The sequence below is a fragment of the Schistocerca americana genome, chromosome 3, assembly GCF_021461395.2.
Source record: "Schistocerca americana isolate TAMUIC-IGC-003095 chromosome 3, iqSchAmer2.1, whole genome shotgun sequence".
Taxonomy (NCBI): Eukaryota; Metazoa; Arthropoda; class Insecta; order Orthoptera; family Acrididae; genus Schistocerca; species Schistocerca americana.
The window spans coordinates 317,314,896-317,599,478 of record NC_060121.1 but is presented as its reverse complement, the minus strand read 5'-3'; the positions used below and the strand labels follow the sequence as shown (position 1 = coordinate 317,599,478).

Here is a 284,583-nt window from a genome sequence, read left to right as displayed (position 1 = left end):
CCCCCCCCCCCCGCCCCCTCGTTTTCCTCCAGTAGAAACTGACGCATCTGCTATGTCTCAGAATTTGACCTATCAACCAATCCCTTCTTTTATTCAAACTGAGCCATAACGATCCTTTCTCTCTATTTCATTTAATACTTCTTATTTAGTTTTATTTATCTATTTATTTGCATATCAACAATTTTAACCGCAGTATGAGTACGTCAAGAAATATTTTACAGAAAATACAATAGCATATAAATGGAGAGAAAAATACAGTCGTATAAAGAAAAATATAGAAATATGTAAGACAAAACAAACGCTACAACAAAGTGAAAGCTTCATAAGTTAGGGAAAACCACTGTCAATTTGCCTCTTATAACTATATAACACTGGGTGAAAGTGGATATAACTTCTTGTGGGTATGAAAAATTGCTGTCGTTCTGTCTTAGGGCTATATTTTCGGACCTTATGCTGGAAGAGCCGTTCCTTTCTTTATTTATGTAAGCCCCCGGACAGTCTTTAAGAGAGTCTTTAAGCTTCTGATGCCTATTGTAGCTCTACAGAGACTACGACGTGACCCACCCTGAGATGGTAACAAAATCGTTCAAATATCTCTAAGCAGTATGGGGCCTAACATCTGAGGTCATCAGTCCCCTAGACTTAGAACTACGTACACCTAACTAACCTGGGGACATCAGACACATCCATGCCCGAGGCAGGATTCGAACCTGCGAGCGTAGCAGCCGCGTGGTTCCGGACTGAAGCAGATAGTAACATCTCAGTGACGACCGTGACAGGACGGAAATTGTGGGCACTAATGAAGCTATAAAAGAAAGTCATTGACAAAAACCAAGACGTACAAGTCGAGAAGATACGTCCCAAAGAAAGGAGACATCCGGAAGAAAGAAGACGCAAGTAAGAAGACGAAGTGAAAGCTGTTAACGAATGCTCAAGAAAAGAAGAAGAAGCCTCTGGGGGGGGGGGGGGGGGCAGAGAGGGTTTCTTTGTACAGGTGTGGCCTTTCCGAGTCGAAGGACCGCGCGATCGGCAACAACGAGCAGTCGCCCACACCACGAGGTGATGCCGCAGCGGCTTGCAGCTGACACAGAGCTACTCGCAGCCAACGTAGTATTGCGAGATAACCGAAGCACATCGTCGCCCAGAATCGGTACTGATCAACAGCCTCGCAGTGACTCATCCCAGCGTAGATAACGAATAAATGTGGTGAATGTTCTTTAAAAGGCGTGGGTGATCGTGGTGACACTGTTTCACGGGTTACTAAGAGCAAACTCAATCGATGCGGTTTATATGCATTAACTGGTTCAAATGTCTCTGAGCACAATGGGACTTATGAAGTCATCAGTCCCCTAGAACTTAGAACTACGCAAACCTAACTAAACTAAGGACATCACACACATCCATGCCCGAGGCAGGATCTGAACCTGCGACCGTAGCGATACATTAACTGGTACAAGCAACTGTTATGCTATTATAAAGAATTAATTGTTAGATGGATCCTAAATTTAATACAAGATTTACTCAACATAATAATTTACCGTGGAAGCTCTGTCATCACTGCCAGACTGTTACCGTATGGTGAAGGAGATAAAACGAAATGTTAGTGGCCAGTGAGAGAGAAATTAATGATAAAATAAACGTAACTAATAATAAAATAGATAATGGTGGGAATTTAAGGAGATAGGACCTGGATAAACTGAAAGAACTATAGGTTGTACAGAGTTTCAGGGAGATCATAAGGGAACAATTGACAGGAATGGGGGAAAGAAATACAGTAGAAGAAGAATGGGTAGCTTTGAGGAATGAAATAGTGAAGGTAGCAGAGGATCAAATAGGTAAAAAGACGTGGGCTAGTAGAAATCCTTGGGTAACAGAAGAAATGTTGAATTTAATTGATGAAAGGAGAAAATATAAAAATCAGCAAGTGAAGCAGGCAAAAAGGAATACAAATGTCTCAAAAATGAGATCGACAGGAAGTGCAAAATGGCTAAGCAGGGATGGCTAGAGGATAAATGTATAGATATAGAGGCTTATCTCATGAGGGGTAAGATAGCTACTGCCTACAGGAAAATTAAAGAGTCCTTTGGAGAAAAGAGAACCACTTGCATGAATATCAAGAGCTCAGATGGAAACCCAGTTCTAAGCAAAGAAGGGAAAGCAGAAAGGTGGAAGGAGTATATAGAGGGTCTATACAGGGGCGATTTTCTTGAGGACAATATTATGGAAATGGAAGAGGAGGTAGATGAAGATGAAATGGGAGATATGATAATGCGTGAAGAGTTTGACAGAGCACTGAAAGACCTAAGCCGAAACAAGGCCCTGGGAGTAGACTACATTCCATTAGAACTACTGACAGCCTTGGGAGAGCCAGTCCTGACAAAACTCTACCATCTGGTGAGCAAGATGTATGAGACAGGCGAAATTCCCTCAGACTTCAAGAAGAATATAATAATTACAGTCCCAAAGAAAGCAGGTGTTGACAGATGTGAATACCGAACTATCAGTTTAATAAGTCTCAGCTGCAAAATACTAACGCGAATTCTTTACAGACGAATGGAAAAACTGGTAGAAGCCAACCTCGGGGAAGATCAGTTTGGATTCCGTAGAAATGTTGGAACACGTGACGCAATACTGACCCTACGACTTATCTTAGAAGAAAGATTAAGGAAAGGCAAACCTACGTTTCTAGCATTTGTAGACTTAGAGAAAGCTTTTGACAATGTTGACTGGAATACTCTCTTTCAAGTTCTAAAGGTGGCAGGGGTAAAATACAGGGAGCGGAGGGCTATTTACAATTTGTACAGAAAGCAGATGGCAGTTATAAGAGTCGAGGGACATGAAAGGGAAGCAGTGGTTGGGAAGTGAGTGAGACAGAGTTGTAGCCTGTTTTCTGTGCGAGCCCTGATTTCTCTTATTTTATTGTGATGATCATTTCTCCCTATGTAGATGGGTGCCAACAGAATGTTTTCGCAATCGGAGAAAACTGGTGATTGAAATTTCATGAGAAGATCCAGTTGCAACGAAAACCGCCTTTGTTTTAATGATTGCCACTCCAATTCACGTATCATGTCTGTGACCCTATCTCCCCTATTTCGCGATATTACAAAACGAGCTGCCCTTCTTTGTACTTTTTCGATATTATCCGTCAGTCCCACCTGATGCGGATCCCACACCGCACAGCAATACTCCAGAATAGGGCGGACAAGCGTGATGTAAGCAGTCTCTTTAGTAGACCTGTTGCACCTTCTAAGTGTTCTGCCAATGAATTGCAGTCTTTGGTTTGCTCTACCCACAATATTATCTATGTGATCGTTCCAATTTAGGTTATTTGTAATTGTAATCCCTAAGTATTTAGTTGAATTTACAGCCTTCAGATTTGTCTGACTTATCGCGTAATCGAAATTTAGCTGATTTCTTTTGGTATTACTACCTGTAACCTAAGTCATAGCCGATAGTTCCCCACATTCTAACGCCATGAGTAACACCGCCGTGGCGCTCCAAAGTATTGGAAGAATAAGACCTATGTCCAGGTCCCTTCCATACTCGCCGATGATGGTCATTCAGGGCAGTGCTGAGCGCAATGCGATGCCATTCGTAATTGATCCGTGCTTACCGGTCACTGTACCACACCAAACGCATCCGTTTGTGTTGTTGTGTGAACGGCAGTCTGTCCGTGGCACGGCAATTCCGTGGGACGGCTGCTGCTAGTTTCTGACCAACGTTGTGGGATGGGACAGAATGTTGCAGGTAGCCCATTACTTATTCTCGCATGCCATGCGGTTATGTGAAGGAGTTACGATATGCTTTGTGCACAATACAGAGGTCGTCCGTTCTGATGGTCAGATGTGGTCGATGACGACGTGTCTGCCTGTCCTTACGTTCCCATGCTGTTCAACATTGGCCCACTGTTACATCCGAATGCCCCACACATCGGGATACTGCACAATTCGACCAGCCAGCCAAATGGAGACCCATAATAACATCACTTGCAAACCTTGTCAGGTATTGATAATGTTGTCTCACACGAAGGCACAGTATCTCCATGTATCTACATTCACAGGCCTGGTAATAACACTAAACACGTACCACCAGTGCTCTCTGGTGGCTGCTGTACCTGTTACAGAGAACGGCAACCCTAAAACTTTGAGCTTCGTCGATGACTTTGTAATTCTGTCAGAGACAGCAAAGGACTTGGAAGAGCAGTTGAACGCAATGGACATTGTCTTGAAAGGAGGGTGTAATACGAACATCAACAAAATCAAAATAAGGATAATGGAATGTAGTCGAATTAAGTCGGGTGATGCTGCGGGAATTAGATTAGGAAATAAGACACTTAAAGTAGTAAAGGAGTTTTGCTATTTGGGGAGCAAAATAACTGATGACTGTCGAAGTAGAGAGGATATAAAATGTAGACTGGCAATGGCAAGGAAAGCGTTTCTGAAGAAGAGAAATTTGTTAACATCGAGTAAAGATTTAAGTGCCAGGAAGTCGTTTCTGAAAGTATTTGTATGGAGTGTAGCCATGTATTGAAGTGAAACATGGGCGATAAATAGTTTAGACAAGAAGAGAATAGAAGCTTTCGAAATGTGGTGCTACAGAAGAATGCTGAAGATTAGATGGGTTGATCACATAACTAATGAGGAGGTATTGAATAGAATTGGGGAGAAGAGGAGCTTGTGGCCAACTTGACTAGAAGAAGGGACCTGTTGGTAGGACATGTTCTGAGGCATCAAGGGATCACCAATTTAGTACTGGAGGGCAGCGTGGAGGGTAAAAATCGTAGAGGGAAAGCAAGAGATGAATGCACTAAGCAGATTCAGAAGGATGTGGGCTGCCGTAGGTACTGGGAGATGAAGAGGCTTGCACAGGATAGAGTAGCATGGAAAGCTGCATCAAACCAGTCTCAGGACTGAAGACGACAACAACAACAACATGGTTTGCAAGAAGTAAACAATCGTTTAGCCACAGGCCTTAAAGAGGTGAACGCTATATTAACCAATAGTTGCAATGAAATACGTTCAAAGATGGTACTAGTTAATAATGAGGTAACTCAGGTCAATGAAAAGTCGGAGACTCATATTACAGAATCAAGATTTGAAACGGAGGCGGTTAAGAACTGGATCGAAACTTTAAAGGGACAATTTTCAGAAAGAATAAAAGAGAACACAACTAGGTTGGACGAACACACTCAAGAATCCCGCAACAGTAAAGAGCAAATCTAAAAAGATAGATAAATAGTCTGTGGAACTATACACTTTGAAATTAAAGTCCCATGAAGAAGCAAACGAAAGATTTAATAAAGGTCAACAGTTTACTGAGGATCAGATAAAAAAATTGCCGGAGAAAATCATGGTATCTTGGGGTAATTATGAAGCTGTTAATGGGAAAAGGCAAGAGGAAAAATTCAAGGAAGTAGAAGATGCGGTAGAACAGTTGCAGGGTAAAGTATAAAACATCAGAATTCAACGGGAAAGTTCCAGAACAGGTGCAAGCGCGTCCGAGTACAATTCAAAAATGATATTCGATCATCAGCACACGGATAGGGTGACAGAGTAGGCACTGGAGGTTCCGAGGACAATAAAGAAAGTTCTGAGGTATTCCGCCCTAAATCCCGAGAGTATACTAAACTTCCTAGTCCCTTATACGTAAGCTTGAGTGGGTCTAAATGTGGTGAACAGTACCGAGGAATGATAAATAGTGATAAGGAAGCTACAAGCGTAACACGACAATGGCTAGAGGAAAGTCGGTTTGAAAGTAGGAATGATATGACGAAGCGATTCCAAACATTCAAGCCGGGTATTGGAATACACATTTGAATCAGCTTTCCCGACCTGATGGGTTATTTGATGGGTGAAGCCTCCGAATGGGCAGTTTTAAATAGAACAGAATTTACTAGTTGGCTTGAGGTCTGTAGGCTAAACGTTGGTCTACAGTAGAACACCAAAATCTATTTAGAGAACTGACAGACCTGTCCCTAAGGACGAAAATGGGGAGCTTATCGTAAGTATTTTGAGTGGCATATAAATAAGATAAAACTATTAGACAAACAGATAAAAGATAAATGGTGGGAGTATTGATTAATTGCCTGCCAATTCAACGAAGAGAAAAGATGGTTGGAAAGGATGTAGGCATGATAAACGAAATTTTAACACATCTAGAACAATAATATGGTTTAGAGAAAGAGGAAGAAGATGAATGTCTCGCAGGAATAAATATGGATTACAGGAGAACTGAGGAAATGGGAAAAGGGATTCAAAGGTAGTAAATAGTCAACACAGCGAGAAAAAAAGGGCAAATTCAGCGAAAACCAAACAAGAATGTTTTTAACAATGACTTGCAGTATCGCTGGAATTCAAACAAACAACAGTGTTCAGTGAGGGTGTAATATCTGAACAGGCAGAAAACGACGAAGGTCCCACAGGAGGGACCAATTTGCTGGTCAACAGTAAACAGTTCTCGGCCCAAAAAATTATGAACACAGACCTTAGGATAGGAACAAGAGTTACGGTAAGAGTTATTGGAAGAAAGGGAAATGGACACAGGAAGTGAGACTATCAAACCTATAATAACTGGGTACGTGGGGAGGAAAGTTGTGGAAATAGTCCTGGACTCAGGCAGTGATATATCTGTGTTGAACAAGGAATTACTGATCAAGGAAGACGCCAGGGCAAGTACTCATCAGGCTCACTCAGTAAAAGTGGCACATATTATAGATGTTATAGGATCACGGGCGTAAGAGGAAAACCTATGAAGGAAGAAGTTTTGTTAACCTTTTCAACAGATAATTTGACGTGTATCATAAATTTCAATTATTCCACATCTAAACGTTTCAATGCTGTTGGGACTAGACTGTCTCTAGAAGTACCAGGACTTATTAGATTTTGCTAGAAAAAAGTTAGTGCTGTCTACTATGAATTCGATATTTGATATTCTCTTTCTAGGAACTAAGCAGACTGAACAAATAGAAAACCGAGTAATGATATTCACACGTTCGAGAAAGGTAGAACCTTCAGAAAAGAGCAACATTCAACATAACCAAGAGTTAGAGGATAGTGAAATAGATAAAATCTGGTACTGTATAAGGGTACGAGAGTGAATTAAAAATAAAGCAAGATAAACCGTCCTTTGTTGAGTCTTATGCGATATCATTCTCACTAAGGGGACCTGCCAACTAGGAGATTTGTAGAATGGTGCATCAAGGTGTGACTGAACGGTCATCTAGTCCACACGACAATCCCTTGTCTAACGAAGAAGTTCGAGCCGGCCGCAGTAGAAGATCGGTTCTAGGCGCTTCAGTCTGGAACCGCGCGACCGCTACGGTCACAAGTTCGAATCCTGCCTCGGGCATTGATGTGTGTGATGTCCTTAGATTAGTTATGTTTAAGTAGTTCTAAGTTCTAGAGGACCGATGATCTCAGATGTTAAGTCCCATAGTGCTCAGAGCTATTTGAAGAAGTTCGCATAGTTCTAGATGCCTGCACTCTTTATCAATATACTGAAACGGAAAGAGATAGACCAATTCCAATCGAAGAAATACTAGTCAGATTAGATGGAGTACGATATAGGGTGGTCCCGAATTCATGGTACAAACGTTAATGGTAGGTACAGGACATTGTAACAAGGATTTATTGTATAGGAATGTATAGTCGCAGGTGACGCGGTGAGGCGTAAACAGGGGAAAGAGAAATGGAGTGATCGGTTGGTGTCACTGCCGGTAGAGGGCAGTAGATGAACATGATGTATCGCAGTAGGGACAAGCGCCATTCACAATTGTGCTGCCGTAGACGATGGGTGACTTTACGTATGCAGAAAAAGCAGACATGCATTACATGTACGGCCGTGCAAATGGTAACGCCAGAGCTGCGTTACGAATGTATCGCGCGGAGTATCCTAATCGACGAATGCCGGATCATAGAACTTTTCAACGGTTACATCGTCAACTTTGTGAAACAGGTACGTTCGACGTCAACAGACATGACGCTGGTCGATTAAGAGCTGTACGCACTCCAAGACTGGAAGAACGCATCTTGAACATAGTGGCTGATAGACCCGAGTCAAGCACAAGAACTGTTGCGCGTGACGTACATGTGAGTCATCAGACTGTATGCAGAGTGTTAAATGAAAATCGCTTACACCCCTTCCATTTTCAAAAAGTACAAGCATTGAATCCGGCAGATTATCCTCTCCGCGTGAACTTCTGCCAGTGGTTGTTGCAGCAATGTGCGTTGCAGCCGGATTTCGTAGGTCATGTGCTATTTACAGATGAAGCGACATTTTCACGCGAGGGTGTCTTTAATGCGCACAATTCCCATGTGTGGGCAACAGATAATCCACATGCAACGCGTCCACATGCGTATCAACAACGTTTCGGTATTAATGTGTGGGCTGGTATTGCGAACGACTTTTTGATTGGGCCATACTTACTACCCACGCGACTCTGTGGCGAAAGCTATCTTATTTTTCTGCAAGAAGTGTTACCAGAACTGCTGCAAGATGTTCCGCTCGCCATTCGTAACCGCATGTGGTTTCAGCACGATGGAGCGCCAGCACACTTCAGCACTGCTGTACGGAATTACCTGAATGCCACGTTTGGTGCTAGATGGATTGGGCGTGGTGGACCAGTCCCTTGGCCACCCCGATCTCCTGATTTCTCTTGCCTCGATTACTTTTTATGGGGACATCTTAAGAGTCTTGTTTATGAGACTCCAGTTGACTCAGATGAGGATCTCGTTGCTCGCATATCTGTAGCTGCTGCAGGTGTGCGTGAAATACCAGGCATCTTTGCACGTGTACGCCAATCGCTGCACCGACGCTGTCAAGCATGTATCGCTCATGGTGGACGCAATTTTGAACACTTACTGTAAACATGACACTTGTCAACAACGATTTCAATAAAATCTTTCGTTTTCCTTTCGGCCGTTATTTCCCCTGTTTACGCCTCACCGCGTCACCTGGGACTATACATTCCTATACAATATATCCTTGTTACAATGTCCTGCACCTACCATTAAAGTTTGTACCATGAATTCGGGACCACCCTGTATAAGCCCCATGGATCTGACCTCTGGGTACTGGCGGGTCCTCCTCCACATTAATTCAAAACCTGTCGCAGCTCTCTTGTTCGAAGGAAGATTCTACCGATGTATCATATTGCTCTTTGGGTTAAATGTATCTGTCAGTGTTTTTATGAGAGCCTTAGACCCTTCTCTGGGAGCACACTTTTCACAGAAGATAACAGTGTATGTAGATGATGTCCTAATTATTACGCGAACTTGGTGCGAACATTTAAAGCTATTAGAGGAAGTGTTGGACAAATTCCTAAAAAATGGTATCACTATAAAACTGAGTACATCCTCATTTGGGGTACCCGAAGTTGAGAATTTAGGGCATATTGCGAGTAGTAAGGGTATCAGAGTAGACCCAAGTAAAATCGAGACCATTATAACATGTCCCTACTCAACATCTAGAATGCAAATGAAATTCTTTCGAGCCATTATCGGTTTCTATAGAAGATATATTCCAGGGTTTAGTACGGTACAATCAGATACCATGAATTCGCTGTAGCAAAATACTGGATGGAAATGGGATGATGGGAAAAAGAAGCCTTTTTGCAATATTACGGCAGCTATAGCGAATGCCAACCTTTTGCACCATCCTAGGATGGATGAGGTATCCAAAATGTCATCTGATGCCTGCGACTGCGGCGATGCCTGTGACATATTTCGAGGGGATTTCGAAAACTCTGGTAACCATATAAGTATAGCATGTGCCAGCCGAGTGTTGGTGAAACATGAAATAAACTGCACCGTTACAGAACACGACTTTGGCTATCATTTGCGGATTCGAAAGATTTCGATACTTATTAGTTAGGCAGAAAAGTGTAATATATACTGATCATAAAGTGTTATGTTTACTTACGAACAGTAAACTCCTACAAGAACGTTTAAAAAAGTGAATACTTTTCCTCCAAGAATTTGATTTTGAGACTGTTTATGTAGAAGGAGATAAAAATGTAGAGACAGATGCCCTCTCGCTTGCCGATGGAATTATACACCTATCATTGATAAAGGCCAATGATAAAGAGTTTCATATCTGTTTTTTAAGTTGCAAAGTTAAAGACAAACGGAAAAGCAACTGTCAAAGGAATATTCTATGCACAAAGAACAGACCCTTATTTGAGGAAATCATTCACGCCTTGAGAAATCGGAGTTGGTATCAGGAGCAGAGTGGTCGTTGGTGTATACACTCCTGGAAATGGAAAAAAGAACACATTGACACCGGTGTGTCAGACCCACCATACTTGCTCCGGACACTGCGAGAGGGCTGTACAAGCAATGATCACACGCACGGCACAGCGGACACACCAGGAACCGCGGTGTTGGCCGTCGAATGGCGCTAGCTGCGCAGCATTTGTGCACCGCCGCCGTCAGTGTCAGCCAGTTTGCCGTGGCATACGGAGCTCCATCGCAGTCTTTAACACTGGTAGCATGCCGCGACAGCGTGGACGTGAACCGTATGTGCAGTTGACGGACTTTGAGCGAGGGCGTATAGTGGGCATGCGGGAGGCCGGGTGGACGTACCGCCGAATTGCTCAACACGTGGGGCGTGAGGTCTCCACAGTACATCGATGTTGTCGCCAGTGGTCGGCGGAAGGTGCACGTGCCCATCGACCTGGGACCGGACTGCAGCGATGCACGGATGCACGCCAAGACCGTAGGATCCTACGCAGTGCCGTAGGGGACCGCACCGCCACTTCCCAGCAAATTAGGGACACTGTTGCTCCTGGGGTATCGGCGAGGACCATTCGCAACCGTCTCCATGAAGCTGGGCTACGGTCCCGCACACCGTTAGGCCGTCTTCCGTTCACGCCCCAACATCGTGCAGCCCGCCTCCAGTGGTGTCGCGACAGGCGTGAATGGAGGGACGAATGGAGACGTGTCGTCTTCAGCGATGAGAGTCGCTTCTGCCTTGGTGCCAATGATGGTCGTATGCAGCGCCACAATCAGGACTGCATACGACCGAGGCACACAGGGCCAACACCCGGCATCATGATGTGGGGAGCGATCTCCTACACTGGCCGTACACCACTGGTGATCGTCGAGGGGACACTGAATAGTGCACGGTACATCCAAACCGTCATCGAACCCATCGTTCTACCATTCCTAGACCGGCAAGGGAACTTGCTGTTCCAACAGGACAATGCACGTCCGCATGTATCCCGTGCCACCCAACTTGCTCTAGAAGGTGTAAGTCAACTACCCTGGCCAGCAAGATCTCCGGATCTGTCCCCCATTGAGCATGTTTGGGACTGGATGAAGCGTCGTCTCACGCGGTCTGCATGTCCAGCACGAACGCTGGTCCAACTGAGGCGCCAGGTGGAAATGGCATGGCAAGCCGTTCCACAGGACTACATCCAGCATCTCTACGATCGTCTCCATGGGAGAATAGCAGCCTGCATTGCTGCGAAAGGTGGATATACACTGTACTAGTGCCGACATTGTGCATGCTCTGTTGCCTGTGTCTATGTGCCTGTGGTTCTGTCAGTGTGATCATGTGATGTATCTGACCCCAGGAATGTGTCAATAAAGTTTCCCCTTCCTGGGACAATGAATTCACGGTGTTCTTATTTCAATTTCCAGGAGTGTATTTCAAGATGTGCTGTGCTGGAGAGATAACGTGAAATAAAATATGAGGAGGATTTTTGTTCTTTCCCGTATAGTGAAACAACTAATTCTTTACATACACAATGGCTATCGCCATTTTGGTATTAAAAATGTTTATTACACATGAATAAATATTATTATTGTAAGAACTTAAGTAGGTTTATCCAGGCCACTATTAGGCCGTATATAGTTTGCCAAAGGGCGAAATATTTTAACTGGCAAGGTAAAATACACTATATCCGATTATTCCTAAAATAATTCGTGACTTGTGTGCGGTAGATTTCTAAGGGCCAATCCCGAAGGGACAAGGTGGTACAGAGTACAATGTTTGTCATATTGGAATGCTGGTCTAAATTCGTATACTTCTACCCATTAAGGGCTGCAACAACTCAGGGTTATGCGGTGTTTAAAGATCGATTATTTCGAAAAATATCATGCCCCTCATCGCATACGACCTGACAACGGTAGGCAGTTTACAGGAAAGATGTTTACTCAATTCTTGAAAGATTATAGAATTAAACAGGAAAAGAAATTAAACAAGTAACGATCTCGAAATTTCATTCTCAGGGGAACATGGCCGACAGGTAATGAAAGAGAATACATTGTGCACACATGCATATGAAGTGGGTTGAGTACTCAAAAGACTTTGAGACCCTGATGAACGAATTACCCCATATAAGTACGGGGTTTGCTCCACTGAAAGTGTTGGGTAGGCATGTGACAGGAGAAAAAATGGTTCAAATGGCTCTGAGCCCTATGGGACTTAACATCTGTGGTCATCAGTCCCCTAGAAGTTAGAACTACTTAAACGTAACTAACCTAAGGACATCACACACATCCATGCCCGAGGCAGGATTCGAACCTGCGACCGTAGCGGTCGCGCGGTTCCGGACTGAGCGCCTAGAACCGCTAGACCACAGCGGCCGGCATGTGACAGGAAAACCACTATTACGTAGGCTAACGTGGCCTCCTCAGACACAAGGGAATGTAAACATAATACAAGAAATGGACCAAAGAATTACTGAACGAAGATCAAAGAAACACAATAAATTAGCGTACTTGCCGGAATTCAATATTGGGGACTTGGTCACGGTTAAAGCCCACGGGCATAGCTCAAAATACAAGAAAAAGATAAAGAAATTTTAGGTGGGGAACCAAGGTCCATGAGAGATAGTTGAAACCAAACACCCCAAGACTGTAGTACTTAAAGACACTATTACTGGAGAGAACAAAGGCCTATATAACACAGAACACATATGTAAATGTCGATTACTGCAATAGAAGCAAAGAACAAATAAGGTAAATGTAAAGAAAATGGGAAGGATAGAAAGACAACAAATATTCTAATGGTACTTATAGCGTATATGAGATTAGTGGGCCCTATTAGGGCAAAATGCGACAAACACTGTAAAAGACGTAAAAACAAGAAGTTTATATCATCAAACAAGAACAGATACAAGTGATGGTATTATAACCAGCGTAGTAGACAGTACAACTGCCAGTTTATGGTGCACATTCAGATTTAAAAATTAAAAGAAAAAGAGAACAGGTAAAATGGTTCCAGGTTTTCAGGAAACGTAAGAAAAAATTGGCCGTGCCAGTTACGGAAATAAAGGAAGTGGAAGCGTAATCCCGATTGTGACATTGTTGGCTAAGATCGTCTCTATAAAAGACGGACATAAAGAAAGGGCTTCTAAAAGGGCAGATGTCGGAAATAATTTATGAATTAGCTTGCGAGAAAATTCCCTCACTAGTTGTAATGCAGATGATGAGTGTACGATCTACAGCTTAGGAGTGGACCTACAGTGATAGTGTATAGTTTAAGCACGAGAAGTAGGTGTGCGTAGCTTTGCTCTAAATAATACGGCCAAAATTGATCAACCGAAGTTACATATTTTACGAGAAGTGATGTAGATCCGATCATTCGGTTCTGATTGTATGTATTTTAGTGGTTAAGCGCAGAAAAAGTTTCTCACTGTAGTGAGTTATTGGTATTAGCTATGGGAATGTCGCAGATAAGCGGTTCCCATGATATGTTTTGCTTAAGCAAACTGCTTTGTACGGACAGGAAATATGTCGGTAGTGGTCAAATAGCTGACCCTAGAAAAACTAATTTACTATAAACTTGTAACATAAGCACAGAAATCCGCAAAGAGTCATGAGAGGCTATGAGGCTATAAGTGTTAGCAGTTACAATGAACAGACGCTATCATTAACAGTCATTAAAAAGAAGACGATATCGTGGTTCATTAACCAAAATACTACTATAATTATCCCACCTAAAGGTAGCTTAAGAATTGTCAATGTCATACTCCATTAATAATGGAAAACAGTTAATTGAATGTAATAATTAGAACCATATAATCTAGTACCCTTAAGATCCTGGGCATCTTGCAACGATTTCCTCGAAGCCAAACTGCTTAGTTATAAATGTTACGAAGAACTACTAGCCTGAGGTGTAAGCTAACAGTATGCACCTAACTGCTTCCATGAGACATTCAGTAAAGACACTTTCCGTATGGATCAAAAGAGTAAAATGCAGGTCATGATATAAACTCGAAATGAATAGTATGTAATAACTCATTATTAGTGAATAATTTATGTCATTAGAAAATGTTTTACGCCCTTTTTTAATACGAGCACTTCGTAAAAACGTGTGTAAGACAAGGATGTAGCCTTTCGCCCCTACTGTCCAATCTGTACATCGAGGAAGCAATGACGGAAATAAAAGAAAGGTACAGGAGTGGAATTAAAATTCAAGGTGAAAGGATATGAGTGATTCGATTCACTGATGACATTGCTATACTGAATGAAAGTGAAGAAAAATTACATGATCTGCTGAACGGAATGAGCAGTCTAATGAAGACAGAGTATGGATTGAGAGTAAATCGAAGAAAGACGAAGGTAATGAGAAGCAGTAGAAATGAGAACAGCGGGAAACTTAATATCAGGATTGATGGTCACGAAGTATATGAAGCTAAGGAATTCTGCTACCTAGGCAGTAAAATAACCAATGATGGACGGAGCCAAGGAGGACATCAAAAGCAGAGTAGCACTGGGGAAAGTGGCATTCCTGGCCAAGAGAAGTCTACTAATATCAAATATCGGCCTTAATTTGAGGAAGAAATTTCTGAGGATATACGTCTGAAGTACAGCATTGTATGGTTGTGAAATATGGACTGTAGGAAAACCGGAACAGAAGAGAATCGAAGCATTTGAGATGTGGTGCTACAGACAAATGTTGAAAATTAGGTGAACTGATGAGGTAAGGAATGAGGAGGTTCTGCACAGAATCGGAGAGAAAAGTAATGTGGAAAACACTGAAAAGGAGAAGGGACAGGATGATAGGACATATGTTAAGACATGAGGGAATGACGAATGACTTACACGGTACTAGAGGGAGCTGTAGAGGGCAAAAACTGTCGAGGAAGACAGAGATTGGGATACATCCAGCAAATAATTGAGGACGTAGGTTGCAAGTGCTACTCTGAGATGAAGAGATTAGCACAGAGAGCAATTCGTGACGGGCGGCATCAAAAACAGTCAGAAGACTGACGACCCAAAAAAGAAAGAAAATGTTTAAGAAAAGGTGTCAGATGCGTAATTCTATTATTATAAAGGTGTAATCAAAAGGAACACAGTCATACGCAACTGACAAGTAAGAGGGAAGACGTGGCTACGCAACATATTTTGAGTTTTGAGTGCACATAGATCCAAGCGCCAACATAATTTGGCGTAGGTGATAAAACCTATAAAGCTTAAAGTAACTCCATCGGGACATAAACCAAGCTGCTCCGAAATTAGCACAACATGTCATTACTCTAATGTTGAGAATGATGCATAAGAGTAACCTGCTTATCACAGAGACAGTGAAACAACGTACGATAAGTTTATTTTTAGCTTTAAAGCAAAAGAGACAAAAATTCGTCTCGCTGAGTATAGATAGATTTTTATTTGAATGTAAAGCTCAATTTATTTTAAGAGCAAGAGATTGAGAAGGTTTGCAACAATTCGGATAAAAGGATATTATTAAAAGCTATTGACATATTAGCTGAAGGATAGTTTTTTATGATGGAACTGTAAAAGAAAATCCGAGACGTGTAATGTTAAATATGTGTAGACTATAGCGTCTTTAACAGAATCTGACATCAAAGAGATAATTACCTAAGAGGAAAATGAAATTGTTATCCCGTTACTAATACTATTTAGTAAAGAATTAAAATAGCTTCCGCCATATGTCGTTCTGCTGAGGGTTGCCTATGTGATGATATAGGGTTTTTTACGGTATTAGTTAACGCAGCAACGATATATGGCAAGTGTCTGCCTGAACTTATTCATGTTAAGTAGGCCTATTGTGTAACACAGACAAAGTTTGTATAAATTATGTTAATTTCTGTTGTGAAACGTACAAATCTATATATTTTTTGTTTGTTATGTTTCATGAGCGGCGCAGCATCTTTCACCTGGGACGGAATGTTGCAATCGCCGTACGCAGACATCAGAAAACCGACGGCCGTGCGCAGGAAGAAGATGCCGGAGGCTTCCCTTACATGCTGTGGTCTATGTTTTTAACAGTGAAATTACGTTTCATAAACGAAAATGTAATGTTGTAACTTCAGTCTATAAAGGCACATTTGCATGCCGAGCGTGAGTTTCCTCGGAAACGCGAGATATTAATTAAATAAATAATCAGTGACAAATAAATAAAGCCTATCGCACACAACTGCAGCGCTGTGTCGCTGATAAAACAAAAGCACATTTTCGTTACTCGTATGTTTGATTAAAAAAGGAGAGCTCTGGTTGAAGTGGTGCGAGAAGCACGTATTTTAGTTTATTGTCTGGCACACCGCCATATTTCATGTTATAGAAAATTACTGCGAGTTGCAACCATACTAGGCACTCGATTCTGAAAAGAATTTATATTTATAAAAGTAAGTAGGATTGTGAACAGTAGGCTTATTCATTGAATATATATGATTTAACTAACTGTGTAATTTTTTTGTTTAGTAGACAATCACCTCTGTACGACGTTTTGGCATGGCTGGCAAATTATTGTAATATTGAGATTTAGTTTATGAGTCCGCACCTACCGCAGCAGTCTTTGGAAACGATTTAATTACGAAGTCCGAATATTTCAGTTTTATTTCACGGTCAACTACGAGTAACATTGCCTTACGAAAAAGCCATTGTCAAGCGTCTGATACCGAATAATCAAAACCTGACGACTCACAGGAGAGACATTCATACAGATAAAAATAATTAATATTTTATTTTATTTTATTTTATTTTATTAATTTTATATTGGCGACCGTGACAGGACTTGTTATTTTGTCATTTGTTACATTGTTCTCTTTGTTTCATGTGAAAAATCAATTTTCTGGACCTGGACTTGACTATATGAGAAATAACAAAAATCAGAAGATATTTGCCAATTATAAAATTTTGCGGGAAGATGCAAAGAAGCTTCCAGCAAAATAAGGTAACACGCAGCATCTTTGCATTAGCAGGCTTGACCAGACGTATAATTCAGTGTATTAGCTTTTCAGTAAAATTCTGTAGTGTTTCTTTTCCGCATAACAGTTTCAGTGATAAATTCCATTTTCAGTATTTTTCCTTAAACAATAACGTATGCAACAATACCAATACACGAGTGTACAATATGGCCGACTTCTGTACGATATCAAGTAACATGGCCAGCAGCCATTACCAATAATCTCAAATTCAGTTTATATTTTTAAATTAACAGACAGCCATTGTTGCTACGACCGATTCATGCTCAACTGCATTTTATTTTAAAACCAGTGTCAAACATTAATTTCTTGAAATATATATCACGTGTGGCATGGTAATAACTAGAAAACAATACGCAAAAATGGAACAGCAAAGACGTACTATTCAGACGCAATCCGACTCGGACGAGAGACAAATGTTAGAAAATGACTTTACGACAGCAACCGGTAGTGACGATTCATCAAACATTGAGGCAAGTGTTGACGAAAATTTTGACAATAGGCCTTCCACCACAAAAATTTCAAAGTCTCAATCAGAGCCCATGTTAATGCATGACGTCACGTCTAATGACGCGGCGGGGGCAGAGACCTTGCAAACACTAAACATTGCCAACATGTTACAAGTGCTAATGAAACAGAACGCGGAAAACATGGCAACCTTAAAGACACAAAATGACGAAATTAAATCTGACCTCATAGCAATCAAGGCATGTAATGACACTTTGTGTAAACGTGTGGAACTTATAGACGCCACACTGACCAAACAGATGACTGAACTCAGTACGAAATTTTCCAAGCTTAATACGAGACAAGAAAAGACTACAAATGACGTAGCACTTTTACAGACACAATTAAAAAACCTTAATGTCACGTGTGAAGCTCTTACTGAACAAATTCAAACATATCCTTCAGTTCACGACAACCTTGAAAAACGAATTACTGACGTGCAGAATAAATTTGACGATGTTGAACAACACCTGACTGACATCTTACAATCTGATGCCACAGCTCATTTTCAAAATATTAGTAAAGAATTTCATGATTGGGTAGAGAACAAAGACAAACATTTTGATAGATGCATACGTGAAAATTTACCAACAATTGTGCACGACTCCGTAGCGGAATACATCACTAATAACAAACAGCTGATTAGTGACGCAGTACAATCCGTCACTGCACCCATGAGACAATTCACCGATCAACCACAGTCTGAATGTAACGAAAATATCAGTCAAAATGTACAGTTCAGAAATCAATATACATTCGAGTATGACGCACACATACCGCACACAACATACACACAAGAACAAAACACACCACGACAACAACACATACCACAACGTGCAAACACAAACACAAGCTATTATCATGGTAAACCACAGCAACATTATCGTAATTACTCGCCAGCTGAGCATTGCAGTAATTACAGTGGTACAAATCCATATCATAATGCAAAGGAAGAAGAAAACTTAATGAAACACAGGCAATTTCAGATTTTTATCCCAGAAAAACGAACCATTCATCCGGTGATTTTTCTCAAATCTTTTAGTAACGCATTTCCACGCACTTGGAGTGACCGGAAAAAGATTTCATATATTGTCGGTTACATCCAAGGCGATGCAGCTGTCTGGGCATACAGTCAAGCTGACGTATGTACCACGTACAGTGAGTTTGAGCGTGCTTTTCTGAACAAATTCTGGTCGCAATCCGTTCAGGAGCGACTCAGAAGACAAATTTTAGAACCTGAAACTTTTAACAGTAAAAATGGTAACTTACGCAGATATTTTGAAAAATACTTGAACATGGGACACTTTTTAGACGAACCAGTCGCAACGTGAGATATACTCCGTGCGTTGAAGGCCAAATTGCCTTTCAACATTAAAGAAAAACTCCTACATATCCCGGATGACGATTCAGATTATTTTTTAACAGCTTTAGATTCGGTTGACATGTTACTTGAAGATCAGCGCTTCGCGCGGCAAAACAGCAGCCACAATGTTTACACTAGTGGTATGCAAAACATGCAGGCTTGCCAACACAATTCTGGCGCGCCCACAGTTGGATACGCGGTACAGCAAAAACAGCAAACTCACATGCCGTCTCAATACGGAAATCAAAATCAACACGCGTATTCCAATACAAACAACAATTACAACAGTAATAACACTTCATGCGGCAATCCATACAAAAGGCACCGCCGTAATAACAACAACGGTAACAACGGATACAAATGTAACAACAAAAACACAAACAGAAATAGAAATAATAATAACTACGAGCCAAGACAGCATCAAGGCTGGACTCGTAGCGATCAATACTTTCATTCAAACACTGCTATACCACAGCAGCGACCAGGACAAAATTGGAGCATACCTTACGACCGACAGGTAAGTTATAATGCGCAACAGCAACAACAACCGCAAAAGTTTGGAGATCATAATAGGCAATATCCGAATGTGAATATAATAGAAATGACACCTGATGCACAACCCCAATCTGTGTCAGTACCTAGTACAAATGATAATCCAACAAACTAGAAACAGTCACTACTTTGCCCCAGGTCGTGGCTGAAGAATTCTTGGGGGGCGACTTCAATGTTAATCAGTTATTTGACACCACACTTGAACAACAGAATAATGATATGCCGAGTAATTCTAAACAAAAACTACCTCTTTTATTTATAAGATACAACCACAATAACAATATATCAGATGAACTTTTACAAGACAGTACACAATGTCGTTTAAACACAAATGAAATTGTTTTAGCATCTACTACTGGTGTAGTAGGTGGGATTCCAACTACTATTATCCTAGATACAGGTGCAGCTGTGAGCGTTTTGTCTTTTAATTTCTATAAAAAGATGTGTGAATTGGAACCTGTGCCTGAGTTTCCTGCCCAAAACTGTAAAATAACTACTGCACTAGGTAATAAGTCATGTAGGGTTACGAAGCAAGTTTTTGTAAACGTTAAAATAGGTAATGGAACCGTACAATGGCCATTCCTGGTTGTACAAAACCTTGTGACAAGTTGCATATTAGGAATAGATATTATGAGCGAGAAGGACTGCATTATAGACTTCTCCAAAGGTAAATGTATTTTAAATGATAAAGGCAGTGTAATTATTATTGATTTGGACAGGATAACTCTAAAGCATGACAAACACTGTACAGGGTACAAGGTTCAGTTAGTACTTGACAAAGACATTCAAGACATGCAAACACACTCATCTGACACAGAGCTAATGGACTTGAAAACATTGCTTGATCATAAGATAAGTGAAGCTACAGCTCTCAGTGTACATGAACGTATAAAACTACAGGAAGTGTTATCCAAATATTTACAAGTTTTTACCAAACGATTAGGTGTTATCAACACGTATGTGTACAAGATTGAAGTTAAGCCTCACAAGATCTTCTACCATAAGACATATAACGTACCGTTATCTCAACGACCTGCTGTGTGGCAAGAATTAAAACAAATGTTAGACTGGAAGGTCTTTGAACCATCCACCTCACCTTATTGTAGTCCTCTACTTGTTGTCAAAAAATCAAATGGAAGCATTAGGTTAGTGTTAGACGCACGAGCTATTAATGAAATAATTTTACCGGTTCACACAAAACCTGAAAATTTAGAAGAGCAATTACAGAAATTTCTAGATGCAAAATATTTTTCCACAATAGATCTCGCTAATTCGTTTTGGCAGGTGGGTATCACTCCTGATTCTCGGAAATATACTGCATTTATGTTCGGGGGGCGAACCTATCAGTTTTGTGTTCTACCCTTCGGACTGAATGTCAGCTCTGGGGTATTCATTACAGCCCTGGATACCGTGCTTGGCGACGATTTAGTTGAGACAGTCACACACAATGTAGATGATATACTGATAGCTACACAATCCTGGAATGAACACGTTGACACACTTCAAAGAATTTTAGAAAAATTTGCACAAGCTGGAGTCACAGCCAACCTAAGAAAATCAAAGTTTGGTTGCAGTGAGATAAAGTATTTAGGACATATCATTAATTCACAGGGCATACGTCCGGATCCCAGTAAATTAGATGCTATCAGAAACTTTCCTAGCCCTCGAACTAAAAAGCAGTTAAAATCATTCCTTGGGCTATGTTCATTTTTCAGACGTTTTTTGCCACAACCACTTTTGAACAGTAAACATCTGCTAAATCTACTCAGAAAGAATCAAGTTTGGATCTGGTCGGAACAGTGCCAGAATGACTTTAATACAATTAAACATTCTTTAGTGAATGCTAACATTTTGAGCCATCCAGATTTTAATTTAGATTTTTGTATGACTTGTGACGCTTCACGTACTGGCTTGGGCTGTTGCTTATTTCAAGTTGTAATGAATAAAGAGGAGGAACAGATAAGAATTATTGGGTTTGCGAGTCGCACTCTAACTGAATGTGAGCGTACATACTCCACTACTGAGTTAGAAACACTTTCCATAGTATGGGCATTCAAGAAATTCAATTATTATTTATTTGGAAAACATGCGGTAATTTACACCGATCACCAGGCCCTGACATTTTTGTTAACTTGTAAACTTGTACATCCTAGACTATCACGATGGGCAGTTACACTTCAGAACTACTCTTTTGAAATTAAGTACATAAGAGGTAAGGACAACACCATTGCAGACACTTTGTCTAGACTTCCACAAGGTATGAATGATACCAACAGTGACTTAGAAAATATAAATGACTACAGGATTCTCTTAATGCAAGACAAGCAGTATCACCAATATTATATTGATATGTGCAGAAACATGGCTGAATTACAAAAATCTGATCCTCACTGGTATAAGATAATAACATTACTGGTAGAAAAACACAATCATCCTTTGACTAAGTATTACAAGTTACACAATGATGTGTTATTTTACCGCCGACATCCAAATGCTACTAACTGGTGTGTATGCATTCCCAAAGAGTCTGAACGTAATCTAATTTGGCACACACACTTAGTTTGGGGTCATTATGGGACGAAAAAGTGTTTGGCAAAGCTCAGTACATACTGTTATTTTAGCAATATGAGAAGAAAAATTTACAGGGAACTAAAAACATGTGTCATATGTCAAAAATCAAAACCTCAGAATTTATCCACAAAAACAGATTTACATTCTATTTTACCTAGTAAACCCCTGGAAATTCTGTGTACTGACATCAGTGGACCGCATTCAGCAAGCTCTGGAGGCGTCAAATATATCTTAGCTTTTTACGATATATTTTCTAAACATGTAAAACTTTATGCTTTAAAATCCGCCACTGCAAATGCTATAATACGAAGATTCTCAAGTGATTACCTGACGCACGTGGGAAAACCTAAAGCAATTCTGTCAGATAATGCAGCATACTACTCTGGGTACAAATGGAGAAATTTCTTGAAGGACAATAACATTAAAAGTATATTTATTTCGAGGTTTAGTCCACAATGTAACGCGACTGAGAGACTTTTCCGAGAACTAAACCGATTCATGAGGACCTATATTTCATCAAAACATACTAATTGGGTGTCCTACCTAAGTCTTTTCGAAGACGTACACAATAACTTAAATATTTACGATACGAATTACACACCTAACGAGATCATGTTCAATTGCAAACAGAACGATCAGTGGATAGAACCATTACCTAAGTTGTCAGACAAGGAAATCACACCTGAACAGAAAATAAAAGAAGTATTGACTAATTTGACACATCATGCACAAATACGAAACAAACATCACAGAAACATAATAAAAAGAAAACAAAAATTCGATGTAGGAATGCTTGTACTACTTCGTACTCATCATAAATCTGTAGCACTCAAACGACGCAATGCTAAGTGGCGTCTGCTATATGAAGGACCTTATATAATTGTTAACATACCGCATCCTGGTGCGTATCTGTTACAACATCCTAGAACTGACAAAATTGTTGGGCTATACGCACACCGAGATCTTAGAGCATTTCATGCCAAATAATGTCAAAGTCATACCCATGAAAACATTGCTAAGCAACTCGCAAAACTCTGTTTGCTACAACACAGATAATAAGCAGTATAGAAATTTTCATTTCAGCGGTTCCAGTGACGCAGTTGAAGACAGAAGAACTTTTCTTTCAACGCCGCAGCACCACCGAGAAGACTGAATATTAAAGTAAAATTTATGATTACGTAGCAGTGAATGATATATAAATTTTTCACGGAACATTTGTGACTGTAGGTACCACTGACTTGGTATGACACCTGACGAACTGACAGACGTCATCTGTGAAGCGATCTTTTACTTTGAGAAGTAGATTAGACGCACATCTCTCAACACGAAAAGCATCTATCAGTAGTCAAGGCCACACAGACACTCTACACACACGCACAAAACGCGAGGAATCGAACATTTTCTCTCTCTTACTATTTTGAATATTTATTGAGTAGTGAAAACGCCTGGTCTTGCCTACTGATGTAATGAATGTTGTGTCTAACCTATCTTAATTTCAGATGACATCACAAAAAACATCGATAATATCCCAGCAAAACCGCTAAAGAGGATGTAAATATCTGCAATTCATGTAATCAAATGTGACACAATGTAATAACCTATAGCGATGTAATGATGATGTAAACATGTTTATGTGCAACTGTATTATGTTTATGCTAAGAAAATATGTGACGTGTGTATGTATAATTACTTATTTTCCTTTTAACTGATGTATCATGTAAAAAATTTGAACAAAACGAGTGCCAAAAAGACATTGCATAGCGAACCTCTGTTCACGGACATTAACGAACATTTAGGTGAGCTATATTCAGCAAAAAAACTGAAAATGTGAAGTGAATAATTCGTGCATCGTCTAGTGACATTACTACAGTACCCAACTTCAAGATGTTAACTGGATTAAATGGACACAAAGTGCCTGTCCAGAAAACAACACGACGGGTGGAAGAATTTTGGTTGGAACTTCAGGGAATGAAATGTTCTCGAAATGTGACGGACACTCTTACCTGGACTGTCCAAGGATCGACGCCAGCTATGTGCCGTCCGAGATTCTGCAACCAAGCTTCCACGGAATATCGAAAACGAACTGCATATGGACTAATTACTCGACGGGTCACGTCTGATCTGTAATAAACAATGCTTTTTGTCACAACGAACTGCATCACAACGACTATAATGGAAATAGGAAATGGACATGCTTATGTATCAATCACGTTGTTATACAGCGATGTTACTGTGATCAAAAAACTTTACCACGACGACACTAACCTGTGAAACAGTACTGTGCAGTAGATGAATATGAACTGTAATAACGACGCGATGTGTATAGGTCAACGCACCTGAAACAACAGAACATTTTTCGTTGAAGCATTTCATTGCAATGCTATGTAACTAAGAACATTCAACAATCTAAAGTTGTATTGTATTATAACAAATATTGTAATTTTAAAACTAAGTTACCTGTCATAGAATGTAGTCTTCATATGTAATCTTGGTGGAATATTTTCTTTGTGCAACGACTAAGAAATGCGCGCGCACACGAACAATATGAACAGCAATACTGTGCCGCGTGATCTAAATTTACGAAATAACGGCAGTGCCGTAGTTACACAGACGCTTCTGCGCATGCGCGCACTCTGTTTTGCCAACATAAGAACTTTTTCGGCGCACGCGCGTCATTCAAATTTTGTATATAATATACAGTATAATGTAAGTCATGTAAATAGTTGTAGATAACTTAGATTTTCTTGTGCCTTTAGGTGAATTGCTCGCCTGCAGGTGTGTCCTTTCGCCTCGCAATTCAGGGGGCAATATAAAGGCACATTTGCATGCCGAGCGTGAGTTTCCTCGGAAACGCGAGATATTAATTAAATAAATAATCAGTGACAAATAAATAAAGCCTATTGCACACAACTGCAGCGCTATGTCGCTGATAAAACAAAAGCACATTTTCGTTACTCGTATGTTTGATTAAAAAAGGAGAGCTCTGGTTGAAGTGGTGCGAGAAGCACGTATTTTAGTTTATTGTCTGGCACACCGCCATATTTCATGTTATAGAAAATTACTGCGAGTTGCAACCATACTAGGCACTCGATTCTGAAAAGAATTTATATTTATAAAAGTAAGTAGGATTGTGAACAGTAGGCTTATTCATTGAATATATATGATTTAACTAACTGTGTAATTTTTTTGTTTAGTAGACAATCACCTCTGTACGACGTTTTGGCATGGCTGGCAAATTATTGTAATATTGAGATTTAGTTTATGAGTCCGCACCTACCGCAGCAGTCTTTGGAAACGATTTAATTACGAAGTCCGAATATTTCAGTTTTATTTCACGGTCAACTACGAGTAACATTGCCTTACGAAAAAGCCATTGTCAAGCGTCTGATACCGAATAATCAAAACCTGACGACTCACAGGAGAGACATTCATACAGATAAAAATAATTAATATTTTATTTTATTTTATTTTATTTTATTAATTTTATAAGTCCTATGTCAGAATTCGATGTTAGCTGCTCTGAAGTGTCACACTCGACGGCAGATGTACTTTGAAACACTTAAGTGGCAGTTATCTGTCTGTGGTGTTCCGAAATAAAACGTTGTGTGTCTTCTAAAAAGAAAAGTGACTCCACTTTATTTATTGGGTAACATAAGAGATACTGAATTTAATTGATGAAAGGAGAAAATAAAAAAAGCAGTAAATGAAGCAGGCAAAAAGGAATACAAACGTCTCAAAAATGACATGGACAGGAAGTGCAAAATGGCTAAGCAGGGATGGCTAGAGGACAAATGTAAGGATGTAGAGGCTTATCTCACGAGGGGTAAGATAGATACTGCTTACAGGAAAATTAAAGAGACCTTTGGAGAAAATAGAACCTCTTGTATGAATATCAAGAGCTCAGATGGAAACCCAATTCTAAGCAAAGAAGAGAAAGCAGAAAGGTGGAACGAATATACAGAGGGTCTATACAGGGGCGCTTGAAATGGGAGATATGATAATGCGTGAAGAGTTTGACAGAGCACTGAAAGACCTAATTCGAAACAAGGCCTCGGGAGTAGACAACATTCCATTAGAACTACTGACAGCCTTGGGAGAACCAATCCTGACAAAACTCTACCATCTGGTGAGCAAGACGTATGAGACAGGCGAAATTCCATCAGACTTCAAGAAGAATATAATAATTCCAATCCCGAAGGAAGCAGGTGTTGACAGATGCGAAAATTACCGAACTATCAGTTTAATAAGTCACAGCTACAAAATACTAACGCGAATTCATTACAGACGAATAGAAAAACTCGTAGAAGCCGACCTCGGGGAAGATCAGTTTGGATTCCGTAGAAATGTTGGAACACGTGACGCAATACTGACCCTACGATTTATCTTAGAAGCTAGATTAATAAAAGGCAAACCTACGTTTCTAGCATTTGTAGACTTAGAGAAAGCTTTTGACAATGTTGACTGGAATACTCTCTTTCAAATTCTGAAGGTGGCAGGGGTAAAATACAGGGAGCGAAAGGCTATTTACAATTTGTACAGAAACCAGATGGCAGTTATAAGAGTCGAGGGACATGAAAGGGAAGCAGTGGTTGCGAAGGGAATGAGACAGGGTTGTAGCCTCTCACCGATGCTATTCAATCTGTATATTGAGCAAGCAGTAAAGGAAACAAAAGAAAAGTTCGGAGTCGGCATTAAAACCCATGGAGAAGAAATAAACACTTTGCGGTTCGCCGATGACATTGTAATTCTGTCAGAGACAGCAAAGGACTTGGAAGAGCAGTTGAATGGAATGGACAGTGTCTTGAGAGGAGGGTATAGGATGAACATCAACAAAAGCAAAACGAGAATAATGGAATGTAGTCGAATTAAGTCGGGTGATGCTGAGGGAACAACATTAGGAGATGAGACACTTAAAGTAGTAAAGGAGTTTTGCTATTTGGGGAGCAAAATAACTGATGGCTGTCGAAGTAGAGAGGATATAAAATGTAGACTGGTAATGGCAAGGAAAGCGTTTCTGAAGAAGAGAAATTTGTTAACATCGAGTATAGATTTAAGTGTCAGGAAGTCGTTTCTGAAAGTATTTGTATGGAGTGTAGCCATGTATCGAAGTGAAGCAGGGACGATAAATAGTTCAGACAAGAAGAGAATAGAAGCTTTCGAAATGTGGTGCTACAGAAGAATGCTGAAGATTAGATGGGTAGATCACATAACTAATGAGGAGGTATTGAATAGAATTGGGGAGAAGAGGAGTTTGTGGCACAACTTGACAAGAAGAAGGGATCGGTTGGTAGGGCATGTTCTGAGGCATCAAGGGATCACCAATTTAGTACCGGAAGGCAGCATGGAGGGTAAAAATCGTAGAGGGAGACCAAGAGATGAATACACTAAACAGATTCAGAAGGATGTAGGCTGCAGTAGGTACTGGGAGATGAAGAAGCTTGCGCAGGATAGAGTAGCACGGAGAGCTGCATCAAACCAGTCTCAGGACTGAAGACCACAACAACAACAACCATAACACTACCGCCTCCGAATTTTACTGTTGGCACTACACACGCTGGCAGATGATGTTCACCGGGTATTCGCCATACCCACACCCTGCCATCGGATCGCCACGTTGTGTACCGTGATTCGTCACTCCACGCAACGTTATTCCACTGTTCATCCGTCCAATGTTTACATTCCTTACACCAAGCGAGGAGTGGTTTTTTCATTTACCGGCGTGGTGTGTGGCTCATGAGCAGCCGCTTGACCATGAAATCCAAGTTTTCTCTCCTCCCGCTTAAATGTCATAGTACTTGCAGTGGATCCTGACGCAGTTTGGTATTCTTGTGTGATGGTCTTAATAGATGTCTGCCTATTAGACATTACGACCCTCTTCAACTGTCGGCGATCTCTGTCAGTCAACTTTTATGATGTACGTGTCCCTTCACGTTTCCACTTCACTATCATATCAGAAACAGTGGACCTAGGGATGTTTAGTAGTGTGGAAATCTCGCGTACAGATGTAAGACACAAGTTACACCCAATCACCTGACCACGTTCGAAGTCCGTGAGTTTCGCGGATTGCCGCATTCTGCTCTCTCGCGTTGTCTAATGACTACTGAGGTCGGTGATACGGAGTACCTGGCAGTAGGTGGCAGCAAAATGCACCTGATATGAAAAACGTATGTTTTTGGGGGTGTCAGGATACTTTTGATCACATAGTGAATATAACTTATGACTTTAAAAGGAAGTGGTGTTCAATATCTGACTTACGGAGTTTACGAAAAGGGATGTAAACTGTGAATCTAAGAATGATTTTCAAAGCATATTTTGGGGTATACCAGTGAAACATTATCAGTTTTATTAATCGTCCAAATTGAACTCAGAATACATAATGAATAATTTCCTACATTTGAGAATTTTAATATACTTACCAGAGATAATTGTGAAAACGGATCTTGGTGTTAACAGTCATCTTTAGTTCACATAGTAACGGATTAACGAATAGAAGAAAATCTTTGGTTTCAACTTACGTAATTACGCCCAAACATAATTTTTCTCAAGCATTTATACCATGCAGTACCCACAATTCGATCGCCAGAGCGGAGTGAACCTGTCTAAATAATAATATTACTAATTTTCGGATATGTAGAGGTGCGGTTAGATGCGACCTCTGTGTAGAAGGTAGTGGAGCTTCCTTGGACTACGAGCTACATAAGATAATTATCGGCCATAACAGTATTTAAGCTTCTGATCCCTAATACACCAACAGAGAGATTGACTCACCCTGAATCGTAACATCTCAGTGGCAATGAGGTGCTCCTGACCTCGCTAAATATACTGATGGAAAAAGAATCACAACGTAAAGAAGTAGTTGTGTGATACAAAAGAAAGTTGGTAGGCGTGTTTCTACACCTGAAAGATGATTTCTATCGAAGTTTCGCACCAGATGCTTATGAGTGTCACTAGTAGTGCCCTATTGACGTGCAAGTCAGGTTTGCTTTAAATACACGCTTTAATGGTCATAAGCATTATCTTTGAGGTTGAACGAGGTGAGCTGATGATAGTCAAGAACGCCTTCAAAGCGACAAAGATGCATTATCTACATCTCACTAAGTTTGAACGAGGAAGCTGAATGTTCCTTCTGCAATAATACTGAAAGATTTGGCAGAAATGAAAATATTGTACATGACTGCTGGCATCGGTGGTCACGAGAATGTACGGTCGCAATAAAACCAGGCTCCGGTCAGCTACGGGACACTAACGAGAGGGAAGACCATCGTGTTTGGCTTGTGGCTCTGGCACATCGTACTGCGTCTGCAGTAGCAATCTGAGCAGCAGTTGGCACCGCAGTGACACAACAAACTGTCACAAATCAAGTACCTCAAGAGTGCTCGTAGCCAGACCAACTTCCACCGACCCCAAACCACAACCGTTTGGCCGGTCGGTGTGGCCGAGCGGTTCTAGGCGCTTCAGTCTGGAACCGCGCGACCGCTACAGTGGCAGGTTCGAATCCTGCCTCGGGCATGGATGTGTGTGATGTCCTTTGGTTAGTTAGGTTTAAGTAGTTGTACGTTCTAGGGGACTGATGACCTCAGATGTTAAGTCCCATAGTGCTCAGAGCCATTTGAACCATTTGAACCACAACCGTTTGCGATTTCAGTAGTATCAAACGAGAGCTCACTGAATGGTAGGGTAGGGTCTGTTTTGTTTTCCGATGAAAGCCGGTTCTGCATCGATGCCAGTGATGGCCGTGTGTTGGTTAGGTGGTGGCCAGCTGAGGACCTGCAACCAACCCGTCTGCATACTAGACACACTGGTCCTACACCTGGAGTTACGGTCTGGGGAGCGGTTTCGTATGACAGCTGGAGCCCACTCGTGGATATCCCAAGCACCCTGATTGCAAATTTGTAAGTCACGCTGATAATTCGATCTGGTGCGTTTCCATTCATGAACACCATTACTGGGGATGTTTTCCAACAGGATAACGCTCGCCCACATACCATTGTTGTAACTCAACATGCTGTACAGAAGGTGGACACGTTGCCTTAGCCTACTCTATAACCATATCTGACTCCAATCGAGCACATATGGGGCATCATCGTACGACAGCTCCCACGTCATGCACGATCAGTATTAACCGCCCCTGTATTGATCGACCAAGTGCAACAGAGATGGAAGTCCGTCCTACAAACTGCCATCCAGCACCTAAACAACACAATGCATGCACGTTTATATACTTGCATTCAACATTCTGGCGGTTATTAATGTACCAGCATTTCACATTTGCAATGACTTATCTAGCGCTTATATTAACCTATGGTCTTGTAGTGCTATCACTTAAATATCTTACCTAGACAAATGTATTCCAGACATTTCACTGCTCTATATTAATTACTTTTTGGTGTTGCATTTTTTTTTTTTTTTTCGTCAGTGTAATTGTGCTTCTGATGCGATGTCAGCCCCAGCTGTTGGTGGAACCCTCTCATCTGGCAGTAAATCAGCCCCACCCATGCTATAGCAGATGATATCTCTTTACAACAGTCACTAGTTAGTAAATCCCTTCTCCCCATGTAATCCTCAGCTTCTTTTGTTGCACTACTTTTCAAAAGCGTCTACTCTCATTTTGTCTGATATGTTTGTTATCCACGTTTCACTTCCGTACAAGGCTGCACTCCAGTGAAACATCTTCATAAGATGTAGCGCACTTGCCCACGAAAGGCAAAGGTCCCGAGTTCGAGCCTCAGCCCGGCACACAGTTTTAATCTGCCAGAAAGTTTCATAACAGCGCACACTCCGCTGCATAGTGAAAATTTCATTCTGGAAACATCCCCCAGGCTGTGGCTAGGCCATGTCTCCGCAATACTCTTTCTTCTGGGAGTGCTTGTTCTGCAAGGTTCGCAGGAGAGCTTCTGTGACGTTTGGAAGGTAGGAGGCGAGGTATTTGCGGAAATGAAGCTGTGACGACGGGTCGTGAGTCGTGCTAGGGTAGCTCAGTTGATAGAGCACTTGCCTGCGAAAGGCAAAGGTCCCGAGTTCGAGTCTCAGTCCAGCACACGGTTTTAATCTGCCAGGAAGTTTAGTAACAGCGTATACTCCGCTGCAGAGTGAAAATTTCGTTGTGGATCTTCATAAGACTTCTCAACAGTTAAATTTATGGTTACCTGACATGATCATTCAGTGGAGGAGGCGGCCTACCAAGCTGTCCAATAGTCTTCTTGTGAAGACCAGTTTATTTACCAAGATCACCTCGTTAAAATATTTACTGGATTCCTAGTTTCGGCAACACATATTGCTATTTTCAGATCCATATAACTGACCAGTGGTAGTTGCATTTACATTATATGTTAACAAATATCTCTTTTTCAGAAATGATTTTCTTGCTATTATCAGTCTGAATTTTATATCCGCCCTACTTCCACCACTGACAGTTACTTTCCTGCAGAAATTGCAAAACTCATCTACTAACTTTAATGTCTCATTTGCTAACCTAATCCCTTCAGCAACGCCTGATTTAATTCGACTGCCTTACACTAGCCTTGTTTCTGTTTCGTTGATGCCCATCTTATAACCCTTTTCAAGGCGCTATCAATACCCCTCAGCTGATCTTTCTGTCTTTGATAGAATTACAATGTCATCAGCAAATCTCAGAGTTTTTGTTTCTCCTCTTTTTCTAAATTTCTCCTAAATTTCTTTTCCTGTATGATCAATATTCAGATTGAATAATGTCGGCGATAGACTATAAGTCTGTCTCACTGCGTTCTCTACTACTAAGTCCACGAAGGGTTCTATGGTCCCTACCGGCGGGGTCAGGGATTTTCTCTGCCTCGTGATGACTGGGTGTTGTGTGCTGTCCTTAGGTTAGTTAGGTTTAAGTAGTTCTAAGTTCTATGGGACTGATGACCATAGATGTTAAGTCCCATAGTGCTCAGAGCCATTTGAACCATGGTCCCTACCGACAACAGGCCCATTAGCCTTCCGAATAAAACGGCGAAAGTCCTGAAATATTTGATCCTCCACCGCATTTTCCAGCCTCTGACGATGGCTGGGACAATCCGTCCAGAATAGTGCGGTTTCACTTCTCACCTATCGGACGAACTACAAGTTCTTAGGACCACAGAACACGTCAGCAAGGGCTTTAACTCCATCATGTCGAAGCCAGCGGTTTTCCTCGACTTGCAAGATGCTTACGACAGGATTTGGCAGGACAATCTCATGTGCAAAATGCTGAGGTAGAACACCATCCTGGACATCTATGTCAATATCGTGGATTATTTCCTCTGTGATAGGACCTTCTTGGTTAATCTGCAGGAAAAATGCTCGAGCATAAGCCACATGTCGATGGGTACCCCTCAATGCTCTATGTTGTCCCCCATACTCTATAACATTTATGTTAATAATATGCCAACCATCCCACACTGCCAAATGGTGCAATACGCCGACGATACAGCGCTCTATACCATAGGCCACAGTACTGGCCAGCTCATTTCTCGTCTCCAGAGGTAGGTGAACGCAACAGTCACCTGGTGTTGTTCAAACAAGATTGCCCTCAATACCGCCAAAACTGCAGCGATCTTCTTCACCAAACGGCGCCCTGTATTCCTCCACAACACCACTATTACAGGCATTGGGGTCCCATGGTCCCTAGATACCAAATATCTAGGAGGTCGGATGGATAACAAACTGTCCTTCTACCGACGTGCAGGGTACGTCACCCAAAAGGCGCAGAGGCTGATAAAAGCACTGTGCCCACTCTTCAACAGCAGGGAACTGAACTCAGCGACCAAGCTCCGACTGTATCGTACAGCTGTCGCCCCTTCAGTCACCTATCGCTCCACTGCTTCGACCATGACTAGTGCCTCCAGGCTGCAGACCCTGCAGCGCCTGCAGAATAACGAGCTTCGTCCCTCTAGAGACGTTCATTCGAGAGAAAACAAGGCGACTCTACGTCAAAGTGGACACCCTGCATAACATGGTCAATGGCTTGCAACACTTTGGGACCACGACTCCCTGGCACTGGCACCATTGCCCTGTTCCTCTTGTCACCTTCAAGGACTCAGTTTCGAACCATGGCTAACGACAGCCTTGATACAGCCACTAATATTGTGTCACTTTTGATACAGCAACTAATTACATGAAATCTCTGGTACGACCACACCATAACTACGTATGTAGTTGTGTCACTTCTTACCGGCATCTTTGAACTCCCACGATCAGTGGGTGATACAGGACTTCAGGTCCCACCGCCACACTTTCAACGCGCAATACAATGATTTCATTGTAAGACAGGAAAATTTTACCCTACACCAAGACAGTCGGACCACTCTGCACAGGTCACACTATACTGCAACCTATAGAGAAAAAGCAGCACTCACTTAGCAGTCGCTTCCATGTCGAAAGGACCGAAGATCAGTGCTTAAAGTCGTTCAACGTCACCTCGACATTGAGGTCTAGGCCATTAGAAACGCGGGCGAAGATCGGATTGTTTAAAGGATGGGGAAGGAAATCTGTCATGGAAGGAGGTCAGTAGTGAAGGTGACTAGTAAATACAACCAGACACCTACAAAAGTTAACACATTAATAAGTTTATTTACAATATGTATATTTAATAACTGAACTATAAATATCTCTGAAGTGCTATAGGGCCTTCTATAGTGCTGAGTTATATACAATAATAAAATAAAACTGTAATAATAATAAAATAAGAGAAATCAGAGCTCGAATGGAAAGATTTAGGTGTTCCTTTCTCCCACGCGCCATTCGAGAGTGGAATAATAGAGAAGTAGTATGAAAATGGTACGATGAACCCTCCGACAGGCACTTAAATGTGAATTGCAGAGTAACCATGTAGATGTAGATGTAGAGCGATGTTATTGATATTAACAAGTAATCTTGCACGCTGATGCGCTTCGATAAGTCACTGACGTGTATTGATGCTTAGTAGCGTCGTGCTATGTTGATGTAATTTCTCACTGCAGTCTTCCATACTTGCTGATAAATCTGTAACACAGCTCTGTGGGCTACCAAATTTTTCCTTGCAATTTTACTTTTCGATGTATTTTGTCTATGAATCAAAGTTTTTGAATAAGTGTACTAATGTTTGTATGATGAAATGGAATGTTTCGTCACTGAAAAGTTTAATACATATTAGTTGTAAGCTAGCTGTAAGTAGACGCGTTGGCTTAGTCAGGGCGATGCGAGATACTGTCGGAGAGTATAGTGACATGGCAGTTGAGTACACTGCAGAGCAGAAAGTAGGAGAGCATTCAGTCGAGCTGTGGTTTTTTGTTGAGAAATTTTCGTAAAGCAGTGGTGGTAAAGTATGTAATGACTTGGCGTACGTTTGGTATGGACCGGTGGAATATATGGCACCAAATGGGCACAGTACAATTACCGCAAGAGGACGCAAATTAATGAAGGGTACTGTGGGCTCAGTTTCATTTGTTACGGAGCTACAAGAAGAAGAGCATGGGCCACACATTGTCAACGCACGATGCCTTACACTGCACCAACGACATCTCAATCTGAAGTAAGATCCAACTCATTACTTGGTCAGACTTGTATACAGCTAGCCAGTGACGTAGTTGCTTTATGTTTGAATAAGAGGCACTGCAGACAATGTCGTGCTGTTAGCAAAGGCACTCGCACTGGTGGTCTGCCCTCCGAGCCCATTAACTCCAGATTCCGCCGCACTGCCCTAATGGATAAGTCCATCAAATGTCCCAAGTTGACTTCTGCAGTTATTTCACGCAGTGTTGCTTCTCAGTTAGCACTGACAACGCTATGCGAACGCGCCGGCCGCGGTGGCCGAGCGGTTCTAGGCGCTCAGCCCGGAACCGCGCGACTGCTACGGCCGCAGGTTCAAATCCTGCCTCGGGAATGGATGTGTGTGATGTCCTTAGGTTAGTTAGGTTTAAGTAGTTCTGAGATCTAGGGGACTAATGACCACAGATGTTAAGTCCCATAGTGCTCAGAGCCAATTGAGCCATTTTTCAGCTATGCGAACGCCGCTGCTCTCGGTCACTAAGTGAAGGCCATCGACCACTGCGTCATCTGTGGTGAGGGCTCATGCCTTAAATCTGATATCCTCAGCACGCTCTTGACACTGTGGATCTCGCAATATTGAGTTCCGTAACGATTTCCGGAAAGTGATCTCCCATGCGCCTAGCTCCAATTACCATTCCGCATTCAGAGTCTGTTAATTCTCGTCGTGGAGTCATAATCAACTAGGAAATCTTTTCACATGAATCGTTTGCGTACATACGACAGCTCTGCCACTTCATTGCTCTTTTATACCTTGTGTATGCGATATTACCGCCATTTCTGTATGTGTATATCGTTATCGAATGACCTTTGCCACCTCAGTGAAGAGCGAGTGAAGAACCAAATATGATTTCGTAAGAGCCCTAGTTTCTCTTATCTTCGTAAACATTAAGCGATATAGATGTTGGCGGCGGAAGAGTCGTTCTGCAGTCAGCTTCAAATGTCAATTCTCTAAATTTTCTCATTAGTGTTCCTCAAAAAGAACTTTGTCTTCCCACTAGTGTTCCCCACTTGACTTCCCAAAGCATCTCCGTAATATTTCGGGTTATTTGAACAAATCTAGCAGCGCACCTCTGAATTGCTTCAATGTCTTCCTTCCATCCAACCTGGTGGGAATCCCAAGGGTTCAAGCAGTACTCAAGAATGAGTCGCACTAGTATCCTACATGCCGTCGTCTCCTTTGCAAGTAGACCACATTTTCCTAAAATTCTCCCAATGAAATGTAGTCGACCATTCTATTTCCCTATTACTGTCCTTCCATGCCCATCACACTGTAACCGACGTGACTGTGCCAAAAACTACACTACTAATACCGTAGTCGTACATTATGGGATATTGTTTTTCCTACCCATCTGCATTAATTTACATCTTTATACATCCACAGCCAGTTGCGTTCATCATACCAGCTGAAAATTTTGTCTAGTCATCTTTTATCCTCCTTTAGCAAACAGACCCAGATTGCTGCTCACCCTCTCCGTCAGATCATTCATGCGTATAGAGTGACTGTTATTAACATTTTAAAACCCCAAAGCGACGTAGGCTGCGGTGAGACAAGTAATTTAATACAGCACACATGGGGCCGCAAACGGCCTCAAAACTGGATGGCAGATATTGAACATGTGACGTCACCAGATGAGTTACCTAGCCACACGTGCACTGGTTGGGCTTGTCAATCCTACCCTCGCTGGTAGGGGGCAGTGTTGAGCAGCGTTCCGCTAGGCTACTCTTTTTTCGAACTACAGAGTGACTATTACTGAACTATATAAGATTAAATGTAAATTAGTTACAAACTACGGCGCGCCCGCACTTTATTCAACATGTAAACGTCATTACAGGTATTCTGATTTAGGTTTTGACATTTTCGATATGCCTGCCATCATCGGCGACAATGTGATGCAGACGAATAGCGTAATTCTGCATGACCCGCTGAAGTGTCGGAACATCGATGCTGTCGATGACCTCCTGAATGGCTGTTTTCAGCTCAGCAGTGGTTTTGGGATTATTGCCGTACGCCTTGGACCCATTCCAGTGGTCTCTGGGTACCCCAGAGCCAGAATGCATTCGCGAAAATGCTCCTCCACGATATCAAACATTTCATGCTTCGGTTGGGTCGACCTCCATCTTGCATGAACCACATCGTGTCGACATCAGGGCCACTTTGGATAATGGGGATGAAATCATCTTCCAAAACCTTCACATACCATTCGGTAGTTACCATGCCACACTGGTAGATTAAAAGGGTGGATGGGGGGGGGGGGGGGGGGGGGGGGGGGGAGGGCGGTCGCACTCCCTTTACTTTGCTTTATCTAAGTGAAGAAGGTTTGTATGTCTTGGAGTAGCTCAAATTTCATCATGATATGTTTTCACCCTGCTGTACGCTCTGGTAATTTTAGCCAGATCTAGAGTATATCACTTTGTTGTTCTTATCTGCTTTTCTCTAATCTCTATATTTTTAATCATTTCTATGTTCTATTTCAGATCAAATTTTGTGTCCCTGTACTGCTTGTGACTTATCCTATATAACTGTATTAATCAAAGTAGAATTACAGGACAGGGTATGAGGGAGGGAGTGGAAGGGAAAATGGGGTGCAGAAAGGAGAGGAGCAGAGAGGGGAAAATCTGATGGGTGTTCCAGCGGAAAACAGCACTCAGTGAGGGTTACAGGAGCTGAACTGTGAGAAGGTGACACGAAAGGGAGCGCAGAAACAATTGGGTGGAGGGTATTGGGACACTGGCTTACCGTAGGTTGAGGCTGGTATGATTTCAGGAGCAGAGAATGTGTTGTAAGGATAACCCCCATCACGCAGTTCAGAAAAACTTGTGGTGGAGGGGAGAATCCAGATGGCTTGGGTTATGACACAGTAACTGAAATCAAGATTATTATGATCAGCAGCATGTCGTGCCACAGAGTGGTCCAATCTGCTCTTGGCCACAGTTTGATGGTGGGCAGTCATCATGGAGGACAGCTGGTTGGTTGTCATACCAATATAAAAAGCTGAGCAAAGATTGCAGCAGAGCTGGTATGTGACATGCCTACTTTCACAGGTGGCCCGGCGTCTACTGGACTAGGATAAGCCGATAACAGGACTGGAATACAAAGTGCTGGGTGAGTGGATTGGGCTGGGTGAGTGGATGTGGCTTCCACAGGGATATGATTGCTGTGGCAAGGGTATAGGGGTGGACTAGAATGTTGTGGAGATTGGGTGGATGATGGAACACTACTTTAGGAGGGGTGGGAAGGATCTTGGGTGAGATGACCCTAATTTCAGGTCATCGTGATAGATAATCAAAGCCCTGACGAAGGACTTGGTTTAGTTGTTCCTGTCTATGGTGATATTGGTTGATAAATGGGGTACTCCTTTGTAGCTGGTTCTTGGGGTTGATGGAAGGATTGAGGATGGGTGGGGATACAACTGGGAATTCTGTTTGTGGACAGGGTCTGAGGAATAGTGGCTGTCAGTGAAGGCCTTTGTGAAACCTACAGCATACTGGACAAGGGAGCTACCGTCACAGAAGATATACTGTCCCTGGCTGGCCAGGCTGTATGGGAGGGAATTTTTTGGTGTTGAAGAGATGGCAACCAATGAAATGCAGGTATTGTTAGTGGTTGGTGGGTTTAATATGGACAGAGGTTTGAATGGAGCCATCAGAAAGGATGAGGTCAACATCCAGGAAGGCGGCATGCTGAACTGAGGAGGACCAAGTGAAGTAGATGGGAGAGAAGGTGTTGAGGTTATGAAATAATGAGGATAGGGTTTCCTGTACCTGAGTCCAGATCGTGAAGACATCATCAATGAACATGAACCAGACCAGGGGTAACAGGTTTTGAGAGGCTAGGAAGGTTTCCTCTAGACAGTCCATAAACAGATTGGTAAAGGACGGTATCGTGCAGGGCCCATGGCTTGCTCCAATTTGTTTGCATACCTTCCCCTCAAAGGAGAAATAGTTGTATATTAGCATATAGTTGATAAGGTGTATGAGGAATGAGGTAGTGGGTTTGGGGTCTGAAGGACGTTGGGAGATGCAGTGTTCAATAGTGACAAAACCAACTGCATGAGGGATGTTGGTGTGTAGGGAAGTGGCATCAACAATGATGAGTAGGGATCCAGGAGTTACATATGTGGGGGTGGAGGATAGTCAGTGAAGGAAGTGGTTGGTATTTTTGTTGTGGAAGGCAAAATTTAAGGCAATATGTTGGAGTTTTGATCATTGAAGGCCAAAATTCTTTCAGTGGGAGTACAATAGCTAGTGGCAATGTGGCGTCCAGGACAGCTGGGTTCGTGGAATTTGGGGAGCATGTAGAAGGCGTGTGTGGTTGTCATGTGGGTGAGGAGGAAAACTAATTCAAGGGAGAGGTTCTGAGAAGAACCCTAGGTTTTAAGAAGGGACTGGAGGCTATGTTGGACTTCTGGGATGAGATCACTCTAGTAGAGTTTATTAGTGGGGGAAACAGACAATTGCCAGATGCCTTCCAGCAGGTAGTCACTGTGATTCATAATGACAGTAGTAGAACCATTGTCTGTAGGTAGGTTGATTAGGTCAGGATTTGTTTTGTAGCTGTATGTGGATGTGGTTTCTTTTGTTGAAAGCTTGATGTTCTTAGGAAGGACCTCGGGAAGGATGGTGAGGCCAAGCTGGAGGCAAGGAATTCCTGGAAGGTGACCAGGGAGTGTTTAGGTGGGAGGGGGAAGGGGCGAGGACACGGTTGGAGGATGGTATGAACTAGGAGAGGCAGGATTCAATGCTGGAAATAGGTTGGCTTTAATTGGAGGAATTGGTGGTAAAGTAGTGTTTCCATTCCAGGGGTAAGGAGTAGGAGAGTAGGTCTCTGACAAGTCCCACATAGTTAAATTTTGGTGTAGGGCTTAAGGTGAGGCATTTGGAGAGGACTGGAACTTCTGTGGGGCTGAGAATTTTGGAGAAAAGGTTAAAAACAGTGTTCTGGGATTGTTTCACCTTTGGATTTAGTGAGTGTTAGAAGAGAGTTTTGGCAAGTTGAAACGATCGGTTAGGCAGGGTTTGAGTGCTATGAGGCTTGATGGGGATCCCGGTGCTCTTTTGACAATGAGCTTCACCTTCTCACATTCCGCCAGTCTCTCTCCTCACAAACCTGATACTCCTCACACCTGCATATAAAAAGGGTAAAAGTACAGACCGACATAATTACAGACCAATAACCTTAACATCAGTCTGGAGCAGAATTCTTGACCATATTCGTAGTTCGAAAATAACAAGTTTTCTTGTGCTGGAAAAGCTTCTGTCCATAAATGAGCACGGTTTGAGAAGACATCACTCATATGGAACTTAGTTTGCTCTTTTCTCCCATGATATCCTGCGAACTATGGATGAAGGGCAACAGGCAGATCCCATATTACTAGATTTCCGAAAAGCGTTTGATATGGTGCCCCACCGCAGACTGTTAACGAAGGTGTGAGCACATGGAATAGGTTCCCTGATATGTTTGGCTCAAAGACTTCTTCAGTAGTAGAACCCAGTGTGTAGTCCTCGAAGGCGAGTGTTCATCAGAGATAAGGGTATCGTCAGGAGCGCACCTGCGAAGATGTGATAGGACTGCTGTTGTTCTCTATACTGGGTGGTTCTTATTACCATTTAAAAGCCTCCGAGTGAATAGATGACGCTGAGACAAGTAATTTAATATATGTCGGGAAACGTCCCAAAAGTGTATGACAGAAGTTCAACATGTGACATCACCAGATGACGTACCTAGCTGCATTAGCAGCGGTTGAGCCCATCTGTCTGTCACACCTGATCAATGCAATCCAAGCCAAGCATTCATTTCGGCGTGGCTCTGGGCCTACATCGCGACTTTAAGGCATGGGGCTCAGGTTTCGAATTTTGTATGTGGCAGGCAGCAGTTTTTTACATTGCGTTGGACAGTTGTTTGTTTACATTGAAGTAAGACTATTTTACGTACCGGTCTGATGGCTCCACTGGTTTATTGCAAAGTACAGTACAACCATACCTAGCGTACTGCGTCACAAGTAAATGAGTATAAGCTTCCGAACTGCGCCGCTACCAGTAAATGACCTACGTTTTCTTTACTAAATATAGTCCATAAACAATACAAGGGGGAAAAGGAACGAAACACAAAATAAGAACAGCTTTTGCATGGTTACAGCGAGGACAATAATTTTGTAACTTCTTCTTTTACAACAGATCACATTACAAAGTTACAGGGTGACAATTAATGAACTATATGAAATAAAATATTCATAACTTCTGAACGGTTTCCATTAGGGCGTTCAAACTGCACGATTGGCCGTCGGGGATGATGGGAATTGTATGGTTTGGTTTAGTGACGAAATTCACTTTCATTTGGGTGAGTTCGTCAATAAGCAAAATTGGCGCATTTGGGGGACCGAGAATACGCATTTCGCGATCGCGAAGTCTCTTCACCCTCAAGGGTGACTGTGTGGCTCGTAATGTCCAGCGACAGAATAATCGGTGCAACATTTCTTGATGGCACGGCGGTGGTGGATTAAAGACATTTTATGGGGGGGGGGGGGGGGGGGAGAGGAGGGGGTGGTTGCCTTGAAGAGAGAGAGAACCTGGGGCTGTTCCCCAGAAAACAAAGAAAATAAGGTCTTTAAAATGTAGCATTTCAAGCTGTTTGAGACTTAAAAAACACATCAAAGACGCGGGAAAGACGTGCTTTATTTTAGGGATACAGACGTCTACAATTTTTTCAAACGTCTGGCCTTCAGAGTCGTTACCTAGGTATTTACATTTACATAATTGTTAACAGGAAAGTATAAAGTTACAAAGTGTTTTGTGAACACTAATACTTTATTTTAAAACAATATTAGTAAATCCGTAAATAAATCTATAGTTCTCTTTCTGTTTTCAATTTTTAAACAGTTTAGAATGATACCAGTTCTGAAAAAAAACAGTATGAGCAATAGTCATTAAAAACTTATATAAGAGATATAAAACAATAATTTTGAATATAATATGATATATTTCTGTGTAGTAAGTGATTTAAATTTTGATAGAAGTTACATTAACAATTTTTCTATTGGCTCTCTATTTGTAAAGAACATATTTGATCCGTTTTATGCATATTAGCAGGTGGTTTGTTGTTCTTACAGTTCTTATAAAAACACAAAAACTAATATAGTTTCCTAATTATTAATTACTCTATCTTTTCTCATCAGCTGGCTTTACAACATCTAGACCTCAGAAAACATACATCTTCTCCTCTTTCCACCCTTTGCAACAAATCTATCTAAGATTTTTTTTCTTTGTTAATAACAATGTTCCTATGTACGTACAATAAAGTAATCCCAGTTAAGCGGTTTTGTCCACAACGATTTCTTAACTAACTCTTAATCAATTTCAGCGTAGAGAAAGATCTTTCGGATGTTGCAGTTGAGACAGTTAGACAATAAAGTATCAACATTAAAGATGTAATCAAGGGGAAAATGTCTGTAGTACAAAACTGCAAACACTCAACTGCAGAGTTTGGTACAAGTGTTTTCTTTGCATCTTCTCTTTTCCGTTTTGTCACCCACAACTTGACTTCTGCCCTCAAATTACATATGCAGTCACTTTCAACCTTTCCAAACAGTTTATAATACTTTCTAGCCACTGTCTCGGTATCACTAACCACTGACTCCACGGACCTTGTCGACAAAGAACACTTTTGGTAGAAGTGTGGTCAGGTTGAAGAGAATTAACGTTTTTAGAGAGTTTGCTTTCAAGATCGTTGCTAATTGTGTAGAGACTGAGGATGAAGACATTAACCATGAAATAACTTTCTGGATTCGATGGAGCAAAATTATATCTGTTAATTTGGCGAGGACCTTGCCTAGTCAGCGTTGCGGGTCTCCCGCATCGTCCCCTACGCTCCTCGGAGTATGGGACTTCATCATCATCATCAACTTGGCGAGACGAAATTCTGGGTGTTTTGGATGGTGCTTCCAACAATATCTGCGATTCTCTTGGCTTCATCATAAAGGAGACCGAACTCTGCAACTGCATTTCAGTTGCTTCTGTAACATCAATAGTTTCTTTTTGGAAAAATCTACTGAGAGGCAATGTTTGACAGAGCACAGCAGCAAGGTAATCTAGAGTTAAGATAAATTCTCCATTACTGATAGCGTGTAAAAGCGTCATGGCTGTTTCACTAGAGGTATCATTTGAAAATTGTGTCTATTGTGAAATTTTCTCAAGGCACAACACGATTTTTTCAATTTTTTTTTTTTTAAGATACGACACAACAGATAACTGCCTTTCTACCCATCTCGTTTCACACATGGATACAAGCTGACTGCCTGTATGCTTAACGAGCACAGCATTTCTTTTTGGAGAGGCTGTAAAAAATAAAACAACCTTCTACAATATCAGTTGAGTTTCTCACTTTTTCTATATCAGAACACTTAGAAATAGATAAATTCAAAGAATGGTTGAAACATAGGGCTCTTTCAGTATTAATACATTCTTTCGTTATTGTGGCAACTGCTCCAACAATCTCGGAACTAGTGACAGAGCAGCCATCGGTTGCAATACCAGTACATTTACTGAGGTCGAGATTAAGATGTCTCTCAGTGTTTATCACAGTTTTACCTAAATGTATTCCAGTCATTCTGGGATCTTTATCCTCTTCATCTGCTCCATTTTTGCTACATTTATTAGAATCACAGCCATCTTCAAAAGACTCAAGTTGATCATTTTCATCGTCAGATGTTGAAGAGAAATCTCCGTTTTTATTACTTTTGGATACAGCTTTGAAGTTTTGTTTCCACATATTTGTCTGTGGCTCCCGTGGATTGATGAAACCTATGGAATCTTCTCTGATCACATCTTTGTAAACATATCTTTAAAAAATTGACATCTGAGTCTTGTGGCTGATGTCAGTTGTCTCATCAAACCCAGTACTGTAGAATTTTTCCTCTATTCTATTTACTACCTGAGAAATAATTTCTTCGCCACAGCATTCAATCAACTCATTTTGAACAGTTTTACTTAAAAATGTGCGGCTTTTATTACTAGGGCTATACTGTGCTTCTAATTCAATTTCCCCACATTCTTCGGCGCGAAATTTCATCAACTCTTTAAAGTTGCCTTTATTTAATATATTAAAAAACTAAAAACCCGCCTCGATTGCGAAAAATGCACCTAGTGTTAACCTAGGTTTCGGCGTAGATAACTACACTTTCTTCAGAATAATAAAACCCACAAGTGCCTAAAAAGACCTTTGTCAATGATTAAAATAACACCATACCTATACATTTATAAACGAAAAAGAAAAGGAAAACACAAACGGTACATATGTACAAAATCAAAACCACTACTTAACTTAATGGTGTGCGTTCCACCTCACACTGGCCTATGTTCGATGGGCCATGACCCGCCATAATCATTGACAAAGGTCTTTTTAGGCACTTGTGGGTTTTATTGTTCTGAAGAAGGTGTAGTTATCTACGCCGAAACCTAGGTTAACACTAGGTGCTTTTTTCGCAATCGAGGCGGGTTTTTAGTTCTTTAATATATTAACCAACGATTGCTGACGCGCTGTGATGTTGAAGGTTCTTTATTTAATAGTCCGGGATTGTTAGAAAAAACTGAGCCATCATCTCGATGTCCTCTAAAAGGTATGTTCGGCCTTCCAAGAAATATGACGTTTCGCAAAGGAAATGACAACTGTTTTCGGTTTTTCTTTTTTTTTTTTTCATTCTCTTTAGTCGGTAGGTGTCAACTTGATTTTCAACCGATTTATTTGGAGTTTGGTGAAAAACCAAAAAGTCGTTGGCACGTTCTAAAGCTTGCTGATGATATACTGCTCTACTGTGATTTTCCAGGTCAACAACATTTACCTAATAACTTAGCAAATTTTGTCAGAAGTAGAGTCACTAATGTGTTTAACTTCATTTCTACATGATACCCACACTTAAGAGAAGGAGCAAAGAAAGAACACACTTTGCAAAATAGACCTTCTTTCGATGGAGACAAAACTAACCATGCTTTATATTTATCTGAGTGTTCTTTTTTCAGAAACCTTCTTTCAGTCTTCCCACCCTTATTATGAGTAGAACGTGGGTAACTGTAATCAGCAGGAGGTTCAAGTGGTTCAAATGGCTCTGAGCACAATGGGATTTAACTTCTGATGTCACCAGTCCCACCGGCCTGGGTGGCCGAGCGGTTCTAGGCGCTACAGTCTGGAACTGCGCGACCGCTACGGTCGCAGGTTCGAATCCTGCCTCGGGCATGGATGTGTGTGATGTCCTTAGGTTAGTTAGGTTTAAGTAGTTCTAAGTTCTAGGGGATTGATGACCTCAGATGTTAAGTCCCATAGTGTTCAGAGCCATTTGAACCATTTTTCATCAGTCCCCTAGAATTTAGAACTACTTAAACCTAACTAACCTAAGGACATCACACACATCCATGCCCGAGGCAGGATTCGAACCTGCGACCATAGCGGTTCCAGACTGAAGCGCCTAGAACTGCTCGGCCATTCCTCAGCAGGAGGTTCCCTATGGTGGCAAGCAGACTACCAGATAGTTTAGTCCCAATATGTATACCGATGTCGTTTTCGAAATGTGTCCCTGAAGCGGAAGTGTTATCTGCAGGTAATAAAGTTGAAGCGCAGCTCATCTGATCACCTGGATCATTCGAAGTGGCAGGCATTACTGAGGTGCTGAGTACTCAATCTCATTATGCTCCTCTGATGTGGAACCTGAAAAGAATACATTGCACCAAAGTCATAAATGATATGTGTTTAACTTTCCTGCCTCACAAACTTACATGCCATACCACAGTACACACAAGCAGCTGTTGGCATAAATGAATGCTTGGCTGCTCACTCTGCTAATAGACTTTTGGCCTAAACGCGCATCAAAGGCTTAACACTATCTAAATCTACATCCATACTCTGCGAGTCACCGTGTGGTGTGTGGCAGAGGGCACTCTAGAGTACCATACGTTATGGTTTCTTCCTATTCCATTCCCGGACGGAAAGAATGCCTGTTTAAACGCCTCTGTACGAGCTCTTAGTCTCTTACTAACCTGATTTTGTCTTCGCGAGATAGATACGTAGGGGGAAGGAGAATATGCATCGCTTCTGCCAAGATTTTGCGTCTGGAATTTTTCAAGATGATTCTGGCGCGATGTACACTACCGGCCATTAAAATTGCTACACCAAGAAGAAACGCAGTTGATAAACGGGTATTCATTGGACAAATACATTATACTAGAACTGACATGTGATTACATTTTCATGCAATTTGGGTGCATAGATCCTAAGAAACAGGTACCCAGAACAACCACATCTGGCCGCAATAACGGCCTTGATACGCCTGGGAATTGAGCCAAACAGAGCTTGGATGGCGTGTACAGGTACAGCTTCAGCACGATATCACAGTTCATCAAGACTAGTGACTGAATAGTAGGACGAGTCAGTTGCTCGGCACCATTGACCAGACGATTTCAATTCGTGAGAGATGTGGAGAATGTGCTGGCCAGGGCAGCAGTCGAACATTTTCTGTATCCAGAAAGGCCCGTACAGGACCTGCAACATGCGGTCGTGCATTATCCTGCTGAAATGTTGGGTTTCGCAGGGATCGAATGAAGGGTAGAGCCACGGATCGTAACACATATGAAATGTAACATCCACTGTTCAAAGTGCCGTCAATGTGAACAAGAGGTGACCAAGACTGTAACCAATGGCACCCCATACCATCACGCCGGATGATACGCCAGTATGGCGATGACGAATACACGCTTCCAATGAGCGTTCACCGCGATGTCGCCAAACACGGATGCGACCATCATGATGCTGTAAACAGAATCTGGATTCATCCGAAAAAATGACGTTTTGCCATTCGTGCACAAAGGTTCATCGATGAGTACACCATCGCAGGCGCTCCTGACTGTGATGCAGCGTCAAGGGGTAACCGCAGCCATGGTCTCCGGGCTGAGAGTCCATGCTGCTGCAAATGTCGTCGAACTGTTCGTGCAGATGGTTGTTGTGCTGCAAACGTCCCCATCTGTTGACTCAGGGATCGAGAAGTGGCTGCACGATCCGTTACAGCCATGCGGATAAGATGCCTGTCATCTCGACTGCTAGTGATACGAGGCCGTTGGGATCCAGCACGGCGTTCCGTATTACCCTCCTGAACCCACCGATTCCATATTCTGCTAACAGTCATTGGATCTCGACCAACGCGAGCAGCAATGTCGCGATACGATAAACCGCAATCGCGATATGCTACAATCCGACGTTTATCAAAGTCGGAAACGTGATGGTACGCATTTCCCCTCCTTACACGAAGCATCACAACAACGTTTCACCAGGCAACGCCGGTCAACTGCTGTTTCTTTCTAAATTTGCCACCATGAGTCTTTTTTTTTCGTTTGTTAATTGTTCAATTTTATTTTATAGATTAATATAACAATCGTAGTATATCGTATTCATATCTATCGGCAATAAAAAAGTTAAGCAGGCAGTTCTTTGCGGGGTCTGCAACTTGGCACGCAAGCGCAATGCCAGTCTTTTGCTACTTTCGGAACGCCGCGCGGAAACAACAATCTTTCGTAATAATACATTGTTGAGACTTCTTATTCAAATGTGACCATCCGATGTATTCTCAAAAACGGTCAATCTGTCTGCAGATCTCAAACGAGACCGAACACTGGCAATTTTATCATCGGAATGCCGCCTCCCCCAGTTGAAAATAACTTCCGAGGCAAAGGCACTTCCCGTAGACGTCATTGATACCATTTTTAACAGTTCGTAAAAATACAAGGAAAGATAAGGCTATTCTTTGCAATATCGTACAATTTCCACAAAAAGACTCCTTAAAACAAGTACTTTCGCTCATGAAAATATTACTTGTCGCTGTCTCGAACATAAAATTAATTTGGTTTGATTCATCGACTACAAAGATGATGGGTGCCAATAAAAATACTTTATGCCCAATCAGTAAAGTAACATACACAGAGAAACTGTCTACTTTCCAATGTAAGTAGACTGCCGCAGGATATGAAAACAAGTTAACAACTATGGAAGAAAATATACCAACCGCTTCTTTCTACAAAAATTGTAGTGTAATTTCAAATAGCTCGACTTTAAGAACTTAATTCCAAGTAATACATATACATGAACAAGCAACTTTTGTCCATATAACACCTCACGAACCATAATCTTACGCTATAATAAACTCACCTGTTGTCTTCTGTTTTTTAGAGAAAAAAGATGTTATTTTTGAAGCTCGTTTCATGGTACACAGATGACAGAAACGAAGCAGTCGACACCAGTAAAAGGAACTGTTCGTATAAGCTGTTCAGCCCGAGATGAGATGTCTAAGAGCACAACTCTAAAGGCGCGTTTACATTGAGCTCAGAACATGTTTTTGTTCGGAGCATTGTGTGCAACTTGTTCCCTCAACATGTTGGCAACATTGTTCGTTGTTCGCATTCCCGTTTACACTAGCGACCAACATTTCTACGTATTCGCATAGTCTGCTGCGGTGAACTGATAGTTTACTTTGTGTATTCACATCAAGAGATACGCTGTGTCAAGTGAAGAGGAAGAATTAATGACAAATGGTTCAAATGGCTCTGAGCACTATAAGACTTAACATCTGCGGTCATTAGTCTCCTAGAACCCTAGAACTACTTAAACCTAACTAACCTAAGGACATCACACACATCCATGCCCGAGGCAGGATTTGAACCTGCGACGTAGCGGTCTCGCGGTTCCAGACTGAAGCGCCTAGAACCGCTCGACCACCACGGCCGGCTGATTGACATTTGGTGCTGCATTAATAATACTTAACGAAATGAACAGACGAAGAAAATGACGTAGTCGTCGTTGGTGGACCAAAACATACTATAGGAGAAGTGGCGGGAATGACATGTTTTGTGAGCTGAATTTGGAAGACGGTTCTGGCTTCCGTAGCTTCATTAGGATGTCGCCGTCAGATTTTGAAATGTTGTTGAATATTATAGGTCCAGTTGTTTCAAAGAAAGACACAAATTTAAAAAAAGCAATACCTGTGAATCAAAGACTTGCTGTTACTCTTCGTTTTCTGGCATCAGGGGACTCCTATCAAAGCCAGCCATATCTCAAATAGTTCCATATCATCCAGGAAACATATTTAAACCAAACCACTTCGTTTCGTAAAGTGTGTCAGTACCACATCCAGATTTTTTACTTTTCTCTTTTTTTCCTTTCTCTCGTCGGTACTGAGACAAGTGAGATTTAATTTTTTTGTCCACGTCACTGCAGCTGGTGCCAAGCGCCACAGCAACTTTTTGTAATGAATCATGTTTGATTTTAGTATTTTTGTAACCTGCGCAACTTACATTCTACAGGCACTCCTCTGCCTCATAGAGCGATATCAACTGGAAAATTTTGTCTCGTGACCACTCCATTTCAAATAAAAATGAAGGGACATAAATGCACCACCACACTCCAGCAGAACAAACACTAAAACACTCACTCAGAGCAAACGAACACTAGCCCTGCGTAGCGGAATTTAGTTGTAGCAGGCCACGAACAACGTTTCTTTGATCTCTACCGACACAGCCATGAATCATCGATTTTGTGTTGCGAACATGTTGCCAACATGTTGCGAACATCGGTAGTCCATTACTAGCCACGAACAATGTTGCGAACAATATTGTGAACAATGTTCCGAACTCAGTGTAAACGCGCCGTAACACTGACAATAAAGGAGGAACGGCAGGTAGGCTGGTATTACACTATCAAATTTCTTTGTCAAAGATTTGATCAATGATGTGATCAAATATTCTGTCAAATATATTTGACAAAGATCTTTGACGTAACGCTAGAAGGGGTATTACACTGTCGTCATATTTTTCGTCAAAGTTCAAGATGGCTGACAACAACAACTTTTTATTAACCGCAGCAGTTGCATGTACCACAATTGCACTGTGTGCATATGCGGAAAAGAAGCGGGGGAAAAAAAAGGAAACATAGCTGGGTGAAGCCGTGGGTTTTACGATGACACGAAAAAAGCATTCAACAAAACTTGTTACGTGAGCTTATAGTGAAGGACGTCAAGTCGTACATCAATTACTTAAGAATGGATAAGCATACATTTCTGTATGTGCTCAATGAAGTGTATCCTCATATCACAAAGCACAATATTCGCTTAAGAACTGCTACATGTGCAGAAGACAGGCTCACTGTAACACTCTGATTCCTTGCTACAGGAGAGGGTTAGGTTAGGTCAGGTATCCAATCTTCGTAATCTCTTTTTGTATTCAGCGTGCCTCACGTTGTAAAGTGCCTCATCAGCTTCATACATCTCTATTAATTTTGTAGTTGTCGGCACACACATATTTTATTTACTCGAAATGTTTATAAAAACACTACAGACGACAGACTGCAGCGATGCTAGCGCTCCATGTGGTAACATGTCACATTGCAGTGAACAGAAGACAAGCGACTTCTTTGATCAAATCTACAGCAAGGCCCTAGATTTGACCAAATATTGGACGACATTTGACAAAGTTCCCTATTACACCATCAAATATCTTTGACAAAGATATTGGACAAAGATATTTGACAAAGAAATTTGATAGTGTAATACCGGCCGTAGCACCGTAAGGGCTTAGCGCAGCACACGCCACTAGTCGGGGGTACAGAAGTCAGGAAATCCCAGCGGGCAATTCCCAGAAAATCCGGGCAGGATGGTCGTGCTGTGGATGGCTTGCGTGTTCTGGCTGGGGATTAGAATTCCTCCATGGACAATACCCTGGATGTGTTTGCATTTTCCTATGCTTTAGAAATCTTTGGCCGAAAACACATATATAACAACCTTTTTTCTGTGCCTGTCTACTAGTCAACATGTCAGCATTACAGTGAGTAGGAATCTATCCATTTCATAATATTTTTAACAAGATAACTGCGTGTTAAATAAGCATCAGCATCAAATATTCTGTTTATTCTTGGTACGTATTTCCAAACTATAATGCTTCATTCTTGTACTCAAAATTTCAGTGTCAGTCCTGGTAACAATTTCTAATGGTTCAAATGGCTCTGAGCACTATGGGACTTAACAGCTGAGGTTATCAGTCCCCTAGAACTTAGAACAACTTAAACGTAACTAACCTAAGGACACCGAACACATCCATGCCCGAGGCAGGATTTGAACCTGCGATCGTAGCAGTCGCGTGGTTCCATACTGAAGCACCTAGAACCCCTTGGCCACTGCGGCCGGCAACATTTCTGCTACAATATATTTTTGTTCACCAAAACCTATCCCTGTACTGGCCCATAAAGAGCGTTTTGTTACACATTAAATAAAAATTCCCCTCCTCTATAGCCTACTTTATTAACAATGACATTAGTTTAAGAGAGGTAACATGTTGACTACTGTGAGGGTGCCAGCAGTCACAGGAGAGCCTTATGCCTATCGCTGTGTGCCTGCCACTGGCCACACCAGAGTGTCACACACGATGCCATGACCTGGCAGTGAAACATCCTTCACTGTATGTGCAACAGTCAACATGTTATTCCTCATTGTCTGGCCTTTTATGATTGCTTTCACATAGCAATGAATAAGCCACCAACCTCAAATTTTACTTACACAATGAAACCGAGGTAGACTTGTTAGTTATGAGAATGTGATACGTGTTGTTGTGGGCGTTCATTGTATGTGCTGTTGATGCAAAGGTTTCTGAGGCCATGGCACAAGTAAAATAGCTTATTCTCTGTATGTGGCTGAGTATTAACGCTGTCAGTAACAGAAAAGAAGCATGAGGCCTTACTCTGATTAACAACCTGATAAATGCCTCACAACTGCTCAGTTACTTACTGTTTTTATTACCGCTAGATTTTTTCCTTTATGTAGCTGGCTGGTACTATTACCAAGGTCTTTGACAAGGTTAATCACACCAGCTCACAGCAAAAGCTTTATTCCTGTTGAATAAGAGGAACTTGCCATGACTAGTTTAAATACAGTCAAATAAATGATATCAAGCCTTCTAAACTTTACAATACTACTGCACTTTCATCTATACAAACCACAAAAAATGAGGCTTCACAAAGCTCAGTCTTAGACTGCTTATTTTTCTTGCTCTACATAAATGGTCTTGGCTTTACCCACCAACAGAACCTTTCTCTTTGTTGACAACACCACTATTTCCACATCTGACAAAAGAACCAGTTCAGACTGTAGTGAGCAGTAGCACATCCCAAATAAACTCGTGACACAAACCAATGTGACTGTTCCTTAATGTAAATAAAACAGATGGTCCAACATTTCAAACTGCTCAAACTCAAAATTCCGACTATAAAACTTCCCACTATAAAACTCTCCACTATATCACTAAATGATAACCATGTTGAAATGTGAATGAAACCAAATTCCTAGAAGTTTTCATCATTGACACACTAAAATGGAAATACCACATTCAGTACTAAACTGAGTGAAGTATGTTTTATAATCAGATCAGTAAGAAATGCAGTAAATATTGGTGCTTGGAAAATGTATAATAGTGTATATAGGTAAATTGGGACAGATGCTTACCTATCAAACATGGGATGCACCTACATTTCAAAAGCAGAAATCTTGTGTGTGACAAGATAAGCAAAATTATCACAGAGAGAGATAAGTTAAATAAAATTCTCAATTGCAATGGCAATATGGATGCCTTTTTAGAGTAAATTGTAACAAATTACCTCATACAGGTGACTGAGCTACTTCAGGGAGTAAAGTTAAACTAAATTACCAGAACATTCAGTATACAATGAATGATGCAGAGTACTGGGGTGTATAACTAAATGAAACTGTATACCTACATTATACCTGAGGCTGCAGCAATAAATTTAAAACTAGGGAACAACAGCATGATTATAGAAATTCTGTATAGGTCACCTGCAAGCAACATTTAAGAATTTTTTAACTGTCTAGACAATTTTCTGGAAAAGATACCAATATATAAAGAATATGTTGTTCATTGGAGACATCAAAATAGACTCATACAATAATAGCATTAATTATTTGCAGTGTGTCAAAATACTACAATGCTATAGCTGTAACAAGGTGAAATCTGCACTTACAGGAATAACTATAGACACACATACATCCATTATCACATTCACACAAACATAAAAAAGAGGAAAGTAAGCATAACAGCCTTCAAAACTATTTGTCTGACCATAAAGCCCTTACTATGTAAAGTCACATAGGGAATGTAGGCTAACAAAAAGTGATACTTTTATATGTTTCATAAAACATTATTTAATTCTGATAAATGTAGGAAGGCATGAGGGAATGGAAAATGGTAACAGGTATACAATGCATTTGGTGTGAATGGTACATGGGAGAATCTCTATAAACTATTCAATAAAACTTTAAATCAAAATGTGCCCTTTAGTAAAAGAACTAATCAAAGCTATAAATCATAAATCTGAGAATTTCTCTCCTTAAATCCTTGAACTGAGAGAGAACATGAAAGATGTTTATATATCCAACAATGTAGGAAAAGGCAGATAGTAACTTACCGTAAAGAAGACATGTTAACTTCCAAACAGGCACAATTGAGAGACACTTACATAAAGCTTTCAGCTACAGCGTTCACCAGCATAAGAGAGTATCATCGATGTACCCCTGTGCAGTAAGTGTGCCATGGATGACAAGCAAAGTGGTCCTGCTATGAAATGAAATGGCAACCCAGACCATCACTCCTGGTTATCAGGCAGTATGCTGGGTGACAGTCAGGTTGGTACCCATTGCTGCCCATGGCATCTCCAGACACATCTTTGCTGGTCATCAGGGCTCAGTTCAGAGCAAAGCACATCACTGAAGACAATTCTACTCCAGTCAGTTAGATTTCAAGCTCAATGTGCTGAACACCATTGCAAACATGCTTGTAAGTGTACAGAGGTTAATGGTAGTCAGCTCAAGGAGTGCCATGAGCTCAGTCTCCTTTCTTTGAGCTGCCTATTAATGGTCCTTGTAGTCACTGAAGCATCAGTTGCACATCAGGTCAATGATAATGATGGGGTTCAGAGTGCCTTTCTGGTGACTGCTCAGGCCTCATGTTCTGATGTGCCTCAGGGTTGATCACTTCCTTGTTGATGCTGCGTTCAGCCGTGGTTTACCCATTCCTCTCAACATCATTGAACAGTGGCATTCTTGTATTCAAAAGTCAGGTAATTCACTGATTACTCCAACCAGCTTCTTTGAGCCCAACTACACATCCTCCCTTAAATGCTGACATCTGTGTATATTATACATGCACCTGTCTTCGAGGTTACTGTCCAACTGAGTATACAGAATGAAATTCACAAAACTTTTATGCCCTGGTAAGAACATGTCTCCCATTTACCATTCTTGTCAGCTGCATGGTGAAACTCTGAAATTGTACTGCACAGTCACACATTCATCCATCAGCCACCAAAGCTTACAGTTTTGCATTTTCCAAGAATACCTGAATGAATATCCATTTGTGACCATTTGTATAACTCCTTCATAGTGCACCTTTCTTAGGTCTAAACATCACAGCACTTCCTATTATGCACCAGGGGACGATCCAGGATTTGTTTCTGGAGTTCTGGAGGGGTCACAGCTCACTGTTTGTGTTTTTGTCACTGTCTATAACTAAAGCTGCACCCCTCCTCACCCTTTCCCATAAATGTAGCCTGCCATCACTATCACTTTTAACAAGCCACAGATGTGTATAATTTTAATAATGATTAAATTTATTAATTTTTTAATAATAATAATAACAATAAAGTGACTACTCACCATAAAATATATGAAATATCCAAAGTAGGCTATAAGTTCTGAAATCCATTGCCATTTCAGAGACTCTTAGTTTTCATGCTATATTGTTCTCCAAAAGTTAGCCCTGATATTTGTAAACTGATATACAACATGGGTTCAAAAAGTAATAGGTATTTTGTTATTTCACTAGTTGTATTGACTGATTCATCCAATTTTTCATTTTTGCATGGATGAACATGTCTGAAAAATATCAGTACAGGGTTAGCCTTACTGTATATTTGGTCTGTTGTGAGTTGTCAAAAAGGTTAGGTGGGTGTTCCTAGTATCAGCAATTTGTACAAATGTGATTCAGAGTATTAATATTAAATTTAGGTATAAGAATGGAATGAAATGTGGCAGAGTTTTAGAAATCTTAAATATTCCTTTTGATGAGTCTTGATGAGTAAAACAAGGGTTTGTAAGTTGTTTTGAGGAAGGTCGCGAATTTGTTGAAGATAATGGGAGCCCTTGACATCTCAGCAAACCATTAGACAGTGAAATCATGCAAAAAATTCTTTTTTCTTAAGTTTATGAAAAATGAGCCACACGTCCAAGCATCTGTGCAGGCTAGGATTTATTTATAAGTTACCGCATGTTATGTATGCCTTGGATGTACATAAAACTGTGACATCCACACATCCATGCAGGCTAGGAGTTATTTATAAGGTACTGTATGTTATGTATGCCTTGCATGTACATAAACTATGATTGACAGGTGAGTTGCATATTTATCACATCCACAAGCAATTACATAGTAGTACCTCTGTGTGTGAAACTGCTTGAAATATTTTTACTCATTCGTGTGTAAACTAGAATGTAAATTTAAATTCTTAGTCAAAGTCATTGGAAAACAGTCACTGAAAAATCACTGACAATAATCTAACAGGCTATGAGCCTATTTCCTCCATGTGTGAAACAGTTTGAAGGGATGTTTGTGCTTCAGAACACATAATTATACATTGCATTTTTTTCAATGGATTTTGGTTCTGCTATTACATGAAGTTAATCTACACGCTCTTGGAGAAGTTAGATCATCAGTGAGTGGGAAATGAACATAACCATCACATCTTTTGTCATCACAAGAAATAGGGACTGGCCAATTTGCAATGTTTGTACCTTTTACATGTGTAAGGCTCAGTTTCATTCTCAGGCTCATACATCTCAGGTCATTTATTCATGGGACTTGTCATTTCCAGCTGAAATTTCATCAAGAACGTAATGTCTTTTGTGGATCTTCATTTCAATTAGTGTTGTCAAACTTTTTGGTTCAAGAGCCAATACAGACATTGTGTAGTGGCACCTTGCATCACATATAGACTGATCTTATTATGAACTGGAAATCTGCATAAATGAGTAAGTTATGAGACTCTAGTAGACTACCTATAGTAGGCTCCCAATATATTACCACCGAACCCAAGTACTAATCATTTGGAGAACTTCCTGTTGACCGTTCTCTGTTTCAGGTTGGTGCCACTCTCAGTGATCCCTAAGCTGCAACACTGTAATTGCCTGACAAAGTGTTGTGTCATGTGTCGTGTTGTGTGTGTGTGTGTGTGTGTGTGTGTGTGTGTGTGTGTGTGTGTGTGTGTGTGTGAAAGAGAGAGAGAGAGAGAGAGAGAGAGAGAGATAGAGAGAGAGAGAGAGCAGAAGATTAATTTATTAATAATAGTAATTCCACTTGCACTCAAATAGTTAAAGCTGCTCCACCTCCAAGCCCTGATGGGCCAAATGGGACCAACCACCTGCCAGGTCATCCTTTGCCAATGGCGGCACTGAATGCAGTATGGAGGGACGAGGGGTCAGCACACCATGCTCCCAACAGTTGGTGGGTTGCAGCACTTTGGGGTCGCTACATCTCACTCAAGTAGTTATCCAATTGGCATCACAAGGATGAGTGTAACCTGTTTCAGTCCTCCCACCAAGGAAAATCCCTAGGAATACTGGGAGTTGAAACTTGGTTCCTCACAAAGCAGCCAGACACACTGATCAATTTCTTCCAATCTTCTTTCTTTCGGTCTGTTCCTTTGACATTATGTCATCAGTGGTTCTGTATGGATATTGCATGACATCTTTCAAATTCTCTCATGAGAATTTTACACTTTTTTTTAATTGCAAAGAATGGCCATTCCTCTAACCAAAGATGCTGAGTAACTGTGCCGGCAACTGCTGAACTATGAAGGTGGCTGTACAAGGTGGTCTGAAACAGTCTGAGAAGGTTTTAAGCAGGGTATGTTGTGCTGAGAAATAACTGTTAAGAAAAAAAATCAATATGTTGCACCATTTATGTGTTAATTAACACTGAAGTTAGCTAATCAGGACACTGTGTGCACAAATGCAAGTGGCCCACCAGAGACAGTATCGCCAAAAATGTTCTTTGTTTCATTGTCTAAAACTGAACAAAAGAGTGACACAAAAATTGGACATGTAACAGTAGTAAGGATCAAACCAGAGCCAAAGGCTGAGCAGTCTCATGTGCTGTCATCTATGCTATGAGAACAACTGATACTGATTGTACCTGGTGGGCCAATGGAGTTTGTGCATGCAACAGTCTGACTGGGTAACTTTAATGTTAATTAACTCATGTCAGAAATGGTACAACATACTGCATTTTTTCTTTAACAATTATTTCTCATTACAACCTACCCTGCAACACCCTTAAAAGCTTTTCAGAATTTTTCTGAGCAATGTTTCTTTAAATGTGTTATGCAATATGAAACATGCTCACAAATGTTTACTAAATGTTTTGAATATCATTTTTCTTCTACTTATTGCATTGTATTACAACACTCTTAATTAATTTAATGTTACTTGCTATAAATGAGTACCACATTTGAAGATGACCATCTCTATAATGCACATTCACAAATCCATCTTACTTCCACGTCAAAATTTATACCATTGCAGCTGACTGGCACAAGTCACATATTCCTGTGAGTTGTCAGAGCTGGAAGACAAACTATAAGACACTGGGTAAGTGCCCAGCTTTACTTAGCTCACAGCCAAATTCATCAGCATCAATTATAATTAAGCATAACTCTCCAAACATTTTTGTTTGTTACTGAGCAAGAAAACTACACTCTTAAGAAAACTCTCAACATTAGGTGACATTTTCAGATTCGACGGCTGGTTGCTAGGTGCATATTATTCAAAAATATGGCTGAAAACTGAAGGCCACACAAACACTTGATTTGGGCCAAATGCGGCCCAGGAGCCACAGTTTGATGACCACTGCTGTAAAACATCCAGCAGTTCAGGGAAATGTAGACTGAACTTTAAAATCAATTTTCTTGTTCTAAACCAAGCACAGTGACACTCCATTAATGTTGATCACAGATGTCCATCATGCCCATTGACTGGTTATATCTGCACACAGCAGGCAGACGTGTTAGTTAAATGTAAATTTTCTTTCTTTTTGGGCCAGCAATATCAGCATGTCATTAGAACACAACTGCTCTTTTTCCATTGTATTAAAACTAGATCATGACTATTATTAAATTTAAACCAAAGAAATACTTAAAGTTCAACGTGATTGATACCACTTTTTTCCTACTGACTACATGTTTGTCAGTTTTGATGCAGAAGTAAATAACTCTTCAGAAAAATACTGAGACCAGTAATGCATTGTGCTTTTCTGTATCTTTGGAACCTGAAAGAAAAATATCTGGTGTAAGTAAAAAAAAAATTAAAGCATCTGCAGAAAGAAAGCTTTTCGTGAAAATCATTCTCTCTCCATGATCTCCTCTGCTGTGTCAATAGAGAAGGCTGAGAATACACATCATGGAAATTTTCTGGTATTACTCATTGTTGTGAAGATGCACCATGAGATATATTCACAGATAGAAATTTTGGCACGGTAAGAAACATTTCAGATTTATTATTGCTTTGGTGCTTTTGAGACAATTTTCTTTATTGCTGCTGTTTTCTGAATATTTTTCTTTTAATATGACTCGCCAGCCATTGTAATACACAATCCTCATTAGCATTGTCATCTTCATACAAATAACCGATGTCTGACATTTTGTTCTTAGGTATTTCACTTTTGGACAAAATACATTTACTAGTTGGCACTTGAGGAGTAAAAGCAGCAATCTCTCACTTGCAGTAAATAATTTTTAATGTGAAAATGTATTTTAAGTAGTATTTCTTAGCCTGGCATAATTGTGTGGGTATTAAACATACAAAATACTAACCTGCAAACTGGTAATAGTTATTTGTTCCACAATAAACAGCGTAATTTGAAAAGAATTACAAAGAACTTTGTTCAGTTGTAGTTATTACACCTCTTTTGGTTAAAAACCATCAATATCATTTCTCATTTAAAAAGTATAATGAAAAATAAGAAATATCTTAGTTCACTGATGTGAAAACACTCATCGACATATTGAATTTTCTGTGTAAAGAGTATGCTGCCAACAACTGGAATCCAAGTTGCAGCTGTACCAGCAGGCACAGGCCCAGATGACTGATTCAAGTTGGTGAGAGCCACAGAAATGAAAATAAGCCAAGAAAAAACTTTACATATTGACCATATATTCTTTTGTGTCAGGGGCTGAAAGATATATCAACTGGCTCATACTGTATTTTGATTATGTTGGACGTTTTGGTTCATAACTTGTGACACCAAATTTTGTTCCAAAATTGTTGAATTATGAACAAAAATGGTGGCAAGTGCAAGATGCTCAGGAGTGGCTAGAACTACTGAAATGTCTCACAACAGATTATTGAAAAGGATGTATGGATATTACATCAAAACTAGGGCTCAATGGTCACAGTGGAAAGGATTCTGGATCACCAAGAATGAAAAAAGCTCAATGATGACAGTCGGATGTGAAGGATATGCACACACTGTTTTTCGATGTTAACAGTTTAGTTTCATAACTTTGAGAAATCAGTAAGGAGTACTAGTTACAAGCTCGGTACCTTAACACCCAGATTTCTGATGAAAAAACCACAGATTTTGCGTCACAATAATGGGTTTTGCATCACAATAATGCGCTTTGTTCCCTGTTTGCAACTTCTTGGCCAAAAACAATACCATAATGATGGACTAGCATCCGTCTTTCCATGCAAGGCTCCATTTGACTTTTTTTGTTTGTAGAAACAAAATCTTAAAGAGTTATCATTTTGTAAGCATGGACAAGATTAAAAATGTATCACAGAGAGAGCTAAAAGCTATCACAGAGATTCCAGAAGTTGGAAGAAGTTATGGCATAAGTGAATAATATCTAATGAAGGATATTTTGAAGGGCTTAACACTGAGTAGAGGAATAAATAAAATTATTTTCAAAAATACAAATTTGGCCTTTTTTTTCATACCTCGTATTTAAAAATTAAACACTTCTATGGAAAATTTTTTCTTGGGGGACTGCACGTGTCATATACCATCATATCACTTACTCTGACTTGTTCAATTTCATGATGCACTTTCTGCCCAAAATATGACATAAAGGACCAATAAACATACAATACAATTAGAATTACATTGTTTTTTCCTATATATTATAACAAACTGTATAAAATCAAAAAAAAATCATCCATACAGATCTGATGTTGCTTTGAGTAAAGCTTACTCACCATACATGAAAAACTTCAAAAACTGTGAATGAAACAATGTGCTAGAGGATCAGCTAATAGCAGTTTAATATCATTATATTTCAAACACAACACTGACAATTTTTTCCATATAAAATGTAATTTCATCAATGTTAATTTGAATCATGGCACATCATAAGCTCAGACACACAACACCTAAAATACAGGAAGCTGCACACATTTTTTTCTCTTTGTAAATACTGCCTGGAAAACGCAGAAAACATACATTACACTATATTTTTGGAGCAGCAGAAACTCCTTTTGTAGAAGAGACAGGGCAACGTAATTGCAAAGCATAGTCAGAAGAGACACTATCAAATACGTAAGTCTCCTTCCCTCATTATAGACATTTCTCCAGAGGAAAATGCTCTGATAAATACCTATATTTTTGCTACATAAAAAAGCTCCTTACATAATCAGTGGATGTATTTTCATTGTGGTGTCTACATTTTCCAGATTTGTCAGGCCAATAAGGAACTATTTTCTTGTTTTATTTTCTTTGTACATACAGCAAAAATTTAGTAGAAAAGTTCCTGTTTGACCTAAACATTGCAACATTTATTACTCAACCAGAATTCTTTTCAGTTTTACTTATGTACACTTGAAATGGTCTTTTACTCTAGACTAAGACTAATGTCTAAATGGAGTTAATGAGCCAGCCACTAACTCCTTTATTATTTTCTTGTTCCATTAACATAATTTCTACATGCTACAGACAAACTCATATACAGTAAACAAATGTTACAGTACAAATCCTTCTAGTTAACATGTTTCTGGTGTATAAATATTTTATTTCCAAACTAAAAATTTATTTTCTTACAGCAACATTTAATAATTCTTCAGAACTCTTTGAGAAAAGTTTTAGTAGCAAACTAAAGGAAGACTTTCATAGCACTTTTTCTAGTGGAGTTAAAAGTGACACAAAAGTAATTAAATGTTATTTGCCACACATGTAACTAATCTTCAAAACAGATTTACAACAATTGTGATAATACTTCAATAATACTGCATTTATTAGTAAATGTTAATTGGTGACATCTGTCACAATAGTTCTTTAATTCTAAAATTATAGTATATATGATATAATATCACTAGCCCAATACTGGCATCATTTTCTTAAATCAACTGTCATAATTAATACTGCATTAAAGCAATGAATTAGTTAGCAAATCCTTTTGTTTCAGGAGTTAACATGACAATGGCTGAAATTTGGCCTTTTGCTTAAATAATAGCGGCATTCACTAACAGTGATATTCCTCTGTTATGAGTGGAGATAAATAAAGATAAGAGAATACTTCATGCTATGATTTTTGTCTTCTTGTAGAGCAGCTTGAGCAAATCATTATTTATAATACTTTATCTGAGCAATAAGTATAGAACAGATGTTTATAATAGAGAAATGAAAAAGAGTAATTACGAACCCAGTGCATTCAGATGTAACTCTCAGCCATTTTCTCTCTAACAATAAGGGCAATGACATCCAGTAAACTTATATTCTCACACAGCAATAGAAACGTTAAGCACTTTTTTTTTTTTTTTTTTTTTTTTTTTTTTTTTTTTAGGAAAAGAAATTTGGTATGCTAAAAGAAGGGAAAGAATACAGAAAATCATTTAAGACTGAAATCAAGATATCTGATATGGAAAAAATGGTGACTGTCAAAGATAGTACAGTATTTAATCTGTGAACTATTGCAAAAGATACTTGTAAGAGGCCTTTTATAAGAGATACACAGTGAATCAATCGCTGCCAGTGTGTTTAAGGAAGAACAAAAGGGAAATCCATAATTTACAGCAATGAATGATGTAAACTGAGGACTTGGTGCTCAGTCATAAAGAAAAACAGATACAGTAGAAAAAATTACTAGAGAAGAGTAACATGTTTTCACTTCTCATCAGCCTACATTTCCTTAACTGCACACTACTGCATTCAGCTGACTGAAGCTAGTTAAATCTGCTAAAGAAAGGTATGCAGATTATACACAGGTGTAAATATGGCACTGTAACAGCACTTAGATTTTGTAATTGTTGGAAATAATAAGTTTCAGTAAGCATTTTACATCAAACAGGCAAAACATGTATTATAATTAAGTTCTTCTTTGTTATTCTCAAGTTCTGCCAATCATTAAATTTGACATAGTTTTATAAAGCAACATGTTACTTTCACAAATTTGGTAGTACATATCAGTTCAGCATAAAGTTATTAAAATGTTTTTGACTGAATATGACACTTACAGTGCATTGATATGCAGCACACATATGTGAAACTGGACAGTAAGAATATAAAAATGAAAATTACTGATTTAACAAGTGTACTATTTGGTAATCTCTAATAACATCAGATTGTGTGGCATAACTAATGGTTGTAATAGCAATATATCCTGTATCCATTTTCACAGGAGTAACTATGTCAATTATCATCTACTCCCAGCATTAGCAACACTCACAAAAAATCTTTAGCATTATTTACATACCTTGAGCCTGTACTCCTATTTAAAATAGAAGACAGTCACGTAATATACATGAACATCACCAAATACAGTTTCTTGTACCTCAAATATTTAATAATATGCAGTTTTATTCATGAAAATATCTCAATAGATATTCACAAACTTGAAGAACAAACATCTCAAATAAAATATCAAAACCTGATGCTCTGATGCTTTTTTTTATAACAAATGTTTTGCTGATTTGTTACACAACTGTGGCTCTATCCTTTACCAGTACAGAAGCTGAATGATTATTTCTGGTCTGATAACCACGTACTGCATTTCTTGTGCAATTCATTTCAACAAGTTCATACTTAGTTGTATTGTTCTCTTACATGTACTGTTTTCTTATGCCACTGAACATAGTATGTTCACAATATAATTTGATATTAACAAGCCTATGTCAAAAAAAAAAAAAAAAAAACTTCTTTCACTCATAACTGGCAACTCTGGTGGTTTCTGAACATTAGATGTAACAGTATGTTGATAATTAAACATCTGTGTTTGGTTTTAAATCATGGTTTTTATTAAATACATTCTTAACCAGCTGCCTATCTCTTTGATGTTTGTAAGGAAAATGATCTTAGTGTGTGCTGTACTGACTCTATGAGAACTTATAGAAATTAACCTGATGGACAAAAAAAAAAAAAGACATTAGTTCCTGATGCACTTTCCCTATAAGTACCATGAATAAAATATGGCAAAGTACTTATAATATTATTATAATATCAATTGTTCTTTATTTTTATACCATGACTTTCATTAATAAGTTTGGTTGTCAGTTGTAAGTCATGTTTTATAGGACATCATTCATACAAAACTGAAATAACTACTGACTGTGGAAATAAATGTAACTGTTACTTACTCAGCAGCACTCATATGTGTTGCTTACTAACTTGAAGTTATGAGACCCAAATACTACACTGAACAGCACTTTCTTAATTGTTAGTAAAACCGTATCAACAAAGTGGACACACTAACAAAAAGACAAAGGTTCAGAAACGAACTGATTACATCTGCTAGTGAGAAATAGAAGTTTGCCCTGAACAAAGAATCAGACATGACACAATGCAGGAATGAAATCACAAGATTACTACTTCTTAGTTCTTTCCTGCACTTTGTCTTCCATGATTAAAGCCAGGATTAACTTTTCTCCTTACAAAATGAGGACCCTGATTTCCTTTCCATTTTCCTATCGTCTTTCTGACAGCAAGGGAACAAATGCTAGGAATGTAGTGACTGTCCCTTCTTTTGCATCTCTCACATCCTTTCCCTTATTGCATTTATTTCTGTTAAAGATCCCATTAACATATATTGTTAAATTCACATACTGATAGGCAGTTGTCAGGAAACACTTGTTATACATGATCTTCTTCATTCATATTCTCATGTTTTATGAATAGTGTATAAGTTACGCTGTGAAATGTAATGTTTTAAGAAATATAAAGGTCTCTTATCAGTAACAGAGTATCAGTTACATACACATACATCTAATAATTAATTAGCTTATCACAACAATTAGTCCCAGATCTAAATTGATTTCATGTGACACATTACTGATATTTGTACCAGAGACAAAATTTTCATGGCTGTTGTAAATATGAGCAGCATCTTTTAGAAGGGCATTATTTGTCACTGACTGCAGTAATCCAGAAACAGTCACTAAGAACTTCACTTACATGGCTAGGAAGATTATTACTTTTTTTTTAATTTCAAAAGGGATAATTAGGTACAAGTAGTTCATTTAATACAGAATATTCAATTCACATAACATTGATTTTAACTGAAACTGATTGAAAATGTCCAATGCAAGTAAGGTGTTGTAAACTTTCTTGAGATAGTGACATTAAACAACTACCTCTGCACAACTGAAACTTTACACCACTATATGGAGACACTTCAATTTCATTATAACAAAGGATGTGAAAATCAACTGTGAATTTCTTTTCCTCTTTCTTGCAATTATAGCTAGTGGTTGGTTGATTTGGAGAGAAAGGGACAAAACTACAGGGTCATCAGTCCATAACTAATGGTCTCAGTTGCTCAACTTTGTTTCAATCTATTGATAACTATAAATAAAGACAGATACCAGAAATATAATTTAGTATAAAATTAATCAACATAAAAAAAGTGACAAAGTTTGACAAGGTGTTGGTAGAGGCCTGGAAGTATTATGAGATTATAATTGAAACATTGTGTGAAAACATCATTTACACAGACTGGACTGTCTGATGTAAAGGAGTTTCACAAAGAAAGTGATGGAAAAATTTTCTGGTAGTTCTTGACATAGTGAAGTTCATAAATTAATTTTTGTACAAAGTAGATCAATTAATATGTAAAAACATCAACAGTTCACAGATCTTTATGCTTTCCCCAAACTACTTACCCAGCAAGCATGAGCATACACTAAATTCTCTGTGGTTTGTCTTTCTACATTTGGATCTCAATTTTTGCATTATTGACATGAAAATCACTTTTGCATTTATTCTTTTGACATACAATCAGTGCTAGAAACATAGTGGATGTGAGTGTCTCTATGACCTTTCTTTATTATTTTAATACAAATAATTCATAATTTAATGTTTTGTTCTCTGTTGTGAGGTACATTTCCCCCCCCTTAGTTATCACAATGTTTAAAATTAGAATCAAATGACACTGCTATCATGTTCAAGCTTCGGTACTGCCTATGTCTAACGGAACATTTTAGGCAACAATTTGGACTTTATCTCCCTCAACACTGAATGAGGTCTTGATAGCTTCAGTTTGTCACAGAAAAACTTTAGTGCAGTATCATTTAGTGCAGAAATCATATTCTTCATTTGCACAGACGGAACCATTATAAGTGAAAAATTTGGAAACTATTCCAGTTGAAACTTACATAAATGATTTACTGCCTTTATGTTTGAAATATTAAATGACAACTCATTGGCAAACATTGGTAATCTCTTGCAGGACTTCATTTTCACTTTATTTTTTGTAGTAACTGAAATATTCTGCTGATGACACTTGAAAAGAATTTCACACAGTTTATAGCTAAAATGAGTAATTTAACATATTACTATATAAGGAAAACAAGTAGCTGAGAGTTCACTTCAATATGTTGCATATGGTTTAAGGTACGAATTGAGGCTTATGTTTGTTTTGACATGTCTGTGATTGCTGATGAGCACACCAGAGGTTAAAATACAACAGAAAATTTTAATTTATTTAAGCTCTTGCTTTGTCACATTCTCAACTGAATTTCAGTACTTATTATGCTATTGAGTCCAATCACATACGTTCTGTGCTCTTTAGAAATAAACTGCCCCATTTAAGAAATGTTTTAAACAGCTGCCATCTCAAAAGTATCATTAACTGCTATTTAAAGCAGTGACCTGAAATACATGAGTATTTCACAGACTGATATTTACAGAACAAATCATAAATATTATTGAACATACGATCTCATAACAATAATTTAAAATAAACAAATTCTTTTATCTGATGTGTGTTTGCTCTGTGGTTAAAATTCATTGTGTTTTAGTAATAGTTCATGACAAATATTTATGGTAGTAAATTTTATCAAATCACAGCTGCTGTGCTTTCAGTTTGCTCATCTTGAACGACAGTATTTTGAACACTGCCTCATAACTTTCATGCTGATGCTCCCACTCACCACATCTTTTATTGCACATGTTAATAGCTCTAAGAGTTTAGAGTTTTAAACATGTTACTTACTTATTCATTTCCACATTTCAGCAACTAGGTTCATTTTTATTGTTGGCTAAGAAATGAACTGTTCTTTGTGAGCAAACCAGCACTGCTTTCAGACATTGGAATAACTGCTGTCTTCTGGGCTGCAGGCAACTTTTGGCGTGATTTAATATTTGGTTTGAGGCCTCGTATTAAATTCTGGAAATATTTATATCGCTATTAATTTCTATAATAATGTACGTGTTCATAATAGTTGCAAAAGTTATCAACAGGTTAACAGTACTTTTTAAATTTAAACATTGAAAAATATGTAAATTGTTATATTAGCATGTAATTACATTATTTTCTATGGTTTTCAGACGAGGCATTATATGTCTCAAGGACTTTATACATTGTTGATTATCACCAGGTTTGCTAGAATTTATCTCAACAGAATACAGCTTTTCTAAGTTAACCTTAATGATTGCATGATAGAGATTCAAATCATTTAAACAGACACAAATTTCACACTAATTTGCTATTTAACTAAAGAGAAGTTTTGTCAAAATTTGCATTCTTGAAACTTGCAACCAGACTAGCTTAATAATGATAAAAGAAAAATTTTCAGCCAGAGCTTAGTCTCCAAGGCAGATCCACTGATTACCGAAATCTCTCCTATATTTTGTTACACGTGTCCCAATTGATTATCAACATCACACTGCAGACCCTGAATTTAGATGAATCATTACACAAGCTACAAATGGCTTCTAAACACTGCCAAAATTATTAGTTATTTGTTGCTTTTTTTATCTCAATAAGGGTTCTAGAAAATCTGTTGTATTTTAGTCAATGAAAAGTTTTTTTTTTTTTTTTTCAGATGAAGCTACTACGACACACATGTATTATGAAAAAAACTTGACTTTCAATACATGAGAGTATTATGTTATGAACATATTCATATTATGTAGGCCTGGGAACAAAGCAGACAATTAAAAGCAACCATTTATTTAAAAAATGCTGTTTCTCTAACAATTAAAAATTAATTCACTTCTTTATACATGTGTATGTACATCTGGCAGTATATGGGCTTATGTAGTTGATATTGTCTGAAAAAGGCTGTTGTTACCTGCATATTTCTCAGACATCTTTGACTGCTAGTGGAACTTTGTTAGTACATCCCTAATTACGACATTTTCCTGCATAGTATTTCCATTTTTGGAAGTCCCAGTCTCAATTTCATTAAGCACACATTGAAATAACTTAAGAAATGGAAAGTCCAGGATGAATTAACAACATTATTATGAAAATTATAGATTGCTAATCACCATATAGAGGTGACATTGAGAAGCAGACAGACACAACAGAGAGATTGCTATACATTTCATTTTACAAACAAAAAGCCTCTTTCTGAAGCAGTAAATACACACCCATTCACACAACCACAACTCTCACATGCATGACCACTATCTCTGGCTACTTCAGTCAGACTGAGTTGTAACTGTGTGTGTTGGGAGTAGCAGTGTAGGGGTGCAGGTATGGAAGCGACATGTGGTGTGGGGTGGCAGGGGGGGGAGGAAGTCAGGTGACGTGAAGGAAAGATGTGGAGTGCAGCTTTTGGAATCATGCAGGAACATAGTGGGGACAGGGTAGGGCTGCTACATGCAATCAGGAGGTTTGGGTGGAGTGAGGGGGGAAGTGGAAGAGGAGAGTAGTATTGAATGGGAAAAGGACTAGAGGACAGGTGGGTACATTGGTGGAATGGAAAGCTTAGTTGTACTGGAGTGGGAACAAGGAAGGGAATAAGTAAATGTAGGACAGGATGAGTGAATGCTGAGGCCAGGGGGAAGTTACAGGAATGTAGGATATATTGCGGGGAGAGTGCCCACCCGTGCAGTTCAGAAAAGCTAGCGTTGTTAGAAAGTATTAAGACGGACTGGGCTGTGAAGCAATAATTGAAGTGAATAACATTGTATTGTGCAGTAAGTTCAGAAACTGGGTGGCCAAACTGTCGCTTGGCCACAATTTGTCTGTAGCCATTCATGCAGAAGGTAGGCCCATGTAGAAAGCAGCATAGTGGTTGCAGCTTAGTTTGTAGATCACATGACTGTTTTGACAAGGACAACACCTAGCTGACTCCAAACATGCAACCACTTAACTGATCACAATGATGAACTATAGCCTCACCCACAATTAATTCTCCTTTGAAAGCTTCACCTACAAACAAATCCACAGTACAGAAGGAACCATCCCATGCTAACATATTCATGGGTCATCTAGATGAATCCTTCCTAACCACTGAGAATGCCAAACCCCTCATCTCATTCAGATTCATTGATGACACTGTTGTGATCTGGGCCAAGGGTGAGGATGCCCTATCCTCATTCCTTCAGAATCTCAACACCTTCTCCCTCATTCATTTCATTTGGTCCTCCTCAACCCAATCACCCACCTTCCTAAATCTGGACCTCCACCTCAATGATGGCTACATCATTACCTCCATCTATATTGAACCTACCAGCCACCAGCAATACCTCCACTTCAACAGCTCCCCCTCCCCCCCCCCCCCCCCCCCCCACAGTGGTTAGCACATTGGACTCAAATTCAGGAGGACAACGGTTCAAACCTGCTTCCGACCATCCTGATTTAGGTTTTCCGTGATTTCCCTACATCACTTCAATCATATGCTGGGATGATTCCTTTGAAAGGACATGGTTGCTTTGCTTCCCCACCCTTTCCCAATCCAAAGGGACCAATGATCTCACCATTTGGTCCCCTCCCCTGAATCAACCAGCCAACCAACCTGTGGTCATAACATCTGCAGTCACGAGCAGCCCTCTCAAAATATACCAAGGGTTTCAGTGAGTTGACCAAAATTACCCACCCAGCCTTGTACAGAAACAAACTTCCCATGCCTTGTCCCTCCTGTCATCAATCACCTCCTACATTCCCAGCACCTGACCACAAAGGGGAAATCTCCCCTACCCGTGACTCAGTACCATCTAGGATGGAGCAACTGATACACATTCTCCTACAGATTTTCAGGTACCTCTCATCATGCCCTTAAATATGGAATATCCTACCCACTATTCTTCCCATTCCTCCCACAATGGCATTACCCTGCCCCCAAACCTATCCAATATCCATGACCACCCTTACTCCACTCCTGCCCTCAGTCCCTTTCCTCATGGCCCGTATCCCTGCAATAGACAAAGATGCAAGGCCTGACATTCTCCCACCACCATCTACTTAGTCTTGTCACAGGCATCTCCTGTCTCATCGAAGGCAGGGCTACCTGTGAAAGCAGTCATGTGATATACAAATTAAGCTGCAACCAATGTGCTGCATTCAATGTGGCATGATGACTAACAAGTTGTCTGTCTGCATGAATGGCTACTGACAAACTGTGGCCAAGAGACAGATGGACCACCCAGTTGCTGAATATGCTGCCTAACACAATGTGCTTCACAGTCTGTGTCATCTGGATTGTTCCTTCCAACACCCACTTTTCTGAAATGCACAGGTGGGAACTATCCCTACAATATATCCCACATTCCCTCCTGGCCTCAACCTTTGCTAGGCCCTATCCTCAACTTACCTATCCCCTTCCCTGCTACCACTCCAGCATCACACAGCCTCCCATTCCACCAACACATCCACTTGTCCGTTTCTCTCCTTTACCTTACCGCCCACTCCTCCCCTCTCAAACTATCTGACTACATCTAGCAGCCCCCCTGTTCCAACCACATCTCTGCATGATCCCACAAACTGCACTTCATGGTCCCCCATCCCACCCTGCTATTCCTTCCTCCTTCCCTCCCCCATGCCACCTCCTTACCCCCACCACCACACTGATTCTTCTGTCATGCATGTTTACAACTCAATCAGCCACAGTGGCCAGAAACATTGGTCATATATGGGTGAGTTGTGCTTATGTGAATGTGTGTGTTTTTTCCACTTCAGAATGCCTTTTGGCTGAAAGCTAAATTGTATAGCAGTTTTTTGTTGTGCCTCTCTGTTACTCAGTGTTTCCTTTGTATAGCGAGTAGCAATTTATCCTTTTTTTGATATTGTTGTTAAAATGACTCATTCACATGCTGGATATCCTCACTTAATACTGTTTGGCTGTTGCATCTTTTGCCATTGAGAGTTCTGGGAATGGTGGGATTAGGATGTTTATGGTGAAGAAACTTGCAGGTAGACAATGCTGTGTAGTACCTGTAGCTTTCTATATTGTACAGATTGTTTGCTATGGCAGAAATGATGCACGGAAGTAGCTTGTATAGGTTGGCATTAGCTCTAATGACTTCCAGCTTCTACCAACAAGTACCTATTGGAGGCAGAGGCAAACTGAAGGTGACACTTTCAGCTATTCAAACAAGGCATTATGTACATTTGAGTAAAGGTGTTATGATCGATCACGGCTATTTGTAAACTGTCTCTGCTGTGCATGCACAGCTTTGCGCACTTTGTAACACCATTGTGCTACTGAAATGCATATTCAATTTATTTCATTGTTTGGCAATCTGTAGTACTAATTGATACCTTTATGTTCTTTGGATTACCCAAACATTTCTAGTCCACATTTTTGGTTGGTACTTCTTGGAGCAATCATCTAACACCATGAGCAACAGTGATACAAAATGCTAACAGAAGAAGTTCTGAATTATTCACATTACTTACGACTTCCCTCGTTGATACCGTTATTTTTTTAAATATTTTGATTTTATGTGTATTCTAACTAATTTTAAGATTCTATCAATTTTGTCATTGATTGTTACTAATTATCTTCTGCGTATTGTCAGTCTCAGTAAACTGTAACATAGTAAAAGCTGAAACATTGCAAATGTTGGAAATTACCATTCCAAGAAAAATTACCAATTGTTAATTTTTAGGAAGTGGCTGCAATGTGTCCAGCATACAAATGTATGGGTAGTGCTATTGGCATTAAGTATATTAATAAACGCAAGTGTTAAAGGCTAGTGTTGATGCATTAATATTGTATCATAAAGCTAATTATCAGAATGAGATTTTCACTCTGAAGCGGAGTGTGCGCTGATATGAAACTTCCTGGCAGATTAAAACTGTGTGCCGGACTGAGACTCGAACTCGGGACCTTTGCCTTTTGTGGGCAAGTGCTCTACCGGCTGAGCTACCCAAGCATGACTCACGCCCCATCCTCACAGCTTCACTTCTGCCAGTACCTTGTCTCCTACCTTCCAAACTTTACAGAAGGTCTCCTGCGAACCAGAGCACTTGCCCGCGAAAGGCAAAGGTTCTGAGTTTGAGTCTCGGTCTCGCACACAGTTTTAATCTGCCAGGAAGTTTTGAAGCTAATTATGTTTAGAAGTCAGTTGGAGTGACCAAGACCATGCCTTAGTATGCTGTTGAGAAGTGCATTGTCATCCGCACATCTTTCAAAATTTTATCATTCACTGGCAGGCCTTTGACAGCAAGTAAATCAGTGGCAGTGTAATTATAATTCTGAGAACAACATTTAGCAAATATTTCATTTTTCTGTGCACTTCTGTTACTTTAAAACTGTGTATGAAATGTGCAAAATTACACATCTAAACACTTCGAGCAGATAGTGTTTTGTGTGGTCACTGCCAACAGTGGTTATAAATCTGGTATACAGCTTAATTTCACCAGTATAATGTATATGAAACAGTACTGCATGCATATTGCTACCTATGCCACCTCCCTCTAAAGTCAGCCAAATTAATGTGTGTATGCATTTACAGCAATGAGTGTAGCATGTGAGTCACAACTGCCAAATCTTGTTACCTGACTCTTGTATGGAAGATGGAAAAAATAACTCATTTTGAAAGGGAAATTAACAAAGGATAGTGAGATCCTTTTCTCACCACATCCCAGGATTCATGTGCACAGCACACAAAAGGAATAAAATCTCTTAAGGAAGTAAAATTACATTAGCCTATATTAAATATTCACAAGCTTAAGAAGTACTACCCCTTTAAAGGGCTATCAGGAACCTCATTGTTGTTTCCTTTAATGAGAAGAATACCAGAGTGGAAAAAAGCTATGTGTATGCATGGGCCTTTCTCTTTGGAGCAATGTTTCAAATGCTTTTGAATCACCAGATGTAGTTCCTGTGCCCATTCAAGACTAGTCATGACCCTACATTGGCACATATCCATCCACACATATACCATATGTATATATGTGTACGTGTGGATGGATATGTGTGTGTGTGTGTGTGCGAGTGTATACCCGTCCTTTTTTCCCCCTAAGGTAAGTCTTTCCGCTCCCAGGATTGGAATGACTCCTTACGCTCTCCCTTAAAACCCACATCCTTTCGTCTTTCCCTCTCCTTCCCTCTTTCCTGATGAGGCAACAGTTTGTTGCGAAAGCTTGAATTTTGTGTGTATGTTTGTGTTTGTCTGTGTGTCTTTCGACCTGCCAGCGCTTTCGTTTGGTAAGTCACATCATCATTGTTTTTTGATAAAGGTATCTTACTCAGAATGATCTAGCCCATTCCAGCCAACATGGGCTCAGAAAACACTAGTCACATAAATTCTGACTATGCTTTTCTCATATGACAAGCCACAGATCAAGACAGTCAGTTCAATGTGATATTTCTTGATTTCCAAAAGCCTTTGACCCATCCCATTTGACTGATTATTGATGACAGTGTGATAATATGGGGCATCAAAGACAGTTTGTGACTGGGCTATTGATTTTTCAGTAGAGAGGACACAGCATGTTGTCTTCCATGGAGAGTCATTGACAGATATAGATGTAACTTCAAGCATATCCCAGGGAAGTATATATAGAATCCTTTGTTGCTCATGTTGTATGTTATTTATTTATTTATTATGTTAATCACTAGCAGACAAAATTTATCATAATCTATGACATTTTGCAGGTGATGCAGCCATCTATAATGAAATAGTATCTGCAGGAAACTGCACAGATACATCCTGTCAGCTCTTGAAAAGAGTTCAGAATGGTACAAAGACTGGCAATTTGCTTTATATGTTCAAGAATGTAAAATTGTGGACTTCACAAAATGAAAAAATGTGCCTGGTGGTTATAAATAAAGTACAGTTACTCATAAAGATCCTGTAATTATCATATGGCAGCGAAACTTGGTACCTGAGCTCATGGGTTAATTCGGAACTGATTTATGCTGGAAAAAATTTAGTTCCAGTTTTAGCCACCAGGGGAAAATCTGGCACTGTATATCACTGGTGTGATGGTATGACATCCACACTCTCCTATGACAAGCCATAATGTGAGTGAACAGTATGGCTCTCGAGATGAGAGACCATGTGTTATTAGTGAAACTGTTTTATGTGAACAGCAGCCATTACAGTGATGCATTGAGAGTATCAGAGAGTACCACTGAATGAAAGATCTGAGAAGACACTCTTGTCATTAAATGGTTTAAAGAAGATCATAATGAAATTTGGAAACAAGGATGAGTTTGGAAGAGGAAGGCATCATATCCTAGTGGAAGTTACTGATGAGGTTGCTCTTGCTGTAACTGATCATGCAGCATATGCCCCAGGTAGCGCTAGTGTTCGTACAGTGCCATGAGAATTGTCCATCCCATGGTCAACAGTACAGAAAATTTTGTGGTCTTTTTTACAGTGGTACCCATAAAAGACCCAGATGGTGCAACAACTGGAACCTAATGATCTACAGCAATGTTCTGAATTTACTCTTCGATTACTGGCACAGACTGAAGTTGATAACATGTGGCCAGGCAATATTCTGTGGAGTGATTAGGCACATTTTACACTACAAGGTACAGTGAATACACAGAACTGCCAAATTTGGGGAACTGTTAAATTGTATGTTGTGCAAAAAGAGCTATGGCACTCCCATATGTGACTGTGTGGTGCAGATTCACAAGCAGCTTTGTTCTTGGTCTTATCTTCTTTGTAGAGAATACACTCAGGAGGCCTATCAGGCATACCATGATGTCTGTAAGATATCGAGATCTCCTTGTAGAGCATGTCATTCCTTATTTTGGAAGAGTGCAGCTGTGTGGAAACCACAGATTTCATGCAAGATGGGGCAACACCCCATGTCACTTATCCAGTGAAAAATCCACTTAACGCAACCTTCCATGAATGTGTTATCTCCAGGGGTTTTACAGATGCATAGCCTGCAAGATCACCTGATGTGTGGTCTCTACTTGATATGATATGAAGGCCAGTGTACAAGAACTGATGCTCAAATTCCACTGGAACCTCACAGTGTGTAAGTGATGGTTTATAATAAAATCAACATTAAGTCTTTCTCACTTATTTGATCTTTTCTGCCCACATCCAGTTCCTAATCCATTAGATATAGTAGTTTTTCCATATGTCTTTCTTGGATTCACAGTGCCAGATCTGCACCTGGTGGCCAGAACCAGAACTAATTTTTCCAGTAAAAATAGGTTTCACATTAATGCAGTAGAATATCTACCAAGTTTTGATGTCATATGACAATTACACCCCACACTGGTCCTCTGTGGATAGCTGTAGTTTAATTACATTACAGTATCATATGACTATAATATTGATGAAATCAGTCAACTAATGCAAATACCTGGGTGCAGCTTTTTGTATGGATATAAAATTGAATGATCACATAATCTCAGTCATGTATAAAGCAAGGGTAGAATTTGATTCATTGACAGAATACTGGGAAGTGCAATGAATCTACAGAGCAGATTGGTTTCAAAATAAAACAATGGAAACTCCAGGTAGGAATATCAACAATGAAAGAAAGAACAGATTGCTACTTACTGTACAAAAGACGCATTAACACATGACTGCTGACTCCATCATCTCAGGCTGAAATGGTGGATTTGGCAGTTGTGTGTGCATCTTGGGCCAAGATGCTAGAGCTGGAGATTGTGTGTGTATGAGGTATACTTGCTTGTGTGTGTGTGTGTGTGTGTGTGTGTGTGTGTGTGTGTGTGTGTGTGTGTGTGCGCGCGCGCGTCTTTTACAGGTGAAGGCTGTTGCTTAAAGCTATACGTGAGTGTCTTTTGGCTGTGTCTGTCTGCAACTTGACATGTCTTCTTTATGGTAAGTAGCAATCAGTCTTCTCTTACATTGTTGATATGACTTACAAAATACTCATACAATTCATCCTACATTATGTTTCAAGTTTGTTGGGAGTGATACCACTTAGGACTAACAGCGTATATTGAATATATGTAAATAATAGCAGCATGAATGGTCACATAGTCGCTGAACACATGGGTCAGCATCTTGGAGATGCAGAAGATAGATGTGCCTGAACTGTACACACTTAAAGACACTAACTTTTCAGCTAACACCTACTTTAAAATTTCAGTGACACATATGAAGTATGGAATTGAGGAATATACCAAAGTCCCATTTGCATCACTATCATAAGAACAATGACGTCAGGATTAAACTAAGTATAGAATGCATAATGGCATTTAAGCATTCTTCCTGCACTCCATAATCGAATGTTACAGGAATATAACCTTAATACATCGTACAGTGGAAGGCAACCTTTTCCATGCACTTTGCAGTAGTTTACAGAGTACAGATGAAGATCTGAATGATTTTTTTTCTTGCATACATGAAATGCATCATGGCAACTTAAAACTCTGTAACTCTGCTCATGCCTAGCTGACATGGCTGTGTGAATAGCACAGTCTGTTCCCTCTTTCTGTACATACAATGCAACATCAAGACAACTTTCCATATAGGAACTCTCCTTAATGATGACGTTAAGAGTTTCAAAAATATAACTATTCTTAATAATAATAACAATAACAATAATAATGATTATGTTACTGATGCCTTATATGCCTGAGTCCATCCACTATCCTTTTAAAGAAGAAAAACTTATTCATCTCTAAATCATGATGGCCAGACATGGATTTGATCAGCCATCTCCCCAAATGCAAGCCTAGTGTTGCAAATATTGTGCCACCTTCTTAGTTATTATACAGAAAACATATATTAAAGCCTCTGCAATTGAGAATTCCCAAAGATAATTGTTTTGCATGTTTACCAATGTGTAACTGTTGAGTGGCATTCAAAGACTTATTCAGCATTACATTCACTTACCCATATTGTCAGAAACTTTTCATTTTTAAGTATGTAATTACTGTTTATTTTCTTCTTTTGGTTTTACAACATGTGGTATGAGCTACAGTCTGTCAACATGTATTTGCATAATTTTCCAGAATCATTGTGGGAAGCATAATATGTATGTTAACATCATCTTTGTTTTTGTATTTTCCCTCAAGATATATTCGCAATATAAGTTCATCCAGTTCCTTCATGAGGCTTCCTGTCTTTTGACATAAGATACTAAATGCATTTTCTTTCATATAATTGGTTTAATTAAAGTTAATCAGTTTTGCTTTGCTGGTAAGTGGTGCAGCTATTACTATATTTTCACTGCAGTGCATTCCAGGAAGAGTCTTACAACATATTACTTCCTCCCATTTATGTTTTTCAAAATGACCACAACATGAAATTTCAAGAAACTTGGGCTAATACAGAGGTTTACTGATAATCATTCTCCCCACATGCCATTGAAACAGGGATCAGGTATCAGTTAGTGATAACAGAAACCTCCTTTCCACACACCATCAGGTGGCTTGTGGATTGTTGATGTAGATGTAGATGAAGCTCTGTTTTCCAGAATTTTCAGTCAGAGAGTACTGAGAAAAATAACACTGTGGTTAGCATACATGACTGTTATTTATGAGGAGCAGGATTCAAAACCCCACTAGCTAAATCAAATAAAGTGAATGCCAGATGGGGTCTTTGAGATGGATATAACCAGTTTTGTCACACCAGCATTGTCCTATCAGAGTGTGTGCTTCCTCTCTAATGATGCCATCATCAGTGGGATGTTAACTCAATCTTACTTTATGAAATGTCTTTTCAGAGCAGAGGAAATCGCTTGCTATTATTGTGGGCCAGTTGAGTGCTATCAGTTCAGAAATACGAAAAAAACAATCTTTAAAAATAATGCTAACTTGCAGATTTATATTAGTTTGCTGTTTGGACTATCTCTTTCATTAATTGCTAGTGAGTAACCAGTCTGTTTAAAATTTCAAAACTGAATGGATTCAAAACAGCTTTGAAAGGAGCCCAAGAGACTGTATCATTTGTTGTGGATACTTTTTGAAAGCAACTATATGTCTTTATATTGACAATTTTGAAAAGTTTGAGTTTCTCAGAGACTGGGTGTTGTGTTGTCCTAATCATCATCATTTCATCCCCATCGACGCGCAGGTCGCCGAAGTGGCATCAACTCAAAAGACCTGCACCAGGCGAACAGTCTACCCGATGGGAGGCCCTAACCACACGACATTTCATTTCATCTGTATCAGAGATCTCATTTTGCTTCTAAAGCAGAATATGCCCACGAATTTGACATAGTATAATTATCACTTAAACCACAGTAAAATTAACACATTATATATATATATTGGCACACAATTTTCTTTTTACACTATACTGCTCATAAATAATCGATTTTATTGATATTTCATGAAGATGAACCAATTCATAAAAGTAAAAAAATGTTCTAAATGCTGTGTACATTAAATCAGCATAAATTGATGGCAGTTTCTCAAGAAAAATTTTTATAAGTTTCACACTTGTCATCTTCAGGATTTCACCTGAAGATGATGAGTTGGAAACTTATTGAAACATTGCTTCAAGATGGCACTGCTTCATGGGTGACAACTGACATTTTATCAGGTATGAAAACATGCATTCGCAGCAGTAGAAATTGTTGCATAATAGAAAATCTACAGTTAACTGTAAATTAAACACTCATTGCACACAGATATTTCTTGATTATCTAAGACAAACTCAACACAGCACTGACTTTCTAATGGAATGTCTAAAGTAAAGAGCTACTTGTTTTACAAGGTAAGAGGAGAAATGCAGAGTTGCTGAACAAGTTTTCTACAGTTCAAAATATAGGGTGCAATTTTTCTCCCTCAAATCAGGATACATCACAATCATTTCTACATTGAAAATAGCCTCACAGATGTTACATGAATCTGAGTGTAGAACCAAAGTGATAACTACTGTGGATAGTAAGTAATGTACACATGATACTTTAAATAAATTGATGACTACAAAAAAAGCCAAGCTGTCACTGGGGAGAGATATGAGCAGCCCAAGTGAAAACACAGCTAAGTTCATGTTAAAAGATTTTGAAGAAAAGCAAAACAGTACCTTCACTCTCTCAGTAATGATACAGAGATGGTTATTTTCTCAATAAAAAGGAAAAAAACATAACAATGCAATGATGACTGTCTCTACAATCCTACATTAATGGCTAAATTATTATTTTTATATCAAAATTTATATGTAGCCCATTCTGCAACTGAATGGTCAAGTTGGCTGCTTGTGCAATAGATGCAAAACTGGTCACAAAAGTAATTTGGATGTATATTTAGCTATGTCAGGAAGTATGGTAGACACCAGTAGTATTTTAAAGTAACGTGAAACAAAGGATCTTAAATGAACAAAATGCTGAAATGCTGTTTTATTTCAAATCTTTAAAGAAGTTTAAACCTTTGAATAAAAATGTAAGACTTGAACTTTTACAAGATGCAGTAATAATTTTAGTCAGGTTTAATCATTCAATTCACACTTAATGTTAATAACATTTTTCATGATAACAGGAAATCTTTGTAAACAAATCTTTGGGAAATGAAATATTTCAAAGACAGAATCCCAAAGTAAAATGACTGAAACAATGTTTGTGGAACTGTCATCATCCAAAAGCTCAAAATCAAACTCTTCAGCCTTGCCATTCTTGTTTTTGCCCATTCCCATGAGCTCCTGCTGCTCAAAAACTTTGATGTAGAATTTTAACTTTTCCTCCTTGGGCCATGTCTCTCCCCAGAGAAGTGCTAGGATTGATTCCTTAAATCTTGGCTTCTTTTGCATATAGTTAGGATTTGGCTGGTTTTACAACCCAGTGTGTTGTTGTGTTGAAGACATCGCCACCTCTGCACCCATGCATCATTTTGAAGCTCATTTTAAAGGTCTTTGAGTCATTTTTGCATTCTGATTGATACAGCATTAGAGAGACTTGAAAATTAATACAAGAGGGAGGCTTCAGCTCAATTTTTTTTCCACACAGACACATTTTCACCTGGGGTACTCATATATAAGAGTAAGATAAAAACAATATGTTTGATGATAAAACAATCAATAAATTTAGTAATATCTTCAAAATACTTTTTAGAAGTCAACTCGTCTGAAATTTTCACAGAAATCAGCTTTTCAATACATAAATTACACACCTGAAAATAAAGTATATAAAAAAGCTTATTTCCACATTCTTTCTAACCCTTAAAATTTGTATAATACTAATTAATGTCATAAGAAAATTATACATTTATGCATTGCTTATTATGGAAATATTTGTGTAGTTTTACACAAAATTCCATCAAAACTGCAATATAAAATCTCTCTCTCTCTCTCTCTCTCTCTCTCTCTCTCTCTCTCTCTGCCTGTCTGTCTGTGTGTGTGTGTGTGTGTGTGTGTGTGTTTGTTTTATTAAATGTCTCTTTAACTTCATCACAACAGCAGTTACAGAATTACAGAGACTAAAATATTTTATTAATTGTGTATGGAGTGAAATAGATAATTAGCTTTCTATTGTGCAATATTTACCTCCTTAACAGACCCTGGTGATGTGACAAGGTAATATATGACATAAGCAGGCACCCACAGCATAGATGAAAGGCTGATGAGAATACCCAGTACTTCTGCCCACACAGGATAAGTGTAGTCCTTGCCATATGTAACAGGTTTATATTGTATAAAGTAGAACAAGAATATTGCCTGTGAAATGAAATAACCTATTAGGAAAATTATAAGCAGCAAAACAAACATTGTACAAATACTTAACACTGAAACTGTAGTGGGATAAGTTACTGCTAGCTACTACTTATGAGTTTCAAAAGAGCAGAGTCACACAATTTTCAAAAACAAAATCAACAAGCTGCCGTGAAAAGCCATAATATTAAGATACAAATTAATTCACTTAAGTAAATTTCAACACAAAAAGATTTCTTATAATTGTGCCTGAATAAAATGAAGAATGTACATCTGAGATAGGAAAGGATGATGTCACATATTAAATATTTGTTTTAGTAGAGAAGAACGAAAAAAACACATCAATGGAATGGATAGAGAATTTTACAATCTGCTCTCAAGCAAAAACCAATGTTTGTAGCATCAATTGCAGAGCATGTTAGAGTAACACTGGGTTTGTCCATCTTAAGCTGTTGGTGAACCATAAAAGAAAGTGATGTTGAACTTTCAGCTAGTTACTAACATATGTATAGTAGAGTCTGGAAACTTACAGAGTAAATTATTTTTTTCTTGATAAATTTTTGTATGTATATATAGCATGTTAGAAATATCATTGTAATGTGAAGTTCCTTTCTTTGCATGTATAACTAACTACCAGTCATTTGAAATAATTAAATTAAAACATATTTTCTGTTTGTAAACAGAGACTATAGTCCAGCAGGGGTCTAAAAGCAGTAATCTGGAGTAAATAAATCTTTGACCTTATTACTGTGCTTTCTAGTGATTGTCTGATATGTTAATCCTTGTACCCACCAGCATCACAAGTGGTGCACAGAAAACCCAGCAAGCATACCAAAAGCGACCTGGCCTGACACCCATCATCTGCTGCACACAGTCACAAAACTTGTCAGCACCAAATATCCAGGATATAGCAATTGTCTGGAAGAAGCACACCCACAACAGAGACATTCCACTTGCAGAATAGAAGTCCATCAGCTGAAAGACATATGCACCTCCCTGTGGGATAAGAAAAAGAAGATTATTGTTTTTATCTTTTGAATTACAGTGTGTTATAATATCCTCTTCAGGACACAGAATCTTACATTAGGATCATGCCTCCCATTGCATTTAGAACTACAGTGTACTGACATACACATCATGGGTTACAAAAAGGCAGCATACAACTTTTAAGACCATATGCGAATGACACCATTTCATTTCATCATAACTATATAACAAATTATATATAAAAACAAAGATGAGGTGACTTACCGAAAAAAAGCGCTGGCAGGTCGATAGACACACAAACAAACACAAACATACACACAAAATTCAAGCTTTTGCAACAAACTGTTGCCTCATCAGGAAAGAGGGAAGGAGAGGGGAAGACGAAAGGAAGTGGGTTTTAAGGGAGAGGGTAAGGAGTCATTCCAATCCCGGGAGCGGAAAGACTTACCTTAGGGGGAAAAAAGGGACAGGTATACACTCGCACACACGCACATATCCATCCACACATACAGACACAAGCAGACATATTTGTGTCTGTATGTGTGGATGGATATGTGCGTGTGTGCGAGTGTATACCTGTCCCTTTTTTCCCCCTAAGGTAAGTCTTTCCGCTCCCGGGATTGGAATGACTCCTTACCCTCTCCCTTAAAACCCACTTCCTTTCGTCTTCCCCTCTCCTTCCCTCTTTCCTGATGAGGCAACAGTTTGTTGCGAAAGCTTGAATTTTGTGTGTATGTTTGTGTTTGTTTGTGTGTCTATCGACCTGCCAGCGCTTTTTTTCGGTAAGTCACCTCATCTTTGTTTTTATATATAATTTTTCCCACGTGGAATGTTTCCTTCCATTATATTAACTATATAACAAGATTATTCACTCAATCAACCATATGTTTCCCTGTGAGAGTAGGTGGTCTGGTAATAGAAAGTCCTTAATGAAATATAAATAACTGAAGGAGTAGAGATAACAACTCATTAGCTTTCAGGCAAATCCTTCTTCAGACTCACACACACACACACACATACACACACACACACACACACACACACACACACACACACACACACACACGCATGTGTGTCTGTGTTAATAAGCTATTTTTTTGTCCAAAATGAGATTTTCACTCTGCAGCGGAGTGTGCGCTGATATGAAACTTCCTGGCAGATTAAAACTGTGTGCCGGACCGAGACTCGAACTCGGGACCTTTGCCTTTTGTGGGCAAGTGCTCTACCAACTCAGCTACCCAAGCACAACTCACGCCCTGTCCTCACAGCTTTACTTCTGCACAGCCGGGATTTGCGTGACCGAGGATCCATTCTTGGCATTTCCCTTGCCGGGCACGGTTCTTTTCATGCCGCCGCAGGGCATCCTCCCTGCTCCTCCGTAGGGTATTAGGGAATTAGCAGGCCAGGGCGCGTTGTGCTCCACGGTTACCCGCGTCTGCAGAAGTGCAGTAACTGGCTCCGGTGTGGATACCTGCCACTTAGTTGTGGAGGTGAGAACTAAACACCATCCACTGACCCATGGCGGCACCACAAACTGACTGACTGCTAGACTGACTGCTAATATGGCTTCAACAAGTCGTTCAAGGGGATCCTCATAATTAGATCCCTGCGGCTCTTACCAGAGAACCTGCAGCCAGAGTAGGGCCGCACATACAGCTAACACACACAAGGCTAGTCTGCAAACGGTGCATGAGGAGGAGAGCTCTGACAGTTCTGATAGTTCCGACAGCACGGGTACAGGTAGACTCTACATAGACTTAGATAGGACAGAGTCGGAAAATGATAGGAGAGAGTCGGAAAACTATAGGAGAGAGTTGAAAAATGATAGGAGATAGTCGGAAAATGATGCGGAAAGCGAACAGCAGGAGCAAGTTATAGTAAATGTAGAGACCGCAAACTCATTCACAGCCCTAGAGAATGAAGACGCGGGCAGAGAAGGCAAAATGCAGACATTTAGGCACAAAAGAAAAGGGCGAGTACTGCCAATCATCGCCTATATTACAAAGGGAAGCCCGTTACTCCTCAAGGAGCTGTAAGCAGGCATAAAGGGGAAATTGACGCAGTATATCACCCTAGGACAACGAAAATTCAGTTGGAAAATGTAGAGGATTATAGGAAGGTTAAATCGGAACTTGAAAGGAAGGAAATCAAGTTCCACACATATTCTATTTACCCCAAACAGGCTCTGAGAGTAGTACTAAAGCACCTACCCATCGATGCTGAGGAAGGGGACGTAAAAAATGAATTAATAGAGGAAGGATTCATAGTACACTCGGTTCACCAATTCTCAAACCCCCCACCCCGACTGCAGAAGAAAGTCAAGGCCGCAAGAAAGAGCTGAATTTCTTGGTAGTGTTAGAAAACAATGAGGATGCTCAACGGGTGTTCAAACTGCGATATCTCCTGAGATTCCGAATAACTGTAGAATGGTATAATAAACCGGAAGTTCCTGGGCAGTGCCATAAGTCTCAAAAATTTTATCACTCAAGCAGCAACTGCAACTTTCAGCCAAGATGCGTAAAGTGTGCAGGCCCCCACCCTACCAAGTTGTGCAAGCAACATAGAGTGGCAAACCCAGTCTGTGGCAATTGTAAAGGCCCCTAACCAGCAAACTATCATGGCTGCGAAGTGTACCAAAGATTGGTGCAAAACCAGAGGCAGCAGAAAACTGCCCTAGCAGCAACAGCCACATCAAATGCTCAGGCTCGTCAACAAACAAACTTCGAAGTGCAAGCAAGAGATTTCCCGAGTATGTGACCACACAGGGCAGCTATGCCCGGTCCCACAGTCCAATCTACATCCGCAGCACCCCCTGCGACAGTGCAGGAGATGACCCTCCCCGCAGTTCCATCTACACCTCCCCCACCCACAATACAGGCTTCACCTCCACCACCAGTTCTGGAACAGGCAACTGAAACAACAACAAACAATACTGCAGTCCCAGCGCAGGATCAGCCACAGGCGGGGCCTAGCGCATACAGCGATCTCAGCAGTTTTCTGAGGGAACTCAGAAAACTGGGGAAGCTGTTTGCGGGGATAAATGTGAGAGCAGTAATACAAAAAGTGAAAGAAACCATAGCAGCAGTCTGAGCCGTGAAAGATAGATACGCAAAAATGCTAGTAATTGCTGAAGCAGCTATGACACTCTTCTGTAATGAACCGTAATGGTACTAGAGAGTTCAAAATGTTAACATGGAATGCAGATGGCATATCCTCAAAGATCCCACAGTTATAATCATTCCTAGAGCGTCATGCCACAGATATAGCCTGCATTCAGAAGATGCATCTAAAGCCGGCCGATTGATTGAAGTTGCGAAATTATTCCGTGCACAGGATCGACAGGCAAGACCGTGCAAGTGGAGGAGTCGCCATCCTTGTGAAGCGGAGAATTTGTCACCAGATGATTGAAATGCCAAATCTGGCCATGGTCGAGGTGGCCAGCATAGAATTAAAAGTCGGTAACCACATAGTAAAAATAGTATCGGTATATAAACCCCTGCATATCAACTTCAGCGCACAGGACCTTCAACACGTGATCGAAATCGGAGAAAGAGACATAATAGCAGGGGACTTGAACTCCAAAAGTGTGGACTGGGAGTGCAATATGACAAATGCTGGAGGTTGGAGATTGAGAAGGTTTATCGAGAGCAATTCCCAAGTGGGAATAATTGCTCCTGACTAGCCTACTCACATCCCCTACAACCCTGACCATGCACCGGACATCCTAGATGTCTTCTTGTGCAGGAGCCTGCCTTGGAGGGCTGTGCCAACAGTCCATTATGAGCTAAACTCAAACCACAACCCGGTTGTCCTGGAATGTGCCAATGTTGAAGACACAATCCGGAGGATGGCAAACACAACGTATCAAACTAACTGGGAACAATATACCGCCCTGGCAGGACAACACCTGGAGGACATTTCACAAATGCAGAATGAGAGAGAGGTGGACACAGCAGTAGAGTAGTTCACAAATGTCCTCCAGACCTGTGATCGAGAGACAAGCACCAGGCTAGCCACCAAGCCTGGCGTCAAGGACCTGCCCCCTGATATTTGGGAGCTGATAGTCGCAAAGCGGCGCGTGAGGAGGGATTGGCAATGCTATCGCGATCCTGCCAATTGTCGCTTGCTTAGGTGGCTTGAAGTCCAGCTAAAGGAAAGACTGATAGAGCACAGAGGCCTCTGCTGGAAAGAGAAACTTAGGAATGCAGAACAAGACATGAACCGAGTATGGAAAATCACAAAAGCGCAGAAGGCTACTCCCAGGGTAGACAGGCCACTCCGAGGTCCAAATGGGCTAGTATATGATGATGAGGATAAGGCAGCATTACTGGCAACATCGTTAGAATCACAATTCTGTACTCATGTCATCGAAGATGACGAGAGTGATAGGCAGGAAGAAATAATAAACGGACGAGTGGCTCAATTGAGGCAAGAAAGGCCAGATACATAATTTACTGCTGTTTCCGATTGACTTGTGTGTGCCTACATCAGGCGCTCAGGGAATAACAAATCCCCCGGTCCTGACAAGGTTCGTGTCCCACACCTGAAACACCTGCCGCCCAACGCAGTCACCTACCTCACCACACTATACAACCAGTGCCTTTCCCTAACCCACTTTCCAAAAGCCTGGAAAACTGTTCAGGTCAAAACCCTACCTAAACCCAACAAGAACCTTATCCTTCCACAAAACTATAGATCTATCTCACTCCTGTGCTTTCTAGGGAATGTACGGGAGTGCTTGATCCTCAGTGCCCTATCCAAATTCGTACGAGACAATAACATAATCATCCCTAAGCAGTTTGGATTCTGTCCCGAACATAGCACCATCCATCAATCCCTGCACCTGGTGGAACACATATGCAGGGCGAGAGACTGAAAACACAGCACAGGAGCAGTCTTTCTCGATACCGAGAAAGCATTCGACAAAGTCTGGCATGATGGCTTAATATACAAGTTATCTCAGTTAGGCATTCCAGGACATATCATCAGCATGATTGACTCGTTTCTGGTGGGGAGGCAGTACCACATCAGGTGTGGCAAACATAAGCGTGATCAAGGTGCGGCAAACATGTAAGCACGATCAGGGTTGCTGTGGCAGGAGTTCTGCAGGGCTAACTTCTTGGCCCCATATTATACTCGCTATACACAAACAACGTGCCAAAGTCGCCAGGAGGTGAGATAGAGCGCTGTATGCCGATGACACGGCAGTTTACAGGAGTAGCAGAAACCTCAATTTCATAACAAAAAAGCTGGAGGAGCACTTGGACAAAATCGTAAAATGGTGCAATATTTGGAAAATAAAGATAAATCCTGAAAAGTCCGTAGCAGTCATGTTTACAACAAAATTCCCCCCCCCCCCCCCCCCGCCCCCCCAAACAGATGTATTTTTGTAGTTGAAAAGGAAATAGAATGGAGTGGCTCAGCTACATACCTAGGCCTTGAACTAGACAAACGCTTAACCTTCGCAAAGCAGATAAACAGATCCAGAGGTAGAGGCTACACTGCTTTCATCCAACTGTATCCACTCTTAAAAGGTGGAGGACTCAGCATAGAAATGAAACTTAGACTATACAGGGCAATTATCCTGCCAAGTATTTTATATGCATTGGAATTTTCATCCACGGCAGCAGACGGACATCTGCAAAAAATTCAGATACTCCAAAACAGAATCCTCGTCATCGCCGACGCAGACCGCTACACACGAAACACACACATTAAGGACCTCTTAGAGGAACCATCCATCTGTACCTATATTAAAAGAAAATTAGAAAAACTCTATGAAAAGGCACCTGCTTTGACCCACCAACTAATAAATCAGTTAGGATCCCATTATCCTGATTCTACAGACAAGTGTCCAATATCAACATTAACCAGAGAATTCAGCGCAGAACAGTTACAGACAAAACAGGCAGACATGCAAACATGATTTAGATAAACTACAAAAGCTATTCCTCTAAATATCATACAGCCTTATTAGAAGTCAGACGGGCAAAGCGCGGTGGTGCTTTGGTGGAACATTAATATAGATAAGCAACAGCATCCCTACTGAAGTTCTACATGCCCTTCATACACACATAAGTTTTTATTTCTGCCAACTCAGTAACACATGTTAGGTACAAGGAAGAATAGTAGATATATGGAAGAAATTAAATGTGATTATCTTGAAAAGGGGTGAAGACAAGGAGACCCTCACTCCAAACTCCTACAGATCAACTTGCCTTCTCAATACCTAAGAGGAAGTGTTGGAGAAGCTGCTGTTTGGTAGATCACAGAAAAGACTTCTTCATGGAATGAAGTCACAACAGTTTGGATTCAGAAGTGGGAAAGTGGGAAGTAAACAGAGGACATGGTAAATGAGGCAATAACATTTGCAAAAATTGCTATACATAAGCTGTTGTAGCCGTAATGGCGGACTATAACTCGACTCCTGATCATTTATGGTGGCCATGGTAGCCAGCACTTTTTGACCATCTGAGGAACTTGGACTGCTCACAAGTGTTCTGTAACTGTTTTAAGAGCTGTTGTCAAAACAAAGAAGCAACCCTTTCATACCCAATAGAGACCCTTACAAAAGAAATTTTGAAAGGCTGCCCACAGAGATCCATAAATAGCACAATCTCCTGGGATCTGGTATTCGGTCCAGTATTAGGAAAGCTGCAGAGTAACATAGTAGTCATAGGAGTAGTGACATATCCCAATGACTTGATGATATTTGTAATGGGCAGCTCCAGAAATAATCTGGAAGAAGGATGTAAGGTAGTCCTTCAGCAGTTATGTCAAAGGTGCCAAAGAGTTCAATTGTTTATTGTGATTGAAAAGATAATGTAGCTGTACATGTTAAAAAGGGATCTTTTTAAGACACCTAATCTTGAAATTAAGCAATAGTTCCCCAAAAGAGAAAGTTTGTCACTAGATACACAGGCACCTTCTTTGATAAGCAACAAAATTATAGTGCATTTATTGGAGAAATGAGTAAGAGGGCAGGAACATGATACACAAAAGTAACTAAACAAACATTGTTTTTTAGCCTTGTTCCACAATTTATTATTAATGTTACTGCACAGCCTAGGTTTCAGGTTATAAGCCAATTTTCAAGTTTTAGTTAATTTAAAATGTTTCACTAAGAACCCACAGCTGATTCAATTTAAATGATACACAAAAATATTAGTTTAGCTGGTTACTATTCTAAACTACAAATGTAAACAATAAGAACATGTAAATGCAGACAATATGAATGTATCATTATGCTATAATAACTGTGATTATGGGGTACTGTGCAATTTTTTTGGCACACAGATTCCTGCTAACACCTCCATAGGTTGTCACCAGAGTGCAATGAGAAATATTTCTTTGGCTAACAGGAGCTTTTTGTGTTGTCAGTTGAGGTATTGCAGCTAACACTTAGATTATGTCCATTTGATCTCCAGATATGAGAAAAGACAAGAATGATGATGTACTGGTTGAAGATGTAACAATTACATGAAGTGCTGAATGTAATAGGAATACAGGCTACAAGCAAGCAGCAAATTCACAATCAGATCCTTCAACTGTGGTAGAAATAACAGAATGATGCTCAAACAATGAGGTGAACATACGGTTTTCTCCCAGATATAAAACAGAAACTGGGAAGAAGGCACCACACTCCCTCAAGAGGCCTGACACATTTCATGATGGGTCATGGGCCTTACGCACCTACTGGAATTGAGCTGGTTGAAGACAAATCTCTGACTGTGCCTGTGATGAAGAAGGCTTGCCAGAACACAACATCTGTGGACATCTGCAGTATGCCAGTATTGATGATTATTGTATTGTGCACTGTGAGGCAGAATGGCAGGTCTTGGACAATACTGCTGGTCCTGTTTCAAGAAAAGCTTGAATAACACATTACCTTATTGATCAATCCCCATCTACTTCACGGTAGGAGGTTATGGCAGAAGGTCAAGAAGCAACGCAGTGAAGGCAGCAGAGGTCAAGCTGTGACATATGAACAGCAGTTGCAACAACAACAGGATGGAATTTCAGCTATTGGCTGTCTCTCACCACCCAAGAAACTGGAACCAGGGTGATGTGAACCAGCATGTGGCTGCACTCTCCACCAGCAGCAACAACACTACCTTGGAATAAAAGAGCCATCTCTTCCAACCAGGGAGTCAACAGACAACAGTAGACACAGATAACGATAGTGCCACAATAATGCCCAAGGAACTGGTAGAATATTCCTATGGATCGGGGAGTGATGGAGTGTGTTGTGGAATGTAGCAGAAAGAAGTGATGTTATTATTGTTTACAAACTTTCCCAATTAGATATAAACATAGTGTATAAAAGTGACGGAAAGGGGGGATCGAGTTGTAGATCAATAATAGTGATAGACATAATTAGATTTTGAAATAAGTGCAATTTTTATTAATAATAGAGATAGTTATTGTGATGGGAATTGATCCTCTGTTGGATGTAATAATGCATACTGTACCATGAGTTTCCAATGTATAGTAAAAAATTGATATTTATAATAATAATTTGTGTAAAAATGCATACAAGTTGTGTTTAAATTATAGGTAAAGGCAACTAATTATTTGCATCTCCAAGCATACAGCACTCTTAATGCCCATTTGACATTTGGTGCGTGCTGCCTTCATGGTTTGCAATTTTGATGGTGAACAGTGTAGATAAGAAATAATAAAAAATTATCACATTGTAATTTAACTTTATATAACAGGTACACTAAAGATTCGTATCAATAATACAGGCTGTTTACACTTACAAATAAAGTCTTGGCCTTGTCTGACCAGTGACTGTGGTGTAGTACCTCTCCTACAACTATCATGTCTGGTGAATCCAATTTTTGTCTTGAAGATATGCTGACAGATTTTGCATTTGAGGATGTTGTTCGCAGTGTAGGCACAGATGTACTGTGTGGGGCTAGATTTTACTGCAGCCCACTTACTCAACACATGCAAAGCTGTTAATTTGTTCTGCATGTTTAGGTAACATCTTGCACCACATAGATCAGTCATCTGCAAGCTGTTCAGCCTCAGAACTTTCAACACAGCAACCTAATGTTACGTACACAAGACAAATGATATTTTTTTCTTTAACTCTGAAATGTTTGCCATGGTTACTGAAAAAGTGAATTATGATTCATGCTTATGCTTCTTATAATGTTATTGTATTAATCATCTAAAGTTTCCAGATGATTGTCATTTTATGACTGAAGTGCACATGTGTTACATAATCTCTGATTATTTTAACAGAGAAGATTACAAACGGATAAACGTGTAAAGTATCAGTGCGAATAGAATTTGCGACTAGCAAACCAAAATTGGAGGTAGCACCATTAGTCAGAGGAGCTAACAGAAAACAGCCATGTTCAGACTGAGCAAACAAGTAAAGAGTCCAGATCAAGCAAGTGTACAGTGTAGATGCACGAAATATTGCCTCAGATGCTGCAAGACACACATATCAAGGTTATATGCACTTCTCCAGGGTTCTGAAGTGGGATCTTCATGGAAATGGAAATATGATTTTTCCACCAGAATGTTTGTGCCAATTAGAATAACATGTGAATATCTTGTATGGTGGACCTAATAGTTTGCAATATTACTTTTGAATCACAAAAACCTTCATTTCGAAGCAGTGTTTAAGTTTCCATTAGCACTGTAAACTGAAATGGCTTTTGAATTTACTAATTTGTATCATTGCAATTGTCATATGTTCAGAGTGTGATAGATTTTCTATCCCCTGCTGGATATAACCTGTGATAAGATCCTATGTTTAACCCAAATTAGATTATGGTGCACTTAGGGGTAATTTGATAAATGGTGATGTATGTAAAGAACTGTAAATAGAATAGTTTTTATAGTTTTTCAATGTTAACTTTAAATGTAAAGAAAATGCACTGTTGTAATTTACAACTGATGTGAGAGAGGTTGAATGCCTTTTCTTAATACAATTTCAAAATTCAAGATTTCACTGTAAGTATTTATATGTAGAAGTTGTGTCTATTTCCTCCTATGGTGAGTTGATGCAAGATGACATTGAATTTGTATTGCTTTGTTTTTAATGCAAGATGGGGCTGTACTGAACAGTTAATAGTGAAAAACAATAAACAGAACTTTGGTCTGGTAATAAATATCTCGTCATGAACAAAGTCAATTAAATAATCAGAAGAGAGTAATGACGAAGTTTTTGTTAAATTATTAGCAGCCTCAGGTGGTCAATAATCTCAAATAACTGTTTTTACCTGAAAACCTCATAAACATTAAATTTTAGGCAGAGTGACTGATGAGCATTTTACATGAAAAGAATGCTTCAGGTACATTTGTAGACAGATTAGCTGCAATTTTTAGGAGCTTACTAAAATGTCTCACAACCACAACTCTCCCTGAGCTAAAACAAATCTACTATGGATTAATCCACTGACATTTTCAATATGTCATTGAGATTTAAGTGGGGTACCTGCAGTTTACATGTATATGGTATTCGATTAGATGAGAGCTGTTGGAATAATTGCTGTCATAAGTTAATGTCAGTCCTCAAGGGACTGTTTAATTAACTACAATTTACTAACTGTGTTCTCTTTGTATGTCCTTAAGACCATTATGTCTGTAAAAGATAATGTAGAAAATAGGTTAATGAAAAGAGAATATGACCCGGAGAAGATTATCATATGATATTGAGTAATAAAAGAGTTATGGATAAGAGCCCACTTGCTGCTGGAAGACATGTCACTAAAAGGTTGCCTAGTGATATAAAGTAACTCTATAGAAATATTTTAAAATACAAATTGAAACAGTTATGACAATGGACACCAACAGCAAACAATTATGGTTTCTGAAGCCATGGTATTTGAGTAATGTCACACTTATCTACCAAAAGCAGATTGGTTTGTCATTTTTCTTTTCAAATAGTAACAGTAATCAATTTTATGCTAAGATGCCCCACACAAAACATTCACTCTGGAATGAATCAGGATATTTTGACTGACACCTTATCATATTTGTCAATGTGTTAATGAACGTGTATCTATTAAGCCTTATATTCTGTTCCTGTATGAAGTCAACAAGTGATTATGACAGTACATCAGATTGGCACTGATACCAAGTAATTATTGTAAAATATTTTTAACAGTCTTGGGTCTTTTATTGGATTATTGGATTGTATCTTGGAGAAGACACAGCATTTAAATCAGGCAGCTGCTCATCATCTTCAGATATGAATGTGAAGAAGATGAGTAGCTGTCTAATCGAAGTTTACACAACACCATGTGATGCAGTTTCTGAGAACCTTTCAAGCAGTTATAACATTGGAGCCCGCATCTCGTGGTCGTGCGGTAGCGTTCTCGCTTCCCACGCCCGGGTTCCCGGGTTCGATTCCCGGCGGGGTCAGGGATTTTCTCTGCCTCGTGATGGCTGGGTGTTGTGTGCTGTCCTTAGGTTAGTTAGGTTTAAGTAGTTCTAAGTTCTAGGGGACTTATGACCACAGCAGTTGAGTCCCATAGTGCTCAGAGCCATTTGAACCATTTTTTTACAACATTGGAAAAATCTCAAACAGTACATATTGTGAAGTACTTACATGTGTGACCATGGGGATCCCCAGCAACAACATGAGGCAGCATACCCCAAATGTGAAGCGTCGGCGATGCGGGCGCAGCGTATCAGGCCAGTTGTCAACAACCCCCGTCACGAAGCTCTCCACAATGCAGAATTCACTGTCGATGCCCAGTGTCTGGTCCAAAAAATAATTATCTAGTCATGAATTCTGGATTTCCTACTTCTCATGATAGTTTCCTCTATATTATTCTTTCAGTCCTGTCAACAGATATGAATCATCATTCCTCAACCAAGGGAAATTACAGATTTCAAAATTGCACCACATCTTTTAACTATAGGAATAAATGCAGCTTATTTACTACTTTACTAACTTAAAAATGAATGAAATTATATTGTGATGTCTCAGAGGATGTGGTGACAGATTGGTGACATCTTCTCAGTACTGTTGTTTCTCATAGTGTTGTCATCATTAATGAGACACTGGAATTTGGTAGTGTTGCTTGAAGGAAAAGTCCTAGTGAAGAAATTGCGCCAGATATGTACAACTAGTAGCAGGGGGGAATGGAGGTCATATGCTGCTGTTGTAGGTGAGGGGTGGATAGTTTAGAGATGAAGTCTATCAAGTGGGGGAGTTCCTAGTGTTGGGAGAGGGTGAGTGTGTGAAAAGATTTTTCTAGGGGAGCAACCAGATTGAGGTTTAAGGAGCAGATGGGTTGTAACCCTTAAAGGTGAGGAGGAAGAAAGTGAGGATAAAATAGAAAACCAATTAGAAGAGGATGATAAATGTCACAGTGGATTTCAGGATCAGTACGTGGAAGTCTGTTGGAGTTGCACTGTGACAGGATGGAAGGATGCCTTGAGATAATGTTGAGAGATGTGGCAATATTAGGATTAGAAACTATGAGCAAAATTGTCAAGGCAAGGGCAAGCAGATGAGGAAATATAGGAGGGGATCAAGATCTGCAAGGATTTCTACAGGTGGATAGATTTTTTAGGGGAGGGAGCTTGTGGGGAGATACACAAAATGTAAACAGTGACAAAAATTTAATTACTCTACACTGATGTCCAAAACCAAAGTAACAACAGACATTTTGCAAAGTTGCATTTATTTTGCTACAAAAGAATATGAACAGGTGATAGTAAAGTAGAAGCAATATAAAGGATACAGATCCTAAACGATTGCAACATGTGTAATGGTTCTTCATTTTTTCCAACTTAATGGATTTAGACACACATTCCAACAACTGTTTAATGTGCTCAGTATAGGGTGTGACCACTTCTGGCATCGGTACAGGCCTGACAGTGATGGAGCATGTTGTAAATGATGTCACCAATCTCATGTTGAAGCAATAATGCCCATTCTTCTTGTAGAGCTACTCACAAGTCTTGGAGAGTGGTTAGTGGATGCTGAAGTGATGCATCCCAGACATGCTCTATGGGATTCAAATCGGGAGAGTGAGCAGGCCACTCTACTCCTGCAAATTCTTCCATTTCCAAGAATTAACCACCCATGTTGTATGAGTTCAAGCATTATCGTCCATCAGTAGGAAGTCTGTGCACACAGCACCTCACAAAAACCCTACATAAGGTCCCAAATCTCATCACAGTAACTGACAGAAGTTAAACATTGCTGATTCAACTGTATAAGTTCACGAAGAGCTGTCTAAGTGTCAACATAATCCCTGCTCACATCATTAGGGACTCTCCTTGGTATCAGTCTCTTTCCATAATGTTTGGGTACCGAAATCGTGTTCCACATTCCCTCCAGATGCAAATCTGTTGAGAATCACGCTCCAGACCAAATTGGCACTCATCTGTGAAAGAACATTGGTCCAATGTTCGACCATCCAGGTGGCATGTTGATGATTCTAATCTAGACATTCTCTTCTGTGAAGATGTGTCTGAGGTACACACATGGCCGGTCTCTGGCAATAGAGGTCACTCTGTAGAAGTCTTCTGTACCCCATTTGCCTCAATATGTGTCCAGTGGGTGTGGTCAGATGCCAGTTGTCAAGCAGTCTAAGGCAGTACCGTTGTTCCCTTGCAGGCAAATAACAGGCCTCTCTTTCTGATGTCACATATGGTCGGCCCTGCTCTGGTCTCTGAGATACAGTTCTAGTCTCTATAAACTGTTGCCACCTCCATAAAACAGCAGAATGATTCACGTTGAGCCATCAGGCCACATCAATTTGCGAATGTCCTGCTTCCATTCTTCCTATGTCCCTCCACTGCAGAGAGTCTGGCAGTCGTCTTCACTGTGCCATACGGCACCATCTATGACTGTGTTGAAGTGATTGTGGATTTGGGCTATCCAGCAAACAACACCCAATGTGATAAGTGCCCTGACATCATCGTTGACATGGTTATGCATTGACTGGAATCCTATATTTCGTGCAGAACACAGTCATATGGATATCTGTTGACAGTTTGTATAATTATCATGTCTCCTCTTACTATGAAGTAACAAATCACCAAATTTCAGATTTCAATGATCACTACTGAGATTTGTGGCATTTAATGCAGCTTGTAAGAGGTTGTGTACACTTTAATAACTTCCTAATCTACTATATAATGGTTTCATGTCTTGGCTCTTGTTTTAAATTATGAAGAACATGCAATTCTCTTTATAAATTGAAGTTTTCAAGGAGGTAGCAACGATTATTAAATTATGACAACAAAATTTTGTTTTGAGTTCACTGTTTTGTATTTTGCCTTCAAAATAGTCTTCTAAATGACAGTACGTTTCATCTTCACAACAATTACATTTGAACTTCTTTACAGAAAAATAATCACCCAACTGCCTAAAACCAACAACTAACTCAAACAGCAAACTGCACTTATGCCAAGCATAAGTTTATACAAACATTGCTTAAATTTACAATAACTGATACAGAACAGTTTATTGTAAGGTAACCATTAGAAGCAAAACAGAGTAGTTATCTTCATGTTATTAGCAAATAAATTACTTGATCTATTTTTGTATAAAATTTACATAAAAAGTTTGAAGGTAAGCAAATGTTATTACAAGTTACAGCATAAGTTTAAATCATTTCATTTTCAAATTAGTAGTTATCAAAATTATTTAATCCATAATAAATGAAGGCAAAAGCTCAAATTTACCCATTTGAAAATTAATTTAGACATTTTTATTTTCTGCTGTAGTTGTCAATACCGAGTGGAATCAGTAGGCACATATAAGGTGTTGGACTTGACTATATCAGAGACTAAATTTTGTTTCTTAAGAGCAAACTCTGTAAACAACTTAGAAGTGTAATTAAAATGGTGTTTGGTTTAAATAGATTTAATACTAAATGTAAGTAATCAGCTCCCACAGAGCTCTACGCAGCTTAAGTGTAGGTGAGAATGACTGGAAGATTGTTTAGGCATGCAGCCTCATTTTCAGCCAATTAGTAATATTAGTCTACTGTTACTTTCTGTTGGATAGCTAGCAGGTTGGGGCTTATGCAAGCTTGTTGTCAGGTGAATGTTCATAGAATTATAGTGGGAAGATTAGTTGGATCTGATAGTTTTAAATGGCTAGGTCAACACCCTGAGACTAGAAGTTGCACATGTGTCAGCCTGCATTTAAGATTTTATTTAAGGAGCTATTGGTTGAATGAACTGGTATTATTTGTGGGACAAAGTTGAAGGAATCCCTAGTATTACTGAAATGTGTAGTAGACAGCTAAGAATGTAGTACTGGGGATCTCTTGTAAATGTGCCAGATATATCAATGGGCCAGCCAATATAACTATTCACATATTCAACAAGGTCGCTTCGTGTGACATGTAGGATACATTTGCCAGCATCAGGTCATCTGGAAAACACCCACAGAAGATTCAAGGTCTGCCGCAGACCACTTGTCTTGACCAGGCAATGTTTACAGCAAGCTCTTCAGTGTACTTCTTGATAATGACCATGTGCTACATGGTATTCTCTTGGACTATGATCTGGGCTTTGTTGTTACCTGCTGTCTATTGTGACTGGAATTTGACACAAGATCAGGAACAACCCAGGCAACCTGATGATACTGGCCAACTGGTTGGAGCTGTCAATGGCAGATCACTTAGCAGTGACAGAAGACAATGAGGAAAATAGACAGTGAAGGCAGCACTAAAAACAAACAAGTAATCCAAAAGAGAAACAAGACATAGTGAAACAGAAACCAAGAACCAACAGCACAATACGGCTTTGCTGTTGGTGTTCTGGAACACAAGTTATATTGGTGAAGTTGTGGCATCGACAGTAGTGTATTCTGTTGGCATGGACAGATCTGTCTGGGAAGACAGTGGTCTAAACACTTCAATATCTTGGCAGTCATAAGGCACTGTCTCTGGGCGGTAACCACTGTAGCCAGCATCCATGTACTTTTTGCCCCATATGAGCATGCCCATACTGCTGAGCCAAGTGGATATCACCTGGTGTGTCAGACCCCTGGGGTTCCTGGGGCTGTGGGGCCAAGAGATGTAGAAGATTCTGTGCTTGTCTCCCATAGAGGAGCTCTGGCAGGCTACAGTTGTGGATAGAAGTGGTCATGTATAGACTCGTGAAGATTGTGAGTGCTGGTGTGATGGTGGCCTTCAACATTTGCTTCTTAAACATTCACACCACATGTTCTGCTTACCATTGGAGAATGGCTGATATGGTGGACTAACAAGTTGTTTTCTGCTATTGGATGCACAATGGGGTTAAAAGCTATCTCCATAAATTGGAGCCCATTGTCTGATATGATGCCCTTCAATGGCTAGATTCTGGATTAGTGTGTTAACTGTGGTGTCCATTGTGGCTGGGCACCATGCTGTTCACATATGGATAATCAGAGTAAGCATCCATGACTGCTAACTACACAGAACCCAAAAAGGTCCTGCAAAGTCCAAATGAATGTAGTCCCAGGGGCAATGGGGAGTAGAACAAGGGGCAAAAGATTGCAGTGGAAAGGCCTGATGCTGAGCACAAGTTGGAGAGCTGCACACTGTGACTTCAACATTCTTGTTTAAACCAGACAAGTAAGTGTGTTGCTGCACGAGGGCTTTTATTGTAACATTCCCCAGCACCTACAATGGAGTAGTTCAAAATCTGAGGCTGCAGGGCAGCTAGGACAATGATACAGCTTCTGTCAGGAAGACATCACTAATGACAGAGGCAAGCCAAGGCCTGGAGCTCATGAGGATTGGTTTTCTTGGAAAAGTAGTGGGCCACACAACAAGCAAACACTGCATCAGTCAATGTAAGATTGGGTCATGGTGCATGTCTGCAGTGATTCATTCAGTTGTAATGGGAAACTTGTCCAAGATTTGCCCCCACTCCACATCTTTGTGGAAACAAGGGGTCTGTTCCTGAGAGTAAGCGAGATAGTGCATCCACACTTGTGTGTTGCGATATCAGCTTGTATTTAATGATATAAATGTAGGAGGTGATGAAAAGTGCCCAACACTGGAGCTGTTCTATTGGCCATTCTGAAAGACTGGAGTGCAGCCTGAGAAGTGCTACCAGTGACTTGTGGTCTGTAATTAAAATAAACTTAGTCCCAAATAAGTGAACATGGAATTTCTTAATTGCAAAGACAAATGGAATATTCATTAGTGATGTAGCCACTTTAGACTAAAATAACGAAGTCTTAAATAAAGGTACATGGAATGCTAGCTAATTCATTCAAAATCTCTGCTAAGGATGTAAATGGAAGTTCATGAATTTTTCAGGACACCAAGATTGTATGCATCAGTTTATTTGACTGAGTATACAATTAATGAGGTTTGGGTATCCTTGCAATAACTGAGGTATGATTTATCTGTAATTGATGCCAAAGATCCAAGATCATTATGGAGCCCATGAACTGCACTGTTAAATGCACTGAATTTTTTAAAAACGAAGTTTGTATTTTGTCTAGTACAATTGATAAAATTTATGCTTGTTGGGAGGAGACAGCACATAAGTGTAATGAGACAGGAGTGCAGATTAAAGCAAAGATGTAGGATGTAAAAGGCAAGTACCGGAGGCAAGTGCAATGGATTTTTGGAAAGCGAAATTTTGATTTATCGTGGGCTTGGTAGCAAGTTTCCAAATGCTCGAGTCTTTAATGGGACTGAGTGAACAGTAACAGTTGGGAGTGAAAATGAAAGTGTGAAGTAACAGTAATTTTTGAACTTCATGCCTTTGGTTTTCTTTTCATTACTGTGAACAGCAGACATTTTTGGTATTATCAGTAATCGAAGAAAAGGAATGTGTGTGAGGTTCCTAAAATTAGATCCAATTTACAAATCTAAAATTATATGAGATTATCAGAGTGTAACATGGCTGAGAGGAGCAGAGGAAAATTGTTAATTCTGTCTTATTAGTAATAGTGTGGCTGGCAATGTTTTTTGGAAATGACTTTGCGTTGTCTTTGCTGACAGCTTGTACAGTTGCAGTTTGTTTTCATCTTTGGTCTGTTTTGTAAAAGTCCCTGAATAAATAGTTTCGGTAATCTGTGTTTCAGGAAATATTATATATGTGGATTTCACTCATTATTAGGTCAATTTTTTTATATCTTAAAGCACTGATTGGCATCAAAATCCAATAGTTTATGAGACCAGGAAGAGTTAGTGAACTTCCTACATTGACACAGTACAATTAATTCAGAAACTATAAATCAAGATTGCAAAAATCAGTGTGGCATCACTTGTTGTGGTTGTGATTTTTACTCATGAGTTCCAGTATTTTGTGCATGTTCAACATGGTGGCACCGTATATAGTGAAGAAAATTTTTAAGATTTATTTGTTGAACTAGCTGAGCCTATTTAAGAGGGTTTGAGCAGACAATCTCTGCTCAATTTTGAGAAATTGGCTGGTATGGCCAACTACAACAGCTGGAAATTTACGATTTAAATGCACATAAAACATGACGAACTAAGGGAAACAATTGCTGGCACTGATTAAGATCCAAATAATGTACAGAAAGCATCATCAGATTAAGAATTTTATTGTCTCATCTTGTACATATATGTAACAATATTATGAAAAGAATGATTGCTACTCACCATATAGTGGAGATGCTGAGTCACAGGTAGGCAAAAAAAAAAAAAAAAAAAAAAGAAAAGACTGTCAGAATGTGAGCTTTTGGCCAACAAGGCCTTTGGCAAAAATAGACAACATAACACACAAACACAGTCTTTTCATTGTGCCTATCTGTGACTCAGTATCTCCACTATATGGAGAGTAGCAACTATCCTTTTCATAATACTGTTACATTCCATGCTGGATTTTTCATTGTTTGATATGTACACATATAAATCATTCACATAAAGTACAGGAGACTCGTCAATATATGAGAGGGTACCGGGAAAAAAAAAAAAAAAAAACAGAATTGTTTTTTAAAAGCTGTATGTTTTCATATTGTTTACAAAACAACCTTATTCCCTTCAAAATCTCTCCATTACAACAAATAGATATGTCCCAACAGTGCTTCCACTGTTCAAAACATTTTCTTTAGAAATGGCTGACAGCTCCTCCCTCATTTTTTTCTTGACTTCTTCAATGTTGTCAAACTGGCATCCTTTCATGCCCCTTTTCATATGTGAAAATAAGAAAAAGTCACACAGAGTCAGGTCACGCAAGTAAGATGAATGAGGCAATGGAACCATGCCATTTTAGCCAAAAACTGTCCAACAGAGATGGGCCTGCATGCAGGTGCATTGTCATGGGGGAAGAATCAGTCTCCTGTCTGCCACAAATCAGGCTTTCTTGGCGAACACTGTTGCTCAATCTTTTTAAAACTTCCAAATAAAATGTTTGATTGACAGTCTGAGCTGGGAAAAACAACTCTGAATGAGCTATGCCCTTGACATCAAAAAAGCAAATCAGCACTGTTTTGATGTTTGATTTTACTTGATGACAGCAGCCGGGGTGGCTGAGTGGTTCTAGGCACTTCAGTCCAGAGCCGCGCGACCGCTCCGGAGCAGGTTCAAATCCTGCCTTGGGCATGGATGTGTGTTATGTCCTTAGGTTAGTTAGGTTTAAGTAGTTCTACGTTCTAGGAGACTGATGACCTCAGAAGTTAAGTCCCATAGTGCTCAGAGCCATTTTTTGACTTGACGATATTTTTTTAGACAGGGTGTGATGACATCTTCCATTGACTTGGCTGTTGTTTTATTTCTAAGTTGTAAACATAGCATCAAGACTCATTACATTTGACAAAAAATCTGGATCGATTTCAGGCTGTTGTTTCAAGGCACAACATGTTTCAACTTGATGTTCCTTTTGATTGTCAGTCAGAACATGGGGAACAAACTTGACAGCATCCTCCATTAACCAAGCTTCAAGATAACCCACTAACCTCTGACAGTTGATCAATTATCTGTTGATGGTCTGTGGGCACAAGCTCTTGAATTTTTTCAATTTTTTTGTCAATTCGGGCAGTTGATGGACATCCAGAATCAGGTTTGTCATCCATCAAAATCCACCAAACCACTCTTACACTTAAGTTTTTTTTATTTAGCGTCATTTATTACACTGTTTTCAACATTAAAACAGTTTCATCAGCATTTTTACCGAGCAGCAAACAAAGTTTCACAGCTGCATGATGTTCACTTAAACTTGGCCATCATAAAAAACAAAAATAGAACAAAACAGCACTAGAAAATACAGTCACTACAGATGAACAGAACAAGCCAGGTCAACAAAAAAGGTGACACTGAACTGGCAATGAGTTGTGCTACACATGCCTAGCAGTAGAAATGCATGCTACACAAGGTCTGCCCATGGCAATGTTATTCCAGGTTTTTTTGGGTACCCCCTAGTAAAAAACTAGTGAATCTGGCAATCTTTGCACTTGCTAAATATCTATAGAAATTGGACACACATCCTAAACTTCTCCCACTTCCCACTCTCTCTGTCCATCTCCTGTTCACCCGTCGCCCTACTTAGCTGGGTGGTAACGTGCTTGCCTCCCATGCACTGAGCCTGGGTTCAATTCCCGGCCAGGTTGGAGATATTCTTCACTTCTGGACTGCTTGTTGTGTTGTCCTCATCATCATTTCATCCTCATCACTGGCCGCAAGTCACCCAATGTGGTGCTGACTGAAATAAGACTTGCACTTGGAAGCCGAATCCAAATGGGACCTCCCAGCCAACATTGCCATATGATCATTTCATTTTTTCCTGGTCACCCCTCTCTTTGTCCATCTCTTCCTTCTCCCCCCTCTCTTTGTGCATCATCTTCTTCTCCTCTCTTTGTCCATCACCTCCTCCCCCTTTTTACATGAACTTCCTCCTATCCTGTCTCTGTCCTCTTATTCCTCTCTCTCTGACCTTGATCCTTGTGTACCATTATTGGAAATGAAACCTTGGTTGGGGCTTCAAGGCACTTAAATGGATCAGTACATTGGTTTGGATCATTGGCATATGGGGTATGAGAGAGACCTCTCCAGCTGTTGGATCTGTGAGGGCAGTAGCTTCAATGACAGTATTTGACCTGCTATCATAGTTGAAACTGACTGCAAGAAAGAAAGCAAAACTGCACATTTTCACAGCACAGTCTAACATAATTTTTTTGAGATTTTCCATAACAACACAATAGCCTATGTCCATCCACATGATCATTAGAGTATCATGTAAAAATCTGAAGCAAATCAGTGAAGAAATTTTTGAGATTAGTGGTAAAATTTCCCTTTATGTCAAAAAAATGTGTATAGCCTTAAGTCTGTCCAAATGTTTATATGCAAAAGTTTGAACTAAATCGGTCAAGTACTTTTTGACATTTTTGGTAACAATGTTTCCCTGTCCTATGTCAAATATATACTTATATATTATTTTCAGTAATAAAATATATATCCTACATCCATCCAAATTTTCATTAGAGTGTAGTATAAAAATTTGAAGTAAATCAGTGAAAAACTTTTTCAGATTTTTGGTAATAACATTCATTCCAGTTCCTGCAAATGTTCACTAGAATTTTGTGTAAGAATTTGAAGCACATTAGTTGAGACATTTTTGAGATTTTGGTGATGACACTTCACCTTTATATATTACATACATATTTCTATATTATACATATTAAAAATATGTAGCCTAATTCCAGCTGAATGTTCATCAGACTTTTATGTAAAAAAATGTGAAGTAAATCAGTCAATAATGTTTTAAGCTTTTGGGCGACTTGTCTTTATATAGATCTAGTAGTATTGATGTAACTGAGATACAAATAATGCATCCAAAAAAGCTAAAATTTAATCTTAATTTACAAAATCATCACAAAAAAGAAATCTTCCTCGTCATTTAAAAATTTCATAAGTGAATAATAACACTAGGGTGGCATGTAATTTTATCTTCAGTAATCATAGTTCCATATCTTGAAAGTTTTCCACATTTAATTTATTGCAAATTTTCATAGCCATGTATTGAGGAGTCTGGGAGTAGAGTTTTAGCCTATGAGTACATGACTTACCTTTGTTTCTTGAGTCATAATACAATGAAAATGGGTTTCTATTAATAATTCTGGATTGGTATGGATAAACAGTTAAGGTTGGTGTGAATCTCTAGGCTTAATATTACACATATTTCTAATAATAGTTTTTTGATGTGATAACATCCTGTTTACATTTCTTGCATTCCCCGAAAGATTGTTCCATATCTTACAGTAGATTCAAAATAGCTGTGGTAAACGTATTTCCTAGTGTCTATGTCACTTGTGTGGGCCAATACTGTCATTGCAAATGCAAGACTGTTTAACTTGTGTGCCAAGTAGCTTATATGAGAAGACCAGGATAAATATTATTCTTGAGAATCCAAAGGCAATTAAAAGAATCTGCTTCCCTGAGTTCCCAGTTCTTATGGATTATTTGAAAGTGAAATGATTTTGACTGTTTAGTTTTAAATTGTGTTAGTTGGGTTTTTCCATGTTTAATTTTAATCAATTTACATCAAACCAACATTCTAAACTATTTAGAGAGTCAATGACTCTTTGCGGAATCTGTTCTGTGGTCTCACTTTCAGTGGATACAGATATGTGATCTGCAAATAAAATTTGGTGGACTGTTACATTTAGAGGTAAATCATTTACATAAAATAATAACCTGATTGGGCCTAAAATGGAACATTTTGGGACTCTCTGTGAAATAATTTTCCATTCTGAGCAGTAATTTCAAACCACTACTGTTTATTCTGTATCATTCTAATTTATGTAACAGTAGAAAGTAGTTTACACAGTCAAAAGCCTTTGCAAGGTCACAGAAAATGCTGTGAATTTTTGGGATATGTCCAGACATAAGCAAATTTTCTCAACAAATTTGTCAAAGGCACAAGTTACACTCTTCCCTTTCTGGAAGCCAGACTAATTTAATGTGAGGATATTAGATTTTGCTATGAAATTTTGGATCTGGATTGCTACAACAATTTCTAATACTTTTGACAATATTGAGAGAAGACCTAATGTTTGGTAGTTTTTTTTTTGCATATTCCTTTGAGCCTTTCTTGAATGATGTCTTTATTACTGCATACTTTAGAGCATCAGGGAAGCATCATTCTTCAAATGACTGGTTTATTATTGCAAACTGGGGTGCTAATATTAAACTGAAAACTATTCTACTTACTCCAGTGGGTATTCATCCCATTGAGTTGAATATTTTTATTTTTAAGAGATAATACTACTTTTTTTTACATCTTTAGCTGCAATTCACTCAAATGTAGTTAGAAATTCCCTGTTATCCTAATTGGAAATGAAGGGTTGGGCATTATTTAGGTAACCACTTATGTCAATATCTGACTTACACACATGCATAAAAAAACTCCTTAAAATATTTTGATATTTCTGAAGCATTTACAATTGATTTGTCACCTATCTTGATTGTGGAGATCTGTGAACTGCCAGCTATGACACCAAGTTCAAATTTTATGACTGACCATACTGCCTTTACTTATTTGTATTTCACAATGAATTTTTTGCATGTCCTTTCTTTTGCTGCCTTTACCATCCATCTAAATACAGTTTTATACCTTTTTACATAGTTTACAAAATCCAAATTTGTATTACTTCTCAGTTCATTATGTAACTGTCCTTTTTCTGGGACTTGACAGTTTTACTAGCAGTTATCCATTTCAGTTCACTTGTCATCTTTTGTGGCAGACTGCAGGGGGAAATATTAAAAAAAAAATCATGCAAAAACCTTCCAAGAAACCCTTCATAATTTTTAGAACTTGTAGTACAATAATCTACTGCCCTGTTTACTTCTTCAAGCTTACAATTAAACAAGTTTATATTTTCCTTGCTGAAGCATCATTTGAAACACATTTTTCTAATGGCTGGTTCATTTATTTTGGGAAGCTCCAAAAGCAGTGCAGAATGATCATAAGTACCTAAATCAAAGCATAAATTTTTGTAGCATCAGATGAATAATTTGTCAGAATGTTATCCATATAGTGTCAATTCTGTGGCATTTAGCTTGCAACCAAATGCTTGAATCTGATCAATAAATTATGTTGATTCACTGGATTCATTTATTATGTTCATGTTAAAATCAGCAGTTATGAAAAGCCTTTTCCTTTGGTCTTTTGTTGATTTAAACAGAAATACATTTGTTTTTTCCTTATCTGGGATTTTGTATATCAAGATTATTAGAATATTTTTTCTCTCTATTTCTATACAGCAACCAACTTTCAAACATGTCCTCATCATTTAGAAAATTAAAATCAACTTTATATGTTAAAGAACTTTCAATTAGTATGCCATAATCCCCATGTATTCATTACTTCTACAAGACCTACTGGTTAAAAATTGGTTCTCTAATTTATTAAGGATTTTGATGTATTATTTTGTTAGTCAATACTCATTTAGGCAAAGGACTAACGTATCTCCTGTGAAGGAAATTTGCAGATCATCAGTTTTTACTTCTCTGTAATTTCTATATTTTGTCTATAAATCATTTATGTTTAAATGCACCAAAATGTGCTTTCATTTGCTTCTCTGTGATTTATATGTTTTGCCTACATGCCGTTTATGTTTTAATGCATCAAAAATGTGGTCTTACTATTATTTATTTTTTTAAGAACAGGATTTTTAGAGGGTTTTTGCCTTTTATTCCTTTAGTCAGCACTAAGTAATCTGTGGTTATAAACTTATGTGGATCTACAAATATTGTTTCTGGGCTGTTACACTGTTCTCTGACACTACAATTTATTTTATCTATATATTCCATCAGTCACTGATCTTCTACAGATAGTGACACTCACCGTCACTGTTGTTACTGGACACACATTTTTGTTGTTATGATCACATTTCTTGTTTCATTGATGTCCTCTTCTTGAGTGTAGCTTCAAAAGAGATTTGTCCAGACATGGATAAAAACTGCTTTCTAATTTGCATTACAATTAATACTTTCTGTTAGGCTATGTTTTGTATGTTTAACTGTAAATTCATGTGTCTATGTGCAAAACTTCATGGAGCAGCAAATGCTAAAGAAGTGTAGCAAAATTTACAGTCTGCATTCAGAGATACTTTATTGAATTATACTGGGCAGCTACAATGCTAGATCAATGTATGATTATCTTCTTAAAACAATAAGGCTATCTATTCATCAAAATTTTGTCACTTGTTCAAAAATTTGAAGCATTGGTAAGAAAATGGATGATGATTTTGCAGCTGTGATCATACTAAGTGGATTTCCAGAAACTTTCTTGCCTTTGATTACAGTGTTTGAGTGTTTGGCTGTCAATATTACTAGTGATTTAGTAAGTCAGTTGGTAATCCAGGAATAAATGAAACATCAAATTGCAAGAACAAATGGAACTACAGATTCACTGCTTGGAGCTAGTAAGCAATTCAGTAAACACCAGAAGACAAACATCAATTGTGATGTATGAAGTTTCAAATCATTTAAATGTAATAAATATCAGAAAGTTTGTCATGAGGCATGTGAGTGCAGAACTAAGAAGAAACTAAATAAATTTTCAAATGCTTCAAATGTCTTTAAAACTGAAAACAAAAATGCATGATAGCTCAAACAGTATCTCTGTATTATGGTGATGGCTGCTACCTTCCTTCCAAATGTACAAAACACATGATGAATAAAAGAGACTTGTTCAACAGTTTCCAATTGAGAAGCAATATATAGTCATTCTTGCCATTTATACAGACAACTTTATCATCTTATCAAATATAAATAATATGTGGAAGAAAGAATTAAGTATCAATGGATCTTGGCAAACTCAGTTGATGTCTTAGCATGAGAATAAAATGAAACAGATGGGATGATTAGCATCAATCAAAGAAAATATCAGCAAAAGCACACAAGAAATTTTGTATGAAAAACTGAAATGTGGTTGCACATTCATTTAATTCATGTTTGAAGCTGCAAAAACACAAAGAAAAATTGATAGATGAGGAAGAATTCATGTTACATAGCATTCATTATCAGCAAGCCATGGGTCACTCTCATATTTGGCTCAAAGCACAAGACCAAACATTGCATGCGCATATACTGTGGCTGCTGTAAGTAGATTTAACCTTAATTATCAAAAACTCCACTGGGAATCAGTCAATAAATTATGAGTTACATCAAAGGCACACTAAATGTAGGACTAACTTGATGAAAAAGTGGAACAGCAGAAAGTGAAGCCTTCTGTGATGCTGATTATGTATTAGGTCATAATTAAAGAATATCATCAACAACTGGCTATATTTTCAAGTTAACTGGTGCAGCATTTTCATGGAATTCAAAACAGCAACAATCAGCTGTTCTACCAACAACAGAACATGTATATGGACCTATCAACATCAGCAAGAAGCTATATACCTTCAAGGATTGGTCCATTAGTTGTTTATCAAACACAGTACAAAACCAGCAAGCTTATTCTATGATAATAGTGGTGCTGTTGCTTTGAGTCACAATGGTGTACGAAACATGCTCGAACAAAACACATCAGTCTGAGGCACCACTATACCACTATGTTTGTGAGCTAATTAGTCTAGGAAAGTTCAGCATCAGATCTATCAGTACCAACAAGAAGCAAGCTGACTATTTTATGTAGGCTCTACACAGGACTTTCCACACTTCACACCTTAATATCAATGAGAAATAATGGGGATGTTGGGAACAACTATGTTTCCTCTTTGCTTATGCCTTCTACACCAGTACTTTGTTGTTTTACATATTTGGTCTGTTTTGTAATAATCCCAGAATAAATTGTCTCAGAAATCTGCACTGCTGGAAATATGGTGTACATGGCTTTAATCCATTACTAGGCCAACTATACAATATCTTGAAATCTCTTAAAAGTCAATATTCAATAACACTATTTCAATATTAAGAATAATAATAAAATATATCTGCTTTGTTGCTGTGGGAAAACACACAGTTGACTGGAGCATCACTCTGAACATCTTGTCAGGTATTGGAGCAGATCAGAATTCCAGGACACAAAAAATGGTTGTAAGAATTGGGGAGGGAGAATCAGATGGGATGATTATTGGAAGAAGTATTAGATAAAGGTGTTGGTTATCACATTAGCTTTTCATTATGAAGACTGAAAAATTATCAGACAAATTGTTTATAAACAGCAATAGGTACAGATGAAGGAGAAGAAACAATAAAGACAAAGTTATGAGATTCAGCAAATATGAAGGTGTAGTCAAAGTATCATTGGAATGGAAGCCTGAGGAACAAGTAATATCTCTTAGGCACTTAGGAAGTTTGGTGAGAAAAATTGAAGCTATATGGAAAAAAGTATGAAGTATAATGTCTGTTGATCAAAAAGAAAGAAAAAAAGAAACTGAAGAACTATGATGCCTGTTGATCAAAACGAAAGAAAAAAAGAAACTGAAAAGATGAAAGATTCATTCACTCATTATCTATTTCAAGACAGATGTATCAAAGAAGAAAAACTAGAGTTAACAAAGTATGGATTTGGGTTTAGTGATAAACTATGACAGTGATGTCTTTTCATTCTCATGTGTGAGTGTGCATTAGCATTCACAAGCACAGTATGCTGAGAACCATCCTTGGCAGTGCATGATCCGTATCTGGAAGAGGAAGGAATGTTGCAAGAATGAGTAAAATGAAAGTGAATGTGGTGATGAGAAGCAGAAAGAATGATGATGATTTCCTAAGTGTCAAAATTGAAAAAGATGATGAAGTAAAATATTTCCACAATCTAGAAGCAAAATACAAAAATAATGCCTACTATAGAAAAATGAAGAAAGGTCTGACACAAAGTTCAAAGCACACTATTGAGCAGAAGTGAAATGTATAGTTCAAAGGGAACCAAAGAAAAAGATCTTGAAAGCATCTGAAATTCTGAATTTGCTTGCAAGATTATGTCAAATACTTAGTGGACAGATAATATGAGGAATGAAGAGATACTGGAAAAAGTAGGTGAGAAAAGATGAATACTCTTGGTAAGAAGGGAGAGCCTAGTGGCGCAGAGATGTAAGGCATCTAATGCACTTTAACTTCACAGTGGAAAATGCATGGTCAGAGAAAAATACAGGCACGAACACAGACATGATTAGGGCAACTGGCACCCATGGCAAACTTCAACTTCGTCCCACCCTTCCTCTAACATTTTTCCACTATTTGTTTACTCATCATTGCTGCTTAGCCTGTTCATTTGTTTATTGAGATCAATGTGTCTTTACAATGTTGTAAGAGGTACAAATTTCAGTAGTTATTTTTTGTGTGAAACAATGCAAAACATGGAACATCAGACAGTATAAATTCAGGAAATAATGCACTTACAGTGTCCACAGCAGTTGAATTGTGTGCCAAAGGTGGTAACAACTCAGCATGTTGACCAATAGGAACTGAATGTGTGAAATTTTGAGTCAGCTGCCAGGAGCCAATGAGAATGTTTGTTCATAATGTCCTATGGTTTGTAAATAAAGTTAACTTGTGTTTTGTTCTGTTGTTGTGGTCATTAGCTCAAAGCCTGGTTTGCTGCAGCTCTCCATGCTACTCTATCCTGTGCAAGCCTCTTCACCTCTGAATAACTACTGCAACCTACATCCTTTTGAACCTGCTTACTGTATTTGTCTCTTGATTTCCCTCTAAAATTTTTGACCTCCACACTTCCCTCAATACTAAATTGGTGATCCCTTGATGTCTCAGAATGTGGCCCATCAATTCTCTCTTCTTTTTGTAAAGTTGTGCCACAAATTTCTTTTCTCCCCAATTCCATTACGTACCTCCTCATATATTACATGATATACTCAACTAATCTTCAGCATTCTTCTGTATCACCACATTCCAAAAAGCTTCCAATCTCTTCTTTTGTGAACTGTTAATTGTCCACATTTTATTTCCATGCAATGCTATATTCCTGACAGTACTTCCTAGCACTTAAATTTATATTTGATATTAACAAATTTCTCCTCTTCAGAAATGCTTTCCTTGCCATTGACAGGCTACATTTTATATCTTCTCTACATTGGTCATCATAATTTATTTTACTGCCCAAACATCATAACTCATCTACTACTTTTACTGACTTGTTTCCTAATCTAATTCACTCAGTATCCTCTGTCTGAATTTGACTGCTTACATTCCATTACCTTAATCTTGCTTTTGTTGATTTTTATCTTACACCCTCCTTTCAAGACACAATCTATTTCATTTAAATGCTCTCCCAAGTCCTTCACTTTGTTGTATCTGACAGAATTACACTGTTGTCGACAAACCTCAGAGTTTTTATTTCTTCTCTCTGAACATTGATTCCCTCTCCAGATTTTTCCTTTGGTTCCCTTTACTGGTTGCTCAATGTACAGACTGAACAACAATGTACAGACTGAATAACATTGGGTTATAATTTAACCACATCATCAGAATATTCAGCAAAATCAAAAATAGGAAGTACATGTAGGTTATTGCAAAGACAAATATCTATCTCAATTTATGCTACACAAGTTAAGCATAATTCAGGAATTTTGACAACTAAGAAGAAAAAATTATTGTTAAAATCAACAAACTGAGATAAAAAAGAATTATTGTAACTGAAGAAGTAATCTAAAAAAAGAAAAAAGGAAGAAAACACAAAGCCTTATTCTGGATTATATATTCTGCGAACTTCTTTTATAAATAAATCTTCCTTGTTGCTCCACTCGTCTGCACATATGCTCAAACAAAAAAATTAAAGATGTTCTTGCATTTACTGAGTCCATTAAAGAACTTTTGACTATGGACCATGGGCTTTATATCGTACTGATTGTGGGCACATTTGTAACTGTATCTTTAAAGGTGCATTTTGTGGTTCATCAACATATGTATAAACCCTACACGTGATAAGCAGTCATATGACTGGAAACAATCACAAATTACAATAGTTCCAAGTGGCTCACATTTCTTCATCATGTTCAGAATAACACATTTGTTTCTTTCAGGGACAGTTTCAAATAAATGTTTCTTCCTGAGAAGCTTCTCTGAACGTCCATCTATCAAAAAACACGTTTCACCCTCTGAAACTTTCATGTCCTAAACATCAATTTGTCGATTTCTACAACTGTTCCCTCACCCCCCCCCCCCCCCCAAGTACATCATCATTAGTAATGCAATCAAACACAAAAAGTGTGCCAGTTGGTGACAGTTCGTTCAGACAAGTGTAACTCTCCACAAGTAAAAGGAGTTATTACATTTGTTCATCCATATCAGAGTTATTTTTCAAATGTCTACCATTTTCAGCCAGCTTCCCATACACCAGCTCTTGCATTGTATGCTGTAGTGGCAAATATGTGGTCCTTCTCCTTTGCAACACTGCTGCCCATGAACACTTTGATCTTTTCTCATATCATTAGATTCAGTGATCTTCATGGGCTACCATATACTGTCACCAGATTGGCTGTAACCGATGTCAAGGAATTGCCAAAATCATTACACAACATGAGAGTCACCATCACCAAAGTGCACTTTAGCCTAAAGTCGTATTGCTTGCAAAACTAATGTGATTCCTTTTTCATTGTCTCATTGCCAATCAATGCACACCTATAATAAACAAAAAACACACAAAAAACATACTCATACTTTCATTACACTGATGGACTTGGTGTGATGAATGCTTCCATCTAGTAGCTGAAAACAAGAATAAAGTTTTTCTGTATCACGGGAAGTAAGTAACTGTGCCTTCTTAGCAGACTCTACACATGGTGGTTGATGTGATTTACAGAATCAATGAAAGTCCTGAACAAAGGGACAGAGGTATTTTATCTCTTTGCTTGAGATACTGTATCTCTTTGATCTGAGACAGTGTGTGCCTTTGGATTGATCATCCCTCATGTGTTTAGTGTCACTACCAACCTCAGACTGACACACAATGCATTACACACTGACAATGTTGTCACAGTCCTGTGTCATCCTCAGTAAACTGATGTGAGTTTAATTTCTTGTGTTGTTAACTCTGTGTGTCACATTTACTTTCAAGTACAAAAGCAGATGGCATCTGAACTTAGTGCTGTCTTCCAGCGAAGTCAGGTTAGGTTGGCAGTGAGGAAAAGCTGTCAGTGCTAGTCAAGCACATTCGATTTGTACTGTTTTTGTTAGCCATGGTGCCAAGTGTCTTCAAGAATAAAAAGAAGGTCTTACGACAGTGTCACTCATTACAACCCAATCTGATTCTCATCAAGATTCTCTTACATATTTCTCCGCCCTGTATACACTACTGGCCATTAAAATTGCTACACCACGAATAAGACGTGCTACAGACGCGAAATTTAACCGACAGGAAGAAGATGCTGTGATATACAAATGATTAGCTTTTCAGAGCATTCACACAAGGTTGGCGCCGGTGGCAACACCTACAATGTGCTGACATGAGGAAAGTTTCCAACCGATTTCTCATACACAAATAGCAATTAACCGGCGTTGCCTGGTGAAACGTTGTTGTGATGCCTAGTGTAAGGAGGAGAAATGTGTACCATCACGGTTCCGACTTTGATAAAGGTCAGATTGTAGCCTATCGCGCTTGTGGTTTATCGTATCGCGACATTGCTGCTCGCGTTGGTCGAGATCCAATGACTGTTAGCAGAATATGGAATCGGTGGGTTCAGGAGGGTAATACGGAATGCCGTGCTGGATGCCAACAGCCTCATATCACAAACAGTCGAGATGACAGGCATCTTATCCGCATGGCTGTAACAGATCGTGCAGCCTCGTCTCGATCCCTGGGTCAACAGATGGGGACATTTGTAAGACAACAAGCATCTGCACCAACAGTTCGACGACGTTTGCAGCAGCATGGACTATCAGCTCGGAGACCATGGCTGCGGTTACTCTTGACGGTGGATCACAGACAGGAGCGCCTGCGATGGTGTACTCAACGACGAACCTGGATGAGCGAATGGCAAAACGTCATTTTTTCGGATGAATCTAGGTTCTGTTTACAGCATCATGACGGTCGCATCCGTGTTTGGCGATATCGCGGTGAACGCACATTGGAAGCGTGTATTCGTCATCGCCATACTGGCATATCACCCGGCGTGATGGTATGGGGGGCCTTCGGTTACACGTCTCGATCACCTCTTGTTCGCATTGACGGCACTTCGAACAGTGGACGTTACATTTCAGATGTGTTACGACCCGTGGCTCTTCCCTTCATTCGATCCCTGCGAAACCCTACATTTCGGCAGGGTAATGCACGACCGTATGTTGCAAATACTGTACGGGCCTTTGTGGATACAGAAAATGTTCGACTGCTGCCCTGGCCAGCACATTCTCCAGATCTCTCACCAATTGAAAATGTCTGGTCAATGGTAGCCGAGCAACTGGCTCGTCACAATACGATAGTTACTAATCTTGATGAACTGTGGTATCGTGTTGAAGCTGCATGGGCATCTGTACCTGTACACGCCATCCAAGCTCTGTTTGACTCAATGCCCAGGCTTATCAAGCCCGTTATTACGGCCAGAGGTGGTTGTTCAGGGTACTGAATTCTCAGGATCTATGCAGCCAAATTGCGTGAAAATGTAATCACATGTCAGTTCTAGTATAATATATTTGTCCAATGAATACCCGATTATCATCTGCATTTCTTCTTGGTGTAGCAATTTTAGTGGCTAGTAGTGTATGTTTTTGTACTCTCCATCAATTCCCTTCTTGTTTTTCCTTTTCTTCTTCTCCCCCGCTCCTACTTCGCCCCCACTCTTCCTCTTTTCCTTTACCCTTCGTCATTTTCGGACCTGTCCCAAAGCTGTCACCTCACTGAAACTGTCCCAATGGCACGCACTTCGACTGTCATACACTACCTTTGCCCCTGGCTATAGACAATGATTCAGCTATGTACAACAATTTACTACGGACGTTTTGTGTGTGAGGTATGAGCATTTTGGCCCAGCAGATGCAGAGACGTTGAACAGCAGCAAATGAAACGAAAAACTTAGCTATTTTTGATGTCGCAGGAAGTATCACTTTACTGGTATGGGAAATGCCCCAGATACTCACAACGAGCATGAAGAAGAAGACCGCAGCCCACGCAGGTGCCCCGGGCAGCTGCAGCACGACCTCTGGATAGGTGAGGAACACAAGCCCCGGCCCGCTACGCACCACGTCGGCCACTTCGGCGCCCTTCTCGGATGCCACAAAGCCCAGGATGGAGAAAGTCACACAGCCCGCTACCAGGCTGGTCAGGGTATTCACCACGCACGTGATGAGTGCGTCCCTGCACACATAAATAATACAATATCACTTATACTAGGGTCGCGGGTTCGAATCCTGCCTCGGGCATGGATGTGTGTGATGTCCTTAGGTTAGTTAGGTTTAATTAGTTCTAAGTTCTAGGCGACTGATGACCTCAGAAGTTAAGTCGCATAGTGCTCAGAACCATTTGAACCATTTTTTTATCACTAACATACTCAGCAAATGGCAAAAAGGAAACATTAGGACCTCACTAACCTATTTGGAATCGTCATAAAGCCTTAATTGTCACTTCCCAAAAACATAAAATCAGAATTCTGTGCATTCTATTGTGAAGTTGCGATACATCGCTTATGTCACCTATGCTGCATTTCCAGTAATGCTATCAGCCGTTTATATTTCGTAGTTCTATTTTTGTTCTTGTTTATGTGTATTCTGACGAGCCCAGGACGCACACCAACACAGCTTTAGTTTGCTCTGCTGTGCTTTTTAATCCAACCTAATAATAATTTTCATGCTAGTTTAAAGCATGTTTAGAAATCTTAGTTCAATGGAGATAACTTTTCTCCGATCGACATGGATTTTAATGCTTTCCTATAGTCAATATAAAGAAATCTTTACTATCAAAAACAGTCTTAATCACAATTTATTTATTACGGTGACCGGTTTCGACCACTACTGTGGTCATCTTGGTCGAAACCGGTCACCGTAATAAATAAATTGATCAAGACTGTTTTTGAAAGTAAATATTTGTAACACATTGTGATCACTGTTCTCTCCCATTGTTGTTGTTGTGGTCTTGAGTCCTGAGAATGGTTTGATGCAGCTCTCCATGCTAATCTATCCTGTGCAGCTCCTTCATCTCCCAGTACCTACTGCAACCTACATCCTTCTGAATCTGCTTAGTGTATTCATCTCTTGGTCTCCCTCTACGATTTTTACCCTCCACGCTGCCCTCCAATGCTAAATTTGTGATCCCTTGATGCCTCATGACATGCCCTACCAACCGATCCCTTCTTCTAGTCAAGTTGTGCCACAAACTTCTCTTCTCCCCAATCCTATTCAATACTTCTTCATTAGTTACGTGATCTACCCACCTTATCTTCAGCATTCTTCTGTAGCACCACATTTCGAAAGCTTCTATTCTCTTCTTGTCCAAACTATTTATTGTCCATGTTTCACTTCCATACATGGCTACACTCTATACAAATACTTTCAGAAACGACTTCCTGACACTTAAATCTATACTCGATGTTAACAAATTTCTCTTCTTCAGAAACGCTTTCCTTGCCAATTCCAGTCTACATTTTATATCCTCTCTACTTCGACCATCATCAGTTATTTTGCTCTCCAAATAGCAAAACTCCTTTACTACTAATCTAATTCCTCAGCATCACCCGACTTAATTCGATTACATTCCATTATCCTCGTTTTGCTTTTGTTGATGTTCATCTTATATCCTCCTTTCAAGACACTGTCCATTCCGTTCAACTGCTCTTCCAAGTCCTTCGCTGTCTCTGACAGTAGTAGTGTTCTCTCCCATAACGTATTCAAAAGATAAAGAAAGGCAGACAAAAGCTAAATGATTGTGAAAAAGTCGTAGCAGCTAAATAACTCATCTGACAGCTAAATGGCATCAAAAAGAAGTTAGAGTTAGCTCTAAAAAAGTTGGTTTGGCAACACTGCTTAATACCGGTTCGTGAAACATTGTAAGGAGTGACTTCAGGACAATCGGCGTCTATACTCAAACGGTTCACTTTTTTCATATTTTCTGCGGCACTTTCCTATCGAACAAACAGGGTCTATGAATCTTCGTGCTGCACTTGCTTGTATACGTTCAGTATTCCTTACTATATCTATTTCATATGAGCTCCACACTTTTTAGCAACATTCTAGAATGGTTCACACAAGTATTTTGTAAATAATTTTCTGTGTATCCTGACTACATTGTCTCATGCCTCAAAAAATGTAAACGCTCTTATAAGTCCGAATCTCTCATTAAAGCTAATAGGAATCATTTCTGTTTTGTGGGTAATAAATTAGAAGGCAGTGGAAAACCTAGCAACGCTTCCGATTTTTGCAGAATTGGAAATCACTACCTTCACTGTGTGAAGTTTGAAGTAGATGGGATGGTGTATGATGTGAAGAAGGAAGGTAGCGGGAGAAAGAGATGTTCAACAGACAACAAAACTGTTGATGCAGTGATTCAGGCGTACACACAATCCCGAAAAGAACTGTGAGGCAGTATTCTCGTGACTATGAGATCAGAAAATGCTAGTTTCTGCAGAATTTTGCGGACTCACACTTGCATGTACTGGGCTAACGAAAATCTATATGTAACTGAAGAAAGACATGTTAATCTACCAGGGTTGCGATTCAGGTGTGGTCTGTTGGCTAGAGGATTAACTGGGCCGTACTCGAAGAGGCTGTTACAGGTGACTCTTAACTAGAAATGTTACACATGATAATCCAGATTTTAACGGTATTTTCGACAATAAAGATCATTGCCTTCAACAGAATAGTGCACCAGCTCACTTTCAGCATCATGTGGTGGAATTTGTCAATGCACATTCTCTTCGAGACGGTTAGGATGAAGAGAAGTATCCAGCTCGATCATCGCGTGTAAACTCTTTAGATATCTAGCTTTGGCGTACTGTCAGGAACGTTGTGCATGCCGCAAAACCACTAACACTGTATGATATAAGAGAGGAAACTCAGCAATCTTTCCATCATATCCCATCAGAAATATTACAATTCGTATGTTGATTTGATCTAAGTCATTGTCGACTATGCGTTGCGGTGAAAGGTGGTAATTTTGAGCATATACACCTTAAATTATACCTTAATGTAAACGACATCAAAAACTTTTCATTTCTAGCCGCTTTAATTAAACATGTATCCAATTTCAAAGAGTGTATACATTATCTTGGGTTTCTGATTTCAATCTCTACATCGTTTGATACTTCACAAAATGTTATATACAAGTATTTTTAAGAAGTCACTGATTGCAATTGTGACCCGCCGATACTGTAGTCATAAGATATTGTGGTTTTCCGCGTCATGTGATTGCGCAGTTTTATATTTCTGAACAATTAAAGCAAGTTGTCAGTCATTACTCTAGTTTCAAATGTTATCAAGCTCTCGTTGAATAACTGTTCAGTTTTTACAGGTAGTACATGACAATAGGTAACTGCTTCGTCGTCAAAAACATTGAAGTTGTCTAACACAATACGTGGGGTCATCAATGTACATCGTGAACAGAGAGAGTCCCTCCCTTGTGCACTCTTTTAGTTACCTCTACATCGAAGATCTCTCCATCTGAGGTAACGTGCTATTCGGCTTACCAGTAGCCACGAGGACATTCATTTAGCAATCTGACATCAATCGGTTTTCCTCTTAACTCGGTTGCTATGATCAATGCTCTGTGTTTATCGTGATCTTCATTTGTCAGTTTCGCACCTGTTGGGCGTTTGTCATCTCAGAAAGTCCCAAACGCCGGCTGTCACGTGTGATTCACAACTGTATGCCAATTTCTTCGAGATATTTCCATGCCTTTGCGTGTAACGGAACTATTTGATTTGGTCTCTAATCAAAAATATTAAGTAACTGATTTTAATCTCTCCACTGTTGTTCACGATGAAGTCTTGGATGCATGTAGCTACATTATATTTCATTATGTGAAAAACTACAGACTTCCTCAGGCTGATCTTCATTGAGGTTGATCACTCATACAACATCATGGTCGATGTCGAAATACATATTCCATCCTCAAATGTATCTGGAAAACCAATCACATCTCATTACATTCAGTGAAGAAGCCCTGCAAAAGAGACTACTTAGTCCACTCATCACTCGTGCGTACCGTCTTAGGACATTACCCATGTTTGAGAGATGCGTAAGAAATAGGACTTACAGAACATTTTGCACCTATACAAAGATGGACGACTGAAATGGTCACAAGTTTGGTTCACTTATTGCAAAGCGCCACAGAGACGATAATAAACCGGAATTGGCATACACCTGAAGCTAGACTTCAATCAGCCCGCTGAAACCTACTCATAAATTTTGAGAAACGGTATTAAACAAAGAACCCAGAGATATTCTTTAGTCCCCTCCGTATCGCTCCCACAGGGGATGATAAGACAAAACTGAACTAACTGCAGCGAGTGCAGAGGAGTTTAGGCGGTCATTCTTCTCTCGCACCATAGGGGAACGGATTGAGAAGAAATCCAAACATGTGATAGATAATTTTCGCATTCCCCAAATTCGTTACCCTCAGAGGACTCTGAGTAAAGGAACCGTCTCGTTACTCGCCTATTTTTTTCCTGCACGTTCGTGCCGACTCGCTACTTTTCCTTTTCGTCCACCTTTTTTCTCTCAGCGGAGAACGACATTAGTGATACGGAGTACTGGATACATTTTGAACTCGTATGTTTTATCATACAATGTAAGCTTTCGCGGGTGGTGCTGACATCACAAAACTTCCGGGTTACTAAAACTTTCTCCTACTGCGACTGCGGGAGAACCACTAAAGATGTCTGCCACAATCGGACAGGAAACGTTAGAAGAAAGTTCTGCACATCGACCACGGCCTAATAGCCCGGAAGTTTTAAGTGATGTCGCCATGTTTTCTTTCCCCACATGCATGTGGGAGGAGTTGGCACTACCCATACCCTTCCAGTTCCTCCTGTGCACACAGTACGGTTTCCGGAGTACGGAAAATCGCCGGATTTTCGATAGCCCACAACGTGAAACCGGGGCTTTAACAGGGCTACAGCAAGTGAACGGAGAACAGCATCTGCCGTCCAGCGGCCGTAGTCGCCGTGTGTTTGTCTGCAACTGGAGAGACCGATCGTTGTACGACAGTGAGGCGATTCAGTTATGAATTAGTTTGATATGACAACGAGTTCAAGTCCCAAAATTTCAGCTTTATCATTGATACCATTACAACCATGGTGACTGTTCATCAGTATGTAGAAGAGAAAAATTAGTTCGGGAAAGAGTTCCCACTCAAATAGCGCTTGCACCCAACAGCCTGATTTATTGGTTGAATATATGCCAATCTCTGTTTTTTTTTCTACAGTCAGTTTTTACCCACTATGGCTCACTTTAATATTAGTGAAATTATTCCCTGATGTCTAAAGACACGTTCTATCTATCTCTTCTTTTTGTCAATGTTTACACATGTTCCTTTCTTCACCCATTCTGCGAAAAACTACTCATTCCTTGTCTCATCAGTTCATATAATTTTCAACCTCTTTCTATAGCACCACATGTCAGACATTTCTATTCCCTTATTTTCCGGTTTTCCAGCAGTCTACGATTCAATTCCATACAATTCTGCGTTCAAAACGTCCATTCTCAGAAATTTCTTCCTCAAATGAAGGGCTCTGTTTGATACTAGTAGAACTTTTTGGGCAAGAGTATCATTTTTGCCTGCGATAGTCTGCTTCTTATATCCTCCATGTTTTGTTCGTCAAGCATAATTTTGCTTACAAGGTAGCAGAATTCCTTCAATTCGACCAACTCGTTGTCATCAGTTTTGAAGATGTCTTATTTCTGCTGCTACTCATTCTCCGATTTGTTGTCATTCTGTAGTGTTTTTGCTCATTAAGCTGTTCATTCCGTTTAACATGATCGTCGAAATCGTTAACCTGAATATAGCGCAACATTTAGTTCTTATTTTTTCAGTCCTATTAGAGAGTATGTACACTGCCTGAGAAATAGTGAAGCACCCAGAAGACATGGTCGAATGTCAACGTAAAACCATTGGTGGGTATGTAAATGATTGTTGTTGCTGTGGTCTTCAGTCCTGAGACTAGTGTGATGCAGCTCTCCATGCTACCCTATCCTGTGCAAGCTTCTTCATCTCCCAGTACTTACTGCAACCTACATCCTTCTGAATCTGCTTAGTGTATTCATCTCTTGGTCTCCCTCTATGATTTTTACCCTCCACGCTGCCCTCCAATGCTAAATTTGTGATCCCTTGATGCCTCAGAACATGTCCTACCAACCGATCCCTTCTTCTAGTCAAGTTGTGCCACAAACTTCTCTTCTCCCAAATTCTATTCAATACCTCCTCATTAGTTATGTGATCTACCCATCTAATTTTCAACATTCTTCTGTACTACCACATTTCGAAAGCTCCTATTCTCTTCTTGTCCAAACTAGTTATCGTCCATGTTTCACTTCCATACATGGCTACACTCCATACAAATACTTTCAGAAACGACTTCCTGACACTTAAATCTATACTCGATGTTAACAAATTTCTCTTCTTCAGAAACGCATTCCTTGCCATTGCCAGTCTACATTTTATATCTTCTCTACTTCGACCATCATCAGTTATTTTGCTCCCCAAATAGCAAAACTCCTTTACTACTTTAAGTGTCTCATTTCCTAATCTAATTCCCTCAGCATCACCCGACTTAATTCGACTATATTCCATTATTCTCGTTTTGCTTTTGTTGATGTTCATCTTATATCCTCCTTTACTGGACACTGTCCACTCCGTTCAACTGCTCTTCCAAGTCCTTTGCTGTCTCTGACAGAATTACAAAGTCATCGACGAACCTCAAAGTTGTAGGGTTGCCGTTCTCTGTAACAGGTACAGCAGCCACCAGAGAGCACTGGTGGTACGTGTTTAGTGTTATTACCAGGCCTGTGAATGTAGATACATGGAGATACTCTGCCTTCGTGTGAGACAACATTATCAATACCTGACAAGGTTTGCAAGTGATGTTATTATGGGTCTCCATTTGGCTGGCTGGTCGAATTGTGCAGTATCCCGATGTGTGGGGCATTCGGATGTAACAGTGGGCCAATGTTGAACAGCATGGGAACGTAAGGACAGGCAGACACGTCATCATCGACCACATCTGACCATCAGAACGGACGATCTCTGTATTGTGCACAAAGCATATCGTAACTCCTTCACATAACCGCATGGCATGCGAGAATAAGTAATGGGCTACCTGCAACCTTCTGTCCCATCCCACAACGTTGGTCAGAAACTAGCAGCAGCCGTCCCACGGAATTGCCGTGCCACGGACAGACTGCCGTTCACACAACAACACAAACGGATGCGTTTGGTGTGGTACAGTGACCGGTAAGCACGGATCAATTACGAGTGGCATTGCATTGCGCTCAGCGATGAAGCGCGCTTCTGCACTGCCCTGAAATACCATCATCGACGAGTGTGGAAGGGACCTGGACATAGGTCTTATTCTTCCAATACTTTGGAGCGCCACGGCGGTGTTACTCATGGCGTTAGGATGTGGGGAACTATCGGCTATGACTTAGGTTACAGGTAGTAGTACTAAAAGAAATCAGCTAAATTTCGATTACGCGATAAGTCACACAAATCTGAAGGCTGTAAATTCAACTAAATACTTAGGGATTACAATTACAAATAACCTAAATTGGAACGATCACATAGATAATATTGTGGGTAGAGCAAACCAAAGACTGCGATTCATTGGCAGAACACTTAGAAGGTGCAACAGGTCTACTAAAGAGACTGCTTACATCGCGCTTGTCCGCCCTATTCTGGAGTATTGCTGTGCGGTGTGGGATCCGCATCAGGTGGGACTGACGGATAATATCGAAAAAGTACAAAGAAGGGCAGCTCGTTTTGTAATATCGCGAAATAGGGGAGATAGGATCACAGACATGATACGTGAATTGGAGTGGCAATCATTAAAACAAAGGCGGTTTTCGTTGCAACTGCATCTTCTCATGAAATTTCAATCACCAGTTTTCTCCGATTGCGAAAACATTCTGTTGGCACCCATCTACACAGGGAGAAATGATCATCACAATAAAATAAGAGAAATTTATATGCTCGTTTTTCCCGCGTGCCGTTCGAGAGTGGAACGGTAGAGAGACAGCTTGAAGGTGGTTCATTGAACCCTCGACCAGGCACTTTATTGTGAATAGCAGAGTAATCACGTAGATGTTGATGTAGATGTCGACTGAGGGAACTCTGACAGCACAACAGCATCTCACAAAAACATCATGTGTCCTTATATAATCCCTCTGTATCGCGGTGCCATTTTTGAACGGGACAGTATCTATCCACACATGATACGTGTCTGTACAAACTATCTGCATGATTTTGAGGTACTCCTTAGACCAGCGAGATACCCAGGTCTGTCCCCGATAGGACATGTGTTGGACCAGCTCGGACGTCAACTTGGTTCCAGTACTATTACCCAGGAAATCAAGGACCAATTACAACAGCTGTCGGCCAGCTTACCTCAGGAGACGATACTATGGATTTATGCAATTGTCCCTTAGCGAACCAGTGCTTGCATCTAGATCAGAGGGGTGCAACGTCATACTGATAAATCGACTTACACTGCCAAGTTTCTCATAAATTTGACTCGATTTTTTAATCACCCGTGACATTTTAATTAGGTTCCTCCTCCCATTTTGGATGCTTTACTTTTTTATCAGCCTGTTTACGTAGATATAGGTTTACATATGATGGTGCACAAGTGGCAGCGTAGGGTGTTTTTTGTGGTAAGGGTCCGCAGCTCGTGATCTCGCGATCGCGTTCTCGCTTCCCGAGCACGGGGTCCCGGGTTCGATTACCGGCGGGGTCAGGGATTTTCACCTGCCTCGAGATGACTGGGTGTTTGTGTTGTCCTCATCATTTCATCATCATTCGTGAAAGTGCCGCCTGTATATAAGAAGGGTAGAAGGACGGATCCTCAAACTTACAGACCAGTATCCTTAACATCGGTTTGTTGCAGGATTCTCGAACATATTCTCAGTTCGAATATAATGAATATCCTTGAGACAGAGAAGTTGCTGAACATGCGTCAGCACGGCTTTAGAAAGCATAGCTCCTGCGAAACGCAACTCGCCCCTTTTTCACACTATATCTTGCGAACCATGGATGAAGGGTATCAGACGGATGCCATATTCCTTGACTTCCGGAACGCGTTTGACTCGGTGCCCCACTGCAGACTCCTATCTAAGGTACGAGCATATGGGATTGGTTCCCAAATATGTGAGTAGCTCGAAGACTTCTTAAGTAATAGAACCCAGTACGTTGTCCTCGATGGTGAGTGTTCATCGGAGGTGAGGGTATCATCTGGAGTGCCCCAGGGAAGTGTGGTAGGTCCGCTGTTGTTTTCTATCTACATAAATGATCTCTTGGGTAGGGTGGATAGCAATGTGCGGCTGTTTGCAGATGGTGCTGTGGTGTACGGGAAGGTGTCGTCGTTGAATGACTGTAGGAGGATACAAGATGACTTGGACGGGATTTGTGATTGGTGTAAAGAAAGGCAGCTAACTCTTAATATAGATAAATATAAATTAATGCAGATGAATAGGAAAAAGAATCGCGTGATGTTTGAATCCTCCATTAGTAGTGTAGCGCTTGACACAGTCACGTCGATTAAATATTTGGGCGTAACATTGCAGAGCGATATGAAGTGGGACAAGCATGTAATGGCAGTTGTGGGGAAGGCAGATAGTCGTCTTCGGTTCATTGGTAGAATTTTGGGAAGATGTGGTTCATCTGTAAAGGAGACCGCTTATAAAACACTAATACGACCTATTCTTGAGTACTGCTCGATCGTTTGGGATCCCTATCAGGTCGGATTGACAGTAGACATAGAAGCAATTCATAGGCGGGCTGCTAGATTTGTTACTGGTAGGTTTGATCATCACGCGAGTGTTACGGAAATGCTTGAGGAACTCGGGTGGGAGTCTCTGGAGGAAAGGAGGCGTTCTTTTCGTGAATCGCTACTGAGGAAATTTAGAGAACCAGCATTTGAGGCTGACTGCAGTACAATTTTACTGCCGCCAACTTATATTTCGCGGAAAGACCACAAAGATAAGAGAGATTGGGGCTCGTACAGAGGCATATAGGCAGTCATTTTTCCCTCGTACTATTTGGGAGTGAAACAGGGAGAGAAGATGCTAGTTGTGGTACGGGGTACCCTCCGCCACGCACCGTATGGTGGATTGCGGAGTATGTATGTAGATGTAGATGTAGAAGTGCCGAGATTAGACTGAGCAAAAGTTGGGAATTTGTACGGGCGCTGATAACCGCACATTTGAGCGCCCGGCAAACCAAACATCATAATCATCTTTGTGGAGGGAGGGGCGATTGAAAGACATTGAAGAGATTAAATAAACAGCGAATGGCAAAATTCTTCATTTGTTGAAGTTCCACTTGTGACAGAAGGCGCTAAAGCATGTGAATACTTATTGGGAGGCGTGTTGTGGCGGGTCTGACCTGTAGCAGTTGTGATGGAACTTGTTGTAGGAGCCGAGCGCGGGCAGGGCGCCGGTGCCGATGCTGTAGGCGAAGAAGATCTGCGTGGCCCCGTCTATCCAGGGCCCCGGCGACGCCAGCTCCTCCCACCGCGGCGTCACGTAGTACAGCAGGCCGTCGGCAGCGCCTCGCAGCGTCACTGCACGCACCACCAGCACCGCCAGAACCGCGTACGGGAACAGCGCCGTGAACCAGATCACCTGCCACAGCGTAAACTCTACATACATTCCGTACTCTCTGCAACACGGCCTGTATGCATTGTTATATTTTACCGGTCACCTCACCTCCTTATTACGAGGGGCATTCAATAAGTAATGCAACACCTTTTGTTCTCGAACAATTTCGGTTGAAAAAATGCGGAATTTGTTGTGGGATACTGCGGATAATTCCTGCTTTAGCGCCTTAGTTTCATGAAGTTCCGGTAGGTGCCGGCACTATACATAGCCCTCAAAATGGCGTGTGTAACAGATGTGCGTTCCAAGCAGAGAGTTGTCATTGAGTGTGTTTTGGCGGAAAGCCAGAGCATTGCAGATGTACATAGGTGCTTGCAGAATGTCTACGGAGACCCCACAGTGAACAAAAGCACGTTGAGTCGTTGAGCACACCTGTCCGATCTACCGCGTGTCAGATGTTGAAACGTGCGGACATTCTCATTCGAGGTGACCGCCGGATCACTATTAAACACCTCGCTGCTCAACTGGACGTCTCTGTTGGTACTGCTGCTGACACACTTCTCCACCAGTTGGGATACTAAAAGGTGTCTCCCGTTGGGTTCCTCACCGGCTTACAGAAGATCATAAACAGCAGCGAAAGACCGTCTGTACGGAATTGCTTACGTGTTACTAGACTGACCGTGATAGTTTTTTCTTGTCGAAATTTCATCACACGCGATGAAACATGGGTTCATGACTTGGAACCAGAAGCAAAGCTGCAATCCATGGCCTGGCGCCACTCCACCTGTCTTCGAAGAAAACGTCCAAAGCAACACCGTCAGCCGGTAAAGTCACGGCGACGGTCTTCTGGGACGCTGAAGGGGTTATTTTGTTCGATGTCCTCCCTCATGGTGCAACGATCAGCCCTGAAGTGTATTGTGTTACCCTTAGAAAACTGAAGAAATGACTTCAGCGTATTCGTCACCACTAAAATGCAAACGAGGTTCTCACTCTCCACGGCAATGAAAGGCCTCAGCGAAGTCAACCGAGAGGAGCTCACAAAACTTCACTGGACTGTCCTTCCTCAACCACCCCACAGCCTGGATCTCGCACTTTTCGACGTTCATCTGTTTGGCCCAATGAAGAATGCACTCAATGGGAAGCAGTACGTGGATGATGGGGAGGCCGGCCGGTGTGGCCGAGCGGTTCTAGGCGCTACAGTCTGGAACCGCGCGACCGCTACGGTCGCAGGTTCGAATCCTGCCTCGGGCATGGATGTGTGTGATGTCCTTAGGTTAGTTAGGTTTAAGTAGTTCTGAGTTGTAGGGGAGTGATGACACCTACATCTACATGACTACTCTGCAATTCACATTTAAGTGCTTGGCAGAGGGTTCATCGAACCACAATTATACTATCTCTCTACCATTCCACTCCCGAACAGCGCGCGGGAAAAACGAACACCTAAACCTTTCTGTTCGAGCTCTGATTTCTCTTATTTTATTTTGATGATCATTCCTACCTATGTAGGTTGGGCTCAACAAAATATTTCGCATTCGGAAGAGAAAGTTGGTGACTGAAATTTCGTAAATAGATCTCGCCGCGACGAAAAACGTCTTTGCTTTAATGACTTCCATCCCAACTCTCGTATCATATCTGCCACACCGCGCAGCAATTTTAACAGAGGACGAACGAGTGTAGTGTAAGCTGTCTCTTTAGTGGACTTGTTGCATCTTCTAAGTGTCCTGCAAATGAAACGCAACCTTTGGCTCGCCTTCCTCACAATATTATTTATGTGGTCTTTCCAACTGAAGTTGTTCGTAATTTTAACACCCAGGTAGTTAGCTGAATTGACAACCTTGAGAATTGTACTATTTATCGAGTAATCGAATTCCAACGGATTTCTTTTGGAACTCATGTGGATCACCTCACACTTTTCGTTATTTAGCGTCAACTGCCACCTGCCACCTGCGACCATACAGTTATCTTTTCTAAATCGCTTTGCAACTGATACTGGTCTTCGGATGACCTTACTAGACGGTAAATTACAACATCATCTGCGAACAACCTAAGAGAACTGCTCAGATTGTCACACAGGTCATTTATATAGATCAGGAACAGCAGAGGCCCCAGGACGCTTCCCTGGGGAACACCTGATATCACTTCAGTTTTACTTGATTATTTGCCGTCTATTACTACGAACTGCGACCTTCCTGACAAGAAATCACAAATCCAGTCGCACAACTGAGATGATACCCCATAGGCCCGCAGCTTGATTAGAAGTCGCTTGTGAGGAACGGTGTCAAACGCTTTCCGGAAATCTAGAAATACGGAATCAACTTGAGATCCCCTGTCGATAGCGGCCATTACTTCGTGCGAATAAAGAGCTAGCTGCGTTGCACAAGAACGATGTTTTCTGAAACCATGCTGATTACGTATCAATAGATCGTTCCCTTCGAGGTGATTCATAATGTTTGAATACAGAATATGCTCCAAAACCCTACTGCAAACTGACGTCAATGATATAGGTCTGTAGTTCGATGGATTATTCCTACTACCATTCTTAAACACTGGTGCGACCTGCGCAATTTTCCAATCTCAGAAGTTAAGTCCCATAGTGCTCAGAGCCATTTGAACCATTTGATCATGGGGAGGTTATTGATGCAGCAAGAAGTTGGATCCGAGTTCGAGCAGCAGAGTAGAACCATGCGGGCATGTAGGCCCTCCCAGTAAGATGTCGTAAGGTCGTTGCATTTATCGGAGATTATGTGAAAAATTGGTTTTTGTAGCCAAAAGAGTGGGAAATAATATGGTGTATTGGAATGCTGAATAAAGCCAACCTGCTTTCAGAAAAAAAGTGTTGCAATTCTTATTGAACGCCCATTGTATTCTACCAGTCATCTCCATATTACGTAAGTGGTACCTCTGACGCTTCTAGAACGACGTTTTGTGGTGGGCTTCAGTACAAAGACCGGTTTAATGCAACTATCAACACTCATCTCTTCTGTGCAAGCATTTTCATCTTTGAATAACTACTGAAACATATATCCATTTGAATCTGCTTATAGTCGTCAGCCGCGCGGAGTGGCCGTGCGGTCTGGGGCACCTTGTCACGGATTACGCGGCCCCTCCTGCCGAAGGTTCGAATGCTCCCTCGGGCGTGGGTGCGTGTGTTGTTCTAGCATAAGTTAGTTTAAGTAGCGTGTAACTCTAGGGTCCATTGACCTTAGCAGTTTAGTGCCATAAGAATGCACACATATTTGAACATTTTATAGTAGTCAAGCCTTCACCTCTCCCTAAAATTTCTCCCCTCCCCCTCTCCATTGCACACAGACACACATACACTTCCTTCCATTATCCATTTGCAGTCTGACGATTCCTTGACGCCTCTGGCTGTAGCCTATCAACCCTCCAATTTAGTCAAATTGTGCCACAAATTTCTTTTTCCCCCAGTTTGATTCACTACCTCTTCATTAATTATTCGATCCGTCCAGGTACTCTTCAGCATTCTTCTGGAGCACCACACTTCCAAAACTTGTCTCTATTCTTGTCTTAACAGTTTATCGTCTACGTTTCACTTCCGTACAAGGCTACACGCTACACAAATGCCTTCAGGAAAGACTTCCTATCATTTAAATCCATGTTCGATGTTAACATATTTCTCTTCATCAGAAACGCTTTTCTAACCATTGCCAGTCTACATTTTATATCCTCTCTACTTCGCCATTGAAAGGTCTCTGTTGGATTCCTTTCATGTTTGATTTCTTAAATCTGTTGTCATTTACGGCATAAATTCCTCTTCTAAATTTACTGTGGCGTTTCTGACTATCTGGGAGGAGACTGAGTAGTGGAACGCGTTACTTTTACACATAAACAAGAACGATCTGTCATACTACTACAGTTTATATGTAATTCATGTCACACAGTCTCATACGGAACCTACATCAGCTTTCTTTTATATACTGTATATGATAAGATACTGTCATCCCCCTTCCCTTCCGTGTGAGAGGATGAATGAGCAAATGTATTTCTAGTTGCATGCTTGAGGGTAGCAGACAAGCCTGTCTGTTAGAGAACAGTAGGACCAACGTCGGAACAGGTAGCTACGCTTTCTAAAAGCAAAGAGGTTTCTATCCTTAGTATGGTCCTGTCCGTTCGTTGTCATGTTGGTATAGGAAGCTGCCCCTCTGGCCACATCCGTTTGTATTTGTGAGCCACCCCTCAGGAAGGGACCAGTCAGTCTGTCCGCGGCGAGCGTCTGAAGTGGTAAGATCTCCGGCTAAGCGCGTGTCTGCTAAGTCCGCAGGACAATGGATTTCTTAAGTTCAGCCTAACTGAAAATTTAATCACCTTTATTTCAGGTTTAGCTCTAAAATATCTAATGTTATCTTAAATTGCAACGCAGTGTAATTCGCGTGTGAAGTAGTTCAGAATATCTTCCGGTAGTTGCTTTGTCACTACTTTGTGAGTAAAGTGGAACCACGTGTTGATCAGTAACTCTAACTAAGATCATGAATCTTAAATGCGAATGCTCGTGTGATTATAACGTCTCGTCTTGACAATATTTTTCAATATAGCAACTTTTCTTTATGTTCAACCCACGTGGGGCGTACTTTGTGAGACCAGTACCACGTGCTTATACCATTGTTTGACCCATCAGGTTAATAGTAAGACGATAGTAACCAGTTCGAGGTTTTTCTTTTGTAAATTGCTTTTCGATCTAATTTGTTTTAATTATCAAAATTATTGTGGAGTTACACTCTTTGTGTAAACCAAGTTGACCACGTGAAGCATGTGGTGTATTCATCGAAGTAGCCCTCAGCTATTCTTTTCGGGAAGATTTCACACAGAGTTAGTATGAATGTAGTATACCAGTGTGTGGTAATTACATGACGGACAGGATTGTGCTACGAACGTAACGTCTTTGGGTGAAAATTGTATCGGTTGGTTGTGGTTAATTTCCTCTTGCATATGTTTCAACATTCTCTGTGTGTTATTTTATGAATGCAGTGTTGTATGTAGTCTCCCAATCTTGGCTCCCTATTTGATGTGTTCCGTAAGATTAGAAACTCATATTTTCACAGTCCTAAATAAGGCACCAGCTTAGTTATGACTCACGTTTAATATGCTGAAATTTCAATGATCAATGGTAAAATAAATTTCCAAGTACACACTGATTTATTTCTTTTTATTTAAATTCTCTTTTTATATATATATATATATTACTGGTTGTCGTATGACTATTAAAAGATTATGATTAATGTTAGTCTGGTTGGTAATTCGGTAAGCTAGACTGGATACCTGGTGAAACAGTTGCTCAGTAATGCAAGGTTAACTTCCCCAGACGGCTCACAGCTTTTAACCCGCTTTTATTGGCTATCAGCACCGCTTACACCACAAATTAAAGTAACAACGTTACACCATTGCAGGCCTGTTATCGAAAGTACGAGCATATGGAATAAGTTCATAGATATGTGAGTGGCCCTAAGACTTATTAAGTAATAGAATCCAGTATGTTGTCCTCGACGTGAGTGTTCATCAGAAACAAAGGTATCGTCAGGGACGCCCCAGGGAAGTGTGATAGATCCACTGTTGTTCTCTGTATACATAAATGATTTGGCGGACGGGGTGGGCAGCAGTCTGCGGTTGTTTGCTGATGATGCTGTGGTACACGATAATGTGGCGAATTTGAAGGTCTGTAGGAAGATACAAGACGACTTTGACAGAGTTCCTAGGTGGTAGTTGGTGTGATGAACGGCAATTAGCTCTAAATGTGGGATAATGTCAGTTAATGTGGATTAGTATGAAAAACAAACCTGTAATTTTCGGATGCAGTATTAGCAGTGTCCTGCTTGACACAGTCACGTCGTTTAAATGTCTGGGAGTAACGTTACAAAGCGATATGAGGTGGAACGGGCGTGTGAGAACTGTGGTAGGGAAGGCGAATGGTTGACTTAGGGTTATTGGGAGAATTTTTAACAAAAGTGGTTCACTTGTAAATGACCGCATTTAGGACGCTGGTGCGACCTATTCTTGAGTACTGCTCGAGTGTTTGGGATCCGTAACAGGTCGGATTGAAGAAAGACATCGAAGCAATTCAGAAACGTGCTGTTAGATTTGTTACCCGTAGGTTCGAACAACACGTAAGTTTTACGGAGATGATTAGGGAACTTAAATAGGAATTCCTGGAGGCAAGGCAATGCTCTTTTCGAGGAACACTACGGCGAAAATTTAGAGAGCCGCATTTGAAGCTGACTGCCGAATGATTCTACTGCCGTCAACATATATTGCCAATAAGGACCGCGAAGATAAAATACGGAACATTAAGACTCATACGGAGACGTATAAGCAGTCGTTTTTCCCTCGATTTATTTGCGAGTGGATCAGGAAAGGAAAAGACTAGTAGTTGTACTGGGTACCCTCCGCCACGCACCGTGCGGTGACTTGCGGAGTGTCTATTTAGGTGTAGATCATCGGTTATTTTCATGCCGTAATAGCAAAACTCGTCGAATACTTTTAGTATGTGATTTTCTAGAGTGCTTCTTTCTGCATCTCCCGATCGAATTTCACTACTGTCCATTGTCCGTGTTCTACTTACGTCGACGTACATCTTGTAACATCTTTTAAAGACATTACCCATTCCTTTCAACTGTTCTTTCAAGTCCTTTGCTGTCTCTGAAATAATTATACTGTCACCGCCAAACTACAAAGGTTTCCTTTTTTCTACTTAACTTTGAACAGTTTTCCAAATTTCTCGTCTCACTCCCTTCTCGACTACCGCTTCCGTTTCATGTGTTTCGACTCTTATAATTACAATCTGGTTTCTTATAAGTCGTATGTAAAGTTTTGTTCCCTGTATTTTCTTCCTGCTACCTATGACATACAGAGCATAATAGCTGAAAAGGAGCGTACGTAATAACCTGACATGGTAAGTGGAAAAAATATAACACTTTTCTAGCATTCAATGAAGATGGTAACAGAATGTTACAACTGTATTAAATTCCTCTAAATGATGTTACAATATCTTTAGGTAATAGACTATAATGTATCCATTAGGTACAGATTGACTAATACACTTTGGGCCATAAACACTGTAACACAACGAAAGCAGTATCCAGCAAACGTCAAATTGTCATATACACTCCTGAAAATGGAAAAAAGAACACATTGACACCGGTGTGTCAGACCCACCATACTTGCTCCGGACACTGCGAGAGGGCTGTACAAGCAATGATCACACGCACGGCACAGCGGACACACCAGGAACCGCGGTGTTGGCCGTCGAATGGCGCTAGCTGCGCAGCATTTGTGCACCGCCGCCGTCAGTGTCAGCCAGTTTGCCGTGGCATGCGGAGCTCCATCGCAGTCTTTAACACTGGTAGCATGCCGCGACAGCGTGGACGTGAACCGTATGTGCAGTTGACGGACTTTGAGCGAGGGCGTATAGTGGGCATGCGGGAGGCCGGGTGGACGTACCGCCGAATTGCTCAACACGTGGGGCGTGATGTCTCCACAGTACATCGATGGTGTCGCCAGTGGTCGGCGGAAGGTGCACGTGCCCGTCGACCTGGGACCGGACCGCAGCGACGCACGGATGCACACCAAGACCGTAGAATCCTACGCAGTGCCGTAGGGGACCGCACCGCCACTTCCCAGCAAATTAGGGACACTGTTGCTCCTGGGGTATCGGCGAGGACCATTCGCAACCGTCTCCATGAAGCTGGGCTACGGTCCCGCACACCGTTAGGCCGTCTTCCGCTCACGCCCCAACATCGTGCAGCCCGCCTCCAGTGATGTCGCGACAGGCGTGAATGGAGGGACGAATGGAGACGTGTCGTCTTCAGCGATGAGAGTCGCTTCTGCCTTGGTGCCAATGATGGTCGTATGCGTGTTTGGCGCCGTGCAGGTGAGCGCCACAATCAGGACTGCATACGACCGAGGCACACAGGGCCAACACCCGGCATCATGGTGTGGGGAGCGATCTCCTACACTGGCCGTACACCACTGGTGATCGTCGAGGGGACACTGAATAGTGCACGGTACATCCAAACCGTCATCGAACCCATCGTTCTACCATTCCTAGACCGGCAAGGGAACTTGCTGTTCCAACGGGACAATGCACGTCCGCATGTATCCCGTGCCACCCAACGTGCTCTAGAAGGTGTAAGGCAACTACCCTGGCCAGCAAGATCTCCGGATCTGTCCCCCATTGAGCATGTTTGGGACTGGATGAAGCGTCGTCTCACGCGGTCTGCACGTCCAGCACGAACGCTGGTCCAACTGAGGCGCCAGGTGGAAATGGCATGGCAAGCCGTTCCACAGGACTACATCCAGCATCTCTACGATCGTCTCCATGGGAGAATAGCAGCCTGCATTGCGGCGAAAGGTGGATATACACTGTACTAGTGCCGACATTGTGCATGCTCTGTTGCCTGTGTCTATGTGCCTGTGGTTCTGTCAGTGTGATCATGTGATGTATCTGACCCCAGGAATGTGTCAATAAAGTTTCCCCTTCCTGGGACAATGAATTCACGGTGTTCTTATTTCAATTTCCAGGAGTGTAGTATACTAGATGCTTGCATAAGCAAATGATTAGCATTTCAGTCCAACCGCATAAAGTAGTTTGAGGTAACGCAATTACACTTGTATGTAAGAAAAGTTTACGCAGTAGGTTTCGCAATTAAAAATCGCATTTAAATGTTGGCTATTTGTGAGAAGATCGTACAGCGTCTCGTGAAAATTGGAAATTTGTGGTAAGGTCTTATGGGACCAAACTGCTAAGGTCATCGGTCCGTAAGCTTACACACTACTTAATCTAATTCAAACTAACTTACGCTATGGACAACACACACCCATGCCCGTGGGAGGACTCGAACCTCCGACGGGGGGAGCCACACGGACCGTGACAGGGCGCCTCCTAGGCCGCGCGGCTACCCCGCGAGGCCAGCGTCTCATGTAAGAAGGAGACTCGACAGTTGCTGGATTGCGGAATATCAAGACTGCAGTTTATTTTTCCGCGATACTACTGTTTGCATTGGTTGGTGTCCCATGAATGTCTCGCAAATAAGCAGTCAGTGGGTTCAGGACGGTCACACGCAACGACGTGCGGACTCTCAGTGGCGCCATGCAACTAGCGCACAAGAGGAAAGCTATATTTTTCACTCAACCGTGAAACATTGTACAGCTACGTCGCGAACATTGACTCAGGAAATGAGATGGTTGTTAGAGCAAGACAAGTATCCACACAGACAGTGAGGTGACGTCCGGAACACCATAGACTGTAGGCACTGCGAATATTGTTGCAGTTTCTCTTCATGTCAGCAGCGAGATGCGCACTGACTGTAGTGGGCGCAATTACAACACGTGATATAGGAGTTGTACCAAGGCGTCTTTCCAGACGAGCTCCAGTTCTGCATACAGCTTCACAATCGATATAAGTGTGTGTGGAAGTCTGAGGAGAGCAAACGTTGCCAAATTGCATTTGTCATCATTATAAGGGCCCGCCAGTTGGAGTGATCCTATTAGATGCACAACGCGATCGTCTTTCTTCACATAGCGGGTAATCTGAACAGCAGACGTTACATTTCTGAAGTGGTAAGATCCATAGCTAAACCCTTTTGTAGAGATTTCTGTAACATAGCTTTCAACAAGATCTCACAAGACCACAAGTCCTCACGTACCTCGATGCAGAGGATGTTTGGCTGTTGCCCTGGCCAGAATGTTCTTCAGAGTTCTCACCTACTGAAAACATCTCATCACAGGTCATAGAGAAAGTGGCATGTCACCACTGGCCACCACTATGATTGATGAACTGAGGTTTAGACTTGAAGCGGCATGTAATGACGTATCCGTACGTGTCATCCAAGTGCAGTTCGATTTCATGCCTGGCCGGTTTAAAGCAATTATTGTTGCCAGTGTGTTCTAAATTTGGCACAACATATCTCCAAAGAACCTTCAAATTTAATAGTGTACTCATCCTACTATACTGCACACACACAATAAGTAAAATTTTGCTTTTGCTATCCTTCTTGATGGTGCAATTTTAATGGCCCACTGTATACACTATCTGGTCAAAATCATCTGGACACTTATAAGTGAACGTTAACGTGTAGTGCGTCCACCTTCGCTTTTATGACGGCTTGAACCGCGCTGGGGACACTTTCGGTGAGATGACTGAATGTCTACGGAGGAATGGTAGCTCATGGATTCTCAAGCGCCTATACCAGAGAAGTTAGTGATGTTGGACGCTGATGTCTGGACCGAAGTCGCGTTGTAATTCATCCCAAAAGCTTTCCGTTGGGTTCAGGACGAGACTCTGGATAGGCCAGTCCACCTCAAGAATGTTGTTGTTCACAAACCATTGCCTCAAGATGCTGCTTTACTGCAATGCGTATTATGGACTGTGGTGCTGGTCCTGGCGGAGGTTCGAGTCCTCCCTCGGGCATGGGTGCGTGTGTTTGTCCTTAGGATAATTTAGGTTAAGTAGTGTGTAAGCTTAGGGACTGATGACCTTAGGAGTTAAGTCCTATAAGATTTCACACAATTATTATTATTATTTTTTTTTTTTCAGTGCGTATTGCCAAGCTGATACACATTTGTGACTTAACTGCTAAGGTCATCAGCCCCTAAGCTTACACACTACTTAACCTAAATTATCCTAATGACAAACACACACACTCATTCCCGGGGGAGGACTCGATCCTCCGCCGGAACCAGCCGCACAGTCCATGACTGCAGCACCTGAGACCGCTCGGCTAATCCCGGGCGGCTACAAAAACCACTCCCATACTGGAACACTACCTGAACCATACTTCACTGCTGGTACTACACATCATGGCAGGTAACGTTCTCCAGGCGTTCATCAATCCCAAATCCTTCCATCGGATTGCAATGGTTTTCATTGTGATTGATCATTAGCTCCCAGTCAATCATTGTCAGTGGCGACGTTCTTTACATCGCCTCAAGTGTCACTTAAGAATGACTACACAAATGTGTGCTTATGAGGACCTATTCGACCATGGCACCCCTTTCTTTTTAGCTCAATAAGCACGTTACTATTCTAGTCATGCTCACGAGTGATAACTTCCACTGATTTCATGCAACTTTTACAAACACCCTCCTTAATGCTCAACGGTCACTATACGTCAGTACAAGAGAATACCTGATGCTGTTTGAACAAGATCCATTCAATGAGCAAACCATCTTGGCTGGTCAAGGAGTAATGTCTTCCATAGCAGAAAACAAAAGAGAAAGATGGATTAAACTTATGGAGGAAACAGATCTTTCAATTAGCAGCAAGAAGGCCTGGAAACTGCTAAGAAAACTAAATAACGATCCAACCAAACATGCCAATAACGTTAACATCACTCCAAATGAAATTGTTACACAGATTCTTGAGAATGCTAAACCAAGATCTCCTATCCAAAAATCGGACTTCAAATTAGATTTTAAGGAACAATTTCAGAATAATAACCTGACTAGACCATTCAACATAGGTGAATTAGAAAAAAGCCATTCACAAATGCAAAAATGGCAAGGCAGCAGGATTAGATGACATTTGTGCAGAGCAAATTAAACATTTTGGCACTGCAGCCAAAGACTGGCTCTTAAACCTGTATAACCACTATCAGGCTTTTTTCAAGATCCCGAAATTATGGCGCAAGGCACGCATGATTGCGATACTGAAACCTGGAAAGTCACCAACGGATCCGAAGAACTGCAGGCCAATATCTCTCCTTTACCATCTCTATAAGATCCCAGAGAGAATGATTCTTCAGTGTTTAACTGCGGTAGTTGATCCACTTCTTATTTCGCAGCAAGCTGGCTTTAGACCAGGCAAGAATTGCATCTCACAAATCCTTTATCTTTCTCAGTTCATAGAAGATGGCTTTGAGCAGAGAAAGATAACAGGTGTAGCTTTTGTTGACACCGTAAACCACAGACTGTTACTGCACAAAATCCACAACCTGACTAACGACTACGCGCTGACGAGGATAATTACAACACTCCTACAGAATCGTCGTTTTTTCGTGGACTTCCAAGGAAAACACAGCCGATGGAGAACCCAAAAGAACGGTCTCCCCGAAGGAAGTGTACTGTCACCTATTTTATTTACTGTGCACACTAACGATCAACCACAGCCTCAAGGATGCAAAAGTTTCATATATGCTGATGACCTTGCTCTTGCTGCCCAGGGCAATCGGTTTGAAGATGTCTACAACAGCTTGGTACTTACTATGAAAAGATTCTACTCGCACCCAATCCTAAGAAAACGCAAGTGTGTTCATTCCATCTGAAATATAAACAAGCAGACAGGAAGCTTGAAATATTCTGGAATGGAGTTGCACTAGAATATTGTTCCCACCCCAGGTATTTGGGTGTCACTCTCGACCGTACACTGGCCTACAAGGAACACTGTCTGAAGCTGAAGCAGAAAGTATCCTCCAGAAACTGCCTTCTTCGGAAACTGGCGGGATCGAACTGCGGTACACATCCACAAACAATAAGAACAACAGCTCTTGCCTTATGCTATTCTGCAGAAGAGTATGCTAGCCCAGTGTGGTACAATTCAGTACATGCAAAGCAGGTTGATGTAGCCTTAAATGACAGCTGTAGGATTGTTACAGGCTGCCTAAGGCCGACCCCCATGGACAAAGTTCAACGTCTCGCTGGGATTGCTCCATGTGACATCAGAAGAGAGGTTGCCGCTAACATCGAGAGGCATAAATCAAATACAGTGACTTCACATCCACTCTTTGGACATCAACCTGCCAAGCCAAGACTGAAGTCCTGGAAGAGTTTCCTAACAACTTCACAGCCCTTAGATGGATCAGCTGCGGCTACCCGACTCACCAAGTGGAAAGAAAGATGCCAACACCTGTAAAACTGGATGACACCACAAGAATCCCTGCCACCTGGACACACAAAGAAGTGGGCCATCTGGAAGTCCTTGAACAGACTACGGACCGAAGTCGCAAGATCGAGGGACAATCTTCTTAAATGGAACTTCCAACTGCCAAATGCCAACACAACACTGTGCGAATGTGGTAAATTGCAGACAACCTGGCATCTCTTCAAATGTAACTCATGCCCAACCAGCTGTAGTATGAAGGACTTAACATCTGAAGTACCCAATGCTATCAAATTTGCCATCTTCACAGCTCTTAGAAGGATCAGCTGCGGCTACCCGACTCACCAAGTGGAAAGAAAGATGCCAACACCTGTAAAACTGGATGACACCACAAGAATCCCTGCCACCTGGACACACAGAAAAGTGGATCATCTGGACGTCCTTGAACAGACTATGGACCGAAGTCGCAAGATCGAGGGACAATCTCCTTAAATGGAACTTCCAACTGCCAAATGCCAACACAACACTTGCGAATGTGGTGAATTGCAGACAATCCGGAATGTCTTCAAATGTAACTCATGCCCAACCAGCTGTAGCATGAAGGACTTAACATCTGAAGCACCCAATGCTATCAAAGTTGCCCAATTCTGGGTGAATACTGTATAGTTTTCCTTGTATGTATTGTATATGTGTTCATTTTAGTGTTCCTCTGACACGAATAAAGGAAGAGAGTACAAGATCTTGATTCAGATTCAGCTCTTCCTTCGCCTTTCCACTTCATAATCATAACAGCAACTATCGATTTGGGTGATTTTAAAGTAATTGAAATGTCTTTGATTGATTTGTTGCTCAGATGACATTCAATAACTGGTCTCTATTCGAAGTCATTGAGCTCTCTTGGCCGGTCGCGGTGGCCGTGCGGTTCTAGGCGATTCAGTCCGGAACCTCGCGGCTGCTGCGGTCGCAGGTTCGAATCCTGCCTCGGGCATGGATGTGTGTTATGTCCTTAGCTTAGTTAGGTTTAAGTAGTTCTAAGTTCTAGGGGACTGATGACCTCAGATGTTAAGTCCCATAGTGCTCAGAACCGTTTGAACCATTTTTTTGTTTTTTTTTTTTTTTGTTTTAGCTGTCTTGACTGGCCCATTCTGTTGTTAATGCTTGTCCACTGTTGTTGTTGTTGTTGTGGTCTTCAGTCCTGAGACTGGTTTGATGCAGCTCTCCATGCTACTGTATCCTGTGCAAGCTTCTTCATCTCCCAGTGCTCACTGCAACCTACATCCTACTGAATCTGCTTAGTGTATTCATCTCTTGGTCTCCCTCTACGATTTTTACCCTCCACGCTGCCCTGCAGTACTAAATTGGTGATCCCTTGATGCCTCAGAACATGTCCTACCAACCGGACCCTTCTTCTTGTCAAGCTGCGCCACAAACTCATCTTCTCCCCAATTCTATTCAATACCCCCTCATTAGTTATATGATCTACCCATCTAATCTTCAGCATTCTTCTGTAGCACCACATTTCGAAAGCTTCTATTCTATTCTTGTCTAAACTATTTATCGTCCATGTTTCACTTCCATACATGGCTACACTCCATACAAATACTTTCAGAAACGACTTCCTGACACTTAAATCTATACTTGATGTTATCAAATTTCTCTTCTTCTCTACTGACAACGCAAAAAATTCTTGCCTCCTTTCACATTCTCGTGACACCTATTCGTCAATTCCGCATTATGTAGGGCTGTCCACCCACTTTTGATCAGCTACTCTATATTCATGGCGGTTTGTTTAATTGTCATACATCAACATTAGATTGATATGGATGTACACTTAGTGAATGTAGACACTGTGTGTAAAGAGTAGAGGAGCACGTGTGTACTGTAGGGTAGGTTAGGCCGTTGGTGGGGCTGACCTTGCCGCTCTGGTGGAGGCCGCGCCAGATGATGAGGTAGACGAGGACCCAGGCGAGCAGCAGGCAGCCGGCCAGCTCCCACTGAGGGCCGCCCAGCTCGTCGATGCCCGCGCTCACCTGCAGCACGCGCCGGCTGCAACACGCGACCCCTTCACCGCACGCTGCGCCCCAACCCCTCACCCCACACTCCACACCACTCCTACACACTTAGCTACATCCGATACGATAGCTGGTATCAGTGCCAATACCTAACATTGTCTCGACAATTCTACTGTATCGGAAAAAGTTGTCAGTACCGACAGTATCGCAAGGTACTGTTTGCTCGCACTTTTAAACTTTTTCTAAGGCACAGACTTAAGCACAGAGTGCAAAAAAGTTGATATAACGTCCACCTCTGTAACTAAGACATCAGCGTGTCTGACAGCCGTGTGGAGGTTCCGGGTTCGATTCTTGGTACTGCCAGGGATTTTCCTTGGTGGGAGGATTGGACCATGGTGCACTCAGGCTCGTAATGCCAGCTGAGGAGTTACAACGACAGAAATCTGAGTAGCTGGCAACGGTCAGGAAAATAGTGTGCTGACCCCACGTCCCTCCATACTGCATCCTAATGACGTCAACCCCACGCCACTCCATACTGCATCCTAGTGACGTCATTGACGGAGAATGACCCGGCGGCCAGTCGGTACTGAATAGCCCGACAGGGCCAATAGATGGAGCAGACTTAACACTAATATCGTGTAACACCGCCTCTTGTTTTGATAATGCCCTCAGTTTGGCAGAGAGGAGTATTCAGAAGTGCCTTCAGATATGCCATATTCAGTTGAAGCCGCTCATTAATGACTAGATCCCGTAGGGCTCCCAAATTGCTAGGTTTCACCCGCTGTTCCAAACAGTTCGACACATTCTATGGGATTGCGACTGGATGATTTAACGGAACAATTGGCGTACGTATAGGATACCTAAGTGTTCCGCAAAGCCAGAAACGTATCGTACGGCCCTGACAACATGGTCGCCAACATCTTAAAAGATGAGAGTATCCACAACCCACTCATCGTGAAAGTGTAGAAGAAAGAGCAACACTTGGATACTGTGTAAGTAGGCTGTTTAGGTTTTTATGTTGGTAACGTCACCTAGCGCTCTGTATGAAAATCACTGGCTGTGCTGTGTGCAGTCTGTGGCTGGTTTGCATTGTTGGAATTTGCTATTGTAGTGTTGGGCAGTTGGCTGTTAACAGCGCGCAGCGTTGCGCAGTTGGATGTCAGCCGCCAGCGGTGCGGAGTCAGATGGCGGAGTTTTGAGAGCGGATGATCTGGACGTGTGTCCATCAGAGAGAGTAAATTTGTAAGACTGCATGTCATGAACTGATATATATATTATGACTTTTGAACACTATTAAGGTAAATACATTGTTTGTTCTTTATCAAAATCTTTCATTTGCTAACTATGCCTGTCAGTAGTTAGTGACTTCACTAGTTAGAATCTTTTATTTAGCTGGCAGTATTGGCGCTCGCTGTATTGCAGTAGTTCGAGTAATGAAGATTTTTGTGAGGTAAGTGATTCATGAAAGGTATAGGTTATTGTTAATCAGGGCCATTCTTTTGTAGGGATTATTGAAAGTCAGATTGCGTTGCGCTAAAAATATTGTGTGTCAGTTTAGTAATGATCAGAATAAGTAAAGAGAGAAATGTCTGAGTACGTTCAGTTTTGCTCAGCTGTTTGAAAATCAAATAACGTAAGGGGTTTATCAGCACAGTAATTTTTCTAAGGGGACGTTTCAACTGAGAATGTTGAAATAAACATGGTGACTCATGTTAACGGTAACCTGAATGAGCGGGCCCAAGTCACGGTACGAAAATCGTACCTAAAACATAAAACTCCGACCTGAGCGACACCTTCCATACACTGTGGGTAAAGCAACTAGTGGGCCGTCGCTTCATTCAACGCCTCGCATCGTTTGAAAAGAGGCAAAATCGGGACTCAACAGAACACACTGCACGCCTTCACTCAGCCGCTGACAGTTCCTGCGTTGTTCGTCCTATTGAAAGCTTGCAGCTTTATGTGCGGCTGTGAACAATGGCCCTTTGCGAGGCACCGGACTACAAATGCCCATTGTACTAGGTTCCCTTCAAAATGCTCGCTCGGAATCTGGTTGAGGTGGAACTGCGTTCACTTACAGTAACAATTCTTGTCGGGTTTTAAATCGATTGTCATTGATATGGCGTGACACTCGTCTCAGGTCCTTGTCGGTTAGGGTCTACTTACAACTACTGTTCCTACGCCGTGCTACACGGCTGTGAGTGGTACACTATTCCTTGTAGACACGTTGATACACCAACAAATCGGGCAACTTCATTCACGGTTTGGACATGGACACGTCCAAACACGATAGCTCCATTTTGAGACGTCACTCCATATTACTGCACTGATCCCAGACGACCAACTAGCAGATGCACACCATTTGGCTGCCGTAAGCGTGGACGGCCACTTGATGGCTGGGTACCATACCTACTCGATCTACAGGACCCAAAGCGATACTTCCGATACAGATACTCTCTTACGATACTATGAAATCATCGACTACTTGGTATCGACACCAATATCTTAGATATCGAAACAAAAGTGCTGATAGTTACTCATATCAGTAATATGAGAAAGTCCCTATACATACTTACTCTGTTGACAACATGCGAATCTCACCTTGTCGGCTTTCCAAACAACTCCAACAGCTTTTGCACGAAAGGCTATTACAAGCAGTGTTGAGGATGATAAATTTGTACCTCCATTTAATGTCACAGAATTAAGTACAAACATTAAGCTACGTATATTAAACCACCAAGAGGCACATGTATTCATTCCAAAAGAAACCATGTGGGATGTCAAGTGCTCCATGGATTCTCAAGGCTTGGTGCTGCGAGTACACTCAAAATAATGTCACCCATACAGATGCCTGCAATTTTTTCGTAACATGCGTTTAATTCATTTACGTAACTACTTTGCAGAGACACACAAGAGTTGTTATTTCACTAGTACACGGTCCAGTCACGTTAATAGCACCACCATCTACGATCGAAGTGAATGTGGCTTAGTCCTTCACAAACAGTAGTGGCAGGACTAACAGTGGAGGATATACAAAGCGTGTCGAGGAATGCAGAAAACAGTGTAGCCGTTGTCGTACTGCGGAAACGGAGCGGTTGATCTGGCATCCAAAATGGCATGGTCATTGGCTTCCAAGCCATTTCCGAAACGGCTAATTTGTAAACTGTTCGCGTGTTACCGTGGTTAAAGTATACGGTGCATGGCAAAATGACGCTATCCAAAACCGGCGCCGAGACAACTGTGATGAAGCACGGTCCATAGATGATAGGGACGCATATGTGTTCGACCGAATGGATGTGCAACTGTTGAGCAACTGATGGCACAGATGAACCAAGGGGTTGCTGAAAGTGTCTCACTACGGACTGTTTAGCGAACGTTGCTGTGTATGGCCTCCAATTAGCTTTTGTTGTAAGGACATCTTCTGGCACATCAATAATAATTTTGCCTTCAATAAAATGGGTTAAGTCGAAATCCTTAGCTTCAAGCCAATGTCTTTGGTTTTAAGGGAAATCTGAAATATCTGTTGTCATGTATTCACGAATGGGACGGTTCATTCCCCGATCACAGCTCAATCGGTTCCGGCTAAAATGAAGGCACAGCGAAATTGACCGTCCTTGGTACTAACGAATGCCACGAAACAAATGATACAAACATAGTGTGTATCGTATCGATGTACTTCGGCATGCGAGTATTAAATTATTCACAGTTAATTTGCTTCAGCATGCAAAATGTTGGATAAACTCAACCTTGAGTCATCGAATAAGAATGGGATTAAATTTCACAAACGGTGTGCTATATTTAATGCACAAGCCCTTAATTTTAGTATTGGATTTTGCTAGGCTTCTCTTAGCTGCCGGGATATTATAGACAGGAACGCAGTTGCCTGAATGAAGTACCCTCCATCTGGTAGTTTTAGTTATTAAACACAAAGAAGTATTTCTGCCCCGAAACTGTGCTCCTTTTTAGTCTGTTAATTGCTAGTAGCTACGTAAATATATAAAAAATATCAATGGGAAAGGATTCAAAGAAAAACTTCGTATACAGACTACTGTGATACCACGTAGAGCCGTAATTTGGTGACATACATTCCAGAAAAGATTGTGTTATTTTTTGTTAGTCCTTATAATACTGGATATCTTCCAGCATTACTTCTGCTTGGGTTAGGAAATACATTCTTGTCAGCTGTTTCTGTTTCTACTTTGTATACTTCTGCCGCACGTGGCGTTCGTGGGCATTTAGCTGCTGCCAGCTGTTAGAGGGAGGTTTTCCTCGCTATTCGATATACACAGCTGCAGTATTAGAGTCCATCAGTGACATCTCGCTGGAACAACTGTATCAAGATTCACTTCACAAATGACGCTTTCGGGGGACAGAGAGCAGAAAACAGTTTAATCCACACAATGGCGGCGTGTAGGTCGGTTCTGATTACTAGTGTCTCATAAGTGTTGGCGTACGCTATAACATACTTCTTAAGCAAAGCATTAGTCTAGTAACATACCATCAGCTACAAATTTGTCTTAGTTCTAAACTGATGATTTCTTATTAATTTCTCTGCAGAAGATATTTTAAGCCAATGGTTTGTGCCAGTATGAATACATGTGCCTCATAAAATTCATATTACTATACTACTCTAGACAACCTATGTTGCTAAAACCGTATCATTTTTATTCGTACTGAACATGTCTCGCAGTCCGAAGCTTGAATTTCTGATTTGCAAGAAAATGTTAATTTGAAATATTTTGTAAGCAATGCTGTAAATAATTTACCTTGATTTGGAACTCAAGTGACTTAAACGCTATGCCAGTACAGACAGAAACGAACAGAGAAACATAATCCATTTACAACAGAATTAAAATTGTATAGACTTTATTGGTTTGCCCTGTACAATCGATAAGATAAGATGGTATTTAACTGTTGTGTGATTTTCAGTTTTGGTGCTTCCCTTTTGAAAAGCTTCTCGAAAATATTAACGTGACGTTGTGATAAGGAATTTAAGTCTAATTTCAAAAGTTAAAATTGTCCGCGTGTACAGTTTGGAAATATGTCACCCTCGCTTTGGATCGATGCAGTCTGGTAACACTGCAGCTCTCAAATTACGTGCTACAAAGAATTCTTCCGAAAGGAGCGTAAAAGTAATTTCAAAAACACGTTGCACTGGCACGAAAAAATGAAAACCACTTACTGTATGGATTAGTGAGATTTCATCCAGCGAAGTGCAAAATTACCTGAATATTACAGACCCGTGAACTCACTTTTACGGGGAGGCGAGTTTACTCGTTCCACTTCACTGAGCCCTACGCCTCACAGTGGGTATGCGCTCACAAATGGCCCAGCCGACGAAAATGTCGCTCGGACAGGTGCCGGGTACTGGCGGTGGGTTGCAAACCAGAAGGACTACGGAGAACCCTGCATCTGTAGGAAGGCCGTCTGAAATGAGTATGTCACCTTTCGTACTCACCCAGGATGTGCATCTCTCGCGACTGTTGCTCCGAAAGAGCGATCGCGCGGTACTGACTCTCTCTACTCGCGAGACTCTCTGTCTGAAAGAGATAGTGGCTAGCTCGGGCGGCAACTACATAGACATATAGTGTGAAGCATGAGGTGCGCCTTACTCCCAGAACTCTTCCACCGGGGTGGCGGTGTGGTTGGTTCTGTTGTGCACTAGTGTGGCGTTCGTGCCGGGCGTAATGCAGTCGCGCGTATTCCACCAGTTGTCTGCAAGCAGAGAGAAAACAGAGGCTAGACTGCAGCTCCTTGATGGGCGCCTCCTCCCAGCTCTTGCGGTTCGCCCCTGCTACGCCTGTGTCACAGGAAGAAGCGGCAAAGCGCGCGCCGGCGGCGGCGGCGGGGGCGGCGGCGGGGGTGTTGGCGGCCGCGGGGGCGGCGGGGGCGGCACTCACCGCAGTCCTCCCACGGCAGGCTGGGCAGCTGCACGAACGTCGCGATCAGGTAGAACAGCGTCCACGCGATGATGATGCAGTAGTACACGTCCAGGAAGAACACGATCGTCATGGTCGCGTAGCCCACGCCTGCAACACGCCGTATTGCAGCGCAGTCTGAGAAATGAGTGCCTCGAGATCTTGGACAAAAGGTATCGTTTAATTAAAAAAGAAGCAAATAGGCTCTTGAATAGAGCTATATCGGCAAACTACCAACCGATCTGACAATTTCTACCAACCCATTGACTTATTAATATTTTTGCTCATTGTCGAGCCTATATTTACTATTTAAGTCTTACAGACTTTTCTCAAAATTATACAATTTCTTGATAAATCTATCTTTACAATTTATTGAAGTGATCAGGAGTGACAAGAATACTGGTATAGATGTTTTTCTTGGTGTGATGTACCTGATAAGAAAACAGGCATGAGCAAGGCCAATAGACGTTTCTCACATTCATAGCGTGTATCACTTCTCTTCTTCCTTGCTTTGCACACTACACGATTTATGGAGGATGTTTTCTTGATAGGACTGTGGGGATAAACCTAAAACAACCTGAAAACGATTGTTTATAACTTAGTGTTTCGCAAGAAATCGCGTGTCTTATACACCGCTTAATAGATGGATTTCTCAGCTTTCCAGTGCTATACACCATGTCATCCACGATTATATCTGCAAAAATCTGTATGCTATATTAACTGATTTTTGTTCTGTGGATTTTGAAATGTTACCTGTGCCTGGAAATGTTTTTTTTTTTTTTTTGTTTTTTTTTTTTTTTTTGCAGTTAATGCAGATGTTGTTTAAACAATGTAAATTACCTTTGTAATGAAATGTACACTATGTCTTGAAAGTCTCCTTGTATTTTCTGACGGATCAGGAGACCAGCGTGATTAAGTTGGGTTGGATTGTTTGGGGGAAGAAAATGGTTCAAATGGCTCTGAGCACTATGGGACTTAACTTCTGAGGTCACCAGTCCCCTAGACTTAGAACTACTTAAACCTAACTAACCTAAGGACATCACACACATCCATGACGGAGGCCTATGTAAGACGACGATTTGCAGCCTTCCTTGGCATCAGTTTTCAGCGGGACTCAGCAGCAGTAGCAACGTTCCCCTGAAGATGGTGGACAGCTGGATAGCCGAAATATTGAATGACATTGATTTCAGGATCTGGCAGTAAACTCAAGAAGACTTTCAAGATTTATTCCGCCGGGAAAGCTTACGAAGTCACATAATGCATACCATGGATTACACTAGGTTAATGCCGATATGGAATCATAGGTAAATTTTTTATCACTTGTCAAAGAGTAAATTTGTGGTATAATCGAGAGATCGCGGTTCCACACCAAAGTCGACAATGCGAATCGATACCACAGACATTATCGAGGGCTCGCAGCGGCCCACAACAACCAATGAGAGGCACTCCACAAGACACGCCCTCCCTCTCAGCGTAGCAGCGCCCTTACACTGAGGTTAACATAGTGTCAGACATGCAAAGTTCAGTCCAGTTCGAGATCTCAGCTACAGCAATCATCATTATCTAGGACCAACGACTAGTTAAAATATTGAACATTGTACCTCCAGAAAACAGTCTGTTAATTAGTGGATTGAGTGATGCCTTTCTATTCCATGACATATGTAAATTATCCAGTACTCCTGTGGCAAAGAAGTGTGTCAAACTTAGGTAAAGCTTTTATTCATTAATGTAATAAAGTGAACTAATATTTCACATGTTCTAGTTTGATGAGTCTTCTCCTAGAGCAAGCAAAGAATTCATAGTTATGGCCAGACGAAAGTACTCGTAGCTTCGTCTCGTCACAATAAAAGTGAAATGCCAATACCATTTCTGGGCATTGCTGTGTGACGTCAGAGAAGTGCATGTGAGACCAAATAACTAATTACGGGGCACAAAGTGCGTGGCTAGTTTAGGCAGACGTAGAAGGCTCTAGGTACATCAAGATCCTGCCCCATAATTGCTCAATGCTAGTCAAAGTGATAAATGGAGTAAAAGCAGCTTTGTTGAGGACTTCGACATCATCGTAAGTAACAAAATGAACAGCTACAGCCGTCCTTACGATCTTGTTTCTTATATGCCTACCAGTTTCGGTGCTTCATTACATCATGTTCAGGCCTGCTGCAAGGGTTAACTCCAATCGTATACACGATACCATTAGTAGCCAATATCCGCAGACTACCTGTAACAAGTATGTTGTGTCTCCAACCATCAACTAACAAGTTGGTTGTTGATGGTTGGAGACACAACATATTCGTTACAGGTAGTCTGCGAAAACTAGTTCATAGATGTTGGGCACTGGTGGAACCGTGTGTACGATTGGAGTTAACCCCCTCAGCGTCAGTTAAGGCCTGAGATGGTGTACTAAAGTTCCGAAACTGGTAGCCATATAATAAATAACATCGTAAGGACCGGTGTGGGTGTTCCATTTCATTACGTAAGTGAACGGCCGAAGGCCCTCAAACTTCCAGTCAGAAAATGGGTATACAAAAGATTCGACATCATCGTCTCAAATCTCCGGCGAACTGTAATACTATTCATTTTCGTTCGAATTAGAGATGTTCAGTGACTTTCAGTGAACTTTCAAATAATGTTGGTTATAAGTTAGAACGCACACTTCCTGATCTAACTTTTCACGTATGTCATTGTTATATTGACTAGGCCCCTGTGCCTTTCCTCCTATACCGTGTGTCGTTTTATAAAAAAGAGACGTCATTAAAAGGTGTAACACTCCCAGTTTTGTTTTCTTGTTAAAAACGTGATTGACATTCATCAGTAACGACGCTTCAGTAAGTTAATTTTTGACGCAACGCAATTCTTGCTATAATAGAGTTTTCATCGGTACAATTTCAGTAAGGTCTTATACTTATTATTTCAAATTATTACTTTCGATTTTCTTTAACACTTTAAAATATAAACTCAAATTTTCTTACTGTTAGTTTGGACTGTACTGTTGCGTTGTTTATCGTGTGTGCATGAACGTTGTATTGGCACACTTTTACGTAAACAAATACGTAGTTATTACTGTTCCAGTTATCGGTTAGCTAACGAGCAGGTATTGTCCAGTTGTACTGCTAACCGTTTAATATTACTAATTAATTCACTGATTTTGCTGTGCGTTATTCGGAATTTCGTAGAACTTTTTTTATTTCGCCTTTATCGTGTGTGATTGCACTGTTTTACATATGTTAGTCAAAGTTCAAGTAAGTAAAGAGTATAGGAAGTTATTTTTAAAAGTAACTTGTTGTATATTTTTCCCACTAGTCAGTTATTCACTTCGGGGATGACTGCCTTAACATTTTCTTGCTACGATTAGGCTCAAGAGATCAAGCTCAATATAAAGGGTTGTAAGAAAATCTGAAGAGCTTGTAAGGGTGTTGCAGGGTAGGTTGTGCTGAGAGATAATTGTTGAAAATATTTCGATACATTGTGCCGTTTCCCAGTTAATTATCACTTTAAGTTAGCCAATCAGGACATTGCGTGCGCGGATTCACGCAGCCCGTCCTGATACAGTTAGTGTCAGTTGTTCTCATAACGTAGATGATAGAGCACGAGACTGCTCAGCCTTTGGCTCGGGTTCGATCCTTACTATCGTCCCATGTCCACTACCGCTCTCTTGTTCAGTTTTATGAAGCCAAATGAAGAAGCAAATTTGTTTCTTGATAGTTATTTTCAGCACGACCTACCCTTCAACACCATTACAAGCTTTTCATATCGCTTCTGAACGCCCTTTGCACGCAGAGAAAATTAGTGAGGGGGAGGTTACAAAGTATTATACAAAACTCAGCTGTACTAATTATCTTATATTTTACTATCGATTTCGATCAATTTCAGACTAGTCCATGAGTTGTGAAAATTGTTGTTTTTGTTGTGTTGTTGTGGTCTTCAGTCCCGATACTGGTTTGATGCAGCTCTCCATGCTACTCTATCCTGTGCAAGCTTCTTCATCTCCCAGTACTTACTGCAACCTACGTCCTTCTGAATCTGCTTAGTGTATTCATCTCTTAGTCTCCCTCTATGATTTTTACCCTCCACACTGCCCTCTAATGCTAAATTTGTGATCCCTTGATGCCTCAAAACATATCCTACCAACCGGTCCCTTCTTGTCAAGTTGTGCCACAATCTCTTCTTCTCCCCAATTCTACACTCCTGGAAATGAAAAAAAGAACACATTGACACCGGTGTGTCAGACCCACCATACTTGCTCCGGACACTGCGAGAGGGCTGTACAAGCAATGATCACACGCACGGCACAGCGGACACACCAGGAACCGCGGTGTTGGCCGTCGAATGGCGCTAGCTGCGCAGCATTTGTGCACCGCCGCCGTCAGTGTCAGCCAGTTTGCCGTGGCATACGGAGTTCCATCGCAGTCTTTAACACTGGTAGCATGCCGCGACAGCGTGGACGTGAACCGTATGTGCAGTTGACGGACTTTGAGCGAGGGCGTATAGTGGGCATGCGGGAGGCTGGGTGGACGTACCGCCGAATTGCTCAACACGTGGGGCGTGAGGTCTCCACAGTACATCGATGTTGTCGCCAGTGGTCGGCGGAAGGTGCACGTGCCCGTCGACCTGGGACCGGACCGCAGCGACGCACGGATGCACGCCAAGACCGTAGGATCCTACGCAGTGCCGTAGGGGACCGCACCGCCACTTCCCAGCAAATTAGGGACACTGTTGCTCCTGGGGTATCGGCGAGGACCATTCGCAACCGTCTCCATGAAGCTGGGCTACGGTCCCGCACACCGTTAGGCCGTCTTCCGCTCACGCCCCAACATCGTGCAGCCCGCCTTCAGTGGTGTCGCGACAGGCGTGAATGGAGGGACGAATGGAGACGTGTCGTCTTCAGCGATGAGAGTCGCTTCTGCCTTGGTGCCAATGATGGTCGTATGCGTGTTTGGCGCCGTGCAGGTGAGCGCCACAATCAGGACTGCATACGACCGAGGCACACAGGGCCAACACCCGGCATCATGGTGTGGGGAGCGATCTCCTACACTGGCCGTACACCACTGGTGATCGTCGAGGGGACACTGAATAGTGCACGGTACATCCAAACCGTCATCGAACCCATCGTTCTACCATTCCTAGACCGGCAAGGGAACTTGCTGTTCCAACAGGACAATGCACGTCCGCACGTATCCCGTGCCACCCAACGTGCTCTAGAAGGTGTAAGTCAACTACCCTGGTCAGCAAGATCTCCGGATCTGTCCCCCATTGAGCATGTTTGGGACTGGATGAAGCGTCGTCTCACGCGGTCTGCACGTCCAGCACGAACGCTGGTCCAACTGAGGCGCCAGGTGGAAATGGCATGGCAAGCCGTTCCACAGGACTACATCCAGCATCTCTACGATCGTCTCCATGGGAGAATAGCAGCCTGCATTGCTGCGAAAGGTGGATATACACTGTACTAGTGCCGACATTGTGCATGCTCTGTTGCCTGTGTCTATGTGCCTGTGGTTCTGTCAGTGTGATCATGTGATGTATCTGACCCCAAGAATGTGTCAATAAAGTTTCCCCTTCCTGGGACAATGAATTCACGGTGTTCTTATTTCAATTTCCAGGAGTGTATTCAATACCTCCTCATTAGTTATGTGATCTACCCATCTAATCTTCAGCATTCTTCTGTAGCACCACATTTCGAAAGCTTCTATTCTCTTCTTGTCCAAACTATTTATCGTCCATGTTTCACTTCCATACATGGCTACACTCCATACAAATACTTTCAGAAACGACTTCCTGACACTTAAATCTATACTCGATGTTAACAAATTTCTCTTCTTCAGAAACGCTTTTCTTGCCATTGCCAGTCTACATTTTATATCCTCTCTACTTCGACCATCATCAGTTATTTTGCTCCCCAAATAGCAAAACTCCTTTACCACTTTAAGTGTCTCATTTTCTAATCTAATTCCCTCAGCATCACCCGACTTAATTCGACTACATTCCATTATCCTCGTTTTGCTTTTGTTGATGTTCAACTTATATCCTCTCTTGAAGACACTGTCCATTCCATTCAACTGCTCTTCCAAGTCCTTTGCTGTCTCTAACAGAATTGCAATGTCATCGGCGAACCTCAAAGTTTTTATTTCTTCTCCATGCATTTTAATACCTACTCCGAATTTTTCTTTTGTTTCCTTTACTGCTTGCTCAATATACAGATTGAATAACATCGGGGAGAGGCTACAACCCTGTCTCACTCCCTTCCCAACTGCTGCTTCCCTTTCATGTCCTTCGACTGTTATAACTGCCATCTGGCTTCTGTACAGATTGTAAATAGCCTTTCGGTCCCTGTATTTTACCCCTGCCACCTTTAGAATTTGAAAGAGAGTATTTCAGTCAACATTGTCAAAAGCTTTCTCTAAATCTACAAATGCTAGAAACGTAGGTTTGCCTTTCCTTAATCTTTCTTCTAAGATAAGTCATAAGGTCAGTATTGCCTCACGTGTTCCAATACTTCTAGGAATCCAAACTGATCTTCCCCAAGGTTGGCTTCTACTATTTTTTCCATTCGTCTGTAAAGAATTCGCGTTATTATTTTGCAGCTGTGACTTACTATACTGATTGTTCGGTAATTTTCACATCTGTCAACACCTGCTTTCTTTGGGATTGGAATAATTATATTCCTCTTGAAGTCTGAGGGTATTTCGACTGTCTCATAGATCTTGCTCACCAGATGGTAGAGTTTTGTCAGGACTGGCTCTCCCAAGGCCGTCAGTAGTTCTAATGGAATGTTGTGTACTGCCGGGGCCTTGATTCGACTCAGGTCTTTCTGTGCTCTGTCAAACTCTTCACACAGTATTGTATCTCACATTTCGTCTTCATCTACATTCTCTTCCATTTCCAGAATATTGTCCTCAAGTACGTCGCCCTTGTATAGACCCTCTATGTACTCCTTCCACCTTTCTGCTTTCCCTTCTTTGCTTAGAACGGGGTTTCCATCTGAGCTCTTGATATTCATATTGGTGGTTCTCTTTTCTCCAACGGTCTCTTTAATTTTCCTGTAGGCAGTATCTATCTTACCCCTACTGAGATAAGCCTCTATATCCTTACATTTGTCCTCTAGCCGTCCCTGCTTAGCCATTTTGCACTTCCTGTCGATCTCATTTTTGAGACATTTGTATTCCTTTTTGCCTGCTTCATTTACCGCATTTTTATATTTTCTCCTTTCATCAATCAAATTCAATATTCCTTCTGTTACCCAAGGATTTCTACTAGCCCTCGTCTTTTTACCTACTTGATCCTCTGCTGCCTTCACTACTTCATCCCTCAGAGCTATCCATTCTTCTTCTACTGTATTTCTTTCCCCCATTTGTGACAATTGTTCCCTTATACTCTCACTGAAACTCTGTACAACCTCTGGTTCTTTCAGTTTATCCAGGTCCCATCTCCTTAAATTCCCACCTTTTTGCAGTTTTAATCTACAGTTCATAACCAATAGATTGTGGTCAGAGTCCACATCTGCCCCTAGTAATGTCTTACAATTTAATACCTGGTTCCTAAATCTCTGTCTTACCATTATATAATCTATCTGATACCTTCTAGTATTTCCAGAATTCTTCCATGTGTACAACCTTCTTTTATGATTCTTGAACCAAATGTTAGCCATTATTAAGTTATGCTCTGTGCAAAATTCTACCAGACAGCTTCCTCTTTCATTTCTTTCCCACAATCCATATTCTCCTCCTATGTTTCCTTCTCTCCCATCTCCTACTCTCGAATTCCAGTCACCCATGACTATTAAATTTTCGTCTCCCTTCACTATCTGAATAATTTCTTTGATCGCATCATACATTTCATCAATTTCTTCATCATCTGCAGAGCTAGTTGGCATATAAACTTGTACTACTGTAGTAGACGTGGGCTTCGTGTCTATCTTGGCCACAACAATGCGTTCACTATGCTGTTCGTAGTAGCTTACCCGCACTTCTATTTTTTATTCATTATTAAACCTACTCCTACATTACCCCTATTTGATTTTGTATTTATAACCCTGTATTCACCTGACCAAAAGTCTTGTTCCTCCTGCCACCGAACTTCACTAATTCCCACTATATCTTATTTTAACCTATCCATTTCCCTTTTCAAGTTTTCTAACCTACCTGCCCGATTAAGGGTTTTGCACTGAAGCGCCAAAGAAGCTGGTACAGGTTGCATATTCAAATACAGAGATATGTAAACAGGCAGAATACGGGCTGCAGGTCGGCAATGCCTATATAAGACAACAAGTGTATGGTGCAATTGTTAGATCGGTTACTGCTGCTACAATGGCAGGTTATCAAGATTTAAGTGAATCTGGACGTGGTGTTATGGTCGCCGGACGAGCGATGGGACACAGCATCTCCGACGTAGCGATGAAGTGAGCAATTTCCCCGACGACCATTTCAAGAGTGTACAGTGAATATCAGGAATCCGACATCGCAGCGGCTGGTAAAAGATCATGCAAGAACAGAACCACGACGACTGAAGAGAATCGTTCAACGTGACACAAGTGCAGCCCTTCTTCAAGTTACTGCAGATTTCAGTGCTGGGCCATCAACAAGTATCAGCGTGGGAACGATTCAACGAAACATCATCGATATGGGCTTTTGGAGCCGAAGGCCCACTAGTGTACCCTTGATGACTGCATGACACAAAGTTTTACGCCTCGTCTGAGCCCATCACCGACATTGGACTGTTGATGACTGGAAACATGTTGCCTGGTCGAACGAGACTCGTTTCAAATTGTATCGAGCGGATGGACGTGTATAGGTATGGAGACAACCTCATAAATCCATGGACCCTGCATGTCAGCAGGGGCTGTTCAAGATGGTGGAGGCTCTGTAACGGTGTGGGGCGTGTGCAGTTGGTGTGATATGGGACCCCTGATACGTCTAGATACGACTCTGATAGTTGACACATACGTAAGCATCCTGTCTGATCACCTGCATCCATTCATGTCCATTGTGCATTCCGACGGACTTGGGCAATTCCAACAGGACAACGCGGCATCCCACACGTCCAGAATCGCTACAGAGTGGCTCCAGGAACACTCTTCTGAGTTTAAATACTTCTGCTGTTCACCAAATTCTCCAGGCATGAGCATATCTGGGATGCCTTGCAACGTGCTGTTCAGAAGAGATCTCCACCCCCTCGTACTCTTATGGATTTATGGACAGCCCTGCAGGATTCATGGTGTCAGTTTCCTCCAGCACTACTTCAGACATTAGTCGAGTCCTTGTCACGTCGTGTTGCTGTAGTTCTGCGTGCTCGTGGGGGTCCTACAAGATATTAGGCAGGTATAGCAGTTTCTTTCACTCTTAAGTGTTTTTACCCCGAAAAAAGAGTTGGCTTACATCTAAGACATCCCAGATTCGTTTACAGTAACAGAGGTCACTTACGCAATTGCTGAAAGCGTGCACAACACTACCTAAAGTCTCTTCTAGGCTACTTCGTCCATTGGAATCTTCGCTGCATTCTCTGACTCCTGTTTCTGTATCACATACGATACTTTGACGAATCTATCTACGTCCTTCTTCAACATACTAAGTGTCGCAGCAGGAATGGTCAATATTCAAAGATATGACAGGAACCACATTCGAATCAAAAAAGTGCACTAAACATGGGCTTAAGAGCTATGAGTACTTCTTCATCATCGTTACTGTGAAACAAATCTCTTTCACTTCTACCATATGCTTTCTAAATTTCGACAGGTGGTACTGTGGGACAAAACAAAAATAAGTCCAGTAAATATGGACTCTATATTCATATCCTAAGAGCTATAGGCACATGGTCATCATCGCTACTGTGGAATACGTCTCTTCTACTACACAAGTACTTATAGGTGTTAAGATGTGCATTTTATAGACCGTGTTTACTAGAAATTTTTCTTGTTTTGCTCCATACCACCTCCTCCTAAAATATGAGAAAGACTTACTTCACCGTATCGAAGATTAAGAAGTGATCGTAGCTCTTCAGGTAAGCATTTTATAGCTCATATTTAAAATACTTTCTTGCTCTGAATAATAGTTCCGGTCATATCCCTGAATTTTGACCATTACTTCTGGACACCCTAAATTTACAATTACTGTTTGTTTGTTCGTGGTAAGGTACTATGGGACCAAACTGCTGAGGTCATCGGTCCCTAGGCCTACACACTACTTAACCTAACTTAAACTAACTTACGCTAAGGACAAAACACACACCCATGCCCGAGGGAGGACTCGAACCTGAGACGGGGCCAGCCCCGCGAACCGTGACAACGCGCCCAAGACCCCACGGCTACCCCGCGCGGCTACAGTTACGGAATACAGCGCTTATTATAGTTATAAGAGTAGCGCGTTAGCGTGATTCACCATTATGGTGAGTTAACATTAAATTTCGTAAATGAACTATCTGACAAATTTTAAACAGTACCCAATATGTGACGACTGATTCTAAGACGACTTCATTTGACTTCCTAGTATTTTGCAAATGTTCTGTAAAAAAAATTCACAAAATCAGTTTCATTAATTACGACGGAAAGCTATAACTTAAGTCACATATCAAGAATATGACAGGCTACGTCGTATCAAAACTTTATCTTCAAGGTCCTCTATGGTCTAGGCATCATGAGACATTTTTGCTGCCGTGTCGTGAGTGAGGGATTTGACCGTCTGGTGATGGGTTGGTGAGGACTTTTCTTGTGCCCGTAAAAATTATCTGCCAGGTAGGACGTACAGAGTGCCAGGACAGCATTCACTCAAGACCCGCTGCCCGGCAACGATGCCAACAGTTGACAGGTGGGCGGAGCAACGAATCTCCCGTAGTAGTCTGCCTGCCAATGATCTGTTTATCTCAGAGGTAACAACAACCACAAATCCAGGAATAACGGCCGCAAGGTATTTTTATTAATTTAATGTGCACATTATTATTTTCTTATTTTAATTAGAGGGATGGAGAGATATTGTTTTGTAATTGTGTTTTGGAAAGAGAACTGAAATTAACTAGTAGTGGTCCAACATAGAATGCCTTATGCAAATAAATAAATAATGACATGCTCTATTTACATCACTTGTGATGTAATCAAGCGTAATACGCATTATGAACCTCTCTGATACCGATGGGTATTGACACTTTCATTTGTAAGATAAGAAGCTCATAAAAAACTTTGTGCAGCAAAATTTTATGTTTCATACGTTACTGTTTATATTTTATGTGATTAGGATAATTCTGAAGCTTTAATGCGAAAATATGTAAACCTATTTTCCACAAAGTTCTGTTGAACGTGTAGCAGTTACTATAAATAATGTCTTTGTCAGCAGTATGCATTATTTATACTATCTACCCTAAAAATGTAATCTTTGATCTTTCTCTCGGATTTGGCGGGAAGAAGAGTTGCAGAAAGCAGTCTTCTGAAATCTTTTGTTAGAAATACGAAGAAGTGTTTTGTGCAGAGATAACAACAGTTGGATTTGTAGCACATGTGAGCAGTTATATTAATGTGGAAGTTGTACATTATTTGTGAACCAGTCGACTGACAATTCTGAAATACGGTTGGATAAAGGAACAAGTTATTATTATTTCGTCGCTGACGTGACTCGACAAACCAAACAGTCTTGGAAAACAACAGCTTTCTTCGTACAGAAACAACATGAGATCATCATAACTCTGAGAAGAAACAGAGCCCAGGAAAACAGTAACCTAAGAAACAAAGCTTTAATTTGTAATTCAATTCCAGTAAAAAATGACAAACATCCATGCAGTGGATGCATCATGAGATAGTTATTCATTATTGAAACTGCATGTTACACCCTGCAACTGGCATGACTAATCCATTTATTTATTAAAATAATTGCAATTATATCACTCAAGTGCTATTACCTCACAGTTAATAAATGATGAACATTAATCAGACTCCACCAGTTACAGAATTGGCGCCCATTCTAAGACTTGACCATATTCTATCACTACAACATGTAACTAAATACAAATGATCCTCAGTGTGTGTCCTGCCGTCCCTAAAAGTTTACCAGTAAGGTCCTCAGACACTCCACATACTAACATTGACCATCGCTAGTAAGACCTACCTAGTCAACCAGATTTATCTGTCTGCCTCTCTCTTTTTGTGTTCCACTATTTCACTCTGTTGGGATGCTTTGCTCCTCGACATGAGATTCACACAAAAAGTCAATTTTAATGTTCTGTGCAACACTCTGTAAAAACGGATCCCTTTTAAGATCGCTTTGTTATCCGTCTGTTCGACTGCTCAAAATCGTTTATCTCAAGAAACGGGTGGACATATCAACCTGAAATTTGTGTCAGGTACTAATATCTATGGAACTTTGGTGGTGCAAGACATTGAAACTTCTAAGTGAACGCGATCAAAAGGTACGATCATTTATGTCACATAATTAATACTCGTAAACTCACTCATCAAAATCTATAGCGTACCTCCCGTTGGCCTAGAACCACGAAATTTGGCAAGAAGCAAGGCTTCACAGTACAGCCAAGGAAAAAACCCGAAAACTGTAAATTTGTAATCATATTACAAGAAAAAAATTTTTTGTTATCCGTTCGCCTGTTAAGACATATTTTCCTCAAGAACGGGTAGACTTATGAAGTTGAAACTTAAGTCACAATGGTAGTATAAAAATTTGTAGGTTTTAAGTCAATGCAATCAAAAGATACGGCCATTTATGTCACATATGTTGATACTCGCAAAATCACTTATCAAAACCTATAGGGTACTTCCTGCTAATCTAGAATCATGAAATTTGGCAAAAAGCCGGTCTTACAGTACAAGTAAAAGAAAAAAAATCGAAAATTGTTAATCTGAAATGATATCATGCTAAAAAAATATTTCTTTGTCATTTGTTATCCGACGTCAAACTTGAAATTGAAACAATCAGTAATTCTGCATTCAGACTGACAGTCAAACATCAGACAAGACATGACTTTGTTGCTCATATGACGCGTTTTGGACTTTATCCATCATCAGATAGTCTGCGAATGTTTGTTTCACATATAATTTTAAAAGCCATTTCTATGCACAGTAATCGCTCTTGGATGTGTGATGATGGATAAATTCTGAAACGTATCATATGAAGAATAAAGTCATTCCTTGCCGGATGTTTGACTTCCATCATTGCCACCCAGCCAGCCTGAATGGAGAACTGCTGATTATTATAATGGTCGTCTGCCTCCTGCATGACTCTATGGCACATTTATATTCTTCAAATTAAAACATTCTCGAAAATATTGGTACCCCTGGGACAGATATCTTGCCTCTATTAATATCGATTCCAGGAATTGATGAACTGTTTATATAGATAGTTTGTACGGAACCCTCAGTGCTCGGGTCAATTTTTTATGCAAAATACTGAAACATTTGTGGAACCTAAATGACTTAGTGGTAGGTGTAGCAGAGGCAGCATTCACCTTGCAGGATGGGCACAAGCTGCCCCACGAGTGTCATGCCGCCGGCTCCCAGGTACTGCCCGATGGCCACCTCCTGGAAGAAGATGGGCATGCCGCAGAACACCATGGCGATCGCGTACGTCACCAGGAACGCTCCTGAAACACAACACACAATATCGGGTTGTCAAGGCTAGTTATAGCTAGCAGGTGCGGTTAAGCGATACTATGAAACTTAGGCTAATGCTGTAGGTTTCTACTAAAAGTACGGCCCATATGGAAAATATTTTTGAAACATGGATGTAAGGCCTATAAATCCACTTTTATAAGAAGTGAGACAAAAACAGTGCAATAGGGCACAGATCTCGATCGCTTTAAATGAACTGCTTGCAGTCTACACTTAAAATAATCACGTTCCTCATAACTCTTCCAAGTATGCAACATTAAGCAGAGGTCCAGATCGGAAAGCAGCAACATATATAATTTAGAACGATTACGACAATTTGGGCAAGCCATTCATACTATTTCAGCTATAGTGAATTCTCTGTCTGTCAGTGTTTAATATTTCTTAAATTTAAATAACCTCTCTCACACTGGCCTGATTTAGCTTCACTGATCAGGATAGTAAAAACATGCGTATATTAAGGGAATTTTCATTGACAAAGCAGACTTATCACATTCACACAGTTCAATACTGTTCTGTCCTGATTAAATTAAGCTTAACTTAAATTCCATAAGGCAGTGAAGCAATTTCGAAGTCTCGGTGCGACGAAAATTGTCAGTCGATCTCCTGGAAACATTTGTAATAATTATTAACTTTCGGTGATCACATGGGGAAGACCGGAGATCTGCTGGTAAGACCGTGTTAGCCTATTTATTTGAAGTAACTTGATATCTTGAGCATTCAAAACGGCAGGTTCGTCCAGTGTAAATCAGACGTTCCCCACTGATCCCGTGCAACACAGCGTAGTAAGCAGACACTGTCAATAATAATAATCCGTTAAATAATACGCGAACACACTTACTTTAGTTTAGTTCATGTATTAAATTCCTTCTCATACAGAATCTCATCAAGATGGCGACTCGCTCAACAATACGTACATATAGATCCTTCTTTTACGACTAATCGGCAAGAAGTTTTTATTCTTTTCATAAGAGAAAACATAGATAGCAGAGAAGCTATTCCATGGAGTAAATGGACGCTCCAAGGAATAATTGGGCTTGAAACTACTTTGCATTGATAATCGGTAAGATAAGAAGAGATATTTCGAGATATGTACTGAGTTATATCATTTATAAAATTTCTGAAAATATCGCGGAGAGACCGCTGCAAGAGACATTACAAGTGATCCGTAAATCATGACGACAGTTACAGTTGTGACATGGAATCCGTTATTGGCTTAGAAACAGCAGTTCATCTTTGACCTACGAATACACCTTTTGCAGGTAAGCAAATCGAGCACTAAAGAACGTACGGGGCATTCCCATGATGGCGATACGAATCCCCATGGACGATGGAGAAGGGTAAATGTATAAGACTAGGAAACCAGGAAACCCTCTTCCAAATGTGAGCGAGTTGAAAATTGTAAGTGAAAATGAGAAAATTTCAAGTTTACTGATGGTCTGATGATGACGATGAAAATATAAGAAAGTGCAATTTTGCGATGATTTATCTGCGGAATTTGCACATCTGGAGTTGTGGCGTCCCTTAGATAGAATTTATTCATGCATGAAATGGTGTAGCGTACGCAATGGAACAACTCCGCTAAATTCTTGCTAGGAGATTCAGTTCCGTCTTGACAGCTGTCTCTTTCATAATAGTTTTCATTTGACCCCACTAGAAAAAATCCCGTAGGCCCAGACCAGTTGAACGAGTTTGTGAAGAAACAGAATCCCCTCTTCTTGTCCTCCTTCAGGAAACATCTGACACCTACATGCATTGCGCATTAGCGCAAGCAATGAATTCACACTGATATCAATAAACACACTATGCCTCCATAAGTTTGAACTCGGGCACTTTGTTCCAGAAAGACATTAAAAGTAGGTCTGGTACTTAGGATACGACGAAGCTCTTCAGAAGTAGTCCCTCGTTTGAGAGAGAAAGAGAGACAGTATGGGTTTACTTGGTATGTACCTTCACTATGACAACTTCTAAGAAGATGGTAAAAGTGAGAACTTAGGCAAACGTTAGAGCTCACCTTCTAATCTACGTCATAAGAGACGAAGTAATAGTTTCGTTGGACGGGTAGCTTTGTTAGTCACCTGGACTGCTCTAGGAAATACATGGGAATTCTAAAATAGGATGGGTGGAGGGGGATTTTGTCACCACTATTCTAAAAAACGAACCCGCTTGTTTTCCCACTGCAAGACCTTGCTCGCTCGATCATGATATATTTGGAAGGACATGAGGAATACTTCCAGTTACAAACCATTGAGATGCTTGGGTGTTTGTGACGGTGACTGCCTTGACATAGTGAATCTAAAACACCGGGAATGCAAGTTTTGAGCTAGGAGTGATACACAGATGATGGGGATATGAAAGCGATGATTGAGGCTACTGCCACGCTATCTGGGAACCAGATACAGGACGTGAACTCGTGATGACGCCATAGCAGTAGAAGAAATTAGCGGACCAGGAAAGGAAGACACCGCGTGATGTGGGTCTAACTCTTGCCAGTTTATTAAGTGTTCAGCGACCTGGTTTGGCTCGTTAATGACCTGAGACAGCTGGTTAGTTGGCCGATTTAGCTAAGCAGCACAATGGCCAGAACGAATAGTGTGTGGCTCTCTGAAGTGTTCCCAGTGAACTCCCCATTGACGTCACTGCCCACTGACATCACTGTGCATCACATCTATATCGTTAGAGTTAAATATACATTTGTCAATTTTTTTTTACATTCGTGGCACACGCCAGGTGCAAGCCATTTCGGCGACTTGCGTGCCAAGTGTGTGTTTAGCGTAGTTAGCTGTGATAAGTACGTGGAGAGTAATGCATATGTTATGTTCATGATAACGAGGGAGAAGGGAGGCGGAGAAACCCGTTGCTAGTACAGAACATGCTTTGCCGAACAGCACCAATGTTGTAGCAGTCCGACTGACAGATCGCTATGTACAGCCACATCATGTCTTCACTTCTTGAGATGTTGCAGGGAGGTTTGGAATTTAATCCAGAAGGTTGGCGCAACGGCTGGCGATTAGGAATTGAAGACATGCGCAAAAAAACGGGCTAACGTAAGTGTTGCCATCTGTTGCTGGGTATGGGAACTATCAAAATTGACATTGGTCTCACCCCTAAACATCATTTAGGGGTGAGACCAATGTCAATTTTGATAGTTCCCCAACCCAGCAACTGATGGCACCACTTGTCTCTGAGCTTTTGCATTTGAGGGTTAGCCTGCTTTTCCGCGCATGTCTTCAATTGTGCTTCACGACGTTTCCCTCCCCTTCACCCCTGCCAATTACGAATCCACCTTCGCACCCAACTCATGTTTGAGTGGTGGCAGCTGTTCGAATTTTAATAATATCCATATGATGAGTCTCAGATTTCTGATGTTTAGTCAGTCGTTATATTTAAATAGCAACGCACAATAACAGAGCGTTTCTGAAGCCGTGCTTTCATTATGCTCATCATCAAAGAAGCCAGCACGGATGGTCACGGATATGAAGGACGGGAAGGAGTCACGGCAGTATTGAAAAACCTGACATGGCAGGCACTTGAAGACAGGTGTCAATTATGCCGCGAAAGCATACTTACTAAGTTTCAAGAACTACTATTAAGTAAAGAATCTATGAATCAGTCCCCTAGGTATCGCTTCCAAAGGGACCGCAGACATGACATTAGACTAATTACAGAGTGCAGAGAGGGACTGAAACACTCTCTCCACATTCCATAGTTAGTTAGTTTCATGTTACAAGTATCATTTTGCACGATAAATCGTAATGATGTTGATCGAGTCATTTTACATTCACATTATAAATTAATTTGTACATATGATTACGAGCTGAACATTTCTAAGCCTCTTTCATTAAGAAAAAGTAATATATAGAAGAGAGTTAGTAGTTCCTACCCACCACCTTTTACACATTACTATAATAGAAATTCTTCTACGGAATAGAAGGCGTTGTCGAGCAGAAACTTTTTCAGTTTGTTTTCGGATTTTACTTTGCTTTCTGTCAGACATTTTATTTCGCTGGGCAAGCGATCAAAAATGTTAGTTGCAGCATTATGCACTCCTTTTCTCCTTAAAGATAACCTTAATGTGGAGTAATGAATGTAATTTTTGCTTCTGGTTTTGTAATTATGTACATCGTTGTTCCTTTTGAACTTTAGTGGGTTATGTACAACAAACTTCATGAGGGAATAAATATACTGTGAGGCAACAATGAGAATGCCCAATTTCTTAAACAGATGTCTACAAGATGATTGTGACTGAGCACTACATATTATTCTTACAACACGTTTTTGAGTAATGAAGACCCACTCTTAAATATAAGTTATCCCAGATATTTTTTCCACGTTACATTATGAATGGAGATGTGTAAAATATGTCAACTTACTGATTTGTCTCTCTCTGAGATTGCGATGATTTTAAGTGCAAATGTAGCTGAAGTAGGTTGCTTTAGGAGTTCCAAAATGTGCTTTTCCCAGTTTAAATTCTCATCGATATTGACAACTAAGAATTTTGAAGTTTCCACCCAACTTGTTATTTCCTCGCCATGTGTTACACTTATTTTTTGTGTAGTACCCTTAGATGTGCAGAACTGAACATGTTGTGTCTTTTTAAAATTGAGGGTGAGACCATTCACAGAAACTCAGTCAATGATACTTTTAAGAACTATGTTTACCATTTTTTCTGTTTCTGTGTACATGCTTAAAGTGATTACAATACTAGTGACGTCTGAAAAAAGAACTTATTTTGCTTTTTGTATATTGGACCGATGATCTTTTACATGTATGAGTAACAACAGTGGACCTAAGATTGAGCCTTGGGAAACCCCATAGGTGATTTCTCCCCTATCAGAATTATGTTCCTCTACCATATTGGTTGATTTAGTAAGTACAGCTTTCTGCATTCTTGTGGTTAGATATGACATTACCCATTGGTTGGTTATACCATCAATCCCATAAAACACCAGTTTATCTAGGATAATACTGTGATTCACACAGTCAAATGCCTGATATAGGTCGCAGAAAACACCAACCGGCGCCATTCAATTATTTAATGCTCACAAAATCTGGTGAGTGAACATGTAAATTGTATTCTGAGTACAGCGACTCTATTGAAACCGAACCACGCTTTCAGATGTTCTGTGTCCTTCAACACACGTACAGCAAACATAGAGTTCCCAAGATTTGCCTTGATTTGTTACTTTTACACCGAAATACGCGAGGTACACTTACCACACGAACGATGTTGTATGTCCTTTTTAAATTTAACTCCATTAACTCACCAGAAACGGAACAAATAAATCTACAGACTTTTTAGAGCCTCTTGAGGCCATTTCGAACACTGTATGTTTGCTTTTTAGTGTATATCCGCCGACACAAACACTTTTGATTGCGAGGAAACGTCATACGAACGGTTCCGCCAACACTGACAGTTGAGATGTACAACACGTTTAGTGACGAAAGTGCTGCCATCTGCCGGTTTATGATACCAACGATTCGTTTTCATCATCAACCGACAGATAAAAGCGTGTCCTATGTATTTAAATCTGTCAAATACGTCTTATTTCTGCGATTTTTTAAAAGTATAACACATTTTGAACAACTGCAATTTGCCAAAGTTTGGACGAGATGGAAGAAAACTAAGGGCATTTAAGGATTCAGCGTACAAACATACATAGGAATCCATCAATAGAACATGATACAACCGAAAAAATGCAGCTTGTGTAATCCGCGAAGCATTCATTTTATGTGCAACTGATCGAGTGCTGATTGCACATGCTTCATCCACTCGAATAAGCGCTGTATCTTCCAAGTCGTGAGTCCGTGTAGTTTGTCGTCCTGTGGTACCAATTGCACTCTTTCACTTTATCGTTCGGACAGTCTTGGAAACATGGTGTGAGCCTGATGTCTTCTTCTCGGATATTTGGTCTTGTACAGTCTTTCCATTTCTCTGCTGCTTCAATTTGCTTGCCCTTACACGAAACACATGTCCCCAAGTTCCATTAGCGGGTGTAACTCCATTTGATCAGGGCTGATTGACGTTAGTACTTCAACCTGTAAGCAAAGAATGCGGCCTACTACAGTACCGACATTGCACGCCAGGACTACCCATGTCATTACATAGTACACCATCTGCATCGGATTAGTTACGTCATTACCCATCTCATTGGAAGTGTCTACCCTAAAATCTTAGCAACAACAATATCGGTGCACGTATTCCATGGTCAGAGGTATCGGGACGACTTTCGCTTGAAACTTCCGACTCGATCGTTTCGAGACCAGGGTCCCTTACTTCAGATTGATACATTTACCCTTCTCTATCACCGTAACACCCTGTATTATGGACGATGAAGAAAATTAACTTGCTCTAGACTTACGCGAAGCGCAGAAAAAAGTCAGCACCATGTTTTTGAGCCGAGAGAATGAGGGTGTGTTGAACGTATTAATTAACAGCCATTTCATCGACAACCAAAAGAAGTTCAAAGTATATTTCAGATCTACTCGTCGTCACTTTGCATCGCTTCCGAGCTTTGTGGAAGAGAACCTGAGGTCAGACACTTGCGACGAGGCCTAGTTATCAATATCACCTGCTGGAAAACTGGTCCTTACTCTGAGGTAATTAAATGAAATGAACTGATGTTATGGCATTATTGGCCGGGAGAACACATTTGGAAAAATTTTTGGAAATTTGTGGTAAGGACTATGGGACCAAACTGCTGAGGTCATCGGTCCCTAGGCTTACGCACTACTTATTCTAAATTTAACTAACTTACGCTAAGGACGACACACACCCCCATGTCCGAGAGAGGACTCGAACCTCCGACGGGAGGAGCTGTGCGAACCGTGACAAGGCGCCCTAAGACCACACGGCTACAAAGCGCGGCAAACCATTTGTAGTTGTTCTTTAGTTACGAAGATGAGTTGAAAAGATGAGGGCAACACAAATACCCAGTTCAAGAGAAAAGAAAATCTCCGACCCGATCGGTTATCGAACTAGGGGCTTTGCGATCCAGCGCGAAACCACTATACCACCAGGTGCAAGAGATAAATAGAATACAATGAAATAAAGTACAGAGTGATCTAGAAGTTCGTTAACATTTGAAAATGCACTAATTCAATGAATAATGGGGGCAGAGAGATAGAAACTGACAGACCAGCCTGAAATGACACATAATTTTACCGAAACCAAAAACGAGTGCAAAAGCTGGCCAACAGATGGCGCTTGACAGCAACGCGTCAGTAATGCCGCTTGAGAATCGTGTACAAAATGTGCTGTAGAGAGAGGCGTCAGATCATCCCTAGCCTGGTTGATGAACTCCTATAGGAAAGTACGATTTTTTGCAGGACAGCTCTCCACCACATTTTGCTACACGTGTGAAAGATCTCTTGTGGACCTCGTGCTGAGCCGCCAAAGTCTGTCATGCTTGGCCTCCCAGGTTCCCAGACGTCAGTCCATGTGATTAGTGGTTGTGGGGTTATCTGAACGCACAAGTCTGCCGCGATCGTCCAATCTCATTATGGACACAAACAGACAACACCGACAACAATTTCTCAGAATATCTCCTGATATGCTGTACAGTGCTGTTCACAACATTCTACTTCGACGACAGGTATTGTTTATGAATGACAGCCGACATATTGACCAGTTGATAGAATGAACACTGTGTTTGCTAAGAAAGCAATTGTTATGCTAATTATTGCTTTTGTATTATATGAAACGCCGTCAATTGGTCATTTTGTATACTGTTTTGGTTTCAATGAAATCCCATGCCATTTTAAGTGTGTGTGCCAATTTTTACCACTCTACCTACATTATTCCATGAGGTATTGAATTTTCAAATGTTAACGGACTTTTGGGTCATTCTGTACAGGAGATTTCGTATAGTTCTTATTAATAACGTCATACTATAATAACTAACTTACATATTGGTAATAATGCTGTATTTTGAATTTTAATAATTATAATGTATTAGAACAATGGTATATTAAAATGTATAACTGAAAATATTATCTGCATAAATGATAAATAACGTTAATAAAAACAATTAATGAAAAACAAACAAATGAAAGACGAAATATGTTATCTTATCTGTAAAAAACTGCCTACGATAGCGTTACAGGGTGTTTCAAAAAGGACTTTACAACTTTAAAAATTCATATTAATTTGTTGAAAGAAGATATACAGCTGGGTTTAGTGTTATTTTGTAGGGAAACACACAAAGATTTTTTACTTGAACTATAGATGTATGTGGCTTCCATTGGTTATCCTGCACACATCCCACATCCATCAGAAGTCAATTTCATCCGAAACTCGCCGTAGCATTGCAGATGTAATTTGTTCAGTAGCGGCGTAAATTCTTGCTCTAAGTCCAGATAGATAAGCCGGCACAGGAGGCACAAATACGATATCCTTGATGAATCGCCATACAAAAAATGGAGTCGTGTCAGATCTGGGGAACGTAGGGGCCATGTAATTGGGGCGCATCACGGCCAATCCATTGAAGTGGAAAGCGGTCACTGAGAAAATCCTGGACGTCAGCCAATTAGTGGGGTGGTGCACCAACTTGCGTGAACTAAACATTTAGTTCTTGGTCATCCTCATCGATATGTGGTATCAAAAACTGTTGTAACATGTCCAGGTACACTATCCCATTGATGGTTCTCTCACGGAAAAAAGGGGCCATACACTTTGCTCTTGCTCAATGCACAAAAAACGTTCAGTTTAGGGCTATCACGAACACATTGCAATGTTTGATGTGGATTTTCACTGCTCCAAATCCTACAGTTATGTGTGTTGACATTGCCACTTAAGTGAAAAGTCGACTCGTCAGAAAAGATGATTTTGTCCAAGAAATGTTAATCCTGATGTAATCGATTTAAGAAATTTTATCAGTGTCTTTTATTGCTTGTACGATCGTCAATCTATAGGGCTTCAAATGCAAACGGTTTCTCAACACATTCCAAACAGTCGTAGGTGGGATTTGCAGTTCGCGAGATGCACGCCGGCTCAATTTCGTAGGGCTGCTGACAAAACGTTGCCTCACTCGTTCAACGACGTCGTCAGACGTGCTTGGACGACCTGATGATTTCCCATGTCTTACCGAGCACCCTGTTTCTACAAAACATTTATGCCACTCATGAACTGTAGGCCTGCTAGGAGGATCTTTAGCGTATTGGTACGGGAATTACGCTGAACTGTTTCTTCCAGCCAAAACACATAGCACGCTCGGGTCCAGTGAAGGCAGCCACCTTAAACGCAACTTCCGCTAGTGCTCCTTACGGTGCGATTCGGCACTAGCGAACTATGCGAGACAAAACTTGATGTATTTCCCTACAAATTGACATTACAATCACCTCTGTAGACACTATTAATTAATTTATATGAATTTTCAATGTTGCAAAGTCCTTTTTGAAACACCCTGTATTTCATTTCAGATTCCCTGTTTCTCTTATTGACAACTTTCCCCTACTTTTGTCCATACCATGTCTTTCTTGAGTGTATATTTAAAGTTTGGATTGATCGAGTCCCATACATGTATATGTACAGACACGGCGTCAATTAACAGTTCATCTTCCTCGGCAATGAAATGCACTTGTAGGTTTTAGCACGTTTTGCAGTCATATTGCACGAAAACGTTACCTGAGTTGCAGCAATTGCTTCACTAGAACACAGAGTACAACGTATTAGACTCGTCCACAACCAGTGGGTCTGTCTCGCCTGAGGTAAAGCGCTGGCGCACTGCGCATTGCGTTCTGTCAGAAAACACCTTTACTATTATGTCACTGTCGAGGGACGATGTACTACGCCAGGCACATTTCGTGCTACGCGGCGCAAAATACCTGCACCTAGGAAATCCGACTTAATACATGATAAAATGCGAAATACCCTCTGCCATGCACTTCACAATGGTTTGTAGAGTATGGCTGTGCACGTTCGCCAGAATGTCTTCCATTCTTCTGGACTATTTCGCGCTTCTTATTACTTAGTGTTAGTGTTCATTGGTCAAACCATTGTCTTCAAAAAAATGTTCAAATGTGTGTGAAATCTTATGGGACCTAACTGCTAAGGTCATCAGTCCCTAAGCTTACACACTACTTAACCTAATTTATCCTAAGGACAAACACACACACCCATGCCCGAGGGAGGACTCGAACCTCCGCCGGGACCAGCCGCACAGTTCATGACTGGAGCGCCTTAGACCGCTTCTTTTTTTTATTTTAATTTCATTTTGTTCGCTTTTGTTCGTTGCATCTGCTAGGGGCGGACGTCGTAAGACATCCGTTTAAGTTCTTTGTTGATCGATTGACTCAGTTTTTTTTTATTACAGAGGGCAGCTAACCCTCTGACCGAACACGCTGAGCTACCGTGCCAGCATCCGCTCGGCTAATCCCGCGCGGCAAAACTTTGTCTTACACGAACCTGTCACATTAATGTTACCAAAGCATGTGTTCGAGGCAAACGTGCATCAACCTCTCACAGACAGCAGGTGGCAGCACGAGCAGTGGAGGATGTATAAAACATTTCGGGGGATTTAAAAAACAGTGCAAACTTTTATGTAAGGCGGAAACGGAGAGATTTATCTGACGTCCAAAAGGACATGAGCGTTGACTTCCAGGTCAAGGGTAAAAGCATTTCCAAAATGACTAAATCTGTAAACTGCTCACATGCCGCCGTGGTTAAAGTATACAGTACATGGCAAAGTGGCGCTATCCAGAACCAGCGGCGAGCCTGCTGCGGTGCACCACGGCCCATAGATGACAAAAGTGAACAATGGCTGCGGAGATGTGTTCGGACGAAAAGACATGCAACTGTTGATCAACTGGTCGCGCTGATGAACTAAGGGGTACCAAAATCTCTCCTCAACAAACGTTGCTGCGTGTTGGCCTGTGCAGCAAGCGCCTGGTTCAAAAGATTTTGATAGAGAAGAAACAATGTATTTACCTTAATAGTGTTCAAAATGGTTCAAATGGCTCTGAGCACTATGGGACTTAACATCTGAGGTCATCAGTCCCCTAGAACTTAGAACTGCTTAAACCTAACTAACCTAAGGACATCACATACATCCATGCCCGAGGCAGGATTCGAACCTGCGACCGTAGCGGTCTCGTGGTTCCAGACTGAAGCACCTATAACCGCTCGGCCACACCGGCCGGCGCGCCTGGTTCATCCATCCATGCTGACTGCTGTTCAGCAGCGACGAAGGCTGGAATTTGCACGCCAATACCGCAGCTTAACTTTCACTGATTGATGACAGGTGGCCTTTCCAGATAAATCACGTTTTTTGCTCCATCGCACAGATGGTGTGTAAGGCGTGAAACATCTGGAAGCAAACAGTTGGTCTCCAACAGTTGGACCAGAGGACTCAGCACATTCCACGTAAATACAGGCTACACCATTACGGATCCACCACCAGCTTGCACAGGGCATTGTTGACAACTTGGGTCCATGGCTTCGTGGGGTCTGCGCCACAGTCGAACCCCACCATCATCTCTTACCAACTGAAATGGGGACTCATCTGACCAGATTGGTTCAAATGGCTCTGAGCACTATGGGACTTAACTTCTGAGGTCATCAGTCCCCTAGAACTTAAAACTACTTAAACCTAACTAACCTAAGGACATCGCACACATCCATGCCCGAGGCAGGATTCGAACCTGCGACCGTAGCGGTCGCGCGGGTCCAGACTGTAGCGCCTAGAACCGCTCGGCCACCCCGGCCGGCATCTGACCAGACTTTGGGTTTTCAGTCGTTTACAGTCCAACCAATACGTCCGCAGCTCGCAGTCTAGTGGCTAGCGTTGCTGTCTCTGGATCACAGGATCCCGAGTTCGATTCCCGGCCGGGTCGGGTATTTTCTCCGCCCGGGGAGTGGATGTTTGTGTTGTCCTCATCATCATTGGGGCCGTGGCGAGACTGTAAATGGAAACATTGGGAACTTCTACGGCCGCTGATGACCACGATGTTGAACGCCCCACAAACCAACATCATCGAGGTCTAACCGATATAGTCACGAGCCCAGGAGAGACGCTGCAGGCGATGTCGTGTTGTTAGCAAAGGCACTCTCGTCTATCGTCTGTTGCTATAGCCCATTAACGCCAAGTTTCGCCGCACTATCCTAAAGGTACGGTCGTGGTACGTCCCACGTTGATTTTTGCGTTTATTTCACGCAGTGTTGCTTGACTCTTAGCACTGACATTTTCTCACGAAATTTCTCCTCTGAGCGAGAAAATATTTTGTTGATGCCGAGCTACGGAGGTAGAAACGATCATCATAATAAAATAAGGGAAATCAGAGCTCGCACGGAACGATATAGGTGTGTTATTTTTTTCCGCGCGCTATTCGAGATTGGAATAATAGAGAATTATTGTGAAGGTGGTTGGTTCGACGAAACCTCTGTCAGGTATTTAAGTGTGATTTTCAGAGTATTCATGCACATGTAGATGTAGTAAATGACCGAGAGGTAAATATCAAATCAATTTCATTGCATGATACTATGCTGTTTTTATACAATGAAGACTTTCACAACCGCATGTAATAGTTGCTGATGCATCTTCCAGGCTGTGTGGCCGTGGTCGAAGAAACTTTTCGGTTTCTGAGGTTTCGTCTACGCACCTCCGGAAAAAAGGCCAGAACCGAAAAGTTTCTTCGACCATTGCCACACAGCCCTGAAGATGCATCAGCAACTACGCGTTTTTCGCTTGTATTTTTGTCTTTAGTTTCAGAATAGTAGTTCCAGATGAGTTCTGCTGCTTTACCTATAAATTAGTACATTGACAGCAGCTAATTCTTCATTGCTAAAAGGCATTGCACACCTGAAAAAATATTTACAAATTAATAACGCTACGACAGTAAATATTTCACGAGCGGCGTACATTAAATGAACTTAGGTATACGTCGCAATACGTCTGACCGATGCAGACTTTGATCCACTGGAATTCATTCAAATCTTCAGAAGGGCACTGAACAATTATTTCCTATATAGGTGAATCTATAATTGAGAGTGTGCAGCTAGTGGTCGCTGCAGCGTGTAGACGGCAGGTTCTATTCCCGGCGACGTTGGAGATTTTGTTCGCTCGGAGCTAAGTGTTTATGTTGCCCTAATCATTTCATCTCAGTTTCAGCGAAGCGCAAGTCGCCGAAGTTGTGTCAAATAGAAAGGGCGGCACTAGGCGGCCGAACAGCCCCAGACGGGGTCTTCAGATGGTTCAAATGGCTCTGAGCACTATGAAACTTAACATCTGAGGTCATCAGTCCCCTAGAACTTAGAACTACTTAAACCTAACCAACCTAAGCACACATCCATGCCCGAGGCAGGATTCGAATCTGCGACCGTAGCGGTCGTGCGGTTTCAGACTGCCGCGCCTAGAACCGCTCGGCCACATCTGTCCCATTTATTGGCTTCTGTTGCCGAGCAACATCTGTCCACCCGCAGTTTGTAGAAGCGAGGCCTTTCTTAGGTAATACCGTGAACTACTGGAAGACGTGCCAGTATCCGTTCAAGAAATCCACCTTTACGGCAAGCAGAAGACATACATGTCAGTAATCTCGAGGTTCGAATCCTGCCTCGGGCATGGATGTGTATGATGTCCTTAGGTTTGTTAGGTTTAAGTAGTTCTATGTTCTAGGGGACTGAGGACCTTAAGTCCCATTGTACTCAGAGCCATTTGAACAAGTTGACATCACACACATCCATGCCCGAGGCAGGATTCGAACCTGCGACTGTAGCGGTTGCGCGGTTCCAGACTGAAGCGCCTAGAACCACTCGGCCACACTGGCCGGCGCTTATTTATCGTTCAGATGGAATGTACACACTTCAGTTTTACTTGTATTGGGTTTAAACTGCTGGCCCTTACCATCCCTAACTGTAAGTGTTAACCGCTGTTTCAGAGTTAATCACTATAGCTACTACGAGATTTATTCTGACTCCTTATCTACTAGAAAACCACAGTTTTAATTAATTTCTCTGCAACAGGCAGGCTTTCATTAGTTACATACCGTCTTATTAAAAAGTGAGAGGCTCAAGTCACCCATACACATTAGAACCGGCGCCAACTGAGAGGCTAACGAACGGGCAACGCTGGGAGGCGGCAGTGCAACCGCCGGCAGCTTGCACAGTAGCCGGAGGGGGAGCGCGGACGGCCAGCTGACCGCAGCTGCGGCCGCAAGGCGCTGTGTGTGACCCTCGCGCTGACCAGGCCGGACGTCCGCATTAGGCGCCAGAAACCTCCCCCGCCCCCTCCCCCTCCCTGCCCGGCACAGCTCGCACTGCACCTCTCACCAGTTTGCGTCTCCGACGTCCGACAAGTGACTTTCCATTAGTCAACCACCGGGAGGCCAGTACGAAATTGCGTAAGCGCCAGCGCACCAGTCTTCTGGCGTAAGAGCCCACTTCAGTTATTAAGCTCAATATGCCTTACTACAGGGCCTTCCTCAAATTCTTAATATTTCGGAATACATAGTCACGAAGTGATCATGCCGCAAATAACTTATCAAAAATTCGCTGTGTCGACTAAATGACCGCGTGATTTTTCGGCGTGATATATCTGCAGTGATATAAATTGAACTCACTTCATAACGAATTGTTTTATTTGTTACTAGCGGAGAACCCCGATATTACCCAAACACTTATTTACAGCTGTGCATCCTCGTCCATGCCATGCGAAGTCTGGCCTTTGCTTAATGTTTATGGCGTCTTATCTCCTAAGCTACGTATAGTTCAATGATACAATTATTTAGCTGCGTTCAGTGTCATACGTGGGTACTGCCTATAAAATGTGTTGCGAATGGAGTCAGTAGCAACGAAGTAATAAATTTAAACGTGAAGCAAGAGGCGATGATTTTTCATGCGTCTGAGCGTTTATGACACCATATCTCCTGACCTAGGCTATGTGTCGTAAAACGATGTGATTTTGCACTTACATTCAGTGGTACAGTCTGTAAAATGTGCCGCAAATACAGTTACTAGGAAGGAAGTAATGAATTATAATGTCATGCAACAAGCGGTACTTTTACTGCATGAGCAGTGGAAAAGCGTAAGCGACAAACATTTTTTCTTTCATCACTTTGCAGAGGTTTTCCCTAAAAGTTGAAACGTCCCCTTAGAAAAATGAATGAATTACTGTGCTGATAAACCTCTATGTTATTTGATTTTCAAACAGCTGAGCAAAACTGAACGTACTCAGACATATCTCTCTTTACTTATTCTGATCATCAATAAACTGACACACAATATTTTTAGCGTAACGCAATCTGACTTTCAAAAATCCCTACAAAAGAATGGCCCTGATTAACAATAACCTATCCCTTTCATGAATCACTTACCTCACAAAAATCTTCGTTACTCGAACTACTGCAATACAGCGAGCACCACTACTGACAGCTGAATAAAAGATTCTAACTACTGAAGGCACTAACTACTGATAGACATAGTTAGCAAATGAAAGATTTTGATAGAGAACAAACAATGTATTTACCTTAATAGTGTTCAAAATGGTTCAAATGGTTCTGAGCACTATGGGACTTAACATCTGAGGTCATCAGTCCCCTAGAACTTAGAACTACTTAAAGCTAACTAACCTAAGGACATCACACACACCCATGCCAGAGGCAGGATTCGAACCTGCGACCGTAGCAGTCACGCGGTTATATATATATATAAAATGACTTTTGAACACTATTAAGCCGGCCGCGGTGGTCGTGCGGTTCTAGGCGTTTCAGTCCGGAACCGCGTGACTGCTATATATATAAGTTCATGATATCCAGTATTACAAATTTACTCTTTCTGGCGGACACACGTCCAGACCGTCCGCTCTTAAAATTCTGCGATCTGTCTCCCCACATCCACCACTGCTGGCGGCTCACCTCCAACTGCGCAACGCTACGCGCTGTTCACATCCAACTGCCCAACACTACAATAGCGAATATTCCAACAATGCCAACCAGTCACAGACTGCACACAACACAGCCAGTGATTTTCATACAGAGCGCTACGTGGAGTTACCAACATAAAAACCTAAACAGCCTACTTACAAAGTTAGAAATTATATGTAAAGTTTTTTCGCAAGTCGTTAAGCCCTCTCATTCTCAAATACTGGATAAATGGAGTCAAGGAATTCACACGTCGCGGGCTACGCTTCACTTTCACCTCCACCCCTCTGAAAGGTAGGTGGTTCTTACTCCTAGAGCGATTGTCGCCTGGCAACAAGGTGTATGTGTACCAAGTTTGGTTGAAATCAATCCAGTGGTTTAGGAGGAGATGTGGAACATGCATTCACACACACATACACACATCCCTTTTTATAAATATGTGTGGATTACATTCGTAGGATACTGACATGTATCTTGATTCTACAATATAAAGACATATCTAATTACATCGGTGCAACGCGCCATTTAATACAGGACGTTGATGTGAAAGAGTTACGCAGAACTTGGTATTGGAACTCGCCTCGCTACAGAAGATACACCTTTCCAGGTGAAAACCTATGTCTGATAAACGGAGCAGGGTAGGAAACAGCTCGAAAACGCACTACAGGACACTTTGGGAAAATAAATCTGCCTTGGTCAGCTCGTAAATACGACGGGAGGCATAAGATCGTAAATCTTTCGACGTATTAAAGTAGGCTGGCAAGCGTTTGGAATATTCCAACTACCGTCAGGTCAAACAAGGTTGTATAATTGTTCATCCGTGCTGGTCAGTATATCTCCGCCTTCTGTCAGGCTGTGAAACATGCAAACTTGGTGAATATGGAAGACGGAGCCTTAGAACTGCATAGCCAGGCATGGGAATGTCTATATTGCCATTTACAAGGAAAGACAAAACAAAGAAGGGCAGAAAATGTTAGATCACTTGCCAACATCAAGGACATCCTGCAGAGGACAGCCACTTTGAAATGACAATGATCCTGTCATGGCCGCGCGGAGTGGCCGCGCGGTTAGAGACGCCATGTTACTGACTGCGCGGATCCCTCCCGCTGGAGGATCGATTCCTCCCTCGGGCATGGGTGTGTGTGTCGTTCTTAGCATAAGTTAGTTTAAGTAGTGTGTACGTCTAGGGACAGATGACCTCAGCAGTTTGGTCCCTTAGGAATTCACACACATTTGAACATTTGATTCGGACCGGTCATGTTACCAGACGAAATGATGTCCTATGGACAAAGGTGGTTCTAGAATGGAGTCCAAGAGACGGAGATTGACCTCGAGGGAGACTGCCAGACAGATGGGACAACACCTGAGCTGCAGAAGATCGCACAAGACAACTCACTGACAATTGGTCAAAACCGTTTCTCAAGGAAGTTGTAGTTGCAGACGTACCTGAGTTCAGTCCAAGTCAACGCCATGTAATTTGATAGAAATGATTGTTGTTGATGACGATGATGATGATGATGACGCTGATGATGATGATGAAGATAGTGAACCGGCCGCGGTGGTCTAGCGGTTCTGGCGCTGCAGTCCGGAACCGCGGGACTGCTACGGTCGCAGGTTCGAATCCTCCCTCGCGCGTGGGTGTGTGTGATGTCCTTAGGTTAGTTAGGTTTAAGTAGTTCTAAGTTCTAGGGGACTTATGACCTAAGATGTTGAGTCCCATAGTGCTCAGAGCCATTTGCACCATTTGATGAAGATAGTGAATGAGGTCAGAGCGGGGCAGGAAACGTCATCAAACAAAATTATGTAAATAACTGAAGATCTGAAATGCACTACTATAGAACTACGGGCACAAGACGGCAGCCATTCAGTTACAAGTGCACGGAAGTTTGGCTGATAAGCTAACGTATTTGTGTGTGTCTAGCAGCATGGTTTCCTCCGACTAAGCTGTTGTTCTGTTATGATGTGGCGGTTGTCCCCAACTGTGCTTGTCACCGTGTGATGTACCGCGCCGAAGTGGCCATCAGAAAGTGACAACGAGCAAGCTGTGACTCACATTGCCTATGGAGCAGTGGGATGCAGGGCTGTGAGCGTGACAAGGCTATCAGCAGTCAGCAACTTTAGGGCTGTGGGCCATCGACCGTCAAAGAGGCAGATACACGAGGGCGAAGAACAGTGACGACTCTGGACTCTGATGAAGACGTAATCTAGCGTTTTGGAACAATGCCTTCAATTAGCATCAGAGCAACAGATGACGATGCCAATGTCACCCATCGCCTTGTTTGAAATGTCGCAAGAGAAATCGGTTTGCATTATTACCATGCACAAAGGATACGAGCTAGGGCTGGGCAAATGACACTTGTGTTCGAACTGAGCTTGCTTGAGCAATGACGTGTTGACTCGAGAGGCGCGAGTGCAATAGATACGCAAGAAATTAGAACAAGATGAACATGTAGCCCCACTTAAAATTTGACAATTTCATGAAACAATAGAGGTAATAGCGTTAAATCTTACCACTGCCCAAACTCCTATTGTGTTTGAACAAACTTACAACGAGTTCTCATATAATACCGATGGTTTTTATTTTTTTTTTTTTTTAAATCTTCAGTCATCTGACTGATTTGATGCGGACCACCACGAATTCCTCTCCTGTGCCAGCCTATGTATCTCAGAGTAGCACTTGCAACCTACGTCCTCAATTATTTGCTGGATGTATTCCAATCACTGTCTTCCTCTACAGTTTTTGCCCTCTACAACACCCTCTAGTACCCTGGAAGTCCCGCAACAAATTCCGCATTCTTTCAATTGAAATTGGCTAAGAAAATAATGTGTTGCATTACTTACTGAACGCCCCTCAAATAATTACTTTTGTCTTACTTGTTACTCCTCATATTATATTGGATGATTTTATGTACTATTTAATTCTACATAAATCGATACTAAAAAAAGTTAACACATCCATTTGTGTTAAGGCATCAGCGCGAACTCGCCACTTGTTCTTGTGTCAGTTCACACGCAGATAGTTCAAATCCTCTCGCAGGCAGGCGTAAAGTCATTTCGTAAAACGTACAACAATGTCTTTTAACTAAGACCTTAAGCTATGAAATAGTATAAGAGTGTTGCATGTACCACTTACAATTTTCTAGAAACCGCCTATGATAGACAAGATAATTTCCTAAAATGCAGGCTTTTCGGTCATGCCTGCTTTGAAGTGAGACGCAGCCACGTGAAAAAGAAACATACTTACAAACAGTAGCAACAATGGTGTTGTAATATTTGCTAACATGGAACCGACAGAGCAAACCAACATAATGATATTCATGGTTGACACATTCACTATGGCATGGGATCTATTTCTGTTTACCATAGTGATATAAAGCTGTCCGATATAATGTCAAAAGTTTATTAAAGCTCACCGTCAACAATGACTAATGCAATGCAGTGCACGTAAACACGCCATTGCTGCTCAACTACTGGAACTACTTGTAAAAAAATACCCGTATACACATTTGAGCTTTTAATGTTGTAATATCCAGATACATCAAATTGTGGGAAAGGCAGACACTGGATTGCGTTCATTAGAAAAATCCTTAAAAATATAAGTCATTGACGCAGAGGACGTTAGCATACCAAGCTGGATTACGAAATTACGAAGCTGCGTGACTGGTCATGTGATTTCTTTGGTCAGTGCATATCATAAAAGTATACAAGTGAAAAGCCAATCATTTGAAAAGAATTGCCATTGGTGCTACGCAAGTTTTGCTGATGTACGCCGAAAGACACGATACTTTCAATGACAGAGTTTAAGTATCCAATACAACGGAAATGTATGTCTCCTCGCAGAAAAATGCGGCTGCTCAAAGTTCGCGGCCACGCACACAGTGAAGACCTACAGGCGGTAAATCTGCTTAAATAACGGCGGCAGCAATTCGGGCAACGCTACGGCACCAGGTGTGATTGAAAAATGTAGCTCTTCTCGCGCTAAAAACATTTCTTCTTTATCTAAACCAAACCGACATGTTTTCTGTGCATTTTTGTGCAAACGGTATCGAAATAACAACAACATTTGTCATTAACTAATGATATTCCTCTTCGTGTGAGTAATCTCAAAGTGCGCGTTTGCATTATCGATCTATATATCTGAACATTCACGTATCGTACTGAGCTCTGCTGAGAACGCCTCATAAGCCGAAGAGGTAGTGTCGCTGTGTTCGGTGCAGAAGGACCTAGGTCCGAATCCCCGTACATCCTCGGACTTTTCCGAGATAGGGAGGTCGGGAACGGGGATCGGTCAAACTCATGAGGGCTGATTACATGGTCCACCATCATAGATCGCCCCTCCTACTGCCTTGCAGGCAACAGTGGGCCAGTCAGAACAGACCTAAGGCCTAATCTGTGAGCTTGTTACTTTTTAACCTGTTCTGGATAACTATTTACTTAACGTTTTCATATTTCGTTCATGATGTTAACCTTTCACAGACAATATCGTACCTCGTATGTTCTTCGGTACTGTGTCGTACTGTCACACGCCGCAGAGCAAGAGAAAGAAAAAGTAAAAGAAAAAGATTAGGGTTTGGTGTTCCCTTCCATCTCTTTGTCGTTAAAAACAGATTTTGTATTCTGCTGTAGTTATAATGGAATTTGCGAGAAGCATTTGCCCAAGGTTCGGCCGCTGGGCAACCGCGCTAATTGCATTAGCTGCCAGAATAAACAGCACTGGAGAAAGGTCTGGCTAGTGGTTTTCTTCAATTTCAGTGGTTTGCAACGTAGCACGACTCCGATGAAAGTATATAAGCACCGACATGTAGACAAGGAATTAGTGTGGCATTCGTCTCTTTCCGACGAGCGTGCGGTAACTGCGGGAACGTGAACTATGGTGACGTTACTACCAAATGCATACAAATAGGACGAACGTGCTGTTATCCTTTTCTTGGCTGCCGAACGACATAAACTGGAAGACGTCCATCGTAAAATGAAGGCCGTGTGTGGGGGAATCATGTCTGTCGAAAACCATTATTGTGGAATGGTTAGATAAAGGATACTGCTACTTCATGATAACGCACGTCTACTAGGAGCTCCAGCGCTTTAGTCCTAATCTCTCCCTATGGGGTTATTGCGCCTTCAGTCCCTTAAAAAGGGCCTTGAAGGGTCGACAATTCCTGTTGGACGAGGATGTGCAGCAGGCAGTAATAGACCTCTTCACGCAGCAAGACACGGTGTTTTTCCAAACGGTTATCTTCAACCAGGTGCATCGGTGGATTGATTGCTTCAATGCTCACGACGATTTTACCTGACCGGCACACCGATTCTGGACTGTACGGCCTTTTTGATCGCACCTTATACGTTTAGTAGTGACACACTTTGTGCCCCATACTCTCACAGAAGAGCTTAGTTCACTCCATCAGTCAAGTACTTTACGTTTTCTCTGTGTGTACGTTATCATCTCACTGAACACCTGTTCTGTAAATCTCAAAGCTATCACAAGGACGCTCTGGGTATTTTTAGCTGTACACATGCATTTCATCAACAGCTGCCGAATTTTTCACAAAATACAGTTGGGCTATAGAGATAATCTTTTCTACTTTGTTTGCATAATATCTTCGTTTGTGACAGCAGTTTAACTAGCCTGTGGATGTAGGTTTCAGTTGTGCAAACCTACTGTTTGATTGCAGAAAAGCTGGTAACAACTAGCTATATTACACAAATGGTTTGTCACTTATAACCTATTAGTAAAAAGAAAATACTCATTGTAGGTCTCTTGAACAACGCCTGTCCCAGTACTCGCATTTGCTCAGAAACCCTTTATACTGTTTTCATACTTCAGGAATATCACTTCCTTCGTTCTCACACTATTATTTCATCGTCCTTGACTGCCATTATACTGCCTCACCGTAAGTACAGCTGTCAAAAACTGCAATTTCCATCACTATAAGATGACCCTGACATTCTTAACCCCGTCATCAAATCTTAGCCTTCTGTGCCATTCAACATATTTTCTCTCTTTCTGCATGACCAGAATATCTCTTCTGCTTCCAGTTCCAATAATACAACTCTGGATTCTCAATGATTGGTACACACCCTACCACTATTTTTCCTTCTCCTTATCTGAACATTTCTCCTAACTCGTATGGGTGGGAATGCTCCACGGAGTCAGTAACAATATAATTGTGTCTTTCTCAGATCTTGTGAACATTGCTGAAATATGTTTCATAAGAGTATAAAACAGAGTGAAGGGGGTGCAGTGATAAGACAACTGATTCGTATGTGGGAGGAAAGCGGCTCAAATTCCGTCCACCCATCCTGATTTAGGTGATTCCTCTAAATAGCTTTTAGCAAATGCCAGGGTGTTTCCTGTAAACGGACACGTCGGATGTCCATCGCCATCCTTTACCAATCCGAGTTTGTTTTCCGTCTCCGGTAAATATGTAGTAGAAGAGAACCTAAATCGCAATATTCCTTTCATCTACGGTTTGGAATCGTTACTTGTCAGCCAACGTCTATATACAAAAATGCTCTATTAGGATCGTTACTGTTCTTTACAGATCGCAGACGTATCAGGGATGTTCAGTTAACTTAAATGGCAATCTTCAGAAGAAAGATGACCTTAAGGATAAATATAACTGACAATTAGGCCTACTCTAGGTAGAATATCTTTGTTGCCTCCAACTACACCTCGCCAAGTAATCACGAAAATAAGACAAACATATTTAGAGCATATAAGATACAACGTAGTAACTTCATTTGGCATTGGGTAACAGTGAGCGGTATGTTTTCCAAGCAATATTTCGACACGGGGTTGTCGAAGTCAAATGGTTTTTTGGGTGCCTGAAACACTACCTAGCACTGCTGGAATTTGTGCAGGAGCCGCAGACCTGTTCCTGGCTATATATTGATTTGCCCATCACACTTCTTCGAGACGTCAACTTCGAAGTTGTTCAGCTGTTACTGTAGTTTCGACTGGTTATGACATTTAACATTGTGCCATTTCCATCGCACAGGTAACAGTGGCGGCATTTTAACCTGCATCAAGCGGACGAGGACACGAGTTTGAGAGGATGAGGATTCAAATCCCCATCTGGTCATCCAGACTTTCTTTTTTTGTTACTCTCCTAAATGACTTACGGCGAACTGCGGAGATGGTTCCTATGAGCAAAGAATGGTCGATTTCCTTTTTCACCCCTGTTAAATTCGATATTTTGCTCTGTCTGTAACGACATAACTGTCGCTGGGGTACTGAACCCTAAATCGACAAACTGCCCCTACCCGATCGTAATTACGAGGAGAACATGACAAGTGCCAGAACCCAGTTTCCCAGAAACTTCGCTTAGTGGAAGAGTAATATAAGCGAACACATCTCTCAGTTTATCCGTAGATGCCCGACCGTTTCTTAGAAAACGACCGTCGAAATTTTCAACGTAATTAAGAGGTCTTTTAGCGTACGATAAATGCAGCCTGGCTGGCCACAGTGGCTAGCATAGAGTTTTCTCACTTTTTTTTCAGTCCCGTGTTCGAAACCTGATTACAGTTTTTATTTATTTTATTTTTCATTTATCTACTTATGTCGTTTTAGGTTACCACACGAATGCTTTTTATTAAGTTAGAGAATACACGGGCGCTATATTAACTGTAAAACTACAATTGGGTTTCACAATAAGTGTCATACATTTATTACATAATATATGTGTTTATGGTATTCTCTGGGTTTACAAGCTTTTTAAATTCTCGTGTTCTTATACAGGGTGAAAAGTATTTAAACCGACAAACTCGGGGAGGTTGTAGGAGACATCAAAACAAATATATTTCCCTAATGTCATACGGTCGCAGGTTCGAATCCTGCCTCGGGCATGGATGTGTGTGATGTCCTTAGGTTAGTTAGGTTTAATTAGTTCTAAGTTCTAGGCGACTGATGACCTCAGAAGTTAAGTCGCATAGTGCTCAGAGCCATTTGAACCCTAATGTCATTTTTTCCTATGAGGATTATTTAAACCGGTGGAGGCCGTATTACGCTCTTAAGTTGTAGGCAACTGCTGTCCACCAGTGTAGTAGTGTATTGTCTCTGTTTACTAATGGAGTGATACACCTGGAGTGAGTACACTGATACGGTTGTTGCGTACTGCGTAGTGCACCACAACGGACGAGCTGCACAGCGGGTTTATCAACAACAATATCCTAATCGCCGTATCCGGTATCATACGACTTTTGCTGCTGTGTACCAACGTCTGCGTGAGACCGGGTCATTTAGCAGATTACCTGGACAGGGACGCCGTCGCACGGTAAGAACGCTGCAATTTGAGGAAGCTGTCTTGCAGCATGTGGAGCGGGATCCTTCAATCGGCACTCGTGCAACTGCACGTAACATGGGGACGAATCAGACGAATGTAAGAATAGTCCTTCGATAACAATTGTTACATCCATTTCACTTACAGCATGTCCACAACTTGGAACCAGTTGATTATCCACCCAGAGCACAGTTTTCGCAGTGGTACCTGGAACAGTGTGAAATGCTTCCTACATTTCCATCCTCTGTGTTGTTTACTGATGAAGCAACGTTCGAGCGTGATGGAGTATTCAACGTGCACAATTCGCATGTTTGGAGTGAGGATAACCCACATGCCACAGTTACTAGCGCTAATCAAGTGCGGTCCTTCGTTTACGTGTGGGTCAGTGTTGTTGGGGACTGTTTAATTGGGCACTATCTGCTACCTAGACCATTAAACGGCAGGCACTATTACAATTTTCTAGCCAGACCATTGCGTGAATTGCTAGAAGACATCCCGCTCCATACAAGACAACGCATGTGGTTCCAAAATGATGGGGCACCGGCACATTCAGTCGTCGTGTGCATCGATTCCTGGACCGAAGGTTCCCAGAAACGTGGACTGGCAGAGGTGGTTCTGTACCATGGCCTGCTCGATCCCCAGATATGTCCCCTCTGGACGTTTTTATGTGGGGACAGATGCGCAACATTGTTTACGCATCTCCTGTTGCATCAGAAGAGGATCTGATTGCCCGGACAGTAGCAGCAGCAGGAACAATACAGGATACTCCTGGGGTTTTTGCCCGTGTCAGACAGAACATGATCCGATGGTGTAACCTTTGTTTACGTGTCAGTGGAGGTATTTTCGAAAATCTACTGTAATTGAAATTGGGTTGTGTTAATGTGCTGCCTCTTGGTCATAAAAAATGGAACAGTGTTTGTTGGTTTAATTAATTTGCCGCCAGAGAAATCTTCCTCTGCCGGGGTAAATACTCCTCTTAGGAAAAAATGACATTAGGGAAAAATATTTGTTTTGATGTCCCCTACAACCTCCCAGAGTTTGTCGGTTTAAATACTTTTCACTCTGCATTTCATTCTTATATCAGTTCTCAATTCTTATAGTTTATTTTCATATTTATTCTTCAGGAAGATTTGGCCCATTCCCTTGGTGATACTGATCGTAGAAACATTCGAAATATACACTATGTGATCAAAAGTATCCTGACATCCCCCAAAACATAGTTTCTCATTTTAAGTACATTGTGCTGCCACCTACTGCCAGGTGCTCCATATCAGCGACCTCAGTAGTCATTAGACATCGTGAGAGAGCAGAATGGGGCGCTCCGCGGAACTCACGGACTTCGAACGTGGTCAGGTGGCTGGGTGTCAGTTGTGGCATCCGTCTGTACGTCAGATTTCCTTACTCCTGAACATCAGTAGTTCCACTGTTTCCGATGTGATAGTGAAGTGGAAACGTGAAGGGACACGTACAGCACAAAAGTGTACAGTCCGATCTCGTCTTACAGAGACTGCCGACAGTAGAGGAGAGTAATAATGTGTAATACGCAGACATGTATCCAGCCCATCACACAGGAATTCTAAACTGCATCAGGATCCACTGCAAGTATTATGTCAGTTAGGCGGAAGGTGAGAAAACTTGGATTTCATGGTCGAGCGGCTGCTGATAAGCCACACATCACCCCGGTAAATGCCAAACGACGCCTCGCTTGGTGTAAGGAGCATAAAAATTGGACGATTGAACAGTGGGAAAACGTTGTGTGGAGTGACGAATCACGATACACAATGTGGTGATCCGATGGCAGGGCGTGTGTAAGGCGAATGCCCGGTGAACGTCATCTGCCAGCGTGTGTGGTGCCAACAGTAAAATTCGAAGGCGGTGCTGTTATGGTGTGGTCCTGTTTTTCATGGAGGAGGCTTGCACCCCTTGTTTTTGTCCGGGACACTATCACAGCACAGGGCTACATTGATGTTTTAAGTACCCTCTTGCTTCCCACTGTTGGAGAGCAATTCGGGGATGGCGATTGCACCTTTCAACACGATCGAGCAGCTGTTGATAATGCACGGCCTGTGTCGGAGTGGTTACACGACAATAACATCCCTGTAATGGACTGGCCTGCACAGAATCCTGAATCCTATATAACACTTTTTTGATGTTTTGGAAGGTCGACTTCGTGCCAGGCCCCACCGACCAATATCAGTACCTCTCCTCAGTGCAGCACTCCGTGAAGAATGGTCTGCCATTCCCCAAGAAACCTTCCAGCACCTGATTCGACGTATGCCTGCGAGAGTGGACGCTATCATCAAGCCTAAGGGTGGGCCAAGACCATATTGAATTCCAGCATTACCGATGGAAGGCGCCACGAACTTGTAAGTCATTTTCAGCCAGGTGTCCGGATGCTTTTGATCACATACTGTAGATAACCGAACACCAAGAGGATCACACGAAAGCAGGTTTCCCACAACGACATTTTTGCGTGTGAACCTTACTCGGGAAGGCAACGTCGTTAACATTACTGAAGACTTGACCTGTCGACAATACTTTACAGGCAAACCACACATAAAGGATCCATTTTCCGAAAACTGGTGCTTGCAACTGATTATGAATCAAGATACTCTACAGGAATATCACCGAAAAAATTTCAAACAATTTTTCCATTCGTTTATTTTGTTTAATTATTTTAACTCATTCTCCAGATATAAAATTAATAGATGAATTAGGGCAACATTATTTCAATATCCATTCTAAAACATCCGTGTAGTAATATTCTTGGGTAGAAAATAAAAAATAAATACATATAATAATAATTGGTTTTGGAAAAAGGGGCGCAAAACTGTGAAGCTGCGACACTAGCCACTGTGTCACCTCTTTGTTAAACTGAACACTCGCTAAAAGGCACATAAAATACATCGAAAAGTTTGACATCCGTTTTCTCAGGCACGAGCGAATATCTACGGACAAGCCGACACATGTGTTCTCTTATTTTGACCCCTTTTCACTGAGCGCAGTTTCTGGAAAATCGCCTTATGACACTTGCATTTTCTCCTCGTGAGACTGACCTGAGAGGCACAATGATAAGACAGTGACTCGTATTCGATAGGACGGTGTTTCAAATCTCTGGCGGGACGTGCAGTTTCAGATTTTTCATGAGTTTACTGAATCGCTCAGAGTGAATGCCGGGATTGTTCTTTTGAAAGGTCACGGACAATTTCGTTTACCATCTTTCCTCAAACCGGCGCTAGTGTTCCAATGACCTTGTCGTCGATGGGACGTAAAACTCCAATCTTCCTTTCTTTTATTGTGCTCCGCAACTAATAATTTCATTTTCGACAGTCTCCAATCCCTAGTAAGTGAAATCCAATAGCGCTGTTGCGCTGGGTTGGACAACCGCCAGTAGCTTCACCAGGAGAGTTAGTTATCACAGTGCCATTCTTATCATAGCAAGTGTCGCGTAGCAAATCTGACCTCAAGATGGACTGTGAAACGCAGAGAATTGCGATGGATGTAGGGTACTCACCGCCACCATTCTTGTAGCAGAGGTAGGGGAACCTCCAGACGTTGCCGAGTCCCACGGAGACACTGATGCAGGAGAAGAGGAAGTCCAGCTTGTGCCCCCAGCCGCCGCGGTCGGCGTCGTCCTCGCGGCCAGCCGGCTCCGCCCCCACAGGCGGCGCAGGCGTCGGCGGCGGGGGCAGCACCGCGGGGGCGGACACCACGGCGTCCGCAGCCCCGTCAGCCGCCCCCTTGCCGCCGTCGCCTGCGCCGCCTCCAGAGTCGCCCTTGGCCGAGAACTCGATGAACGTCTCGTCGGGGTCCGCGCTCCGCTCGGCGCCCCAGTAGTACATCCTCTCTGACATGGCTCGTTTCCTGCGACAGAATTAAAAGTGATGTAAAATCGCACCGACTTTCAAACATTAGCAATGCCGGGCGAGCCAATATTTTTCTAGTCGTGATCTGGTACAACATACATAACATGATATGGACGTCAAATTCCTGCCAGACTAAAATGCCGAATCGGACTGGAACTCGAATCTCGAATCAAGGAGTCACGGAGATGTTTATCCAACTCCAGTGGCAGATGCTGCAAGACAGGCGTTCTGCACCATGCTATAGCTTATTGTCAAAGTTACGAGGCTGTATGTTCCTAGAAGAATAGACCAATATACTGGTTCCTTCTACGTATATTTCGCGAAAACGTCACGAAGATAAAAACAGAGATTAGAGTCCACACGGAGGCTTATCGGCAATTGTTCTTCCCGCGAACCATTCGCAACTGGAACAGACAAAACGGGAATGTGACTGTGATAGCCGGCCGGTGTGGCCGTGCGGTTCTAAGCGCGTCAGTTTGGAACCGCGTGACCGCTACGGTCGCAGGTTCGAATCCTGCCTCGGGCATGGATGTGTGTGATGTCCTTAGGTTAGTTAGGTTTAAGTAGTTCTAAGTTCTAGGGGACTGATGACCTCAGTAGTTAAGTCCCATAGTGCTCAGAGCCATTTGAACCATTTTTGACTGTGATACACAGAGCCCCCTCTACTACACACCGCCAGGAGGCTTGCGGAGTATAGATGTACCTGGTGGTTATAATTAATCTTTCCCTATTTAGCACGTTATAACACGGAAATTAATTACCGTATGAGCACCAAACTTGGTAGCATTAATGTCCAGAGTATGGGATGCAAGATCTCCATGTGTCACAGCGTCACTGTCCAGTTCCAACTATGGCCACCAGGGTCCGTGCTCAGTCATCGTGATTCACCGTCTCACAACTTGACCAGCCGCAGTGCACTTGTTGACGTGTCAACATGTGCTTGGACAAAAGTAGCAGGGCATTATTGGTGAAGCTCTAGTACCGAACCACCTCCGCTAGGACCTTGGCTAGTCAGCGGTGCGTGTCTCCCGCATCGCCCCCTATCCTCCTCGGAGTATGGGACCTCATCGTCATCATCTATTACCAAAACAACAGCAATGCTGCAGCCGCATTTCGAGAATATTGCCGGCTGAAAGGATTACGCAAGGGTCCTCCTTCTCCACCTGCTGTGCGCAGTATGATGAAGAAGTTCGAATCAACTGGAGAACTGGGCGTCACTTCAGGAAGAAAATGGTTCAAATGGCTCTGAGCACTATGGGACTTAACGTCTGAGGTCATCAGTCCCCTAGAACTTAGAACTACTTAAACCTAACTAACCTAAAGACATCACACACATCCATGCCCGACGCAGGATTCGAACCTGCGACTGTAGCGGTCGCTCGGTTCCAGACTGAAGCGCCTAGAACCGCTCGGCCACACTGGCCGGCTACTCCAGGAAGAGCCGACGACCGGTTGCACCACAACAAGTGGTTGATGAAATTGCTCTTGCTATGGCAGACAACGCTGCGCGCAATTCCTGATCGTCATCCCGTGCACGTGCTGTGTCAACGACTGTGCAACATCCCGTAGTCCACTGTACGGAAGGTAGTTCCAACCATTGGCGCCGCGCTGAGTGACCGCGCGGTTTGAGGCGCCATGCCACGGATTGTACGGCCCTCTCACCGGAGGTTCGAGTCCTCCCTCGGGCACGGGTGTGTGTCTTGTTCTTAGCATACGTTAGTTTAAGTTCGTTTAAGTAGCGTGTAAGTGTAGGGACCGATGACCTCAATAGTTTGGTCTCTTACGAATTCACACACATTTGAACCATTCCCAAGAGGTATCCATACAAGATCCATATCGTACAGCAGCTTGTACCACAGGATGCTCAACGACGTGTTGACTTCACTTTTCACCTTCTCGCAAGAACTGAAGTTGACGAGGGCTGGTCTTTGTAATAGTAGTAATTTTCGCCTCACAAACATTAATGTACGCTCAATAGTAAACGCCTGATGGCCTAAAGTTATCAAACAATTCTAAAGTAAAAGAAATGAACCATCGCACAGCAGCGACAGAATGTATTATTCTTTATCTTTGCCGTTCTTGCGCGGTGTCTGTAAATCTCTATGTACATGTATCGATTAATGATATAAAAAAGAATTATGTTGTTTCAAGACAAATGAGGCATTGGGCACCTCACCTTTTACTCTTTGTATTCCATGAAAGGCGGACGGTATTTTATATTTTATGTAAAAATATTCAGTAAATATGCTAACTGTTATTTTTCCAATCACAATACATGTAGTTTCTTGTAAGTTTCTTGTAACTGATTACGAACAGACAGCATCAAGAGGACATTTTGGCTGTTATGTATAAAGTATTTAACCACAATGGTCATCTATTGTTATTTAATGTGAAAAGGTACGTAGCATTAAAAAACGTGTGTTAAAGATAAGTGTGCTTATTTTAGCCAATTAACCTTGATGATTTCCATCTCCTCATTTACTTGAATGTTAATTATTTTGTGTTAGTTCATCACCAGAAATTACGATCACGCTGATGGGCCGAACGCAGCATGAGGCAGAAGGAACATTATCGTTTTCCTATTATTTCTGAATCAGCTCTTTTTTTTGTAATTGTGTAGTGTTGCATTTCTTTTAAACTCTATAAATCTTCTGGTCCCTTGGTGTTGTTCTGGGTATGACTACATCGCGACTATTAAAATGCACAGAAATGATAATGTTTCTTCCGAACGATCTCAAATAAATCAATCTGCTGCTCTTATTCAAAATAATCCAACCAGGTATTTAGTGCTCAACGTATGTTATTATAATAGTGTAATCAATCTCTGATGCTGTTGCTAAGTGGCCCACCAAAATATTCACTTTTTCGACGTTTTTCAAAAGATATAAAATAACAATTATTTTGCTTTTCGCCCCCCAAGAGCAACGCTACACCCTGGACCATCGTATGGACAGACGAAGCTCATTTTCTCTGACGGATGAGATGAACACGCAGAATTTCCGAGTGTGGGGATCTTCACCTCCAGTCACTATGCATGAAATTCCTTTACATGATAAGCGTGTCACCGTAAGGTGTGGCTTCACCGCTACATTCATCATTGTCCAATCACTTTTTAACAGGTTGGCGCTCTAGGACCAAAGACGTGCAGTGTGACAGGCCAACGATATCCTACGCCAGCATGTCGTACCCGCCCTACAGGAGAGAGACGCATTGCACTCAACAGTTTTCATGCAAGATGGAGCCCCAAAGCATCGAATTATCAGCCGATCGTTTCCAAATGCTTGGCCGGCACGGTCACCTGATCTCCCTCCCTGTGATTTCTGGTCGTGGGGCTACCTGTAGGACAGAATTCACAAGGGGAGCATTCACACATGTGCTGATCTGGAGCGCAGCATATGTACGGGTATGCTTCGTTCTCCTGTGCATGCTTCGTTCTGAAGACTGATGAGCGCCATATTGAGCCCCTTTTGTGGCATTAATGGTACTGGTATGTAATGGTATGATGTATCGTAGCAGCAGTTTTAAAGTGTTTCTACTGAATTGGTAATGCATTATTTCTCTTTCCCATGTCCTTGACATTAATGCTACCAAGTTGGTACTCGTACGGTAATTACTTTCCGCGTTATAACGTGTTAAATGGGTGAGTTTAATTATAACCGCCCGGTATATGTAGATATAGATGTATTATTGCTGACTTTCTGCACAACCGACAAGCACAACCTAGAACTCGCCCAGACCAGCGCACACTCCCCTGCAGAGTGAAAATTCATTCCGAATAATGTTGACATATAACGTTTCAGTATCGACGATTTTCTATAAGCAGCTGCATGCATACACTAAACTACCAGCCGGAAAAGAACGTACTTGTTCACACAAGAAGATGTGATGCTCTACGTTGAAAGTCTGCGCCTTGTTGTTAATTGAAATCAGTATGTTAATGAATAATGAGGAACCTGGTTTCGCCATGAAATTTAGTCCAATATATAGGACAAGACCCTTGATAACGCTATCTGTCTGAAACAGAAGTACATCGGATACGATAAAACTCTCGCAAGAGCAACTGAGGGGATTTGCTTCAAGTGATTTTGAATAATTTGGATTTTAATACTGATTACAAAGACAGAACAATGAATTTTCTTCAGAACAACGAATTTTCATCGTATATTAGACAATGCTTTGCAGACTCGACTTCTGCAGGACAAATGTGCTTGCCGTTGTATACCGCTTGAAAAACCTCTTAAAGTATCAACTGGTGTAGTAGAGGAAGTGAGTTCGAGTGGCGCCATTTCTAGGACCGCATGTCTCGTAGTACTGCATCAGGTATTTTGTGGAAAAACTTACGGAAGGTAATAATGACTGTATTGCGTAATTACATGTAGTCAGTCCTAAGCAGAATGCAATGTAAGTGAACAGAGTACGTTTTCATGAAGAAATTTTAAGTATGCGCATGCTACGGTGAGGGACGCCCGGTGGGAATCATAGACAAAGGCAGGTATGCAAAGTAATAAATTCACAAATGCCAAAAATCCAGTAAACCTGATCAAAGAGAGAGACTACAGAATGAGCTACCGTTCATAGGCGATTGTAGCGCGCCCGATAAACAGTTGTAACAATCAATCTTTACATCGCCATAGAAAGGTAACCCAAAATAATAGTACAAAGTTGCAGATCGTGATTTTATTAATGAAAGAGAATGATTATGTGTCACTTGAATCCATAGATGTTTGAACTAGAATCGAGTACTGTCTACTACGTGCTCTGGTGGAATCAAATGGCTACAAATTCATCCAGTTCCCCAGAGCAGTTCGAATGAAAAATGCAGGGAGCGAGAGAGATGAGCGCGATTTTGCATAGTTTTAAAATATATGTAAATTCCAACAATGAATATACGACGCTAGCCGCAATGTCACAAAATCCTTTGTAGTAGTACGTTGAATGCCCCCATCTCGAATACACAAGACAAGAGTCTAAATCACTTCCATTCCACGCGAAAGTAAGGACAAGAATATAACTTCGACCACAGCACAAGATTCTGCAGAAGAGCGTATTTTGGTGGTTGGCGTCTTGATCAATTGTCACAGGTCAAAGCTGCGTGTACGATCAAGTTATATCTCGCCATGGCTTGCAATCCGCCACCGACCAAGAATCACTGAGGAACAAGTGACATGTGTGGCGTTCGATATGAAACAAAAGTCAACGAAAGCGCCCGTTTATAAATGTGATCAAATGTGTTAACAGTTCATGTTTAACTCCAATTTTTTATCAGGTCCATCTCATAAAGAGATGTCGGACATCTGTTTGAGATTTCTTTTTATGACAATGACATGTCTTGGAGGCACTATCTCATTATTAAAACACGACACCAAACACTACTTCGAAAACAAAAACAGAGAGAGGGAGAGAACGAAAAGGATAGGATTATTTGTAGGCTAGTAAATCCCGCTAGACTGATTTGTCACCTTATTGTAAAGTCTTTATTTCCTTCCAAACAGTGTCACTATCTTTCCCAGATTGTGAATACAGTCTGTTCTAGTGAAGATGAGCGCGAGGAAATGATAAGTATGGGTGTAGTCCTCCAATGTATGGCGCAATCTTGATTTCCGAATACGTTTCGTAAATGTACAGTTCGATTCAAATCAGTGGTCAGAGGAGACGTCGATAAACTATTTGCCGGTTTATTTATGTATTCGCCAATAATTCCGCTACAACCCAAACACTTGAAAAGACTTCTCTTTCTTGTTGAAATGTATGATGTTCCTGTTTTATATTTACAACGCGCAAGGAGGCACCGCGGAAAAGACACTGGACACATATTACGGTAGAATGGACATGTAGCTTTAGGTTTTCCGTGGTTTCTGACGTCTAAATGTCACTTCAGATTCTTTTCTCGATCCTTTGCCAGCTCTGTCACGAACGACATCCACGTCAAAAGGACGTTAAGTCTAATTTTCTTCGATATTTTTGCAGCACACACTAGATAAGTTTCCATGACATCCTTATAATCTTATAATGTTCTTTCGAGTCGTTGCCCAACAACATCAACAAAGATTTTTCTCGAAGAGTGGTACCACGGGGCTAAACCCCACTGCAGGCTATACACATAGTTTTCATTGTCGCCCTTCAGGTATTCTTTGGTACCGTTGGTGTCTATCGGAATAGCACATGGTATACTGCGATTCAGCACTGCAAAAAAGCTCTTCTATTACGCGACCATACTGTGTTATCGCTTCAAGGACTTCCAGAATTGGGATTAGCGGTGACTAATTTAAACGATACAACAGTGTTATTCGTCTTCGATTTGCACTTCTTATCAACAATACGAGGGAATATATGGTCATATAATCCTTAGGATTTTATCTCTAACATAAGTCGAAAACGTGTTAGAATGCCAGACGCCTTTGGGAAACTGAAGAATCAATTATCCTATTTCTGCTACTTGGAAGATATCGGCTGTAGCTAAATTGAGTTGTGTTTCAGACGAGTAGGTTTTTCCCAAATACACGCAGATTCTTTGTAAGGATCTTCATTTTTTCCAGTTATATCATATTGTTCGAGGTCAGAACCTGCTCCAGGAGCCTGCAACGGTAGGATTTTATAAGGGATAGTCAACTGAAAACGATACAGATCTAAGTACTAAGTAAAGTGTTTATTATGTCAAAAGTAATCGCCATATGTGTTAATACATTTATTCCTTTGAGACTTACGAAACAAAACGGTCAGTGCCTTCATGGAAAAAATGTCTGTAGTTGCCTATGAAACGATGATCGTACCCAGGTGTGCACCTTTTCGTGCAAAGCACATCGACGACCACGAATGCCTTTTTTCAGGGCTCCAAAAATATGGAAATCGCATGGGGAGACTTCGGGACTATGGAAGACGTGTAAGGGCTTCCCAGCGGAATTTCTGCAGCTTATTCTAAAAAACCTCGGCGACATTTGGGGGGGGGGGGGGGGCATTACGTTGCAGAAGCTTCACTGGGAAGCCCTAATACATCCTCCATTACCCTCCCGATCTCTTCCCATGCTATTTCCACATTTTTTGAGTCCTGAAGAAAGACGTTCATGGGCGTCGATTTGCTTCGAACAAAGAGGTGAACACCTGGTTCCGTAGGTAATCGAAAAATTTTTCCATGAAGGCACTCACAGTCTCACAATGGGATACATATATTAACAGATATGGCGATTACTTTTGTAATAATAAACACTTTACGTAATTTTTTTCCATCTGTGTCATTTTATTTGACTGCCCCTTATAAATTCGGGACAAGGGACTACAAACATCAGTTCCGCGTCGTGAAAAATGCATGAACAACGGTATAGATGACATGTAAAGTGAGTTGTGATTAAACGTATCTAAAGCAAGAAACATCTTTACTGTAGGTTCGAGAATTCTATACTATCACTAATTGAAATATATTTGCTATGTGCTTCCTATTACATTCCTTCAAAAATTTAAATAACCTGAAAATAAAACATTGTTTCTTATTTCTTTTTGCTTATACTGATTCGCAGAATTACAATAAAAAAGAGTTTCCCAATTTCGAATAGCGCCCACGGAACACCCGATCTGTGTGCGCTCGCGCTGCGTGCCAACACGAGTTTGTTCCCTGGAGTAGATCGTAGCCAATTGCGTAAATTTCCAGTCAGTGGAGGTCTGCATCACATTCTGTGATGTGTACCAGCAAGTAGGTCTTTATTCACACCCGTATTTAGAGAATGAATAACTAATAATAGCAAATAGGCGTCCGGTTTTGACTATACTCTGCAACATTTTTCCTCTATTATTTTTTCCTTGTCGTCCCAAATGTGTAGCAAATAGGCTGGTATGAATAACAATTGCAGTCGCTCATCATTCAAAGTGTCACAAGTTGCAAGGCATCAAAACGATGTTTAACTATAAATGGTTACGGGTTACAAGTATAAATACCTCTTTTTATATTTTCATATACAGGATGTTAAAAAAAGCATTCAATATTTTGAGAGGCTGTGGCACGATTAAAAGAAGGCAAAAATGCCCAGTAAATATCTGCTCTAAAATGTATATTTCAAAGAATATGACCACTAGCTCACCTTCGCTACTTTGAAACACATCTCTTCTACCGCAGGCTCTTTGCTGTTACGAACGACCTACAGAATGCAGTAAACAAATGAGGACAAGTTCCTCTGTTATTGTTCATGCATATAACAGTAAACAACTGTTAGTGTTCTTTATGTAAACCGCATTCACAGACCTGGTTAATTGCAGCGCGTACATTAGTTTTAATGGAATCAGTCTATGTTTTGATAAATTCTTGAAACTATTTTAATTGTAGTCTTATGTTTGCACTTACCAACATAGTGGAAGCCTATTGTTTTATACGGAAATGGCAGACATGATCTCTCTTAAGTTCTGGCCAATGGAAGCAACAGTCGAGTCGGTGCCCTGTATGCTGAAAAATATCCAGAACGTAGGATACCATCTACATAACTATTCAGCCGTCTTTTCCAACGACTAGGAGACTCTGGCTCCATAGTTCCAAAATCGGCGGATTGTGGCAGACCTCATACCATTCGTACTCCTCTTGTGGAAGAACGGGTACTGTCACGAGTGGAAGAAGATCCTGGAGGTAGTGCAAGAAAATGTCAGCATTTATTGGGGTTAGTCATCCTCTAGACTGAGCGATCCTGCATGAACTGTTACTATATACATATCATGCACAGCGTGCCCCAGTGCTTCGACCACAAGGTAAGCGGGCTAGAACGCAGTTCTACCAATGGCTGTTGCAAACATATGATGACGATTCACTTTCCTCCATAAAGGTACTGTTCACAGACAAGGCTGGTTTCACGCGAAATGGGATTGTCAACTTTCGTAACCAACATGTGAAACTGATGCAGTTACATACGGAGTTGAAGAAGCAAGGCGTTAGTGGCGATTTTCAATTAATGTACGAAAGCATTGACAGTAGACTAATAGGACCTCACATCCAGCAAACAAGTTGACTGGTGCAAGGTACCTTCAGTTACTTTCAAACGACTTGCCTGTCCTGCTAGAGGAGGAACCATCTCGACAACGGCTGGAGATGTGTGGTACATGCATGATGGGACACCAGCTCGTTTTCCCGAAAATTTCCGAAAACGACTGATACACGCCAGAATGAGATTTTCACTCTGCAGCGGAGTGTCCGTTGGTATGAAACTTCCTGGCAGATTAAAACTGTGTGTCGGACCGAGACTCGAACTCGGGACCTTAACCTGTCGTGGGCAAGTGCTCTACCAACTGAGTTACCCAAGCACAACTCACGCCCCGTCCTCACAGCGTTACTTCCGACAGTACCTCGTCTCCTACTTGCCTGCGAAAGGCAAAGGTCCCGAGTTCATAGCTTTACTTCCGACAGTACCTCGTCTCCTACTTGCCCACGAAAGGCAAAGGTCCCGAGTTCGAGTCGCGGTCCGGCACACAGTTTTAATCTGTCAGGAAGTTTCATATCAGCGCACACTCCGCTGCAGAGTGAAAATCTCATTCTGGAAACATCCCCCAGGCTGTGGCTAAGCCATGTCTCCGCAATATCCTTTCTTCCAGGAGTGCTAGTTCTGCAAGGTTCGCAGGAGAGCTTCTGTGAAGTTTGGAAAGTAGGAGACGAGATACTGGCGGAAGTAAATCTCTGAGGACGGGGCGTGAGTCGTGCTTGGGTAGCTCAGATGGTAGAGCACTTTCCCGCAAAAGGCAAAGGTCCCGAGTTCGAGTCTCGGTTCTGAACACAGCTTTAATCTGCCAGGAAGTTTCGACTCATACAGACATTCAGTGGGCAATGAAGTGGTAGGGAGGTCCAGTACGCTGGCCAGCTTGTTCGCCCGACATAAACCCTTGCAGTTTTGGTCTTGAGGACACTTGAAATCCTTGGTATATGCAGGTCCTATTAATGATCTACAAACACCACAGCAACGCTTCATCAATGCCTGCCAGTGCATCCGTGACCAACTTGGAGTTTTCAGAGAGTGCGGATTCCCTACGACGTCCGATAGAAGCATGTCTTGCTATTAATGGACACCATATTGAGCATCATCTTTAGCTATGCCTCACAAGTGCAGGTCGTACGTAATAGCAAGCAGATCACATTAGGAACTCTGCTGTTTTACAGTAACAGAATAATTTGTTTACTCATTTGTTTACTGCATTACGTAAGTCTGCAGCACAATAAATGTGTAGCTCTTTAGATATGCATTTTAGAGACTATGTTTACGCGATATTTTTTCCTGTTTTGATCCACACTGCCACCTCTCAAAATATGGATTACTTTTTTTTAACGCCCTGTATGTAAAAATCCGAATGTGTTGATGATATGTTACAATGTTAATACACAGAACACATAGTATTATACTACTTTCACAATTGTTGACGACAATGCCAAGAGGTTATTTTTTTTTTTTAATTAGCACGGAACTAAGACGGGCAAGGAGTGGCATTTTGTTAGATTCTGCCAACGACGTGTGGAGTATGTGTAGACCTGAAATAAGGTGAAAGGTGCTACATGTTTTATGTGAGAGACAGTTTGGGATCTGCAGGCGTTTTGTGATTTCACTAACCACTTCGTTCCTTGTCGACATTTGCGATTTATTGTATACGTCCACTCGACACAGACTGTCGGTACTGATCTCAAAGGTGTACGTGTCAAGCATACCTGAGAAACGTGTGTCAGCGGTGTTACTATGAAAATAGCTGTCTGCTCACATGAAACACGGAGAGATGAAATAGGTAGAAAATTGTTGCAAAATGGCAGGTAGGTTTGCATATTATTAGAAATTGGTGAAATGTTGGAAGAGGATACAATGTAAATAAATGTAAGAAATGCGGTTAAGTCATAAGAGTCAGACACGATAGTGAAGTGTTTCGCAGTCGCTTCAGATGAAATAAATTCGTAGGTCCAGTGGTCGAGCAAGCAGATGCCAGGCTAAGATCAACGGAAGAAGCAAGTGAGACAGAAAATGCTCGAAGCAGAGCTATGCGATTCGTTATCGACCTGCTTAGACAGAGCTGGACTGCCGCATTTATGCACAACAGATTTCAATTGTGAACTGCATTAAAGGAAAAACGTCATGCATCACAAAGAAGACCGCTCTTGAAGTTATAAGTATCACGCAATGCAAGGCTGAGCTTCTTCGCACAGCTCAAGTATAATTGCAAGTGTTAAACTGAAAGATCTTCGGTATGATGTCTGAGGAATTGTGTAGCCGCGCAAAAATGCTCGTATCGGAGCACAATAAAGGCGAATATGCTCCTGTATAAAATGTTGCCTCATTTTGCCTTCCTCAGCACCTTTAAAAATGTTCCCAAAAATTTGGAATGCGAAACTATTCGCCCTCTTTGCAATATGCAACTCAACTCCCACGAGTTCCCCTAACTGTAACTCGCTGACACCCACCACTCCATCGCTGTAAGCCGCTCGTACCCATCCACTGCCACTTGTCCACTCTCAGTCACTCACGCAGCCCAACGCATTGTCATACTACTACTACTGTCTTCTTTCACTGTCACTGTTTTTCTCTTGCTCTCTCTTACTATCTCATTCACTCGTTCCCACCGCTGCTGTCTCTTCTCAATGTCACTGTCTCTCTTTCCCTCGTTGTCATTGTCATACACTTCCTCCTTCTCTTTATTCGTCACCAACTGGCACCGTCTCCTTCACTCTTCTCTTAGCACTGTTCTGTCACTGTCAAGTATGTTCCACTGCCACTCTGCCGTTCTCTTTCTCACACTATCATTGTCTCCTTCGGTCTTTCTATACCACAAACATTGTCTACTATCTTCCAATATTTCTTACTGTTCTGTCTCGTTCCCACTGCCGCTGACTCTCTCTGGACATAAAAAGGCACAAATATGTTTGGGCATGCCAAAATTTTTGAGAAAGTTTTAAATGAGATGAGGAAGTAGAATGAAGCAGCTGGTACCCCAGCTTTCAGTGAGAGTCTATTAAACAGGGGCATATTCGCTTTTTTGTGCTGTTATAGGAGCATTTTTCCGCAGATTCCCTTGTTTTCCGTGCTACAGCAGGGCATCAGTAAAAGTTTGATAGTTTACTTACAGGAAATTGAAATAACGCAAAACTATTTTTAAACCTCAGATTGTGTTTTACGTGCACAAAAATTTTGCATGTGCTTCAGTACTACAACATGTGGTTCCCAGAACATTTCTGATGATAATGGAGACACTTTACGGCGTATTCCTCAATGCTACGTCACTTCTAAACTACGTTTTCGCTCACACTGGAATTTACGTGCGTATTTTACGTCTACAAGTATGGTAACTTAGAACTTCTGTATCTCGGAGACGGATAAAGATATCAAGAAATTTTCAAATATCTTCGAGATCGGGATCTTAGTAATTTATGGTAAAACTTTGAGCCATTTTCTGTGCATACTTGCCTTAGAATTTGCGGCACTGTTTTTGTACCCAAAAGCCATATTTTTGGGATGTTTCTCGATAACGAATAAAGACTTTTGGAAATGAGAAGATGGCACTTCTGGATAAATGCCTAGAGAATGTATCATCAAAATTTTGAGCAATTTGCTGCTATTAGTTTTGCGGATATCCTCTGCTGAAGGCAAAAAAATGGCGAAAAACGCTTTTTTGGGGTTTTCTCAGGAGCCGCCCATGAGCTAAATGGTGCCCCATAAGTCCATTAAGGCGGATCGTAGACTACATCTAATTAAAAAAAAAGCAGCCGATTTGCTCCATTTGCCAAAGCTGGACCCTGCACAGTAGGATAGTTACAATAAGACGATCCTTTTGTTGTGTGTACTCATGGTCCCTAGCCCAAGGACTATCCAGAACACTTCACCCTACATTTCTATCACCAGTAGTACCCAAGGTATGAGCCTCGGGAAATTCCCGTCTTTATGGGCCGCGTTTTTGAACGTATTGGTAACGGTTGCTGTCGCATACGTACCATTCACGTATGTGGATGCAAATTTGTACCTTCTTTTATTATTCAACCCGAACAGATGATCATAAATTGCTACCACAGTCTGTGAACAACAGCGGTAAGATCTTTTTACCATATAGCTTCCCCTTGACATACCAATTCCCTTCAGCGAAGCTCATTGCTTAAATGACGTCGACACCTTTGCCTGAGTGGTCAGCGCTTTTGACTGCCATGCAGTTCGATTCCCACCGGGTCGGAGATTTTCTCCGCTCGGGGACTGGGCGTTGTGTTGACCTCATCATCAGTTCCTTATCGTCGACACGCAATTCGTCCAATGTGGCGTCAACTGAAAAGACATGCAAATCGGCGACCGAACTTACCCAGGTAGGGACTCCGGCCATCAACTACTGTACTTAAATGACGACTCGGAGGCCGCGCGGAGTGTCCGCGCGATTTGAGGCGCCAAGTCATGGACTGCGCAGCCCCTCCCGCCGGAGGTTCGAGTCCTCCCTTCTATGCAAAATGCATATGTCCGATGTGTACAGGTGACGCAAGCTGTTTCAGGGTCACTGATTTACACGTTGTAGTTGAGTGCGTGCAGCACTACACTTCGATTAAAACAACTTTGATTGACGTTTCAGCCGTCCTGGCTTCAGTCAATTGCAGCTCATTTTGGGACTCCATGTGTTCGCTGTGTTTGTTGTTTTACCGGTACGTGCGGAGGCTTGCCAGGGGAAGCTGGCTACACTGGGTGGAGGGGATGTGAGGGACTGGGGAAGGAGAGGGGAGGGCCAAACACGGAGTGATTTATATTGATCGTGCGAGCACGCGGTCTGTTGTGTGATAGCGGGCAACGCCCCCACTACTCCCCTCACTGACATCTGCCAATCACAATGCGTCATCAGCTGCGCAAACGCCATTCGAGGCGACGCAGCGATTTAGCCTCTTTCGACCTTTTGAACACACTGCGTTATTCCTAAGCCCGGTTGTGTAAACAACAAGCTGCGCTGCGTTTGTTCAGCACTTTTCAGTGTTAAATCACGAGCGTGTCCTTTGTCCTATTAACACATTGTTTCTTTAATGAGGTAAAAATGATTTCAATGAAGAAATTTTCATTACTGAAGTAGAGCGCCGCTGTAATTTGCGGATCAAGACTCAAGGACCACAACAATAAGATCTAAAAATGTAAAAAATTTGAAAAACTTTGCGTATCTCCTTCAAAGGCTACATTCTTTGTTTGTCATTACTTTACAACTGACTAATGCCAACCTCATTTGCCATTATCAAGTAAAAACTGCTAAAAATAATGTGCAAACCACGTAATCAATTAAGTCACTTTTTTTACCTTCATAAGAGGAGAAACAAACGTGAGAGCTGAATCTCGAGTCGTTGTAGAGCGCACCAGACGAAATAATGTCAAATAGAGCAGTCACACTCTTGCAGAGAAGATATGTTAAACGTAATGTCCAGATGTAGTTTCGCAAAAAATGGCTCGTGACTACAAAATTAAAGCCTTATTAATAATACTTGACTGTAAATATTTTAGATTTTTGACCTTTTCCCAAAAGACAGCTCGTAATGCTATATTGTGCCGTGCGGTCCCGCCTCGCGCTAATTTTAAAAATTCCATCTTCCCTGTGCGTCGCTTCCTAGCGTTTGTTTTTGCGAACTGGCGTATACAGCGACGAGGGAGGAGAGCCTAAACACTGATAGTGAAAAGTTGTAATAAGTGGCACTAAAATGAGTACGAGACAGATGGAAGAATAATTTATTATTTCAAATTAAGCGCTATATCTGGTAACATATTTATCCCAGTGTGAGACAAGACGGTCAGTGAGTCCACCGAAAAATGTTTGCGCTTGCCTACAGAACCATGATTGTGCCCAAGCGTACACCTCTTCGTCCGAAGTAAATCGACGGCCACGAATGTCTTTCTTTAGTACTCCAAAAATATGGAAGTCTCATGGGCTGAGATCGGGACCGCATGGTGGATGTATAAGGGCTTCGCAGCAAACTTCTCCAGCGTAGTCGAAACTATCTTGGCGAAAGGCGGGCGCCCATTATTCTGCAATAGGATGGTGCCGTCCCTCCGCATCTCTGGGCGCTTGGACCTGATGGCGAGCTCCAACTTCTGCAAAGTGTCCAAGGACCGCTGCGCGTTAATTGTGGAGCCGTATTTCAGAAAATCAACGAGTAGCAGGCCCTTGAAGTCAAAGAAAAGGTCATCACCACTTTCCCGGATCTGGCGTACACGGCTTTGGATTTTTCCGCTGGAGGTGAATCCGTGTGCTTCCATTGTTGCCTCTGACACTTGTTCTCAGGTTCAAAATGATGACGCGATGTTTCGTCTCCCGTGACAATAGTGAACAGGAAACGTTGAGTGTGGTGCTCAGGAGCTTTACGCTGCCACCTCTTCATCCCCTCTGGGCCAAATACTGATGCTGCAAATTTCTACCACCTCTTAGATTTGAAGAAGCTACCTTCAAGTTTCTGTTATTCAATTATTCGGACAGGGAAGGCCGGAATTATTGTTGTGTTTACGTGTGATTATTTACGCACACTTTGCCAGATTTTCAGTGCTGTTATTACTAAATCTAACACTAACTGCCTGTATGTTTCAAGGCCTCAGTATATCTGTTTTTTTATTCCAATCTAGGTTCAAAACGCCTGACCAGTGTTAGTAGTGCATCTTTCCTGTGGTACACGAGGGGCGGTAATACGTAATGCAACACTTTTTTTCTCTCTGACGAATTCGTCGAAAATATGCGGATTTGTTGTGTGACATCGTGGAACATTCCCGCTTCAGCCACTATACTTCCAAAAGGTCGCAGCGCTATACGTAGCCTTCAAAATGACGTTTGTAATGAACTGGACTGATTTGGGGGAAGAGACCAAACAGCGATGTCATCGGTCTCACTGGATTAGGGAGGGATGGGGAAGTAAGTCGGCCGTGTCCTATCCAAGGAACCATCTCGGCATTTGCGTGAAGCGATTTTAGGGAAATCACGGAAAACCTAAATCAAGATGGCCATACTCGGGATTGAACCGTCGTCCTCCCGAATGCGAGTCCAGTGAGCTAACCACTGCGCCACCTCCCTCGGTTTTGTAATGGAGATGCGTTCCAAGCGGAGAGCTGTAGTTGAGTTTCTTTTGGCGGAAAAAGAGAGCATCGCATGTATTCATAGGCGCTTGCAGAATACGGAGACCTGACAGTGAACAGAAGCACGACGGGTCATTGGCCGACGCGTCTATCATCATCGCAACAAGATCGCGCGAACCTGTCCGATTTCTCGCATGCCAGCCGACCGCCCACAGCGATGACTCCTACATTGTTGGAACGTGCTGACACTGTCATTCGGCGTGAACGAGGATAACAGTCAAACACCTCCCTGCACACCTGGGCTTCTCTGTTGGTAGTACTGACACACTCCAGCTGGGGGCCCGCTGGGTTTCTCACCGCCTAACAGTAACATAAAAGAGCAACGAACGACCATCTGTGCGGAATTGCTTGAGCGTTACTACGCTGATCCCGCAATTTTTCTGTCGGATTTCGCCAAGACGGTGAAATATGGCTTCATTACTTCGAACCGGAAACAAAACGGCAATCGGTGGAGTGACGCCACACCACCTCTCCACCAAAGAAAAAGTTCAAAGCCCCACCCTCAGCCGGTAAGGTCATGGGAATGGTCTTATGGAACTCTGAAGAGGTTATTCTGTTTGATGTCCTCGCTCATGGTGCAACTACGTGTATTGTATTACACTCAGTAAATTAAAGAAACGACTTCAGTGTGTTCGATACCACAAAAATGCAAACAAACCTCTCCTTCTTCATGATAACGCAAGGATTGACCCAATCCTGCGCACCCAAAGGAGCTCTCCAAACCTCATTGGACTGTTCTTTCTCATCCAACCTACAGCTCGGATCTCACTCCTTCTGACTTCCATGTGCCGGCCTGGGTGGCCGAGCGGTTCTAGGCGCTACAGTCTGGAACCGCGCGACCGCTACGGTCGCAGGTTCGAATCCTGCATCGGGCATGTATGTGTGTGCCGTCCTTAGGTTAGTTAGATTTAAGTAGTTCTAAGTTCTAGGGGACTGATAACCTCAGCAGTTAAGTCCCATAGTGCTCACTAGGGAACCTCCCCATCGCACCCCCCTCAGATTTAGTTATAAGTTGGCACAGTGGATAGGCCTTGAAAAACTGAACACAGATCAAACGAGAAAACAGGAAGAAGTTGTGTGGAACTGTGAAAAAAATAAGCAAAATATACAAACTGAGTAGTCCATGTGCAAGATAGGCAACATCAAGGATAATGTGTGCTCAGGAGCGCGGTGGTCCCGTGGTTAGTGTGAGCAGCTGAGGAACGAGAGGTCCTTGGTTCAAGTCTTCCCTTGAGTGAAAAGTTTGATTTTTTATTTTCAGACAATTATCAAAGTTCAGGCACTCACACATAATCAACTTCGCTTTCCAAAATTGCAGGACATGTTCAGATTTCCTTGGACATATGCAGGATTTGACGTCTACACACGGAAAAATTTGAAAACGTTAAAAAACATGTTTTGACAGAGCACAGGGAAAACTGTGCGACTGTGAAACTGTTGCATTCATTGTTTTGCAGTTTATGTGACAAACTCTTATGTTTTCATCAATTTTTTGGGAGTGATTATCACATCCACAAGAAAACCTAAATCGGGCAAGGTAGAAGAATATTTTTACCCATTCGCCAAGTGTACAAGTTCGGTGGGTCGACTACATATTCCTGTCTTATGACGCACATGCCGTCACCAGTGTCGTATAGAATATATCAGACGTGTTGTCCTGTGGAGCAATCGGTTGACCTATGACCTTGCGATCAAATGTTTTCGGTTCCCATTGGAGAGGCACGTCCTTTCATCTACTAATCGCACGGTTTTGCGGTGCGGTCGCAAAACACAGACATTAAACTTATTACAGTGAACAGAGACGTCAATGAACGAACGGACAGACCATAACTTTGTGAAAATAAAGAAAGTAAATATTTCACTCGAGGGAAGACTTGAACGAAGGACCTCTCCTTCCGCAGCTGCTCACGCTAACCATTTTTTTTTAAAATCTCATTTTGTTCGTTATAGTTTGTTGCAATTGTTCGTGGCGGACGTCCTCTGACGCCCGTTGAAGTTCGTTATTGATCCATTCACTCAGTTTTTTTTTTATGACAGAGGGCAGCTAGCCCTCTGACCGAACACGCTGAGCTACCGTGCCGGCTTACCATGGGACCACGGCGCTCCTGTGTTCACACTCTCCATGATGTTGCCTATCTTGCGCATGGACTACTCAGTTTGTATATTTTGCTAATTTTTTTCACAGTTCCACACAACTTTTTCTTGTCTTCTCGATTGATCTGTGTTCAGTTTTTCAAGGCCTATCCACTGTGCCAACTTATAACTAAATCTTTGGGGGGATCGATGGAGAGGTTCCCTTGTCAGAGCCATTTGAACCATTTTTGAACTTCCATGTAGTTGACCCAGTGGAGGACGCACTCCGCGAGAAGCAGAACATGGATAATGAGGAGGTCACTGACGCAGCAAGACGTTGGCTCCGGCGTCGACCAGTAGATAATGACGATGATGTATGGTCTGTGGGGCGCCCAACTGCGTGGTGATCAGCGCCCGTACAAGATCCCAATCTTTCCATAGTCCAGTCCCGCCACTTATCCAGAATGGTGATGAAGTGATGAGGACAAAACAAACACCCAATCCCTGGGCGGAGAAGATCCCCGACCCGGCCGGGAATCAAACCTGGGTTGGTTCAAATGGCTCTGAGCACTATGGGACTTAACTTCTGAGGTCATCAGTCCCCTAGAACGTAGAACTACTTAAACCTAACTAACCTAAGGACATCACACACACCCATGTCCGAGGCAGGATTCGAACCTGCGACTGTAGCGGTCGCGCGGTTCCACACTATAGCGCCTAGAACCGCTCGGCTACCCCGGCCGGCAATCGAACCTGGAACCCAGTGAGCCAGAGACAGCAACGTTGTCCACTAGTTCATTAGCTGCCGACTCGACCAATAGAGTGGCAGCATGTGGGCATAGAGGCCCTCTCAGTAAGGTGACGTAAGGACGCCGCAATGAACATAGGTTATATTGAAAAATAGGGTTTTGTAGCCAAAAGAGTGGCGAATAATATGGTGTACTGGAATCCTACCTAAAACCAACCTGCTTTCAGAAAACAATGTGTTGCATTACTTATTGAACGTCTCTCGTATTTTTAAATCTGTCTCTAATAATGTGAAATGTGACTGAGTGGGAAGACTGGCCAAAATTCAGTCTGCGAGTAGGAAAAGAAATCTGATGCCCTGGTGAACCGCAGTCATGACGGTAAGTTTACAGACCCATTCCCATTTTTGTTGGGGCTTAGCCAACGGCAGGCGATGTTTGAAATGCTGTCCCGTCTGAACAGAGGGTGTTTTTCCTACCAGCTTACTGACTGCTGCGGGCTGCAGTGGCCGAGCGGTTCTAGGCGCTTCAGTCTGGAACCGCGCGACCGCTACGGTCGCAGGTTCGAATCCTGCCTCGGGTATGGATGTGTGTGTTGACCTTAGGTTAGTTAGGTTTAAGTAGTTCTAAGTTCTAGGGGACTAATGACGTCAGGTTTTAAGTCTCATAGTGCTCAGAGCCATTTGAACCATCACTGACTGCTAATAAAGTCATCGGAGAAATTATTTATTATATTTATGACATCGTGGCATCTTACAGTCGCATGTTCGTATTTTTCCCGTCGTTAGCGTTTTGAGCACGAAAGAACAAAGCAGTACTTCCTTGTCTGTAGCCGTTTCGCTAGTGGCTCGTACAAGTACATAGGGCAGAATTTAATCGCGCAGGTAAGCCGCGCGACTGAGTTGAGGGCAGTTACAAATTTTATAGTATGAACTGCACAAATCAGTCTAAGTATTGGTGCAGCCATAAGCTAGGCATATTACACTAAAAAAATTCTTTTAATATATGATTTCGTAAATGGAGAGTTGAGAGGTATAACAGAGTAAGCAAGTGCAGCAGTTGCGTTCCTTAATCACCAAAGTATGTGCTGTTATCCACCTAACACAGCTTTTGTACGATTTTGTCGAAGTACTGGAACTGTGCGCCTTGCAGTACGACATTACAACTGGCTTACGCCATACCACGTTGGATGATTTCAGACTTTCAGCAACTGCCGGTCGCGTGGCTGGCACATTGCCTTCTCTCTGTTCTGATGGAGTAAAATAGCTTCTAATGACCCACTGGAGAAAAAGAATTGCAAGGCACGGCCGACTCACTTAAAGCTCCTCGTCTCCCTTTGTTCTACTGCACTGATTAAAACGAACTATTCTGACGCTCTCGTAGATTCGTTTTGTACAACCAACTATGTTGTCGTTGTCTTCAATCCAAAGAGTGGTTTAATGTAACTCTCCACGCACATCAATTTGACCCTGCCTACTGTGCTCGAGTCTTGGTCTATCCGTAAAATTTTTAACCCTGCTTCCTCCCCCTCCCTCTATTACCAAATTAACTACTACTTGATACGTCAATGTGCGCCCTCTCACCAATCACTTATTTTAATCAAATCGTTCTATAACGATACATTCTCCCCTATTCGCTATAATACTTCCCCATTACATACCCGATTTTACCGCATAATCTTTGGAATTTACCAGTCTAATCTTTGTGCAAGAACACATTTCATAAACCTCTATTATCTTCTCGTCAAAACTGTTTATCGTTCGCGTTTCACTTCCATACAAGGCTACGCTCCAGACAAATACTTTCCAAAAGACTCCTTAACATCATCAGTTTTCTACTTTATTACCAGATCCTTTGCTTCTTCATTTCATGCGATCCATTGCTTCCTTCTTAATGACAGTGAATGTGCTGCCGTCCATCATATCATCTATGATCTAAAATCTCTTCCTCCCTCGCCTCCTCTTTCCTTCCACACACCCTTCTGTTTTCATAAACCCCTCCTTCATTCTTAATATATGTCAAATCCACTTTCGCTTCCTTCTTTTTTATTACAGCCAGTAACTCTCTTGCCTCTCCCTCTGTTCTTAGTACCTCCTCATTTTTCACTCTATCCGACCAGTTCATTCTTTCCATCGTGCGCCACATCCACATTTCAAAAGCCCACACCACTGCTCTGTCTCTATTTCTCAGTGCTCACGATTTAGCACCATACAACAGGGGACCCCATACAGAACATTTTAGTAGCTTTTTCCTTAAACCTTCGTCAATAATGCTGCAGATAATTCTTCTTTTCTTATAAAATGCCTCTTTTGCCATTGCTATCCTGGTTTTAGTTTCTGTGCTGCTCTTCCAGTCGTTTATGTCTTGCTTCCGAGGTATTTAAAGCTTTGCACATGTTCTAATACTGCTCCAAATAGCATTATCTTTACCTCTATTTGCCGGCTGGAGTGGCCGAGCGGTTCTGGGCGCTACAGTCTGGAACCGCGCGACCGCCACGGTTGCAGGTTCGAATCCTGCCTCGGGCATGGATGTGTGTGTTGCCCTTAGGTTAGTTCGGTTTAAGTAGTTCTAAGTTCTAGGGGACTGATGACCTCCGAAGATAAGTCCTATAGTGCTCAAAGCCATTTTTACCTCTATTTCCTCTCTGTGCCATTACCTTTGGCAGATTAACATTTAATCTTATAATCGATGTTGATATATTTTATCTGCTTCACAAAAACTTTTCATGCTATTCCGTTTTATATCCTCATTATTTCTGACATCATCAGTTATTCTTGAGCCCAAATAGCAAAATTAGAGGCTCATTTTCTAATTTCCCATGCATTTCCTGGCTTAATTCGACTGTACTCCATAACCCCTGCTTTGCCTTTTTATTGATGTTCATCTCACAGACAGTTATCACGACACTTCCTATTCGTTCAACTGATCTTCCAAATGCTTTGTCGTCTCTAGCAGAACTCCTATGTCAACTTTAAAGTCTTTACTTCTTCTCCCGTAACTTCAATTTCTTTTCCAAGTTTTTCCTTAGTTTGCCGTGAGCTGTTCTCCGTACAGCTTGAATAAAACGAAAGTCCTGTCTCATTCCTTTCTCAACTACTGCGTGCCTTTCCTTTCCTTCTAATCTCATAACTGCACTCCACTATTTGTAAAAAAACACGACTTTGACGAATCGAATTCTCATCCTTGGCCATCACACTGACATGTCAGTACAGTAAAGCTCTGAGGCAAGCCAGAAAATGCAATGGGCACTGGCTGTCAGCAAGTGCGCCCAGAGCTGTTTGTGGTGAAATACCGAAACTATTTCACCTTTCGCCACCAGATGACTTGAGGTTCTTAGAATATACACTCCGTGACGTTTTTTCTCATGTCATCAACAACGTAAAAGATAAATACAGAAAGTATTCACATGTATCTGAGCATTAACTACGTAACAGCAAGATAATGTGTACTCTCTCTCAATTAAGTCCGACGGATGTTCAATAAGTAATGCAACACTTTTTTTCTGAACGCAGTTTGGTTTTACTCAGGTTTTCAGTACACCATATTATTCTCCACGCCTTTGGCTACAAAACCGTATTTGGGGGACCCGTAAGCCCGCAGGGTAGCACTTTATTCGTCGACGCCGGAACCAACGGCTTGCTGCATCAACAACCTCCTCATCATCCTTGTACTGTTAGTCGTCATTGGGCAAAGCAGATGGAAGTCGGAACTTGCAGGATCCGGACTGTAGGTTGGATCAGAAAAAATTTTGTTGCAATGATGACAGACGCCGCGCCCAGCGAGTCACGGTGGTTTTGTTCAGTGCCAGGTCTCCGCAGACATTGTCAAGCGCCAATGAATATCTGCGATGCTCTAGTTTTCCGCCAAAAGAAACACAATGACATTACTCTGCTTGAAATGCGCCTCCGTTACGGACGCCATTTCGAAGGCTACGTATCGCGCCGCTATCTATCGGAACTTCTTGAAATTATAGGGGCTAAAGCAGGAACAATCCACGATGTCCCACAATAAATTACGCATTTTTTCAACCGAAATTGGCTGAGAAAAACATGTGTTTTTGTGCATTGTTGCATTACTTATCGAACGCCCCTGGTACTTTATAGGTAGTAGTATTAGTGTATTTGGTCATTAATGAACAGTTTTCCAACAGACTTAAGTTTTATTTTGTGAGAAATTGTGCTTCTTTAAATTGTGCTTCGCTACCACCATCCCCTTTCCTTTCCACGAAAGTAATACGAGTTACACCCACCCCTTCCCCTCCTTCTCCCCCCCCCCCCCTCATTCTCACCCACTTCATATCCTGGGTACTTTCTTGACTGACCTGTTACGTATTAGCGTGACGATGTAGCTGTTACTGTACAATCTGTATCGGAGTTTAAGGTAAGTGAGCTTGCAACACTGGTCTGTTTTGCCCCGACTTCAACACACCGAGTATTTTTTCTATTAAGTAGAGCATCAAACGTATGCTAGAGCAGTTGGCTCTAAGGACTGGCGACAACTATTCAGAAAGATCTATTAAACAGAACTTTCTCATAACGAAGAGAGGACAATATTTTGTGGCTCCATTTTAAACGATACTTCCAGAAAAACTGTTCCACTTGAGGTTGCCCGCTCATCGAACAATTTCGCTGAAACGATGTACGTCGATGAAAAACTGAGCTTATCTACTTCACTACTTTCGATTATCGAGCACCTTGTAATTCTTCACGAATACTTACTCGGCAGTGGCGTAAACGTGTATCTGTGTGGAGTCGCCGGCCGCAGTGACCGAGCGGTTCTAGGGGCTTCAGTCTGGAACCGCGTGACCGCTACGGTCGCAGGTTTGAATCCTGCCTCGGGCATGGATGTGTGTGATGTCCTTAGGCTAGTTAGGTTTAAGTAGTTCTAAGTTCTAGGGGACTGATGACCCCAGATGTTAAGTCCCATAGTGCTCAGAGCGCCATTTGAATATATATATATATATATATATATATATATATATATGGAGTCGCAATTCAAAATGTGTGCAAGAAGGAGGACTCGTAATTGAATTTCCAGCTTTTCGCGAGCGGTCCCATGTACTTAAGCATTCCATCCAGACCCATCCAAATTCTCGTCCCTTCTCGTTCCTCGATGTTCCCTCCTAAATGTCAAACGCTCATATGCAGCGGTTGTCCCATAGCAAAAACAGCACCACAGCAAAAAAGAAAAAAAAAGAAAAGGAAAAAAAACGGAGGCGGAGAGACTTTACTGGTTTTACCCAACGAGGGAATATTTTCATGTAAACGTCCTGCATACGGTGAGGAGCATCGAGTTAATGAGACTTTCGTGCGGGCTGGGTGCCGATTTTGGATGCCCTAATGGTAGAATAAGAATGGATTTACTTTTTAAGAAGTTATCTTGGTGTTTATTTTTTATCCCCAGGAGAAAGGAAATTTGAAGAAGTGTGAAGACAAGTGGCCAATAGAAAACAAGGCGAATGTCGTAAGAAGATAATTTGCGAAAAGAAGCCAAATATAGGTTCAGATCCTCCACCTAGCTCAAATTTTCTGTTGTCACTTCAGACAGATGTCATCGCGCTATATAAACCTTAGTTCTCATTATTACGATTGTTCAGTAACACACTAATGAACGAAAGCAACCTCTAACGCAGAAGCAAAAACTGGGCACGACACTATTAAAAAACAAAGAATAAATATGTTTCATTGGACACCTAAAAGGACTGAATTAGGTAATCTGCTGGCACCTTTACAATGCCTTTGAAGGGAATTAACTTGCATTATTTACAGCATTCGAGTCACAATAACTGCGATGTCTGGAAGTTTTCGTGTGCACAAGAAATGCTTGTGTACGTGACCGACTAGCAGTTCTGGGTTGCAGAACAACACTCTCCGGCTCCTAACGCAGTTTCCACTGCCGCCCATTGAATGATGTGAATCGACGATTGGTAAGGCGGGCACGTAAAGTGAAAAAAACATTGCCATTCATTCCAGAAGGCCTCGATAGCTATCAGGAACAAAACGTTCGCGGTCTATGCTAACACAATTGTGAGTCATGTTAAGCACGCTCGTAAATGTTGCTTCATTGTGTCTGTTGCATTGATATGCAAAACGAAATTTAAGGCTACAAAGAACGAAATTTTAATAAGTACATTTAAGCACGAGACTCTTGTTTAATTTGCAGGATTTGTTAACTTTTTTCTCTCAACAATAAAACATCCTAGCGATAGCCTGTTGTGAACACTGTATTCGCTACAACCTCCCACTTTCTTAACTCCTCGTTTTGTTTCGCAACTATTGTTATATGTTTGAACTGTGTCACCGTGACAGTGAACGGTTTTCACAGTGTCTGACGAACGGGAGTAACCATGCAACGTGCAAATTTTTGGTGAAAGTGGGTATAATGTTTACGGAAACATCTAAACTTTTGAAGCAAGCTTGCGGAGTTCGTGTTCTACGTCTAACGTCTCCTGATGCCAAATTGGTCTTCGTTTATTTCTTAATGACGCTCGATGACCAACGCATTTGATCTCATCTGGTGGCGCTCACACTCAAAAACTCAAAAATATGGTGTCCGCCAATCATCATCTGTCAGAGAACTTTTGGAACAGGCTCGGAAAAAGAAGATTAGAGTCAAAAGCGTACCCAACAAGTGGTATGGAGAGGCAGTTGCCCCCCACTACTACCCCTAGAAAAAAAGTTGTGGTCTTCCCAAAACTAACTCGCCCGCCACAAGGCATACAGAAGCCAGAACATGTATACTGGCTTCTAACAAGAGCACTCAGAGTCATTTGTACTGGAATCTGTGTAAACTATTTCGCCGTCAGCCACTATTCTACTTGCAATTACATATCAGGATTTCTCTGGTCCCAAACGCTTCTAAACGCGATGTTTTTTTCTCGTATCCCCAGGCAATGTGACAGATTACTACATATTTTAATATACACAGAAAGTATTTTCATTAATCTGAATGTTAACTGCGTTACAGTAATTTAATGCAGACGAGTCTCAAGAACAGCTACCATCACGAGTAACTTAGAAGCAGATATCCTCGGAGTAGTGAAGCAACTCAAATCACTTAATAAAAGTACTGGGCTATTACAAATGATTGAAGCGATTTCATAAATTCACTGTAACTCCATTCATTGACGTATGGTCACGACACACTACAGATACGTAGAAAAACTCATAAAGTTTTGTTCGGCTGAAGCCGCACCTCAGGTTTCTGCCGCCAGAGCGCTCGAGAGCGCAGTGAGACAAAATGGCGACAGGAGCCGAGAAAGCGTATGTCGTGCTTGAAATGCACTCACATCAGTCAGTCATAACAGTGCAACGACACTTCAGGACGAAGTTCAACAAAGATCCACCAACTGCTAACTCCATTCGGCGATGATATGCGCAGTTTAAAGCTTCTGGATGCCTCTGTAAGGGGAAATCAACAAGTCGGCCTGCAGTGAGCGAAGAAATGGTTGAACGCGTGCGGGCAAGTTTCAAGCATAGTGATGTGAAAGATTCAGTGTTTAAACCTCCTCTACCAAGAAACGCGCCAGAACTGCGAGCTCGCATCAACAATGCTTTCGAACTCATTGATGGGAACATGCTGCGCCGAGTGTGGGAGGAACTTGATTATCGGCTTGATGTCTGCCGAATCACTAAAGGGGCACATATCGAACATTTGTGAATGCTTAAAAAAATTTTTGAAGTTTTGTATGTGTGTGCAAAGCATTGTGAAAATATATCAAATAATAAAGTTATTGTAGAGCTGTGAAATCGCTTCAATCATTTGTAATAACCCTGTATGTCCTACGGTCCAGACTGTATACCAGTTCGGTTCCTTTCGCAGTATGGTAATGCAATAGCTCCGTACTTAACAATGATATACAGCTGCGCGCTCGACAAAGATCCGTATCCAAAGATTGGAAAGTTGTTCAGATCACACCAATATGCAAGAGAGGAATTAGGAGAAATCCAGTAAATTACAGGCCCGAATCATTAACGTCGATATGCAGCAGGTTTTTGGAACATGTATTGCGTTCGAAAGCTACGAATTGCCTCGAAGAGAACGGTCTATTAACACAAGGTGTTGAGTGTTATTGGCAATTGATTTCAAATTGATTCTGTATTTCTAGATTTCCAGAAGTCTTTTGACATTGTACCTCACAAGCAGCTTGTAATCAAATTGCGTGCTTATGGAATATCGTGTCAGTTATGTGACTGGATTCGTGATTTCCTGTCAGAGATGGCACAGTTCGTTGTAACTGACGGAAAGTGATCGAGTAAAACGAAAGTGATTTCTGGTGTTCCCGAAGGTAGTCCCTCTGCTGTACCTTATCTATACAAACGATTTAGGAGACAATCTGAGCAGCCATCTTAGGTTCTTTGCAGATGATGCTGTCGTTTATCGACTAGTAAAGTCATCAGAAGGTCAAAACAAATCGCAAAAGATTTAGAAAAGATATCTGTATAATGCGAAAATTGGCAATTGATTCTACATAATGAAAAGTGTGAGGTCATCTACAGGGGTGCTAAAAGGAATCCGTTAAACTTCGGCTACACGGTAAATCAGTCAAATCTAAAGGCCGTAAACTCAACTTGATACCTAGGAATTAAAATTACATACGAGGGTAAGTCAATTATTAACCGCAATTTAGTTACATTTTTGTTTATTTTGATAGTACTGTCGTTTTACGTTGATGACGTATGCTTTGTTTATTTGTTGTCATATCTTTTCAATTTTCAAGCTGCTAGGTTGGTTTCGTTATCGCTGCCGTGCTGTTAATCATGGCTGCTCCACTGTCTATTTGCACCGAAGAGGAGCAACGTTCAGTGATCCGTTTTTTGTGGTCGGATGGCGTATCAGGGGCCGAAATTATCGAAGGCTTTCGGCACAACACGGGAACAGTGTTTTGCCACAACGGAGTGTCTACGAATGGATTGAAATATTCCGAAATGGTCGCACAAGTGCTACGCACGATGAAGGAACCGGACGATCGTTTACCGCTACAAATGAAGAAACCATTGAGCGCTCACGTGAAATGGGTCTTTTAGACAGACGATTAACTATTGACGAAGTGGCAAATTAGTCACGGTTCTTCCTACGAAATCATCCACAACAGACTCGGGTTTCATAAAGTTTATGGAAGATGGGTCCCAAAAGAACTCACACAGTTGCATAAACAAACGCTCTTGGACATCTGCAAAAAACATTTGGATCTCTTTGGTAACGAAGGGGACAACTTCTTAGACATGATCATTACTGCTGACGAAACGTGGATCCATCATTACGAGCAGGAGAGTAAACGGCAGAGTACGGAATGGAAACATCCAAATCCGCCGTGCAAGAAAAAGTTGAAGACCAAACCGTCTGCAGGAAAACTGATGCACAACAATAAACAGTGTACGTAACATTGAGATTCTTACTTCCAGGCTAAAGCCTGCAATTTGAAGCAAACGCCGAGGATTGCTGTCAAAAGATGTGTGGTTGCACGACAATACCCGTCGGCATACTGCTGCCCAAACTGCTGAAACACTCCAGAAACTCAAATTTGAAGTATTGGATCATCCGTCATAGAGTCCCGATCTTGCCCCCGTCTATCACTTGTTTGGTCCACTGAAACAGGCGTAAGGGGCCGTCGATTTGCCTCGGACGAAGCAGTGAAGAAGTGATGCATTCCTGGCTCGCAGCTCAATCGAGAACCTCTATTTATGAGGGCATGAGGAAGCTTGTACAACGATGAACCAAGTGCGTTGAAACGCAAGGAGACTATGTCGAAAAATGATTTTCTTGTAAGTTTCCTATTTTATTACAATAAAATTTTATAACTACTTCGCGGATAATAATTGACTTAGCCTCGTACAACTTAAGCTGGAAAGAACACATAGAAAATGTTGTGGGGAAGGCAAACCAAAGATTGCGATTTATTGACAGAAAACTTAGAAGAGCAGCAGTTCTACTGTATCAGATCGGATTAAAGGAAAAACATCAAAGCAATTCAAAGGCGGGCTGCTAGATTTGTTGCCAATAGGTTCGAACCACACGCAAGTATTACTGAGATGCTTCGGGAACTCAAATAGAAATTCCTAGAGGGAAGCGACGTTCTTTTCGAGGAACACTGTCGAGAAAATTCTGACTGCAGAACAATTCTATTGCCGCCAAAGCACATTTCCCGTAAGCACAACGAAAATAAGAGAAATTAGGACTCATACGGAGACATATAGACAGTCATTTCTCCGTCGCTCTGTTTGCGAGTGGAACAGGAAAGGAAATGTGATTCTTGAGTTTCTCCCGGCGTATTTGATAATCAAAATATCCACGGGTGTGCTGCCGGCCTATAGTGTCCAACGGGCACAATATTTCGGGGATCGGAAGACAACGCACACTGATGTGTATTTGCACGCAGACAGCTGCCACCACCCTTCACAGAGGAATGGGGTACTTAAAACTGTACGGTAGAGGGTACATAGGGCGCGCACTATCTCTGACGCAGAGAGTCTACCCCAGGAATTGGAACATCTGAGAACTGTATTTCGAAAAAATGAGTACTCAGAGTGGCAGATTCAACGTGCTCTCCGCCCAACCACTACAGCACAACCTGTTGAGATGGATGAAGTCACGAGGGAGGAGATAGGCACTGCATTTATTCCATACACAGGCGCACTCTCGGGGAAAATCGCCCACATTCTGAAGAAACACCGGATCGGAACTGTGTTTTGTCCTCCAAATAAATCTCGTGCACTGGTGGGGAGCGCCAAAGATGACCTCGGTTTGATGAAGGCCGGCGTATGGCAAGTCGTATATTGGTCAGACGATGCGTACCGTCGAGGATCGATGCCGTGAACACCAGAGGCACACTCGACTGATGTATCCGAGCAAGTCGGCGGTCGCTGAACATTGTTTGTCGGAAAATCACGCCATGGAGTATGACCGCACGAGGATTCTGGTACAGACGTCGAGATACTGGGACAGCGTTGTTAGAGAGGCCATCGAAATCCGCACCAATGACGACCTCATAAACCGTGACTGTGGCTATAATCGTAGCAAGGCTTGGGAACCAGCGATTGGGTTAATCAAGAGTAAATCGAGCAAATGTATAGTTGTGACGACCACGGCGGACAGAGCCATCACACCGACGTCATCTCAGACGCCGTCGCAATCTGTTCCACCGCGCGACCGTGGCGCGGGGCGTGGACAGCGGAGGGAGCGCGCCGCGGGCGGAGGGTATTTAAATCGGCCGCCGCCGCGACCGAACCCAGTTCCCTCTGAGCAGCCATAGCGTACGGATCTCCGTGCTGGCACGTTCACAGGAGCTCAGTCCGTCAGTTCACCTGATGATGGCGACATGTATGATCGCCGAAATATTGTGCCCGTTCGACACTATAGACCGGCAGCACACCCGTGGATATTTTGATTAGGAAAGGAAATGACTAGTAGTGGCGCAGGGTACCGTCCGCCATGAACCGTACGGTGGCTTGCGAATTATGTATGTAAAAGTAGACGTTTAATAATATATAAAAATTTTGTATACATTCTCTCGGTTAAGTACATATTAGGTGCCCATTACATCATGGAGTATTAATATGTCAGTGATTAATAAACACAGGTTTTCAAAAGTTTTGAGTCTTATGTTGTAAGAAACCCTGCCTCCTTTCCTCCACCTTTCCTGAAACTAACCTTGGTTGTACCGCTCCATAATCTTCAGCACTGTTCCTTAACGCTCCGATTCAAATTGTAGCCATTACGAAAAATGTTGGTTCACAATAGGCTGTAATTTTCCAGACTCGTGTTACGCATACCACATGTACGGTGTAATACATATCTGATGTATTCAGGTTCTAACAACCCTACCACAACAAAGGTCAGAATTTAATAATGATTGTGGTGTTGCTCACGCTGCTAAATACTGCATTTTCGGGCAACAACGAAGTTATTATGTGGCAGGTGTCATTAGAGCACAGTTAATAAAGTCATTTCATGTAGTAATGAATAAACTAGGCACTCATCGTTTCGTGTTTCCCACGCTGGTCTCGTTGTAAAATCATGGCTCAATCGTCGAAAATCTAGGTGGTGATGATTCCAAGCTCGGATGCAAAAAGGCCTAGGTTTTATTCTGCTATTTTCAAAAGTTTTGTAGATGCGCTTCACAAACCATCCTTGAAGATTAAACCTTTCGAAGTTAGCACAATAGTGATGTAAAAAAAAAAATCAGCACTCCGAATTTAAGTTACACTTCCTTTTAATAGCTTTTATTGCAATATCACGTAACACACAAAACATCACCTCACAATACAAAACATACTTGAAAACATCTTCCTCACTGTTGAAGTTCACATTTTATAGGCTGACTACGTTATGCGTCTTTCCAACATGACGTCCAAGACTTGACTTTTTCAAGGTCCGACTCTAACTACTAACTAATAATCGCTTACGCGCCCAAAAATCAGAGTTACAAGTACGTCAAAGATCATAGTGACAAAAGAAAGAATACACACAAGAATAATATCATTGCAATATAAACATATCGATGAATCAAAGTACTTCTACATTAATGAAATCAAATCTGAATGTTGTCTCAGAAATACGTCAACTACTTTACAGAAACACAGTAGAATATTGCTGGTATCGAGAGGTTCAGGTGAGCTGCCGTAATGGTTGCGTAATTCAAGTACCATTACAAGGTAAACTGATGTCTCATATAACTATATATCAGTATATGTCATGTAGAATATTAACCCAAATGAATTTATTCAACTCAGGTAGCTGTCAGTAGCGTTTACACGCAGAAATAAGAAGTGTGTTGTTGACTCAGAGCTAATACGTAACGGGCAGTGTGACTAGTGAATAGTCACTTAGCCACTAGAGATTGTTCGTGAAGATGGATGAGGAAGGAATTTTCGAAGCCTCAAAAAGTCATTTGAATGTTCACGTCACATTCAAAGGGAGAAAGTCTCATTTCATCCGAAGAGTACAAAAGGGCCCACCCTAAATTAAAAGAGAGAGAAAGAACTCAGTATTGATTATGGTCACTGGAATTGCCAGTATCAGCAGTGTTATACTGGACGCTCGAGGCAGAAGAAAATTATAGCCTATGGACTTTGGGAAATTAAGGGGCACGTATAAACATCAGTCTGTTTTGTCGCAGCCACTGCAGTTACAGGAAATTGTTGTCCACAGATAGGCCGCTTCCTTACATACTGGCGCACCCTCTCCTCATGACATCTAGTTATCAATGTTATGCAATTAACTGCTTCCAGTTGCTGACCTGCTATAGGGATGTCAGAAGACATTTGATCAGAGAGTGTCAAGCGCAATTGAACAGGCGTGCTTTATTAGCATCAGGTACGTAACTTCTCTATAGCGTCCATCTTTTTGTATACTAGGGGTAGTGAGTGTTTACATGTTGAGATAATCCTCCAAGAAATCTTCGTTTGCAGCACCCAACATTAACAGTTCGTTTTTCAGTACTTTCTGTTTAAACAATACGGGCCGATTTGCCTTACTACCTTAGCCATATAGATAGTAATGAAGCAGCTGAGAGCCTGAATTAAGCATAAGACTGTCTGAGGTGGAGAAGAGGAACTTCTTTCCTTCTGGTCGAACGCTAAACTTGATAAGAGCACTCAACGACTCCCAATAAACTTTACAAATAATTAAGGTTTTGCATCTTCGACCATAAGCTTTACATGCATAACGCCAAGTACCTAACACATTAACTCAGTTGTAAAGTAATCAAAAGCCTGAAGCTATTTTATGCAGGGGCCTTCAATTCTTTAACCTGCCGCCGTATCCGACCAGTAACCCCCCCCCCCCATCCCCGACTCATTAAAGAATCGAATAAGTCTGGGGTGGGGGGTTACTGGTTAACCTACCTGATAACGTTATCAGTTCATAGAGTAAGAATATCTATGGGGTGAGCATTTAGATGCGCAGAACACGATTTTTGTCGTCAGTACACTGTCTTCCAAGTCACGTGACTATGTAGTAATTCGTATGAAAAGTAACTCTCCCTCCTTTCATGTATTTCGAACTTGCATTCGTAGCAGCAACAATCATTTTCCTTTGTTGTTATTAATAAGTAAATGTGTAAAAAATAAGACAAATGCGTGTAACATTAATGTTTCGATTAAACACAGAATGTAAACAGCATTATACTCAAGTCGAATGGGTCAAATGGCTCTGAGCACTATGGGACTTAACATCTGTCATCAGTCCCCTAGACTTACAACTACTTAAACCTAACTAACCTAAGGACATCACACACATCCATGCCCGAGGCAGGATTCGAACCTGCGACCGTAGCAGCAGCGCGGTTCCGGACTGGAGCGCCTAGAACAGCTCGGTCAAACCGGCCGGCTATACTCAAGTCACGTGATAAATGCGCTTAAATGTTGGCAGCGTGAGAAGTACGTTAGCTTACTCCAGAAGTACTCCTATTGTATATGTCTGCCACAGGTCCATGGACAGCAAACTTGCCTCACATGTATGTGAATCAGAAGCGAATCTAATTCACTTGTGGCAAAGGCGATTACTTGACTACATGTGTCAGCAGATTTTCCGCAGCATTCCACAGCCGAAGAGCCAGGCAGGATATGCCGTTATGTCCTAACCACATATCAATCAATTATACAGCGTAAAAAGCGAACACACGTAACACATTCTCCGTCACATGGATTTCTCGCCCTTCCTCTCAGCTTACGTTAAGTTGATCTCGGACAAGAAAGGCTTCCAGCCAAAAATAGCAAGCACCAAGGCCAGGATGAGGGAATGTCCGTCATGTATAGGCCCTTCGTTAATACCACTAGGAAAGAAAGAGGAAACGTACTCAACAATATGAATAAGGTGTTCTGCTGCTGATTATAATAAAGCAAGTCAAACGGCCTATCACCGTCAAGACCTGACTTGTAATTATGAACGATCGTAGTTCTCGAAAATCACGATTACCTGTTTCGTGTACTTTTCTCTCAGTACTGCAGCGACACAGCAGCCAACAAGTGCTTCAGTTCCTGACTTTGATATAATAAATTTGATAATTTTGGTGTACTATTTGGTTTGTGGAAAGACCACTCCTTTTATTATTAACCAATTCGTACGTTTCTGTACGTCCTTGGAATAGCTTTCTGCATTAGTTGCATCTCGTGAATTTCCCACCTAAAGGTACACAAACACTCTGTGAAGTACAGAAAGAATGAATAAGTCAGCGTACCACAAGCTCTTGCTACTGCAGTGTGTGAGTAAAATCTGGCCAGTAAACAAGTAGGCACAGAAGAGTGTACCTACCTATCGTAGAGTTTGCTCTCTAGGTATCGTACAAGAATCATGTCATAAATAGTTGACAAGATGGATCAACACCACTGAAAATCAAGTAAATTGCTCTTGAATCTTTCTTATTGCAGTGCGTGTTTTGTTTCATCACTGATATACTCTGCTTTAACGAATGTTATCTTCAGTGTATCTTAAGTATTGAGAAAGCTCACACAATTAGATCGAAACTTTACGTGAGAATACCCTGACATAAATCCAAAGTGCCTTATGTATAAGTTCCACTGTTTTAATAATGGAAAATGAATACCTGTTTCTTTGTATAATGGTTACCGCGTTGGTCATCTTGGCATGAATAATTTTCAAAGACTGTAAATATCAATAGACCTGTGAAACTTGCGACAGGTCACACGATCGTTCATCCATCGAAGTATCCACTGCTAAATGTAGGCGCTTGTACACTAGATCGTCCCTCGTGACATTCGAACTTTTGAGGCGACTCTCAAGCAGTTCGCGATGCAATGAATTTCTGCAGACGCTGCCCTGTGAATTATACGTTCCTGACCGATACTGCAACGAAGCTGACAAACGAAAAAACAAAATTCATTCATAAAGGGTGTTCCTTATTAAAGTTTAAAGAAACCCGCAGCGGCGTAGATGATGCTGAGACAAGTAATTTAGTACACTGAAGCGCGAAAGAAACTGGTATAGGCATGCCTATTCAAATACGACGCTGCGGTCGGCAACGCCAATATAAGACAATATGTGTCTGGCACAGTTGCTAGACCGGTTACTGCTGCTACAATTACAGGTTACCAAGATTTAAGTGAGTTTGAACGTTATGTTATAGTCGGCGAACGAGCGATGGAATGGAGACTTTCCCGTAGACGATTCCACGAGTGTACCGTGAATATCAGGATTCCGGAAAAACATCAAATCTCCGACATCGCTGCGACTGGTAAAAGATCCTGCAAGAACGGGACCAAAGCCGACTGAAGAGAATCGTTCAGCGTGATGGAAGTGCTACCCTTCTGCAAATTGCTGTAGATTTCAATGCTGGGCCATCAACAACTGTCAGCGTACGAACCATTCAATGAAACATCATCATATGAGCTTTCGGAGCCGAAGGCCCACTCGTGTACCCTTGATGACTGCACGACACAAAGCTTTACGCGTTGCCTGGGCCCGTCAACACCGACATGATGACTGCAAACATGTTACTGGTCGGACGAGTCTCGTTTCAAATTGTATCGAGCGGATGGCCGTGTACGGGTATGCAGACAACCTCATGAATCCATGGACCGAGAATGTCAACAGGGTACTGTTCAAGCTGGTGGAGGCTCAGTAATGGGGTGTAACACGTGCAGTTGGAGTGATATGGGGCCCCTGACACGTGTAGATGTGATTCTGACAGGTGACACGTACGTAAGCACCCTGTGTGATCACTTGCATCCATTCATGTCCATTGTGCATTCCGACGGACTTGAGCAATTCCAGCAGAACAATGCGACACCCCACACGTCCAGAATTGCTGCAGAGTGGCTCCAGAAACATTCTACTGAGTTTACACACTTCCGCTGGCAACCATTATTGAGCATATCTGGGATGTCTTGCAACGTGCTGCTCAGAAGAGATCTCCACCCCCTCGTACTCTTTTAGGATTTATGGACAGCGCCGCACGATTCATGGTGTCAATTCCCTCCAGCACTACTTTAGACATTAGTCGAGTCCATTCTACGTCGTGTTGCGGTACTTCTGCGTGCTCGCGGGGCCCTACACGATTTTAGGCAGGTGTACCAATTTCTTTGGTTCTTCAGTGTGTTGCCGCAAACGTCGGGAAACACCTCAAAACCGGATGACAAATGATGAACATATGACGTCACATCCAAAATACGGAGAATATTATCGAGCCAGTAAGTGAAGGGATGACTGAGCGATGCAATACTTGCATTCGCGCAAATGGTGCAAATGTCTAATACCTTCAGTAAATGTGACCTGTCGTAAACATAGTAGTTACAAAATTATTTTTCTCGCTATAACCAAACAAAAGCTGTTCTTGTTATGTGTTTCTTTTTTTTTTTTTGTTTGTTTTTTGTTTTTGTTTGCAGACCTTATGCGGTAAAGAAAACGTAGATCATTTATTGGTAAATACGCAGTTCGGAAGCTTATATTCATTTCCTTTTGACGCAACACAGAAGGTTTTTGTTGTACTGTACCATGCAATAAACTAGCAGTGACCGCGAGACCGGGACAAAATTTACTTATTTACAAGTCAATGTAAACACGTAATTGTCTCACGCAATGAAAAACAATACTGCCTACTAGACTCATGTCTCAAACCCTGAACCCCACGCGCTAAAGTCGCGCTCGTATGCCCGGAACCACTCCGAGGTGTGATGAGGATGACGTTGGTTTCTGGGGCGTTCAACATCGCGGTCAGCAGCGCCCATACAAATTCCCAATCTTTCCAGTTCCAATCTCGCCACTTCCCGAATGACGATGAGATGATGAGGACAACACAAACACCTAGTCCCCGGGCGGGGACCGAGCGATGCGGCGCAGTGGCTAGCACACTGGACTCTCATTCGGGAGGACGACGGTTCAATCCCAAGTCCGGCCGTCCTGATTTAGGTTTTCCGTGATTTCCCTAAATCGCTCCAGGCAAATACCGGGATGGTTCCTTTGAAAGGGCATGGCCAACTTCCTTCCCCGTCCTTCCCTAATCTTATGAGACCGATGACCTCGCTGTTTAGTCTCCTCCTCCAAACAACCCAACTCAACCAACCCGGGCGGGCAAAATCCCCGACCCGGTCGGGAGTCGAACCCGGCCAATCCGAGGTTAATACTTGTCTTGGGTGTGATCTGGTGACGTCACATGTACAACATTTGTCATCCACTTTTGGGGTATTTTCCGGCACCTGCGGCCCCGTGTGTCTTATATTAAATTACTTGTCTCAGGATAATCTGTGCCGCTTCGGAGGTTTGTGTAAGTTAATATAAATCAGCCACTAGTACGGCGCTAGACGTCCAGATACTACGAAGGCGGCGAACAGCATCTTTGCTACGTTTTGCCATTTCGTTTTGTGGCGTGTTTCTGCAAATTCCGTACGAACATTTTTTGCTGATCCATCATGTAATCGTTTCTGAAAGACAGAACAACGTTCGCACAACTGTTGCAGGACTGGAACCGCACCCCCAGGGTAATACCGGCCATTTAGGCGCCATGGCGGCACAGACCACGTGACCGGCGGCCACACGCAGCACGTAGTTTTGGGTGTTCCCAATAAAGTGGAGGGGTGAAAATCTTCCCTCCCTCTGCCGCCATGGTGTTGGTTTGGTCCTTGAATATCTATTCAGGGTGAGTCTGTAGGTGGTATTTAGGCGCTATCGTTTCTCTACTCCGGTATAATGTTTGGAAACAAAATTGAAATAATTTGCTAGGAGTATAAGAGGTAATTCAGTTACAAACGAACACTGTCCGTAGGAAGATTAATTTTGAACGTGCCCTTAAGATACCTGAGTACAGAAGTTAGTAACGTTGGAAGTCATAATAGTTGACATTTGTGGTAGTAAACGTTTTAATAAGATAAAAGCGATAGCTATTTCAATAAAAAACTATTCCCAGCAAACACAGAGTATAGTATAAAATGAAATGTACTTTTCCCTATTCCTGATAAATATTACGATCAATCAAAGGCAGCATAAAAAGAATATCGCAGCACATTTACTTCTGCAGAAAGCATCCCGAACGAAGCAGAACTGTTTAGTTTTGTACACGCTCTTTCAATTCATTACTTATCGAATCATGTCTCTGTTTTCTCTTTTCTTGAGTTATCTTAATGGTGCTCCTTCTTAGCAGTGTTTATATTTGTGTGCGTATGCATGTGAAGGAAGAAAGAGAGAGAGGGAGAGAGAGAGAGAGAGAGAGAGAGACGTGGAGGGGTGGGGGTGGGGCGGGGAAAGGGAGAGAGGGAAGGAGAGAAATTCAGATCTAGACTTAAAGTCAAAGCAGAAAAATGATCGATTTTCCCGGGTAACTGTGTCCACAGGCACATTGGTTCTCGGCGTGAAATTCATTGTGGCGCATTTATGACCGATTAGGATCTTCTCTGGTAGACCGCCGCTAGGTCACATGCATAATTGAAAACTTAATGACCTAATTTCAGCGCCGCTTGCGTTTGACTAATACTATCAGCAGGAGCGGAGGTGACGGTCTAGCTGATTGAGTGGTTTTATGACCAGCAGTAAGAGAATTCCGTAGCATGTGATACCTAATTATTGTTTCTGTCGGGATAATCTCGCAGACCAACACACGTGTGCAGTACTACGATGGAAAAAAAACGCTTGAGCAGTTACGCAATTCTGCCGGTGATTCTAAGAAAAACGGTTCGCTATATATATATTTCAGATGGAACAGCTAAGACAGAACAGCGTCCGTTATGATGCCATTTTCAGTATATATTACGATTCTTACGGAGAGCTTAATTGTCAAATGTTCAAATCTGTATATATTGTAGATGTATTGAGTATCTTTATCTTCCCTTTCCTATATAATTAATTTTTAAACGCCGTGGAGGTCACAGAGAGCAGAGCATTTTTCAGTTGGCCCAAAATGGAAATAGGCCGTGTCTTTACTGAATTAATAATCTCAGAAATCGTCTGAAGTAATTTGAGGAAACTATGAAAATTATGACGTAAGATGAACGCTTTTGGCTGAGACCATCTCTCATTCACGTGTCACACTTGCAAGAGTTATCCCACCTTGTTCGGCGTGCACAGGAGTAGAACAGACACACTGGCAAGATCAGTGTTACGAAAGAACAGAAGGCAAACGAATCTGGCGACGGACACTGACAATTACCAACACCATTCACGACAAGTGGCTTAAATAAAACGACGAAAGCAGATCGACAATTAAATCCAGGAAGGAAAAATAAATGAAAAAAAGTCATGACGATATCGAGAAACTGGGTGCCACTTACGTGACATACAAAATGAATCATTTGAAATCTTGAGTAAAAACATAGGACATTATGTGTAGGCATAAATAGCTGACACATTTCATTTTTTTTTTTTTTTGTGACAGAGAATTAATTTATGAAGTTTACTGTCAGAAATAGTACGTAATAAGCTTAATGTGAAGTTAAAGTATAGTATTTTGGACGCGGCGACAAGAGGAATCAATGGTCATTTGCCAAGCATTCAAATATTAACAAATAACGACACGCGCTTACATGGGATAGATCAACAGCATGGATCAAATTACGAGGAACAACAGATGGCAAAAATATCCTACACAGGGCAGAAATCCTTTAAAACTATTAGTTGTGACTGAGTCAGCAGTAATCTCTGGAGAGGAAAAGCACATGTGGGCGCGGAAGCAGGAAACAATGAGGTAAACACCCCTACCGCGCAACAGAGGCGTGGCGCGCTTGATCAGCAAAAGGGCGCGATAATATTGCAAATACACGTACTGGAGCACCTGCAAGAGTGCAAATTGGATTACTGATATTTCCGCAATCCGAGCTTCGGCACTATAATGGTAGCGTGGACTAAAAGCTCACAGCATGCTCGCCGATTCGCGTCTCTAGAAATCGCGCGCGAAACGAACACGACTCGCTCAGACACGAGAGGATTGCAGAACAGCGGCCAGATTAACTGGCAAGTTAACGAGAGCACTATGTTGTATAGTTTTTTTTAGTAACGCGATGCTGGCTGCCCTACCTGGAAATGTGTCGGTGTGGTCGGCGGGGTGTCGCGACGCGATACTGACCGGACCGCAGCGCACGGCGTCGAATCGATGGCGCCCCTTCGCGGCGACGTTCCGGCGCGTGCGCCGTGCCGCGGATCGATAAGTGGGGCGCGTCGGGTCGGCACGCCACGCCGCGGTCGATAGTCGCAGCGCCAGTAGCCGGCCATGATCCGCGAACCGCAGCATCCGGAGCCGCGTGGTGCGGGCACAGCCGTGCGCTAGGGGTGGGTGGTTGGATAGGGGGAAGGGGGGGGGGGGGCGGAGGACGTTGTGCTGTGCGTCAGCGCGCCACTAGGGCAAGCGAGGGCGCCGAGGCCGAGCCCTGCTGGCACGCTCGTGCGTTGCAAGAAGATAGGCCACTAAAGGGACACCGTCGACTTCGAGGAAACAAAACTGCACGAAGCTAAAAGGTGCCACAAACCTTTAACAGTCAAATAATAGAACGAAGGTTTTCATAGTTGGTGTTTATCTCTGATAAAACTTCCGGGAAGAGTGGTCGTGTTCGATACATAAAACTGTTCATTAACGATTCATTTGCATTGTAGTAGGGATGGCGGTTATCGCCAAAAAAGGACCGGTTTTCGGTTACATCGGTGTTTCTCAAAGACAGTTTAATTGGACTGTTAAAACCACTCAAAATTAACGATTTTCGGTTATTTTTCTGTAATAAAGGCAGAAACCAAGTGAAAATTGAAAAATTTTGTCTCTGTCAGTTTCAAGATACAAAGAATCAAAATATCAAATTAAATATTCCATTAAAAGAAAACTTAGACTGTGCACCGTTCCCTGCTTTTCTCAAAACGTGGTAAATGATTGAATAGTATAAAATATCAAAATATCATCCTATTGACTCTAATTTTTTGAAACTTTTCAAAAATCATGCTGTAGGCGGGGATCATGCTACTATTTGGACATTACGAATAGTCAGTGCTAAGGGGTAAAATGGTTCAAATGGCTCTGAGCACTATGGGACTCAACTGCTGAGGTCATTAGTCCCCTAGAACTTAGAACTAGTTAAACCTAACTAACCTAAGGACATCACAAACATCCATGCCCGAGGCAGGATTCGAACCTGCGACCGTAGCGGTCTTGCGGTTCCAGACTGCAGCGCCTTTAACCGCACGGTCACTTCGGCCGGCGTGCTAAGGCGTAAAAACCGAATTTGAAGAACTCTGATTTTCGTGTTGATTTGAACGTTTTTAATGGCTACAAGCAGATAAAGGCATATCATGTAGACAGCAGCAGATCAGTTACTTTCTATTTTTATTCTAAACTACGAATTAATTGGTTCAAATGGTTCAAATGGCTCTGAGCACTATGGGACTTAACTTCTGAGGTCATCAGTCCCCTAGAACTTTGAACTACTTAAACCTAACTAACCTAAGGACATCACACACATCCATGCCCGAAGCAGGATTCGAACCTGCGACCGTAGCGGTTGCGCTGTTCCAGACTGAAGCGCCTAGAACCGCTCGGCCACCGGGCCGGCCAATTAATTGGTGTTAATCATTTAACTTACTACTGTTATCATATTTTCCTACCTCTATTAGTATTTCATACAAATGGCAGACAAATCTTTAGTCTTTTGAAGCAAATGAAGATTGTACTTCACTGCTACGTCACTTCGTAAAACTACCTGCGGGCTAGGGTTGTTGCCATTCTGCTATGCAACGGATGTCTGGCGAAGACAGTGAGAAACAATTGTATAGACCAAGTAGTGACCAAGTCTTGCACACTGCACTTAAATGCGCATTTTAAGCCACAACATTCGGCAATTGGAACATTATTGTTTCAGCAACACTGCTGTTCGTAGCTGTCGGCCGTGTTATAAAATAGCACTCTTTTCATTGTTATCAAAATAACAGTAGGTCAAACCAATGCAGATTTACGAATAAAAATTACTCCTTCTTCAAAAAAGATTCATTTAAAAACGAAAATTTTTAGCACTGCTGCTGTGGCTAAAAATTAATATTTCAGCTTTTTACTCGATTATAAGTAAAAAATAAAAAGCATCTGTTATAAACTAGATCAAACAAATAAGCTATCAAAACATACCGGTTATTCAGAACTAAAAGACCGGTATCGATTTTAACCGCTCGGTTTTTCCCGTCTGTAGCACAGGGTGCCACAAACCATTAATGGCCGAAGAGCACAAAGAAGATTTTCGCAGCTGTTGTTTACTTGTGAAAAGACTTCTGAGGTGAGTGATCGTGTTAGCTACATAAAACTGCTCATTAAAGTTTCGTTCGCATCTGCAGGGGATAACTTCAGAGATATCACTCTCACAATTGTGTGTGCGCAAGGAGCCTCAAATTTACTTGGGGCATGATCAGCTTCATGCGGGGCATCATACTCGTCAGCCAATGAAGAATGTGTATAATTGTTTCTGACAGGTGACATCATTATCAATTACTAGTAATCCATCTTGAACTCTTCTTGGTCATTCAGACGAATGTGGTCGTCCAGATCGACGCCACCTTGCTAAATAAGTGCGAAGAGCTCAAACTTATCACACAACAGGTAAATATAAAATCACGCAAATAATCAATTGTTGCACAACGTCAGCATCTACGTTTTTTCCTTTGTAACTCGACATTACTTTCTGAAATGGTGTATATAAATTCCTATTGCCTTCATATGAAGCGTGTATGATAATGCATTGTCTTTACCAAATTACTAGTCTCATGAAATTCTATTTTATGATCTCAACACTGTAATTAGTACTCCACTACTCCCGAAATATCAGTTCGTTCAAAGTGACAGTTCCTCCTATGTTTGGCTAAACGGATGTTAGTACTTATTTCTGTGGCTGCAATGCGCAGGATGGTTATAATTAAACTTTTGCTACTTGAGCCGATGTAGACAGAAAATTATTAACCGCGTGGTTACCCAACCTTCTAGGAACGACCATGCGCTCCGGAATTTGCGTTGTCACTTGTGTTGGTATCTTGACGTGCCTCTAACTCTGCCATCTCGAAACTCGCAAAGTGTGCAGCACAACGTTCTACTCAGCACAGCACTGAACAATAGCTAACAGACATACAACAGCAAAACTTCCGCACATTAAACACAGGCGTGAGTAGGGATGCCAACCGCATTTCGCTCCAACACACCACTGGCGCGAGATTACGAGTATTCCGCAATTTGCTGAACAGACCTCATACAGAAAAGTCTGCGACCTGCCCCCAGATTACGAGTATTTTGCCACTGTTTAGAGACCATGATTGGCTGTCGGAGATGGAGCATCATTCGTTGCAGGAACTTGCAAATACGCATTTGTTGTGGGGAACATCAGGATGTAGTGCCCAGAAAACAATTTGGCAACAGGAGTCACTAAATGAACCGTGTGGCAGTGGTTCCGCGGACTTGAAAGTATGCAAAACGGCCGGGAGAGTGGTGTGCTGATCACGTGCGCCTCCATATCGCATCTGCATGACGCTTCGAGGCTGAGGTGGTCGGTAGACATCCCCTGGACTTTCACAACTCGGCGAGGAGCCCGACACTAAACGGAAGAAGTCTATCACTGTGGATAGAAACATACGAAAAAACCGAATCGCTCAAGCCACGGGTAGCCAGCCAAGGTTCCCGAGAAATAATTGTTCGCAGAGCAGTGTTTGAAGAGAGTGATGGTGTTTGATCTTGTACAACAGATTTATCGATAAGCGCCAGTCAGACTGCCTGTAGGATTCACACTTACAAGTAGCCCTCGTCCCCTCGACCGCCACCAATTCTTTAAGGAATCGAACTCGCATGTATGAAACAGCTTCAAACGTCTGATTACAAATAAGGTAATGTGTTCAATATTTGACTTCAGGCATGTGAAATCTCTATGGACGAAGATGCAAAACCCTAATTATGCTGGTTTCGTAACTTTTAAATTATTCACCTATAGAGTAATGAAAAAGTTAAATATGGATTTGAAATTATGTTTAAAGTTTGTTGGAAGTCACTTATTGCTCTCATTATCAAACACTGGATGAGTATAGTCTGGGTAATTTGCGCACCATTTTTAAGTAAAGCTAGTTCGTTGAGTATCTCAATGATTATGACGTCATATTCCTTTAACTATGTGTCGTTCAGCGATATAATCTTGCAGGTACAGTTAGTGATATATACGGATACTGTCTACAAAATGTGCTGCGAATAGAAATGACAGCATTAATACGTCGTGTCTAATACTCATGTTTCACCGCGTGAACAGTGAAAATGTAGTAAGAGATAAACTTTTCTTTTATTATTTTCTGGGAGATGTTACTCAGACGTCTGCTCTTGCCTATCACACACACACACACACACACACACACACACACCCATATATAAAGAAACACACACACGCACACACACACACACACACACGTGCACATTCACACTTTCATAAAACTATAACAAACATAAAATAATAGTTACCTTTATGCCGCTATTTGCATCGGTAAGTTACTTCTGGGTTTCAGCTGAATGGTTGTGCATTGATGTAACTAAAGTGATTTTCTAATAAAATTGCAGATGTTTAAATTGTTATGAATTATTGAACCTACTAAGCAACCTGTATGTAAAATTGCAGATCGGATGGAAATGTTCACATAAGGTGTCTATTGTAATAATGCTACTATAGTGCATGGAGCCGTATAACTCCGCCTGCAACAGGTAACGAGTGGATTGAGTAGCTCGTTAACTGTTGTTGCCGGTACCAAGCCCGGATGAAGGAGAAGGGTTCGCGTCAGGAAGTGCATCCGGCCAGGAAAGAACCCTGCCAAAATCAAAACAATGATGGATACTTCTCAAAGTCGGAACTTTAAACACTGGGACATTGAAGCAAAAGAGTCGCGAGATTGTAGACATGGTGCAAAGAAGGAAGGTAAATACCCTGTGCTTACGAGAGACCAAGTGGAAGGGTGACAACGCCAAACTATTGGCAGAAGGATACAAGCTGTATTAAAGCAGTGCAGACAAGGAGTCCAGAAATGGAGTAGGGATTATTATCGATAAAAATCTAAAAGAGGAAGTCTGTGGACTGGACAGAATCAATGACAGAATCATCAGAGTAAACTTACTACCTGAGGAGACGTCATCACAGTTCTAAGCGTGTATGCACGCCAGACAGGGTGTTCGGAGGAAGAGAAGGACAAATTTTGGAGAATCCTAGATGGAGTAACAATGGAAATACTAGACAATGACAGGGTGATAATTGGGGGAGATTTAAATGGACATGTTGGTGAGAGGAGGAGTGGGGATAACAGAATTCATGGTGGATGGAGTTATGGAGAAAGAAATGCAGCAGGGCACAAAATTGCAGAATACGCTGTATCTTTTGACCTAATGATCGCCAGTACCTACTTTAATCGTACGGGAGCGGAGACCATAAAACTCAGTTGTCAATTAGACTACTTGTTGTCCAGAAGGAAAGACACAAAGCAAATAAAGAATACCAAAGCTATATACAGTGAAAGTGTGGCTGCGCAACACAAACCCGTAGTGGCCGATTATGAAATGGTTGTGTGCAAAAGACGTAAATGTATCAAGACAGGAGAACAAAGAATAAAGTGGTGGAAACTGAAAGAAGAGGTGTCCCGAGAAAAATTCAAGGAAACAGTATTAAGAGAAGTGAAATTACCAGAGGGTGTACAGGAGTGGTGGAGTTATAATAGCAATTTAATTACAAAAGCTGGAAAAGACGTGCTGGGTGTAACAACAGGAAAGGGACCACCAGAAGATAAGGAGGCATGGTGGTGGAATGAAGAGGTTCAAAAAGTGATAAAAGTGAAGAAAGATGCAAAAAACAATGGGATTTAACAGGCAGACAGGAGGATAGGGAAGCCTACAAGACTGCAAAAAAGATGGCAAAAAGAGCAGTGGCAAAAGCAAAGGCTGTTGCAATGGAACAGGCGTATGAAGAGCTGGAAAGAAGACAGGACGGCAGGCAACGCCTACGGATTGCTAAAGCAAGAGATAAGGCGACCAAGGACATAACATCAATGAGGCAGATAAAGGATGAATCAGGTGTAGTATTACACAATCTTGAGAAAAGCCCAAGTAGGTGGTGGGAGTACTTTGAAAAGCTATTGAATGAGGAAAATGTACGAGAAAAGTATGAGGATGGAGGCATAAATGAAGGAATGACCCAAAGTATAAGTAGGGGAGAAGTCGAACACGCAATGAAGAAAATGAAAAATGGGGAGGCCCTAGGCGCAGATCAAATCCCAATAGAAGCATGGAAAAGTCTGGGAGATCAGGGAACAGATGTTCTCTGGGAACTAATGCAGAAGACCTGGGAAGGAGAAAGAATGCTGCATGCGTGGAGGAGCAGTATACTGGTTCCCATATATAAGGGGAAAGGGGATATCCAAAACTGTGGCAATTATAGAGCGATAAAACTGATGTCCCATACAATGAAGATCTGGGAAAGGATAATTGCGAAGAGGTTGCTTCTAGAAACTGATGTATGTGAAGAACAGTTTTGGTTTATGCCGGGCAGACGGCTCAAATGGGTTTAATCACCACGGGACTTAACATCTAAGGTCATCAGTCCGCTAGACTTAGAACTACTTAAACCTAACTAACCTAAGGACATCACACACATCAATGCCCGAGGCAGGTTTCGAACCTGCGACCACAGCAGTAGCGAGGTTCCGGACTAAAATGCCTAGAACCGCTCGGCCACAGGGGCCGGCATGCCGGGAAGAGGAACAACCGACGCAATATTTGCACAAAGGCAATTGATGGCGAGGCACAAAGAAGAACAAACTGCATATGGCCTTTATCGATCGTGAGAAGGCATATGACAGAGTGCCGAGGCAAGAGAGATGGACATGTCTGAGAAGTAAATAGCCTGCCAGAGAAATATATCAGGGTGGTAGAAGACATGTATGAAGGTGCAATGACACGAGTCAGGAGCAGTGCAGGTGCAACAAAGGGATTTCCAGTGAGAGTAGGACTACATCAGGGATCTGGTCTCAGCCCATATTTCTCTGACCTTGTCAAAGAGGTGAAAAAAGAGGCACCTTAGATCATGATGTTTGCTGACGATGTTGTCATGGATGTACTAGTCAAAGATGTGAAAAAAGAGGCACCTTGGAGCATGATGTTTGCTGGCGATGTTGTAATCTGTGAACCCACCCAGGAGGCACTTCAAGAGAAGCTTGAACAGTGTATATGAGTACAAAGGATGCCAAAAACCTATATATTAACCAGCAAGGAGAACAACTGACGCTGGTCAAGAAATTTAAATACCTAGGCTCTTACATGCAAAGTGATGGAGGACTGGAGGCCGAAATATAGCACAGGATAAGTAGTGGATGGATGAACTGGAGGAAAGTGAGCGGAGTACTGTGTAATAAGAAGGTTAGCTGCAGAATGAAAGGAAAGCTTTACAAGTCTGTGGTGAGGCCGGCGATGCTGTAGAGCGCAGAAACTTGGCCAATTACAAAAGCCCAAGAGAAAAAGATGGAAGTGGCAGAAACGAGAATGTTAAGGTGGATGAGTGGGATGACACGAAATGATAGACTAAGAAATGAGTACATCAGGGGAACAGCGAAAGTGGGGCCCATGGCGAAGAAGATCCAAGAAAGTACGCTAAGATGGTATGGACATGTGCAGAGAAGAGGGGAGTACTACGTGGGGAGAAGAATTCAAGACCTAGAAATCGAAGGACCAGGGAGAAGAGGAAGGCCAAAACTGAGATGGAAGGACAAGGTAGCAGCAGACCTACGGGAGAAAGGATGGCTCAGAGAAGAAGCACTGGATAGATATTTACGGAACAGAAGGATCCAGCAAAGCAACGCCGACCACACATGATGTGGGAAAAGGCTGAGATGATGATGACGATGATGATGATGAGTGCATGGAGCCGTATCTGTCAAACACAGTTCCACAGATATTCGTTGGCGTGAAATATTATTACAAAACAAACTGCAGTATTACTAACTACAGTTGAACTGAATAAGATTCCAGTACATACTTAAAATCTAATACATTCCGATTTACACTGATCAGCCAGAACATTATGACAACCTACCTATTATCGATATAAAACCGTCCAGACGATAGCATTATCTTGTTGACAGATGCCACTGCTGTCGGGAAACATGATTGTCATGAGGAGGTTAACGTAGTCTGCAACCAGTGTATGATACTCCTTGGTCGTCATGGTGCCTTGCACGAGCTCCACTGGACACATGGTTGCCCACGTGAATCTGCCTCAGAGTATAATGGAGTCGCCGCCAGCTTGTCTCCGTTCCGCAGTGTAGGTTTCAGGAAGCTGTTACCCTGGAAGACGACGGATTCGCGCTCTCTCAACGACATCATGTCAGGCAATGCTCTACTGCTGCGCCATGTAAAGCGCCGATAGTCTCGTGCCCATTTCAGTCGTAGTCGCCCATGTCGTGGTGTTAACATTGCCAATAATCGTCTGATCAGTGTAAATCGGAATGTATTAGATTTTAAGTATGTACTGGAATCTTATTCAGTTCAACTGTAGTTAGTAATACTGCAGTTTGTTTTGTAATAATATTTCACACCAACGAATGTCTGTGGAACTGTGTTTGACAGATACGGCTCCATGCACTCATCATCGTCATCATCATCATCATCTCAGCCTTTTTCCATGTCATGTGGGGTCGGCGTTGCTTTGCTGGACCCATCTGTTCCGTAAATATCTATCCAGTGCTTCTTCTCTGAGCCATCCTTTCTCCCGTAGGTCCGCTGCTACCTTGTCCTTCCATCTCAGTTTTGGTCTTCCTCTTCTCCTTGGTCCTTCGATTTCCAGGTCTTCAATTCTTCTCCCCACGCAGTACTCCCCTCTTCTCTGCACATGTCCATACCATCTTAGCCTACTTTCTTGGATCTTCTTCGCTATGGGCCCCACTTTCGCTGTTCCCCTGATGTACTCATTTCTTAGTCTATCATTTCGTGTCCCCCCACTCATCCACCTTAACATTCTCGTTTCTGCCACTTCCATCTTTTTCTCTTGGGCTTTTGTAATTGGCCAAGTTTCTGCGCTCTACAGCATCGCCGGCCTCACCACAGACTTGTAAAGCTTTCCTTTCATTCTGCAGCTAACCTTCTTATTACACAGTACTCCGCTCACTTTCCTCCAGTTCATCCATCCACTACTTATCCTGTGCTATATTTCGGCCTCCAGTCCTCCATCACTTTGCATGTAAGAGCCTAGGTATTTAAATTTCTTGACCAGCGTCAGTTGTTCTCCTTGCTGGTTAATATATAGATGTTTGGCATCCTTTGTACTCATATACACTGTTCAAGCTTGTCTTGAAGTGCCTCCTGGGTGGGTTCACAGATTACAACATCGTCAGCAAACATCATGCTCCAAAGTGCCTCTTTTTTCACATCTTTGACTAGTACATCCATGACAACATCGTCAGCAAACACCATGATCTAAGATGCCTCTTTTTTCACCTCTTTGACAAGGTCAGAGAAATGTGGGCTGAGACCAGATCCCTGATGTAGTCCTACTCTCACTGGAAATCCCTTTGTTGCACCTGCACTGCTCCTGACTCGTGTCATTGCACCTTCATACATGTCTTCTACCACCCTGATATATTTCTCTGGCAGGCTATTTACTTCTCAGACATGTCCATCTCTCTTGCCTCGGCACTCTGTCATATGCCTTCTCACTGGCGGCGACTCCATTATACTGTGAGGCAGATTCACGTGGGCAACCATGTGTCCAGTGGAGCTCGTGCAAGGCACCATGACGACTAAGGAGTATCATACACTGGTTGCAGACTACGTTAACCTCCTCATGGCAATCATGTTTCCCGACAGCAGTGGCATTTGTCAACAAGATAATGCTATCGTCGACTGCGGAGGCCCATCGTTATGAGTGTTCGGTTGCACTGTGTGTTAAGACACACTTGTACTCTGTCCAGCATTCAAGTCTGATGTTAGTTCCACCACAGTTCGCCGCTTGTCCCGTTTTACCAGTCTGTCCAGCCTACGACATGCGACAACTGTAATGAGGAGTGGCCGCCCAAACCCACGACATCTGGACGTGTTGCCACGTGTTGCAGACACTCACCACAGCTCTCCTCAAACACCCGACAAGGAGCGTAGTTTCCTAAACGCTCGTGCCGAGCATCCGGGCCATCGCAATCTGCTATCTGTCAGATTCGGATAGATCGTGCACCGTGTAAGTGTCTGACTAGCAGTCATTTCGTCATCTTATAAATAAATATATTATTATTATTATTATTGATGTTTTGCCCTTAAAGAGCGCATTTGGACTAAACTACGAGTACATGGCCAGTTCCTTTTGCTGCCTTCCTTGCTGCCCAAACTTCCCTCATTCGCTCGCTGTGTTTCTGTTTCCGGTCCTCTGTCCATGCTTCTTGTCGGCGTTGTGTCTTCGGCTTCATCTTGATTGCCTTTTTGGTTGCCCATATTTCTTTCATCTTCTGGCTGTGATCTTCCTTGCGTTCTTCGGTCCATTTTATGCCTGTTCGTTTGTCACATTGTATCTCATGTAGTTTACTTTTCTTAATGATGTTTCTGAATTTTATCTGTCGTCTATTGTGTCTGCTTTTATGTTGAGTTGGTTCAGGTCGTTTTCTACCTCTGCCACCCATTCGTTGTTTCTAGTGGTTACCCAGTCAAAGATCTGTTTGGTCAGCCTGTGTGACGGCATTCTGTATAGGTGTCCATAGAATTGTAGTCTGCGTTTTCTAATCTTTTCTGTGATTGTCTCCGTATGTTTGTACAGTTCCTCTGTAGGTTTCTTGATCCATATTCCATTTTTGTTAGTTGCGCCTAATATTTTCCTAAGTATTTTCCGTTCTACTTTTTCTAATTGTCTGATACAAGTATGCCCTAGGATTAGTGTGGTCTCTGCTGCATATAGTGCCTCGGGGAGCACCACCGTGTCGTAATGGCGTAATCTGGCTTTTTGTGAGATAGACTTCTTGTTGTAATGATTCCACACTACTTTGTATGCCTTGTCCAGTTTAGTCTTACTTTCTTCGTTTGAGTCTCTGTTATGTCCACTCATTTGTAGTGTTTCACCGAGGTATTTCAAGTTTGCCGTTTTGTAAATCGTGCCATACTTTGTGTTCAGAGATGAGAGTTTCTTTGTGCTCATAAACTGTGTCTTTTCGTAAGAGATCTGTAGTCCAGTTTAGTATATTAATTTATATTATTATATAATAATAAATATATTAATTTAGGAAAACTATCTAATCCCACCCCCACTCTGATGCGCCACTTTTATTTTGTAGACGTCATTGATAAACGTTTTATAACTTTTTAGAAAGGTTACTGGAGTCGGATGTGCTGGGGCGATATACCAGTACAGTTTTGAAGCACAAAAAATGGCGCTCAAGTAACGATGTATTTGAGTGGCATGACGTCCCTTCATTAATATGGCACTGTCGTGTTTGGAGCATGCCTTGGTCCTCACATCAAATACCTTTTGACATCAATCGATCAATGTACTGTCCCCTCTCTCAAACAGGAAAATCAATACATAATCACTTTTCATAACGCAGTCCACTCTACCACAGTGATTCAGAGTCTTTCCTCTTTTCTAAGTAAAAATAACGTTTTAATCTAATCAGCGCATGGTCTCCGTTACCGCAGCATATACTAGCATTCTTTATGTCACCTAGACCCTTTTACTTTCGATGGCTTGATTCTTCATCTAGATAATTTTCTTTCCTTTGGATTGGGATTCTGCTGAATTTTAAGTCCTTGAATATTTTCTCTCGTGTCTCCTTTCTCTAATGTCTTTTCTGTCTCAGTACTGTAACAGTCTTCTCCACGTACCACCTTCTGTATATCTTTACGAAGTGAACTGCCTCCTTCCCGCAAGATCATTACTCTTTTTCCGCTATTAAATGACGCGTCCCTTCTTCAAACATTCATGTCCGAACTTCAATTAACTCACTTTCATCTGCTGCTTCCCATCTTAAAAAAATTTGCACCTATAAAATTTCTCTTATCAGACTAATCCATTCTCTTTTAGATGTAATATATACAGGTGGGAATTTAAGGAGATGGGACCTGGATAAACTGACTAAACCAGAGGTTGTACCGAGTTTCAGGGAGAGCATAAGGGAACAATTTACAGGAAAGGGGGAAAGAAATACAGTAAAAGAAGAATGGGTAGCTTTGAGGGATGAAATAGTGAAGGCAGCAGAGGATCAAATAGGTAAAAAGACGAAGGCTAGTAGAAACCCTTGAGCAACAGAAGAAATATTGAATTTAATTGATGAAAGGAGAAAATTTAAAAATGCAGTAAATGAAGCACGCAAAAAGGAATACAAACGTCTCAAAAATGATATCGACAGGAAGCGCAAAATGGCTAAGCAGGCATGGCTAGAGGACAAATGTAAGGATGTAGAGGCTTATCTCACTAGGGCTAAGATAGATACTGCCTACAGGAAAATTAGAGACCTTTGGAGAAAGGAGAACCACTTGCATGAATATCAAGAGCTTTGATGGAAACCCAGTTCTAAGCAAAGAAAGGAAAGCAGAAAGGTGGAAGGAGTAATAGAGGGTCTATATAAGGGCGATGTACTTGAGGACAGTATTAAGGAAATGGAAGAGGAGGTAGATGAAGATGAAATGGGAGATACGATACTGCGTGAAGAGTTTGACAGAGCACTAAAAGACCTTAGTCGAAACAAGGCCCCGGGAGTAGACAACATTCCATTAGAACTACTGACGGCCTTGGGAGAGCCATTCCTGACAAAAATCTACCATCTGGTGAGCGAGATGTATGAGACAGGCGAAATACCCTCGGACTTCAAGAAGAATATAATAATTCCAATCCCAAAGAAAGAAGGTTTTGAAAGATGTGAAAATTATCGAACTATCAGCTTAATAAGTCACAGCTGCAAAATAGTAACGCTAATTCTTTACAGACGAATGCAAAAACTGGTAGAAGCCGACCTCGGGGAAGATCAGTTTGGATTCCGTAGAAATATTGGAACACGTGAGGCAATACTGACCTTCCGACTTATCTTAGAAAGTAAATTAAGGAAAGGCAAACCTACGTTTCTAGCATTTGTAGACATAGAGAAAGCTTTTGACAATGTTGACTGGAATACTCTCTTTCAAATTCTAAAGTTGGCAGGGGTAAAATACAGGGAGCGAAAGGCTACTTACAATTTGTACAGAAGTCAGATGGCAGTTATTAGAGTCGAGGGAAGAAGTGATTGGGGAGGGAGTGAGACAGGGTTTGTAGCCTCTCCCCGAGTAAAGGAAACAAAAGAAAAATTCGGAGTAGGTATTAAAATCCATGTAGAAGAAATAAAAACTTTGAGGTTCGCCGATGACATTGTAATTCTGTCAGAGACAGCAAATGACTTGGAAGAGCAGTTGAACGGAATGGACAGTGTCTTGAAAGGAGGATATTGAAAGGAGGATATAAGATGAACATCAACAAAAGCAAAACGAGGATAATGCAATGAAGTCGAATTAAGTCGGGTGACGCTGAGGGAATTAGATTAGGAAATGAGACACTTAAAGTAGTAAAGGAGTTTTGCTATTTGGGGAGAAAAATAACTGCTGGTGGTCGAAGTAGAGATGATATAAAATGTAGAATGGCAATGGCAAGGAAAGCGTTTCTGAAGAAGAAAAAATTGTTAACATCGAGTATAGATTTAAATGTCAGGAAGTCGTTTCTGAAAGTATTTGTATGGAGTGTAGCCATGTATGGAAGTGAAACATGGACGATAAATAATTTGGACAAGAAGATAATAGAAGCTTTCGAAATGTGGTGCTACAGAAGAATGTTGAAGATTAGATGGGTAGATCACATAACTAATGAGGAGGTATTGAATAGAATTGGGGAGAAGAGGAGTTTGTGGCACGACTTGACAAGAAGAAGTGATCGGTTGGTAGGACACGTTCTGAGGCATCAAGGGATCACCAATTTAGTGTTGGAGGGCAGCGTGGAGGGTAAAAATCGTAGAGGGAGACCAAGAGATGAATACACTAAGCAGATTCAGAACGATGTAGGCTGCAGTAGGTACTGGGAGATGAAGAAACTTGCACAGGATAGAGTAGCATGGAGAGCTGCATGAAACCAGTGTCAGGACTGAAGACCACAACAAGAACAGGTAACATACTTACATGTTTACCATTTCAACATCACAGGTTAATGTAAACGCGAGATATGCCAGTGTAATTTTGAAATGCTAGTACATTAACAACCGGTGTAACCGCAAAATGTTGAATGTCAGCGTGCAAACGTTCTCACCTTGCGTTGCACAAGTGCCTGTTGTCAGTTTGTGAGATGGAATTCCATGCGTGTTGTACTTGGGCGGGCACTGCAGGGAGGGTTAATGCTTGTTGTGGATGATGCTGGAATTGCAGCCTGATGACGTTCCATACGTGTTTGATTGGAGACAGATCTGGTGATCGAGCAGACCAAGAAAATATGTCGGCATTCTGTATGTTGAATTAAAACAATGGTATGTGGGCGAGCGTTATCCTATTGGAAAACACCCATTGGAATGCTATTCGTAACTGGCAGGACAACAGATCGAATCACCAGAATGATATACAAAGTTGCAGTTAGGGTGAGTGGAATAACTACGAGAGTGCTCCTTCTGTCATACGGAATCGCACCCCAGACTATAAAGCTAGGTGTAGGTCCAGTGTGTCTAGCATGTAGGTGGATTGGTTGAAGGCCCTCTACAAGTCTCCTTCTAACCAACACACAGCCTTCACAGAACAAGCCGAGACGAACCAGCTTTCATCATAAAACATGACAGACCTCCATCCTGCCCTCCAATGAGCTCTCGCTTGACGCCACTGAAGCTGGAAATTGTGGTGGTATGTGTTTGATGCACGCTACACAGCGTCTGCATTGGAGCAGTTCTTGAAGTAACCGATTTGTAACAGCTCGTCAACATTGGTAGTGAAAAAGTATCATGATGGTCTCTCCCAGGCGCGGCTCGTGGTTTCTATACTGGGGAAGGCTGCGGCATTTACGTTACAGATTAGTCTGACATAAACAACTAAGAATTCAGGGGGAGGGGGGGTGGGCAGATCACTCTCTACCCATAATTTTACGTACTGTGTCTTCTATAATCAGGTATTTATTAAATATCATTAGAGGCTAACTTCGAGTTAAAATCTTTGGTTAGTGTTTTTATACGTCATCATTACATTTTCTGACACTTTGCAGCAAATCATATGAAAAGACGCGTTTCGGAGAGATCTTTAATGCGATGAATGTTAACTTTGCGGCTGCTTAATATTTTTGGTGTTTTCAGTTCTAAATTTAAGGCGTTTATTGTAGTTTACCTCCAAAGCTCGAAGTTAAATGTTTTTCGCTGAAATTATGTTTTTTCACCTTTGCGTGAAAATTCTTTAAGTCAGTGATGCCAGTTTCAGTCCAGGCACTGTCAGTACTATTTGTACGAAGACAGGTGAAACAGAAAAATGCATTTTTCACTTCACAACCACACAACCACTCAGCTGCATCGTACATTGCTCTATTAAAACTGCAGTTGTATCCTTGCCTAGATTTGCACTGTTTCTGTTCTTGATTGATCGTTAGATCGGATCTGGGTGCACAAAGTTCTTTCACTTGCATCCTATGGCCGTGTTCCAAGTTTTTACCTATTGAATTGCACACTGAATTCATATTGCGCTGGTTTCACAAGCAAGTAAAACTCACTAAAATCTTGCAAAATACACTCCGAAAAAGAAACTTGCTAATATCACACGATATCAACAAAAGCAGTCAGCATCAGCAAGCAAGGAAAGTAAAGTCACGGGACAAATTTCGCGCGCTTTGTCCTCTAATCACTTATGAAACTCTCGCTAGATGGCAGTACTGTTGTTACGGTTAGAGAGCCTGTAGTTACGGTAGTCTAGTGCACTCTGGCGGGATATTTGCAAACTTATTCTAAATGTGGATTAAATAGCCAATGGTAGAAACAAAACAACAATGTAAAACATTATCAAAACAATAATACTAAACGTCGATTAATGACGCATCGAAGCGTAGTAGAGATGTGCAGAGACAGAGATTGGATAGCGAAGTTTCGGCCACTCTGCATTCCTTTATTACATAGATAGTGGAACGTGAAAAACGTGTGGTGGTTGGTATGACACCCTTAGGCTGCAAGCTCTGAGCCTTCGGGTCGCCCATAAAGAGCGGTACTATGTAGAAGCCACGCCACCAAACCGCTACTACATGCAGCTTACGGACGTTCCAAGGCGCAGCCTAAACACTACTAACCGTTCCGAAAACATCTATCGATACAAACAGTTCCAAAAACGTTGACCGTCGTTATTTTAATCGGAGTGGGAAATGTGCGAAATTCTTCCTGATAATTTAAATTTTGTAATATGTTCTTGCGAAATTTACTTTAACATATATTTTGGGGCGGCTCCGCCTCAGAGCCTTTAATTACGAGCCGCGCCTGGTCTCTCCATTGGCAAAAGATTCCGAAATATTCCCCCATTTGGATCTCCGAGAGGGGCCTGCGTAAGGTAAGACGACCTTGAGAAAAAGATTGAATAGCCAACGAAAGCAGAACGTTCTAGAAGTCGGGGCGTGGAATGTCAGAAGTTTTAACGTGGCAGGGAAGCTATAAAACCTGGAAAGGGAAATGCAAAGGCTCAGTGTAGGTACAGTGGGAGTCAGTGAAGTGAAATAGAAAGAAGACAAGGATTTCTGGTCAGATGAGTGTACGATAATATCTACAGAGCTAAAAATGGTATAAGGCGAGTAGGATTCTTTATAAATGGGAAGGTAGGGCAGAGAGTGTGTTACTGTGTACAGTTCAGTGACTGGGTTTTCTCATCAGAATCGACAGTAAACCAACACCGACAACGATAGTTCAAGGATACACGACGACATCGCAGACTGAAAATGAAGGAAGACAGAAACGTATCATAGACATTGGCTGCGAGTGGGCGTTGGCGTAAATCAATGGGGAAGGTTGAGAATTTGTGCCAGACCGTGTTTCGAACACGGATCTCCTGTTTACTAGACAGATGCTCTGACCATTTAACCATCCGGACACAATGGTCCTCGCAACTGCACCCAGATTCTCAACTTATCCACACAGTAAAAATGTAGATTCACTTGCCCATTATCCTCATTACTAGCGGAAATTCGCCGATTCCCATAACAGTTGGAACCTGGTGTGCATCGGCACTCAAGAGATCATTGGCCATCTTCTCCTTAATTATATGTATGTAGTGTCTGTTCTTTCGGTCATGCACGTAAGAATAGACACGAAGTGAGGATGGAAGACAGAGAAAGTATTTGAGGATATTGAACTGATTGTTCAGTAAGTAAAGCACTCCTTCTTCAGGCCACAAGTGACCCATCGGGACCATCCGACCGCCGTGTCATCCTCAGTTGAGGATGCGGAGAGAAGGGGCATGTGGTCAGCACACCGCTCTCCCGGTCGTTATGACGGTTTTCTTTGACCAGATCCGCTACTATTCGGTCGAGTAGCTCCTCATTTGGCATCACGAAGCTGAGTGCACCCAGAAAATTGGCAACAGCGCATGGTGGCCGGATGGTCACCCATCCAAGTGCCGGCCACGCCCAACAGCGCTTAACTTCGGTGATCTCACGGGAACTGGTGTAGCCACTGCGGCAAGGCCGTTGCCCTCAGTAAGTAAGTGCTCCCTGCCGCCGTTGGATAAGCAGCTGCAGCAGCAAGTCGTATACTCTTAGCTCACTTATTTGTTACATAGTTTAATTCTTAATTCCTTTATGTGTTTTTGGTACTTGCATTGTTTAATTCATAAATTTCGGGCGTGTTATAGTATTTGAGAGTGTAGCATCGCGTTTTAGTACCTGAATAGTGTAAAATCGCGTAGTCTCCTTCCGCCGCCGAGCAGTGTGTCAGCAGTGCGCAAGTAGCAGCATTACTGCATCTATTAGGCAATCTTGTATTTTGAAACTTCCTAGCAGATTAAAACTGTGTGCCCGACCGAGACTCGAACTCGGGAACTTTGCCTTTCGCGGGCAAGTGCTCTACCAACTGAGCTACCGAAGCACGACTCACGCCCGGTACTCACAGCTTTACTTCTCGGTCGGGCACACAGTGTTAATCTGCCAGGAAGTTTCATATCAGCGCACACTCCGCTGCAGAGTGAAAATCTCATTCTGGAATCTTGTATTTTAATAACCGTTTAAATTTTGTGTCGAATTGTTTGTGCTCTCTGTAGATTAGTTCAGACGTTCTTTGCACAACAGTTTTTAGCATGGATAGGGACTGCAACTGCTGTGTTCAGATGCAGGCTGAGTTGGCATCCCTTCGCTCTCAGCTTCAGGCAGTGTTGGCTTCGGTCACACAGCTTGAGGCTGTTGCCAATGGGCATCACTGTGGGGGTCCGGATGGGGGTTTGTCGGGTACGGCCAGCTCGTCCCACGCATCCCACGATCTGACTACGACTGTGACTGCCCGGGATACTGCCCACATTGAGGCTGATCCCTCACGTGTGGTAGAGTGGGAGGTCGTCTCGAGGTGTGGCAGGGGGTGAAAGACATTCCGGAGGGCTGAACGGGAAGCCTCTCCAGTTTGTCTGACGAACCGGTTTCAGGCTCTGTCTCTGGCTGATACTGATCTTCGGCCGGACATGGCTGCATGTCCTGTTCCAGAGGTTGCCCCTCAGTCTGCAAGATCCGGGCGGTCGCAGAGGGTGGGCTTACTGGTAGTTGGGAGCTCTTACGTCAGGCGCGTAATGGGGCCCCTTAGGGATATGGTAGCAAGAGAGGAGAAGAAAACCAATGTGCACTCCGTGTGCATACCGGGGGGAGTCATTCCAAATGTGGAAAGGGTCCTTCCGGATGCCATGAGGGGTAGAGGGTGCACCAATCTGTAGGTGGTCGCTCATGTCGGCACCAATGATGTGTGTCGCTATGGATCGGAGGAAATCCTCTCTGGCTTCCGGCGGCTACCTGATTTGGTGAAGACTGCCAGTCTCGCTAGCGGGATGAAAGCAGAGCTCACCATCTGCAGCATCGTCGACAGGACTGACTGCGGACTTTGTACAGAGCCGAGTGGAGGGTCTGAATCAGAGGCTGAGACGGTTCTGCGACCGTGTGGGCTGCAGATTCCTCGACTTGCGCCATAGGGTGGTGGGGTTTCGGGTTCCGCTGGATAGGTCAGGAGTCCACTACACGCAGCAAGCGGCTACACGGGAAGCAGGGATTGTGTGGCGTGGACTGGGCGGTATTTTAGGTTAGATGGCCTCGGGCAAGTACAGAAAGGGCAACAGCCTCAAGCAGTGCGGGGCAAAGACAGGACATGCGGGGACCAAGCAGCAATCGGTATTGTAATCGTAAACTGTCGAAGCTGCATTCGTAAAGTACCCGAACTTCAAGCGCTGATAGAAAGCACCGAAGCTGAAATCGTTATAGGTACAGAGAGCTGGCTGAAGCCAGAGATAAATTCTGCCGAAATTTTTACAAAGGCACAGACGGTGTTTGGAAAGGATAGATTGCATGCAACCGGTGGTGGCGTGTTTGCCGCTGTTAGTAGTAGTTTATCCTGTAGTGAGGTAGAAGTGGATAGTTCCTGTGAATTATTATGGGTGGAGGTTACACTCAACAACCGAGCTAGGTTAATAGTTGGCTCCTTTTACCGACCTCCCGACTCAGCAGCATTAGTGGCGGAACAACTGAGAGAAAATTTGGAATACATTTCACATAAATTTTCTCAGCATGTTATAGTCTTAGGTGGAGATTTCAATTTACCAGATATAGACTGGGACACTCAGATGTTTAGGACGGGTGGTAGGGACAGAGCATCGAGTGACATTATACTGAGTGCACTATCCGAAAATTACCTCAAGCAATTAAACAGAGAACCGACTCGTGGAGATAACATCTTGGACCTACTGATAACAAACAGACCCGAACTTTTCGACTCTGTAAGTGTAGAACAGGGAATCAGTGATCATAAGGCCGTTGCAGCATCCCTGAATATGGAAGTTAATAGGAATATAAAAAAAGGGAGGAAGGTTTATCTGTTTAGCAAGAGTAATAGAAGGCAGATTTCAGACTACCTAACAGATCAAAACGAAAATTTCTGCTCCGACACTGACAATGTTGAGTGTTTATGGAAAAAGTTCAAGGCAATCGTAAAATGCGTTTTAGACAGGTACGTGCCGAGTAAAACTGTGAGGGACGGGAAAAACCCACCGTGGTTCAACAACAAAGTCAGGAAACTACTGCGAAAGCAAAGAGAGCTTCACTCCAAGTTTAAACGCAGCCAAAACCTCTCAGACAAACATAAGCTAAACGATGTCAAAGTTAGCGTAAGGAGGGCTATGCGTGAAGCGTTCAGTGAATTCGAAAGTAAAATTCTATGTACCGACTTGACAGAAAATCCTAGGAAGTTCTGGTCTTACGTTAAATCAGTAAGTGGCGAAACAGTATATCCAGTCACTCCGGGATGATGATGGCATTGAAACAGAGGATGACACGTGTAAAGCTGAAATACTAAACACCTATTTCCAAAGCTGTTTCACAGAGGAAGACCGCACGGCAGTTCCTTCTCTAAATCCTCGCACAAACGAAAAAATGGCTAACATCGAAATAAGTGTCCAAGGAATAGAAAAGCAACTGGAATCACTCAACAGAGGAAAGTCCACTGGACCTGACGGGATACCAATTCGATTCTACACAGAGAACGCAAAAGAACTTGCCCCCCTTCTAACAGCCGTGTACCACAAGTCTCTAGAGGAACGGAAGGTTCTAAATGATTGGAAAAGAGCACAGGTAGTCCCAGTCTTCAAGAAGGGTCGTCGAGCAGATGCGCAAAGGTATAGACCTATATCTCTGACGTCGATCTGTTGTAGAATGTTAGAACATGTTTTTTGCTCGCGTATCATGTCGTTTTTGGAAACCCAGAATCTACTCTGTAGGAATCAACATGGATTCCGGAAACAGCGATCGCATGAGACCCAACTCGCTTTATTTGTTCATGAGACCCAAAAAATATCAGATACAGGCTCCCAGGTAGATACTATTTTCCTTGACTTCCGGAAGGCATTCGATACAGTTCCGCACTGTCGCCTGATAAACAAAGTAAGAGCCTACGGAATATCAGACCAGCCGTGTGGCTGGATTGAAGAGTTTTTAGCAAACAGAGCACAGCATGTTGTTATCAATGGAGAGACGTCTACAGACGTTAAGGTAATCTCTGGCGTGCCACAGGGGAGTGTTATGGGACCATTGCTTTTCACAATATATATAAATGACCTAGTAGATAGTGTCGGAAGTTCCATGCGGCTTTTCGCGGATGATGCTGTAGTATACAGAGAAGTTGCAGCATTAGAAAATTGTAGCGAAATGCAGGAAGATCTGCAGCGGATAGGCACTTGGTGCAGGGAGTGGCAACTGACCCTTAACATAGACAAATGTAATGTATTGCGAATACATAGAAAGAAGGATCCTTTATTGTATGATTATATGATAGCGGAACAAACACTGGTAGCAGTTACTTCTGTAAAATATCTGGGAGTATGCGTGCGGAACGATTTGAAGTGGAATGATCATATAAAATTAATTGTTGGTAAGGCGGGTACCAGGTTGAGATTCATTGGGAGAGTCCTTAGAAAATGTAGTCCATCAACAAAGGAGGTGGCTTACGAAACACTCGTTCGACCTATACTTGAGTATTGCTCATCAGTGTGGGATCCGTACCAGATCGGGTTGACGGAGGAGATAGAGAAGATCCAAAGAAGAGCGGCGCGTTTCGACACAGGGTTATTTGGTAACCGTGATAGCGTTACGGAGATGTTTAGCAAACTCAAGTGGCAGACTCTGCAAGAGAGGCGCTCTGAATCGTGGTGTAGCTTGCTGCCCAGGTTTGGAGAGGGTGCGTTTCTGGATGAGGTATCGAATATATTGCTTCCCCCTACTTATACCTCCCGAGGAGATCACGAATGTAAAATTAGAGAGATTCGAACGCGCACGGAGGCTTTCAGACAGTCGTTCTTCCCGCGAACCATACGCGACTGGAACAGAAAAGGGAGGTAATGACAGTGGCACGTAAAGTGCCCTCCGCCACACACCGTTGGGTGGCTTGCGGAGTATAAATGTAGATGTGGATGTAGATGTAGAAGTAAAGCGAGATGAAAATCTAATATTCATAGCATACTGAATGCGGTTGTAGGGGAAGGAGTAGAAGAAAGGCTTACGGGAGAATATGGGCTTGGTACTAGGAATGAGAGAAGAGAAAGACTAATTGAGGTCTGTAATAAGTTTCATCTAGTAAAAGTGAATACTCTATTCAAGGATCACAAGAGGAGGAAGGATACATGGAAAATCCCGGGAGATACGAGAAGATTAAAGTCAGATTACATCATGGTCAGAAAGAGATTCCGAAATCAGATACTGAATTGCAAGGTGTACTCATGAGCAGAATTAGACTCAGATCACAATTTAGTAGTGATGAAGACTAGGCTGAAGATTAATAGATTGGTCAGGAAGAATCAGTACACAAAGAAATGGGATACAGAAGCACTAAGGAATGAAGAGACACGCTGGAATATCTCTGGGGCTGTAGCTACAGCAGTAAGGAATAGCTCAATAGGCAATTCATATGAAGAGGAATGGACATCACTGAAAATGGCAATCACATAAGTTGGAAATAAAACCATAGGTACAATAAAGGTAACTGCGAAGAAACTATGGGTAACAGAGGAAATACTTCAGTTGATCGATGACAGAAGGAAGTAAAAAAAATGCTCAGGGAAATTCAGGAATACTGAAATGCAAGTCGCTGAGGAGGGAAATAAATAGGAAGTGCGGGGAAGCTAAGGCGAAATGGTTGCATGAAAGATGTAAAGAAATTGGAAAAGAAATGATGTAGAAAAGTCAAAACAGCTTTCGTGGAAATTAAAAGCAAGGGTGGTAACATTAAGGGTACAATGGGTTAAATGCAGAGGAGAGAGCGGATAGGTGGAAGGAGTACGTTGAAGGCCTCTATGATGGGTAAGATTTGAGAGATGTGATAGAAGAAGAAACAGGAGTCGATATGGAAGAGATATGGAATCCAGTATTAGAATCAGAATTTAAAAGAGTTTTGGAAGACTTAAGACCAAATAAGGTGGAATGGGTAGATAATATTCCATCAGAATTTCTGCAGTTGTTGGGTTGCTACAAAACTACTATTCAAATTGGGTGTGAGTCCGGCGATATACCATCTGACTTTCGGAAAACTATCATCCATACAATTCCGAAGATTGAAAGAGGTGACAAGTGCGTGAATTATCGCACAATTAGCTTAACAACCCACGCATCCATGTTGCTGACAAGAATAATATACTGAAGAATGGAAAACAAAATTGGGGATGTGTCAGACGACGATGAGTTTGGCTTTAGGAAAGGTAAAGGCACGAGAGAGGCAGTTCTGACATTGTGGTTGATAATGGAAGCAAGATTAAAGAAAAATCAAGAGGCGTTCATAATATTTGGCAATATGGAAAAAGCGTTCGACAATGTCAAATGGCGCAGGATTTTCGAAATTCTGAGGAAAAAAGGGGAATGTTATAGACGGTGATATACAACATGTACAAGAGGCAAGAGGGAATAATAAGAGTAGTAGACCTAGAACGAAACACTCAGATTAAAAAGATGTAAGACAGAGATGTAGTTTTTCGGCCCTGCTGTTCAATCTATACATCGGGGAAACGATTATGGAAATAGAAGAAAGGTTCATGAGTGGAATTTAAATTTAAGGTGAAAGAATATCATTGATTAGATTCACTGGTGACATTGGTATCCTCAGTGAAAGTGAAGAAGAATTACAGGATCCGCTGAATGGAATGAACAGTCTAGTGAGTACATTGAGAGTAAATCGAAGAAAGCCGAAAGTAATGAGATGTAGCAGAAATAAGAACGGCAAGAAACACAACATAAGGATCAATGGTCAGGAAGTAGATGAAGGAATTCTGCTACCTAGGCTGCATCATAAACAATGACGGGCGGAGCAAGGTGAACATCAAAAGCAGACTATCATTGGCAAAAAAGGCGTTCCTGCCAAGAGAAGTCTACTAGTATCAAACACAGGTCTTAATTTGCGGAAGAAATTTCTGAGAATGTACGTCTGGAGCACAACGCTGTATGGTAGTGAAACATGGACTGTGGGAAAACGGGAACAGAAGAGAATCGAAGCATTTGAGATGTCGTGTCATAGGTGAGTGTTGAAAATTAGGTGGACTGATAAGGTGAGGCATAAGGAGGTTCTCTGTAGAATCGGCGAGGAAAGGAACGTATGTAAAACACTGACAAGAAGAAGGGACAAGATGATAGGACATGTGTTAAGACATCAGGGAACGACTATAGGGAGCTATAGAGGGCAAAAACTGTAGAGGAAGACAGAGATTGGAATACATCCAGCAGGTAATTGAGGAAGTAGATTGTAAGTGCTACTCTGAGATGAAGAGGTTGCCACAGGAGAGGAATTCGTGGCGGGCCGCATGAAACATCAAAACAGTCAGTAGAAAAAAAATCACGTCGCTTTCCGAGTTCGATCTTCTTGGGACCTTATATTCTTGTGACAACCGCTGCCACCAATCATGCACAGTAGCTACATTCCTGCCAAGTTTTTCTGAAATATCGCAGAAGGAGCATCCAGCCTTTCGTTGCCCAATTACACGACCCCCTTCAAACTCAGTGAGGTGCTGACAACGGCGTCTTTCTTGCCTTAAGGGCATTCTTGACTAACATCAACTCACAATGTCAAATCTCAAAGGTAACTAACGCTCACTACCGTTATAGCGTCTCTTTAAAGCAAACATGATTTGCATCCTTATAGTGGCGCTACTTAACGCCATTCTTATACGATTGACACGAAATATGAAGAAAACGTCATCTTCCAGATGTAGAAAGACGCCTTCCAGCTTTCGTTTTTGTTACACAACTCTTTCTTGGTGTTGCGATTTGCGATTTCTTTTCATCAGTGTCTTACGCTCTGCTAGTGACTCTACAGTACCATTGGCTTATCATCCACATAATGTCCTCATAATTTGCACCTATACACATGTATCCTGCAAAGAGCATGTACTCCGTAAAGTGAATGGCATGGCACATTAACATTTTAGGGTTTCTTCCCGTTCTTTTGAGAATGACTGCTTAAACGTCTCAGGGCGTGCTGTAGTTAGTCTAATACTGCCCCCACAGTCCCTACAGGGGCGATACGTAGATATTGAAGCTTATTCTTAAATTCTTCACCTACTAGTCGTTCCTTACAGTTTGTAAGTAGCTTTTCGCTGGATAATCGGCGTCTGTCTTCATGTCTCTGGCAATTGAGGATTTTCGACATTTTCGTGAGGTTTCCGCAAGTGAAACAACTTCTTTTTATACGTTCAATATCCCGCATTAGTGCTATCTGGTATGGATCCCACACACTTGAACAATATTCTAAGACGGACAGGACGAGCTTTAGGGGGTGGGGGGTGGGGGGGGAGGGGGGTATCAACGGGGAAAACGTCCGTGGTCCTAGGCCCCTGAAGGCGACCTTATTGGCCTGGGCGTCTTGCCAAATAGAAATCAAATGTAATTTTTTAAAACCTGCCCTTATTATTTTGAGCAAAAGACCTGAGCGCGCTGGAGGTCCTCACTGAACCTGCGGGATTGTTTTAAAAAAAACTATTAATGCATAGTACTACGGTTTTGCATCTAAAGCATGCTCAATACATCAAATACTGTACAGCAATAAATATTATTGTGATATACAAGCAAGTGTTGCAATATTAATGAAAATATTTTAATTTCCATCGACTGATACTGTCTTTTAATGGAAGTATAAGAAATTTTTCTAGTCAGAGTAAGGACAGTTTTTTCTTTATCAAGTGAGCTTATTCCCAGCCATTTAGAACGCATATGTTACATAATATGTACGAGTATGCACGTACGAATTTTAGACTTCACATCCATCGTCAAGTTTTGGTTTCGCATACTGACTGAGCAGTGACGCTCGTTTTGATAAGTTAAAGTGAAAATAATATAAGTATTTAAAGAATATTCATTAGCAAAATAATTAAGGGTCTTAAAACGATTTTTGGATTGGGCGTTTTTTATTTACCCACCCTCCATATAAAAATTTTAAATACATAAAACTTTTAATTAAGTGGGTAGCGCTTTTTGACGCATGAAAGTAGATTATTTTCGTGATTTTTTCAAGTAATATAAAAAGTAATGCAAAATCTGATGATATAGTTTTATTCCTTACATTTTTGTCTGCAAGTAATCATTTTTGTGTCAACATCGGGCGCTTCCCGTAACAGCTGCACGAAGTGGAACAGCGCCTTGCAGCCGGGACATTGCTCACCGGCGAGTATTCCAGATTGGACCTCTCACAAAATAATAATGTATAAATAATTTTCAATATATGTTCTATCAGCTTACTTAGTATAATTGAAAAATATTAAGTTCTAAGAAAATGGCGACGTATTGGAACAAATATCATGTTCTCCGTCCACAACATCGAGACAAAAGCTTGCACCGAAAACAGACTTGGAAGATATCGCAAAACGGCTGTGTACGTTGACAGCAAATTCATTCAGAATGCCCATCAAATTCCCATCAAAATCATATGTACCGTTCTCAAGTTATGTCACCCGCCATTTGTAAAACACATGTTCGAAAAACGCATTTAAAGTCTTGGGTTACATTTTTTTGTTGTTAACTATACCTCTAGTCAGCGATTCATGGACCATAAAGCAGTCCCTCCAGATTGCAAAAGAGGTCCTCCTCCATCTTCTTCATGGCCATTGTGGTCCTGCAGGCCTCTTTGTCAGCTTCTGTCATCCGCTGTCCTTCTCCATCTATACACTTTTCGTCCGCCTCTGTGCAGAAGTTGTAAGAGGCTGGCCCGATCTCAAGTTGAGCACACTCATAATTTCCGTAACGGCTATTAGGCCGTCGTTGAAATTACTCGCTGAATATTTCTTTCCCGCTGGAATGGTTTTCGGAGATAGTTTTTCGTAAATAGCCTTGTAACTCGTTAAAGAAGTTTCTGGCGAACTTGGGACGAAGACTACTAATGAAGTAGACGTCCTCAGAAAACTTTTTTAGCACAAAAAATAGATTTTTTGAAATTTACAAAGTGGACTACCCCTTTAATTGACATTTACAACTTTTACATTTGATACTTTCCTCTTTTCGTAATTTCGAAATGATTTTCGTGTTTCGGGGCATTAGGAGAATGTTTACGTTTCGGTCATTTTAAAATGAATTACACTTTCGCTTTTCATTATGTACGATGTAGAAAGTTTTTATATCGTTGCATCACATAGTTTTGAAGGTTTTTTTTTTATAATGGAAGCGAATGACACAAGCGGAAAAAAGTGTTACAGCACCTCAGCAGGATATAAAAAACGAAAGCGTAAGGATGAGAAAGACAGTGCTGCGAAAATGGAACAGTGATTGTTACCCATTGTGCCACACACTAAATCAGCCGTGTCGGGAGAGTCAGATGGACGTGGAGGCGACATTGAGGCTTCCTTAACTGATAGTGCAACGGATTAGGATTCTCAGGGACTAAGTACGCCATCAGCTAGAGAGTTCCACTTACAACTGATTAAGATTGTTGTCATAGTAGATGTGACTGCCGATGAATCCCAAACAGTGCTCAATATTTTTATACTGCGCTACTTCACCGTTGATGAAGAAAATCAGTACAGAATGAGAGAACGTTTCTCGACTTCGTTGACTATAACGAGAAGAGTGGTCAGTCATTCGCTATCACGGGCAGGTTTATGACAAAGGGAACTATGTGACTGGTATCTATTATGGAGATGAAGCACATACGTTAAAATAAAATCGGTTGTTAACCTTTTCTTCTTGCGGTGCTCATTCATTAAATCTTTGTCGAGTCCATATGGGTGAGAGTTGCGCAGATGTCATCAATTTCTGCGAAATTGTTTGGAAATCACATAATTTCTTTCACTCTAATCCCCAAAGATGGAAAGTTTTAAAATAAAATTTTGGCTCGTCCCTTCTTGGTCTACCGGAAACGAAATGGTATGCACAGATAGATGTCGTGCTAAGCATTTGCCCGGATTACAAAGAGCGGTTGAGCCTGCTTTTAACTTTAATTTCGGTAAGGAGGTACGTACTGAACTAAAGGGCATTCAGATGTATTTGAAATCACTTGAGTGTGTCTTTGTGCCTTCAATATGTACAAAGCATTAGGTGTAACAAACATACGTAACGTAGTGCTTCGAGCAATGGAAGTCACAAAAGATGTTGAAAGTGCAAATAGCAAGAGTCTAGTGGAAGAATGAAACAAATTGAAAAATAGTTAACTATATGCACAGAAAGTTGCTAGGTAGCAGAAAATATAGAAACATCACCTGACTTGACTGTAACGATGCGTGGCACAGAAAAACAGGAAAGCAAAAGGAAATGCTTTGTAGATGAAACACTAGAAGAAGATTTAAACCTGAGCCCAGAGGACAATAGATACCAGCCGTAAATGTTTTCAGTGTTATTCTAGATACAGTTGTAGGAAACAAAAGCAGAAGAGTGTTTGGTGTCCTGGAGGAGCACTTTAGGGACCGCATTCGGGCTCTGGAGTACAGAGGCCCGTGGCATTGGCCTCGATTGGCCGCCATATTCTCCGGATCTGAACACATGCGACTCCTTTTTGTTGGGCTATATTAAAGACAAGGTGTACAGCACTAGCCCCAAAACCACTGCTGAGCTGAAAACAGCTATTCAGGAGGTCATCGGTAGCATCAATGTTCGGACACTTCAGCGAGTCATGCAGAATTTCGCTGTTTGTCCCACATCGTCGCCAGTAACGGCAGGCATATCGAACATCTCGTAACCTAAATCCGAATATCTTTAGTGACGTTTACATCTTGAATAAAGTGTATGCATGTCGTAGTTTGTAACTAATTTACGCCTCTTTTCATATAGTTCAACAATTGTCATCCTGAATGTACAGTGCGAGCATAAAAAACGTTCCTTAAAAACAACGTCGTTTGTTTTTTTTCTTTTTGCATTAAAATTTTCTAACTTTATCCAAAAAGCAGAAGTTTAAAACAAAAGAAATGAGGTCAGCGCCAAGCAACGCTTACCGGGGGCCAGAATAGAAAATCCTACTGCCGAACCTGAAGATGGGACAGATAGTGATTTGTAAGTAGTGTCCTTTGTAGAGTGACTGCATTTTCCAGAATTCTGACAATGAACTGAAGTCTGCCACCTGATTTACCTACGACCGTGCATATGTCATCATACCATTTCACATCCTTATAAATCATTACATCTGGATATTCGTACGAGTGACTAGTTCCATTTGTGACCTACTGATGAATGTAGTTACTTTTCTACGCTTCATCAAGTGCACAGTTTTTCGTTTCTGAACGTATGGAAAAGATGCCAATCTTGGTCACTATTTTGAAATCTTGTCTCGATCTCTCCGTACATTTATTCAGAGGTCTCACTCGCTAATTGTGCAGTTTTCTCAACAAAATATTTAATTATACATAATTCTAATATTCCTTGCCAGGTTAATATTGAACGATCTGAACAACAAGGGACCCAATACGCTTCCCTGGGGAAGACCTGAAGTTACTTCTACTTCTGTCGATGACTCTTCGTCGAAGATAACGTACTGTGTCCTCCCAACCAAAAATCATCAGTCCAGTCTCAAATTTTGCTTGAGATCCCCGTATAACCGTACTTTCGTTAATAATCGTTGGTGTAGCACCAAGTATTTGCTTTTCTGAAGAAATTCAAAGCCACCTGATTGCCTTGATCTATGACATAGAATGTTTAGAGAGAACAGCATAAACTGCGTTTCTCGTAATCAGTGTTTTCGGAATCTATGCTGGTTGGCTTGAGTGAGTTGGTTCTGATGAATAACTCGTTGAGTTCAGAATATGTTCTACGATTCTGTAACAGATGGACGTCAGTCAAATAGAACGGTAGTTTTGTGGGTCACTTCTGTGACTATGTGAACTTTCTCTTCTTGTAGACCTGTGCTTTTATGTGCTTTCTTCCAATCGCCGGGCACAGTTTCTTTACTCAAGGGATCTACCGTATATTTTGGTAAAAATGGGAAATAACTTAGCAGCAAATAATGTGTAGAATATAACAGGGAATCCATCGGGCTCTGAAATCTTTAACTTTAGCAATCCTAGCCGTTTCCCAACTCATTGATGTTTATATCAATCATCTATTCTGGGCCGGCCGAAGTTGTCGAGCGGTTCTAGGCGCTACAGTCTGGAACCGCGCGACCGCTACGGTCGCAGGTTCGAATCCTGCCTCGGGCATGGATGTGTGTGATGTCCTTAGGTTAGTTAGGTTTAAGTAGTTCTAAGTTCTAGGGGACTGATGACCTCAGCAGTTAAGTCCCATAGTGCTCAGAGCCATCTTTTCTGTGATGCTAGAAATATACTGGGCCAATATTTCGGTATCTTCGGTAAAGGAGCATTTGAAAATGGAATTCATCATTTATGCTTTTGCTTTGCTACCCTCAGTTTCAGTTTTTTGCGTCATCCACGAGTGTGTGGACAGCAACGTTGCTGCCACTGACAACCTATACGTGTCATCATCACTTCCTTGGATTTATGAGAGATTTTGCGATAAGATTTTGCTACGATAGTCGCTGAAGGTTTCATGCAATGCTCTCTTGATATCAAAACGTTTTTCATTCAGCATTACCCTATCTATAGCGCTATGTTGTGTTTTACACCTGTTATTCAGTTGTCGCTGTTTCTTTAGAAGTTTCTTTACAGTGAGAGTATACCATGGAGAGACGCTCCCATCACCTACTGTTCTGCTAAACACTATGTAATCAGTGTATGGTTAACTACTCTCTTAATCTTAAGCCAAAGTTCCTTAATATACACCTGCGCAGAGGTGAATGTTTTAACTTACACTTTGAGTCATGGCACGAACGTCTTTAAGCAGCTTGTCAGTATTAAAATACATCAGTACTATACATTCATGTACTCTGGAATAGAGGTGTATCGTTCACGAATGACTGAGTCCAGAGGAACGGTTCACTGATGAAAGACCGAGGAACGACTTCTAAAGAACGATTGTTCATCGTTCACTTCGGTCGCGGCTGATCTCGTTCCCGGGAACGGTCGTTCACCGTTCTCTTCGGCCAGTTTTGTTTTTCGTCTGACCAAGCAAAGCGAGCAGTAATTGTGTTTTTAATCGTAGATTTTTTTTAAGTTCTGTCTGCTTGATTTAACGACTAGTTTTTATGATAACCCTTATTCTTTTTTAATTGTAGTGTACGAAAGTTTAGGTAAAAATTGCGATTTTCGCATTTCTCCCAAAAATAAAACGTGACGTTCAAAAACGTATGTGAAATCTTATGGGACTTAACTGCTAAGGTCATCAGCCCCTAAGCTTACACACTACTTAACCTAAATTATCCTAAGGACAAACACACACACCCATGGCCGAGGGATGACTCGAACCTCCGCCGTGACCAGCCGCACAGTCCATGATTGCAGCGCCCTAGACCGCTCGGCTAATCCAGCGCGGCTAAAACGTGACACTTGCACTTTTTTTAGGCTCAGTGCGAAAAGAGGAAACGGTGCCTCTCCGTTCGAAGAAACGAAGGATGGCATAAAATCGTATTTACACTTTTTTCTCAAAAATGTTATTCAGAAGTAGCTTTTAACGAAATACTTTTTCACTTTCGACTTAATTACTCGTAATTTTTTTTTCTGTGGCACCTTATGCGAATACTCAGACAGAACTGAGTTGTATATATTCTGTTTCTCGTTTTGTAAATTATTCATCACAGCGTCCCATAACCTCGACGCCTGCCTCAACCAGATAATTTACAACTAATAGTTTAGTTTAGTCAACTGGGTCCAACGTGCAGACATCACGCCAGCAACGTCTGACTTGTGACTGCGCTGCAGCTGAATGAGAGGAAAACACACACACACACACACACACACACACACACACCTTAGAGGTGCCGCCAGACAAGCAGCAGAGACGACTAACGCTAGCAGGTTTCATCTCGTCTGAGGATACAATATGCAGGTGATCTAAAACTTTTTATATTACACTTCTTTCTAAACACCGAGAATATTCCCATTAATGACGTGTTATCAACATGACTTGACCACGTCGAGCATTCAGCGCACATTGCCTACGCGGGTCATCAACGATGAGAGGCATAGAACTAGATGCCCCTGCTATATGTTGCTGGAAAAGGTAGCGGCCGACGGCCGCCTGCAGCCAGGATCCTATTCGGGCCTCTACGTATACAGAAAAATCCCATTCATATAATATGTGAACTGATGCACACATCGCATCTGGAAAACAAACTTTCTTTTCTTCTTCTCCTTCAAGTCCTATTATATTTTTCACAACGACGCTGTGTCTGTATCACTGTAGCTGACACATTTGTCTTTTCTATTTATTGTAAAACATTAAATGGTACATATTTAGTTTGTTTTAGATCTTAAGATGATCCAGGGTGGTTGAAGCATGTCATATAATTTAAAATGTGCAACTGAGACTGAAAACTAAATGAAAAGTGCTTCTCTGTGTCTTTTCTTCTACCATGTGACTTTGGACCATGCGCACCGGTTGATGACTGACAGTCGGGTACCACAACAGTAGCTCCAGCATGCGTCAGATATCTAAATCGATGCGCCTGCAACATGTGTGCGTCTCCTGCCTCCGTCTCATATATCAGAGCCAATTTCCGGTTTTTTGGCCATCTGCTGTTAGAATATCCAGTAACGACTAACGACCAACGAAGAACCGAGAACATAGTTCTCGCGAAACTCCGCAGGGTATTTTTTCTAGGGAACATATGTTTGAGGTGTAAATCGTTTCCTGAAACGCTTTATGGAAGTGATAAATAAGTATAGAATAGATCGATCAGGGTGAGTAATCATAAGTATTTTTACGACGGCATATCGACAGTAGCGTAGCGTGGAGGAGCTGTTACACATTTCCACATACACTGTTATCTATTCGAGCATTAGGCAGCAGGTTAACAGCACCTAACACACAAATCGATAATTTCAAGAACCAACCAATTGTAACGTGCCAGTCACGAAGAGTGGGACTTTTAATGTTGCTGTTTGGCACGTTAAGAGTGGAAATATCCGTTATTACTAGTAATATTCTCAATATTTAGAGTCGCCTCGGTTGCTTCCTGTTGGGCAACACCCTCAAGGTATGTGTAGGAGGGACGGGGTGTCCATCAGCAGTGCGGTCACGAGAGTTCTGACAGGCAGAACCTGCTGGCGTGATGTCTGCGCATTGTACCCTATCGACTGCTGAGGCAATTGTTCTACCTGCGGCGAGGAAGTGTCCAGTCGGTAAATATTTACACGTGTCTACGGTTCAGACATTGGTTTGTTTATGTAGCTGTTTTTCGTAATGTACGGTTAAGTTATTCGTAGCAACAGATTTAAAGATTTCACCGTGTTAATTGTCCAGCCTCATTTTACATTATTGGAATACTATGGATAAAGTAAATAGCACACAAAATATACAAATCGATGTGTTGTGAGCTGACATACACGAATTTTTTCCTTCGTTTCCATCAATTACGAATATGCTAGGGCAGTCTTATAGTGGGGTCACAATAACAACGTAGGGATAATGTAGACTTCATATGCATTCATTGTTAAACAATGCACTATGGAATTTGTTAAACGTTCAATTATGTCATATTTATATTTTTGTTTCGGAATACTGGCTGGTGGTTGTGCTTTGTAGTGCTTACTAACAACGCCGTGACATCATTAAATTACAGTAACTCTGTCAATAGGAGAACGAGCCAATTGTAGTACACAGTAAGACGTCACTAACTAATAATCTGGGGGCGGTATAGATAGGGGACTTGACAGAGTGCATCAGATTGCGGTAGCCTCTCGTCAGCCATGCAAGACATCAGTAAACAGTAATGGAGGAAAGTGATCATTCGTCAGTGTACTTGCAGAAGGTATAAGCAGGGGTTTATCCGCTGCTAAATTTTTTCCAATATACCTATTGCTGATACAGTATAGTTCACGTGCAGGAGAATATGGCATTTTCGTCTCTAGAATCGCGTAGTGCCGCTTTTATCCACATCCCCCAGGCTAACCTTACCAAGATGATAGAAACGGTGTAAGTAGGCTGTTTATGTTTTCTCTATGTAAGTAGGCTGTTTATGTTTTCTCTATGTAAGTAGGCTGTTTATGTTTTCTTATTGGCAACGTTACGTAGCGCTCAATATGAAAATCACTGGCTGTGCTGTGTGCAGTCTGTGGCTAGTTTGCATTGTTGTCTGCCATTGTAGTGTTGGGCAGCGGCAGCTGGATGTGAACAGCGCGTAGCGTTGCGCAGTTGGAGGTGAGCCGCCAGCAGTGGTGGATGTGGGGAGAGAGATGGCGGAGATTTGTAATTTGTCATGAACTGCAATATTTATATATGATGATATCAAGATTTGCAACGCTAATTCTTGACCTGTGAAATATTTTTATATGAGACTGCAACGGTAGCAGAAACTGCTGTCTTAAATATTTCCGTACGAAAGTTAAGTGACCACCTGCACGTAATGCGTTGCGGGCACCCAGCTGTGTCAGACGCCTGGAGAAAAAGCCATTATTGCGAGCCCTTTTCAGCGGCACAGGTAGAACAAAAAAAAAGGTGAGGCCATTATCCTCGGAAATATTCTTACATCTGCAAACCTGATAATGACAAGTGTCTTTCTACGAGAATTGAGAGCTACGGACTTACGAAATGCCACATAGCTATTGAATGATGTTTTTATGCTTTGGTTTGCGTAATTGCTTATTTCATTTGATATCTGGTTTCCAGCTGTGTTGCAGCATTGCTTTTATAAAATGAAATGCATTTGCTAATGTGAACACTTTCTGTCAACAGATCTATTAAATAATTATTTTATGATCCACATTCTTTAAAAAAGGAGCACTTGGAAAGGAAAGAACAATAAGAAGGAACTAGTAACAGTAACACATAATTTTCTTTTCGAGTACATGGTAATATTTCTTTTTACATTCAGTTGTTGTGGTGCACCACTTTAATTACATAGATATTAAGATGTCAATATACATTTCCCTTATCTGCATTGTCGTTTTTGCTGTAATATTTTTTTTGCTTGAGCTTTGTCATGTATAGATATAAGTTTTATATTTTTTATATTTTTTATATTTGCTGCTGCTGTTTGCCAGGCATAGTGCTACTGAATTTTAAATTGTGTTACTCTGTTAAGCTAATTTTACTACTGACTTATTTTTCTTGCTACTGTACATTGGCTCATATTAGTTGTAATATTACAATTGCATTGCTAATTTCTTAATGCTGCTTGCTTCGCAAATCTGCGTTTTTTTTCATTGCTGTTTATATTAATTGTTTTATGTGATGCTGCATTGCCTCGTTCCTTAGTTTAGCATCTGAGCTCAGTAGATTTAAGTTAGCTTAAGAGGGGGTAGACTATAGAAGAGAATGAGTTGCGATGAATTGGAAGAAATGCATTGAGAATCTATATGAAAAACGTACAGAAAGCAGGTATAGGTAGGATTTTCTTGGAAATAAATAATGAGGTAAGAAATATGTGAAATAAATACAGAAAGCATGCTTGGATAGGATTTTTTTGGTGGAAACAAAGGATGAAATAAGAGGAAAGATATATGAAGTTTTGGGTTGGACTGCAGTACCAAATGTTACACTGAAAACGAACCCTGTCCTTTCCTATTGGTGTTATCCCACTATGTGTTTGTGTACCCTTGTGTTTTTGTTTTCTTCCTGTCTCTGTGTAGTTTCATAGAATTTTTTCTTCTTTTAATATTAAGCTACATTCACTATGATGAGGAATACTGTTATCCTCGAATATAATTGGCATTAATAATATGTTATTTACTTTGTAAAGATGTTAGACATTATTAATTCTGTTCTGTTCAATGCTCATGTGTGAAGTTGAAGTTTCAAAAGTTTTTGTGATCCTTTATGTATGTACTCATGTCATAATTCCACTGATGTATATGTTTATTTCTATTCTTTTGTAACGCCTGTTTTACTACAAATGTTGTCTGTATTGTTATGTTCTTTAATGATGTATTTTGTGCCTTTGTAATTGTATTCTTATGTTATAAAATTGTAATTGTCACCAGTTCATGATATTATTAACTTGTTAGTTACATTTCACGGCACACGTTTCTGTTGGTCATAGTATATGGACAAAATGTGAGAAGTAGGGACTGTTAGTGTTTGCACGTGTGTTAATAATTCAGCAAGGGACTGGATAACAGCATTGCTGGTTCTAAGGACAATTCCAAAAACTTTGTGAGTGCACAAGTGGTGGTTTATGGACTTGCTATATTCTCCGCAAGACTCTTCGATGGTGAATGTGCACCTGCACAATCGCAACAGATGGCTGCTGACTATCTCTACAAGGACTACAGTGGGTCTGCACCTCTGGTGGCCCACCAATACCGTAATCTCTACCAGGACTACAGTGGGTCTGCTCTGTGATGACCTACCTACCAATACTCTTCAAAATTTCGACTGACTCTGCTGTGGGTTTGCTCTGTTGTGGACCATTACCTGTATGCATGTCAAGAGTCAGCACTGTCTTTCCGTTGGAAGGACAACACTACTTCTTCAAGACTGCATGGAAATCCACTACTTCTGTGTGCATTTTCTTTTACTGCTCAGACTTTGAGAAAAACACTGCTATTCTCCTGTTATGTACGATTAGGACTGTCTTTATGGACTGTGAGACAAAATTTTAGCTTTTGACCAACATTGTATCAATAAGTGTGTGCATTTTATATCTTTGTTACTGTAATTGTGAAAAATTTTTGTCAAATCTGTATTGGCCACTGCCCAACCCAGTTTGTAAAAATTTTTTGTGGGGAGCATGGGGGCTATGTAAGTAGGCTGTTTATGTTTTCTCTATGTAAGTAGGCTGTTTATGTTTTCTCTATGTAAGTAGGCTGTTTATGTTTTCTTATTGGCAACGTTACGTAGCGCTCAATATGAAAATCACTGGCTGTGCTGTGTGCAGTCTGTGGCTAGTTTGCATTGTTGTCTGCCATTGTAGTGTTGGGCAGCGGCAGCTGGATGTGAACAGCGCGTAGCGTTGCGCAGTTGGAGGTGAGCCGCCAGCAGTGGTGGATGTGGGGAGAGAGATGGCGGAGATTTGTGATGAACTGATATATATATTATGACTTGTGATGATATTAAGGTAAATACATTGTTTGTTCTCTATTAATATCTTTCATTTGCTAACTATCCCTATCAGTAGTTAGTGCCTTTAGTAGTTTGAATCTTTTATTTAGCTGGCAGTAGTGGCGCTCGCTGTATTGCAGTAGCTTGAGCAGCGGAGATTTTTGTGAGGTAAGTGATTTGCGAAAGGTATAGTTTAACGTTAGTCAGGGCCATTCTTTAGTAGGGAATTTTGAAAGTCAGATTGCGTTGCGCTAAAAACATTGTGTGTCAGGTTAAGCACAGTCCCGTGTAAAATTGTTCAAAGGGGACGTTTCAACGGAAAGTCGCGTTCGAGTGGTAGGCCAATATTTACACATTTAGATCAACTAGCAGTCAAATATATGTATATATATATCGACAAATAGTAAGGCTCTGGAGGCACTTAACTGGGGCTTGGAGTGCAGTAGAATTGGTATACTCATCATTTAGTGGTTTATACACACAACATCCAGTTCAGCTGGTAGACAGATTTGCAGCTGTCCATGTGCAATTTCATATTTCACCGTCTCAACAAGACCTGACAAGTTGGAGCTCCTGTGTATCACTGAGACGACACAAATGCATGTGTGCTTTTCTCAAGACGGCCAGAGGCGTGCAAAAATGCTTAGTCTGTGAGTTCAGCATTGCTGGTGGCTAATCGACATCTATGGTGTACTACATCAAGCAAATACCCTACAAAGTCATAGTATGCACCTCCAACATATGGACCCCAGAGGCTCAGTTTACATCTCACGATCGCTAAAGCATAGCACAGCAAACATATTCATAGCTCCCGAATGTTTAATGTAAATGCACATGGGAGGATGAGCGGAGCAGTGCAAGAATTCAGAGGACGTGTTGATTCATAGCAGTGGTTTATTCGCTGCACAGATTCGTACCTAGAATCAATGGAAGATGTAGTGATTTCAGAAAAATGTCCAATAATTTACTGCTAAGTGTGTTAATTAATAAAGTAAACTTGAAACTAGGCACAAATTACGGTAATATTGGCAACCATTTTTAAGTAGGATAGCATCCAGTCACATGCAGTTCACCTAGAGTAGTGGGGAACTAACATTTTCCATTTTGTAGAATCGGAAATGCAAGACGTCTAACAACCCGCAAGAACCAAACTTTTGTAATTTATGCATTTTTTTACAAAAATGTATGGTCAGTGTAGTTCAGCCAGTCAGTCGTATAATGCTAATGGGACTATTGTACTTCATGCATGTATAAGCCTGTGTTTATAAATGAGCTACCTTACTCACTGTGCTACATTCAGTTCACATCTTATACATCCTCTTAGCCCACATTAAATGACAAAATGGGCTGGTAATACGGCTAATTGCCAATTTTTATGCCTTTCTTATGAGTTTAACACGATCAAACTACTGTCATCTTCTATCCTATGATTTATTTAAGGACTATGGAGAATTCTGGTTCGGAAATATTTCATTTTATGCCTCTTTGTGCTTGAAAATTGTGCGAAATCTTACATATAATACAATTTTATTATTTTGTTCGAATTTTCGTAGTGGTCTTAAATATCACAATAAGGATACAAACTGCATGTTTTTTTAATTAGTTAGCAGACGCTTTACAAGCGGAAATATTCAGTTTGAAGCTCCATAGAGCTTGAAAGTATTGTACCTTACATACACTCCTGGAAATGGAAAACAGAACACATTGACACCGGTGTGTCAGACCCACCATACTTGCTCCGGACACTGTGAGAGGGCTGTACAAGCAATGATCACACGCACGGCACAGCGGACACACCAGGAACCGCGGTGTTGGCCGTCGAATGGCGCTAACTGCGCAGCATTTGTGCACCGCCGCCGTCAGTGTCAGCCAGTTTGCCGTGGCATACGGAGCTCCATCGCAGTCTTTAACACTGGTAGCATGCCGCGACAGCGTGGACGTGAACCGTATGTGCAGTTGACGGACTTTGAGCGAGGGCGTATAGTGGGCATGCGGGAGACCGGGTGGACGTACCGCCGAATTGCTCAACACGTGGGGCGTGAGGTCTCCACAGTACATCGATGTTGTCGCCAGTGGTCGGCGGAAGGTGCACGTGCCCGTCGACCTGGGACCGGACCGCAGCGACGCACGGATGCACTCCAAGACCGTAGGATCCTACGCAGTGCCGTAGGGGACCGCACCGCCACTTCCCAGCAAATTAGGGACACTGCTGCTCCTGGGGTATCGGCGAGGACCATTCGCAACCGTCTCCATGAAGCTGGGCTACGGTCCCGCACACCGTTAGGCCGTCTTCCGCTCACGCCCCAACATCGTGCAGCCCGCCTCCAGTGGTGTCGCGACAGGCGTGAATGGAGGGACGAATGGAGACGTGTCGTCTTCAGCGATGAGAGTCGCTTCTGCCTTGGTGCCAATGATGGTCGTATGCGTGTTTGGCGCCGTGCAGGTGAGCGCCACAATCAGGACTGCATACGACCGAGGCACACAGGGCCAACACCCGGCATCATGGTGTGGGGAGCGATCTCCTACACTGGCCGTACACCACTGGTGATCGTCGAGGGGACACTGAATAGTGCGCGGTACATCCAAACCGTCATCGAACCCATCGTTCTACCATTCCTAGACCGGAAAGGGAACTTGCTGTTCCAACAGGACAATGCACGTCCGCATGTATCCCGTGCCACCCAACGTGCTCTAGAAGGTGTAAGTCAACTACCCTGGCCAGCAAGATCTCCGGATCTGTCCCCCATTGAGCATGTTTGGGACTGGATGAAGCGTCGTCTCACGCGGTCTGCACGTCCAGCACGAACGCTGGTCCAACTGAGGCGCCAGGTGGAAATGGCATGGCAAGCCGTTCCACAGGACTACATCCAGCATCTCTACGATCGTCTCCATGGGAGAATAGCAGCCTGAATTGCTGCGAAAGGTGGATATACACTGTACTAGTGCCGACATTGTGCATGCTCTGTTGCCTGTGTCTATGTGCCTGTGGTTCTGTCAGTGTGATCATGTGATGTATCTGACCCCAGGAATGTGTCAATAAAGTTTCCCCTTCCTGGGACAATGAATTCACGGTGTTCTTATTTCAATTTCCAGGAGTGTATAATGCAACAATCAGTAAATAATTTTATTTGTTTTCGAGATATTTTCTCTGTCATCGTCTCTGGATACGTCACATCTCTCTCTGTTAGGATCTTTCGTCTCATGATTGTGTTTCATAGCATTTCGTTCTGCAGTTTAAGTGACATATTGTAATTAAAAAAGCCTTCTTTCTTTCTAAACTCGAACTGCTTCTTCCTTCCGAAAATCCGACACCCTCTTCCTTCTTTCCTTCCTTCCTAATATGCCGTTTGTCTTTTGACTATGTTGAGTGTGTCGCATATTTTTTATTAGATGATGGTGTTATAGAGAACCTTTGCACCATATTTCTTTTTGTAACTTCGTCGAAAATTGTTATTGCACATAACCTGCAGCAGACCTGTGTGATTTGCAATAATAACAGTAATTATCGATCATTATAATCGATTATACGAGGGTTGTCCAGAAAGTAAGTTCCGATCGCTCGCGAAATGGAAACCACTGGGAAATACCGGTAAAGCTTTGCACAGATATGTTGGGCAGTGTCTCAAGTATACCATCGATCGTATCGCGTCACTCTTTTCAGTTTTGAGTGAACAGTGAGCACGTAAAGATGCGTAGAGAATAGCCTCTCCCGCCGAGTATGAGGGCCTTGTTAGAGATTTCGCCTGTGTCATGCAGCCCACGTAACACAACCGTCGAGCAGTTCCTTCTTCATGCCAATTCTCGGCCGCACACTGCAGGGGCAATGAAGACGCTCCTGCAGCGTCTCCCATGAGAAGTGTTTGATCACCCACAATACAGTCCGTAATTGGCTCCCCCTGAGTCTCATCTCTGCTCTCAAGAACCTCTGGCTATGAAGACAAAATTTTTCACAGACAACGAGCTGCAGACCACTGGCCGAAAGCACAGGCGGCGGACCGAGCGAGGTGGTGCAGTGGTTAGACACTGGACTCGCATTCGGGAGGACGACGGTTCAATCCCGCGTCCGGCCATCCTGATTTAGGTTTTCCGTGATTTCCCTAAATCGCTCCAGGCAAATGCCGGGATGATTCCTTTCAAAGGGCACGGTCGACTTCCCTCCCCGTCCTTCCCTAATCCGATGAGACCGATGACCTCGCTGTCTGGTCTCCTTCCCCGAAACAACCAACCAACCACAGGCGGCGGCTTTCTATGATGAGGATATTGGAAAGTTGATACAACACTACGACAACACTCGAAGTTGTAGCGGCGACTATGTATAGAAGTAGGTGGAAGGTGCACCTAACTGTTGCAAATAAAACGTTTCTGGTTTTCACTGTGGTTTCCATTTTGCGACCGATCACAACTTACTTTCTGGACAACTCTCGTATTTCCGTGGTACGTAACATGATGCTTTATCTTTCTTCCTCCTTAAATTGTGCTTGGGGACAATTTGAATGTGGAAATATATTTCAGGGTGTATTGCGGCTTACAACAAGAGTAAGTCTAATTCATTACCTCATTACCTTCAGACTATAGATCTGCTGTGTGCTTGCTTGCTTAACGTAGTATTTTAGCTAACATGTATTCTTCTGTAGTTATAATCCTATTCACGTTAGTTTTACGACATCGATTCCTAGGCCTACCTTCTAACATTATTAGGCACAGAAATACTGTTTGAATACCTACATTAGAGTTTTAGACACTAATTTGACGATCGTGTACGTCAAAATTAACGTTACTATACTAGATGTGAACACTACACTTTCTTCACATTCCAGTCGTACTTTTGCAAACATTTTGAAATATTGTGGCACGTAACAAGCATCATTGCTATGGGAAATGGTTGGAAAGAATACTGTGGCATTTGAGAAGCATAATGGATGTGGAAAATAATTAATTTAAGACTCTGTTGTGTCGTAAACTAGAAGTTTTAGGTAGAAAAACCGTAATTGTCGTTTTTACCAGAGTAGACATCTGTTGGTGACAGTAAGAAATGTGGCCTAAGGATCGACCTACACATGTTTCTACAGTACGGTAATCTGTTGTACGAAGAGCGAACAATGTACTTACTCTATGCTGCAGCCATGTATTTGTGACACTGAGCAACAATAATTGACTTTATTTCGTATTTATCAGTATTTGTGGAGTAGCGTTTACAGTAAAACTCATGTTTGACAGTTACGTATTACTAAATCGTTAATTACATTTTATAAGCAAAAAATTGGTCTTCAATTATTTATAGAGAGTATGTTATATTCTCATTCCAATATTCTATAGTGAATGGTACATAGCTTCAAATGAAATTTACTGATGTAGCTGGTGAACCAGTCCATAAACGATTCTTTGGGAGCGTTTAATGCAAGCATGATTCGTCATTTTTTACGCAGTTCACATACTTTGAACAGCAAACTACTTATGTTCCTCTCACTACAGAGCACAGACCTGGAGTGGAGAGCAAATTGGCAGACAACAGTAGGGCCATGTGGCTGTTGGCTGAGAGCGTGATGATGTAACCTAATGTAATTGGCCGAGCAAAGCAGGGAAGGGGAGGGGTTGACCTCAAGTATAGCAAGCATAATTGCATCAGGTGTTATCTGACACCGGATGCAAAAACTGCTGATGTCAGCGATTTTGGCCAGAACTGGTACTGTTACCCTACGTACGGATATGTGATGATTATTAAAACGGGACTTTCTGTCCCTTTATGTGCAGTACGCTACATTTGTTTACGTTGAGCGTCAACTTCCAGTCTCTGCACAAGCGTCTATGTTCTACATGTTTTCCTGCATTTTCCTACAATTTTCTAGCATTGTAACTTTTCTGTATACAGCCATATCATCCGCAAACAGCGTCAAGGAGCTTCCGTCTCCATCCGCCAGGTCATAGTACAGAGTGATTCAGCAGTTCGTTGCCTATAGGCTTTATGCAACCCGCAACGCCATCAAACACCACTTCCATAAACTTCATATTCTCTCACTCGCTACGTGCAAACTATTAGTCCAGGAGAAAAAATGAACAGGGTCTTTTTGTAGTAAATTTAATGTAGTTAAATTTTGTACCGGAATACATTTCGCTAGAACCCGTAGTTAAAGAATTATTCAACAAAAATGTTCAAAAGTGACCTTCAAATAGGTTTCTCTTAAATAACTCGAAAACTGTAACCTCCAGCCAAAACGCATCCCAATACAAAACAATCGCATTAAATTTTCTACAAAAAGTCCTGCTCATTTTTTTCTGTAGGACAATAATTAGCCAGTACAGAGCGAGAGAATTTTAAAATCTTGACTGTGAGAGCTGAAAGCGTTGCGGGTTGCATAAAATCCACAAGGGCAGCTGAATCACCCCTTATTAACTGCCGCAATTTTTGTTGCATGCAGTATATCGTAGTGATAGCGTCGTTGGCTGTTAAGCTGCTGGTCGCTAGTTGGAACCTGGCTGACACCAATTATTTGTTAGTACAATGAAATTAAAACCCTTAGCTGCTTACAGGCGTTGACATACGTCAACGGGGACAGATGAAAATGTGTGCCCCGACCGGGACTCGAACCCGGGATCTCCTGCTTACATGGCAGACGCTCTATCCATCTGAGCCGCCGAGGACACAGTGGATAGTCTGTCCGAAAGAACAGATACCATCTTAGTATAGATTATTTGTTATTTAATACTCATCTTTCTGGAAGGTTTCGAAATTTCTTTTGTGTGCAATGTTTGCTTGTTGTGGAATATTCAATGTCTGTATGATAAGGAGCACTCTTTGTCCTGCAGTTCATTTCTGTTCTGGCTGTGCGTTGGTGTCTGTAATAAGCGTGCCTTGATTTCTAATTGTTGTACTTCACTGACGACCCTGGATTCGGATTTGGTCATGATTCTAGTTATGATGTGGCATGTTCTGGGAAGACTCCGGATCCTTCGAAACTTGTACATCACCATGGCTCCAATCAGGCTATGTAGAAACCGTCACCTTGAATGGGAACCGCTTTTCCCCTTTCACTGGCATCTACTTTCTACAGAGCAGCAAGTCGTGTTTTGTGCACATAATTTCATTGTATTTCGGTATCGTGGTACCAGTGGGCCATGGAGAAGGGATGGACAAACTGTGTTACTTTATTTTTCAGTGCACATCACTCACTAATCCTGAAGTCCCTTATTGCCTTAGTGATATTATTTATGTTTTTCATTTTTGTTTACTTCCGGTGGTTGGTTTCGGGTGCTGAATGGTTTGGAGTGTATCGTCTGCTCAGGTGATAGAGGAAGCTTTCATAGTGCTGCCTGTGAAGCCCCAAGCTGTTGCCAACTTAAGTTATCTTCCAAGGAGGGCAAAGTAGGCATCGGGGGTAAAAGATGTGTACCGTTCTGCAGGTTTGATAGGCCATGTTTGGTAGGAAGTCCCCCACCATCCCCCTCTCCACCACTTGCCGGATGGGAACAGGTCGCTGCTGTCGCCATGTTAGGCACTCAGACGCTGGAGATGGGCAATTGACTTTAGTATGTGCTTTGCAAATTGTGCTGACGACGGAATATTTAGGTTTAATTACACTCTACTCCATTCCTCTTCAGTAAATATTAACAGTAAATAAAAGAGTGATTTTTAAAATTTACTTGAATAGAATAATTGAGTAGGAACTACTTAATCAACCAGGCGTCTTTGTCTTAAGGAACCGGCCAGTGTGGCCGAGCGGTTCTAGGCGCTTCAGTCTGGAACCGCACGACCGCTACGGTCGCAGGTTCGAATCCTGCCTCGGGCATGGATGTGTGTGATGTCCTTAGTTAGTTAGGTTTAAGTAGTTCTAAGTTCTAGGGGACTGATGACCTCAGATATTAAGTCCCATAGTGCTCAGAGCCATTTGAACCACTTTTTTGTCTTAAAGAAGGGGCATGCTTTGAAGCCAGGCTTACTAATGATTTCTGCGTGTGCTAGTCTTAGGCCGAGATTATTTACGCGTGGAGTGTAGAATTAAGCCGAGTCTACTCGCATGTGAAATCATTTGTACGGACAAGCACGTATACATTTTGAATACACTGTATTCTCGTTGTATGTGGCGGACCTCGTCATCGCTGGGTGTACTGAGAATAATTGTGGAGTAAGCGTGCTTGATCCGAATTCTGTCGACATTGGCGAGCGTAGTAAACCGTATTACTCAGCGTGGGGCTTTATTAACTAGCTCATGAATTTTTATTTTGGTGGAGGAGGGGAGGGGGGGGGGGGATACGCTACTGAACTGGTTATTAATTTTATTTACAGTAGATCTGGGGTATGTGCACCTAAAAGTAATTGCCCTGTTATGGACTGTGACAAAGTTGGGTTATTTTCACTGCTTGAGTAATGGCCTGTGTAAACTGCTAAATTTGGAGATAGCGTGCTTGATTAACGAGTGCCCACATTCCTGTTATGCTGTTCATTTCGTCTTCAAACCTTAGGACACGTAGAAGACATAAGTGAGGTAGTATTTGAGTACATGCGAACGTTTAATTGAGGGCACATCCTTATCCCTCTCCTTGTGCAGAAGAAAGTGAATAAACCTATTGCTTCCCACCAAAAGTGGAATATGGTAAAATAATCGTCAATAGTTTACGACATACGTAGGAGACCAGTAGTTTAAGTAGACAAAAAATGAGAGAGTTATCTGTTTCCCCCAAGAGTGACTTTTCTGTGTAAATAAATGTTGAAAGTGTTCAAAGAAGAGGGTGGGACGTACATTTTGATTTGCAAACCATACTTTACACCGCTCCCGCCATTTTGTATCTCGATGGCTGCCATTATCAACATGGCAGGGCCAGTACACGCCATGAGCGTGGAATAAGAGCGGTGTGGACAGTCCAGTAATACAATGAGTGGCTCACTTTGCGTAACCTTCATTGATGTAAATTCACTTACCCGTTATCCGTTGTGCTACTTAGCCTTTGAACATCAACAATATGTAGTAGTGATTTCACTTAGGTCCGGTATTTTCCGTTCCCAGTGTGCGCACATTCAGGAAACCAGTGGACTCCAGAACAGCAGGAAGGCCGCTGAACACCAGACGTCCATCAGTGTTTTCTGGAGATGCTGGTCAGGAGCCTAGGAAATGGCTGAAAGGATTGACATGATGTCTAAGTCATATTTGCACTTTTACGTGTGTGTGTGTGTGTGTGTGTGTGTGTGTGTGTGTGTGTGTGTGTTTTACGGGCATTCAACGAAGAGATTATCAGCATATACACTTTTATACTTTTTCATGAATGCCACATCCCAGCAGTGGTGGGTGGCGGAAATTCCAAGTGATTGGTGACTATCAACACCAAGTCCGCTTAGCGGAAGAAGAATTGAAGAACAGAGCACAACCTCATGAGCAAACGACGCAGTCTTACATTCAGGTTTTTTTGGCCCTATGCCACTTAGTGACTCCTAATATGGCAGATGTCGACAAAATGTCACATTTGATGAAAGGAGTCGCAAGAAGACATGTACAAGGCTCTTCTGGTAAAGGATGTCACAATGAAACAGGAATTCATCAAGTGGTGCCAGCGCATCGAGAAGATGTAACAGAAAAAAGAGAGTCGAACGAAAGAGGTATGACCGACTTCCGAATGTGGTCCCGATGGCAGCTGTGGGTGAAATCCATGACCTCACCTTCCTCATGTGGCTGGCAGTCAGAGACATCAGACCGAGTAGACAAGGCCATGAATGTCGATCCCATCCGTGAGTAGACAAGAGATAGCAGTCACGAATGTCGACCCCCATACATCAGGAGGTAACACAGAATGTTGAAGAAGAAGTGTATCAATCTGTAGCACCATCCTTCGACACCAGTCGAACGCTTCAGGAAGAATGCACTCGACCAAAAGGGTCTTAAGCTGCAGCCGTCAAACGACAACCCTGCATCCGACCAACGCGGGCCCAACTAACTCCTCCGCTAGGCATAACGCTCCGCAGATGAATAGACATTTGGAGAAGAGAAGAGAACACGCTGACATGATTCCACATTGGACGCCCGTGACACACTGTACGCTTCTGCAGAGAAAGAAAACGAATTTTCGACGACTACAACGCCGCCAGATGTCAACCATCACAACAGGTCTACTCACGTCTGCAGCCGGCCGCTGTGACCGAGCGGTTCTAGGCGCTTCAGTCCGGAACCGCGCTGTTGCTGCGGTCGCAAGTTCGAATTCTGCCTCGGGCATGGATGTTAGGTTTAAGTAGTTCTAAGTTCTAGGGGACTGATGACCTCAGATGTTAAGTCTCATAGTGCTCAGAGCCATTTGAACCATTTGAACTCACGTCAGATGGCGACGGTAACCGTTAGGCCACAGTGCATGCAATACGGATCGCGGCATTGCTTATTGCGAAAAGTAATAGTTCTGTAACACTCCCTTGGGGTAGCCTGGGGCTATTCTTACGTCTGTTCTTTCTATGCATTGACCTCTATTCCACTTATATGTTGATCCCTCTTCCGAAATTTCCTTTCACTTCCTTCACTGCTTCTTCCTACTATAAGTTTAACAACTGTGCTGATAAGTAACAGTTCTGCTGCACTACACATTACATAACGCGAGCTTCAATTTCTTTGCCTTCCTCTTTTATTAATTCCTTTTTATTTTTTGCAAACGTTTTATCTAAATGTAATTCACAAAGCGTTTTCCGTACTTAAACTCGACTTGCCATGGGGCTGCAAACGTAGTATCCCGCATAAACTGTCACAATAATTCTCTAGGTCAACAGTGGTTTATTCTTCTTTTTATTACCAAACGCCTCATCAAAAGTCGAAACTGCTTCTCTGAAATGTTCTCCTTGTCGGAAATTGGAACCGTTTTTTGATCATTACCTCTTCAATGCTCGCTCAATACTGATTATCTAATGAAGTTTCTTCATTTTCACTAATCATTCAAATGAGATATTGTTTAGTTGAAAGCTGGGATGCTCAAGATTAAAAGTGAAAATGGCTAGAATCATGGGAGGGCGAGCACAATCGCGACACCGCTTTGAGTAGCACGCATACAGAGACAGATACGCTGTTTGAGCTTTGCCGTCGTGGACAAAGGCAGAAGAGGGATCAATACACTCCGCAGTTGACGGTCGCCCGATTCGTTTGCGATTCGGGAGCTCTCTGCCTGTCCACGGGCAAACATTTTACCGCCTGCGAGAGGTAGGACAACGCGAGCCAGACTCCAGATTTCACTTTCGGGTGTTGTCTCTCAGCGGTATACTTAACGTCCGTTCGCCGTAGCCGTAACTCTAGCAATTCAAGGTTACTGATAGTAGCTTACACACTAGCCACTACGGTGATCCCTTCAACACTATAACAGCCTATCATCTGTTACACAGAGAACTTGGTATCGAAAAGATGCACCGCCAATTTTTCCAAAGTAGGAGTAAACAAAAAAATTCTGTAATATATTCCGATAAAAAATTTCTTATCTTTGTGCAGTTCTTGTAGTTCGTTACTTTCGCAGTCACCTGTGGACCTAAATTAAGGGATAAAACGACGCACAACTTTAGTGCTAGCAGATACCCTATGGGACAGCCACTTCTTCGGGACGAGCAGTCCACGAGCTGTCGCTATTACCAAGGCGTCAAGTCAGCTGATTCTTAATAGGTTTGGATTCACCTGTTCATCACTCTGAGAGGACCTGTGTGCAAGCTGAAACAGGGATGTTTGTCTAGCTGGAGAACTTTGTCATTAAGTCAGGTACTCTCCTCTCAGACTCTGACGCATGGCCGTCACCACATGAAACAGAATGAGATTTTCACTCTGCAGCGGAGTGTACGCTGATATGAAACTTCCTAGCAGATTAAAGCTGTGTGCCCGACCGAGACTCGAACTCGGGACCTTTGCCTTCCGCGGCCAAGTGCTCTACCATCTGAGCTACCGAAGCACGACTCACGCCCGGTACTCACAGCTTTACTTCTCCCAGTATCTCGTCTCCTACCTTCCAAACTTTACAGAAGTCTCGGTCGGGCACACAGTTTTAATCTGCCAGGAAGTTTCATATCAGCGTACACTCCGCTGCAGAGTGAAAATCTCATTCTGGAAACATCCCCCAGGCTGTGGCTAAGCCTTGTCTCTGCAATATCGTTTATTTCAGGAGTGCTAGTTCTGCGAGGTTCGCAGGAGAGCTTCTGTAAAGTTTGGTAGGTAGGAGACGAGATACTGGCAGAAGTAAAGCTGTGAGTACCGGGTGTGAGTCGTGCTTCAGTGGCTCAGATGGTAGAGCACTTGGCCGCGAAAGGCAAAGGTCCCGAGTTCGAATCTCGGTCGGGCACCCAGTTTTAATCTGGCAGGAAGTTTCATATCAGCGTACACTCCGCTGCAGAGTGAAAATCTCATTCTGGAAACATCTCCCAGGCTGTGGCTAAGCCATGTCTCTACAGTATCCTTTCTTTCAAGAGTGCTAGTTCTGCAAGGTTCGCGGGAGAGCTTCTGTAAAGTTTGGAAGGTAGGAGACGAGATACTGGCAGAAGTAAAGCTGTGAGTACCGGGCGTGAGTCGTGCTTCGGTGGCTCAGATGGTAGAGCACTTGGCCGCGAAAGGCAAAGGTCCCGAGCTCGAGTCTCGGTCTGGCACACAGTTTTAATCTGCCAGGAAGTTTCACCACATGAAACATTTTCTAACGTCGAGGGAATTCAGAGACGAGTCTGATGTAACGTCAAGGGAATCCAACGACGAGTCTGTTATTGGGTATTTGTTCCTGAATCTGCAATATCTCCTGGTACCGGAAACTAAGTGGAGAGAGAAATCGAGCTACCAAAACCTATTCTGTTTGCCATGCTTTCTGCAGTGGAAGCCAAGATGTCTCTGATGACATGCTATCAGACTACTGTATCTCCGACAGCAACAGCAGCACAAATTTATGAATTGCTTTCGACGTAGCTTTTTTTTTTTTCTTTTTGGGTCTCCTGTCTTTTGCAGATGTCCAAGTGCGTTTGCTTATGCAACTGTGTGAGTTGTTTTTGGGACCCATCTTTTTTTTTTTTTCTTGGTCATCAGTCTACTGACTGGTTTGATGCGGCCCGCCACGAATTCCTCTGCTGCGCCATCCTCTTCGTCTCAGAGTAGCACCTGCAATCTACATCCTCAGTTATTTCCTGGATGTATTCCAATCTTTGTCTTCCTCTACAGTTTTTACCGTCTACAGTGCCTCATCCTGTCCCTTCTCCTTATCAGTGTCTTCCACATATTCCTTTCCTCTCCGATTCTGCGCAGAGCCTCCTCATTCCTTACCTTATCAGTCCACCTAATTTTCAACATTCTTCTGCAGCACCACATCTCAAATGCTTCGCTTCTTTTCTGTTCGGTTTTCCCACAGACCATGTTTCACTATCATACAATGCTGTACTCCAGACGTGCATTCTCAGAAATTTCTTCCTCAAATTAAGGCCCTTGTTTGATACTAGTAGACTTCTGTTGGCGTGGAATGCCCTTTTTGCCATTGCTAGTCTGTTTTTGATGTCCTCCTTGCTCCGTCCGTAATTGTTAATTTTATTGCCTAAGTATTAGAATTCCTTGACTTTATCTACTTCGTGACCATCAATTCTGATGTTGAGTTTCTCGCCGTTCTCATTTATGCTACTTGTCATTACTCATGTAGCTTTTGCGGAATCGCAATCTAGACCTCCACAGAATTCCTCTAGCTCTTGTCCCTGAAAGAACTAAATTCACGTGTGCTTATGGCTGGAGATTGTGACCGTAGCGAGATCGCGATGAAGGAGGGGTCAGTCGTTGGCGGACAGCTGAAAGCAGTGTTGGTAGCTGTCGGTCGGCCACATACAAGTATGGCTGTTGGGAGCTGTGCAGACGATGGAGCTGAAGGGGAGTCTCCAGTTGCGAAGGCTCTGCGGCGATTGCGGTCTGCTCGTTTTGCCGACGTGGTCCACAGAAAACCTCTGTTATACACCATGTCGTCATCTCTTGTTCTCTGGCGGGACGTGCCTACATCTGAAATCTGTAGCGCTAGGAAGGTTTTGTATGTGGCTGATAAACAGAAGGTTAGCCCTATACTTTTAACCAATATGTTTGAGGTGTTTCCTCCCGCTGAAAATAAGACAGTGCCAACGAGTGTAGCCTCTCCTGCACTTGCAGCGGTCTCTCCCGCGTCGCGGTCGGGGCACCCACCTAGGGGAAAGAATTCGTTGTTGGTGGTTGGTGGCAGGCAGTTCCAATGCTGGACGAGTGGTGGCCCCTATTAGGCCGCGTTCGCAGTGGCACCGACAACTGTCGCCAGACGCCGATGCCAGAGATGGTCATATTGCGTCCGATCTCCTTCGTCAGTTTGTGGCAAGGTCAAGGAAGTTAGGTTAAGTTAAAACGCCATCTGTCAGGGAAATCAGAATCTATTTTAACCTCCGTGTGAGGGGTGGATGCCACGATGCCTATGTGCTTGGAGTCGAGTTTTACAATGCGGCTGATGCTATTAAAAAGACGTCGAATGCATGTGAATGAACTACATCTGTCTCGAGGACAACGTGGCGGGAACTATGCACTCTTTCCTCAGTTATTGGAATAACCAGACAAGTCTAATCATCATATAAGTTTCATGAATAGATGAGGTGAAGAGAGAAACGTTCTGTTATATACTCAAGATGCTTCGTGGGGTCACTGAAAAGCAAGATTGCAGACTCCCTCCATAACTTGAAATAAATTCAGAAAAACAGACATATGTTAGCCTTCAACGACTGGCGATTAGCAATCATGTGAAAGACAAACGAACGATAGCTTTTAGATTAAATACTCTGGTCATCTAAAGCACTGTAAAGCGAAAATACGTGCACCACATTTGCAAACCATCTAAAATAATACAATCACTATTCTACTGACATAAAAACTCCAGTAAGCAGTAACAACTATTCTCAGATAGCTAACGCGTACCTACTAAACCCAACAAGGTACACTACAGTAACCTTAAGCATAGTATACACCACTCTTCTCAATCGAACAAATTATTTTTTGAGCTTAAAAGTTACGACTAAAATTTCCGATGAAGATTTTGCCTACTCGTTGTTGACAATAAAGATGTGATTTCTGCCATTTGATTTCGAGCTATGTCCCAATTATGAGCCCATGAACCATGGACCTTGCCGTTGGTGGGAAGGCTTGCGTGCCTCAGCGATACAGATAACCGTACCGTAGGTGCAACCACAACGGAGGGGTATCTGTTGAGAGGCCAGACAAACGTATGGATCCTGAAGAGGGGCAGCAGCCTTTTCAGTAGTTTCAGAGGCAACTCTCTGGATGATTGACTGATCTGGCCTTGTAACACTAACCCAAACGGCTTTGCTGTGTTGGTACCGCGAACGGCTGAAAGCAAAGGGAAACTACAGCCGTAATTTTTCCCGACGGCATGCAGCTTTACTGTATGGTTAAATGATGATGGCGTCCTCTTGGGTAAAATATTCCGGAAATCAAGGACGAATCTGTTAGTGGGTGTTTGTTCCTGAAGCGGCAGCATCTCCTGGTACCGGAAACTAAGTGGAGAGAGAAGTCGAGCAGGCCGCGGTAGCAGAGCGGTTCTAGGCGCTTCAGTCCGGAACCGTGCGACTGGTACGGTCGTTATCAGGAGAAAGAAAACTGGAGTTCTACGGATCGGAGCGTGGAATGTCAGATCCCTTAATCGAGCAGGTAGGTTAGAAAATTTAAAAAGGGAAATGGATAGGTTAAAGTTAGATATAGTGGGAATTAGTGAAGTTCGGCGGTAGGAGGAACAAGACTTTTGGTCAGGTGAATACAGGGTTATAAATACTAAATCAAATAGGGATAATGCAGGAGTAGGTTTAATAATGAATAAAAAAAATAGGAGTGCGGGTAAGCTACTACAAACAGCATAGTGAACGCATTGTTGTGGCCAAGATAGACTTGAAGCCCACGCCTATTACAGTAGTACAAGTTTATATGGCAACTAGCTCTGCAGATGACGAAGAAACTGATGAAATGTATGGAGAGATAAAACAAATTATTCAGATAGTGAAGGGAAACGAAAATTTAATAGTCATGGGTGACTGGAATTCGATAGTACGGAAAAGGGAGAGAAGGAAACGTAGTAGGTGAATATGGATTGGGGGTAAGAAATGAAAGAGGAAGCCGCCTGGTAGAATTTTGCACAGAGCATAACTTAATCATAGCTAACACTTGGTTCAAGAATCATGAAAGAAGGTTGTATACCTGGAAGAATCCTGGAGATACTAGAACGTATCAGATCGATTATATAATGTTAAGACAGAGATTTAGGAAACAGGTTTTAAATTGTAAGACATTTCCAGGGGCAAATGTGGACTCTGACCACAATCTATCGGTTATGAACTGTAGATTAAAACTGAAGAAACTACAAAAAGGTGGGAATTTGATGAGATGGGACCTGGATAAACTGACTAAACCAGAGGTTGTACAGAGTTTCAGGGAGAGCATAAGGGAACAATTGACAGGAATTAGGGAAAGAAAACAGTAGAAGAAGAATGGGTAGCTCTGAGGGATGAAGTAGTGAAGGCAGCAGAGGATAAAGTAGGTAAAAAGGCGAGGGATAGTAGAAATCCTTGGTAACAGAAGAAATATTGAATTTAATTGATGAAAAGAGAAAATATAAAAACGCAGTAAATAAAGCAGGCAAAAAGGAATACAAACGACTCAGAAATGAGATCAACAGGAAGTGCAAAATGGCTAAGCAGGGATGGCTAGAGGACAAATGTAAGGATGTAGAGGCTTATCTCACTAGGGGTAAGATAGATACTGCCTACATGAAAGTTAAAGAGACCTTTGGAGAAAAGAGAACCACTTGTATGAATATCAAGAGCTCAGATGGAAACCTAGTTCTAAGCAAAGAAGGGAAAGCAGAAAGGTGAAAGGAGTATATAGACGGTCTATACAAGGGTGATGTACTTGAGGACAATATTATGGAAATGGAAGAGAATGTAGATGAAGATGAAATGGGAGATATGATACTGCGTGAAGAGTTTGACAGGGCACTGAGAGACCTGAGTCGAAACAAGGCCCCGGGAGTAGACAACATTCCATTAGAACTACTGATAGCCTTGGGAGAGCCAGCCCTGACAAAACTCTACCATCTGGTGAGCAAGATGTATGAGACAGGCGAAATACCCTCAGACTTTAAGAAGAATATAATAATTACAATCCCAAAGAAAGCAGGTGTTGACAGATGTGAAAATTACCGAACTATCAGTTTAATAAGTCATAGTTGCAAAATAGTAACGCTAATTCTTTACAGACGAATGCAAAAACTGGTAGAAGCCGATCTCGGGAAAGATCAGTTTTGATTCCGTTGAGATGTTGGAACATGTGAGGCAATACTGACCCAACGACTTATCTTAGAGAACAGATTAAGGAAAGGCAAACCAACGTTTCTAGCACTTGTAGACTTAGAGTAAGCTTTTGATAATGTTGACTAGAATACTCTCTTTCAAATTCTGAAGGTGGCAGGGGTAAAATACAGGTAGCGAAAGGCTATTTACAATTTGTACAGAAACGAGATCTCAGTTACAAGAGTCGAGGGGCATGAAAGGGAAGCAGTGGTTCGGAAGGTAGTGAGACAGGGCTGTAGCCTGTCCCCGAAGTTATTCAATCTGTATATTAAGCAAGCAGTAAAGGAAACAAAAGAAAAATTCGGAGTAGGTATTAAAATCCATGGAGAAGAAATAAAAACTTCGAGGTTCGCCGATGACATTGTAATTCTGTCAGAGACAGCAAAGGACTTGGAGGAGCAGTTGAACGGAATGGACAGTGTCTTGAAAGGAGGATATAAGATGAATATCAACAAAAGCAAAACGAGGATAATGGAATGTGGTCGAATTAAGTCGGGTGATGCGGAGAGAATTAGATTAGGAAATGAGACACTTAAAGTAGTAAAGGTGTTTTGTTATTTGGGGATCAAAATAATTGATGATGGTCGAAGTAGAGAAGATATAAAATGTAGACTGGCAATGGCAAGGAAAGCGTTTCTGAAGAAGAGAAATTTGTTAACATCGAGTATAGACTTAAGTGTCAGGAAGTCGGTGCTGAAAGTATTTGTGTGGAGTGTAGCCGTGTATGGAAGTGAAACAAGGACAATAAATAGTTTGGACAAAAATAGAATAGAAGCTTTCGAAATGTGGTGCTACAGAAGAATGCTGAAGCTTAGATGGGTAGATCACATAACTAATGAGGAGGTATTTAATAGAATTGGGGAGAAGAGGAGTTTGTGGCACAACTTGACTAGAAGAAGGGATCGGTGGTAGGACATGTTCTGAAGCATCAAGGGATCACCAATTTAGTATTGGAGGGCAGCGTGGAGGATAAAAACCGTAGAGGGAGACCAAGAGATGAATACACTGAACAGGTTCAGAAGGATGTAGGTTGCAGTAGGTACTGGGAGATGAAGAAGCTTTCGCAGGATAGAGTAGCATGGAGAGCTGCATCAAACCAGTCTCATCGCTGAAGACCACAACAACAACAACAACAATCCCGATTATGAAATTTTTCATTCTCCAGATCCCGTAAACTCCTTCTTTGATGGGCTAAATTTATCAGTTTTTCACAGCCATATTTCGTACGTGAGAACATAGGCTGATCCGACCGAAGCAAACAAACTGATTTGATTTCGCTGATTGTTGTTCTTAGTCTCTGTGTTCGGGCGATGAGATCAGCCGCATTGTGATGGCGCTCGTAATGGCTTACTGATTTGGAATGAACAGTCGTCTTCGGCGGATGTCGGTAGTCGGCAGAATCCACTGATGTCGGTGTATTGTGATTGCAGCATTAAGGCCAATTCCTACTACAGCGCGGCAGCGCGGCGTGCGACAACGGCAGTGGCAAGCGTTTTCCGAGGTGACGCGGCGGCACGCGGAATTGGCGTTCCCACCTGAAAGCGGCAGACACTAGATGTAGCCAATGGCAGACAGACAGTAGGACAAGGGTGGGGATCCACTGAAAGGCGTGTCAACGAGCATCTTCGAGACAGGTTCATTCGTCAACATAACGGTGACTTAGAACGCGCAGTCGCACTACACGTATTTCAACCACTCAGCGAGTGTTAGTTAGTGAAACAATCAAAGAAATGGTATCACAATACTCAACTCCATCTCTAAACTGCCATTAACATTATCATAGCAATGATTGAGATAAAACCAACACCCACCCACCATAGTGGTACAAGTTTACACGTATACCAATACAACAGGTGATGAACAGTTTAGAAGGATATAAGATAAAATAAAGAAAATTATTGAGATTGTTAAAGGAGACAAAAATTTGAAGTGTAATGAAAGACTGGAATTCGGTAGCAGGGATAGGAAGGTGAAATCGAAGAAGAGCATGGGCTAGCGGGAAGGAGTGAAAGGGGGAGGCAACTGTCTGGCAAAATTTTGCACAGAGCGTAATTTAATCATCTCTAACACTTTGTTCAAGAATCGTGAAACAAGGATGTGCACATGGAACACAGTAAACTTTTCGACACCAGATCTTAAACTCTACGACATTTCCAGGTGCAGATGCAGACTGACGATAATTTGTTGCAGATTACAACGAAAGAGACGGCTACATGCAGCGAATTAAGATATGAAACCCGAATAAGTTAGGACCCACAGGTTGACGATAATCTTAAAGGGATCATTAGGCAACGATTGATCGAAGTAGAGGAAGGAATACAGTACAAGACGAATGGGTACCCTTGAGAGAACAGGTAGTGAGAGCAGCTGAAGATAACAATGGATAACAGGTATAGTAGAAATCCTTGCGTAACATACGATGTATTGACTTCAATTGACAACAGGAGAAAATATAAAAAAGGAGTAAATCAAATCGGTAGGAGGAAATACAGATGTCTAAAAAATTACACTGAGAGAAAGTGCAAAATGTAATTGAGCAAAGGCTTTGCAATTGCACTTGGAAAAGGTAGATCCTACATGTAAGACAATTAAATTAAAAAGAAAAAAGCTTTGGAGCAAAGAAAAGCAACTGTACGAATATCAACAGCTCAGATGGCAAGCCAGAACTAAGCAGAGAAGAGAAGGCTGGAAGGTGGAAGGAATATGTGTGTGAAGGGCGGGGCTGGAAGGGGCTATACAAACTAACCTGAGCACAATGTTAGAATCCTATGAAATGTGGTAACACGCGACGCAATACTGATCCTGCAACTCATCTTAGTAGATAGACTGAAGAAAGACAAACCTACGTTTATTACATTTATAAATTTAGAGAAAGCTTTCGAGAATCTTGACCGAAATAAACTCTTCGAGGCTCTGGAGGTATCAGCTATAGAACACAGGGTCACAAAATTATTTACAGCTTGTGCAAAAACCAGACGGTAGTTGTAAAACTACAAGGACTTGAAACGGAAGTAGTAGTTGAGAAGACAGGAGTAGAGAAAATATAAAATGTAGACTGTTAAAAGCAAGAAAAGCATTCCTGAAAAAGAAAATTTGTTGACACCGATTATAAATATAAATACTAGGAAGTATTATGGATGCTTTCGAAATGTGGTGCTAAAGAAGAATGCCGAATATTAGATATGTAGATCGTATAAGTAATGAAGAGGTACTGAATCAAACTGAGGAGAAGAAGGAAATTATGGCACAAGTTATCTAAAATAAGAGGTTGGTTAACAGAACATATTATGAGGCATCAATGGAAGCAAAATTTTGGAGCATAAGGTAAGCATA

At 41.7% G+C, this 284,583-nt stretch overlaps 2 protein-coding genes and 1 pseudogene across 2 annotated transcripts; 1 reads left to right on the top strand and 2 right to left on the bottom strand.

Moving 5' to 3' along the window:
• Positions 1-57,985: 57,985 nt before the first annotated feature.
• On the bottom strand, positions 57,986-226,883 carry LOC124607368 (sodium- and chloride-dependent GABA transporter 1-like). Its single transcript, XM_047139682.1, has 13 exons — positions 226,780-226,883; positions 186,590-186,939; positions 158,788-158,922; positions 145,339-145,467; positions 145,051-145,153; positions 139,343-139,475; positions 124,392-124,630; positions 113,948-114,164; positions 92,584-92,736; positions 80,817-81,020; positions 79,860-80,030; positions 66,247-66,420; positions 57,986-58,097 (listed from the first exon to the last, which is right to left on the bottom strand). Exons 2-12 carry the CDS (start codon positions 186,927-186,929, stop codon positions 66,283-66,285), a joined length of 1,962 nt encoding a protein of 653 aa, XP_046995638.1. The 5' UTR covers positions 186,930-186,939; positions 226,780-226,883; the 3' UTR covers positions 57,986-58,097; positions 66,247-66,282.
• Positions 226,884-231,961: 5,078 nt separating this feature from the next.
• On the top strand, positions 231,962-232,597 carry LOC124606052. The gene has a single exon (XM_047138012.1). The coding sequence runs from the start codon at positions 231,962-231,964 to the stop codon at positions 232,595-232,597; it is 636 nt and encodes a 211-aa protein (XP_046993968.1).
• Positions 232,598-244,285: 11,688 nt separating this feature from the next.
• Positions 244,286-244,402, bottom strand: LOC124607717 (annotated as a pseudogene).
• Positions 244,403-284,583: the final 40,181 nt, after the last annotated feature.

Bases quoted from the DNA above. Each gene is read 5' to 3' on its own strand.
- LOC124607368 (XM_047139682.1), bottom strand. From the start codon at position 186,929: ATGTCAGAGAGGATGTACTACTGGGGCGCCGAGCGGAGCGCGGACCCC. The intron at 139,476-145,050 runs GTAAGGCGCACC...CGCGTGTTGCAG, and splicing joins CCGGTGGAAGAGTTCTGGGA to CCGGCGCGTGCTGCAGGTGA. The intron at 92,737-113,947 runs GTGAGTATCTGG...TTTTTGGACCAG, and splicing joins TCTTCTTCTTCATGCTCGTT to ACACTGGGCATCGACAGTGA.
- LOC124606052 (XM_047138012.1), top strand. From the start codon at position 231,962: ATGGAAATACTAGACAATGACAGGGTGATAATTGGGGGAGATTTAAAT.